This window comes from Urocitellus parryii, chromosome 6, assembly GCF_045843805.1.
Source record: "Urocitellus parryii isolate mUroPar1 chromosome 6, mUroPar1.hap1, whole genome shotgun sequence".
NCBI classification, from domain to species: Eukaryota; Metazoa; Chordata; class Mammalia; order Rodentia; family Sciuridae; genus Urocitellus; species Urocitellus parryii.
Window position 1 is genome coordinate 132,333,560 of NC_135536.1, and position 229,918 is coordinate 132,563,477.

Genomic DNA, 229,918 nt, shown 5'->3' on the forward strand with positions numbered 1-229,918 from the left:
CTGGCTTAAGACTACCAGCTGACCCACAAGTCTTCTGAGAACTGCCACTGGTGAGAGTGGTCTAGCCTGTGAGTTACTGTTATGAATTTAATGTTATGGAAAGGCACAAACGCGCATGCTCACAACAGGTTTTCTCAGCAATTCTAGGAAGATGCCCCAGAGAATCCTTAAAGGAACCAAAAAAAAAAAAAAAAAAACAATAAATCATTCACAATGATGTCAACACAGGATTCCAGTCCAGCTGCAAGCTGGGATAGAGGAGGCAGCAGCATATAAATGAGAGAAACTTCAGGAACTGTTTCGGTCTCACAAAATTTCAAGGTAATTTAATAGAAAAACTAGGCAGCAATTTGAAGGGAGTGAAAGAGGAAGGCACAAGAAATCCAGCAAGCTGCCATGTAGCGACAATAATTCAGCTTGGGGTATTTCTTGCAGGTGTGTGTGTTCATAAGGAAGTTCTAGAATAGAACAAGTTTAGGTAAAGAAGGATGTCATCAGGGGAGGGGCAGGTTGGGGCTTATACAGGGAGTGAGGGGTGTTCTTAAAGGCCCCATCTCCAGGGGCTAGGCCCAAATTCCCTTCCTTAGAACTGCCTCTCACACAAACCCTCTAAAGGGATGTGTTAGTCCACCTGGCCAGAACTGCTTGCATCAGGGTTGGACATCTGACATCTTTAACTCACTAGGATGTGAGTTAAAGAGCTGAAGTAAATGCCAAGATCAGCTGCACTGTTCTGAGCGAGCTAAGCCACTAACATAGACCCAACACGTTTGTGTCTATCATGTCAGAATTTATTCAATAACAACACATTCACAAGCTACAACACTTTCATAGGTTGCAGTTCACCACGTACTCATGTGTCACTTGGTAGTCACAAGCCAGGCAATCACAGGTTCTCTTATTCCAATTTTAATTGCTAATATCTATAACACTCAAGTTACACATCACACACACAACAATAGATAAAAGTAAGAAAAGGCTAAGGAGGTGTTAAAGTGGCCCCAGGGCTCAGGAGGAGAGCCCAGGAGAGCTGACACAAATGCAAAAGAATCACTGCAGGTGGTCAGATAATGTCAGGAACCAACCAAAGAAATTGTTCAGTGGCAGAGCTGGAGGTGAGAGGCATTTCAAAACAGCATGTGGTTTCAAAATGGACCACAACAAGCAGGGAGAGCAAGCTAAGCTGAAACCCAGGGAGAGTCCAGAATTTTGGAGACTTGACCTTGTTGTGACCTTGTGACTCTTTCAAGGGGAACTTGTGACTTGTTCACCTGATGTCAAGGTGTGCTGCTACAAACAGTCTTGGGATGCTTCTCCTTTTATGTGTTCCAGGTGAGGGGGCTACTTCATTAGTGGTCTGGTGCATTTGATAAGCTCACAGGCCTATTTTTTTTGATACGGGTTTAATACTCCCATGCATCTATATGCTTCTGATTTAAATTTGTAAGTTCACAGGTGGTTTGTTGGTTGGTTTTGGGCTGTTTTTTTGTTTTGTTTTGTTGTTGTTGGTGGTGGTGGTGGTGTTTTTGGTACCAGGGATTGAACCCAGGGATGCTCAACCATTGAGCCACATCCCCAGCCCTTTTTATATTTTGTTCTGAGACAGGGTCTTGATAAATTGCTGGCTTTGAACTCACCGTCCCCTTGCCTGAGCCTCCTGAGCCTCCTGAGCCTCTGGGATTACAGGTGTGCACCACCACGCCTGACTACGGGTGGCCATTTTTAATAGCACAATTAATTTATCAGTTTGTGCCTATGACTGTGCTGTGCAGACAGTGCTGGGTATTGCAGCCAGGTGTCATATTGCTAGGCGAGTGCTCTACCACTCAGCTACCTTCACAGTCCTGTTGGTGGTTGTTTACTTATACAACATGTAGAGGCATTCTACCTTAGCACTTGTACTCAAAATGAAGTAACTCAGGGCTGGGGATGTAGCTCAGTGATACAGCACTTGCCTAGCATGATATATGAAGCGCTAGGTTCAATTCCCAGCAACACCACAGAAAAAGAAAAATGGAGTTAACTCGCGGCAATCTACTACTTTACAAAATGGAGTAACTCAGAGCCAGGCACAGCCCACTTTCGAAATCCACCAAGTATAAGGCTGGGTTTCTGGGGAACAGGAACAGAGCCTGAGGAAGGAGCCAGGCCACAGAGCATATGGAGAGAAAAGCAGACATGAAAAAGAAAACAGCAGCATGAGACAAATGGACAAGAGAATGGATGCAACAAAAGTGGAATGAACAAAGTCTACCACAGAAGTCTCCGCAACTGGCTATTGTGTGTGAATGCACCCAGTTACTGGAGGCTCGGGAAGGAGGCAGGTGTTCCCTGGCAGTGGGAGAGGTGATGCTATAGGTTCTGATTCTCTCAAGTAGCCTCTCTGAGAGTTGCTTTGTGTTATGTACCACACAGATGCTAGGACATGGGAGGTGTGGAGCTATATAAAACATGATTCTGGCCAGGCATGGTGGTGCATGCCTATAATCCCAGCAGCAGCCTGGGAGGCTGAGGCAGGAGGATCACAGGTTCAAACCAGCCTCAACAATTTAGCGAGGCTATAAGCAATCCAGTGAGACCCTGTCTCAAAAATTAAAAAAAGGCTGGGGATTTGACTCAGTAGTTAAGTGCCCCTGGATGGTTACTGGGATTATTTGATTCCACTAGGCAGGAAGAGCAAAGATATGTGATAATGTGTTTTATTTTTTAAGTAAATAAAAATTTTAAAAAAATAAAATAAAACATGACTCTGCCAGCAGGCAATTGGAGAGAACCCAGCGAGAGAAGGGGTCATATGTTCTGGGAACACTTCTTACTTAGAGACCATGTATGAACAAGGAAGGTCACGTGACCTCTGAGTTGTTTCCTACCAGAAGAGAAGGTGGGTTCTTCCAGGCAGAAGGATCAACATATGAAAAGACAGAAGTGAGAAAGACACAGCCCCAGCCCAGGGAGCAAGGGGAGTTGGAATGCAATTAAGTAGATAAACTAACCAGGCACAGTGGTGCATGACTGTAATCCCAGCTGCTGAGGAGGCTGAGACAGGAGGATAGTGAGTTCAAACCCAGCCTCAGCAATGGCAAGGTGCCCCTGAGTTCAATCCCTGGTACCAAAAAAAAAAAAAAAAAAAAAAAGAAGAAGGAAGAAGAAAGGGAAAAGGAGGAGGAAGAAGGAGGAGGGGGAGGAGGGACGAGGGGGGAGGAGGGAGGAGGAAGGAGGAGGGAGGAGGAGGGGGGAGGAGGGGGGAAGAGTGAGGAAGAAGAAGAAGAGGAGGAGGAGGAAGAGGAAGAGGAAGAAGAGGAGGAAAAGAAGAAGGAGAAGGAGAAGGAAGGAGGAGGAAGAGGAGGAAGAGGAAGAGGAGGAAAAGAAGGAGGAGGAAGAGGAAGAGGAGGAAAAGAAGGAGGAGGAGAAGGAGGAGAAGGAAGGAGAAGGAAGGAGGAGGAAGAGGAGGAAGAGGAAGAGGAGGAGAAGAAGGAAGAGAAGGAGAAGGAGAAGGAGGAGAAGAAGGGGAGGAGGAAGAGGAGTCTAGGAGTCTGACAGAACATAATGATTAAGCCACCAGTGGAAGAGTCAGACTAACCAGGGCCCAAGCCCCAGCTCTGTGTTCAGTTCCCTCCATTCTGTAAAATGGGTCTGATCAGAGTACAAGCTCATGGAGTGGCTGACATGGTTAACTGAGCCCCTGTGGATTAAGTGCTTAGCACAGAATCTGACACACTATGAATACTGATTAACTGTGTTGTAGTGAAGAACCTGGAAAATCAGAGCCCTGGAGAGGAACAAAGAAAGAAAATCATTTGGGAGATTGGAGCAGATTCATGGGACACAGAGAGAGAGGCTCCTGTTCTGGAGTGAGTCACAGGGGAAGCCTGGATCACGCTTACCACCAACAGTGGTATTTGCAAGTCCCCATCATGGCCTCTATATTCTTTGCAGATATCAGTCTTATACCAGTCTCTGTCCAGAAGCTTAGAGTCTAATAATAAATCTGATTAAAACAAAACACCTCCTCTGACCATGCCACTCACAGGATTCACTTGGAATTAATTTATCTAATGGGTTAATATACTTACATCAGCTTTTGCTAGCAGGATTAGTGCCTGGAAATCCAATGCTAGTGTTTCCTGCTAGCTGTAAATGACAATGAGAACCAATTTTTCTTGGGGGGGGATTACCAGGGATTGATTTCAGGGGCACTTGACCACTGAGCCACACCCCCAGCCCTGTTTTGTATTTTATTTAGAGACAGGTCTCACTGAGTTGCTTAGCACCTCGCTTTTGCTGAGGTTGGCTTTGAACTCACGATCCTCCTGCCTCAGCCTTCTGAACTTCTGGGATTATAGGTGTGTACCACCACACCCTGCGAGAATCAATATTTAAAAATTTTTTATTCTAATTTGTTATACATAACAGCAGAATGCTTTACAATTCATATTATACACATATCTCTGGAGAATCAATATTTTTGCTGTAAGTTTCTTCTACAAAAATTTCTCAGGGGCTGGGGATATAGCTCACTTGGTAGAGTGCGTGCTTCACATGCACAAGGCCCTGGGTTCCATCCCTAGGAACACACACACACACACACACACACACACACAGTAAAAAAATTTTTTTTCAACGTATAATTTGATAAACAAAATGTATAATCTATTGCAATATTTTAGTAATATAAGTGAACTTTATACACTCTCAACTGTATCTTTCATTATTTTTTTTTAAGGGGAAAGATTAGGGGACAGGGTTGTGGCTCAGTGTTAGAGTGCTTGCCTAGCATACGTGAGGCACTGGGTTCAATCCCTAGCACCACATAAAAATAAAAACAAATAAAATAAAGGTATTGTGTCCATCTACAAGTAAAAAAAAATTAAAAAGAGGAGTAACATTCCATTATGTATATATGCCACATGATTCATGGTGGGATAGGGAGAGGGAGCATGAGAGGAATAGATGAACTCTAGATAGGGCAGAGGGGTGGGAAGGGAAGAGAGGGGGCATGGGGTTATTAATGATGATGGAATGTGAGGATCATTATTATCCAAAGTACAGGTATGAAGACACAAATTGGTGTGAATATACTTTGTATACAACCAGAGATATGAAAAACTGTGCTCTATATGGGTAATAAGAATTGTAATGCATTCTGCTGTCATATGTAAATTTAAAAAAGGATGGGTTCACTTGTGCATATATGCAAAAAAAAAAAGAGGAAAGAAAGGTTTATTTTGGTTCATCATTACCATCTTCATCTTGAGATATCTTCAAGAAAATGACTTACAGAAGCCACTGCTGCTTGTCTTGTTCACATACTTAGAAGCCATAACTGTTAGTTTGTACTGAGTTAAAACTAAGAGCCTCCAGAGCCAGGCATGGTGGCACACATCTGTAATCCCAGCAGCTTGGGAGGCTGAGGCAGGAGGATCATGAGTTCAAAGCCAGCCTCAGTAACTTAGTGAGGCCCTAAGCAACTCAGTAAGACCCTGTCTGTAAATAAAATATTAAAAAAGGATAAGGATGTGGTTCAGTGGTTGGGCACCCCAGTTCCAAAACTTAACATAAATAAATAAATAAAACGAGCTTCCAGAACTCTGTTCATCCCATAGAGTGGTAGATAAAAAAGTAAATCAAAACACTTTTGAATAAGATGGTGGATGATACCATTTCAAATAAAAATTAGGACACTGTAAAATTCATATCACATATGATTCAATGAGAAACATCTCCATGTTAACTATTAAGCCACAATTCACTGTTGTAAGTATCCCATTTAGGAAGACTGATAGCAAACATTATTTAAAGCAACTAACATGTCTTCCTCTAAGATCCTTATGGAATACTGACAATTTCCAGCTCAATTTCTCCACTATTTCATTAAGGGGAAAATATATGAGATGATATTATATGACTATATATTTCTTTCTTTCTTTTTAAAGAGTTAAGAGAGAGAGAGAGAGAGAGAGAAATTTTTTTAAAATTTTTTTTTAGTTTTCGGCGGACACAACATCTTTGTTTGTATGTGGTGCTGAGGATCCAACCCGGGCCGCACGCATGACAGACGAGCGCACTACCACTTGAGCCACATCCCCAGCCCATAATCGACTATATATTTCTATATATTTGAATCTTCTTATTCCATCCAAAAGAAAAATGATGTCAAAAATTTTCAAAAGAGAATCTAGTTGTTCCCAAAGTCTTTTAGGGGGTGGGATTGGGGATTGAAGCCAGGGGCACTTTACCACTGAGCTCCATCCCCAGCACCTTTATTTATTTATTTTTTGTTGTAACACGGTCTCACTAAATTACTGAGGCTGGCCTCAAATTTTTGATCCTCCTGCCTCTGCCTCCCAAGTCATTGGGATTACAGGCATGTACCACCACACCTGGTCTCCAAAGTCATTTTATAATGCAGAGCTACCTCAGGTATTAGTAGGATGAATTTCTACCTAAGAATTTCTCATTGAAAGAGTAAAATAATATCAAGTGATCCATATCAATTTTATTTCCTGGCCTTGACAAATATTCTAAATTCCAAATTCTGGAATACCTCTTTGAAAATTGTCTTCCAACAACAGACCCTGAAAAATCTCCTTAATGGCAGTGAATTGACATCCTTTGAAGAGATTCTATTTTTGGAAAGCAAAAACTGAGTAGAGCCCAGTCTCATGGATAAGACAGATGATTAGGCTGGATAAACAAGGCATTTGTTCCATCAGCATTTATTAAACTTTTCTAGTGTATAAGACATTAACTACCCTACATGCTGGGAAGGCATGTAGTCAAATCCTACAGAAAAACTCAAAAGAACTTCTTGAATAACCGCAATAACATGAAGTCCACAGCCCATTAAATAACCAATTTTGACAGACATTTATTTGGCTAAGTGTTTTTATGTTAAAAAGAAGCCTTATTACTGAGTTAGCCTTATTATAATAATTATTAATCTAATTAGGTACAATTGTAATATGTGTAGATTGTGCTTTGTTTTATAATTAATGAGTTTCTGGGAGGTTGTGGGAAAATATTTAAAAATCAAACACAATGGGCACTATTTTAAGAGGAAGAAACTGTGTTCCATTTTTTTTCTAAGCCCCATTTGTTCTGTGTGTCAGAGTCTATCCAGGGACTCTGCTGTGCTCTTGTGCAGAGACTGAAATCTGTGGGAATCTGTTGCCCGAAGGATCAGGATACCCTGGCTTTGAGAAGCCTGAAGCACAGACAGGAATTAGTGGGCTTGTCAAAGGCATGTGACATAGAAGTAAATCCTTTTAGGGACTTTTTAATACCATGGTTCTTAGTTTTTGCTCTGGGCATATCTACAAACAGAAAGGTCTTTACCCACCTCTTTATCCTGCTTCATATCTTCTAGACCCAGCTTCCTTCACCTTTTTAGGATTCAGTATGAGCTGCTGGCCATTGGGAACAGAATTGCAGACATTCTACTTAGATTGAATCATAAAATTGCTAGTTTGTAGATCAGCAATGGCAATCTCATATGGTTCAATCTAATATTTTGGGAGAGGGAAGTTATAGTTTAGAAAGCCAACCCTAACATTGCTCTTTCTTCCTTTTCCCTCCCCTGTGTAATAGAGCACTTTCCTCTATGAATCTAGAAATTCTCTATAAATTCCTGCAAATTCTAAGGAGGATGGGGAAATGTAGGCATCCTGAGCCCCAATCCTCCCACAGGGAGAACAATGGTACACTATAGATTTTATTATAAACTTTTGTATAGTGCCCAAACACTGCTGGCTCCATAGCTGACCCACCTCCATTAACATGATCAGGGCAGGACAGTGCCCTGTCCATCTGTGAGGGAGGACCTCAAGGATGAGAAAATTAAGGCACAGAATCACAATGAAGACACACTGAAATGGGAACTAGTTTCTGAATTCTCTGGAAATTGGCTCCCATTGCAACAGCATAGATAAGGAAACCCTGAGGAATATTTCCATAAGTCAAGCATTTAGAGAGAGAAACAAAACAAAGTCTTTTGGACTGGGACTTAAATTCTTATCTCAGGTTGGTGACAGGTTATCGAATTAAAGGCAAAAAAGACTCTTTTATGGGACAAACTCCTTAAAATTGCCAGACTTGGTGCTTTAAAGACATTTTTCCCAATATACCGGACACATCAGAGTCACTCTCCCACATAGGTTCTCCAATGTGGCTAAAATTTGAATTGCTGTCCAATTTCCTCTCGCATTTGTTACATTCATTGGGCTTTTCTCCTTGTGTATAATGAGACTTGAGCTCTAATTGAAGCTTTTCCTACATTCCCCACATTTATAGGGTCTCTCCAGTGTGAATTCACCAGTGGGTAATGAGGCTTGAGCAGTCAGTCACTGAAACTTCTCCCACACTCGAGATACTTGTAGGATTTCTCCTGTGGATCCTCTGGTGGCTGGTGAGGACAGAACCCTTAGTGAACTTTCCCCAATCAAAGTGCAAGCTATTGGGGAATCTTCTTCCATACCCATTACATTTATGGGGTTTCTCTCCTGTGTGGATTCTCTGGTGCATAATAATGTTTGAGCTCTGGTTAACACTTCCAGCTCTCTGCACATTTATAGGGCTTTTCTCCTGTGTGGATTCTCTGGTGTCCTGTGAAGTTAGAATGATCACAGAAGCCTTTCTCATATTCAAGGCCCTGGGAAGGCTTCTCCCCAGTGTAGTACATTCTCTGATGGCAGATCAGATGTGAGCTTTGGCAAAGTTTTTCCCACAATGGTTATATTCATAAGGCTTCTTTTCTCCTGTGTGGCTGACCTATGGATGGCTAGATATGGTTGAAGATTTTCCATGTCAAAACACATACTGGATTTTTCTCCTGCATAGGTACCCTGAGGACCTATGACTTTATCTACATCTCTTTCTGGAGGAGAGACTGACTCTAGTCCAACTTGCAGCAGGGCTTTCCCCATTGCTGTTCTGTCCCATATCTTTTTTCCCAGTCTTTCCAGCAATTACAGTATTGGAAAACATCCATTTGGGAGCTTTCTAATGATACCCTCAGTAGTTCCACCTTCCCTGAAATGCCCTGGTTTGAATTTTCCTCATACTCACTTCTTGCTCCAAGATCTGAAAGAATGAAATGAGACTAACTACAATTGAAACCTATATTCTGAAACCAGAAAAATGGAAACAAGGTGAAAGAGGTCTTCACTGGATGCTTAAAAATAAGCTATTGAAGGTGACAAAATATGGTCAATTTTACATTCACCAGGATCAAATAAACCAGAGTATAGTGGAACCATGGTCAATGTGGATAGATTTACGGGTCTTACTCATTTTTCCAGCTTCTAGACAAGTTCATATGGACAAAATCTGTGAAAAGGAGGGAGGCAGAATCTAGACCATTCCTCATTAGCCAGATTCTAGACCATTCCTCGTTAGCCAGAGCAGCTCCCCGCTCCTCAGGAGCTCTGACCCAAGCATGGCTTCTCCTTTTTTCCCATCTCCACTTATCAACAGGAAATACTAAAATCCACCTTTCTCTTCTAGATACTGTCTTTGGGGTGAAAGGACACTCCTTAGACTAATTCTACTGGCCTTTCTCCATCCCCTGACTTAGAAGTGGGAGAAATGGCTTCTTTGATTAATGAGGAGCTGGGCATACAAGGCTCAGAGACCAATAGCAAAGGCTTTATCTTTTAAGAATGAGGCTGGGGTAGTCCATACTGCCAGTGGCTGGATAAGTCAATCTGCTGGATCCTGTGGTTATTAGGAAGCCCTCTGTGGCCACAGGCCTCAGTTGCATTCTCAACAGCCCCCCCAGTTAAAGCTGCCATTTTTATCTCAATGTCTAACTCTTAAATCTCTCCCAGTTGGTCTAGAATCTGGATAGGAGAAGAAGAATACCCCCTAAATTCCAACAAAATTCCTAAAATTCTTCTCCACTAGGGAGGAGAACTTATATTAACAATAAGAAATTCATCCCATCAATAATCTAGGGTTGACTATAGTTTTAATTTGGAGTTTTCCATGCTCACTTTTTCTTAAACTTTGCTTTGTTTTGTTTTTGTGCTTGCAGTACTGGGAATCAAACCCAGTGCCTCACACATGCTAGGAAATTATCCCCAGCTGAGCTACATGTCCAGTCCTTTTTATTTCCAGACAGGGTCTTGCTATATGGCCCAGGCTGCCCTTGAAAAACTTTGATCTTCCCACCTCCTAATCAGCTGAGGCATGCCCCACCATATCCATGCTCACTTTTTCCACTGACCTGGTCAAGTGATAGTTAATTTTAGCTAAAATTCAGATAGAGGGCTAAGGATGTAGCTCAGGGGTAGAGCACTTGGCCTAGCATGTGCCAAGTCCTGGGTTCGCTCTCCAGCACTACGATCAATCAATTGACCAATTAATACAATAAAATTCAGACAGAAATTTAAAAGAAGGGGCTAGGGGCATAGATCAGTGGTAGAGAGCCTGCCTAGAATACATGATGTTCCAGGTTTAATCCCCAGTATTCTGAAAAAAAGAAAGAAAGAAAGGGAGGGGGAAAGAGGGAGGGAAGAAGAAAGAAAGAGGGAGGAAGGGAGGAGGAAGAGGGAGGGAAGAAGAAAGGAGGAAAGAAAGAGAAAGGAAGAAATATTTTTTAAAAATAATTTTTAATTGTTGGGCTGGGGATGTGGCTCAGGCGGTAGCGCGCTCGCCTGGCATGCGTGCGGCCTGGGTTCGATCCTCAGCACCACATACCAACAAAGATGTTGTGTCCGCCGAGAACTAAAAAATAAATATTAAAAAATTCTCTCTCTCTCTCTCTCTCTCTCTCTCTCTCTCTCTCTCTCTCTCTCTCCTCTCTCACTCTCTCTTTAAAAAAAAAAAATTGTAGATGTACCAATATCTTTAATTATTTTTATGTGGTGCTGAGGATAAAACCCAGTGCCTCACACTTGTGTCGCAAGCGCTCTACCACTGAGGTACAGCTACAGCCCAAGAAAGAAATCTTTTAAGAGGAAAATTATAGCTCAGAATTTGGTTTTATCTTTTTTCCAAGGAAACTAAATTTTCAACATAGGAAACAGGCTTATCTGGGTACCATTTGCTTCTCTGTTCATTTCTCAACTCTTTAATGATAAACTAGAGAACATTAAGAGCTTGGGTTCCTGTTATGATTTAGATATTAGGTGTTCCCAAAAGCTCATGTGGAAGACAATGCAAGAACATTCAGAGTTGATATGACTAGGTTATAAAAGTCTTAACCCTGTTGGGGATTAACTGAGTGGTAACTGAAGGCAGGCAGGGTATGGCTGGAGGAGGTGTTCTTTGGAGAGAGTGTGTGTGTGTGTGTGTGTGTGTGTGCGTGCATGTATGTATGTGTGTGTGTATATATATATTTGTTTGTTTGTTTGTTTTTTGGTACTAAGGATTGAACTCAGGGGCACTCAACCACGGAGCCACATCGCCAGACCTATTTTGTATTTTATTTAGAGACAGGGTCTCGCTGAGTTGCTTTAGGACCTTACTTTTACTGAGGCTGGCTTTGAACTTGTGATCCTCCAGTCTCAGCCTCCAGAGCTACTAGGATTATAGGCATGTGCCACCACACCCAGCTGGAGCATATATTTTTTATATGGTGAGTGGAGTCTCTCCTTCTGCTTCCTGATCATCATGTGAGCTACTTCCCTCCACCATGCTTCCACCGTGATGTTCTGCCTCACCTCCATACTTGAGGAATGGAGCTGGCTGTCTATGGACTTAGACCTCTGAAACTGTGAGCCCCCAAATAAACTTTTCCTCCTCTAAAATTGTTCTTGTCGGATCTTTTAGTCAGAGCAGCAAAAAAGCTGACTAAAACAATTCCTCTCCCAGGGTTGGCTTGTCCATGTCCAGAATTCCAGGGCTGGCTACTTTGTTGGTAGTCAGCCAACTATTTTGTTGGGCTAGTTCCCACTCATTTTATACCTGTGCAGGAAGTTTCCAAATTTCCTTGAAGTCCTGGAGATGGCCATTCCAAAGTGCTTCACTCCTCTTCAGCTTGGAGTAGAAATGGAAGTCCTATCCAATCCTATCCAAGGAAAAGCAAGAAGGAACATTGAGTTTTTCTGTTAATTCACTTTTTGTTTATCTGGAAGTGGTATATGAAATGAGAATGGAAATACCTCCCAGAAAGGTCTAGTTTTCAAAAGAAAAAGTTAATAACTCAGGAAACTTTCCCTCTTTCATTCCCTTGAGGAATATATGACAATGAACTTATCTATTTTTAAAATAATTCTAATGACCAGGCATGGTAACCCCAGGGGCTTAGAAGGCTGAGACAGGAAGATTACAAAGTTAAGGTCAGCCTGGACAACTTAGTGAGACCCTGTCTCAAAATAAGAAATAAACAGGGTTGGGGAAATAGCACCTCTAGGTTTAATCGCTAGTGCCAGAAGGAGAAAAAAAAAATGATGATGATAACTAACATTTTCTGAGCGCTAACAATGTGTCAGGTCTTAGTAACATCCAGTGAGGTGGATACCATTATGTCCATTTTAAAGATGAGAAAATGGAGGCTCAGAATGTTTAACCAGTTTGCCCCAAAACAGACAAGTCTTTTTTTTTTTTAATTTAAGTTCTAATTAGTTACACATAACAGTAGCAGACACGTCTTTTTTGGGAGGGCGCTGCTAAGGATTGAACCCAGGGCTTCGTTCATGCTAAGCACAAACTCTACCACTGAGCTATACCCACAGCCTCTAGACAAGTCTTTTATTTTGGGGGGAGGTACAAGGAATTGAACTCAGGGTCACTCAACCACCGTGCCACATTCCAGCCCTATTTTTTATTTTGCATAGAGACTGGGTCTCACTGAGTTGCTTAGTGCCTCACCGTTGCTGAGGCTGGCTTTGAACTTGCAATCCTTCTATCTCAGCCTCCTGAGCCTATGGGATTACAGTTGTGCGTCACCATGTCCAACCCTAGACAAGTCTTTAAGTGATCAACATATAAGCAAAGTTCACCTCTATGGGGTGCTTTAGATGAAAACAAAGGACTAAAAAAAAAAAAAAAAAGAAAGGACTAAAACTTTAAGAACCTCCAACTTTTATCTTCTCTGTATCTACTATATTGTTACTAAAAGTAGTCAGGAAGAACCCATTCCTACACAAAATGTTCTTAATGAGTCAGCCTGGACTACTAGTTCAGCAGAGGGCTGAGCTGAATAATATTTGAGGATAGGAAGTAAACAACATTTTCCCAAAGACATGTCCATTTTACTCCTGATGAGGTCATTCCAGACTAGAGGCAGCAGAGCCAGGACAATAATCATATTATGTCTCTTGACTCCCAGTCTCCAATGCCTCCCATAGAACTTCATCTCTACCACTGTTTGAAGTGTTCTGGGGAGGAGAGTTTGCCACTGGAATCCTTCCTCAATCCTTAGGGACTAAGTCTTCTCAGATGATCTTGAAACTCCTCTGTTATTTCATCACCGTGTCCTGTTGTACCTTCTGGTGCTGTCTCCCACATCCCTCGGGATTGCCCTCTATCCTGCAGGAGGCCTCCTGCCACCTCTAAGACATCAAGGGTATTAGCTAGGGTCCCGGGACTCATCAGGACATCCATCTCATCATAGAAGGCACAGGTGCCTGGCATATGGGTGTTCTTGGCTTTGTTGGTCTGAAAGTTTTTGAACCAGTAGCCACACTGCTCCAGCATCCACAAAAAGCCACGTTATCCCACAGATGCCCAGCCACAATCTGGTATACCTGATGGCTCTGATGCAGCTGCAAGTTTCTCATGAATGTAGGGCTTACAAAAATTCTCAGGTGAATTTTAGTTTCTTTATACTTCCAGTGCATACCTAGGGGAAAGGGACAGTGGTTAAATCAGGATGATACCCCTAGTTTTATAATAAAGATGACAGAAGACACTTCCACAATCCTTCCACAGCATTTCAGTGATTTCCTAAGAAACAAACAAATGGGTTTTCTCCCTCTATGACAAGACTTGATGTGACAACATGCACATATTTATTTTTAGACATAGGAACACTATTCTTATGTAACACAGCTCCTCCTTTTTATCCATTGTTCAGGCAAACAAATGGTTCTTCCATTTGTATATAAAAATAGTCTTTCCTGGCTCTTCCCAAACCATTACAATATGCCATGAATGCATGTTGTACCCTGAGAAAATAAGGGCCTCAGCCATGTGAGGTAAGTACTCTTATAATGTGCTACATTCCCTTTTGATTTTGTTTTGAGACAGCTAAGCTACCCAGGCTGGTCTGAAACTTGTCATGCCTCAGTCTCCAGAGTAGCTGGGATTACAAACTCTGCCCAGCAGAGAACTGGTTGGGATGAGGTTCTCTCCAATCCTGTTAACTAACACCCTACTTCCCCAATATTGTGACAACAAGGTCTTACCAGGAGGACTCTGAAACAGGGCTGTGAAACCAGGGCTTCTCCAGGCTTCTTCAGCCCCCCATTTCTTCCCCCTCAGAATCTGCTGTCATGGCTCCCACATGTTATTGTTCCAAAAATGCTGCTGTATGACCTAGGTTCTGTCCCTGCTTCCCTGACCCAGCTTCTGACACATTTTTATCCAGCATTGCCATCTCCTGTTCCCAACAACCCTTGAGCAGTTCTTGCTCCACAATGTGCTGCCCAAGAAGACAACCTGCCACCTCTGGGATGGGGGTGGCAACCTGTGGGCACATCCGGGTATCCATCTCATCACAGAGGTGCAGATGCCTGGCATATGGGTACTCCTGGCTTTGCACTAGTTGGTTTGCAGGTTTTTGAACTGCTCTAGGATCCACAGGAAGCCACATTCTCAAAGCCATTTAGCTACAGTCTGACATACCTGGCAGTTCTGGTGCAGATATGGAGTTTTTCATGGACCCTTGACTCACTGAGAATTCCCAGAAAAAATCTTGGTTTCCTCATAGTCTCTCCTCCCGGCCTTGTCACTTCTGCTTATTCCAGGCCTTGGCTTTTATCAAGATTGGCACTTGGGCCAGGTGTGGTGGTACAAGCCTGCAAGCCCACCAGCACAGGAAGATCTTGAGTTCAAAGCCAGCCTTGGCAACTTAGTGAGGCCCTAAGCAACTTAAGGACACTCTGTCTCAAAATAAAAAGGGCTGAGGATGTAACTCAGTGGTAGAACACTCCTGGGTTAAATCCTTAGTACCCCCCCCCCAAAAAAAAAAATGGTATCTCCTGGGTTAAATCCTTAGTACCAAAAAAAAAAAATAAATGGTATTTGGCCAGCTTTGGCTCTTACCCACTCACCGAGCACTCTCCCCAACTCTCCTCTCTCCTTCTCTCTGCAGTGGTGAAGATCTGGGCTCTGTAATTACTCCTGCTCACTCCAGGCCTGTAGATTGGAAAATCTGTTTGTAGGGAGACAAAGAGACATAGGGTTTGGAGAATCTAATCCCAACTACATTATAGGATTGGGAGGAAAGAGAATAATTTTTTTTAAAAAAAGTCTAAGGGAATTCTTATAAAGCCTCAATGAAAATAATATTAAGGACTATAAAGGAACAATAAGAAAAAAAATTCAGACCCATGCTCATGTATTGTGTAATAAATAAAACTAAGATGAGCTTCCAATCTAATGTCTTTTTGGGCTCAAGAAATTCATCCTTAGAGGGGCTGGGGTTGTGGCTCAGTGATAAAGTGCTCGCCTGGCACATGCAAGGCCCTGGGTTCGATCCTCAGCACCACATATAAATAAATAAAATGAAGGTATTGTGTCCAACTACAATTAAAAAAAAATAAAAATTAAAAAAAGAAATTCATCCCTAGAGATGCTAATATGATGTTGGATTTCTGTTTCTTTTCAAGTAGAATTAAAGAAGGGAGTAAATTTGAAAAATTCAACCCCAAAAAAGTCTGAGGTAGGGAATACTACAGAAACCCTTCAGTTAACTTTAGACTCCTTTAGACATCCTTACCTAGTGGGATGCCTCCTTTGCAGAATTCTCCCAAGTTATTTTTAGGTGGCTCTTCTATCCAGGTTCTGGTTGCTCCTGTGCCTTCTGGGAGACATACACAGACACATAACCAAATGTCACCAGCTCCTGAAGAAACATGATACCCCTCCTCAAAACACATGCCTGGGAACTGGAGATGCAGCTCAGAGGTAAAGCACTTGCCTAGCATGTGTGAGGCCCTGGGCTCGATCCCCAGTACCAAAAAACAAAACAAACAAAAAACAACACATAACCTTGCCTGGGGGGTGCGGCTCAGTGGTAGTCTAGCATAAGCAGGGTTTGAATTTTCAACCTCCCCACATCCCACATATACAAAATTGGGACAAAATACCTGAGTCAGAGGAGGGCAAGTGACAAAACACACATAACAAACCAGAAAGGAGTACTTTGGATTTTATATGCAATAAAGAAAACAGGACAAGGGAGAAGGAATAGAGAAAAAGAAAGAAAAGTAAAGAAAAGAAAGAAAGAAAGAAGCTAATTTTTACTGAACACTCATAAGCTTTACATATTTGCTCAAAGTGACACAGCTAATACAGGACTTATTGGAATTTGAACTCAGGACTAACTGTAGTTTTTAACTTTTTGTTTCTTTCCCCACTACACAATATTTCAGCCACTGAACAATATCTGGATAGAGAATGAAGGAAGTAATCAGGACCTTTAAAGCAAACAAGCAAATCAATATAATATGATGATTTTAGAATCAAGGAAAACAGCAATTTAAATACAGTTCCTCAGTACCATGGAGATTTGGGCAACCTTTTGTAGTCTGATGAAATTTTAGAGTCTACTGTATAAGTTACTGGGCTTCCCTTCTCGGTAAAATTCTTTGGGAATTTCTTAGTGCAGAGAGCCCCATTCAAGTAGTAAAAGGTAATCTAAATAAGAGAAACATATGATTCATCAACTGCTGCTCACTGTCCCCTGGTCACCATTGTGCTTTTCTGCAGGAAGCTAGAGGATCAGGCAGGGCTAGGGAAGAGAATCAGAACATTAAGAGAATATGGTTCTCAATTCCTTTCAGAAACAAGCCTGACTGAGTTCAGGAACAGAAGACTCTCTGTATCTCCTTTTTCCTATCAAAGAAAGACTGGCAAAACCCCCAAATAAGGGCAACCCCTATCTTGCCCCTGCAAGAGTTCTGTTTCTATTCTTCACACTTGAATGAATTTTACTTCTTTCACTCTTAAAAAAATGATACATTTCTAAGTTGAATGTTCTAGATTTTTTTCTCTTCCATATTCATCCAGGCACTGACAGTCAGGATTTTATGACCTGTTTTTCAGTTTGGGTAATATACTTGAGTCATCTGAATTCATCTGGGGATAATTACCTGTTTAAGGATTATTACACTTAAGTTTAACATTATCTTTTGCTTTTCCTACCAAATAACCTTCAAATATGTCCCCACCATAATATGGGACTCTCAATCTTCACTCATATAAACAGAAGGGCTGCAGGCTCTCTTAAGTGATTTTACAAAATATGCCAATTGGAGTCCTTCCCTTTGGAGGTACCTAGTTAGGCTCTCACAGATTCACACCATCAGCCTCAGTTTACAAGCTGCATCTTCCAGGTGGAAGGGAGCTGTATCTTATATCTTAATCCTGCACTCAGAGGGCGCTTTCATGCCCTCTCCATAGTCAGTGCCCCCTCCAACCCCATTAGCTCCTGCTTACCATGACCATGGAAGGATGGGAACTCTATTTTGTGGCTTGACTGTTCCTCTGTTTCTGGATGCCAGTTCTTCACTGCTTGAAACAGACACATGGGTTGTTTGTGCTTATGGTAGATGTTTAGGGAACTCAGTACTAATTCTGAGGGTTCATTCGTCTCTGAAAGGACAATCTCCATTCAAGGACTGCAAGTGCTCAAAATCCTGTAGGAACTAAAACTGAAACATCTCCAGATTCAAAGAAGAAAATGAAAAAATAAGTCTTGTGCAAATATCTGCAGCAGCAAAGAATGTGCATATGTGGAAGATTTCAGAGATAAGGTCTAGAACCCAAGCCCACTGCAACCTGACCATTCCAGCTCTCCTTGGCATGCTCCTACTTGTCTTGCCAACATGTAAGCAAAATATGTAGGCATGACCAATAATTCAACTATTTTACAATAAGCTCAATAGTGTCAGTAATGACCAGTAAAGTAACTTGCTTCCTCCAGCTCACCCAGAAAATGAGAACTGGCATTTTTAGCAATTCTGTGTCTGTAGTGCTGGGAATCAAACCCAGGGCTTTGTACATGCTAGGAAGGTGCTCTACCACTGAGCTATATCCTCAACTGAGCTACATCCTCAACCCCAGAAATTCTCTTATTTAATGGCAGAAACCAATACTCAGAGCAGCCAATGTACATATTCTTTGAAGAGATAGTCTGCACTGAGAAGAAAAGCTGCCGTGACCAGGATCAGGGAACAAGCAAACTCCATTTTGACATAAATAGCAAAGTACTATGCCTCATCTACACAGCTGACAATCCATGGTGGCTGTCTCTCACATTCTTCTACTTTGGCCAGTCAGAAATTTATTTCCTTATCTCACCTGCAACCCCTGTCTTCCCATTTCTTTCTGCAAATTTTCCACCAGGGCCACGGCCTCCTCTCCAATCTCTGTATGCTGCTGTCTAATCCAGATCTGGATCTCTTGGGGAAAGATAGGAACTGTTCTAGAACTAGTAATTCCAGGATCTGTTCTTTCATTAACTTCTGGTCTCAGCCAGTGGTGAAAAATCTTCCAGAGATGAATAAGGGCCTCCTTGAGTCCAGCTTCTTCTTCTTCCTTTCTTCTTTTCTCCTTCTCCTCCTCCTCCTTTTTTGTACCAGGAATTCAACCAGGGGCACTCGGTCCCTGAGCAACATCCCCAGTCCTTCTTTTATTTTTTTATCTTGAGACAGGGTCTTGTTCAGTTACTTAAGGCCTCACTAAATTGTTGAGGCTGGCTATGAACTTGCAATCCTCCTGCCTTAGCCTCCAACAGCCAGATGCTTCTTGATAGTGGAAATGCCAAAAGCTCTGGCAGGAGGTCTTCAGCCCGGAGTCATTCCCTTGAAAGGAAATTTCCTGCTCCCAGCAGGAATCTTCTAGTTTCTACTTGCAACCTTCTTGCACTTGAAGAGTCTGGATCTGTTGAGTCACAGCTACAGCCCTTATTCAGCTCAGAGAACCTTGCAACTATAAAGCTCAAATCTCCTTCTCTCATTGGGAAGTCACCTTTACTTGAGTCATTAGGTGGACCTTCTCTTGAAATCCTAGAACTGAAGACATATATTAGAGTGAAAATCACAAGTGCTAGCCTAACAGAATTGAAGAAGGCAGCCTTCCTATCTGTCACTCTCCATGTCCTGCTGCCTGTGGAATGTGGCCCTCTATCACTGAGGAGGCAACTTCATAAGGTTGATAAAAGGGGTCAAGAGCTGGTAACTGATGGGAAAGGAGGGGAGCTTAAAGGTATTTGCACAATAGTTTACTTAAGGCTCAGAAAATACCAGTTATCCACACTGAAGAATGAGGATGAGTTTATGGAGATTATATATGAGACAATAAACTGCCTATCTTCCCAAGCCACTGGGCTTCAGAATCATAGAGTGTTACCAAGTGAAGGTCCAGTAAAAGTCAGACTGAGCATAATGTAGCAGCACCTTGGAGAGCAGCATCTGGGTGTTGCCGCCTCTAAAGTCCAGAAATTCTAATATTCCAAACTCGCCCCTGGCTAGGTTCTCAACTTAGCACCCTGTTCAGGATCCCTTAACCCTAGCATCATAACTCTCTACCAACAGTGTGATCTACTCTACAAGCTCTAAAAGCAAGGACAATAAAAATACAGGGTCACAGGATGTCAGAGTTGGAAGGAAAGTTATTATTTAACTCTTGGACCTGATACAATCGAAGTTTAGAGATCCCCAGAAACTTGCCCAAGGTAATAGAGCTGGTTTACTGCAGGAAAATGCACCAGTGGCCAGCAGAACATAACTTATACTGGAAGGCTATTCTGCTATGCGGGGCATCTTCTTTGGAAGCTTTTTGGGAACAAATGCAGTCCCTGTGAACCGGGCTGCGTTGAAGGCTAGAGAGCCAGGGACATGCCCTCCGGACCGTGGGTGGCGAGCAGAAGAAGGCAGCCAGCACGAGGGGGCGCATCCTTGCAGGACGCCGGGCCAGGGCCCAGAGCATACGGCCCAAGGCGTCAGCTTGCCTCGCTCACCCTGCAGGGGCGGCCCAGGCCCAGGCCCAGGTGAGAGCCGCTCTTGCTGGCTGAGGCCCGGCGGCTACCGGCCACTGGGCCACGCGGCACTTTCTCCGAAGTCACACAACTTCTCCCACCACACTTAAAATCCGAGCCCATTACCCGAAGCTCAGGCATTCGGAGGGCCACAAAACCCCGGAGGCGGAAACTCGTGCCTCAGAAGGACTCGGTGTGTCGGAACTACGTTTCCCAAAGGTCTCCGCCCTTAGACTGACAGCAGCGTTAACCAATAAAGTGTGGGAACGCCTCTGGCGCCTATGACCTTCAGACAAATCACTGACAGGGGACGGAATTTTCCCACACTACGCTGCAATTAGAATTGACCCGGGTGGGTGTCTTTGGGCCCTGGTTCCTTCGAGCCTGGCTCGCTCTACCGGCCCGGTTGGCGCTGAGCTACAGGAATCATTCTTTCTTTTGTTACCAGGGATTGGACCCAGGGATTGAGCTACATCCCTACCCCCTTTTATATTTTATTTTGAAACAGGATCTCGCTATATTGCTTAGGGCCTCATTAAATTGCTGAGGCTGGCTTTGAACTCTCAATCCTCCTGCTTCAGCCTCCCGAACTGCTGGGATTATGGGGGAGCACGCCACCGCGCCCAGCTCGGAACCTCTCTTTACAAAACGTTTCCCTTACGGTTAAGGTTAAGCGTGGCTGTTATCCCTGTTGTGGGCGTAAATAAACCGAAGTCACTTGGGCGGGAGTTCCTTTGGCATGGAAGTGGGATTCCAATTCCGACTTTTTTTTTGGTCACTTGACAGTGTCCTCCTTTGGCGTGGATGCCTGCTATGGTAATGCTTCATCCCCACAATTTTCCTCCTTGCCCACCATACACACATAGTCAGTCACTCTTTCTCCCTCCCTCCTTCCCTCCCTCCCCCTCTCCCACTCTCCCTTTCTCCTTCTATTGTGTGCACTGTTCAGGTTGGTCCAAGATGAATACCATTTGAGGAACCCATTTTAAGAAATTATTTTTATGTAGTTGGACACAATGCCTTTATTTTATTAATTTGTTTTCATGTGGTGCTGAGAATCAAACCCAGCACCTGGCACGCTGCTAGGCCAGCGGTCTGTAGCTGAGCCACAACCCCAGCCCCTGATTCCATTTTAAGATTGGGAGCCATCTCATCACAAAGTCATGAAAAGTTAATTTCTGTTTTATTTCTATTTGGCCTGACTATACTCTGATGGTTAAACTTGTTTGGAATTCCTGCCTGTGTTCTGAACTCACCCAGGCCTGGCTCTCCTTGACCAGATAACAACCCTCCCTAAAACCTCAGCAGCTCTTCATAAATTCTGATGTTGGAATCTCAATTTACTCCCTACCATGAAATGTTAAGCCATGTAGATCATTAACCTGCTATCTGCCTTTGTATTACGCTTGCCAGAACCCTGTTAGCTGTTAAGTTCCCAAAACACTCACTTTGTAACTCTTTGTGCTTTAAAAACCTTTCTTTCCTGGGAGTTGTCACTGTTCTCTGGCCCTGGTTTCGGTTGAGACAGTTGCTGGCCAGCTCTCTTTGTGTACACAATATAAGCTTGCTTTAATTTGGCTTAAAATTGGAGTCAGTGGTCTTTTCTTTGTGTCGTGGGTTCAACACATTGACAATTCATTTAACAACCAAATGTGTGACATCTACTTTGGACCAAGCATTGGACCAGGAGTGTGCTCTGGTGACTGGGAGGAAAAAAAAGCAAAACACTCCCTCTTAAGGAATATAATCCAGGGCACAGTGCTCTTCTAGAATGGTGCTATGAACAACTCAAATAACTTCAATGCAGGATGCTTAGTGCAAAATACAGGCATATTCAAAGTACATGTTTCGGAGCTGGGGGTGTAGCTCAGTGTTAGAGCACTTGCTGAGCACATGTGAGGCACTAAGTGGATCCTCAACACTGCTTAAAAATAAATAAAGGTATTGAGTCCATCTACAATTAAAAAAAAAAAAAAAAAGTACATGTTGGGAAAGAAATGCTGGGAAGGCCCAGAAGGGGAAAAGGTGAAGCCTCAGGAATTGGGGAAAGGAAGCTATCCAGTACCTACTTTACACATTTTAAATCCAGTGCCTTAGGCAGCATGCTTGTGCTCTACCACTGGGGATACTCCCAAATCCCTCTCACTTCCCATTTAACAGATAACAGGTCCAAAACACAGTTAAAGATAAGTGAATAGGTGAAGCTGTTTTTTTCTTCCCTCCACAGGAAGAGCAAGCAGCCTGTGGAGAAGTGAGGGACCGGCAGGTTGATAGGAGAGACTCTCCAGAGAGTCAGTGGGCATGGAGAATTTTTCCTCCTCTCTCTGATCTTATGTAGACCCTCAGGCCAGCACTTTTGACTTGCAATGCAACTAGTTTCCAAACCATTCCCTCTAGACCAGCCCAGAAGTTTCAGAGAGCTGACTCGCACCACCTGGGTGAGGCAAAGGCCTGGCCTAGAAAAGAGCTTTGTATTTTCATCCTCCTGTCACCTGAGTAGCTCTGCTTTTATGTGTTTCACCTGATCTGTGAGCCGCAAGGGACCCAGGGCAAAGTACTCATTGGTGTGAGACCCTCTTACTCCCAGCAGATTCTCCAGCAGCTGCCTCAGCAGATGGATGGAAAATTCTGAGTTGGAACACTGGTAAGATTGAGAAGCAGGGAGGGATTCAGGGGGAGGTGGGCCCTGGAGCCACAGCCTTCGCTCAGATGCGAGGCATGAGCTCAGTTGCAACAACAGTGTTGGTGAAAAGCCAAAAAGAACCCCTCTAACTCAAAATCTTCCTTTCACCCACACAATTCTTCCACTTTCCCTAGAGTTTGGGGTCATTTTGTCAAGAGGATAAAAAAAGGAAAGACTAATTTTGTCAAAGATCTGAAAAAGTTCAGCTGAGAGCTCTCCATGTGAAAATCTCCAGGGCTATCTGAGAGACTGGATGCAGCAATCCCAGCACACTGGACCCCTATAGAACTTCCTCATTATGAGACAGGACTCTTCACCAACCCCATCAGAGCTAAAGGGCCAGGAAAGGTGACCACCTGTCACATGCAAGGATAGACCATTTACAGTTGTAGATAGTACTGTTACTAATGAGGGAAACAGACTAAAAACTGTATTTTTTTTTTTTTTTTGTACCAGGGATTGAGCCCAGGGGCATGAAACCACTGAGCCATATCCCCAACCCTTTTTGTGTTTTATTTTGAGACAGGGTCTCACTAGGTTGCTTAGGGCCTTGTTAAATTTCTGAGGCTGTGAGGCTGGCTTTGAATAGAGTAGTTAAGTGACAGAACCTGGGTTATTTACTTACTAAATTTCCCTTCTCTCACCTGTACAATGAGTCTACTTACCCACTTCCCAGGGTGGTTGTCAGGATTGAGATAGCATGTTAAGGACCTTGGCCCAGTGCTGGTACATAGTAACTGCTCTTTATATCTTTACTGTAAGCTATTATGACTTATTGCAAATTATAAACACAACCTAAAAGGATCTAAAAAATCCATCACATTATGACCTACCTCAAAAATCTCTAGTAAAATTGAAGGTATGTAATTAGTGACAAATTAGTCTAGAACCAAGTCTGTCCAGTTCTCCATACCCCATCCACAACTCCACAAACTTCAGGGCAAGGCAAGGTAGGGCAAAGCAGGAGAGAGACAAAGTATGGACTTGGAGGGAGGGTACAAATGGGCTTTTCTGGGTGCTGCTCAACTGTTTCTTTTTGGAGGGGGCAGGTAGTGGGGATTGAACCAAAGGGTGCTTCACCACTGAGCCACACACCCCAGCCTTTATTTATATTTTATTTAGAGACAGGGTCTCACTGAGTCACTTGGGGTCTCACTAAGTTGCTGAGGCTGACTTTGAACTCGCAATCCTCCTGCCTCAGACTCCTGAGCTGCTGGGATCACAGGTCTGCGCTACCATGCCCAGCTGCTCTGTTGTTTCTTGATCTGGGTGCTGGTTACACAAGTATGTGTGATTTACAAAAATTCAATTTGTTGACGCTTTTGTGCACTTTTCAACTATATTTCAGTAAAAAATTGAAAATAAAAGGAACCATCTCAGGATATAGTTATATGAATACACTGGATTAAGGAGTAAGAGTAATATAAATGGTCTTAAGTTTCAGTGATTATCCAAATAGAAACAAAACATCCAGATGGTGAACCACAGACTCTGCTACAATAATGAAAGTGTATGGTCAGGTACTGTGGTGCACACCTGTAATTCCAGCAACTTGGGAAGCTGAATAAGGTGGATTGCATGTTTAAGGCCAATACCTTAGCAAGACCCTGTCTCAAAAAATAAAAAGGGATGGATATGTAGCTCAGTGGTAGAGCACCCCTGGGTCCACTACAGGGGATTGAACCCCTGGGTTCAATCCCCTGTAGTGGAAAAAAAATTTTAAGTGTGGTTTCACTAGCTTTTGATTATCTGTGACATTTCAAAAATATAAGTCATTTCATTAGTATACTTGTTGGTTTTTATAAGTCTTTAGCTGTGTAACTTAAGTGGGTAAATACTGAGAAGACACTAAGGTTAAAATCAACATATTTATCATATTACCAAAGGAAAATATAGGGGAGAGCTCCATCTGTCTCTTGCATACATATATAAGGGATATATATACACACACATATATTTATTATATATATATATGTGTGTGTGTGACACACACACACACACACACACACACACACACCACACACATCCTTTCACCCAGTGATTGAAATAGTTCCATGAAGAGAACCAACTGGTGAATATTTACTGAGTTTCCATTGCATGCATTGAGCTGGTGTTAAAGATAAGAGCTTGGATCTTCAGGATGGGTATGAACATAAGAAACAGAAGAGGAGGAGTGGGGGAAAGTTTCCTTAATAATCAAGCTATAGAACTTAAATTTCAGCTGGGAACCATCCTATCTGTTCTCTCTTATTAGCAAGACAGCTCTTGCATTTTCACAGAAGGATGAGAATCCTTGTCTAATTGGACAAGTCTTGGGACTTTTTGTTCACAATCTTTCCCCAGCACCTTGCTCAGTGAGTCCTCAATGGATATTTGCCAAAAAAGCAAAGGAATGGAATTAGCAATTGGCATTTCATAGCCTACTTGGTTTAGTTTGACCCTCATCACTGACTAGAATTTCTATCATGTCTAATTCTACTAGCTCTGGATAGAGATGATTCCTAATGGTCTCCTCAGGATGCCATGTGACTCCTCAGCCAAAGCCATGGCATCAAATCTTGTTGACAGACTGTAGTTTGCAAAGAGCAGTGGGAAGAGTATAGGTTCACCCAGAGGTGTGCTCTTTGAAGTGACTCAGTTCCTGAAGGTTCTGGGGTAGGAGGTTGGTGGGGTGAGGAAGTGAGGTGTATGTTTGTTAATAGTCAAGTGCAGGTTTTAAAACACACATTAAAAGGTAGACCCAGGAAAAGAATGGGACTCTACTTTATTAGGCAATATTTAGTATCCATCCTATAAGAAAAAGGTCTCTTCTGAGCACAGGCTCCATATATAGGAGGTGGCAGTTTCACATTTCCCAAAGACGCCTTATATATTTTCTCCTCTTTCCTTGTAACAAACCCTCTCATCTGCTGTCATTCTCATCTTCATTGTTTCAAGGCTCAGAATTCCAAGAACAAAGCCATGATGGCAACCAAGATCAAGTATGTAACTGCAGGGCAAACTCTTGGTTCCAACCCAAATCTCTCCAGGGGATTTTGATATCCTCAAAATAAACACTTCCTTAAAAATATGTTTTTAGTATACAAAAGCTATCAGACGGAATTCTAGATCTGCATATATAGAAAATTTAAGAACAGGGAGAAAACAAGTGCATAGAAAACTGAAAAATAATTATGCAGCGTGCAGGACTTTTCCCCCTTGATGGTACAAAAACTGCTACCCACCATGGATGGACAGCTGGGGGTCGAAGGCTTCACACTCCAAACCCAAACCCCATGAGAACAATGTGCTCCCTGGCAGCTGAGTCACCATAGGACAGCAAGCAGAGACAAAAGCAAGCACACAAATCTCAGTTTATACCTTTCCTGGCAGACCCCAGTCCCTCTTATAATGGAAGAGACATTGGGACACAGGTTTCAGGCCATACTTCCTCAAGCTAGTCTGCTCCCGACACTTTCTGGAAACAGAAAATGGTTTTACCTTCATGTAGATGATTCAAAATTGGAGAAGTCCCATCATATTGACCTGAAATCAAGACACTACATGGGCAGGGGCCCTGGGACGCTAGCAGCTTGGCGTAAAGGCACCTTAGCCCAACAAAGTGGCAGCAAAAACAACCAGAACCACATATACAGATTTCCAGTATTTCTCTGAGGACTCAGATCACCTGGAGGCCACATGAGTTCCACAGGGAGAAACATTTCCCCATTTTACTGAAGAGGAAACAGAGGCACAGAGGAATCAGGAGAGAGTCAATCAAATAATGAAATGTAACAGATAAAGACCCAGCTTTCTGGACCTTCCACTCCTATGCTCTGTTCTTGAACCAACAGGGGCTTGACTCCAACCAACTAAGATGACAGTGTCCTAGACGTGAGGGTGAGCAGGGGTAAAAGATTTTGGCAAAAAATTCCAAAGAAAGTTCAGGAAAAAATGGCTCTTTTAGAGGGAAATCACTATTTGGGGCACTGACAATTCCCCTTCCCAGGCCAGTCTCTGCCTCACTTTCCCTCTCTGCCACTTCAATAAAGTTTCTCTTTCATGTGAGTTCTCTGGTGTGTAATAAAATTGGAGCTATTGCTGAAGCCTTTGCCGCACTCAGGGCATTTATAGGGCTTCTCCCCTGTATGGATTCGCTGGTGTATGATGAGAACCGAATTCCAGCTAAAACCTTTCCCACACTCAGGACACCTGTAGGGCTTGTCTCCCAAATGGGCTCTCTGGTGCATGACCAGAATGGAGCCCCGGCTGAAGCTCTTGCCACACATGAGGCATTTATAGGGCTTCTCCCCGGTGTGGGTCCGCTGGTGCACCACCAGTTGGGAGCGCTGGCTGAAGCACTTCCCACACTCGCCACATTTATAGGGCTTCTCTCCGGTGTGGATCCTCTGGTGTTTGATGAGGTTGGAGCTCCAGCTGAAGCTCTCACCGCATGTCAGACATTCGTAGGGTTTCTCTCCCGTGTGCATGCCCTGGTGCGCGATCAGACTTGAGCTCTGGCTGAAGCTCTTCCCACACACCCCACACTTATAGGGCTTCTCCACCATATGGGTTCTCCGGTGTGTGGCCAGATTGGAGCTGCGGCTAAAGCTTTTGCCGCACTCGCTGCACTGATAGGGTTTTTCTCCGGTGTGAGTTCTCCTGTGCGTAATGAGAGCCGAGCTCTGGCTAAACCTCTGCCCGCAGTCGGTGCATTTGTATGGTTTCTCTCCTGTGTGGATTCTCTGGTGTCTGATCAGGTTGGAGTTGTAACTGAAGCTTTCGCCACACTCTTTACACTCATAGGGTTTTTCTCCAGTGTGGATTCCCTGATGCGTGTTGAGGCTGGACCGGTTGCCAAAGCTCTTTCCGCACTCGGGGCAAGAGTACGGCTTCTCTCCAGTGTGAGTGCGCTGATGGGCAATAAGATTGGGGCTCCTGCTGAAACTCTTGCCACACTCGGCACACTGAAAGGGTTTCTCTCCTGTGTGGATCCTCTGGTGGGTTATGAGATTTGCACTCCGGCTAAAGCTCTTCCCGCAATCCCTGCATTTGTAGGGTTTCTCTCCAGTGTGAGTTGTTTGGTGTCGGCTAAAGTTTGAGCCGTCACTAAAGCTCTTTCCACATTCGTCACATTTGTAGTGTTTTTCTCCTGTGTGGGTCCTTACATGGGTAATTAGATGAGATTTCCGGCTGAAGGTTTTCCCACACTCAGGGCATTCATAGGGCTTCTCACCCAGGTATGTGCCTTGAAGGCCAATGAGCTGGCCAACTTCCTTGCCCTGGGATGGCATCTGCCTGCGGTCCTTACCCTGAGGCCTCCCGGAGCCACAGTCTCTCTCAAAGTCACTCTCCCCATCAGACTGCTGACCACCTTCCCCTTCGGGCATTTCCAAGAACATCTCATGTGATTCCACCTCCTCAAACACATCTTGATTAGAATTCTCCCCGTTTTCACTCTGTATCTCAAAATCTGAAACAAAAAACACAATGGCCACTCAATTCCCTATCATGATGAGAAAAGGAAACCAAAGGGAACTTTAAAAATATTACATTTCTAGTGAAAATAAAGAAGCTAGAAAATCCTCAAACTCCTGAAGCCAGGTTTAGGGATGGGGATGTATCTTAGCAGAAGAGCATATGCTTAGCATTTGCAAGGCCCGGAGTTAAATCCCCAGCACCCCAAAAAAATCAATCAATCAATCCAGGCTTATTTAGTTGCCAGGCTTCCTATATTTGTGGTAATCATCCAGATTTCCAAAGTCTTAAAAGATTTGGGTTTCATGTGTCTACCTGTTTCTCCACTTGAAAATGAGGTCAGGAAGGTATTTGAAAATCCTAACTGAGGGGCTGGAGATGTGGCTCAGCGGTAGTGCGCTCGCCTGGCATGCGTGCGGCCCGGGTTCAATCCTCAGCACCACATACCAACAAAGATGTTGTGTCTGCCGAGAACTAAAAAATAAATATTAAAAATTCTCTCTCTCTCTATCTCTCTCTCTCCTCTCTCACTCTCTCTTTAAAAAAAAAAAAAGAAAATCCTAACTGAAGGACAGCAATAAAAAACACAATGATCCCCAACTCTCACCATGGTGCCTGATGCTTAGTAGGTGTTCAATTAAAGTTGACAAAAGGATGAATGTTTTTTATTGGTATCACAGAAAGATCCCTATAGTGTTTCCTTTCCAAAAGAGCTTATATAATAATCTCTTGCATTAAAATATGTCTGGTGTTTATAATCTTTTTAACATTTAATTAAGACAAACAAGATGACAGAGCCCCTGCAACAAGGATCCTATGTGTCTATACATAAATGTCTGAAAACAAGTGGGAACTTAAATTTGTCTACAGTGGAAGCCAGTAGAAAGAACTTTAATTGGTAATACAAAATACCTTAAACCTGTCAACCCTCTACTGCCCAATGTGTGGCAAATATTTTAATGAAAGAAGTAATTAGGGAGGATTGCTGGATAAATATAGTCCCTTCCTTAGATAAGAGACTCTAAAATCCACCCAAGGATGAAGCTTGATCAGCAGACATCCATGGGATTGGATCACTCTGTTCTGACCTCCAGATGAACTGTTTACTGAACTGTATGTTGATTTAATGGCCCTGGATGATACTGATGTACACTAAAGGAAGTATCATTAGAAATAATGTTGCTAGGAAGTTGTTGATGACATTGCTTATATCACACAATGTCTTCTTGAAGAGCACGAAGAGGAAGATTTCCTCTTGACCTCAATACCAAAAAGAGCTATCCTGAATGACTGATCTGGGTTTTCCTGATGGCAATAGTTGTAGATTTCTTTTTGTCTTGCCTGCTTGGAAGCTCAGAGCCAAAAGCTCAGAGCAAGAATAGTGGGTTAATTTTTAGCAGGGTGTGGTGGTACTTTCCTGTAATCCCAATGACTCAGGAGGCTGATTATTCCTAAACCCCAACATCAGACTTTCCAAGAATGTAGGGAAGACAATTACTAAAATAATTTCATAATGACATTTCCATTTATAAAACTAACATAACAGTTAATTTAGGATTAGATATTCAATTCAGTGATTATATGTGTAAATTTCCACATACTTACTGCTATCCCTTTCTCAGGGAGAACCTGGGTTCCAGTCATGCCTTTAATCAAGATAAGATCCTATTTAAAAGCCAGGCACAGTGGCCCAGCTTATAACCCCAGCTACTTAGGAGGTTGAGGCAAAAGTATAGCAAGTGCCAGGCCAGCCTGGGCAACTTAGTAAGACTCTGTCTCAAAATAAAAAACAAAAAGGGATAGGGGCCAGGCACAGTGGTGTACACCAGTAAATCCAGCAGCTCAGGAGGCTGAGGCAGGAGGATTGCGTGTTCAAAGCCAGTCTCAGCAACTTAGTGACACCCTATCTCTAAATAAAACTACAAAAAAGGGTTGGAGATGTGGCTCAGTAGTTGAGTGCCTGTGGGTTCAATCACTGGTATCAAAAGAAAAAAAAAGGGATAGGGATGTAGCCTGATGGTATGCTTTTCTGATGCTTTAAAATCAGAATTGGTTTTAGTATGAACCCAAGAAGCAACAGGGAAAACAAGTAAAAATTCAACCTTAATTTTCAATGAAATTAGAAGGAAGATATAATTTGAAGAGACCAAAATACATGTCAAGGCTTCTAAAAATAGCAGACTGGGTAGAAGCACTGAGAAAAGAAGCGTAGAGAACAAGCATGGAAGGGAGTGGGTGAGAGGTGCTCAGGAGCAGATCTCACAAAGTTCAGGCAGAAAATCACTTCCTGAAGGTTTGGGACTCACCCTCCAGTGCAACAGTGCATTTGGAAACTGGGGTAACCAGAGCTGGCTTCTTTGGTTCAGAGAAGCAAAGGAGATGAGGCTACAATCAGAATCACACAGATGGGCCGTGTACGCAGGAAGTTGTTTCTGTAAAGCAGAGAAGGAGAGAGCCTTTGACTTGCAACATTAATCAGGGAACTTATTATTATTGAGAAAAATGATCATTTCCAACCAAAATAGGTAAATGAAGCAACTGCCTCTGTAGAACTAAAGAACTTGAAGAAGAGATGGTGAGATGACAGAAAGAGATTTCATGAAATGTGAAGGACTTGGGAAAGAAGGGAAATATCATCCAGAGAAATAAAGACAAGATGGGAACACAGGAAACTAAGTATCTTGAAAAGCACAGAAAAGAACAAAATGAGAAAAGCAATTAAATGAATGGAAACAAAGAAAGAGTTGAAAGAACGATAGAAACAGAAGTTAGGCAATAGGAAAATCAATAAACTTACTGGAGTTCTCAAAGAAGAAAACTACAACGAATAAATTCTTTTGTTTTTCTCTTGATACTGGGGATCACACCCAAGGCAAGCACTCTACCACTGAGCTACATCCCCAGTCCCTAGAAATTATACCTTTAAGAATTTGTTCTTGGGGCTGGGAATTATTTCAGTGGTAGAGTACATACCTAGTATCTATGAAGCCCTGGGTTTTAAACCCCACCAAATGAGAAAAAAGAGAAGAAAAGAAATGACATGAATTAAAATTGGGAGGGGGGGGTCATAAGGTAGGATATAGTATGTTTATGGTCACAAGAAAACGTATTCATCTATAATAGGGATAACATTTAAAACTGGTAAATCATGTAACTGAATTTTGTTTATTTAGTTTTTTTAAGTGGTGTTGAGAATGTAATTGAATTTTAAATGTACAAAAAATAAATATTAAGAAGGAAAGATTATTAACTGAAGTCAGAGGGACAGGGAGGAGAAAAACTATCTCTGTCAGATGTTAAAACATGAAATGATGGTCTGGGTCTGGGGCTCAGGGGTAGAGAGTTTGCCTAGCATGTGTGAGGCCCTGGGTTCAATTCTCAGCACCTCATATAAACAAACAAATAAATAAAGGTCCATATAAACACCACATATAAATAAATAAATAAATATTAAAAAAACATGAAATGCAATAAAACATTAATAGAGACTAGGGATTAGCTCAGTGGCAGTGCACTTTCCTAGCATGTGTGAGGCCTTGTATTCAATCTCCAGCACCACACACAAAAAAAAAACTGAACATAAACACCATAAATAGATTCAACTAACATATGATTATTGAATTTTATATCAGTGGCACATAAATGCAGACCACGAACAGAAAAAGTTATTGATATAATGACTAGGGGAATTTATCGTATTTGGTCTGTCAAATCCATGGTAAAGACACAACATTCAACAAATAACCTAGGAGTGGGGGCAGTGTAGCTCAGAAGTAGAACGCGTGTTTAGCATATGCCAGGTCCTGTATTTAATCCCCAGCACAAATAAATAATAAAGCAATCAAGCTAGATAGGCCAAATGGGAAAATTTGAGTTGGACCTATATTAGGACAAATTCCAAATGAATCAAAAATTTAAATGTAAAAGAAAGAAATGACAGAGCTGGGCACAGCATAATATGATGTATACACAATCCTAGCAACTTGGGAGGCTGAGATAAGGAGGAATGCAAGTTTCAGGCCAGACTGAACAACTTAATGAGACCCTGTATCAAAATTTAAAAAAATAATAAAGGCCAGGGATGAAACTTTAGAGTGTCCCTGGGTTCAATCCCCAGTATTGCCAATAAATAAGTAACAGAATCAAGCTATTAAATAAAAATTTCTTTGAAATCACTTCAAATATGTTAAATTGTGGAGTTATCTTCCATCACCTCCTGAGCAGAATCCTGCCCCAATTAACTCCTCATTAAAAGCCCATCCTATTATTTTTTTTACATAGACAAAGCATCAAGATGGTTAGAGTTGGGGCTGGGTTTGTGGTTCAGTGGTAGAGCTCTCACGTAGCATGTGCAAGGCCCTGGGTTCGATCCTCAACACCACATAAAAATAAATAAAATAAAGATATATATATATATATATATATATAAAAAGATGGTTAGCGTGTACTCCAGGGAAAACCAAAGGAAAGTTGGGCAAAGTTTAGAAGTTGCCTCTGGTAACAGAGACACAGGAGTTCTTCTAAGGACAAAAAAGAGCAGCCTTCTGATGTTCTTCAAATGGGAAAGAGTCACAGAGCTGGGAAGGATGAGGAAATGCTGGCTCCTTCCAAAAGCCTACTCAGGAAGGCCAGGCAACTATGAATTTCAAGTGAACAGGACAAAGTAGAGCACATTAAAGTGCATTCAGTTCCCTCCTTTATTAGTAGCCAATTATTAGGAAAATGAAAACTCAAAAACTGGTTTGGGTCAGAGATAAGGGCTGGAGATATAGGTCACTTGGTAGAGTGTTTGCCTCCCATGCACAAGGCAATCCCAGCACCACACACACACACACACAAAAAAAAAAAAAAAAAAAAAAAAGGAAATCATTTTTAGCTGGGTGCAGTGGCACATGCCTATAATCCCAATGGCTCGGGAGGCTGAGACAGGAGGATCGCAGGTTCAAAGCCAGCCTCAGCAAAAGTGAGACACTAAGCACTCAGTGAGACCTTGTCTCTATTTTGTAATAAAATACAAAATAAGGCTGGGGATGTTGCTCAGTGGTTAAGTGTTCTTGAGTTCAATACCCAGTACTGAAAAAATAAATAAAATAAACCCAGAGATAAGTATTTTCACCAACGTGTTAAGAGTGGAGATGGAATGAGATGGTAGGAGTTAGGAATCTTTTTTTTTTTAAAGGAACTTTACTGATAAAAATAGTGTTATCCCAAGGTACAAACAGGAAGAGCATATTTTATAAAGAGATGAGACTAGATAGAGAGAGGCAGGCTTGTTTGGGAGGCCCATATTTCCAGTAGAGAAAACCTACTAAGGAAATGGAAAGGAAAAGGTTTCATTTTCTAAATGTTACTGACCTCCCCCCAAACTACTGAAGTGGATAAGAAGTCAGCTTATCTATGCAGAGACTTTAAATAGGGCTTTGGACTGTCCTGTGCAGTTTGAAAGTTGATGAACCTCACAAAATATACATTCTACTACACAAAATACAGATATATCACGTTATCTGATTTAAGAGGGTGTATTAAAAGGAAATAAAATGGGGTAATGTGAAAAGCAAACAATTGGAGGCATCCTTGGAGATAACATTTGGCCAAGATTGGAATGCCATTGTAACTGATCTTACTAGTTATCCACATAATACTGATCCGTTTTTTTATTCTTATGCTTAATTGTAAACACAATTAACAAACTTGTTCTTGGATATAACAATTTCTTGCTCAATAACACAATGAAGCATATATATACTCGTCCATGACTAAATTTAGGTTCCAGAAAGCATAAACAGATTAACAAAAGTCTATTCCTGAGACAGACTAAAAAATATACATGGTTTACCCTGTGCATGGCTGGTGGGAATGTAAAATGGTACAACATACTGTGTGGAAAACAGGATAGGAGTTCCTAAAAAAATTAAAAATAGAATTACCATATGATCTAGCAATTCTACTTCTGGGTGTATACCAAAAGAACCAAAAGCCAAGCCTGGAACAGATAATTGTGTATCTGTGTGTTCATGTATTATTCATGACAGTCAAAGGTGGAAACAACCCAAATATCCATCAGCAGTTAAACAAACAAAATATGGTATATATAGTGAATATTATTCATCTTTGAAAAGGAATGAATTTTTTTATTTTTTTAATATTTATTTCTCAGTTTTCGGGGGACACAACATCTTTGTTTGTATGTGGTGCTGAGGATCGAACCCGGGCCGCACGCATGCCAGGCGAGCGTGCTACCGCTTGAGCCACATCCCCAGCCCCGAAAAGGAATGAATTTCTGACTCATGCTTTAATGTTCATGAATCTTGAGGACATTATGCTAGGTGAAATAAGCCACACACAAAAAACTCTTCTTATATGAGGTACCCAGAGTCATCAAAATCATAATATAAGCTAGGTGTGAAGGCCCACTGCAGTCCCAGCTACTCAGGAGGCTAAGGCAGGAGGATTGTTTGAGCTCAGGAATCTGGGGTCAGCCTGGGTAATATAGCAAGATCCCAATTCTTAAAAAAAAAAAAAAAAATCATAGAGACAGAAAATAGAACAGTGGTTGCCAAGGGCTAGAGAGAGGGAAGAACAGAGAGTTACTGTTTAGAGGGTATAGAGTTTCAGTTTGAGAAGAGGAAACAGTTCTGGAGATGCATGCTTTAACAATGTGAACTGAGGGTACTTAATATCACTCAATTGGCTACCTAAAAATGACAAATGTTATGCTATGTATATTTTATCACAATACACAAATAATATATAATTCCAACATACAATTTTATATACTCTTATCAAATTTAAAATATGTCACTACCTACTAGAAAAATTTTGAAAAAAAATTCTTTTCTTGTGCTGGGAATAAAATCCAGAGTCTTGCTGTACTACTAACTTAAACCTCCAGCCCATGAAATTAATTTTTAAAGATTGTGTAAAGTTCACAAGGGCAGTGAAGTCTTAGAAACACTCAAATTTAATAGTCTAATAAGCAAAAGAATAGTATCTTGCTTAAATGGGTATTTCCCCAATATAAGGTTGAACACCTTTTCATATATTTATAATCTAAATTTCTTCATTCTAAAATTGACTGTTGGGCTGGGGATGTGGCTCAAGCGGTAGCACGCTCGCCTGGCATGCGTGCGGCCCGGGTTCGATCCTCAGCACCACATACCAACAAAGATGTTGTGTCCGCCGAGAACTAAAAAATAAATATTAAAAATTCTCTCTCTCTCCTCTCTCACTCTCTCTTTAAAAAAAAAAAATAAAAAAAAATAAAATTGACTGTTAACATCTTTTATCCTCTTGGATTGACCTATAAATTTATAGGTCTTATAGATCAAGATTTTTTTTTCTTTCAAGTAGAGAAAACAAAACCCAAGAACATTCTACCATCACATCACCTTTTTTATTTTGAGACAGGATCTCATTAATTTGCTAAGACTAGTCTCAAACTTGGAATACTCCTGCTTCAGTCTTCACAGGTGCTGGGATTATAAACATGCATCACTGTGCCTGGCCCCCATGGTATCTTTTTTATATAAAGGATTTTTCTTCTGTGTCATGAGTCAAATCTAGTTTTGATGATTTCTGTAATTCTTAAAGTCCTTTCCAACCCAAGATTACAAAAATATTTCCTATATATTATTTTAGATTTTGTATAGTATAGCTATAATCTACTTGAATTTATTTTTGTGTAACTTGTGAAGCAGAGTCTATTTCTGTTTAAGTTGCTATGTGCAGACTCAATTTTTGTTTTTTCAAAATTATAAGACCACTGTTCAAAAAGCATTCATTAAACAGTTCTTGAATTGCCACTCTTATCAATTAGTACACAAAAATTGCAATTGTATCGTGGTCTAAATCAATGGCTTTTGTACTTTCCCACCCCTCACACACACTCTGGATTCAAGGGCACATCACATTTCTTTTCTTTTCTTTTCTTTTTTAAAAATATTTTTTAGTTGTAAGTGGATCTTTTATTTTATTTATTTATTTATATGCGGTGCTGAGGATCTAGGGCCTCACACATGCCAGGCAAGTGCTCTACCACTGAGCCATAACTCCAGCCCCAGGGCACATCACATTTCTATGGCTGTTCACAGAGCTCTATGTATTTTCTGCCATGCCACAAGACCTCCTTTTTCTGTTCCACGATAGAAAGCATACCAGAATGAGCATAAGAGAAACTTATGTCAGTAGGGGGATAAACTTGAATTTGCTGGACAGTGTCTTCTAACCCCCGCTCTTACTTTCTAAGGTTTCAAGGTTTTATTTACCCTTGGTCAAATGAGGTTCAAAAATATTAAATGAAATATTCCAGAATTAGGTCATTCATAAGTTTTAAATAACTTTTACTACAGTGCTAGGAGCCACAGCAAAAATATTGATACATGGTACCTTTGGTTTAGGTGACTGCCAGCTAGCCATTGAGATTATGATTATGTTAAGTTTTACATTCATATGAAAATTGGACTCCTGCTGTTTACCTCGGCCTGTTACGGGACTCAGGTTACTCATGTCACTCATGTAATGGGAGAGTTCCCATTGGTTGGGGAAGGATAGTAGGAGGGAACTTCCGGGGGAGGTGCGGGGCGCCCGGTTCCGGTGACACACGTGGGTCGACAGGCTTGCTAGCAGGACGCACAGGGATCGCTGGCGGCTTTTTTAAATAAACCTTTGTTTCCCGCTTGAGCGGTTCGTGTTTCTGTGTCTAGCCGGGTTGCGGCGGCTAGTGCAGCCGGGTTGCAGCACTACAGTATATAGCTATAATTGTGTTATTTTTGTCATTGTGGTCAAACTCTTGCCATACTTAAAATTTATCATAGCTGTGTACATATTTATAAGAAAAAAAACAGTATATATAACATTTGGTGCTATCTATAACTTCAGACAACCACTGAGGGTCGTGGAATGAGTCCCATGTGGATAAAGGGAGACTACTGTAATCTATAACAATGAAATAAACTGGTCACAAACTTTGATGCTTTAGTGTATGTTTGGCTCAAAATCCTTCCAAAGTCCTTCCTGCCAGATTGTGACATACACAATGGCTGGAACCACTGATTTAAAATACAGAAGTGATTCTGATTCAAGGTAGGTTCCATTCTGACTTGAGCTCTCCCCTATCCTGGAAATCCTGGCAGAAACCTGCCTGAGAGACTTGGAGCAGTGTTCCAACTAAACTCTGGTTGCCTGAAAAACTAACCACTGATAAAAACAGCAGTGAACCTCTGTTGTGTGTAAATGAATGACTGACAAACATTTTACTGTTACAAGGTTACCTTTCCCTAAGAGTTCTGGATGGTTTACATTTCAAAACTTTAAGTGAATTAAAATTTTGTTTGGGGCTGGGGATGTGGCTCAAGCGGTATCGCGCTCGCCTGGCATGTGTGCGGCCCGGGTTCGGTCCTCAGCACCACATACAAAGATGTTGTGTCCGCCAAAAACTAATAAATATTAAATTCTCTCTTTCTCTCTCTATAAAAAAAAAATTAAAATTTTGTTTTGAAGGTAAGAACTGTACTTTAAAAAGACAGATACCAAGATGGCAGGACAGAAGGAGGCAGCATTCTGTGTTGCTCCATGACCTGGGACTCAAGTAGTGAGAATACTACTTCTCTGCCAGTGATAGTCTTGCTCCCACGCGGGGAATCATGACAACCCTTCCAGGGCTCCAGGCCACAGCAACAGAGTTGATCACTTAACTACTTGCCCACTCTGGACTATGGGGTACCTGAGTGGGCACCATCTACACCCCTATAGAACTTTTGGTCACGTACCCAAGCAGAAATCACTGACACCACTTATATGCAGGACACCTGGCAGCTTCCCACAGGAGGAACTCTGGCCTCCACTCCCGTGTGGACCCCATCTACCAACATGGGGCTCCCCCATCACTGCCATCTTGGAACTCAGCAGCAGTGGAGATACTCCATATAGTAGCCTGCCTGCACCCAGGGACTTCACATAGGCTCTGAAGTCAGCCACAGCCACAAACTGCATGCCACAATGCTCTCTGAACTCATCCTCTAAGCCATCACTCGGCTCCCCAAACACGATCCAACAGCCCACCGCTGAAAGCAGGCGCATCCATCTTGGGTCACCTTCTTCAGTGGGTGGCAACACCCAGTTTGGAACTCCAGCTGGCCAGGTATCCAGTTTCTAACTCTCCCCTTTCCCCAGCAGCCACAACCCTGGCACATTGACACCCTGGTTACCATCACCATCCTGAGGCCGGAGATGGCAGCTAACAACAGACGACCCCACCTATTGGATGAGAATGGAAGCAGGAAAGATACATATTTCCAACCAAAACAATCCTGTTTCTTCCTTCAAGATATTTTTTTCCTCTCCCTATCTATTCTCCAGCCCTCACATCCCCAACATACGTGAAAACAACCATACTTTGCATGAATTAGGATTTTGAGGACGTCTGAAGTATATTACATCTGTGTTGTATATTCTTTTTTTCTTTTATCCCACCAATTTCTACTATTTTAACATTTTTTAGTTTTCTAATGTGTATTTGTTTTATGTACGCTACTGTCTTCCCACTTACTTGTATACCCCAAATTACTTCCTCTTCCTTCTATTATTAATCTTCCTCTTCAGATTATTCTTTCACACTTCCTAAAATATAACAACTCTATATCTTCTCCTCCTACCTCCTCAGCATATCATCCTACTCCTCATCCTGGGTCTTTTTCCACCATCAGAAATAGTAAACCCTTCTACAAACCTACTGAGTATATTGTAGATAATAATTGAATTCACCATTTCTGTATATTGTGACCAAATTGTAAATGTCTTAATAGCAAACATTTGTTTTTAGGGTATATACTGTTTATATTGGGATCTGATAACATTGTCCTTCACCTCAAAGGAGAGGTATTGGATCACTACAGGGTACTACAAGTCTACAGGGTAAAAACAGTAACCCCTCAGATCCACAGTGCAAGAAGGGAAGACACACAAGCAATATGAAAAGACAAGGGAAGAAAGTGCCCCAAACATATCAAGATACCACATTATTAGAATTCATGGCCAGCAGAGCAGAAGAAATGACCAAGAAGGAGTTCAGGATGTTCATGATTAAAATGTTATGCAAATTAAAGGATGATATAAGAGAGCAAATATAGGCAGCAAAAGACCATTTTGACAAAGAGCTACATAAACAAATATAGGAAGCAAAAGATTACTTCAATAAAAAAAGTAAACAAACAGAAATCCTTGAACTGAAAGAAACAATAAACCAAATTAAAAGTTCAACTGAAAGCATCACCAACAGATTAGACCATTTGGAAGACAGGACCTCAGACAATGAAGTCAAAATATATAATCTTGAAAAGAATGTAGACAACATAGTAAAAATGGTAAGAAACCATGAGCAGAATATTCAAGAAATATGGGACAGCATAAAACGACCACATTTAAGAGTTATTGGGGGCTGGGGATGTGGCTCAAGGGGTAGCGCGCTCGCCTGGCATGCGTGCAGCCCGGGTTCAGTCCTCAGCACCACATACCAACAAAGATGTTGTGTCTGCCAAGAACTAAAATAAATAAATAAATAAATATTTAAAAAAAAAAAAAAAGTTATTGGGATAGAGGAAGGAATAGAGTTCCAAACCAAAGGAATGAGCAATCTATACAATGAAATAATATGGAAAATTTTCCAAAGATGAAGAATGAATTGGAAAACCAAATTCAAGAGGCTACAGGACACCAAATGTACAAAAATCACAACAGATCCACACTAAGGCACATTATAATGAAAATACCTAACATACAGAATAAGGAGATATTAAAAGCCATAAGAGAAAGGAATCAGATTACATTACAAGTTCTGAAAGAAAATGGATGCCAACCAATTACATTCAGCAAAATTAAGCTTTAGATTTGATGATGAAATAAAAACCTTCCATGATAAACAAAAGTTAAAAGAATTTACAACTCAAAAGCCTGCACTATAGAATATCCTTGGCAAAATATTCCGTGAAGAGGGACTGAAAAACAACAATGAAAATCAGCAAAGAGAGATATTACACTAAAGGAAAAACTAATTAAAGGAGAAACCAAGTCAAGTTAAATACCAAAAATAAACAAAACTGGCTGGGAGTACAAATCATGTCTTAATAATAAACCTGAATGTTAATGCCCTAAACTCACCAATTAGAAGACACAGACTGGCAGTTTGGATTAAAAAATAGACCCAATAATATATGCTGCCTCCAAGAGACTCACCTCATAGGAAAAGACATCCACAGACTGAAGGTGAAAGGATGGGAAAAATCATACCACTCACATGGACTGCAGAAGCAAGCAGGGGTTTCCATCCTCATATCAAATAAAGTAGACTTCAAGCCAAAGTTAATCAAAAAGGATAAAGAAGGAGATTTCATACTGCTTAAGGGAACCATTCATTAACAAGACATAACAATAATAAACTTATATGCCCCAAACAATGGAGCATTGATGTCTATATTCATCAAACAAACTCTTCTCAGGTTCAAGAGTCAAATAGGCCACAACACAATAATTCTAGGTGACTTTAACACACCTCTTTCACCACTGGATAGATCATCCAAACAAAAGCTGAACAAAGAAACTACTGAACTCAATAATACAATCAATAACTTAAGACCTTAACTGACATATATGAATCAATACACTTTCTTCTCAGTAACACATGGATCCTTCTCTAAAATAGACCATATATTATGCCACAAAGCAACCTTAGCAAATATAAAAAAGTAGAGATACTACTACTCTGCATTCTATCAGATCATAATGGAATGTAATTAGAAATCAATGATAAAGTAAAAAATAAAAGTTATTCCAATACCTGGAGACTAAATAATATGCTACTAAATGAACAATGGATTGCAAAAGACATTAAAGAGGAGATTAAAAAATTCTAAAGGTGAATGAGAACACAGATACAACATATTGAAATCTCTGGGACACTATAAAAGCAGTGCTAAGAGAAAAGTTCATTGCATGGAGTTCATTCCTTAAAAGAAGAAAAAGCCAACAAATAAACGACTTAACATTACATCTCAAAGCCCTAGAAAAAAGAAAAATCAACATCAAAAGCAGTAGAAGACAGGAAATAATTAAAATCAAGCTGAAATCAATGAAATTGATACAAAAGAAACAATTGAAAAAACTGACTAAACAAAAAAGTTGGTTCTTTGAAAAAATAAATAAAATTGACAAACCTCAGCCATGCTAATGAAGAGAAGGAGAAAACTCAAATTACTAACATATGTGATGAAAAAGGAAATATGACAACAGACACTACAGAAATACAGAAGATAATTAGAAATTATTTTGAAAACTTGTACTCCAATAAAATAGAAAATATCAAAGGCATTGACAAATTTCTGGAGTCATATGATTTGCCCAAATTGAATCAGGATGATATACACAATTTAAACAGATCAATTTCAAGTGATGAAATAGAAGATGCCATCAGAAGCCTACCAACCAAGAAAAGCCCAGGACCAGATGGAAACACAGCCAAGTTCTACAAGACCTTTAAAGAAAAACTAGTACTAATACTCTTCAATTTATTTCAGGAAACAGACAAAGACGGAGCACTTCCAAACTCATTCTATGAGGCCAATATCACCCTGATTCCAAACCAGGCAAAGACACATCAAAGAAAGAAAACTTCAAAAAAAAAAAAAAAAAGAAAGAAAGAAAGAAAGAAAACTTTAGAAAAATAAGAGACCCAGAATAGCTAAAGCAATCCTTAGCAAGAAGACTGAAGCAAGTGGCATCATTATACCAGACCTTAAACTATACTACAGAGCAATAGTAACAAAAACAGCATGGTATTGGCACCAAAACAGACTGATGGACCAATGGTACAGAATACAGGACACAGAGACTAACCCACATAATTATAGTTATCTTATATTAAACAAAGGTGCCAAAAACATACATTGGAGAAAAGACAAATGGTGCTGGGAAAACTGGAAATCCATGTGCAACAAAATGAAATTAAACCCCTATCTCTCACCATGCACAAAACTCAACTCAAAGTGGATCAAGGACCTAGGAATTAAACCAGAGGTCCTGCATCTAATAGAAGAAAAAGTGGGCCCAAATCTCCATCATATCGGATTAGTCCTCTACTTCCTTAATAAGACTCCTATAACGCAAGAATTAATAAATGGGATGGATTCAAACTAAAAAGCTTCTTCTCAGCAAAAGAAACAATCAATGAGGTGAATAGAGAGCCTAAAGCTTGGGAGCAAATTTTTACCACGTGCACATCAGATAGAGCACTAATCTCTAGGGTATACAAAGAACTCAAAAGCTAAACACCAGGGGCTGGGGTTGTGGCTCAGTGGTAGTGCATGCGTGAGGCACTGAGTTCGATTCTCAGCACCACATACAAATAAATAAAATAAAGGTCCATCAATAAATAAAAAATATTTTTTTAAAAAGATAAATGCTGAAAAAACCCCACACATAACCCAATCAATAAATGGATCAAGGAACTGAACAGACACTTCTCAGAAGGTGATATACAATCAATCAACAAATATATGAAAAAATGTTCAACATCTCTAGCAACTAGAGAAATGCAAATCAAAACTACTCTAAGATTTCATCTCACTCCAGTCAGAATGGCAGCTATTAAGAATACAAACAATAAGTGTTGGCGAGGATGTGGGGAAAAGGCACACTCATACATTGCTGATGAGATTGCAAAAGGGTGCAGCCAATGTGTAAAGCAGTATGGAGATTCCTTGGAAAATTTGGAATGAAACCACCTTTTGACCCACCTATCCCACTCCTTGGTCTACACTTAAAGAACTAAAAACAGCATACTACAGGGACACAGCCACATCAATGTTTATTACAGCACAATTCACAATAGTTAAACTGTGGAACCAACCTAGATGCCCTTCAGTAGATGAATGGATAAAGAAAATGTTGTGTGTGTGTGTGTGTGTGTGTATACACACATACACACAAACACAATGGAATATTTCTCAGCAATAAAAGAGAATAAAATCATGGCATTTGCTGGAGAATATAATGTTAAGTGAAGTTAGCCAATCCCAAAAATCCAAATGCCAAATGTTTTCTCTACTATAAGGAGGCTCATTCATAGTGGGGTTGGAAGGGGGAGCGTGGGTAGATTAGATAAACTCTAGATAGGGTAAAGGGGAGGGAGAGGAGGGGAGAGTCCAAGGGAGTAAAAAAGATGGTGGAATGAGATGACATCATTACCCTAAGTACACGTATGAAGACACGAATGGTGTGAATATACTTTGTATACAACCAGAGATATGAAAAGTTGTGTTCTATATATGTAATATGAATTGTAATGTATTCTGCTGTCATATATAACAAATTAAAATAAAAAATTTAAAAAAGAGACAAATACTTTTATTGCCTTCCAATACTGCCCATTACCTTTCTTGCTAAGAAAAATAAATATATGTGTGTGTGTGTGTGGTCATGAAGGAGCATTCTGCTGGGGCAGCAAGCTGTAACCACTGAACACCAAATGATGCTCAGGATAGCCAGGAGGTCAGCTGTGACTCTTTGGCTCAACTATTGGACAAGAGAAAGTTTCAAGTTGATGACCTACATTCCTCTCTAGTCTAGGATAGGCTTCTCAAACTTCAAAGTCCTTAAGAATCATCTGAAGATCTTGTTAAATGCAGATTCTACTTTAGTGGGGCTGAGGTGAGATTGATTACATTTCTAGCAAGCTCCCAGGTGATGTTAATGGTGTTGGTCCTGGGAATGCTCTTTGAGTTAAAAAGCTCTATAAAAGTAGTTTTTAGGGCTGGGGATGTGGCTCAAGCGGTAGCGTGCTCGCCTTGCAATGCGTGCGGCCCAGGTTCGATCCTCAGCACCACATACAAACAAAGATGTTGTGTCCGCCGAAAACTAAAAAATAAATATTAAAAAATTCTCTCTCTCTCTCCTCTCTCTCCTACTCTCTCTCCTACTCTTTCTTAAAAAAAAAAAGTAGTTTTTAAATTCTGCTGCATAATAGAGTCACTGGAGAACTCTCAAAAATCCCTTGCTTGGGGTTGAGAGTTTAGCTCAGGGGCAGAGTGTTTTCCTAGGTTGCACAAGGCCCTGATGTGGCCCTCAGTCCTGGGTGGGAAAAAATCCCCTTGCCTGAGAGCTAGGATTGTTGCTCAGTGGTAGAGCATTTGCTTAGCATGTGGAAGGCCTTAGGCTCAATCTCCAGAGCATGTGCCATGGGTGCCCAGACTTACAGACACACATCCCTTGCCTGGGCCATAACCTATGTCCAATTAAACCAGAAAATCAGAATCTCAGAGAAAGAGTCCCACATGATTCCCATCCTCCCCACCCACCCTGCCACAAGATGGTTTATTCTATCTTACAGAACATTGCTTATGAGTACCACATTACCACTTTAGGTTATCAGTTAACAAAGGCTGCTAATGACCATTGTTATCAAGTTAGATAAAAGATGCCTGGTAAGCCAGGCAAATTATTACAACACAGTACTTTGTTTTGAAATATATAGGTCATCTTGCATCACACACAAGGAGGGTAACCCAATCCAAGGAGAACACAGACACCTGATTTCTGAAGAATGGAAAAGTAAAGAGGCTCCCAAAATGCATCCCTAGAAACATGGGGTTAAATCATACGTGCAAGAGGAATATTCATGGAGCCTATGCCACAGAATCTTAGACTGTCAGTAATAGAATGATGTGAATTTCCTGAGCCTCTGCCATTAATGTCTTCCATGTGGAAGGCCCTATTATAATGTGTACACTATACACATTATAATCATCACCACAAAATAATTATGAGGATAACAACGATAGCTTACATTTGTATAATTCACAAGACATAGCACCTGCTTTCTTATTTAATCCTTTGTTGGCTCCTTCATTTGGAGATCTGCACAGCTACAGGCCTAAGCCATGGCTCTCAAGGGAACTTTTCTTCACTCCAGTCCAGGCTGCCATTCCTCCCATAGAAGGTTAGTCTTCCATTGATAGTACTGGAAATTGGCTCATAGTCTCTATGTTTCCCTGAATGTTTACTGGGTCTGTCTTTTTTTTAATATTTTTTTTTAGCTGTAGATGGTCACAGTACCTTTATTTTATTTGTTTTTTATGTGGGGGATCGAACCCAGTGCCTCACACATACTAGGCAAGCGCTCTACCACTGAGCCACAGCCCCAGCCCATACTGGGTCTGTCTTTAATGTGGGATTCTCCTGGCAGCTAAGAAGGTGTAAACATTCAGGGAAACATAGAGACCATGATCCAGGCTCCAGTACTATCAATGGAAGACAGACCTTCTATGGGAGAAATGGCAGCCTGGACTGGAGTGAAGGAAAGTACCCTCGACAGCCATGGGCAGATTTCCAAATGAAGGAACCAACAAAGGATTCTTCCTAGGAATTTATTGATTTTGAGACCCCAAATTTCACCTTTGCTCCCCCCTCTGATGGCAGCAGTATATTTTTGGTAATGGGCTTCCATAATATCAAATGTTCTGCTAAGAGAGTATCATTTCTCCTTCCATTCTGATGATGCAAATAAGGTGGATGTAGTGGTGCACACTGTAATCCTAGTGACTCTAAAGGCTGAGTGAGGAAGGAGAATTGCAAATTCTTTGAGGCCAGCCTCAGCATCTTAGTGAGATTCAGTCTCAAAATAAAAAATAGAAATGGCTGGGGATGTGGCTCAGTGGTGGAGAGCTCTTGGGTTCAATCTCCAGTACAAATAAATAAATAAATAAATAATCTTAATGATGCAAAAACCCTGATGTCTGGGGCAATTTGAGAGATGCCACTGTTGCATGAATTCACTGATCTCCTGGTCCCTGAGGGTGTTTTTCTGCTACCTCATATTAAAAAGTTGAATGAAATTGGGTAAAGCAATTAGCAGTGCAGAAGCACACCTTTTTTAAAAATGTTTTTTTTAGTTGGAGATGGACACACAATATCTTTATTTATTTGTATGTGGTGCCAAGGATCAAACCCAATGCCTTATACATGCCAGGCAAGTGTGCTAGTGCTGAGCTACAACCCGAGCCCCAGAAGCACACCAATAACAACAACTTGGGAGGCTGAGACAGGAAGATCGCAAGGTCAAGGGCAGCTCAGCAACTTAGGGAGACCCTGTCTCAAAATTAATAAGTAGAAAAGACTGGGGATGTAGCTCAGTGGTTGAGTGCCCTTGGGTTCAATTCCCAGCACCAAAGAAAAAAAGAGAAAAAAAAAGTAGTTCAGAGACAAACTGTCCCAATTCTATAAATTTTCGGGACCCCAAATCAGGAAATACAATTTGATAAATGATTCCTTGCCCCAGGCTTACAGGTATGAATGGTATGGGTTAGCTGCTAATTTATTAAAATGTGAGGCTGGTTTTGATGATTTACAAAGACAAATATTTAAAATTCAGAATTGTCCTAGAAAATCTGGGTTATCATTTCCCATATCACTCAGGAAAAAAAAAAAAAACTGAAGTGTTCTGGTTTTTACAACAGTTAACCTGTAACCAAAAAATAGAGTTACTAAGACTTTTTATAAGTGGTCTTTCAACTGACTCCAGCAGACTGAAAACACAGCAGGCAGACATGAATGATGTGGTCAGCTAGTATAAACCTAAAGGCTAAGTCACTGGAAAAATAATCTCCACAGGAGCAGTGATGTTCTCCTAAAGGCTAAGTCACTGGAAAAATAATCTCCACAGGAGCAGTGATGTTCTCCTGAGGCTTGCCAGTGAAGTTCTTAAGTTTTTCTTTTCTTTTTTCCAGTGCTGGAAATCAAACCTAGAGCCTTGGGTTACTAGGCAAGTACTCTACACCACTGAGCTATACCCCCAACCCCAGAGAGCTTCAGGAAAATGTCCTCCCCTACCAGTGTGGATTCACCATAATCTAGGTTTCCAAATTCAAAAACTGCCTATTCAAATAAATGCTGTCCAACTCAAACACAATGCCTGCAGTCAGAATAGATAACAACAGATGAAAGGACTACCTATTGGTTTATATTTAGGTCAGGTAAAAATTATTTTCATGAGCCTTTGCAGTTTAAGAAGTGGGAATAGCACACACCTTCATACTCAGAAATATCCTATTTTAAAAAACATATTAACACAAATGATAACATTCATTGGGTTGATTGAATATAAACAAATGATTAAATATAGCTTTTATTCTTAAATGAAAACCCTGAAGGCTAAGAGTAAGTGCTCCTTTACAGGACTAAGCTGCCTGACTTATCTACTGGCCTGAGTATTTCCCTAGGTCTAAACTGAAGTCTACTTATTCCTTTTTGCAGATTCAGAAGTATCCCTGGTTATATGTTGCTGAATTTGAGATTGACCCCATTTTGCTTTAAAATAAAAGCTTAGCCTGGATTTCTTGAGAAAAAGCAGATGTCGGGCTCCTTGTTTCCACCAATGAAGCTGGAATGAGGTAGCTGTCTGTCTGCCTCTTTCATGGGCTGAGCTGATGAACCTCTCCCAACTTCCAGCGGGGGGGAGGATTCAGTTATTCATCCCAAGAATACATACAAAATTCCCATTATTGTGGGGCACTGTTAGAGAGGACAAGAGAGAAGAAAAGGACAGGAAAAGGAGGAAAAGGAGGAGGCAGAAAAGCAGATTCTTTGCTTTCCATGATTTTGCAGGTTCCTAGAAGAAATGAGTATTCACATAGAAAATGTGAATAGAAAATAGAAAACAAGATGGACCATGATAAAAGCCAAAAGAGAAGGAGAATCCAATTCCTGGGAAATATGATTAAAGACACTTCCATGTGCATGCAACTGGGGATGGGAGAGAAAAGGAATTAGGGATGACTTTATGGAGAGGGTCTCCAAGAGTGAGTATTCAGGACTGGGGAATGCAGCCCAGTGGTAAAGCACTTGCCTAGCATTCTCAGGGCCATGAGTTTGATCCCTAGTGTCATAAATAAATAAATAACTAAATAAATAAATAAATAAATAAATTCAAAGGACACCAGGATTTCACCCTATAGAGATGGGACAAAGACATTCCAAACAAAAATTCAGGAGCAAAAGTCAATGCTAGAAAGTACACGCTGTGTTCAAGAAACAGCAAGATCTTATCTGAATGGGACAAGGGCTACAGCAAAGGGATCAGTGAAGGAACCAGGCTGCAGAGGACTGGACCAGGTCACATAGAGCCATGGGTTCTACACAGAACAAGGAGGTCATGCTTGATTTGGTAAACACTGGTGAACTCATGAAGATTTTTTAAGCAGATAACCCTAGCAGGAGTGGAAGAGCTGCAGTAAAGGGGAAAAAGAATGAAGGCAAGTTCAGTTTGAACTTAGTTTTGCAGGCTGCTGCAAAAATTCAAGTAAGAAATCCTAAGAGCCTGAATTAGGACTGGGTATGAGATTAAAATGTCCTTGGGAAACATTCAAAAATAGAGATGAGCTTTACCATGTAAACTAGTACTACAAGTCTGATCTTAATTGAAATTAAAAGACTTTAAATGTGAGCATCTGGAAGTGCCTATTAGTCAAACATTAAGCCACCACCATCTAACCAGGCCTTGAAATGTCCTGTGCTGGGTAAATATTTGAGCTAGGATGAAATAAAGTACAGATATTCCTGTAAACAACTATGAGGAAAGTGGGCAGAATTTGTTAAATAAATGAAAGACCAACAAAGACAATCTCAAAGTCAGAAGTCAGAGGACAAACCCACTCCTCTGCGGGGAGAGGGGTCCCCATTTCAGATGTCCAGTGAAAGAAGAAAGGCACCAAAGACTCTACAATGAGCCAGGGGTTGAGGGTTGTAATCACTTCTGCTCTGTGATCTCCCCAACTAAATAACCAACCCAGAAGTTTCTCCTAAGCACTCAGTCTCTCTGTAGTATCTGCTGGAGATCTTGAAGTTCATTACAAACTTGTCCCATCCATAAAGAAGCAAGTAACAAAACTCAGAAACAGAATGAAAGGATTTTCTTTCTTTTGGCGGGGAGTACTAGGGATTGGACCCAGGGTGCTCCACCATTGAGCTACCTCCCCAATCCTTTTGTTGTTTATTTTGAGATAGGGTCTCTTTAAGTTGCCAAGGCTGGCCTTGAACTCCTTCTTCTCAGCCTCTGAGTCACTGGAATACCTTCTTAAAAGAAATAATAAAAATCTAAGTTATTGGGCTGAGGATGTAGCTCAGTGGAAAAGTGTTTAGCTAGTATGTTCAAGGGCCTGGCTTCTATCCCCAACACTACAAAAAAGAAAACAAAGTTATTTTCTGGGCCAAAGAAAATCCAGTACTTACTTCAAATAAAATACAGGACCTACCAAACTCCTGAGTTAATCCAGCTCCACTACTTAATAAACATGACCTTGCTGAGCTTCCATTTCCTATCCACCCAACTCACAGAATTCTTAGTGAAATGGGCACATGTAAGGTATCTAGTGCAGTACTGGGTCACATTTGGCCTTCATTGTCAGTCCCTTTCACCAGAAGATGACTTTAATTATATTACTTGATCCCAGGAGATTGCCTCAAACCACCACTACTTTCCCTCCCAGCCAGTTTTCTAAATCCTCCAGACTAGATGCTATTGAGTTAGTCCCTTGTCTTCCTATTCTGCATCCCCCCCTTCCAACACCCCACTAAAAACTGTCACTATCAGATATGTGATGAAATGCTTAAGAATATGCACCACGTTCTCAGGCACATAAATTTGAATCCTAGTTCTGCCTCAGACTAGCTGCCGATCTTAAAGTCACCTGACCTCTCTGGTAATAATAACCCTGCTTATCTTCCAAGCTGGTGAAATTTATAGGAGTTCTGCCTATTAGATGTTAAGCACACTGCCTAGCCTACAAAAAGAACTCAATAAATGCCAGTGATTGCTACTATTATTCCATTAGTTCTTTTTCCAATGTGTCCAATCTCCACTTCCTTTATTATTCATATCTTAGCCTGACCCTCATCATTGTATACCTTATAACTAGCTAGCTTCCTGGCTACTCTCTGTCTCTACCCTCTTCCCACTCTTTGTGTGTTTATGTGTGTGTGTGCGTGCATGTGTGTGTTACTAGGGATTGAGCCCATAGTTGTGCTATCACTGAGCTACATCCCCAAGCCTTTTTATTTTTTATTTTGAGATAGGGTCTCACTAATTTGTTGAGGCTGCCATTGAACCTACAGTTCTCCTGCCTCAGCCTCCCAAGTAGCTGGGAGTAGCTAGGAGTACCAGTATACACCACCTTGCCCAACTAGGCTCTCCCTACTCTAATCAAACCTATATCCTGGTTGCCAAACTCAGCTTCCTCCTATGGCCACTGGTTCAAGAACTTGCTGAGGTCAACTACTTTCGGTCCAAATCTCCATCTACCCTTCCCCCAAATCCCTACCACTTCCTAAAAACACATTTTCCACTCCCATCAGCCAGGCCTTCTCACTGTCGTCTGAAGGAAGACACTACGCTGGTTCCCTCTCTTTAAAGCCTTGGCTTAAGACCACCCTTCTCAGTTGCCTCAGCCTCCTCCCTGCCCTATGACTTTCCAAATACTACTTCATCCTGCAACCTTCCCTCACTTTTCATGTCATCTGTAAAGATTTCTCTGATCTAACCTCTCCCCCTCTCCTCTCCACACTCTTAACCCCTGAAGTTCTGGTCAATGCAAAAGCAGTTATATTCCCTGGGCCCTGAAATTGTCCTAATGACACAGGTAGACCTGGAGTAAATATTTGGTAATCACATCCTGTCAAGTGAAGGCCAAATGGAGACACAGTAGTTGAATGGCATGCTAGGATTTTGGAAATTACTAGCAACACAGGAAACAAACAGTAACTATTATAAAGAGTTCAAATTTGGAATTACTCAGAGTCCAGGATGACTTTATACCACAGAAAGTCCTTTGGTATTAGCTGGTTTACTTGTCTTTTATCTTGGATTCATAAAAATAATCACTTTGAAAAAATTAGATTGTTCTTTTCTAATTGCTGGAACTACCTGAATATTTGTTATATAACCTAGAAAAGATGCCAAGCAAAGGATTATATGTCAACTCTTTTCCCCATTACCTCTATCCACTTCCCAACCACTCCAAATAAACGTGTAAGTAAAAAAAACTGGCTTTACTGTGCAAATGTAGCTCCAGGAATGGTCTGTTAAGCCCCTCCTGTACTGAAATTTTGTAGCTACCACTGCACTCAATGTTGGCATTAAAAGGATAATGAACACCCTGTCTGCCATGTACACAGAGCAGAGGGAGAGCACCATCCTATATATCAACTACTCCTCCACAAACATCACATTTCTCCACCTAGGAATGGTGCTTTCACCCTCTCCTTATGAGGTTCTGCATCTTACCACTGTCCCGAAGGGTCTGAGTCAAGTCTTCCACAAGAGCCACTGCCTCTTCACTATTTTCAGGTCGATGCTCTTGCAGCCAGGCCTGAATTTCCTTTGGAAGCACAGTCAACATCTGCTCCTTGGTATGTACCTCTGGCCTTAGCCAGCGTCGACAGAGTTCTCGGAGGCGACCAAGTGCACCCTGTGGTCCCCCAGCTATTGCCTCTTCCTGAGGGATGCCCTTGCCAGCATTCTGGGAAAAAGGCTCAGACTCAGGGCCATCCTCCTGCAGTACAGCTTCCTGCACCCAGGAGTCATCCTCCAGGATCATAGTGGTGACCTCCTCCTCCTGATTGTTTTCCTCTTGCGGCACCTGGACCAAAGGACTGAGAGGAGTGGTCACTGTTGGCGTGTCTGCAGCCATTATCCACCTTCTAGGGTGATCACTCAGGCTTTTAAGCCTTGAACGTCAATCTTCTCTAGCCACACTTCTCTGAGAAAACACCTCCCTCCTTCAACAAAAAGACCTGCTGAGACATAAGACAGAGAACCAGAATCAGTAAGTGTCCTAAAGCAATCTAACTCATAGCAGCCCAGGTCAGGTCACCAACTGATTCTTACTGCCCCAAACCAAAAGAAGTTCCTGGCCCTCTTAAAAGAAGAATTCCTTATTCTTGAAAATATATTTCTCTGTGGTAAGAAGTAAAGAAGTATCACCAGCACAAAATATACAACACTGTTCTTTCAAAACCAAAGAATAAGTATCAGAAATGCAATGTTCTAAAAAAAAAAAAAAAAAGGACTGACTTTTCCTGCCCATCAGTTCAGACTTGCTGCAGAGTAAATGACCTTGACCTGACCTAACACACAAATTAGTCACTCGATCTCAGTGACCACCTAATAAATATAGATAATAATACTCATCCTTCTTATGGGGACATCTTAAGGATTAGCAATGGATCAGATGCTGAGGCTCTTTTAATTTAACTGAAAGGAAGGCAGTATCTCAAGCATCATTACCATATTTTTCTTTAGAGAGAGAGAATTTTTTAATATTTATTTTTTAGTTTTCGGTGGACACAACATCTTTATTTTTATGTGGTGCTGAGGATCGAACCCAGCGCCCCGCGCATGCCAGGTGAGCACGTTACCGCTTGAGCCATATCCCCAGCCCTCATTACCATATTTTTTATTTTTTTTTTGAGAATTTTAATTTTTTTTTTTTTTTTTTTAGTTTTCGGCAGACACAACATTTTTTTTTTTTGTATGTGGTGCTGAGGATCAAACCCGGGCCGCACGCATGCCAGGCAAGCGCACTACCACTTGAGCCACATCCCCAGCCCATCATTACCATATTTTAAAGTACATTAGTCCCTCAGATTCCTTAGAGGACTAGTTCCAGGAACCCCTGCAGATACCAAAATCTGAATGTTCAAGTCCCTTACATAAAATGGTATAGAATCTGCATATAATTTGTGCATGTCTTCCTGTATACCTTTAAATTGTCTCCAGATTACACATAATACCCAATACAATGTAAATGCTTCGCAAATAGTTGTTATCTGTACTGAAATGTTGACAAGAAAAAAATCTACACATGTTCAGTACAGAGTTTAATTTTAAAATAACATTTTTATATATATGAAGATTTGAAGTTGGTGTCAACATACCTTATATACAAACAGAGATATGAAAAATTGTGGCATATATGTGTATTAAGAATTGTAATGCAGGGCTGGGGATGTGGCTCAAGTGGTAGCACGCTCGCCTGGCATGCGTGTGGCCCAGGTTCGATCCTCAGCACCACATACCAACAAAGATGTTGTGTCGGCCGAGAACTAAAAAATAAATATTAAAAATTCTCTCTCTCTCTCTCTCTCTCTCTCTCACTCTCTCTTTAAAAAAAAAAAAAAAAGAAAGAAAAAAAAGAATTGTAATGCAAAAAAAAGAGTACGTGTATAATGGCATAATTTGGCGTGAACATACTTTACATACAGAGTTACGAAAACTTGTGCTGTAAATGGGTAATAATGAGTGTGATGCATTCCACTATTGTCATGTATGTAAAAAATAAATAAGTAATTAATTAAAAAAAATAACATCTTTTGCAAAGAGAAATTTATTTGCAAGGATACACAACCATGGCATTGTTTCTAATTGCAAAAAGTTGATAACCTTTAAACTCTAGCAGTAGGAGTGCTGGGCATAGTGGTAAAAGCCACTTGGAAGGATGAGGTAGGATTGTGAGTTAGAGGCCAGCCTCGGTAACTTAGTGAGACAATGTCTTAAAATTAAATAAAAAGAGCAGGGAAACGTAGCTCAGGGATAGAGTGGCCTGGGTTCAATCCCCAGCATCCAGCTGGTGAGGAATCCAGCAGCAGGGAAATGGTTAAAAATCAATGGCACCTCTATACAATAGAATATATTAAAAGGTATTCTAGGAGTAACTCAGTGGTAAAGCACTTGTCTTGCATGTGCAAGACTCTGGGTTCAATCCCTAGCATCACATAAATACATACATACATACATACATACATACATACATCTAACATGATAATAGGTGGTATTGTCTGGGAAGGGGCTCAACGGAAATTAAGCCAAAAGGCTTCACACAAGCTAGGCAAGCACTCTACCACTGAGTTACATCACCAGCCCAATATTTTTTAAAATTACACTGACAAAGATTATTAATCATTAATGATTTCAGATAATTCTCCTGATATGAAAATAACGTATAAAAAGAAAACCAGAAAGGTAAAACACCATAGACAGTAAGAACCCAATTCCCTTTAAATATAAACACACACTAGTAAAAAGGAGGACCTGGTCAGCAACTCAATACTGAGAAACCTAGAATTACAAAGAACTAAATGAAATATTTTTAAAGCAATAAAAAACATTTCAAAAAGCATAACATCATAAAGACTCGAATAACACTCCCTGGAATTATTAAAGAAAATAATAAAAAGAAAACCTAAAAACAATAGCAACAACAAAAAGAAAAGCTAGTGGGAAAACCGAAGCTCTCAACGTGTATTTACCCAAATGACTAGATGAAATGCAAATATAACAGAATTCTTAATTGGGAACCGGGTACAATGTGCCGAGACCCCCAATTCGCCGTCTAAGCCAAGACAAGACACGCCCCCTCTGAACCTCAGTTTCCCCACTTGTACAATGAGGAGGCTGCACAGGACGTGGTCAAACATCCCTTCCCAGTTCAAAATCCTGCGCTTTCCGCTTGGATGTGAAAGGAACTCTGCCGGGGAGAAAAGACCCAGTCGGTTCACAGAGCCCGGCGGGTAACTCCAAGCGCCCGGCAGCGGGCACGAACAGGGTACCCACGCCCCTCCCCCAGCAGGCTGCCGCAGCTGGCTGCAGGCCCGTTATCCTCGCCGCGGGCTGTTCCCCGGTCCACGCGACTTCAGGCCTGCCTCTCCAGCTCACCTCCCCAGAGTCCAGGTCTAGCTCAGGCGACCGCTCCTCGCGCAAAAGCGCCCTCGGGCTCGCCCGGCCCCTCTGAACTCACCTCAGCTCAAGCCCGTGGGGCACAGAGAACAATGGACGGGAGAGGCCCGCCCTCTGCCATGTTCATTGGCTGTAGAGGATGGCCCCTGGGAACTCTGCTCTCCTACTGGAGGAGACAGTGCTCAGTCTATCAGCGGGAGGGAGACTGGGCCCGAGGCATTATGGGAGATGTAGTGCATCCGAAGACAACCAAATCACCGTCCGGGAGCGAGTTAGGGGTAGATAGCCTAGACGGTGCCCAAAGGCAATAGAGAAAAATCCGCGGACTGGTTGTCGGTACCCCAGTGTGGCCAAGACTGTACCCTGAGACAAATTATTTCACTTCTCTAAGTCCTCCCTGTATTTGTCTATAAAAAGTGAAAGTTGGATGGGGGGAAAGTCCTTTTCAGCAGAGAACTGTATGGCAAGTGATGTTGGCACCGCAGACAGGCCAGTACAGACTCTGAACAGGAAAGGGATCCGTGCAGGAAACGCGACTCAACGCTCACCCTGGCTCTTCTCCCCGCAACTTGCAACTCTGCACATGCACCCAGCTTTCGCACACCCCTTTGTTGTCACACGTGGTGATTCTACGTCGGGGGAAAGCCCCGCCCCGCCTTCACTGCCTCCTATCTTTCCGATCCTCCTTCTTGAAGCTTGCCCCATCATCACCTACCTACTCTGAGATACCTTCCCAAGCATACTTGTTTGACAGCTCCGTTTGTTCTTACAGAATTGCTTGTTAATTTCAGCAGTGGGTGTGTAGGAGTAAGAGTTTGACTTCTGTCTTGGTATTCCCATGGTTGGTGCTGCTGAAGAAATAATTGCCCCAACACTACATAAAAACAGTGGAAATACTTCCCGGAAACCCAAGTGGGAATCTAAGAAAGGAGAGAAACACACTCTTAATGGTCTGTGATAGAATAATTGTATGTGTTTGTACAGAGTAATTACTGGAGGCACACACAATCAAATGCTGCATTTATGTATATTTGTTTTGGGGTATTGTGATTTGAACCCCAGGCTTGTGCATGATAGACTTGCATTCTACCACTGAGCTATATCCCTGACCCTATTAAATTTATTTTGAGACAGAATCTCCTTAAATTGCCCAGGTTGGCTTCGAACTTGTGATTATCCTGTCTCAGTCTCCTGAGTAACTGAGATTTCAGGCATTTTTCCACCATGTTCGGCTTGCTTTTAAATTTTGTTTATTTAAGAGTGTTTCATTTCTTACTAGTGACTTTAATCTTATTTTCTGTGAATTGATTACATTCTTTTCCATTTTTTAAATCAAGTTTATTTGTAAAAGTTCTTTGTATAATAAGAAAAGTATTCCTTTGCTGCAGAAGTTGCTGCTATTTTTCTCAGTTTGCTGTTTACTTTCTGGTGGTTTATTAAATTTAGAAATTTGAATTTTTCACCAGACATAGTTGTGCATGTATGCCTGTAATACCAGCTACTCAGGAGGCTGAGGCAGGAGGATCGCAAGTTTATGGCTAGCTTCAGCAATTTAACAAGTCCTGTCTCAAAAGTTAAAGGGGGGGGGGAAGGGGGTGTTAGGGTGGCAAAGAATCCCCAGAACAGAAGAAAAAGAAGGAGGAGGTCGAGGAGAAAGAAAGAAAGAAAGAGAAAGAGAGGGAGGGAGGGAGGGAGGGAGGAAAGAAGGAAGGAAGGAAGGAACTCAAAAAAGAAAAAAATATATTTTAAAAAAATTTTTCATGTGGTCAAATTTGTTAATCTTGTTTTTTTATAGATTCTGAGTTTTGTGTTAGTCTTCTGCCCCACTCCAAAGATCATTTGAAATTCACATGTTTTTCACTAATTAACCTTCTTAATTAATTCAAATACAAAGATGCAAAGTAACATTCAGCTTTTGCCATTGGGTGACTGGATTGAATCCCGCCACCAATAGCCAGCTACACCCTAGTAGCATCTTAACAAGCAAACAGCACCACCTCCAGGCCACACTGAGAAGTCTACACTAAGGTTTCTGGAAGCAAATTCCTGGCCAACATTTATTCTAGTTGTCAGCATTCCTAGGAGATCTGAAAAATGATTAAGGATGATGACTTTGTGCTGAGGGTCATTGCCAAGTAGGAATGACGCATGGAAATTTCCTTGCCAGCGTACCCCATGCTGCTTAGAGGACATTCGATGGGACATTGCATGTATGCTTTAGTAAGGTGACCTTGCTCAAAGACCAGGGCGGATCCTGGTTTAGAGCTGATCAGGTTTGAGGAAGTTTCCCCGCTCCTTGAGTTTAAGACAATAGGGGTTTTAGGGAAGTTGGAGGTTGAAGATTATTGCTGCTGGGATTAGGGTGTTCCTGCTGCTTGTTCTCGTGAGATTCAAATGGGATTTGGAAAAAGCCTCTTGGAGTAGGTAAATTGGGCGGAGAGATTTTAGATTGCCCCTGAACCTGTGTGGAGGCGGTGTGAGTTCGGGAATAAAGGATTGCTGTTTGAATCTACAAGGTGTGTGGTGGCTCGTGATTCTGTGCCAAGCCGAGACCTTGGCAACTTTGGGGGAAGACCTTGAATTAACAAAGATTTGTATCTCCAATTTTCTATCCTTAAGAGCAATGAACTTCACGCAAAAGGCAAAGGATTTGAGGGGATAGGGAGATGCACAGCTGAAAATTTCCAGCAGCCCAAGTCCATTTATCTCTGCTCCCATCCCAAGTCAACAATTGGCCATAAGAATAGGCACTAACTCACCACAGGAGAGTCCTAAAGCCAGATGTCTCTGCTCTGGGCCTGATTTTTTGGGAAGCTGGTCCTGGCCAATGTCAACTGTCCGAGGTAACAGAGAGCAAGCCGTGTTTCAGACAAATTCTTGGCATAATGATCCAATTGAGAAGGGCTCTGGTACCCAAGCCAGTTACCAAGACTAGCCCAGAACTGTAGGGCAATCCCAGAAACTCAGCCAAGTTCAGGGTTTCTTCTCTAAGTAATTTCTTTCTATATTGGCCAAATCAAAGAAGCTCTGTCCTAGCAAGGGAAATTCTTGGTTAAAGCTTCAGAAAACTACTCTGGCTAATTTAAGCAAAAGGGACTTAATGAATGACTGTCAAGAAATTCTTAGGTTGGATGGAAGCTGAAAGATCCAGCTTGAGAATAGTTGGGAACTATGAAACAAAGTATAAGGCCCTAAGAACCACAACAACAACCTCTTATCATAAACAGTCCATCCATGGGTGCTGGGGATGTGGCTCAAGCGGTAGCGCGCTCCCCTGGCATGCGTGAGGCCCAGGTTCGATCCTCAGCACCACATACAAACAAATGTGTGTCCGCCGAAAAACTAAGAAATAAATATAAAAAAATAAATAAATAAAAAGTAATAAACAGTCCATCCTGCCCACATTAGGAACCCTGGTGATACTATAGCCATTTCTGTTTTTCTGTCTTCCTCATTCTGATTTCCAAACGCAAAGAAAGAGCATTTTAAGTTTTCTATTTCAGTTTGGCACCTAACTTTCCTTACTAAATCACAAAAAGACAGATTCTCCATTCCAGAGACTAAAGGCCAATTCAGAAAAACTGGACAGGTAAAAATTATGTGTGCCACTACTTATCTTTAAATGCCAAAGGGATGTTGCCCCAAGAAATGCCCAGCCTAAGACTTTCCAGACCCTTTGCTCAATCAGAATTGATAGAGATGATGACTGTAGGAATGGGGAGAACCTGCTTTCCCTAATATCTGATCATCTTCAGGGCCAATGATCCTAAGCAGGCATTGAAGTAGAGAGGGCTTTGGGCCCTGAGGGTGCAAGTACCTGTTTCTACCTAAGACCTCTATCATCATTTCTTAATATAATCTACTTCTTCAATTTCAGAGCAGGAAAAAAGTCTCTTCTGATTGTGCACAGTGGGATATCTCATTTTTGCTAGTTAGGCCATAGACCCTGGGCCACTTAATGTGACTGGGGAAAGACTAAATGAACAATCTGGAAAAAGTGGTTAGACTGGCTTAAAGAAAAGGGCCTCTTATCATATGAAGGCCCCGACAGAAAGAGGAAACTGGAGAATGGGATCAGGGAAATATTTATTTTAAAGAGGGAAGAGTGAAATTCAGTCCAAGAAAATATCACTGAACGATTGGGAAATTAAGTATCACATGACATATACCCATGTAAAAATAATAACTTTTTTTAAGAGTGAAATTTTTTCCATCCCCCAAGGCCAGTATGTTTTCCTGCTTTTTCTTAATGGTTTGCATTTAGTGCGACTGAGGAAGGGCCTTTAGGCTTTGGGCCTTTGGACCTTGTGTTACTCCTTGGGGGCTGCTGGCTTTTCTCTTAGTTGTCTTATGTTGGCCTGTGCTTCTCTGGGACTGGACACCCTAGGCCCTGTTCCAGCCCCCTTCGTGCCAAGAAGAGGGAGGAGAATGCATTTACAACCTCTGGCCAGTTCCCATGCCCTATTCTGAACTGCTCTATTCAAGGATATTTGTGGGAAGACATAAGTGTGTTCTGGTCTGCACAAAATGCCTCAGAAGCAGCCCCCCGTGGGGTGGTCCTTGCCAAGACACAGAGACAAGAGTGGAATCAGGGGTGTCTTGGGACAGAGTGTGCTCTAGAGGAATTTATCTCCATAATCTGCAATGGCCCTATTACAAGTAAAAACTAGTTATAAAGACAGGAAGAAAAAGGAAAAGTGGAATTTTTAAATACATAGGCATAGTCCCTACATTGTTTAGTAAATAGGAAGAAAATTATGCCTAGAATAGTCTGTTAGCCATTGAAAAGGAAAGGAAAAAATATATATTGCAACCTTCAGCAAAAGCAATGAACTTGGCAAACCAAAAGCAACTTTCAGACAGTCTCTAACCAGATTGTCAAACCAGACTGCTGCTTCTAAGCCATTACTATTACAAATATTAAAGCTGCTAATCACGAGAACCATGCGATTTACTAAGCCACATGGCCTGGGAAATTGAAACCTCCTCAAGGAATTGTTTCGTGTCAAAGACTATTTCCCTAATGGGCTTTTACTACTACTATTTGTTTCACACACACTCACACAAGCAACTTGAATTTTCTTTTAATTATAAAACAGATGCACTCAGAAATCAGGAATAAAATAACAATAATTTAGAATACACAAAATAAAAAAAATATTTGCACCACATCAAAGACCATAAATGAAATCAAAAGCAAAATTTAAAAATAGGAAAAATATGCACAACACATGTAACAAAGGGCTACTTCCTAATTGACTATGACTTTATATAAATGAGCATGAAAAAGATCAAAAGTTGGACAGAAAAAAATAGATAAAGTATAATGATAACAAAGTCACAGGAATGGGGTTGTGGCTCAGTGGTAGGGCACTTACTTGCCTGGCATGTGTGAGGTGCTGGGTTCAATTCTCAGCACTGCATATAAATAAATGAATAAAATAAACATCCATCAACATCTAAAAAAAATAATAATAACAAAGTCACAATGAGAGAGGAAAAAAGGGCTCACCTCACTAATAATTTTTATTTTATTATTTTTTAAAAATTATTTATTTATTTACTTAGGTACTGGGGATTGAACCCAGAGGCACTTTGCCACTAAGCTACATCCCCAGTGCTTTTTATTTTTTATTTTGAGGTAAGGTCTCTCTAAATTGCTTAGGGCCGTGCCAGATTGCCGAAGCTGGCCCTGAACTTGCAATCCTTCTCTCTCAATCCCTCTATTACTGGGATTAAAGGCATTGACCACCATGCCTGGCCTCACTAATTAATGTACCAAGTGTAGTGGTATACACCTGTAATCCCAGTGGCTTGGGAGGCTGAGGCAAGAGGATTGTGAGTTCAAAGCCATTCTCAGCAATTTAGTAAAAGGCCTTAAGGAACTTAGCAAGACCCTGTCACAAAACAAAATATAAAAAAGCGCTGGGAATGTGACTCAGTGTTTAAACACCCTTGGATTCAATCTTCTGTATAAATAAATAAAAGTGTTTTGAAAGACCAATAATAAAAAAAAATTGAAAAAAAAATAAATAAAAATAAAGTCGAATGAATAACAAAAAAAAAAAAGTGTGATAGTACACAGTGGAGTTAATAGGAAGATAATTCACTCTCATACTGTCAGTGATACTATAAATGAGTAGTCATTTTGATGGGCAATTCTATTGCCAAGAATATATCTTATAATCATAAAAATATGCCAACATGTTTACAAGAATGTTTATTATAGCAGTACTTACAACAGATAGAATAAAAATAAATTAAATGTTCATAGACAAAAGCCTAGTTAAAATATTTTGAACATATATACCTCCAGAATTCAATAATAATAATTTTTAAAAAAGGGATTGAAGGTTAGGAATGTAGTTCCACGATAGAACATACAACAGGGCCCTGGGGTCAATATCCAGCATAAAAAAAAAAGTTCTATATTCTAATATATAGAAAGACCTTCAGATGGATGAAAAAAGCAAACTACAAGAGATTTCTAACAAATTTTTCTTGTTGCATCTACAAGAAAGTGGTAATAGTGATTTGGTTTCTTTTTCTTTCTTTCTTTTCTTTTTTAACAAAAATAGTGGATTGAGGTTTTTTTCTTCAAACTTTTTGTATTATATTTTAAAAAGCAGTAGCACATGCTTATGTTGAAACTTTAAAAATACAGAAACTTTTAAAGATATAAAAATCATGCATAAACTGAACACCCAAAATAACTTCTGTTACCATTGTGGTATGTTTCCTTTCTTTGTTTTTTTTTTTTTTTCCTATTCATTTAAGTGTGGCCAATATGATCAAACTATCACGATGCATTTAAATTTTTTTCCAAAATAAATGGAAGTAAAACTACCCGAATTAGCCACTTACCTACTTGTTGAAGCTGCCTCTTCTCTGGGATTGTGGGGGACCAGAGTTTGAGTGATACACGAAGGAGTCCGAAGGACATTCACACCTGTTGGAGAAAAGCCCAGGCATCCTAGAAGCTGGGCTGTGGCTGTTTCTGCCATTACTCTTAACCACCACAAGGTGTCACTCTCTGATTCCCACCGAAGTGACTGCCGCCAGTCCTTGTCACAGGCCTGGGAGATCCTTGGGAAGAATTCCTCTTTCTTAGTACCAGATAACAAAGAGATCCTTACCAGTTCCCAGGCTTAATTTTTAACCTTTCAGGACCCATTCCCTTTGAGCCTGCACATTACCCCCAGTGTTTTCTCGGTACTGACTTAGATGAACACCAGTTCCAGACAACTAACAACTTTTCTCTTTCTTGCCTAGAGTTTTTCAACTGTTAAGTTAGATTGGATTTATTCTACTTCCCTCCTGGGCCATAGAGCTCCAAATTATACCCCAACCCCCCAATAGTGACTTCCAATAAGTTTTGGGGTATTCCATACCTTCTTCTTTCCATGCTCTATTCACCCAAAAGGATCATTACTGGTCCCCCACCTTCCCTGACAGTAGGACCTGATTGCCCTCAGCAGAGCCAAATCATCATAACAGCTAATTCTGTTTCTTTCCCCTAGAGGAAGAGGACATTCCTTGGAGTCAACTGCCCAGGAAGAGATTTTCTGGCATCTTTTATTAGAGTAAGGAAAATGCAACCCCCAATTTTTACATGCTTAGCAAATATCTGTGCCACATATGAACATATATACATATATGTTATATATATACATAATGTGTGTGTGTGTGTGTGTGTATGTGTATTGCAGTGCTGGAGCTTGTGCATATAGTTTTGTAAAGTAGTGAACATCCTATATGTAGGACAACATCCTGATTTACTTATTTATTTATTTTGTGGATGTTGGGAATCAATCCCAGGGACTCATGCTTACTGAGCCATGCTCTACCACTGAATTACATCCTAGGTCTTTTCTAAATTTTATTTTGAGATAGGATCTTGCTAAGTTGCTGAGGGTCCCACCAAGTTGCCCAAGCTGGCCTCCAACTTCCTGCCTCAGCTTCCCAGAAACATGCTACTGTTTGTATTTGTGTGGAGATTTTCCCACCCTCTTTTCAAGGCCTTATCATTGGAGATGCCTATGAGTAGTTGGAGAGTTTCTGGGGGCCAATCACTTTTTTCATTAGTTTCTAGTAATAAATTCTTAATTTACTCTCAAAATGTTTGTGAATAATTTCCCTAGTGACGCTGAAGTCTTTATGAATATATAAGAGAATCCAGTAGGTCTCAAAGAGGAAGAGAGCAAAGCAAGGTAATGCAGGGGAAATACATCCAGAACAATAGACTCCCCCCACGGCAAGTGGCCCAGAGCTCTGATCTTAGCTCCAGATTTTGCATTCCTCTTTTATTTTCCCATCTCCTCCTTGCTTCCTTAGGCAAGTCAGATGGCAAGACCCAGGACAGCTGGGAGGAAAGAAAATGGAGGATGGTACTAGGGTGAGAGCTGTGCTGGATGGTCACACCCCTCTGCCTGGGTAATGTTGAGACCATTTTTGTCAGCCTGAAAGTTGCAGAAGTAGATGGCGGGGAATCCCCCACTTAGAGAATGATACTGTAGGTAGATTTGAAAGTTGGAGAACAGGAACTCTAGGCCACTAGCAGGAACATGGTTGAAGACCCAAGCTTGGAAAGATAGAAAAGGAACATTAAGCAAGGAAGCAGAAGAGGTCGAGGCAAGGGGAAAAAAAAAAAAAAAAGACAGTTTTAGTTAGTATAAGAGAAAGAGGGAAATATGACTAGGAGGGTGGAGTTGGGAGGTTAAACTGGAAGCAGCACTTGTTGCAGTGATGCATTCCTATAATCCCAGGGGCTCTGGAGGCTAAGGCAGGATGATTGCAAGTTCAAGACTAGTTTCTGCAAATTAGTGAGATCTTGTCTCAAAATAAAAAATAAAAAGGGGGGCTGGGGATGTGGCTCAAGTGGTAGCGTGCTCACCTGGCTCGCCCGGGGTTCGATCCTCAGCACCACATACAAACAAAGATGTTGTGTCCGCTGAAAACTAAAAAATAATAATAATAATAATAAATATTAAAAATAAATAAATAAATAAATAAAAGGGCTGGGGATGGATGGTTAAGCACCCCTGGGTTCAATCTCTAGTACCCCCCCATACACACACACACACACACAAAAAAAAAAAAAAAAAACTAGAAGCAGCTTCTCCAGGCATGGTGATACAAGCCTGTAATTCCAAGGACCCCAGAGCTGGAGGTAGGAGGATAAAGACCAGGCTTTGCAAATTAGTAAGACCCTGTCTCAAAATAAAATAAAAAGAGCTGGGTATGTAGCTCAATGGTACAGTGCCCCTTGTGTTCAATCTTCAGTACCATTTAAAAAAAAAAATTAACAAATGAAAGCAGAGAAGAGGAATGGAATGGAGAGTGCAGAGGTGTGAATTTGGACAAAAATGAGAAAAGACTGGAAGAAGGTGATGTACCATGCTTTGCTGAAGGAAAAACTGATAACTCCAAATGTGCTGGGCGTGGTGGTGCACACTGATAATCTCAGTGATTTGGGAAACTGAGGCAAGAGGATGGTAAATTCCAGGTCAAATTTAGCAATTTAGCACGTCTCTGTCTCAAAATTTTAAAAGGGGGGCTGGGAATGTAGCTCAGTTGTAGAGCACCTGGGGTTTAATCCCCAGCACAGGAAAAGAAAAAGAAAACTGCAAGTGCAGTTTTGAAGCTGGATCTGGTTTTGAATCCTGGCTCAGCCATTTAGCTGTGTGACCCTGAACAGGTCACACCTCAGTTTTCTCCTTGCAAAATGATGAAACTAACAGTTCTCACTTCAGAGAGAGAGAGAGAGAGAAGCACTCTATGAAAATTAGGCAATTAGGTAATAATATACTTGGTTTAAAAAAATAAAGATAAAATAAGCAGTACAAAGTAGATCTTCCTGCCTGGCAGGTGGAGCAGCCTATAATCCCAGTGGCTTGGGAGCCTGAGGCACTAGGGGTCCCAAGTTCAAAGTCAACCTCAGCAATTTAGCAATACCCTGTATCAAAATAAAAAGGTCTGGGGATGTTGTTCAGTGTTAAGCATCTCTGGGTTCAATCTCTAGTACCAAGACAAAAAATAAGTCTCTTACCTCTGTCCCTCAGGCCACATGCCTCGGGTTTCCTTCTCCAGAAGTAAGTATTGTTGGCAGTTCCTTTTTCCTCTGTTTTCTTTGAGTTTTTGTGGTACTGGGTATCCAACCCAAGAACACTTTACCACTAAGCTACATCTCCGGCCTTTTTTTTTTTTTTTTTTTTTTTTTTAATTTGAGACAAAGTCATGTTAAACTGTCTAGGCTGGACTCAAATTTTCTATCCTCCTGCCTTAGCCTCCCAAGTAGCTGGAATTACAAGTGTGCACCACTGTGCCCAACTTCTTAGCAGCTTCTTGTGAATCCTTCCAGGGATACTCAGTGAGTTTTAGAAATGTGTATATAGATCCTTTACATTTTTCTTTTTTTCTTTTCCAGTTTTTCCTTTTCTTTCTTTCTCTCCTTTTTAAAAAAAATTATTTGATTTTTTTGGGAGGTCGGGCACAGGGGATTGAACTCAGGAGCACTTAACCACTGAGCCACATTCCCAGATTTTTTTTTTTTTTTTTTTTTTGAGACAGGGTCGTGCTAAAGGCTGGCCTTGAACTTGTGATCCTCTTGCCTCAGCCTTCGAGTTGCTGGGATTATAGGCATGTGTCACCACACCCAGATTGTAATATCATCTTGTATGTACATCTTTTTTAAAAAAAAAAGAGAGAGAGAGAGGGAGAGAGAGAGAGAAAGAATTTTTTTTAATATTTATTTTTTAGTTATCGGCGGACATAACATCTTTGTATGTGGTGCTGAGGATCGAACCCGGGCCGCACGCTTGCCAGGCAAGCATGCTACCGCTTGAGCCACACCCCAGCCCTTGTATGTACATCTTTAATGCAAATTCATAAGTATCTGTTAGGTAAATTCCTAGAGGTGGAAATGCTGGGTCCAAGGAGCTATTATTATCATTAATTATTATTACTATTAGTCTTTAAGAGATCAGATATTGGCTCTATTCTTTCCTTCTTAAGTAATACTGTAGCTTTTCATCTCAGCATAAGAAAGTCTTCTATATCTAATACATTTTTTTGAATGAAAAATCATTCAGTACTGATACTGATGTCTTGAAAAATTCTAATATGCCCCTGCTACCTATCTTCTCTCTTCACACCCCTGTTTTCCTGTGTTCTGACTCCATCCTCACAAAATGTGTCAGTTCAGATGATGATTTAGCCTGGTTGCTAAGCTTTGCTGAAATACTAACATTTAATGGGGGTATATAACCTCAGGAAAACAGGAGTGAAAGTCAATTGGAGAGTAATGCAAGGAAAAAGGAAAGGAAAGTATAAAGCCAAGTATAATTCTGCTGTCCACAACTGTGAGTACAATTCTTCCTCAGTCTCAAGATAATCTTTGATCCAGGCACAGTGGTGCAGGCCTCTAAACCCAGCAGCTCAGAGGTCTAAAGCAGGAGGATTGCAAGTTCAAAGCCAGCCTCAACAATTTAGAGTGGCCCTTAAGTAACTTAGCAAGACCCTGTTCCAAAATAAAAAATAAAAAGGGAGTGGGGATGTGGGAAGCACCCCTGGGTTCATTCCCTGGTGTGTGTGTGTGTGTGTGTGTGTGTGTGTGTGTGTGTGTGTGTATCTTTGAGAAGTCGGGTAAAAGTATTGCATTTGTAAATAGTGTGTGGGGCCACAGAGAGGTGTGCAGAAACAAAGAGATGGATCAGTTTATCTTCAGTGTGCCATCTCAGTCAAACTTGCCCCTCATGGTGTCAACTCTTCATTTCTTTTTTGATGCTGGGAACTGAATCTAGGGGGTTAAGCATGCAATCTACCATTGAGCTACAACCCCAGCCCTCCTCCTTTTTCATAGTTGAGCTGCTTGAGTCCTCCAGCAGCCACAGAGAAAGTTAGAACTCAAGATAGCAGTGGAATCCTCTGTAGCCAAGCATGTACCTGCAGGGCAAGCCAGTATGCCTGTGTGGTTTTGAGGTGGTCCATGGGGTGTCTTACATCAACAGTAATATATTAACCCACATGGCAGAAAGAGATGGTGGTATGAGACCAGGTGCTGTTATTTTAAAATGCCCTCACAGGACATGAGGAACTTGGAGCAGCCACCATAAAAGTAGGCATCACCAGAGTTCTGGTCAAAAAGCAAGACAATTATAGGATTTGTAATGGCATACAAAGTATGTTGGGTACATATGGGAACATTGCCATGTTTCACTCATCCTAAGACATGGCTTTTATTACCTTTTGGCATTACTGTAATCAGGATTAATCTTACCAGTGTCAGTTTAATTAGCAGTTCTGTTCTCTTTCTCAGGGGTACATTAATGAAATAATGGAATTTATTTAGGTACAATAATGAAATAATGGAATTTATTTAGGCACATAATAAAACAATGTAATTTATTTAGTTTGATATGTATCAACAGGTTTCTTGATAGCTTTGGTCCAGAAATGTTCTCACAAAAGATGCCTCCACAGGGGCTGGGGTTGTGGCTCAGCTGTACAGCACTCACCTAACACATGTGAGGTGCTGTGTTTGATCCTCAGCACCACATAAAAAAATAAATAAGGGCTAGGACTGGGGCTCAGCAAGCGCACTTGCCTGGCATGTGCGAGGTACTGGGTTTAATTCTCAGCACCATGTATAAAAAAATAAAATAAAGATCTATCAACAACTAAATAAATAAAGGTATTGTGTCCAATAGAACTAAAAAAAATATCTAAAAACAAAATAAAAAGGCCTCCACATCTCCAACGGAAAAGATCCATATAATAAGGAAGAGCAATTAGCAAATTTCATAAACCATAGATCTTATATTTCCATTGTCTAGAATAAGCATTCATGACAATTAATATGACTTTATATTGTTGCTTGTAGGTATTAGTGCTTAAAAAATGTTTGCTAAGATGGGTGTGGTAGCACACTCTTGTAATCCTAGCAACTCAGGAGGCTGAGGCAGAAGAATCAAGAGTTCAAAGCCAGCCACAGCAACTTAGTGAAGCCTTAAGCAACTCATTGAGACCCTGTCTCAAAAAAAAAAAAAAAATTAAAAAGGACTGGACTGGGGATGTGGCTCAGTGATTAATGCTCCTGGATTCAATCCCTGGTACAAAAAAAAAAAAAAAGTTGCTAAGCTCAAGTTGAAGCTGTGAAACAGAAGTTCTTTCATGTGCTCATGATGAGTAATGGCTTGGATGAAGGCAGAACTCCAAGCTAAAGATTAATACTTCATTAGCCTTTTCAAAAGAGGTTACTGTAATAGGGCCTCTACTGGGCCTGGGCTGGGATTCAGAGACTGGTTGCATTTAGTCCTGAAGGGTCATGATCCTTTTATGCATTTATTTGTGTGAGTCATTTTGTCCTTAAATATGGTTAAGTTAAAAAACGAGTTAGTAAATACTATTCACAGCATGATTTTACTCTTGTTTTTTAATGTATATAAGTGTGTTTAACCAGTATGTCAAAGGTTCATGTTTGCATTAATATCTTAAATCCATATGCTCTAGATTGTAGGCTTAAGAGTCTAAATCCTAGGCTGGGGTTGTGACTCAGTGGTAGAGCACTTGCCTAGCAAGTTCAAGGCCCTGGGTTCAATCCTCAGCACCACATAAAAAAAATAAATAAAATAAAGGTATTGTGTCCAATATATATAAATTATATATAAATTTTTAAAAAGAGTCTAAATCCTCACTACTCAAAGTGTCATCCTCAAATCAACACTATTGGGCAACACTTGAGAATTTGTTAGAAAACAGAATCTCAGGTCCCATCCTCAACCTACTGAATCAGAATATGTATTTGAAATGCAAACTCCTATATCAATCTGTGCCACTGCACCTGGTGCAACACATTATTTGGATAAAATATGGTCTATCCAAGCAGTGGAATATTATTAAGTCATAAAAAGGAGCAAAATACAGATAAAGGCTAGATATGGATAAACCTTGATGATATAATGATAACTCAAAAAAGTGAGGTATAGGGCTGGGGATGTGGCTCAAGCGGTAGCGCGCTTGCCTGGCATGTGTGCGGCCCGGGTTCGATCCTCAGCACCACATACAAACAAAGATGTTATGTCCGCCGAAAACTAAGAAATAAATATTCTCTCTCTCTCTCTCTCTCTCTCTCTCTCTCTCTCTCTCTCTCTCCCCCCTCTCTCCTCTCTCTCTCTTTAAAAAAAAAAAAAAGTGAGGTATATAGTGGACTCTAAACTACATGATTCCATTTATATGAAAAGTCCAAAATAGGCAAATCCATAGAGACAAGGGGGAAATTGGGAGAAAATTGGTACAAAATTCCTTTTTGGAGTGATATAAGCACTCTGGAATTCAAGAGTGGTAATGATTACATAACATTGTGAATAAACTAAAAATCACTGAGTTAGTACACTTGCTTGATTTTTGTTTTGTACTGGGGATTGAACCCAGAGCACTTAACTGCTGAGTTACATCCCAGTCCTTTTAATTTTTAAATTTGGAGACAGGGTCTCACCAAGTTACTGAAGCTAGTCTCAACTTGAGATCCTCCTGCCTCAGCCTCCCAAGTTGTTGGAATTGTAGGCATGCATCACCACACCCAGCTGGCTTTAAAACATTAAAATTTATTTATTTATTTATTTCAGAGCTGGGAATCTACTAGACAAAGGCTCGATACTGATTTCACTCCTAGTCCACCCCCCAAATTTTAATCCTATGCTGTGAATTAAAAACAAACAAACAACAACAACAAAACTAAAACCAACATTGTACAATGTGCTGCACCAGGCACAGTGGCACAAGTCTGATATCCCAGCTACTCAAAACTGAGGCGGGAGGATCATGAGTTTGAGGCCAACCTGGGCAATTTAGTGAGACCCTGTCTCAAATAAAAGTAAAAGGCTGGGGATGTAGCTCAGTGGTAAATCACTTCAGCGTTTAATCACCACTCACTTGGGGAAAAAAAGAACACACACACACACACATACACACACCCACACACACACACATACACACACACCGACACACACACACACTTCCTTTTGTTCCCACAGCTTAAATTGTCATATTCTAAAGAGAATGCCATCTGTTTTTTATTGTTCCCTGAGTAAGCACCACTCAAAAATCCTTGAATTTATTGTAAATCTTTGTACAGATTCTCTATAAATTAAATGCTGCTATTGACATCATTAAAAGTCAAAATGATCAGGGGTAGGGATGTAGTCCAGTGGTAGAGTGCTGGCCTGACATAAAAGGTCCTGGATTTAATCCTCAGCACAGGGGTGAGGTAAAGTTTTGTTTTGTTCCCCTTAAAGCAAAATCCACAGATGATTCATTGTATATTAAAGTTTGAGAAATAATTTGAGAAACACCATCTCCCAATCTGCAAGAACTCAATGTCCTTCCCCACCCTCACCTGGAAAGTTCTTCCTCTTCTGAGAAAACTCGGATGTGGCACTATGTCACACATTCAGAAAGTCCCTCCAGCAGGGCTTGGTGTTGCACACCTGTAATGTCTTCAACTTGTCCAGAGGCGGAGGTAGAAGGATGGAAAATTTAAAACCAGCCTCAGCAATTTAGGGAGACCCTAAGCAATTTAAGGAGGCCATAAGCAATTTAGAGAGACCTTGCCTCAAAATAAAAAAATAAAAAGGATTGAGAATTTAACTCAGTGGTAAAGTGCCCCTGGGTTCAATCCCCAGTACTAAGAAAAAGCAACAACAACAGGAACAAAACAAACCATGTCCTTCTTCCCAGTCTCTTTTCTTTCTCCCTGCTGCCTCTGCAACAGCTACTTTCCTTAAGGATGTTGGTTCCACCCCAGTCTATGACTGGTTGGGAGAGAACCTCTCTTCCTCAGATTCTGAGTTGCATGGCATTGCCTGCCAAGATTGACCCACGATGGTACCAAAGATCCCATGGAACCCAACATCTTATGCAGCCTCTGTTCTCATTTGCTGTCATGTGGTGGATTATCCTCCTCTTTTCTCACCTGGCACATCTGCATCAAAACTCTCTCCTCCTTTAAATAAAAAAATAATAATAACAAAAGCCAGGTACCAACACATTTAGAGGGTTCCAAAGGAAGTTGGGAAAACAAGGAGTCTCCCCTTCTCCAGAGAGGTGTCTGAACTCTAGCTTCTGCTCAGTCCAAGTTTTCTATTACAGGAGAGATATTTTAATAGTGAGGTGTTTCCTGTGGTCGGATTTTTCATTTCTATTTACCTTACTTCTATTTTTTTTAAATGAGTGTATAGGGTCTGGGGATGTAACTCAGTAGTAGAGTGCTTGCATAGCATGTGCAGGGCCCTGAGTTTGAGTCCTAGAACTGAAAAAAAAATCCACAGAATTTATATTTCTTATGAAATCATAAAAAATAAAGCATTTTGTTAGAGGAAATGAGAAACTCGCCATGATGAAGGACTTTGTGATTTCAAAAACAAGTTTAAACAGATCATTTCTGTCTTGTAAAAATCATGAAGGTCCCAAAATGTTCCTCATGGGGACCTCAGTACACCGAGAAGTCTTTTATAGGGATGTGTGGTTCCAGAGACAGGAAAGGAAGTTGGTTTTAAGATTTTGGCAGGAGTTGGTGGGGAGGCTCTCTAGAAATCTTCTCAGCCTTCCCTCCTGAAATGATCAAATGATGTCATACTAACCTGTTATCTACAAAGAGGTGGCATTTTTATTTATTTTTTATTTTTAATTTCTTTCTTTCCTTTTTTTTTTTTTAATTTCCCCCTTAAAGGGGGCTGTGTGTCTTGCTTTCTTGCTTATGCTAATCTCAGACTATTATATATGGTGGCTGGGGAAGCAGGGTGCTAGGCTATATCACTTGGTGCTCTACAAATATTTGGAGTAAAATTGACAGGAAAATGGATTTTATTCAAAACCAGTTTTGAATAAAATTTCCATCTTCAGAGGCTCTGAGGGAAGAGAAAAATTGGCAAAGTGAGACCAAAGACAGGAAATATACATGTGCAAATGGAGTTAGCCTGTGCTACACAGGCCAGGGCTGGGGACAATCTCCCACTCTCAGCTTCCTTGGTATTGTCAGACCAGGGAGGCAGCCCCTCAGCCTCTGCTCTCAGCTTAATCAAGTTGTTCTCCATTTCTGAAGGACCCCCCAACTTCATAGGGGACATTTCACTTACGCCTCAGCTTCCAGAGCAGCTAGAACTACAAACAGTTAGTGCATCTCATGTGTTTAGAGGGGGCTGTGTGTGTGTGTGTGTGTGTGTGTGTGTGTGTGTGTGTGTGTGCGTGTGTGTCGGTGAGTTGGAGATCGAACCCAAGGACATTTTACCATTGAGCTACATCCCCAGACCTTTTATTTTTTATTTTGAGACAGGGTCTTGTTAAGCTTAGGGCATTGCTAAATTACTGAAGCTGGCTTCAACTTGCAATACTCTTGCTCAGCCTTCTGGGTGGTTACAATTACAGGGCTGGGGCACTTCACTTGGCTAGAGGGAGCATTTTTAAAAAGAATGTTTTGAGGGAGCTGGGGTTGTGGCTCAGCAGTAGAGTGCTCACCTCGCACATGCAAGACCCTGAGTTCGGTCCTCAGCACCACATAAAAATAAATAAGTGAAATAAAGGTATTGTGTCCAACTACAACTAAAAAATAATAATTTTTTTAAAAAAGATTTTTCTTGGTTGTAGATGGACACAATACCTTTATTTTATTTATTTATTTTTACATGTTGCTGCAGATCAAAGCCAGTGCTTCACTCATGCTAGGCAAGCGCTCTACCACTAAGCCACAACCACCGCCTTTAGAGGGATCATTTTTAAGATAACTTTCCCATTATTGTACCAATTTATGATAATCCCCACTTGGTCCTTTTTATCACTCAGGTATAGTCATTACATGCTTTGTTTGGAATTTCTACCAAGGAGTTGAATTGCTTGATTATCCTGGAAGTGGTTCAGCTTAAAAAGGGTTTAAAATAATTTTGCTATTATTTTATTATTAGCAAGAATAAAAATTGTTCATTTTGTTTTTAATTTATTCCTTCTTGTGTAAATTATCTAAACGCTTTACAATGAGTAGATTTAAGTGGGTAATTCTTTTTAAACTGAATTAAAACTAATGTGTTCATTGAAGAAGACTAAGAATATAGAAAAACATTCCTATCACCAGGATGGGTGTCCTGAGGAGGTCCCCTAAAATGAAGGTGGTCCTTGACTCAGACCATAGCTGGAAAAAGGAATTTAAGGATGGGTCAAAGTGAGGCATGGATTGGTTTTATGGGGAGAAAGAAAGATGCACATGTTCTGAGAGACAGGGTGGGGCGTGGGCATTGCAGAGGAATGTGCTAGGTATATCTTAACTCGGCATATATAAATACATGTAAAATCTGCAGGAGAGACATGACCTAAGAAGGTGTTTTTAGTTCTCCTTTGTGTTGGTAACTAGGCATGTTGACCATTACCAGAATGAAGGGTCATTTTCTTCTTTGTTTTTAATGTGTTCTGCTTTGTAAATTTAATTTTTAATATTTTTTTTTTTTTTTTTTAGTTCTCGGCGGACACAACATCTTTGTTGGTATGTGGTGCTGAGGATCGAACCTGGGCCGCACACATGCCAGGCAAGCGCTCTACCGCTTGAGCCACATCCCCAGCCCTGCTTTGTAAATTTAAACAGTACTACATTGGTGGGCCTGTGGATAAGGTCTAATAACTGATTTAACAGTGCTGTTAGTAACCTTTAAATCTTGACTCTTAGCCCATGTGAAAGTGGACTTTAAATCATAGCCACGCTTGTTTTGTCCCACATGTCTCCTTTCTACCTATCTTTATGTCTTCTATCTTACCTTATTCCTATACATGTATACATATATGTATGTGAGTTTACGTGTGTGTGTGTGTGTGTGTGTGTGTGTTACACATGGTTGGATTTTGTTTTTTAAACAGAAATTGTGCATAGTGGGGAATTCTAAAATTGAAAAGAAAAATGCAAGTGACTGAATTTTACTACTCAAAGCTTAGGTAAGGAAGGAAAGTTTAATGACACATAAAACAAACCTAAGAAAAAGTCAAGAGTTATTTCTGGCCTCAGTGACCCAGAACTCAAATGTTCTCTGGTATCTCTCTCAACTTCTCCTCCCCACTTCCCCTCTCTGTGTCAGTCTCATTCACTCAGACTATAGCTCAGCTGTCAGGAAATCCAGCTGCTCTAGATGGGCATGGTGACATGCACCTGTAATTCCTGTGACTTAAGAGGCAAGGAGGAGTGCAAGTCCATACCAGCCTCAGCAACTTACCAAGGCCCTAAACAACTAAGTGAGACCCTGTCTCTGAATAAAATATAAAAAAGGGCTGGGGATGTAGCTCAGTGGTTAAGCATCCCTGGGTTCAATCCCAGTTAAAAAAAATTAATAATAATAAAAATTAAAAATGAATAGAAAGGACCAAAGATGTAGCTCAACGGTAGAGCACCCCTGGGGTCAATCACCAGTACTGAAAAACAGCAACAATAAAATAAAAACACAACAGCCATAGCCCACACCTTATGAATGCCCATTTTCACCTCCAGAGAGAAAAAGATCTTTTTCTTTTGGTTTTAAGGTAGAATATAAGAAATAAAAAATAGGTAGAAAGAACACATAAAGGAAGGACAAGGAAATATAATTTTAAGTTCCACATATTTTTCCAGGCCTATACCTCCCAAATTTCTGGGAAATCTATAAATCTTAAAGTTAACCATAAATTCACTCACTGATGATAATTACCTTTTGCACTTTTAATTAGTCCACCAATAAATAGATTAAGCAAAGAGAGATAGGATATTTTGAGAAAGCTATAATTTAGGAGTTTCCAGTGTTATCTACAAATCAGATAATGGAGACCATGTTAGTCTAAGAGAGTGACCAGAGCACTATAAACCATCTTGTAGTCAATCATCAGTCTGATGTTAGACCTACATACCTTTTAATACCACCCCTCAACAGTTTTCCTTTAAAAGAAGAAACTGAAACCCTGAAAGCACATTTCTCACTCTCGAATGGCCTATATTCTCCTTTGAATGTATAGTCCTTGTTTTCCTAAGTAAATCTCTGTGCCTCTCCTGACATATGCTAAGATTCTTTCTTCCACACATATGTCAAGGATCCTGATGGTCCTGAATCAAGTTCTCCTCTCACCAAGGAATTCCTCTGGGCTTTTTCCTAGAGATACCTTTTCTTAGGAGAGAGTTCCTGTTTAAAAAGTCTCAGGGATAGAGCACTTGTCTCGCATGTGTGGGGCACTGGGTTCGATCCTCAGCACCACATACATAAATAAAATAAAGGTGATGTGCCCATCTACAACTAAAAAAAAAAAAAAAAAAAGTCCTTAAAAAAAAAGTCCCAGGGAAAATCACTGACAGGCTCTGTTCAAGTCACTTGCTCTCCCTGACAATTCATCATGATCAAAGTGGCGTGGTTCTACAACTGGTTCAGTTTGGGTCAATTGCCCACTTTTTAACCCAAACTTGATGGAAAGACAGAGTCAGGTAAGATGGCAACTCCCATTCAAACCACAGGATGCTGATTTGTAATGAAAAAGCCAAGCAGGGAGTGGTGGTGTTCACCTGTAATCCCAGCAATTCAGGAGGATGAGGAATGAGGATCTCAGGCTTGAGACCACCCTCAGCATCTTAGTGACACCCTAATCAACTAATGAGATCCTGTCTCAAAATAAAAAAAATAAAAGGGCTGGTGATGTGTTCAGTGGTTAAGTGCCTCTGTGTTCAATCTGCAGTACCAAAAAAGAAAGAAAGAAAGAAATCTGATGTTATCTCCCATAGAAAGGTATACTGGTAGACAAATGACAGCTATTCACCACATACAAATAGGACCATACTTTCTGTAAATGTTTTGCCATATGCTTTTCTACATTTTTCATTTGTCCATATTCTATGACATAACTTCGGTGCTAATGGTATTTAATGGCAGAATAATATTCTATTTTGGAATATAGTCACAATGATTGGATAGGACCTCAAGAACAAGAGCCACACACCTTCCTGGCAAAGCAGAAAGACAGAGGACATCCAGGTCCTTGATGGTATCCTGGAGTTGCTATACCAGTCCTGTATTACCCACTTTTAGACTTCTTAATACATATGAAAAAAAAAATCCCTGATTTGGCTACACCACACTAGCTAGTGCCATTCATTATAGATATACTTTTTTTTTTAATTGAAAAAATTTGGAGATAGGATTTCTCTGTTTCCCATGCTGGCCTCAAATTCACAATCCTCTTGCCTCAACTTCCTGAGTAGCAGGAATTACAAGCACCTGTGCCACCATACCTGGCTAAATACAATTTTCTTTTGTTTTTGTTTTTGCAGTTCTGGGGATTGAACCCAAGGGTGCTCTACAACTGAGCTATATCCCCAGTCCTTTTTATTTTTTATTTGGAGACAAGGCCTCACTAAATTGCCCAGACTGGGTTTGAACTTGAGATCCTCCTGCCTCAGCCTCCTAAATTGCTGGAGTTACAGGCATGTGCCACCTTGATATATTTCCTGACAGTCTTCTACTGTTAAAGGTAGGCCAAGAAATCTGTCAGTGGGAAGGGAAGGGTGAGGAAGAAGTCAAAAGAGAAGCTGAAATAAAGGAAATTGTAGTCTACTTTTTGTTGTTGTGTTTGGATGCTAAGGATCAAATCCAAGCCTTGGGCATGCTACAAATGCATTCCACCATTGAAGTACACCCCAACACCTACTTTTTTTCAACTGTTAAAGGAAATGGGCCCACAGAGTACCCCTGAGCCAACATGTACAGCAGAGTAGACATGGCAGCCATGCCTGAATTAAGTCAGAGGTAGAATCAGAGATTTCTTTGATCCTATGTAGCATGAAGGGTTCTACAAATTTCCAAGTGCTCCCAATGAGGGTAATAGGAACAACTGAAGTTGAAAACTAAGAAGTCGCCCAAATGATCCCCACATGACTAAGGGCCTTCCAAGAAACTGTCACCACAGTTTCAGGGTAACAGCCTCAGTGGGCACCAAAGAGAACAGGCCACTAGGCTTAAATGGGTCGATAAGGGTTGTGATGAGGTCAGAGGCCATGCAATGATCTGGCGAGTTTAGCTAAATCTCAGTTGGAGTGAGTCAGTGCTCATGGAAAAGATGTTAGAGAACCAAGTTTCCTCTGAGAGGATAAAATAAATGAGGTGTGGGTCACCATAGTGCACACCTGTAATCCTAGCAACTCAGTTGGAGGCTAAAAGGGGGGGATCACAATCAAGACCAGCCTCAGCAATTTAGCAAAGCTCTAAGCAATTTAGCAAGACTTTGTCTCAAAATTAAAACAAACAAGGGGCTGGGGATGTGGCTCAAGCGGTAGCGCACTCACCTGGCTTGCGTGAGGCCCAGGTTCGATCCTCAGCACCACATACAAACAAAGATGTTGTGTCCGCTGAAAACTAAAAAATAAATATTGAAAATTCTTTCTCTCTCTCTTTAAAAAAAAAATTAAAACAAATAAATAAACAGGGCTGGGAATGTAGTCCTGTGGTTAAGTGCCCCTGGGTTAGGGTTAGGGTTAGGGTTTAGTCCCCAGTAGAAAAAAAAAGAAATAAAAAATAATAAGGATAAGTAGAAAGGAAGGGAGGAACTCTGTAATTTAATTATGAGAAGCTCCACAAACACCCTTACCTTTACTCCCCAAGCCTTTTTACTTCTAGGCCTGAATTTGTTAAATAAATAAATAAATAAACTTTGAATCTTAGGTTGAATTGTGAGTCCAGATAAGAAATGGCATCTGGGCTGGGGATGTGGCTCAAGCAGTAGCACGCTCACCTGACATGCGTGTGGCCCAGGTTCGATCCTCAGCACCACATAAAAACAATGATGTTGTGTCCGCCAAAAACTGAAAAATAAATATTAAAATTCTCTCTCTCTCTTCTCTCTCTCTCTCTCTCTCTCTCTCTCTCTCTCTTAAAAAAAAAAGAATGTTGTCAAAGATAAGCTTTAAAAAAATAAAGAAATGGCTTCATACATTGCTAGTTTACATAATATATTATCTTTAGATTAAATAAACCAATGGAAAATTTGTTAGAAACTTAGGATAGGGATATATTCCAAATATTATCTATTGACTGAATGACATCAATCTCGAAATCCTGAAAGAACCAGACCACCATGACCTGCCCTGTACTCTACAATTAAGAAAACTGAACTCATCAGTTTGACATCATCCCCCCTACACACATGCTTCTCATGTTTACTGTTTACAGAGTTTCTATGCATATATAATTATGTTGAAACAAACTCCAATATTATATATAACTATCATGTACTATTTTTTTTTTTTTTTTGCAGCTGGGATTAAACCCAGGGGTGTTTAACCACTGGGCAACATCCCCATCCCTTTTATGTATTTTATTTTATTTTAAGACAGGATCTCACTAAATTGCTCAGGGCCTCACTAAATTGCTGAGGTTGGCTTTGAACTTGGGATCTTCTTGCCTCAGCTTCCAGAGCAGATAGGGTTATAGGCATGCCCCACCATACCCGGCCAATATTTTTTTTTTTTTTTTAAGAGAGAGAGAGAGAATTTTAATATTTATTTATTTATTTATTTTAGTTTTCGGTGGACACAACATCTTTGTTTGTATGTGGTGCTGAGGATCAAACCAGGGCCGCACACATGCCAGGAGAGCCGGCTACCGCTTGAGTCACATCCTCAGCCCCAGCCAATAAAAAAACTATGGGGGGAAAAAAAAAAGAGCCCAAGACCCAAAATAGCACCTCACCCTTGAGTGCCCACATTCCTCCCTTTGAGTATATATCCTGCTCTATAGCTTTTCTAAACAAATCTTTTTACTTTCTTAAATAAATCTTTGTTTCTCTTTTGATGTGTCCAGAAATTCCTTTCTGAGGCATAAGAACCTGCTAGGACCAAGTTGAGATCTCCTTCTTCCTTTTGGGGACCTCCCCATACCCCTTTCCCTGTGACACTTTCCCCCAGGGTGGAGAACCAGGCCCTTTATACCTAGAAAATGTCATGGGAAGGAAGAAGTAGAAAGGAAACTTTGGAAGAGACAACTCTCATAGGACCTTTTTTTTAATTTTTATTTATTTATTTATTTATTTATTTTTTTAAAGAGAGAGTGAGAGAGGAGAGAGAGAGAGAGAATTTTTTAATATTTATTTTTTAGTTCTCGGCGGACACAACATCTTTGTTGGTATGTGGTGCTGAGGATCGAACCCGGGCCGCACGCATGCCAGGCGAGCGCGCTACCGCTGAGCCACATCTCCAGCCCCCAGACCTTTTTTTTTTAATGTTTGTTTTTTGGTTGTATATGGGCACAATACCTTTATTTTATTTATTTTTTTATTTGGTGCTGAGGATCAAATCCAGTGCCTCATGCATCTAGGCAAGCGCTCTACCACTGAGCCACAACCCCAACCCTCTTCTAAGACTTTTGAACATTAAATTAACTAAGACTTACCCCAAATTAGTCTGTTTAAAACCCCAACGAGACTTATTTTTACCTGGTAACCTGAACAACTGCACAATAATAAGAATCTCCTGAAGAATCTTAGTTCAATTATAGAGACATTCTGAGTTAACTCCTCATACATATAGGTTTTATTATTTATTTATTTTTACTGTAAGTTTCCTAAAGAGGTATCACAGGAGTCTGACAGAGCAAGGCACTTTAAACCCATTAATAGCTCCGTGTGGTAGTGCATGCCTGTAATCCCAGATAATTAATATATACCCTCTCTTGGGAAGCTGAGGCACATGATTGTTAGTTCGAGGACAGTCTCAGCAAGTTAATAAAAAACTAAACAACTTTAAGACCCTGTTTCAGAACTTAAAAAGCAAAAGGACTGGGGATGTAGTTCCTGGGAGAGGCCCCTGGTCCTTTTGTAGTCCTCTCCCACACTGTATCAAGGTGTGACCAATCACGAATGGCAGAAATGATGGTATATCACTTACAAGATTAGATAACTTCTGTGTCTTTCTCACTTAAATCACTCACTCTGGGGAAATTAGTTGTATTGTGAGAAGAGACCACAAGTGGGAACAGCTTCTCCAAGGAGCTTGGAATCAAATCCTCCGGCTCTGAGCAAGCCTTAGATAACCACAGCACCAACCAGTGTCTAGACTGTAATCTCATGGTATATTGTCAGTCATAGACACTCAACTAAACTGTTCCAGTTTCCTGACTGACAGAAGTGATACTTAATAAATGTTTGTTATATAAAACCATTAAGTAGGGGCTGGAGATGTGGCTCAGCGGTAGCGCGCTCGCCTGGCATGCGTGCGGCCCGGGTTCGATCCTCAGCACCACATACCAACAAAGATGTTGTGTCCGCCGAGAACTAAAAAATAAATATTAAAAAAAAATTCTCTCTCTCTCTCTCTCTCTCTCTCCTCTCTCACTCTCTCTTTAAAAAAAAAAATAAATAAATAAAACCATTAAGTATCCTGGCCCAATGGCACATGCCAGTGATAACGGCAACTAGGTGGCTGAAGCAGGATTGCAAGTTAAGGCCAGCCAAAGCAAGTTATTAATACCCTACCTTAAAATTTAGAAAGTGTAAAAAGGGCTTGGGATGTAGCTTAGTGGTAGAGTACCCCTGGGTTCAATACCCAGTATCATAACATAAATAAATAAAATAAAACCACTAAATCGTTGGGTGAAGTGCTGTGCATCTGCAGTCCCAACTATCAGGGAGGCTGAGGGGGAAAATCACTGGAGTCCAGGAATTCAAGACCAATGTGGACAACACAGTGAGACCCTGTCTCAAAAATAAATAAATAAATAGACCCACTAAGTTTGGTGATGGTTTGTTACAAAGCAACAAATAACTGATATATACCCTCACTTTCATAATTTAGTGATACATCACTCAGGGTGGTATAAGATGACAGTCCCTGATACTCAAAAGAGGCTAGAGCAGGAGGATCACTTGAACTCAGAAGTTCAAGACCAGCCTGTGCAATATAGTGAGACCACATCTTAAAAAAAAAAAAAAAAAAATCCTTTCTCTCTCTCCTCTACTTTCTCCTCTTCTCCCACACCAGTAAGCACTCAACTTCCATTATCTCATGGTCCTTTCTTTATGTGGCCACCTGGGATACAAGGTCTTATTTCCTTTACTGACTTGTGAGATCAAGCTTCCCCTCCCAGATAATTGCTCTGTGGTGAAATGATGAGAGAACAAACAGGGATGAAAGAGAGGCAGGGAATAGACACCAGCCAGATTTTGTGAATCTTCATTCATCTCCATTTCCTATTCACTGTGACTGGATTGAAGAGCCACAAAATCTCCCTGACAACAAAATACTAGAAAGACTCCTTAGGGGCCTGGAGATGTCTTCAGTTCTCCAGGTCCTGAACTATGTTGTAGTCACATGAGGCCTGGTGATCTCTAGGTCTCCTAAGGTCCTGTGAGATTTCCATTTTCCTCATTTTCATTTTTCCCCATGTTTTTTAACAGGTACATTATAATTATGCATAATGGTGGAATTCATTGTTACATATTCATATATATACACAATTTCTCACTTCCATTTAACTAAAATACAACTGATAACCAAAACCAGATATATGCTTATAGTGTTCAAAATCCCCCAAATGCTAATGGTTATCTTATAAATGTCTATAAATATGTAGCTAAATAACTAAGATGCCACTGTCTGTATGAAAAAGAAAGAAAAAAGAAAAACATTTCTTGGCATTTTAATCTTTTATTTTATTATTACTTTATTTATTTATTTTTGGTGGTACTTGGGATTGGATTCAAGATCTTGTTCATGCTAAGCAAGCTCTCTACCACTGAGCTATATCTTCAGCCCTTTCTATTTTTTATTTTGAGACAGGGTCTTGCTATTTTGCCCAGGCTGGCCTCAAAGTTGTGATCCTTCCTCCTCAGTCTCCTAGAGAGCTGGGGTTACAAGTACATGCTACTATGCCCCAGGTTGATTTTAATATGTTTTGTGGCTGATCTCCCCTGTTAGGCTGTGAGTTTCATGAAAGCAAGGGCCATGCTGATTCCTGTGGGTAACCACAGAGTTCAGAATGATCTTAAATACAGAATGTTTATAGAGTGTTCCCAATAAATATCTGTTGGAGGATGTACCATGTGTGTTTGTTGGAGGGTGTACCTTGCCTGTTTGTTGAAGGACTGGTGGAATTAGCATCAAAGGAATTTTCCACAGTAGCCATTTGTCTGGTAATTCTAAGTATCTTAGAGTGATTCACAAACAAAAACAAAACCAAAACACTTTATTTTTCATTGCATTGAGTTAACAGAGTAGAAAAGTCCCCCTCCCCCTTTTTTGTCCTTTTCCTTCTTCTTTTTCTTCTTCTTTTTCTCTCTCACCAAAGTGCTCACTGTCTCTCACATAAGACTCAGGAGCCTCTCCAGTTTGGAACGCAATACCACATTTCCCACAATACTTACCGTTGACGTCCTCATCTGCATTCTCTATTAATAGGTGTATGAATCAATGGAAAGGGAATATGCCTGGAAGTGTGAGGCTAGTGAAAGAAAGCAGAACGTCTGTTTTCGTTGTTGTTGTTTGTTTATTTGTTTGTTTGTTTTTTAACTAACGGTTTCTCGGGCGGGTCTCGGGGGTTTCTTGTGCCTAGTCCAAGTTGGTGTGGAACTCGGCCGGCAACACACAGCCCCTGCCGGTTCTAGCTGCCCAGAGTGAGGCGAAGGACTCGTGGCAGAAAGGATCTGCAGAAAGGCAGAGCGATGAGGTGTTCTTGCTTGGTAAGGGCGAAGTGTAAGAGCCAGGGAGATAACGCCAGGGTACCAGGCTGCTCCACAGTAGTCGGGTGAGACCTGGAGTTTCGCATTTGTAGATCCTCCTCTGAGGTACAGCATTTGGATCTGGTCCTCGGCTCTGGAGAGGCGATTCCCATGGTTCAGTAGCTCGAGAAATGGGTTTAGTACTTGTCAAGCACTTGGAACCGGGCACCACAGAACTCGAGTCCTTTGCGAGCTAGTTGAGGACTACATTTCCCAGGAGGCTTTGCAATGATTGACGGCTAATTGCCCAATAACTCAGGAGAATTTCAAGTTGTGGTAACAGAGAAACCAATGGAGAGAGCCAGGGCCGGTGTTTTCCGGCTGCTGGCTGTGGAACCCTGAGTCCCACCTGTGTCCTTACAGCCCTGACACGAATCCCAGTCAGGTTCTGGAAGGACCTGCTCAGTTTTGCCGGCTGGGTGCGGCTCGGCGGCGGACTCCTGCTTCCTGCTCCATCCCCGGCTGGGCCTGGGGCGGTGAGTGATCCAGGGAGGGAGTCTGAGGCGACACCTCACCAGCTGCTGAGGGGCGTGGAGGGGGGCTCGCCTGCCTCCCCGACGTTGTCCACGCCAGGTCCAGGCTCTCACCCTGTAGGAGCCCCGGCTCTTGCTGAGCTGTGGGAAGATGCAGTTTTTATACCACCCTCGGTATATAGCTCATCATCTTAAGTCAATTTTCTTGCTCCTTAGTGGTGGTCCCCGGGTTTCAGCTTATCTCTGTGACCCTATGACCGCTGTACCCTGATTAAGGCCTGAGCACCGCAAGGAAGAACGGGTGTCAGCCCCACCGGTGCAGTCATGTTCCTATTAATAAACCCGGGAGGAAACTCGCACATCTCACAATGGCACTTAGTCATAGCACCTTAGCATTCCAAGGCCTTTGGGGTCACTTGTACAGGAGAAAGGAGACTGGGTGGGAAACAGTTTTTTTTTTTATATAAAAACAGCTAAAAATGATCTCTCCTTCAATCGCACCATCTACTGCAAGTGAGCTCTGCAGTTATGTGTTTTTAATGAATGTAGAAATAAAATCTGTACTCAAAACTTATAAATTTTACGTCCTAATGACATTATTTCTGTTAAGGTTTTAAGTCAGAGAGATGAAATGTACTCCTACAATGTTTAGATCCTTAAAAATATAAATGAGCAATAGCAGTGTCTGTAAATACCTAAATATTTCTATTAAAACGGTGTATATTCAAATAGTTATCAGGTGCTTTGCTTAGTGGAACAAAAGATGTTAAAGAGCCTGGCACAATGGCTCATGCCTGTATTCCCAGCCACTTCGGAGACTAAGGCAAGAGGAGTGCAAGTTTAAGGCCATCCACAGAATCTTTGGGAGACCCTATCTCAAAATAAAAGATAAAGGACTGGGGCTGGGGTTGTGACTCAGTGGTAGCAAGCTTGCCTGGCACACATAAGGCACTGGGTTCGATTCTCAGCACCACATATAAATAAAATAAAGGTCCATCAACAACTTTAAAATATTTTTAAAATTTATTTTTTAGTTTTAGGTGGACACAACATCTTTATTTTATTTTTATGTGGTGCTGAGAATCGAACCCAGTGCCTCACCCATGCTAGGCGAGCATGATACCACTTGAGCCACATCCTCAGCCCACAACTTTAAAATATTTAAAAAAAAACAAAGATAAAGGATGGGGGAAGTAGCTTAGGTACAGTGCCCCAAGATTCAATCCCCGGGACCAAAAACCAAAAGCAAAACAAAAAGATGTGAAAGACAAATACCTCCTCACTTCAGTCTGGATTTTCTTCCACTGAAATGCAGAATTCTTTGTAGGGGATGGTCCACCAGCTGGCTGACTTGGGGTTTCTATTGAAAACTCTTTAAGCGGTAGGGGGAACTCCTACTGCCTTACACTATGTTAATTACTGAAGGATTTACAGATTTATCCAGTAATAACTCCTACCATTCTCCCTCAAAATAATCTTTTCATGATACTGCTGTCAATGTTATGACAGTTTTCAGCCGTAAGGGATGTGTTTTGTGCTTCTCCCCATTGAATTTTACTTATTTTTACAACTTATCCATTTTTTTTCCTAGCCCATGTATTTTTACATCTCATTTTTGAAGCCATTAAACCTTGAAATAGAATGGTTCCCAGCACAATTCCCTTTGGGATTCTGCATAGTCTTTTCCTTGAGGTTGATCCCATATCTATAAGCCAAGAAGAGTCTGCTGTTCTCAAACTAAAATAAGAAAAGTCCACAATTTTCTAATTTGCTGAGTAAAATGTAGTTGGAGAGAACTGAAAGCTTTTCAGAAATTGAATTATACTTGCAATCTATCTCCTTTATCCTTTCCATTATGAACACTAGGTTCCTTAAAAAGTTAAGCTATCCAAAAGATTGAGGGTTCTGTAGACGTATCTGGGAGGTCCAGACCTCTCTTAGTGATGGGAAAGTTGGCTACGTGAAGGATTATGTGAAAACAGAGTAAGAAAAGAAATCCCCAGGCTCAGTAGCACATACCTGTAATCCCAGCAACTCAGGAGGCTGAGGCAGGAGGATTGCAAGATCGAAGCCAGAGACCCTGTCTCAAAATGAAATAAAAAGAGCTGGGTATGGTGGCCCACACCTGTAATCCCAGTGATTTTTTTTTTAAGTATTTATTTATTTATTTTTTAGTTTTCGGTGGACACAACATCTTTGTTTGTATGTGGTGCTAAGGATCGAACCCGGGCCACACGCATGCCAGGAGAGTGCGCTACCGCTTGAGCCACATCCCCAGCCCCATCCCAGTGATTTTTGAGGCTGAGGCAAGAGGATCATAAGTTCAAAGCCAGCATCAGCAACAATGAGGTGCTAAGCAACTCAGTGAGACCCTATCTCTAAATAAAATATAAAATAGGGCTGGGGATATGGCTCAGTGGTTGAGTGTTCCCCCTGAGTTCAATCTCCAGTACCCCCCCGCCCCCCAAAAAAAGGGCTGTGGATGTAGCTCATTGGTATAGCATCCCTGGCTTCAATTGCCAGTACAAAAAAAGAAAGAGAGAAAGAAAGAAAGGCAACTCTTCTGTCATTGACAGAATTTACCTCAAGACTGTTCTAGTCAAGGGGCTTTTTGTTTGGTTTGGGTATACAGTGTCCATCTTTTGGTTTTCAGACAATGGTGAGAATATCTAGGGAGCTATTGATGCATATTGAGGTTTCTTGCTTTAGGAACTGATGACCCTCAATGATGTGGCTGGGGACTTCAGGGAAGAGTGGGTTACCTGGACACTGCTTAAAGAATTCTCTTCAGGGATGCCACCCAGGACAGTTAGAAGAATGGGCTCTCAAAGGGTAAGGATGCTACTCTCCTTAAGCTTTAAAACTTAAGCCATGTGCAGTGGTGCATGCCTGTAATCCCAGAAGCTTGGGAGGCTGAAGCAGGAGGATCACCAATTCAAAGTCAGCCTCAGCAATAAGCAAGGTACTAAGCAACTCAGTGAGACCCTATCTCTAAATAAAATACAAAATATGGCTGGAGATGTGGTTTGGTGATTGAATGCCCCTGAGTTCAATCCCCAGGACTGCCCTGCCCACCAAAATTTAAAATTTAGATATTTTGAAAGGGCCCAAGTCTGAGTGGTATCTGGGGACACTGGTTTCTTAGATTCCTAGACATATCTGAAATTAATTGTTGCTCCTTGGCAGAAAAAGACTAAGAGTGACTTCTATTTTTATATTTTTATGGCACTTTATGTTTTGCAGGGTTGTGTGTTTTGTTTTTTTTTTTTTAACGATACTGGGGATTGAACCCAGCATTGTACTAAGCTACATCCTCAGCCCTAAAATAAATAAATAAATAAATAAATAAATAAATTTTGAAACAGGATCTTGCTAAATTGCTCAGGCTGGCCTTGAGCTTGTAATCTTTCTACCTCATCATCCTGAGTAGCCAGGATTGCATGCATGGGCCACTGTGCTTGGCAACAGATATCTTTGATATTTATCTTTTTCTTACTATTTCACTATAATATTTTGATAGATATGCTACTGTTCTCTCTTTCTAGTGAAGAACACTGACACTCAGAAGGGGCAGAGGTAAAAATCCAACCCAGGTCTTTGTGGAAAAAGGAGGACTGTCCCCATGGGGTTTTTACCTATCACTTAAACAAAAAATACTTCCAGTGCTTTTTCTAAAATACCAGTGGACTGGAGAAGTAAGTCACTGATAGGGCTCTTGTTTATAGCATCCATAAAGCCTTGGATTCAATCCCCAGTAAAAAATTAATACTGATGAAAAAGACAGGCAAAATGAAAAAGAAGTCACTGTCTTTTAATTTACTAGTGAGTTACTACCTACCAGCTTTTATTTATTTATTTGTTTGTTTTTATGGTGCTGGGGATTGAACCCAGGGCCTTATGCATGTGTGGCAAGCACTCTACCAACTGAGCTATATCCCTAGCTCCCTACCAGCCTTTTTATAAGCATATATAAAATTTATAAAACAAAATAAAAAATGAGGATGGTGGCATATACCTATAATTCCATCTACTCTAGAGGCTGAGACAGGAGAATCATGGGCTCAAGAGCAGTTTAGACACAGGGGAGACTCTATGTCAAAAAAATAAAAGCTGAGCTTGGTGGTCCATGCTTGTATTCCTAGCAACTCTAGAGGCTGATGCAGGAGGATCAAAAGTTCAAAGTCAGCCAGCAGTTTAGCAAGACTGTATCTCAAAATAAAAAATAAAAAGGGCTGGGGATGTAGCTCAGTGGTAAAGCACCCCCAAGTTCATTGCCAGTACCAAAAAAAAAAAAAAAAAAAACAAAACAGAGAGAGAGAGAGAGAGAGAGAGAGAAAGAAAGGAAAAACCCCCAAACCACAAAAGAATATTTGAATTATACTGTACATTCAATTGTGCCTATATTGTGAATGTATATTTTGGTAATAATATCTTTCTGTACATTACTTAACATAACCACTTCACATTTTGTTAAATTATTTTAGTTGTAAATGAACACAATACCTTTATATTTATTTACTTTTATGTGGTGCTGAGGATCGAACCCAGTGCCTCACACAGTGTTCTACCACTGAGTCACAGCCCCAGCCCAAGAGTGGATACATTTCTAAGGTATTTAAGGTATTTGGTAGTTTGCCAAGTTCCTTACAAGAAGATTGAATCAATTATATATTACCACAGCAGTAAATGAAAATGTTCATTTCTTTCTATTTTATCTATATGAGAGTGAATATTCTAATTTAAGAGTTGGGGTAAAATAACAATGATAGAGTGTTTTAAAGAGTTAAACTTAATCCTCAAGAAAAATCCTCTAATGTAGACCTTATTATTACCCCCTTCTTTTTTTTTTTTTTTTGGTCTTGCTAAATTGCTTAGGGCCTGGCTAAATTGCTGAGGCTGGCCTTGAACTTGCAGTCCTCCTGCCTCCTCCTCCTCCATAGTTGCTGGGATTACAGGCATGTGCCACTATATCCAGCTCATATTTAATTTATTTATTTAAAAATATGGAACACATCATAAATTTGCATGTCATTCTTGGGAAGGGGCCTTGCCAATATCTGTATCATTCCAATTTTTGTATAGGTGCTGCTGAAGTGAGCACTAACCCTATTTTATTGATGAAGACACTGAGACCCAGAGTTTAAATAGCATTTCTGAGGTCACCAGCTTGTAAATGGCAGGGTTAACATTCATATTCAGGCATATGACTCTTGAGTTTGTATTCTTTACCTCTATACTGTATTACCAAAGTAGATCATTGTTCTAATTTGAATTTTTTCAGTCAATGGTGAAGTTAAGGGTTTGTCATATATTTATAGGCTGATTTTTTTCTTTTGTCCAATTGCCTCATCACATTCTTTTTTTTTAGTTGCCAATGGACCTTTATTTAATTTATTTATTTATATGCGGTGCTGGCTCGGACCCAGGGCCTCATACATTCCAGGCAAGTGCTCTACCACTGAGCTACAACTATAGCCCTGCTGAGGGCCCTTGTCTAAACCCGGATCCGCCTTGGTCCTTGAGCAAGGTCACCTTTCATGCAATGTCAACAGCGAAATCCATTTAACATGGGGTACGCTGGCAAGGAAATTTTGAAGCGTCATTCCTACTTGACAATGGCCCTCAGCATAGCCCCCTATTCACATGTCCATTTTTTTTCCCCCTTAACAAGTTTTTGTCTTTTTCTCATGGCTGTATCAACAGCTGCCTTTCTGGGAAAATTGTAAAGCCAAACATTATTGTTAACTCCCTTGATTCTTTTTAATGGTTAGATTATGGCAGCTTTGTTTCTGATGAGTTTATCTTTCTACATTGGTTTAACCTTGTGTCTTAAGAAATGAATTATGGTGCTTATTCCAGAGTGTCTATCATCCAAGTCTGGTTTGTGTGTATGTGTGAGTGAGTGAGTGTGTGTGTGTGTGTGTGTGTGTGTGTGTGCACGCGCGCATGCATGCATATGCTTTCCCAGGGCTGGGAATCGAATCCAGCACCTTGTGCATGCTAAGCAAGTGCTCGACCATTAGTTACCCAGCCCCACGTTTTTGTTTTTGTTTTTAATCAGAGGAAAAAAGCTTTTTCCCCTTTAGCCTCCTGTAGCAACCATTCTGTATTAGCACTTCACCTGGTTGCTTTTTTTTCCCCCCATTACTGGGGAAGTGATATACATTGAGCACTTTTTAATTTTTATTTTGAGACAGGGTCTCACTAAGTTGCTGAGGCTGGCCTCAAACTTGTCATCCTCCTGCCTCAGCCTCCCGAGTCACTGGGATTCCAGGCATGTGCCCCACACTCTGGTTGCTCTTTTAATGAGCCCAAACACATATTAACAGTCCACTTGTGTTCTTTACCTAGGGAAAGTAGAGAGCTTGGTGTCTGGTCAGGCCTTGTATGCTTGGCTCATATTCACATCCTATGTTCATTCATCTTCCTGTGTAGGATTTCTAGACCAAGTGTAATCTCCCAGCTGGAGCAGACACCATGGGTTCTACCACTCCAAAACTTTGAAACAATGACAATCCTAAGGAAAAGTCACACAGGTGAGACGTTAGTGCTACCTAGCAGGAGGAAATCTAGAATTTTAGCCCTTCTTTAGATGAAAAATTTTGACTGCTTCCCTGACTTTTTTTCCAGGAAAAAAAAATGCAAAAATATATAATAACCTAAGTCACAGGAGTATTAAACTCTTGCCCTAGCCTTTTGTTTTTATTACCAAAGTTTACATTTGATTTCTTGGGCAGTCAGTCAGAAATTGACTTCATTTTGAGTAAGCATTTCACTTTATCTATACTATAACATCTTTAAAGGAAGTTGCTCAATTTTGACAATATATGGTATACCTTTTTTTCTCCATTGCAAGGAATTGAATACAGGGCCTCATGCATGGTAGGCAAGCACCCTACCCTGAGCCGCACTTAGTCTTCAACAAACTTTGCAAATAAAATAACAAGCAGAGTGATCAAATTAAGTGTAGCCTACTGCTGATACTGTAATTTTAATCATTCTTAACTGATTTTTTATGTTCTTTCCTTACAACTGATAACTTTATTCTGTGTTACTTCCATTAATTTTTTCAGACTTTGACCATCAGGTGGCAAAACTCAGTCAGGACATTTCTGAAACAACAGAACAATGTGGAACATCCTCAGAAAGGACCAATAAAAATATTTCTCATGTTCCTAATTGGGGAGGAAACTGGGACAGGGCCCTTGAAGTAGGAGGGCAACACAGAATGTTTCTAGGAGAGGGCCAGCAGGAGCCCTTTGCACAGGCCAGGGATTTAAACAAGTTCCTGTGTGGATATGTAGGAAAGAAGCCTATGTGTGCAGAATGTGGGAAAAGCTTTAACCAGAGTTCTTATCTCATAAGACACCTAAGAACCCATACTGGTGAGAGACCTTATAAATGCATCGAGTGTGGGAAAGGCTTCAAACAGAGCTCAGACCTCGTCACTCATCGCAGAACACACACAGGAGAGAAGCCCTACCAATGCAGCAAGTGTGAGAAAAAATTCAGCGACAGCTCAACTCTCATCAAACATCAGAGAACCCACACAGGGGAGAGACCTTATGGGTGCCCAGAGTGTGGGAAGACTTTTGGACGGAAGCCACACCTCACAATGCACCAAAGAACCCACACAGGAGAAAAGCCCTACACATGCCTCGAATGTCATAAAAGCTTCAGTCGAAGCTCAAATTTCATCACCCACCAGAGGATTCACACAGGCGTGAAGCCTTACAGGTGTAACGACTGTGGGGACAGTTTTAGCCAGAGCTCAGATTTGATTAAGCACCAACGAACCCACACAGGAGAACGGCCTTTTAAATGCCCAGAGTGTAGGAAGGGCTTCAGAGACAGTTCTCATTTTGTAGCACACATGAGTACTCACTCAGGAGAAAGGCCTTTCAGTTGTCCCGAGTGCCACAAAAGTTTCAGTCAGAGTTCCCATCTGGTTACACACCAGAGGACACATACCGGTGAGAGACCTTTTAAGTGCAACGACTGTGGGAAGGGATTTGCTGATAGCTCTGCCCTCATTAAGCACCAACGAATCCACACAGGAGAAAGACCCTACAAATGTGGTGAGTGCGGAAAGAGCTTCAATCAGAGCTCCCATTTCACTACCCACCAACGCATTCACATAGGAGACAGACCCTACCCCTGTCCCGAATGTGGCAAGACCTTCAACCAGCGTTCCCATTTTCTCACGCACCAGAGAACACATACAGGAGAAAAACCATTTCACTGTAGTAAATGTGATAAGAGCTTCCGGCAGAAAGCTCATCTCTTATGCCATCAAAACACCCATTTGATTTAGGAAATAGTCTTTAGTGGTTCTGCTATTGCTTTTCAAATTTCCATTGCTACTGTCTTCAGATACCCCAAATAGAGAAAACCTGGGCATTGGTGACTCAAATGAGACCCTAATCTGTTTTCTTTCTTATTCTGTGTTACAATGAAGAGGATAAACTTACAGGGTCCAAATAATGTTCTGAACACAAAAGACATTACTTCAGTGTATGTAACTCACCCTTAGGGAAATATGTGTTTAAATGATTAATGTCTGGTTACTAGAGGTGAAAGGAATGTGGCCTAGAGTTCTCATGTAAACCATCTGGTACAGTGCCTGTCACAAAGTAGGTGCTCAATGATTAATATTTGAGATCTTGGGCTGTGGGTATAGTCTGTCTATGAGGCCTCTGAATTTGATCCCCAGCACTGCTAAAAAAACAAAAACAAAAAAAAATATTTTTCGAGTTCTTATATAAAGTCCTTAAAAGCAGTGTCTGGGCCTTAAAAGATATTCAATATAATATATATAATATAGTCTATAACTCAATAAGAAATTTATAGTTCAAGCACTCTAGTTCAGAACTTACAAGGTCTGGGGTCTGAACACCTAAATTAATAAAATGGAAACGCTCTCTTACTAGTGCTATGCAGGCTTTAGTCACCAGATGTCTCATCACCATGACAAGGCAGAATTACCATAGAGGATGTTTGTGGTTTTGTGACATAGAGGCTAAAAGAATCTCAGATCTCTTTGTAGGACAGTGTGTGAGATTTTTCCACTGTAGGTTTGCTGTCATTTGAGGCATAGAAAATGATGAACAAGCCATAAGGACCTGGAGGAAGACCGTAAAACTGTGGAAGCAAAATTGCTGAAAATGTCAAATGATATTACAGGAATCCTTCCTGGCATTTAACTAAAGGAAGCAATCTTGTTTTCTAATTTGCTGGGTCATTGTGTCCCTTTACTTTTAAGTTAATGCAACTCTCTGACCCTTGTAGGGCCATTCATTTTATGCACTAGAACATTCCTATATTTAATTGAAATAAATCAAGGGAAGTCAGGTTATTGGAAAGAACACTGACTTCATTGAGAAGGTAAAGTGTTGGGGTCCTAGCCCTGGCCCTTAAATTTGCTAGACTTTTATCTCCTCTCAGGCCTGAGTGATACTTAACCTTACCTTCTGCCCAAGGTTTTATTTATCTAAAATACATGCGGGTTCGTGTGCACACACACACACACACACACACACACACACATACACATTTTGTTGTTGAATTATAAATGTAATATCTCTAGAGTTTCTTGTTAAACTACTATTACTAATGTCTTTTTTTCCCCCAGGAAATTCTGGCTATGTCTCCAGGTGTGTCCCTCAGTCTTATAATGAGGAACTTTTTAAAAAATCTATTGGAAAACTAAGGTGCAAAAATGCTAAATGACATGACTCATTAGTTCACATGGTTATAAAAGAGCCAGTTCTGGTTCCTGGTGACTAAGTTTCCAATCTGCAGTTCTTTCTCTTCAACAACATGGACCAGACCAGGTCTAGGATTTGTTAGTGCCTCTGGGACATGGAACTGGAGGAACCATATTCCATCCATTAAGCACTGTGGATTTAGAAATGACTGAGGGATGTAGTCCAATTCTGAGGGAGTTTTAAAGGATCCTAGGCTGGGGTCTTTGATTCTGATGGAATAAGAATGGAGGGCTAAGGGTGCAATGAGCTAAGGAGGGAACTGAGTGCTCATCACTTTTTTTTTTTTTTTTGGTGGTGTGGGGCCCTTTGTTTTGACAATGGGGATTGAGTCCTCAGTTGCTCTACCACTGAGTCCTTCTTATTTTTTATTTTGAGACAGGGTCTTGCTACATTGCTGAGGCTGGCCTTAAATTTGCAATCCTCCTGCCTCTAAATCACTGGGATTATAGGTGTGTGCCACCACACCCTCCTTCTTTTCTCTCATCTTATGATGTTAGTAGCCATTGGTAATCCCTTATTTTATTTGGGTTTGCCAAATGGTAACATTTTATTCCAATCATTCCTTCTTCACTTATTATCTGGAATATTTCTATAAAGACCACTCTCCTTTATCTACTATGTGGTTCCTTTGAAATATAGTTTGCATAGAAATAGCACAATAATTGCCTGATTAACCAGGCACAATGACTTGGGAGGCTGAGGCAAAAGGATTGAAAATTCAAGGTCAGCCTCAGTGACTTAGTGAGGTGATCAGTAACTTAGTGAGGTGATCAGTAACTTAGTGAGATCCTATCTCAAAATAAAAAAAGGGGGGGGGAACTAGGGGCTTAGCACAGTGGTAAAGGGCCACTTCAATCCCCAGTTTAAAAATAAAAAAGTAGCTGCCTGATTAGAACTCTCTGACTTTTTTAATATTGCCATCTAAATTTTGGCCTCCATGACCCACATCTCTAAGCCCCTTTCCATTGACAGACCCTGTCTGATGGGAAATTTCTAAATGCATAAATCTCATAATAATTTTCCTCCTGTACTCCCTTCTAGTTTGTCTATGTCCCTCATAAAACATTGTGCTAAAGAGTTTAATAAATACTGGAGTGATTTCTTAGGGATGGAATCTCTAGCTTGCCAATTAATATTTCTTAATACTTTCCTGGCCAGAATCAGGAGAGAAAAACTACATCCCTATTACTTGGGAATGATTTTACATCCCATTTTTTTGTAAATTGAGAATATGCCATCTTCATTTATTTTGCCTATCCAAGTGTTGTTCTAAATCAAATGCCATTGATATGTATAAAAGAACGACATTTGTAAAAATCAAATGAGAAGGTAAAAGAGGAGCCCAGCAAGCAGAGGTAAGGGGTGATTTACATGAGATTCAGGGGCTTCATCTCTCCAGAAATGGAAATGTTTTGGCCAGAGGCTAGAATGAGAAAGTACAGAATTAAATGTCCCTCAGAAGAGCCATTTTGAGAATTTGCAGTGGATTGATATAAGATGTCCTGGAAGGGTGTCCCACAAGAGGGAGCCTGTTAGAGGAATTTAAGAGAAACAAGACATTACCACAAAGAGTCATAACCACAAACCCAGTTAGGAACCTGATTTGTGCTTTTTTTTTTTTTTTTTTTTAATGTGAGTGACCCTAGATTTTTGGCAGGATCTGGGAGCATCACAGAACCAGGGATCAGAAGATCCAACTTCTAGCTAGATATAATGGCCTGTAAACCCGGTGACTCAGAAGGCCAGCCTCAGTGACTTAGGGAGACCTTGTCTCAAAATAAAAAATAAAAAGGGTTGGGGATATAGCTCAGTGGTAGAGCACCCTTGGGTCCAATCCAGCTTCTAGTTTTGGTGCAGTTATTTACTAGCCAATTCTCCTTTTCAGGTCAGTTAATCACTCTAGGCCTTAGTGTATTTGTTATACCAGATATCTGATATCTTCTGGCTCTTTACAAATGAGATCCTACTGCTGTCACATGTTGGGAACAGGCTCTTCCATGTATGAATTTTCATGCTTAGAGAGGACAAAGTAGGTAGGCTGTATCTCTGGTTCCTCTCCTGCTCCTTGTCTTGCCCCCAGGTTCTCAGAGGAAAAGTAAAAATTTATTTCTGCCAGTAGAGTTGGCATATTTCTTCCCAACTAAAGGCCACTTCAGCCTAGCCTTTAGCCCCTTCTATTTCTACTTCCTAATAGTATTTTGCAGACAGAGCTTAATGGTTTGTCACATATATTGAGTCTTATTCCTAAGAGTTTGTTTTTTGTATTGCACATCTACTGATGCACTTATGCTGTGAGATGTGAGCTCTTAAGTGGTAATGTGTGACTTACTTGTGAACCTGCCATCCACCTTCCTCTGTCCTCTCTGTGCCACTCCCAATACAGAGATTTTTTTTTTTTTTTTTTTTTTTTGGCAGTGCTAGGAATTGAATCCAGCACCTTTCACATACTATGCAAGAGTTCTACTACTGAGCTCTATCTCCAACCCAAGCAGGAGTTATTATTACTACTACTACTATTATTATTTTATTTATTTATTATACCAGGTATTGAACTCAGGGATGCTCAACCACTGAGCCACATCCCCCTCCCTGTTTTTATTTTCTATTTTGAGACAGGATCACCCTAAGTTGCTTAGGGCCTCTCCAAGTTGCTTTGAACTTGTGATCTTCCTGCTTCAGGCTCCTGAGCTTCTGAGTGCACCACCATGCTCAACTTGGAACTATTAAATGGGAGTGGAGGTTACTGTCTTTCAATATTTTTCCTAGTTCCTATCCCTATGACTGGACAATCAGCTTCTTGCATATGTTCCCTGTGTCCTCTCTACAAATTCTAACTCACTGCATAGCACTCTCAGTTTTACCTCTTACATTCCTCTCAAGCATATTATCAAACCTCTCCATCTCCACTGCCACTCTCCCACAATGAACCACCCACTCTCTTACCTGAACTCTCGCAGCAGCCTACTAACTTATCTCAATTTTATTTTTGCTCAGATTTCCTCTTACAGAAGCCGGAAAATCCTAACTCTAATCATATCACCTATCTGCTTAACATCAGCACCTTCCCATTGCTTTTAAGATAAAGACCCAAACTCTTATCCAGGTCTATGAAGCCCCTGTCATTTGAACTCTTCCCCTTTCAAATTCTTCTGATGTCGTCTTCCTTTCCCTTGCTATGCCTCAGCACACTTGCATTCTCTGCTCTTAAGTCATGCCAAGGTTGTGTGCACTCACAGAGCCTTGGTACTAACTGTTCTCTCTGCCCAGAATGTTCTTTGCCCAGATCTTTGTAGAGGCTCCTTTTTTTCCAACCAGGTTTCAGCCTAAACACAACTCCTTACCAAGACTTTCCCTTATGATCCTGTATAATTAGATTTCCTCCCCCAACAGTCACTCTCTACCACATTTTCCTTTTTTATTTTCACCAAAGTTCTTAGTACCTGCCAGATAATTTATTTTATTTTGGTAAATTCCATGACAGGAAGGAGCATTTCTCTTGTTTCCATTCTCTTTTTTTCATCACTGTGACGAAAATACCCAACAAGAACAACTTAGAAGAGGAAAAGCTTATTTGGGGCTTGTGATTTCAGAGTTCTAAGTCCATAGAGGGCTCAGTCCACTGCTCTGGGCCCAAAGTGAGGCAGCACATCATGGGGGAAGGGCCCAGCAGAGGAGTGCTCCTCAACTTGTGGTGGGGTCTGCAAGGTAGGGAAGGGGTTGCAGGGAAGAGGCACCCTTTCAGGGCACATCCCCAGTGACCCACTTCTCCCAACCACCCACATCTCCCTATAGTTACCACCCAATCAATTCATTTGTACTAAAGACTGATTAAGTTACAGCTTTTATAATCGAATCACTTTGCCTCTGAATATTCCTGCATTAACAAGTGCTCTGTGGGGATCTACTCATATCCAAATCATAACACATTCTTTCATGGTAAGTGCTCAATAAACACTTATTGGATCTAAGCAGCTCGGGAGGCTGAGTTCAAAGCCAGCCTCAGCAAAAGTGAGGTGCTAAACAACTCAGTGAGACCCTATCTCTAAATAAAGTGCAAAAAAATAAAGGGGGGGGGCTGGGGATGAGGCTCAATGGTCAAGTGACCCCAAGTTCAATCCCTGGTACTAAAAAAAAAAAGCTTATTGGATGAATGAATGAATGAATGAATGAATACATGTTCATAGGCAGCACAGTGAGGTGAAGCTGTGAAGGGTCATACCAACAAGTCTCTAAATAGCCAAACTGAGGAGTTTGGATCTTACTCTCTGGGGAATGAGATGTCATCATTAATGGTTTTTCATAAAAGGATGAGTTGGCTGCTACATCAGGGTCATAGTACAGAGAAGAAAGCTGAAGACTTGAGACAATCCGTGATGAAGAGGGGTTAGCACAGTGGCACATAGCGAGTCTCCCACAAGAGGTCATTATCACAAAGCACCATGGTGAGATCGTAAACTATCTTCCCACCTCACATGCATTCTTCCTAGACCCTATCTTCATATTCTTTTCCTTTCCCTTTTGTAAAACTTGTACTCACACATACTTATTCTCAGAGCTATTGTTTTTAGGTACTTTTTTCTTCTTCAGTATTGGGGATTAAACCCAGGGATGCTAGGTCACTGAGCTACACACTAAACCCTTTTTATTTTTTGGTTTTTTAAAAATATTATTTAGTTGTACATGGACATGATACCTTTATTTTTTAATTCTTTTTTTTTTTTTTAAACCCAGTGCCTCACACAAGCTAAGCAATTGCTCTACCATTGAGCCACAATCCTAGGCCCCCTTTGTTATTTTTTAATTTTGAGACAGGGTCTCACTAAATTGCCCAGGCTAGCCTCTAACTTGCAATCCTCCTGCCTCAGCTTCCCATATGTCTGGGATTACAGACAAGCACCACCACTCCTGGCTTGCATGCTACTGTTCTATCTTCAACTATCATCTCTCAGAACAGGAGCCTGGTCCAACCTCTTTCTATAACTTCAGACCTATAAGTTCAGCTATTTGGTAGATAAGGAGGACCCACCAATTCACAAGCTCAGAATATCCAAATTACAGTCAATATCTCTTCCCAAAGCATCCTATGATGTTTTTCTTCAAATGATTCTATACTCTTCTACATAGCCTTTCCAGAAACTGCTGGTCAACTTGAGATTCTTCTCCCTCATTTCCTATTTTTTTGCTGGTACCAAGCCACATAGTCTCTGCCTCTGCTGTCTGTCCCCCTCTACACACACACTTTTAAATTGCAAAAGCACCTTGTTCTTGTAAAAATTTCCAAAAAAGACAGAAGTGCCCAAAGCAAAAGAATGCAAAGGTCTTGTCTCTTTCTTGTCCCTCCTCTAGTCCTTCTCCCTGGATTCCAGCTCTGTAACAGTTTGGCATGCCACGTCTTGCCTCCGGCTCTTCTTTTCCATTCCCACTGCCATCATCTGAACTCCACAATTTTCCATTTGGTCTCCTGGCTTTTCCTTTCAGTTCAGCTCAACAAATATATAAGAAGTGCCTTCCAACATACCAAGTCCCAGAGGTACAAAAATGGGTAAGATAAAGAGGTCCACATTTAAAAGTTGTTTAACTTTGGGCAAGTTACTTACTCTCTCTGACTGCTATTTCCTTACCTGTAAAATGAGGACAATCATAGTGCCTTCTTCATAGGGCTGGGTGAGGATTAATAAGATAATACACATAAAACTCTTTGTACAGTATCTCTGTAAATGTCAATGTCAACAATGAGAAAGATGATAATCTTTGCCTTGAAGGAGTTTACCATTTAATGGGAGAATTGAAGAATAAAAATTATCTAGATGAAGATAGATAACCAAATGGTTTTGGAAAAGGTAGAGAAGCAGTTTAAAATTAAAAGGCTTAGGAAGTTAGGAGACAGAGAGTTAAGAGATTAGACTTTATTCTCTAAGACATTAATTATCAAAATGTGAAACAACCACCACCTTCATCAGTCTTACCTGGGGTGCTTATTCAAATATGAATTCTACCTCTGTCTTAATTGGTCATTCAGATAGTGGAATACTATACAACTGGAAAATAAATAAACTCTAGTTACAGGTACCACTACAGATAAACATCAAAAATCATGTTTGCTTGGTATGGTGGCACACACCTATAATCCCCGCTACTTGGGATTCTGAAATAAGAGGATTTCAAGTTCTAGGACAGGCTGGGTAACTTAGCAAGACCCTCTCTCAAAATAAAAAAATAAAAATAAAAAGAACTAAGGTTATAGCTCAATGGTTAGAGCACCCCTGAGTTCAATCCCTAGAACCACACACACAAAAAAAGGGAAAAATCCTTTTAATTAATGTGTATAACTTCTATATCTTTTCTTATTTCACAAGAAAACACACACAGGTGAGGTGTTGTACACCTGTAATCCCAGTGGCTCAGGAGCCTGAGGCAGGAGGATCTCCGGTTCAAAGCCAGCCTCAGCAATACAGCGAGGCCCTAAGCAACTCAGTGAGACCCTGTCTCTAAATAAAATACAGAAAAGGGAGGGGGGTGTGGCTCAGTGGTTAAGTGCCCTGGGTTCTATTCCTAACACCAAAACACACATACACACGCACGCGCACACACACACACACACACACACACACAAAGAAAATGATGTTCTTGTAAAGACTCATCTTTCCCTCTTAAATCTCATGAAGTTGAGTTATAGTGAAAAAAAGACAATCTAAAGTGTCTGAACCCTCAACAGACACCAGGCCAGTACCCTTCATTCTCTCGATTATACACACACCTTCTTATTTTCCTTTCAGACAAAATTTCAAAATCCCCTCCCCTTGTATATATCTTTTTGTGTATATGATGCTGGTAACTGAACCCAGGGCTTGCATGCCAGGCAAGTGCCCTACCACTGAACTACACTGCCATACCCACTTATGTGTAACAGTGCAAATTAAATGTTCAAAGGTTACAGGACCTCCCATCCATAAATAGCCAAACTAGGACCTGCTGTCTGAATGGAGGATGCCCTGCTACATTAATAATGTTCATATAAACATGTTTATTTTCCTCCAGAAAAAAATGCTTCCACAGGGTGTGAACATTTTTACAGCTCTACTTACTTGATGCCAAATCATTTTCTAAGTGAATTGTACCAATTTACACTGTTATCAGCAGTAAATGACTACCAATTTCACCACACCCTCATCTTTGAGAAACAGTGTTGTTAACATAATTGATGATTCTTGTGTATTATTTTAATTTGCATAATTATTAATTTAATTTGCATAATAATAATTGCTTGTAATGTGATTATTTTTGAAATTTGTTCTTACTTTAGCTACTTTCTTGTAGTCTGTCATTAACCATGTGTGTCCTCAGAGCAGGATGGAAAATAAAAACTTGGGGCTGGGGATATGGCTCAAGCAGTAGCGCACTCGCCTGGCATGTGCGTGTCACTGGGTTCGATCCTCAGCACCACATACAAATAAAGATGTTGTGTCCACCGAAAACTAAAAAATAAATATTAAAAAATTCTCTCTCTCTCTCTCTCTCTCAAAATAAAAATAAAAATAAAAACTTGACCATTTGATTTTGAGGAAGTTGTTTACATTTTTCCTGTTATCTTCCTCCTCCCACCTTTATTATTTTTTTCAAATTTCTTACTTCCTAAGCTTCTGCATTTATAGAAGCATCAGAAACTACAGTTAAGTCAATAAACAAAAGAGTAAAATCACCTGTATCTCTCATTCTATATAACCACTATCATTTGTTGCATATCCTTTTAAACTTTTTTCTCTTCCAGCAATATACATAAATATATTATCTAATCTTTCTGAGCCTATTTTCTCATCTATAAAATGAGGATGCTGGTCCTTCATGTTGATAATTAAATGATCTGGCATGTATGAAAATGTTTTATAAAGTACAGGATGCTGTTCAAGTGGAAGTTGCCACTCTTATGTCAAAAATAAAATTTAAAAAAATCTCTTTATTCCACCAAGCAGATGATGACACTTTGTTCCCTGAACACAGCCTGCTGTCTAGAGTACAGTTTCTTGTCTCTAGAAGGACTTCTTACTTCAATTACTCCTGCTGAACTACTATGAGCTATTATCCACTCTTTTTTTTTTTTTTTTTTTTTTGGTAGTGCTGAGGATCAAACCCAGGGCCTTGTGCATACAAGGCAAGCACTCTACCAACTGAGCTATGTCCCCAGCCCTTCTTTTTTTCTCTTTGAAATACTGAGGATGGAACCCAGGCCTTGCATATGTGAGACAAGCACTCTATCATTGAGCACCAGTCCCCCTCCCCGATCTTTTAAATTTAAAATTTAATAAAAAATTGTGGTGCTAATCTGTAATCCCAGAGACAAGAGGACCACAAGTTTGAGATCAGCCTCAGCAATTTAGACAGAACTTGTCTCAAAAAAAAAAAAAAAAAAAAAAGAGCTGGGGTTATGACTCAATGTTCCCAGGTTTTAAAATAATAATAATAATAATGACTGAGGATGTAGTTCAGTTGTAGAATGCCCCCTGGGTTTGGTTCAATTTATAAAACCAAGATAATAAAAAGATTTTAAAAAGAAAGATGCTGAGCCAGGTATGGTGGCATATGCCTGTAATCCCAGAGACTTGGGAGGCTGAGACAGGAGGATTGCAAGTTCAAAGCCAGCCTCAGCAATGGCAAGTTGCTAAGCAACTCAGTGAGACCCTGTCTCTAAATAAAGTACAAAAATAAGGCTGGGGGTGTGGCTCAGTGGTTGAGTGCCCCTGAGTTCAATCTTTGTTGGGGGGGGGGGGGTGGAAAGAAAGAAAGATGCTCAAACCAGAAACTTGTTTTTTTACTGAGCAGGGCTTTTGCACTGAATCTGTCACTTTTTTTTTTTTTTTAAGAGAGAGAGAGAGAATTTTTAGTATTTATTTTTCAGGTTTTTTTTTAATATTTATTTATTTATTTGTTTAGTTTTAGTTCTCGGCGGACACAACATCTTTGTTGGTATGTGGTGCTGAGGATCGAACCCGGGCCGCACACATGCCAGGCGAGCGTGCTACGGCTTGAGCCACATCCCCAGCCCCTCAGTTTTTTTTTTTTTTAATATTTATTTTTTAGTATTTGGTGGACACAACATCATTGTTTGTATGTGGTGCTGAGGATCGAACTCTGGCAGCATGCACGCCAGGCGAGTGCGCTACCGCTTGAGCCACATCCCCAGCCCCAGAATCTGTCATTTAATATGGGCTTAATTAAGGTAACTTGAAGCATGCTACCTTCAGCACCTAATCCTTGAATCTAGGCCCTAACGAGGCCTGTCCTCACTCTTTAGAGTCAGAAGCATAGACAGAAAATATATGAATACAGATCTAACCCCATGTTGTATTTCTCCAGAGTTCTGTACTGTGAAAAGTCAGTTACAACCTGGCCATTTTCCTATCAGATTGGACATGTGACAGTTAACTGGAGTCTTATTATTTTGTAGAACTGAGGATTGAACCCAGGGCCACTCAACCTCTGCGATATATATGTCCCCAGCCCTTTTTATTTTTTATGTTGAGACAGGATCTCACTAAACTGCCCAGGTTGGTAGCATGCCTGAGGCACTGGGTTCAATTCTCAGCACCACTTAAAAAAATAATAAAATAAAGGTATTGTGTTCACCTACAACTAAAAAAATAAATATTAAAAAATAAATAAAATAAATTTTTTTAAAAAAATTGCCCGGGTTGGCCTCAAATTTGTGATGCTCCTGCCTCAGCCTCCAGAGTCCCTGGGATTACCAGCATGCATCACTGTGCCAAGAAAACTGACTGGAGTCTTAAGAAGGAATGTTGTTGCATAGGTGTGTTTTGTCCCCAGGCCTCCCCTGTCTTTGGGTGTGTGTGTCTGTGTGTGTCTGTGTGTGTTGGTCTTTACATATCTCAATGGTGAACAAAGTCTTGCAGTATTCTACATTGCCTTGTTCTGGCAATATTAATGGTGGCAGAAATGTCCCCAGTTGTCTATAATCTCCTGAGAGAGACCCAGTAAGATTTTTTCTTTACTCTATACCTGGAGGAACCTATAGGAAAGTGGCACTCCACAGGGATATCAGTTGTCATCCAAATTCCAATCCTAAAGAGAGTGAGAAGTAACAATGAGGAAAGGTATTTATAACCCCTCTCACCCCAAGTGTTCACCCATTCTCCACCCAGCAATCTGGTCCCTAAGGAAAGAGGAGGTTCCATCCTCTACCAAGGATGGGGCATTTTTCCAAAGAGGTTCCACTTGAACTTTTGGATTGTTGTTTGGTTTCCGCTCTTTGAGAAGGCTGGAGAGAAGGGAGTTAGGCAGAGAGAAGGCACAATCACATGAGCACACACCCACACACAATACCTCTTCATGACTTCCTGGCTTTGTTTATACTGTTTCCCCAACTTGTGCCCTTTCTCACCCTTTCCTTTGGTTGTCCCTGGAGGACTTGTTTAAATAATACTTCTTCTAGGAAACCTTGTATGATCCAGTAAAAATTGACCGTTTTCTTTCTTTCCTTTTTTTTTTGGTGGGGGGGCACTGAGTCTTGACCCCATGGGTTCTATCACTGAGCTACAGCCCCACAACCTTTTATTTTTTATTTTGAAACAGGGTCTTGCTAACTTATTAAGGCTGGCTTCACGCTTGCATTCCACCTGCCTTCCTGAGTTGCTGGGATTATAGTCATGCATCAACTGTTCTCTTATCTGTGCTTTCAGATCTATGTCCTGATGTCTGAAAGCTCCTGGAGATTGCTTTGTCATCTTTGTGTCCATTACATTCTTTGGTGGATGTGGCTTCTCAAATCTTTCAACTTGGCTTTCTAGGTAGCTAATACCTGGATGGAAGTGGCACATCAGTGGAGAGTAGGGTTCACAGACATGGGCTTTGGGTCAAGTGCAGTTTTAATGCTGGCTAATTCACTAACTACTTTATAATCTTTGGAAAATTAGTTAGCTTTTCTGAATCTTAAGGACTTATCTTTGAATTAGAGAATTCTACTTCAAAGACCTATCGTGAAGGTCAAATGAGGCGATGCACATACTTAGAACTGAGTTTACAGGGCACTCATTACAAGTTAGCTACTGTTACTTGCTTTCTTGTTTGTTAGGTACTAGGGATTGAGCCCGGGCACTTAATCATTGAGCCACATTCCAACCCCTTTTATTATTTTATTTTATTTTTTTGGTACCAGGGATTGAACTCAGGGGCACTCCACCACTGAGCCACATCCCCAGCCCTTTTTTATTTTATTTAGAGACAGAGTCTCACTGAGTTGCTTAGTGCCTCCCTGTTGCTGAAGCTTGCTTTGAACTCTCAATCCTCCTGCCTCAGCCTCCTGAGCTGCTGGGATTACAGGCATTTGCCACTGTGCCTGGCCTCTCTTTATTTTTTATTTGTAGACAGGGTCTCACTAAGCTGCTTAGGGCTTCACTAAATTGCTGAGGCTGGCCTTGAACTTGTGATCCTCTTGCTTCACCCTCCCAGGTTGCTGGTATTATACCATGCACCAGAGTACCTTGTTAGCTACTGTTACTTGTGACCCATTGTCATTCCTATATATGTTTAAGAGGCATGCCATGGGGGACCCTGCCTTTGCAGGCTTGTCTCCAGATCAAATCTTAACGTGGAGTTTGATTTTTCTTGTCCCACCTACCTCTCTTTTCTTTTTTCTTTTTGGTGGTACTAGGGATTGAACCCAGGACTTTGTGCATTTGAGGCAAGCACTCTACCAACTGAGCCATATCCCCAGCCCCCAACCTCTCTTTTCTTTATACTTTGGTCTGACCACCCCCTGAGCTCACAATTCCTAACCATGTTTCTTGGTGGATCATAGATTTGATTTATGTCTTTAGCTTAGAGACATCAATAGGAACTTTTGGGCTGTTTTAACCCCAATCATGAAACTAATACCCTACTTCCATTATGGGTGACTTCCTTGCTTCCTCCTGCAACTTCTACCTCTCTGTTTTTGTAAGTTGTCTCTAGGTCAGAACATGAGTATTTGTAAATGTTTGATGGAGATTTCCAGAGACAACTGGGAAGTGAATGAGCAGAAAACGAATGGACACCTTCTTACTGATAAGCTGCCATAAACCAGGCGGTGATGTTTTTTTTTTTTTTTTTTTTTTAAAGAGAGAGTGAGAGAGGAGAGAGAGAGAGAGAGAGAGAGAGAGAGAGAGAGAGAGAGAGAGAGAATTTTTAATATTTATTTATAAGTTCTCGGCGGACACAACATCTTTGTTGGTATGTGGTGCTGAGGATCGAACCCGGGCCGCACGCATGCCAGGCGAGCGCGCTACCGCTTGAGCCACATCCCCAGCCCGAGGCGGTGATGTTGAATGATAATTTGCCAGAGATTTTAGAATCAGAAAGACCTAGACTTGATTCCCAGCCCTGAAACCTCTGACCTTGAGCAAAATACCTGTTTTGAGTGAGCAAACACTCATTTGCCGAATGAGGATAATCTTGCTTTCTTTACAGGGTTGCTGTGAGAAAGTATATCTAAAGCACTAACATGTTCTGGAACACGGTAAACAGTGAGTAAAAGGCTTTGATTACAAACTTTTGTTCCTTTTGAAAAAATGAAGAATTGAAAAAGTATCTAAAGTTATCTTATTGGCAGGAGTTATGTCAGATCCATAAGATTCAGAATATCTGAGTACCTGAAGGACAAGGCAAAATATATTTTCTTCAAGCAAGGAGAACAATGTATAACACTTAAAAGTTTAACAAAAAATAGCTATGTGGGGCTGGGGTTGTGGCTCAGTGGCAGAGTGCTTGATTGGCATTTATGAGGCACTGGGTTTGATCCTTAGCACCACATAAAAATAAAATAAATAAAATAAAGGTATGGTGTCCATCTACAACTAAAAATATTTTTTAAAATTGCCTATGTAGGGGTTGGGGTTGTGGCTCAGTGGTAAAGGGCTTGCCTCGTATGTGTGAGGCCCTGGGTTCGAGTCTCAGCACTACATCTAAATAAATAAAATAAAGGTCCATTGACAACTAAAATAAATACATATTTTTAAAAATTGGCTAAGCACAGTGGTGTACACCTGTAATAACAAACATGCAGGAGGCTGAGGCAGCAGGAACATAAATTCAAGGCTACCGTTAGCAGCTTAGGGAGACTCTGTCTAGAAATAAAAAATAAAAAGGACCAGGAATGTAGGTCAGTGGTAAAGTACCTCTGGGTTCCATCTCCAGCTCCCCAAACAAACAAACTCCAAAACAACAACAGCAAAAATACTTGATTGAATTACTTATCAGCCTATATTTATTACAGGAATTACTTATCAGCCTTTTCTTTGAAGTTGCACCCAAAATTTTTTTTTACTTTTATGAGTTTTATTTATTTATTTTTAATTTATTTTTTGGTGTAGATGGACACAACACAATGCCTTTATTTATTTATTTTTTTATTTGGTGCTGAGGATCGAACCAGGGTCCTGCTCGTGCTAGGTGAGCGCTCTACCGCTGAGCCACAATACCAGCCCCAAAATTGGTTTTTTAAAAATAGTTTTTTAGTTGTCGATGGACCTTTATTTTTATTTACTTATTTCTATGTGGTTCTGGGAATCAAACCTAATGCCTTACACGTGCTAGGTGAGCACTCTACCACTGAGCCACAACCCCAGCCAGCACCCAAAGTTTTTGTGAAGAACCTAATTCTATTTCAATTCAGTTACTCCTTAACTGGGAATCTGATAATCAATTCTAACTCTGAAAGTTCCCTAAGTTCACACATTTGTAAGCAATGTCAATTGGTTTTCTCCTCCTCCTCTTCCTCCTCCTTCTTCTTTCTTCTTCTTCTATGTTGGTACTGGGAATTGAAACCAAGGGCACTCAGCCACTGAGCCACATCCTTAGCCCTTTTTATTTTTTATTTTAAGGGTCTCATTAAGTTTCTGAGACTAGCCTTGAACTTGATATCCTCCTGACTCAACCTCCCAAGTCACTGTATATTACTTCTTTATCTATTTTTCTAAGTTCTAGGTTTTTAAAATATTGATTACAAGAAGGCCTATCCTGATTTCAGAAGCATTTAAATGTGAAAAAAACTTGAGACTTATATTTGAAGACATATGGTTTTTAAAATGCTACTGGGAAACACATGAGGAAGTGATTAATTTTGTCTGGATGACAAGGTGACATTTGAGTCTAGTATGGGAAGTTGTGTAGGAGTTTCCCATGCAGATAAGAGGCTAAAGGGTATTCCAAGCCAAGGGAAACCTCTATTATGGTGCTTATCTCAATCTATTCTGTATATTGCTCCACTCCCACCAGCTTGTAAATTCCTTGAGATCAAGAACAAATTTGATTTCCCAAAATGACCATATAGCTTGTTATTTTGCCATTTTTTACTAGTTCATTTCATATTTATTAATTTTATTCATATTTTTATTTACTGAAAAAACAGTATTTCTCGTAGCTCATTGTAAAAAACTGGTAAATACAAAGAGGCAAACACCACCCCACACAAATTTCTGGCAGTAGTCAGAGGCTGAGGCAATGAGGTTGTTTGTTTGTTTGTTTTTAGTACCAGGGATTGAACCCAGGGGCACTTAACCCTGAGCCACATTCCTAGCCCCTGCCTCCCCACCAACCCCCTGCTTTTTAAATTTTTTTATTTGAGACAGCGTTTTGCTAATTGCTTAGGGTCTCACTGAGTTTCTGAGGCTGGCTTTGAAGTTGCCATCCTCCTGCCTCATCTTCCTGAGCTGTGTTGAAGAAGTATCTCAAGTTAGAATAGAATAGTTAGAGGACTATGGCATCTGGAAATGCAATGAGTTTTGAAGTCTATAACATAATATAAAGAGGAGCTTAAAATGACAGCTGGAGCTGGGCGCGGTGGCCCACGCCTGTAATCCCAGCAACTCGGGAGGAAGAGGCAAGAGGATTGCAAGTTTAAAGCCAGCCTCAGAAATTTAGGGAAATGGTAAAGAACTCAGTAAGACTTTGTCTCTAATAAAATACCAAATAGGGATATCGATGTGGCTCAGTGGTCGAGTGCCCCAGAATTCAATCCCTGGTACCCAAAACAAATAAAAAACCAAACAACTGGCATAATGAAAAGAAGATTCTGGGCTGGGTGTGGTGGATTACAGCACACCTGTAATCCCAGTGACTGGAGAGGCTGAGGCAGGAGGATCACAAGTTTACAGGCCAGCCTCTTCCCAATTTAGTCAGACTATCTCAAAATAAAAAGCACCCCTGGGTTTAATCCCCAGTATCCACCCCCTGACCCCCATCCAAAGGGGAAAAAAAAATAATGGCTCTCAAAGTCTGCAGCTTCAGATGTGGCACTGAGAATGGAACCCAGTGCCTCATACATGCTAGGCAAGCACTGTGCCACTGAGCCACAACCTCAGCCCCAAGACCTATTTTAAATATATAGTTTCAGACTTAGGTTTTTGAGTTGAAACCTTACCAAGTTAATGCATGGAAGTGGATCATCTAAATTTCATAATTTTTTTTTTGTACTGGAAATTGAATTCAGGTGCGTTTAATGACTGAGCCACATCCCCACCTCTTTTTTTTATATTTTATTTAGAGACAGGGTCTCACTAAGTTGCTGAAGCTGGCTTTGAATTTGTGATCCTCTTGCTTCAGCCTCCCAAGCGGGTGGGATTATAGGCATGTGTCCGGCTAACATCATTATATTCATATATATATATATATATATATATTTTTTTTTTTTTTTGGGGGGGGGTGGGTAGGGGTGGGGGTGGGGAGCTACTAGAGATTGAACCCAGTGGTATTTTACCACTAAGCTTCATCTCTGACTCTATTTTTTACATTGAGACAGTCTTTATCACTGATCTACATCTCTAACTCCTTTTATTTTTTTATGTTGAAACAGGGTCTTACTAAATTGCTGAGGGTGGCTTTGAGCTTGCAATCCCCTGCCTTAACCTCCAAAGTTGCTGTGATTATAGGCATGTGCTACCTCACTTGCCTAGTTTCATTATATTTGTAAGTATATTTGATTTATAAGGATTACAAAACTTTGGAAAGTTTCTAGGTCAGACAAGTGAAGGAATTAAAAAGAAAATCTAATATTTTTAGGTTTAGGTTAAAATTACGTTTAGGTTATAAACATAATTTTAAATGTTTGATGATGCTGGATTTAGTTAATGAATGGGATAAAAATTATTTGGTTTCTAAACAGTGATTAGTAAAAAGTGCTAGACTTATAAATAGAATAATAAAACTTGTAAGCTTTATCTAAAAGCCTAAGAAGAATACTCCAGGCTCTCTGGCACATGCTTGTAGTCCTAGCTGCTCTAGATGCTGAGTCAGGAGGCTTGCTTGAGCCCAAGAGATAGGCCAGCCTTGGTAATATAGCAAGACCCATCTTAAAAAACAAACAAAACAACTAACAAAATCCCCACCAAAATAAAACAAAAAATCTTAATAAATAAATAACTTTTGATTTTGTAGCTATAATAAATTAAACCCTTGCCCCTTTTTTTTCCATGGGGATATTTTGTTCTTATAAGATTTTAAGTATTTCACTTCCGTAGTTTGAGGGCTGGGGTATAGCTTAGTGGTAGAGTGCTTGCTTGGCCATGGGTTGAATTCCCAGCACTGTAACAAAAAAATTAAAGGAAGAGTGAACAAATTGAAAATGGCTGAAGCAAAAAGACTGGTCAGCTTGTAAAGAGGTTTATTTGGTATGCTAAGGAACTTGGACCATATTGTGACTGAAGTAATAGGAAAAGTATAGAGTTGAAAGATGAACACATTGCATTTGCACTTTGGAAAGAACACTGTGATAACTTTGAGGGTCTAGTTGGCAGAAGGGAAAATAGAGATGATGATAATCTAAACAGTGTAATCACAGGGGCATAGAGACAAAAGCAAGACATTTCAGAAATAACACATGTTAGATGTAGGGCATGAGACAAGGAGCCTGGTGTGTCTCACTGAGAATTGAGTACTTCCATTAATAGAGACTATAGCAAAAGCTGATCAATGTTTGACACATGGAATTTGAAGTATCTGCAGGATAAACAGATAAAAGTGCTCATTAGACAGTTGAATACACGGAGGGGCTTCCCGACAGTCTGGTCTGGTGATAGATACTTAAGGAAAGAAAGAGAGAGAGAAAGAAAGAAGAAAGAAAGAAAGAAAGAAAGAAAGAAAGAGAGAGAGAGAAAGAGAGAGAGAGAGAGAGAGAAAGAAAGAAAGAAAGAAAGAAAGAGAGAGAAAGAGAGAGAGAAAGAAAGAAAGAAAGAGAAAGAGAGAGAGAGAAAGAAAGAGAGAGAAAGGGAGAAAGAGAGAGAGTCTAAGGGAGAAAGAGAGAGAAAGAGAGACTCTCTCTCTTTCTCCCCTCTCTCACTCTTAAAAAAAAAGAGAGAGAAAGAAAGAGAAAGAGAAAGAAAGAAAGAAAAAAGAGAAAGAAAGAAAAAAGGGAGGAAGAAAGAGAGGAAGACAGGAAGAAAGAGAGGAAGAAAAGAAAAAAGAAAGAAAGGAAAAAGAAAGAAAGAAAGAAAGAAAAGGAAGGAAGGAAGGAAGGAAGGAAGGAAGGAAGGAAGGAAGGAAAGGGCTGGAGTTGTAGCTCAGCGGTAGAGTGCTCACCTAGTACGTGTGAAGCCCTGGGTTTGATCCTCAGCACCACATAAAAATAAAATAAAATAAAATAAAGATATTGTGCCCAACTACAAATAATAAATAAATAAATATTTAAAAAAAGAAAGGAAGGAAGAGAGGAAGAAAAAAAGAATTTTTTCTTCGATTACCATGCTTTCTGGGAGGTTTACAAGGTGCAGGGCATTACCATGCTTTCAGGGAGGTTTACAAGGTGCTAGGGAAAGAGGCATCCCCAGTAGGGCAAAGACCCCCTTCAAACAAGAACTTTCAAAGAAAAACGGCAGGGAATCAAAAGTAAGTTTGGGTAAACATATTTCTGCTTTAAGAATCAACGTTTCAAAAACGTGAGAGACCGAACAGTTCTACTCTGGAGACTACTGGCAAATCTGGGCGGACCGAGGCCAGATTGACAGACTGTGCCGACTGGGGTTGGAATCCCTTACAACAAGAACACACCCTGGGCCATCTGTAAAGACGCCTTCCATGATCCGTGTTGTAGCGGAAGTTAACTTAGGTGGCAGGGCAAGGGAGGCGGCCCAAGGTTTTGATTTCAAGCTACTGACTTCGTGGTCTTAAAGTCTGAGTTGGGGATGGGGCGGTGCCCGGCAGGGCGGGGCTGCAGGCCTGGGCAGCCTTCCTGGCAGAGCCCTCGGGAGCGCGGGCCAGGCGGGCGGGCCCCGCCTCCTTCCTTCCGGCAGCCGAGGGTGCTGCGGGATGCGGGGGAGGGTGGAGGTGAGGGGGGGGCGTATATAGGGCGGGGCCTAGAGGCTCTGGCCACGCCTCCCCGGCAGCTCCGGGCACCGCGGCTGGGCGGGGCCTACGGGGCGGGGCTGACAGCGCCGGGCGAGGCCTCAGGTTCCCTACAGCCCGCGAACTCGGCAGGAGCTGCAGCTGCCGCCGCCCGTGTCTTCAAGGTCTCACCGCTCGTTCAGCAGAGACCCGGGCTCGGCCGCCATGTCCGTCGCGGACGAGGTTGATGGATTGGGCGTGGCTCGGCCGCACTATGGCTGTGAGTGCGGGGCTTTGCTGCGCGAGGGCTTTGGGTATGGGCTCCCTGCCTCCTAGGCGAGGTTTTCCCGGTGGCTCGGCCGGGCGGGTGGGGCAGGGCGGCTGTCGGCTGCGCGGACCCGGAAGAGCCGGCTTGGTTGGGTGGAGGGCTGGAGGCCCGGGCCGGCTTGGAGGCGGGTAGGACCCCGGATGTCTCACTGCCTCGGCCCCCACTGCGGCAGAAGGAGCCCACCCGGCCCCTCTCGCCACCCAGCTCGGCCGAGATTGGGGGAGATGGCCTGGGGTGAGGTGGCAGGAGGACGGAGCAGGGCGTGTCCCGGGACCGGAGACTGGGGCTCTGCTCTGGCTTCTTGGAAAGGTATGCCCCGAGTGGTGCCTGTGAGCAGACTCAGGGTCCTGACTCCCTGGCTCCATGCTAGGCGAGGTGCGGTACGGTCCTGAGCAAGTCACTTCGGCTTTCTCGGGCTTAGTTCCTTCGTCAGGATTTCAAAAGTTAAAGAAGAAAAAAAAAAAAAAAAAAAAAAACCACCGAAAACCTCTAACTTCTTTATTTTCTGTCGTCCATCCTTGGGATATCAATGAACTGCAGGTGGAGTGGTTACCATTGGCTACTGGAATCTACTTTGGGGTCTCAAATTTTTCTATTTTTATTTTACATTATGGAAATAATGGTATTTTTTTTAAAAGGATGATTTTATTTATCACAGTTATAATGTAGTGCCACGTTTGTGAAATTGAGCGTGAGTAAGACCAGGCCCTGCCTTCAAAGAATTTTTTAATCAGATAGGTGTACAAGCTAGTGATAATAAGGTGCAATAAAGACAAGAGGTTCGATAACAGGCGTATAGAGTAATGTGAAAATGGGTTTAGGGTAGTCATTGTAAACATAGGTGGTGACATTTGAATTTTCTTGAATGAAACTGTACAGAAAAGTTTGACAGATGGGGCAAGAGACCAGACTCCAGGTAGGGTGTGGAAGAGTACAGGTACACTGTGTGTGTTGTGTGTGGAACTGAGTGGTGTGGATTGCACAGTGATAGGAGGAAAGGGGAAAAGTTTTAAAAGTAGTGGAGGTCAGATTCGAAAGGCCTTCCCAAGGAGTTAGAAATTTAATACCCTGGATGCTAGTGTAGGAGGCAGGTATCTTCAAGGTTAAGCCCTTGGGTATAGAAGGCTGTCTGCATTTGAACCCAGGGCCCTTCTCTTAATTAGCCCTGGAGCTGAGCTCACAGGCCTCAATTTCCTCATCTGTAAAATAAGAGCTGATAATCACAGGATTGTTGTGGGCTTCAGAGAGAGAATGCATGTAAAATGCTTAGCACAATTACTACCATTTAGTTCTCAATAACTGCTGGTTTTGGTTATTAATAAAAGGGGGAAATATGATGAGATCTGTATTTAGAATGAGCTCTGACACAAGAACAAAAGCAGGCCCAAATCTCAAGTCTGTATTTTTCATATTACTATACATTTTTAATAAAGGGCAAGATGAATGTAGTTGAAACTCTATAGGTCTCTCCACGTCTTTCTGTAATTTTTTTTCTTGGCATGCTGGGGCCTTGGGCACTGAGCTATATCCCCAACCTTTTTCTATTTTTCGACAGGATCTGGCTCAATTTCCAGGTCTGTCCTTGAACTTGTGATCCTCCTACCTTAGCCACGTTGAGTAGCTGGGATTACAGTGTGCACTATTGCATACAACTCCCATAGGTCTCTTTTTAGGAAAGTCATTGTACACCTGGCTATCCACACAACCACCTGACCTTCAAGGTGACTAGCAGGAATTTGATGGCTGTGGCATTCTTTTATCACTAAGGAAGATTACAGATCCTGGTATTTACATTCTTTCTTTCATGTTTTAGCTGTCCTGGATAATGAGAGACTCACTGCAGAGGAGATGGATGAAAGGAGACGTCAGAATGTGGCTTATGAGTACCTTTGTCATTTGGAAGAGGCCAAAAGGTAAAGATGGACTGGCTGGAGAAAAGATTGGGAGAAGGGAACTGATATGGTGTGAACAGAGAGAAAGATTTCTCTGTATTTTGTATGTGGGATTTTGTGAGGCTTCTAGTTGATGGATAAGTACAGATAGGGCATTTATTCGTGGGAGCAAGTTGCCTTGATGGTAGCTTATCATGAAACACTGTGATGAACATTTATGTTTCCTGAACATTTTCTATATTTTGCTGTTTGCATTTATGCTTATGGTGCTTGTTTTGGGTATTGTCAGCTATCTGAGAGAAATAGCATTTTTAGAATTTGGAAGTTCTTGATCTTAATGTTTTTCTGATTCTTCATTGGTTTTGATTTATATATGAATGAGTCTCCTCCCACCATGTCTTATGGAGTGGGTATTAGATTTGGGAGGCTTAAGAGGGTAGTGTTGTGGATATTGGTCCACACAACATCGTCTGTGTTCTTTGTGAAGTGAATGTACAACTGCAGTTTTTCATTTTCAGATGCCCAAGACCTGTGTTAAGGGTGTCAATTTACTATCAGTCATTCATTTCTTTTGTTCTGGTGCTTATGTTCCTTTGTAATGTCCCAGGAGAAGTAATTTCAGATTATGTATTCTTTAAGTGAGCTTTGGTGGAAGTCTAGTGAGGGATAATAAAAGGTATTTGTCACCATAGTTTAATGAAAATCAAGGATGTTTCAAATGGGGTTAATGAACAAGAGCGGTGATGGATATTTTGTTTTAATAATTCTGAAAAAAAATTTTTTTTTTCTTTTTATGGTTCTAGGGAATAAACCTAGGATTTTGTGTAAGCATTCTCCTGCTGGGCTACATTCCCATTATTTTGAGACAGAGTCTCTTTTTAGTTGCCCAGGTTGACCTCAACATTTGCAATCCTCTAGCCTTAGCCTCTTGAGTTGCTGGGATTTCAGGAGTGCTCCACTGCTCCTGGCTAATTCTGAAAATAAAATATTACAGGATAGTCCAGAGAACAAGATAACAAATATATTTGTATCTTAGGACTAACCTGTTAACCCTTCAGATCTTTCCCTTCCTCTAAAAAAATGAAAAAAATAAGAAAAAAGTAATAGTCTTTTGTTCCCCTCTTTAGTCCTATTCTTCTTCCCTTTGTGTGGTAACCTCCAACATGCATTTGGGTGGGCCTTCTTGAATCTAGGTTGCTTTTCTGAGTTTAAAGTCCTTCTAGGAAATCAGGGTAGGAGTATTAGTAATGATTTAACTTGGGATAAGTGATACTGATGCTTTTCTAAATGGAAGTTTAGAAAACTGAGGCCTGAGTTTTCTTGGTCTACTTATAGTTTCTTGATCAGGGAATAGTTTCCATCATTTTGTGCAGTAATTATTTAGGTATGTGCATTCAAATCACCTGGAGAATTTTAAAACAAATACAGAGGACTGGGATTGTAGCTCAGTGGTAGAGCACTTGCCTAGAAGTGAGGCACTGGGTTTGATTCTCAGCACCACAAGTGAAAATAAAGATCAACTAAAAAAATAATTTAAAAAATACAGATATCTGGGTCTAACCACGGAGATTCTGGTTCAGTGGGTCTGGAGTGGGTTATACTCATATATTTTATTTGTTGTTTTGTGTTTGCATGCTAGGAATTGAACCCAGGCCCTTGTGCATGCTAGGCAAGCGTGTTCTACCACTGATCTTTATTCCCAGCTCCACATCTGTGTGTTTTAAAAGCCTCTGGTGATTCTGATGGTCCTCCTCCTCATTGAGAAACAGAATTTAAAATGTTTTTAGAGCTGGGTGTGGTGATGCATGCCTGCCATCCCAGCTACTTGGGAGTCTGAAGAAAAGGAGTTGCAAGTTCTTTTTTAGTACTGGGGACTGAACCCAGGGGTGCTTTACCAAGTCACCTCCCCAGTTTTTTTTTTTTTTTAATTTTTATTTTGAGACAGGTTCTGGCTAAGTTGCCAAGACTGTCCTCAAACTTGATTCTCCTGCCTCAGCTTCCTGAGTTGTTGAGATTACAGGCATGCATCACTGTGCCTGGCTGAGGGTTGTAAGTTTGATGCCAGCCTAGGTAACATAGTAAGACCTTGTCTCCAAAAAAAAAAAAAAAAAAAAAAAAAAAATATATATATATATATATATATATATATATATATTTTTTTTTTTTTTTTTTTTTTAGAGCTCTGCCTCATATTGAGATATGTTAGCCAGGATAGAATGATACTCTTCAGCATATTTCCCCTCCTCAGGTGCTGAAGGCATTTCATTTGCATCTACTCCAGAGTATGTTCTTTTCTGTTAGTTTTTTTTTTTTTTTTTTCAGTATAGAAAAGTGGCCCATTTGCTTTAAAAAAATCCATCTAAGGGCTATTATCCTGTGGTGTGTTTTTTAGTTGGGTGCTTAGGAAGTGCTTATGATAGTCTTTGTTTTTTATACTTTGGGTTAAAAGGGAGGTCATAATACTTGCAATATTGCTCTGGCACACTCTGCTCTTGGCCTAGAATTGTGGAAATGCCCCTGCTTTATTTTATGTAGGCATTCATAAAAATCTGGATGTGATTTGTTTGTTTTGCTTAAAACTTTGATTAGAAAATCACCTTTTTAGATTTTACAACTAAATAGTATCAGGAAGTCTGGGAATTTTGTGGTGAGAAAAGGGGGACTAGGAGCCCTATGAGCCACCTAACGTGGTTGCTGCTACTCCTAAAAAATTTTCTGGGTGCCCACTGGTGAATGGCATGCTTTTTGTTATTAGCTAGGGCTTCATCTCCTAGTTGTTTTCCCTGAGGAGCTGGGCTGCACATATTATGTGTTCCTAGGGCTCCTCTTTCCTCTTTAGCAAAAGGCCTAAAGTTGCCTTTTTGGGTTGGCCTGGTCTAGTTTTCTCTCAAGTTGAAGGAGCCCCAAGGCCTGAAATTTATAGTGGCTCCAAAGGCAGAAATAAAGATCAAAGAAATCCAAGGGAGAAAAGGTTTCCTTCTTCAGTTCTATTTATAATGTCTCTCTCTACTCCTCCCACTAAAAATTCCACCTTTTAGTACAGTGGCCCCATTGTGTATCGGGGCACTCACCTTTAATTTAATTCCCCCCCTGTACCTTTAATAGAGCTCTTTCTTGAGAAAGAGAGAGGAGAGAGTGTAGAGTGAGTATGAGCATGTGGAGACTGTGGGTATGGATTAAGTGGGAAAATTTAATGGTTATTTCATAAAAGTATGTACTGGGAATGGTTGGGAAATAGAATATATAGATATTTCTATTTCTTTACTGTTTGAAAAGTAGTTTCAATACAGAAATTAAGCTGTTGTTCTAAGATTTAAGGCTTTTTACTAAGGGCTATACTGTGGAACAAGGACTTAAAAGAGACATCTTAAGTTATTATTTATGCTTAAATGTACATAAATTTGCTTTCCTTCTTTTGCTTGTTCTGATTGAACTTTACATTTGGTTTGGCTGTGGAGCATTTGTATGGGAGAGATGAATACCACTTTTGCCCAGTTGAAAGAGGTGATCTTTAAATATGTGAGGTATGTATGTGCTCAGATCTCAGATAGGAGAAAAGTAATAGAGAAAGATCAGAAGAAGAAGGTTCAAGTGAAAAGAAAAAAATCAAGAGGAGAACACATCAGGAAAGCAGAATAGGGAAGACTGTAGGTGTGGAGGAAGTATGAATGGTTCTAGAAATGGAAGAAAATTCAGTTAGGATAAAGGTCGTTGGGATAAAGTTTATTATAACACCTGCTGTGCTGGTTCATTTAGGGTTCCCTCTTTCAGAGACTTGGTAAGTCTGTTTTGGATCACCTTTCTCCTGCTTTGCAGTTATGGATTCTTCTACTTTCTTCCCCTTGTAGAAAGGAAAGTAAGGACTTATGGTTTTTTGGAGAGTGTCAGAAACTGCAGAGTTAACAGAATTTAGCACTAAATACAAGCATTTTTGCCTCTGTAATTAAGTGAAATTGAAAAAGTATCTTGGAAAGAAATCAAATCTTGAGAACAAATTCTCTTTTGTGTACATATCTTTATTGGCATAGAACATTTTCTGGGTTGTGTTCTTCAGATCTCCTCTCCCTCTAAATGGTATTAGAATCCAGGAATATCTGATATTTTCCTGATGGCACCCTGTGATCATGGAAACAGAAGTTAAGACATTTAAGAGGCAAGAACACATGAATAGGTGAGGTAACTAGGAAGAATACCATGGACACCACCTTCTAGGATTTTCAGATGAGAAGCATCACTTAAAGATTGAGCAAGTTGCACCCCTGTAAGCCTAGCTAATTGGGAGGCTGAGGCAGGAGGATTGCAAATGGAGGCCAGCCCTGTCAATTTAGTGATACTCAGTCTCAAATAAAAAGGAGTGGGCCAAGCACAGTGGTGTACTCCTGTAATCTCAGCAATCAGGGAGGCTGAGGCAGGAGGATCACAAGTTATAGGCCAGCCTTAAAAATTTACAGAGAGACTTGTCTCAAAATAAAATAATAAAAAGGGCTGGGGATGTAGCTAATTGGTAAAGTGCCTGCGGGTTCAATCCCTAATACAAAAAAAAAAAAAAGGGGGGGGGGATGAGAGCTGGAAATATAGCTCAGCAGAGTGTTTGACTAATACGTGTGATGCCCTGTGTTCCATTGCCAGTATAGTGTGTGTGTGTGTGTGTGTGTGTGTGTGTGTGTGTGTGGCGGGGGGCAAATATTGAGGGAGATCATTTTTAGGAGATTGACCCAAACTCTCCTTTCATAGGCGAGAAAACTAGTCATTTCTACAGAAGTAGTGTGATTCAGAATCTATGGCACTTACTACTTAATTTATGTAGTCATCATTCGAAAGGAGAGATACAGAGTAGCATTTATCCTTAATTCTTAAAATTGTGTTGTAGAAGGAAACCACCATTCTTTTTTTTTTTTTTTTTTTTTTTGGAAACATTTTAGTTCAGTTGCCTTGAACAAACTCCACCCCATTTTGCATTTAAAAGTGTTATTTGTTAAAGTTCTTGAAACTTAAGTGCTTTCTCACATAGTAATAATGTAACAAATATAAGTATTAGTTCTTAGTGTGGTCATCAAAAGCTTTTTACCCCAAGTCATAGCTGAAACATTTTGCAAAATTTGGTTAAGAAATGTGGATCTAAAACTTAAAAGAAAGAAATGTGGAGCTGGGGGTGTGGCTCAGGGGTAGAGCACATGCTTACTATAGAGGCCCTAGATTGAATCCTCTCTTCCTCCTCACAAAAAGGTGGAGAGTAGTCTGGTAAAAGGCAGTCAGTTAGCTGGTAGGTACCATTATTACTAACAAAAGTCATGTGACTACACTCATATAATTAGTTAAAACAGAAATTCAAAAAAGTTAAATAAAATGTCCTTGCAAATCTTGAATGTTGGGATATCTTGGTTAAATGAAAAAAGTCAGACTTTCAGTTTTGGCAGGTGTGCCTTCTGATTCTGGTTTTGCAAGCTGCTTAACCTCAAAGAGTAAGCTTACATTTGTACTTTGCAAAATGGGAATACTATGTATTTTACAGAGTTGCTGCAGGGTTTTTAGGTGCCTGGCATGGTTTAATACAGAAATATTCAATAATTTTTTTTTTAAAGAGAGAGAGAGAGAATGAATTTTAATATTTATTTTTTAGTTTTCGGCGGACACAACATTTTTGTTTTTGTATGTGGTGCTGAGGATCGAACCCAGGCCGCACGCATGCCAGGGAGCGCTACCGCTTGAGCCACATCCCCAGCCCAATAAATGTGTTTTTTATACACATTTATTGGCAAAAGCAGATTTAATATTAAGATAATGAGGTGTTAGTATACTTTTGGAGGGAATATTCTGTGTATTTTCAAGATCCTAAAAATTGGTAGTCCTAGTTTTTTCACTTCAGACTTAATTAAGCTTTAGTCTGAAAGGAAACACCAGAGACAGGATACCTCTAAGGAGTAGAATGGGGGTGGAGGGTGTGAGAAGACTTCTTTTTTTGGCAGTATTAGGAATTGAATGCCTGACCTCCCAGTGCTAGGGAAGTGCTCTACCACTGAACCAAGTCCCCATCCCAAGACTTTTACTTTTTATTTATTATGTAAAAATGCTTTTTACAATGATAATTAATGTTATAATAAAGAAAAAGGGAAGGGATTAAGAAAAAACCTGTAAGTACATAATTTAAAAATACAATCACAAATTCAAATATTTTAATTATTATTGTTTCATTTATTTAATTTTTTTTTTAAATCTGGGATTGAATCCAGCAGTGCTTAACCACTCACCCACATATACAGCCCTTTTGATTTTGAGACAAGGTCTCACTAAGTTGTTTAGGGCCTTGCTGAATTGCTGAGGCTGGCCTCGAATTTGCAATCCTCTGGCCTCAGCCTTCTGAGTTGCTGGGATTATGGGTATGTGCTCTACATGCCTGGCTAAATTGCTGTTTCTTAATTTTTATTTTTTGGTACTGGGGTTTGAACCCAAAGGTGAATTTAACCACTGAGCCACATCTCCATTCCTTTTTATTTATTATTGTTATTTTATTTGAGACAGAGTCTCACAGGATCTTGCAGCTGAGGGCTTTCCTAAATTGCTGAGACTGTCTTCTAATTTTTGATTCTCCTATTCAGGCTCCTGAGTAGCTGGCATTTCTGACATGTGCCACCATGCACTGCTTAATTATTCTTTTCAATGTCTATTCAATATCTATAATTTGTTTAGGTTTATTTCAGTTTAAAATTCTATTGCTTTGGTTACTGGAGAAATTAAGCATTTTCCTACATATTTGTTTACCAATTTTATTTTCTTAGGCAAATTTCCTTCTTCCAGGGTCATATTAACTGCCGGGTTTCTGTTCTCGCAACTAAAAGGCTCAGGGGTCACTCTAGTTAAACTGGGCTAACTGGGCTGCACGAAATAACCACACAAGAGACACAAATACCTTGGGGTCGCTGTGACGGCTCCTCTGACCTTAAGGATCCGCAGAAAGAGAGAGAGCAGAAAGAGAGAGAGCTCGAAAGCGCTGACCCCTTTTATTGAGGAGAAGCTATTCAAATGAGGCAAGGGGTCAGGTTTCAGGGGGCTGAGTCTGTCTTCATGATGTCCACTGTCAGCAGGTTGACTGACACCTGGGTAGGCCACACCCAAGGGCACAGTAAGAGAAGGGAACACACACAACAGGGTAAGGGGTTATATTACAAAGGAACAGGTGAGCATAGCTTCACCAATGGGGCTGTAGCAAGACACACCCATTTCTGTGACTGAGCATCTCAGCACCCAGCTGGGGAGTGTAACTCAGTCACCCGTAAGGTTGGTCTCCCACAATTAACTGTTGTGATCTCTTATAATATGCACGTTAACTTTCTGATATTTGTTGCAAACATTGTTCCTTGATTTTCCATTTTATTTGTTTCATTATGGCTTAAAATTTTATGGCGTTTACTGTGTGTGTGTGTGTGTGTGTGTGTGTGTGTGTGTTGATGCTGGGGTTTGACCTCAAGGCCTCATGCATGCTAGGCAAGTGCTCTACCACTGAGCTATATCCCCAATCAAAGATCTTTCTTGATTTATAGTATCTTTTGTTTATTTTCATTCTAGGAATTTATTCATTATACCTGTAATAATTGGTTTTGACTCATTAGTTCTGTCTTGGGAGTGAGGTCTGCATTGTTTCTTTTATGTTTCTTCATTTCTTTGCTTATGTTAAGTCATAACAATGATGATTTAACATAAGCCATCATCTAGAACATTCTTTTTTTCTTCTTTTTTCGAAGTACTTTTTATTTTTTATTTTTGGTATCAAGGATTGAACCCTGAAGTGCTTAACCACTGAACCACATCCTCAGCCCATTTTATTTTTTATTTTGAGACAGGGTCTTGCTAAGTTACTGAGGCTGACTTTAAACTTGCAATCCTCTTGCCTCAGCTTCCCTTCTCCCTGGGATTCCAGGCATGTGCTACTAAGCCCCGTTTTATTTTTTATTTTAAGATAGGGTTTTGCTAAGTTCCCAAGGCTAGCTTCAACTTGTGATCTTCCTGCCTCTACCTCCTGAGTTGCTGGTTAGAACATTCATTCTAGATGTGTGCTTCTCGTATATCTTTTGTTTCACTGATTTGATTTTCTATAGTCTTTTTTCTTGGTACTGTTATTGGTAGTTGCTTTTTCCTATTATAATTTTCATTTTGAACTATTAAGTCCTTTTCCCTCTCTACTCTGTAAATAGAATAGGTGACTTTGTTTAGTTTATGAAGAATAGTGTAATACATAAAAAATCCTAATTGAGGTAGAAAGAAGGAGTGGCTTATCAAGGGTGTTAGGTTCAGTACTTTACCAGTTCTCCTTACAATCAGTAGGAGTTAAGATGGATTTGACCACAAGACACTATTAACTGGCCAGTTGAGTGTATGGATTGTCCACCAGTCAAGGTTGGGAAAGTCTTCCTGTGCTAAGTGGCTCATTAGTTTGACCTAATTTGGCAAATATGTTTTCTGGTCTTAAGAGATCAAAGTAGTAATTGTGATCATATATTTTTAAATCCCTAATGACAAAATAATGAAAATATATTTGAAGTCCAAATTTTGCCAAGTTCTAGGAATTTCATTTTCGGACTTGTCTCTGATTTTTGTATAATTTCTTTTGCTTCACAATGTAGCAATGGAGGAATGACTACCTGTTGGGAGCAGGTCTTGTTTTGAACATTTTAAGCTATGTGGTGGACTTTTGGTTGTTTCCAGTCAGGGCTGCCTAAATAAACCTCTTCACAAGTATTTGTGTAAGAAATTGCTGGTAGGCAAAATGAGACCTTCCGGAAGTGATTCATATTCCTGTGGCTGTTTGTTTAGTTTGGGACTTGGTTGCTTAGAGACCATATCTTTGAGCAAGCTGAGTGAAGTACCAGTTGAATATGCTTAGGGCTCTTAGCCTACCTGATCAAGTTAGACCTCTACTGCTTGATATTTTTCTTCTGCAAGGCTCTTAACAGTGGCTCGATAGTGTTTCAAGTAAAAAAAAAAAAAAAAAATTAAACATAAGTAAAAAATCTGGTTAGTGGTTTATTTTGAAAAGTAAGAGTTTACTTATTTAAGTTTGATTAAAATTATTGTAACTGTATGTTAGGAAGAATTGGCTATTTCAGTAAGACTTTTTTTAATAGAAACCTTAATCCTCTACCTTTAAGGTAGTTAAAAGGAAGCCAGAGTTCCCTCCAAAGTCAAATACCTCCCGAATGTGTCATTTACATGGCCATCATGACTGAAAATATGTCCCATGTTCCAAAGTCAATGTCTTCCTCTTGCTTCTCCCCTCTTCCTCATTGTCATCATTAGCACCGTTTACTGAATACTTACAATGTGCTAGGCCCTGTGCTAAACACTTTATATGCTTTTATCTGATTAGTTGCTCTTGATATGCCATGAGGTGCTTCTTATTTACATTTAACAAATAGGAAAGCAAAGCTCAGAGGTTAGTCACCCATCTCATAAGTGGTGGATCCAGATTTCAGGTTTGGCAAGCACTCCAAAGCCCATGCTCTTAACTACCATGTCAATTTGCTGCTACTGTAGTAATGCTTATGTTTCTACAAATAATGACAACAGTAGTAACTATCATTAATTAGGCAGAATGATAAATGTACATAGAACGGTACTGTGGGATAGACATGATTTTTATGTGATGTTATGCTGTGTTGGGGATTGAACCCAGGCCTTAAGCATGCGAGGCAGCTGCCCTACCATTGAGCTCCTCACCCCCTCCCCCCATATATGTGTGTGTGTGTGTGTGTGTGTGTGTGTGTGTATGTATGTGTGTGTGTGTGTGTGTATATATATATATATATATTTATAAAAGGCAGGAAAGTTGTTGATGTTTAATTGTTGATGGACCTTTATTTTATTCATTTATTTATATGTGTGCTGAGGATCGAACCCAGTGTGTCACACATGCTAGGCAAGCACTCTACCACTGAGCCACAACCTTAGCCACTCATTTTATTTTATTTTTTTAAAGAGAGAGAGAGAATTTTTTTTTAATATTTATTTTTTGGTGGACACAAAATCTTTATTTTTATTTTTATGTGGTGCTGAGGATCAAACCCAGCGCCCTGCACATGCTAGGCAAGCACGCTACCGCTTGAGCCACATCCCCAGCCTCCTCATTTTATTTTAAAAGGAAAAAATGAGTTAATGTCATTTATCCCAAGGTTATAATCCAAACCCAGGACTGCGTAATACCAATGCTAGTGCTCTTAACCTCTGTAGGCATGGAAGGGGAAAGATTTAAGTCCAATCAAGTTAGCTGTTACCAGAGACATTAGTAATTGGTCTAGCTGTCAAGTGACTGATGGAATGCTGTTTCCTGCCTCTTATTACAGAATCTCCCAACCTACCACTCTGCATGAGGGCAAGTCCAATTTGTCTCATGTATTTTTGTGTCTAATTAGATTTTTGGACTTTTCCTGATTGTTTTTCTTCTTCATAACCATTTGTCTGCATTGGATTCCGCTTAGACTTTCCTTTCTATCACTTTCTCATTTGTTGAATAATGATCTCATACAGACAGGAGTGGCATATTGTATTGGAAATTGCCTTGGATCGTTTGGCAAGAACTGTATTGCGGGGGGGGGGGGGGGGGGGGCATTGTGGGTGGAGGAAAGACTTGTCTAAAGGCCTGTATTTCTTCTTTACTCAGAGAATACCTTCCTGTTGACTCATTGGAAATCATAATGAAAAGCAGAAGGAACACTGAAGAGGTAGCTGCCAGCCCAGGGCTTGGCTGCTATTGTGACAGATATTTGGGGACTGAGAGAATGCTGGGCTCTAAGAATTGTGAGATTTTTGTAGTAGAAAGAAATATTATTATTGTGATAGGTTTTTGTCCATAACATTAAAAAGTATCAAACTGTTGCTTGGAATCATTGATCAGCAACATAAGAAATAAAAAAATTTTCTTGATTGGGTTTAATTGACTATCTTAAACACCAGATAGGAGAAACAGAGGAATAACAGAGGAATGGGGAAATTTAGAAAAAGAAAAGTTGGAAAGGAAAAAATAGGATCATTAAAGATAGGAAAATTATAAAATATAAATAGAAAAAGTCTCACAGATATGCAGTTGTCACGAATAATAGGTCATTTCATAACACATACATATTTCAGATGATTCTTAAAATAGCTATAATCAAATAAAAATTACCTTCTACTTAACTGAGTCACAAGGAAATATTTTTCTGCCTTGAAGACATATACTGTGTCTTGGGTGATACATATTTGGACATTAGTAATTTGTAAAGAGTAGTACTTAATAAAGGTTTGGGGATTTCCTTAAAAAATTTCAGAATCCCTGCAATTTTTTTTAGATTAATTTGGTTTTAATAAAAATATTTTATTTAAAGCATTTTTTTTCTTAATTAAAAACATGAGTAGCTGGGCATGGTGGTACACTTCTGTAATCCCAGCAACTCAAGAGGCTGAGACAGGAGGATTGCAAGGTCCAGACCAGACTCAGTAACTTAGTGAGTCCCTAAGCAACTTAAAGTGGGCTGGGGATGTGGCTCAGTCGTTAAGTGCTTCTAGGTTCCATATCTAGTGCCAAAAAAAAATAAATAAATAAATAAAAATAAACAAAAAAACAGATGAGGAAGACTGAGGTAGAAGGATCACAAGTTTGAGGCTAGCCTCCTCAACTTAGCAAGACCTTGTATCAAAATTAAAAAAAAAAAAGGGCTGGGGATATAGTTCTGTGGCAAAGCACCCCTGGATTCAATCCCTAGATGGGGCTGGGGCCATAGCTCAGTGGAAGGCACAAGGCCCTGGCTTCAGTCCCCAGCACCATAAATAAATGACGGACATGATGTATAATTCAGAAGCTATGTAAGGATATACAGCGTTAAAATATCTATCTACAGTGTAAAAATATCTATCTTCCAAGGCAGGGTATAGCTCAGTGGTAAAATGCTTGCCTATCATGCAAGAGGCCCTTGATTTGATTCCCATCACCACATATACCCAAAAGTCTGTATCCTTAGTTCTCTAAAGTCTCTCAGTTATCTTCCCCATATGGCACCATTGTTATGATTATGTTACCTCTCTCTTCCAGAGAGGTTCTGTGCATGTACATACAAATCACTTTTTTTCTTTGTTTAGAAGTGGAAGCACACAACGAATTTTGCTTGTTATCTTGAAACTCATTCTACATGAATGCAGTGTCGTGCCTCATTTTTATTTTTCACAGTTGCTTAGTTTTTAGTTTTGGATTTAAACATCAATGGACATTTTCTCCCTTAATTTTTGTTATTATGAACAATACTGTGTTTAGTAGCTTTGTGTGTGTACCATTGTGCATGTGTAAGCTAAACGTGCGATTTCCGGGGCAAAGGGAATATGCATACTGCCAATTTGCACTTCTTGGAGGTTGTACTGGTTTACATGTTTCTCTATCAATAATGTATAAAATAACTATAATTCGCATAATTTCACCAACCCAGAGTATTATAGTTTTTTTTTTAATAGCTGACAGTTTCATAGGTGAAAATGGTTGCTTCATTGTAGTTTCATTATTATTATTCTTTTTCTTTGGTACTGGGGAGGCACTCAGCCACTGAGCCACATCCTCAGTCCTATATTTATTTAGAGACAGGGTCTCACTGAATTGCTTAGTTCCTTGCCATTGCTGAGGCTGGCTTTGAACTCAGGATCCTTGTGCCTCAGCCTCCAGAGCTGCACAAGGATCCTTCAGTATTAAAGAAGAAAGAATTTAGTGGTAAAATAAATTTCAGAAATACTGGAATATACCAAATAAGATGGTTATTTTACTGGCAGGTTAGTAAAACTCTTTATGATGGATGGATTCATTCTGAATTCTAAGGGAGAGGATATAGTACAAAATATTCCTCAAACTTAGCTGTCAGACTCTTTTCTCACAGATTGCCTCTCTTAGTACTAGTGTTCCAAGCTGGGAAATGCTGTTCTCTCTCAATTGGCACATGTGCTCTCTCTCTCTCTCTTCAGTGTTGGCGTAGATTTCAGGGGTGCTTTATGACTGAATATATCCCTAGGCCTTTTTTAAAAAATATTTATTTGTTAGTTTTCGGTGGACACAATGTCTTTATTTTATTTTTATGTGGTGCTGAGGATCGAACCCAGCGCCCCATGCATGCCAGGCGAATGCGCTACCGCTTGAGCCACATCCCCAGCCCTCCCTAGGCCTTTTTATTTTTATTTTGAAACAGGGTCTCTCTCTCTTTTGGGTACTGAACTCGGGGATTGAACTTTTGGGATTGAACTCGGGGGCGCATAAATACTGAGTCACATCCCCAGCCCTATTTTGTAATTTATTTAGAGACAAGGTCTCACTGAGTTGCTTAGTGCTTCGCTGTTGCTGAAATACTGGAATATACCAAATTTTAGTATATTCCTCCTATTTTAGCCTCCTGTGCTGCTGGGATCATAGGTATGTGTCACTGTACCTGGCTGGGATCTCTCTTAATTGCTGAGGATCTTGTTAGGTAGTGCAGGCTGGCCAGGGAGTTGGCATCCTCCTTCTTCAGCCTTCCAAGTCTCTGGGATTATAGGCATGTGTCACCATGCTCAGTGTTTTGTAATTTCTTAAAATTCTCCACTGAGTTCTCATATTTTCTGGGTTTAATAGCATCTATTAAAGCCCTAATTTGTTAGATGTAATTGCTAAATGTAGTCAGTGATCTTTAAAACACTGTACAGGGGCTAGGATTGTGGCTCAGCAGTGGAGTGCTCACCTAGCACATGCAGAGCCCTGGGTTCTATCCTCAGCACCACATAAAAATAATAAAATAAAGGTATTGTGTCCAATTACAACTAAAAAATAAATATTTTAAAAAACTTTTAAAAAACCCACTCTAAAGTATAGGAGTATTTTTTTAAAACAGAATACAAATGTAGTAATTATTTAAAAGGAAAAATAGATATTACAAATTCTGACATCTATCTTTTCTTTTTTAATAATTCTGGCAAAAGCTGGATGCAGTGGTGCACACCTGTAATCCCAGTGACTTGGGAGGCTGAGGCAGGAGGATTGCAAGTTTGAGGCTCACTTCAGCAATTTAGTGAGGCCCTAAGCAGTTTAGCAAGACTCTGTCTCAAAATAAAATAATTAAAAAGGACTGGGATATAGGTCAGTGGTAAAGGACCCCTGGCAAATCCCTAGTACAAAAACAAAACAAAACAAAAACTTGGCAAAATTTTAGAGTATGGTCAAATATATAATTTATGAGCACTTAAGGAGAAAAGAAATGATGCTTAGGAGAAAATGTGGACTCCTTAAGAAGCCATGTCACATTATTATTTATTTTTGAACATGGTCATCAGATTTGTGAGTCAAGAGAAAAACACAGTACTGTCTAGATTGTAACAAGGCATTTGAAAGCATGTCTTATGATACTGTTGCAGACAGGGCTGGATAAATATGAACTAGATTACAATGTAATTAAGATTCATAACTGGCTAGGGCTACAGCTCAATGGTATAGCATTTGCCTAGCATGCATACGGCCTTGGATTCACTCCTTAGTACTGCCAAAACAATAATGATAAAAACAACAACAACAATAATGATAATTGTAACTGGCTGAATAAACTAGATTCAAATAAAGCTGCTAGATGGAATGATTGTTTAATGGGAGTAGTGAAAGTGTTCTGGAATTTGTAATGATTTTACAACATTGTGAATATACTAAAAGTCACTATTGCATGCTTTAAAATGGTTTAACAAGGTGAACTTGAATTTTATTTTCAAAAAGAAGTATTAGGTTTTTAATTCAAGAAAAAGATATTTGGCACGTTATGTTGTTATATATAAAACGTTGAGAAATATGAAGGCATCAGTGATATGTTGATCCAGGTGGGACTTGACTTTGGTGTGCTGAAGAGATCATTAATAAATTGCATGACAAATTCTGTTTTTATTTTTAAAAATATTTAATTTTTAGTTGTAGTTGGATGCAATACCTTTATTTATTTATTTTTATGTGGTGCTGAGGATTGAACCCAGGGCCTCACACATGCTAGGCGAGTACTCTACTGCTGAGCCACAACCCCAGCCCACAGATTCTGCTTTCAAATACCCTAAAATGGATAGTTGAAATTTAATAGTGATAAATGTGAATTCCTACATTGGGGTTCAAAAAATGTCTAATTACAGGATAAGTAGCACTAACAGGAAAAGAAAATGAAAGAAATCTGGTATGTTTATTAACCACTAATAGAAATGTGATATTTGCAGCAAAGAAAGAGATGTTTTCAGTGCCTTCTGTATTCATGAGAAAACTGACTGAAATTGGTGTTCAATTTGGAGGCCATACTTTAAGAGGGAACTTGAAGGCTGGGCATATGGTAGAGTACTTGCCTCATGCTGGGAGGCTCTGGGTTTCATCCCTAGTACCATACACACAAAGGGGAATTTGATAATCTAGAGCAGGACTGGTGGATCTGAGGTTGGTTCCTTCTACCTGCAGCCAACACTGCTGATAGATCAGAGTCCTTTTCAACATAGAACCCGAAGAGCCACTTCTAATCAGTGATCTAATCAGGTGTGGGTCCGCTAGTTGAGACCTGGCTATTGCTCTAGAAATGAGAGCATGTTGGATGAGCATATCCTGATGATGAAGAGTCTATAAATTGTGATTTATAAGGAATAATTGAAAGGACTGAGGCTATTTAATGAGAAAACAAGATTTAGAGGGAACATAGAATCTGAATCTCAGAAGTTCAGCCTTTTAGCCAGTATAAGAATTTTTTCACTTGTTCTTTAATATTTAATATTACTGTGGAATGTAAGAGAGATTCAGTTTATCATCTGTGTGGTACCAGGCAAACAAAACTAGGTAATATGAATATGCTTAATATGAGGAAGAACTTAATAACAACAAGAAATTGCCAAAAAGTGAGCTGCTTTGGGAAAATCCATGTAGCAGAACTGACTGTAGTTTTAATGGGAAGTTATTATTATGTTTTAAGTATTTTCTCAAGTTATTTAAAAGTAAGTTTTTATTTTCTTTTTTTCTGCATAGTTAATAGCTATTTTTAATTTGAATGACTTGATAGTATTCCTTTATTCATTTTTTTCTGATGTGATTAAAGAATTGGGGAAAATGCCTTCAGTGAAACAAATTACTATTTTTAAAACAAGTAAAAACACTTTGGAGTTTCTCTATTATTCAGAACATCCTGGTAGAACTGGAAAAGATGCAAAACTATATCCTAGTCCTGCCATTGGGAGGTTTCCAGATTAATTGGACAGATGGGGCATAAACTTTAGAAAATTTACCTAGCAGTAAAGAATGAAAAGTAAAAAATGTCACAAGGCAATATATATGATTGCTAAAGAAGTGATGCAAACTGTCACTGTGTGAGAGTTTAGATGAGGAAAAGATTATTTTATGACTGGGTTTTGCAAGAGAAGCTGAAATTGTATGGGAGAGAAAGCAAAAGCCTACCTTACATATTCTTTTGTGTTCTTTAAGAGTTGGGACTATCTTTTTCTATTTCTTGGTACCCAATAGTATCTCTCACCCCACCCCCTCCTTTTGGGTATAGGTATGTTTTACTGCTGAGATATATCCCCAGCTCTTTATTAAAAAAAAAAGTTTTAAAAAAATTAATGTATAATAGTTATACATGATATTGGGATTCATTTTGACATACAAGCATGGATTATAATTTTTTCAAGTTCAGTGCCTAGTACTTCCCCTTTCTCCCACCTCCTCCCCCACCCCTTCTCTTCCCTTTACTCTACTGGTCTTCTGTTTATTTGTAGTTTCTTTCTAATTTGTTTTGAATCAGGGTCTTGCTAAGTTGCCCAGGCTGGCCTAGAACTTTGAACCTTTCTCCCTCAGCCTTTCTGTACCATGGGGCTAGGCCCAATAGCAACTTTATCACAGTGCTTTTCACAAAGTGGATGCTGAGGAATATGGTTCCGTTGAATTAGTACAAAGTTGTATGAAATGTGAGTATTGTGGTGGGTTAGAGAACTGCAGTAGGAAAGTGATAAGAACTTGGCATAATTTTATGATTATTTTTCTTCTTCTTTGATTAGAATTGAGACCAGGAGTAATATATGTTCTTTGAGAGAGAACGATGGTAATGTATAGGTGGTTCAAGATTTTTTTTCATAATGTTATCCTTTACATGATAATTTTCACACATATTTTCCCAATAGCTAATCCCATAGTTAATTCTATAAATTAATATTTCAATAAATCTGTGTTTGTGAAACACTAATAACTCAATTATATTATTTTAAAACATTTTATAATGCCTCAATGAGCAATGATAAAACTAGTATTAAGAGCAAAAAATAAAAATAAAAAGAGAGAGAATGCTGGCTTATATATTTCCAAGTTAGAGCACCATGCTTCAAAAATAAATTAGAAAATAATTCCACCCATATGTTGACATGTTGCTGTTTTAGGAGGTAAAGAAATACCTGCCATAGGAAAATTTATAGAAAGTTTTGGGGAAAGAAGGGATTATTTCCAGGGGTAAATAATGGAAGATTTCATGGAGGAGGTGATTTTTGAAGGTAATATTTGAATTGATAAGCAATGTCTACTTTTATTAAATATACAACTCCATCCTTAGCTTCCTACAGTGATAAGGTCAATGGCTCATTGACCTAATTTTCTCTACAAACTTCTTCACATTTGGGCCCTAAAATATATATATCACAATTCATTTAACATGCCATCTTGGCCTCCTTCCCTCTAGCAGTGGGAGAAATCTCTTTCCTTTTAATACTCGGCTTTCTATTTGTGGTCCTTCTTGTCTTCTAGGGTTCTTTTTCCAGTGTGACTTAACATACGTGTTGTTTGGTTGTTTCTTCTCAGCATGTAAATGTTCTCATGCATTCAAGATATATACTCTGTTGGACTGAGATTGTGGCTCATTGGCAGAGCCCTTGCCTAGCATGTGTGAGGCATTGAGTTCAATTCTCAGCACCACATATAAATAAATAAAATAAAGGTCCATTGACAACTAAAAAATGTTTGTTTGTTTTTTTAAAGATATACTCTGTTAATTCTAAACTGTTCTTATTATTGACCCATGTCTTCCTTCAAGGAAAACTTCCTATATTCACTTCTTCATTCACATGGGTGTGACTCTTGTACCTTTCTTTCACTCAATGAAATTTCTCACCCTGATCACTAATTGCTTTGTCCACTAATTGCTTTGTAGGACTTTTTCAGTAGTCAGTTAATATCTGCTGTACGTGCCACTCTTACAGGTTCACTCTGTGAAGTCTCCCTGACTCCCACTTTCTTTCTTTCTTTTTTGCTTTCTTTCTTTTCTTTTTTTTTTTTTTTTGCAGTGTGGGCAATGAACCCAGGACCTTGCACATGCTAGGCAAATGCTCTACCATTTAGTTACATCCCCAGCCCTATTTTCTTCCTTTAAGTGAATATCTTTTCAAAGTTTGAACTGTATATTGAAGTATTGACCTATGATGATAATTTAGTTAGTATTATTTCAAGAAACTTAACTGGATACCGGCCCTTACTCCAGCTCTGAGTTAGATGCTCCTCTCTTGTGTTCTATAACCCCCTCTATTTATCTTTATTATAATTTTTCATAGTGTAAGTGTCTTGTACATATTTTTTCTCCTAATATGCTGTGACCCTTGGAGGGCTCTGCCTAATACAGTCTAAGTAATGGATCTGAAATTAAATTTTTGATGTATACTTGCATGTCAAGGGATTCCCCTCAGGGCTCTAGCAGAGGATTGCCTTTGCAAAGACCTGTGTACCTGTCTTCCATTTTGTAGAGGACTTACCTCTTTTATAAGAGCTGCTCAAAATGACCAGTCTGGATCTGCAGAGACTTAGCTATCATCTAGATTTCAACAGTTTCTTTTTCCACATAGGATTAAAAGATCTTTCATGTTTTATGATGTATATTAAATGAGACAGAGATGGATAGGTAGACAGAATGGACATGGTAATGTTTTGCTAGACTCTGGATCTGTAAGTCTTGATCTGGGTGTAAATTGTTAATCCTATTAACTGTTGAACATTTTAAAAACTTTATTGACCTAATTTGCATATCATAAAATTCAACTGTTTTTAATGTACAATTCACATTACCAAAGTCTAGTGATTAATAAGATCAGGGACCCTATTTTAAAAAATTAATTAATTTATTTTACAGTAGAATGCATTTTGACATACTATATACAAATGGAGCACAACTTCTCCTTCCTCTGGCTGTACATGGTGCAGAGTCATTCCAGTAGTGTAATTATCCATGTATATAGGGTAATAATTTCTGTCTATTTTTCAGGGACCCTATTGAAATTGGATAATAACTAGACATTAATTTTGGCAAGAAGACTTACCTTTACCTAATTCAGCTAGTAATGAAATGGTTTGCTCAGGGATGGGTCTGTCTGTATTAGGTGTAAATAAACACAGAAGTTATATTACCTAAGAGAAGAAAGACCGTTTCTGGGGTTTTGTTTGTTTTGATTTTTTTACTTATTCCTGTAGTTTTTTTAAAAAATATATTTTTAGTTGTAGATGGACATAATACATGTATTTTATTTATTTATTTTTATGTGGTGGTGAGGATTGAACTAGTGCCTCACCTGTGCGAGGCTAGCGCTCTACCACTGAGCCACAACCTGTCCCCCTATAGCTTTTCAAATCTGTTTAATTGATACTTAGAAATTTCTTTTAAAATTGATGTTATTGAGAGTTTTCATTTTGCTACATGGGTTGAAATAGAAGCTTTTATCTTTTCTTGCCTGAATTACTGCAGTACTTTCTTTAGTGCCTCTTCTCCCCACTGGCTCCTCCTAATCCATACAGCTCAGAATGATCTTTTAACTCAAAGCTATGCGTTTCTTCCTGTTTCAAATCCCCAAAGGGTCTACACATTCTTCTTTGGATTGACGTGTTCTCCTCTGTCACCGCCATAAAGTCCCTCCAGGCCTAAATACCATTCTCTCTGGTATGATGAAGAATCATATGATGAAGAATGAGTATTCTGCATTTCTTCCTCTCAAGACTTGCACTTTGCACACAATATTGAAATCGCTAACACCACCACCTTGGTGTTGCTCGGGTGTGTTAGTGGTTTAGTGGAGTCCCAATTGTGGGAGAAGACAGCCAAATTTGGGAGTTTTTTAGCATAGAGTAACCCTGACGTTGGGGGAAGGGTGAAAGCACTGAGGGATGGGTGTGGTAGCAGAGGAGCTGTTCCTGGAGGAACTGAATCTCAGTGGCTTGGAGAGTCAGTTCCGGCATTGGTATGTTCCGCTTCTGTATTGCAGAGCAGGGAAACCGCTGAAGTCATGTGCTCTGCAAAACTCGTTCAGCTGGTTTCCTCTTCACAGACCCCTAATTCAGATTCCCACCCTGTTCTTTTCTACATATGTCTTTGGCCTGGGCTTGTTTTAAGGCTTACCACGGTAGAGTTCTCAGTATAGTTATTTCTTTGTTTTGCTGAGGCAGAGTGGGTAGGGCCCTGTTTTTACTCCCTTTGAGAAATGTTATCAGCAGGACAAGGTAGACAGGTATTATGTAAATTTCTGTGTGTCAGACTCTAGAGGTAGATTTATTTCTGGGGATCTGGCACACACACTCATGTATACATGCACATATATACGACTACCATTGTTTAGAGCCTTCTAGTGCTTCACATATCATTTAATCCTTACAACTTTACGAAGTTAGGTGTTACCCTGGTACTGAATTACAGTCAGGAAATGGAAGGTTAGAGGGGTCAGTTAGATAACATGTCATTCTTGCTTATTTTTATTTCCTTCCCTCTTTTCTCAGGGAAGAAGTAGGGGTATGTTTCTTTCTGTAGCAAGCTGACACCTCTCTGCTCATCAGAACCTTGTTGTTGTTGTCGTCATCTTCTTTTTTTAAAAAATATTTTTAGTTGTAGATGGACACAATGCCTTTATTTTATTCACTATTTTTTTTTTTTTTTTAATGTGGTGCTGAGGATTGAATCCAGTGACTCACATATGCTAGGCAAGCGCTCTACCCCAGCCCTGTTTTTTATTCTTGTATTTTAGGTACCTCCTTTACTTATTCTTTTTTTACAGGCTGTACAAATATGTGCTTCTTCTACAGCCATTAAAAACAAAAACAGGGCTAGGATTGTGGCTCGGTGGTAGAGTGCTCACCTAGCATGTTTGAGGCACTGAATTCGATCCTCAGCACCACATAAATGTAAAATAAAGATATTGTGTCCACCTAAAACTAAAAAATAAATACTTAAAAAAAAAAACCAAAACACCTTCCCTTGGACATGCCACCATCTCAGACTAACCCATTCTCCATTCCCCTAATTTCTCTTCTTTTTTTTTTTAAGGTCATATCTTTTATTAACTCATGCACAATTACTTTTCATAATAATGTGTGTCAAAGTGACTGGCCATAAAAACTCTATCAGCATTCTTCTGAAGGGTGCTCCTGACAAGGTGATTAATTTTGCAATTATCATCTTCCTTGTAGTGTTTTAGGATAGTCAGCTTAACCTTTTTTCTCATATGCTCATTCTTGGGAGTGGTATAAGAGTTTTTTCCTTTTTTTAGTGTTACCACGAAGTCTCAACATAAGGTAAAGAGTGGACTCCTTTTGAATGTTGTAGTGAGACAAAGTGCATCCATCTTCTAGTTTCCTGCCAGCAAAGATTAGCCTTTGCTGATGAGGAGGAATGCCTTTTATATCCTGGGTCTTGGCCTTTACATTTTCTATAGTATTTGAGAGTTAAGCCTTGAGCTCTCTTATTGGTCTTCTCAATAAGGGTGTGTACCCCACCTTCCACCCCAGTACTGGGGTTTAAACCCAAAGTCTTGTACATGCTAGGCAAGTTCTCTACCATGGAACTACATACCAGCCCTTTTTATTTTGAGACAAGATCTCACTAAATTGCCCAGGCTGGCCTCAGACTTGGAATCCTCCTGCCTCAGCCTCCTGAGCAGCTGCAATTATAGGAGTACATCACCAAACCCTGCTTCTCAGTAAGGTTTTTGTTTTTGTTGTTACTGGAGATTGAATAAGGGTGCTTTACCACTGAGCTTCATCCCCAGTCCTTTTTATGTATTATTATTTAAAAATTTTTGAGACAGAGTCTTGCTAAGTTACTTAGGGCTTTGCTAAATTGCTGAGACTGGCCTTAAACTTGCAATCCTCCTGCCGTAGCCTCCTGTGTGGTTGGAATTACAGATGTGCTTATCCCCGATGAGCTTTTTATGAAACTCTACATTGTGGTTGCAGTACTACTTCAGATGGCATACCAGAAATCTCTTCTTCCCTTCTTAAACTTGCAAAAGAAGACTGTACTTGCTCTCTCTCCTTCCCCACATCTAATTATTTTTCTACTTAGGATCACTTGTCTAGTTACTGTACTCTGATTCCTCCCTCACCACTCCACTGAGGCTCCCCTTACAGAGGTTACAGATGAACTTCCTATTTGCCATATCCTTTTTCTCATTTTATTTATTTTTATATTTCTTCAATTTTATTTAGAGGACCTGTGTGTATGTTCCTTCCTTGAAGCTAAGACCATTTTATTTGCCACATTCTTTTCTTTCTGTTACCTGTCTTTCTGCAGCATTCAAAGATGATGACTGTCCTCCAGATTCTTGAAATTTTTTCCTTCCTTGATTGCCATTATGTGATTCTCCTCTGATTCTCATTTTACCTACCACAGTGACTTTCATCTGTCAAATGTTGGTGTCTTTGAGACACAGTCTTTTGTCTTTGGTATTTTTCTCTTTAACTTGTTTCCCTGAGGATCTCATCTCCTTTCCAGATTTGAAAATGGTGCCATTTTTCCAACTCAGGTTTTCCTCTTGAGTTTCACACTTGTATTTCCAACTGCCTGCAGGATGTTATTACCCAGATGTCTTTTTGACATTTCAAGCTGAATATGTTTCAGTCATGAATTTATCATCCTCTACTTCTGTGGGTGTCCCAGTCTTGTTCAATGGCATCATCTTCTTCTGTGGGTGTCCCAGTCTTGTTTAATGGCATTATCTTTTATTTAGTCATCCATGCCCCCAGCCACCAAGTCAGTTTTTAAAAATAAAACGTTTTCCTTTTCCTTATATAGAAATTTCTGTAATTTTGCTGTAGATGGTATGTGGTGCCAGATTTTTTTCTGGAAGTGTAAGAATGTGTGTTTTCCACACACACTGGATAATAAAGTATTCTTTTAAAAACCTTTGGTAATCTGATAGCTGAAGATAGTTATATTGTTATTTTAATTTGCATGTCTCTGTAAGATTGAGACATTTTCATGTGATTATTTGTTTCTTCTTTTATGAGTTGTCTATTTGTTTCTAGACCATTTTTCAAAGGAAATATTTGTGATTTTATTTGTCATTGGGTTTATTTTTTAGTATTTATTTATTTAATGAGTGGTGCTGGGAAGTGGACCCCAGGGCCTTGTGCCTGCTAGGCAAGTGCTCCACCACTAAGCCATATCCCCAGCCCTTGTCTTTTCATTTATTTTGAGTATTTAAAAATGTTTAAAAATACATATAAAAGTGTTTAAATATACATAGCCTACATATAAAGGTTATAGGAGTTTGTTAGCTCTTTGTTGTATGTTGCCTCCCTCCCGCCTTCAGTTTCTTTCTTTTCCTTGCCTTTTATTTAATTAATTAATTAATTATTATTATTATTATTTTTTGTGGTGATGAGAATTGAACCAGGGTCTACCTCACACTAGACAAGGGCTCTCTCACTGAGTTGCATCCCTAGCCCAGTTCTTTAAAAGTTTTAGTTTTTAAAACTTGCTTTAATTACAGGTGGAGAGGCAAAACCAGCCCTGGCAACTTAGTGAGGGCCTAAGCAACTTGCAAGACCCGTCTCTAAATAAAGTATAAAAAAGGGCTGGTGGGGTGGCTGGAGTTGTGGCTTGTCTAGCATGTGTGAGGTCCTGGATTTGATCCTCCGTGTCACATAAAAATAAATAAGTAAAGGTATTGTGTCCATCTACAACTAAAATAAAGCGGCGACAGTGGGGGAGGGGCGCTAGGGATGTGGCTCAGTGGTTAAGTGCCCTTGGGTTCAATCCCTGGTACCAACCCCCCCCAAAAATAAATAAATAAAACTTGCCTTACAGAAATTTAAATAGCCATTTTATTTATCTTTTTCTTTCTGATTTCCAGTGTTTAATAAATTTCTTTCCCACAACTATTCATATATACAAATACACACTTCTATTATATTTAAATCTCTAATCCACTTAGTGCTCATGTTAATTGCAAAATGTGAGATCAAGAGTTAGCTAAACCCCACACCTTTCCAGTTGTCTATGAAACCATTTTCCTCACTACCCTCCTTCTTTTCCACCTATCAGACCGTCAGTTGGAGTGAATTCTAACTTTGTAATTGTTCCTTATCCTTTTTTTTGTCCCTGTAGTTGCCTCAAAGACCTTATTATTTTTTGAGTTTATGAAATAGTTGTATAATATTTCTCCTTTGAATCTGTCTTTCATGTTTCTGTCCTAGTTAAACTTCTAATTCTCAGATCTGACCAGGCCACTAATCTGGAAAATTTCTGGTGGTTCCTGCTGCCTGCAGGATAAAATACTGATAGTCCAAATACATCTTCATACATCTTCACCTAGTGCCCTACTACATTGATTTGTCATTCCCAGAGTATGCTGTTTGATTTCACACTTTTTTGCTCTTTGTTTATGCTGTTATTGTCTTAGATGTCTCCTTTCCCTATTTTTTATCTAACTTGCAAAGTTGAGTTCAAATATCTTCTATTGTAACTAATTGTTTAAGCATCTCTGTTCCCAGTGAGTACATTCCTTGAAGATAAGGGACTGCTATTTAGCACATATCACTTCACTGATAAGTGTTGCCCAGAGGAGTCACAAATGTTTCCTGAGTGAATATGTGTCACTGGATTTTATTTTATTTTTTTGAGAATTGATTTAGAATATGTATAAATAAACAAAACTTTATAAAACAGACCAAATATAAAAGGAATATAAGATTCTTAGATAATTATATTAAAGATAGGCTTTTGTTTAGGCACTCATTTTTCACACTAATTCTGTCAGCTCAACCTATTAATAGGCTTCTCTCTCTCTCTCTCTCTCTCTCTCTCTCTGCTTGGTAGAGTGAGGGTTGTAAATGTGGTCATATGCTGCACTGTGGGATACCTCAGGAACCCTCTTTTAGAGCTTGAGCTTTTGTTATTGAGCTTTCTGTAGGTGGTAGCTGTTAATATTTTTAAAGGAGATGGTGTATTATAGCAAATTATATTGTTATATTATTATATGTAGTATTACATTATTATATATTATATTATTATATATAGTATTATATAAAAACAACCTAGGTTCGGGGGTGAGCTTACTAGTTGAGTAATCTTGGACAGGTTATTTTACTTTTTGAACTCCAGTTATCTGTAAAATAAAAATGATACTACTACTTAAAAGGTTGTTGCAAAGATCAAGTGAGATAATGTGTATATGTAGCATTATATCTGCTATATGGTGTTAGATTTTTTCCCCCCCCAGTTTTGGGTTCAAACTCCAGATCACATGCTAGACAAGTGCTCTACCACTGAACTATGTATCTGCCCTTTTTATTTTATTTGGAGAACAGAGTCCCCCTAAGTGTACCAGGCTGACTTTACACTTTTGATCCTCCTACCTTAAGCTACCCTAGTAGCTGAAAGATATGTACCACTGTGCTGGCTAAAAAAAAATTTTTGTTTGAAGTTTTATTTATGTTGAAAATGAACTATTCAGATGTTGCTGTTTTCCTGTTCAGTAGTTGTTTCAGATCTTATATCACTTTAAAAAATAATTTGCATTTTAGTTAGATTTGCTAAAACAGTTTTGGGGTTAAACTCAGGAGGAGAAATTGTTGTGAGAAGAACTAAGAACTCTACTCCACTTTATTCACAAGTATGAGTTTTGCACTAAGCTCTATTTCTGGCAGTGGCTGAGAGTCCTGGTCACATGTAAGTGTTTTGATGTCATCACTCTGTATGATATTCTAAGAACATTTTCTGGAGGGGGCAGGTATTGGAAGTTGAACCCAGAGTTACTTTGCCACTGAGCTATTTCCCCAACCCTTTTAATTTTTTTTTTTTTTTTAATTTTAAGACAGGGTCTCACTCGGTTGCTTAATTCCTTCCTAAATTGCTGAGGCTGGCCTTGAACTTATGGTCCTCCTGCCTCAGCCTTTGGGTAGCTGGGATTAAGGTGTATACCACAGAACCTGGCTACAAGTGAGGTTTTAATATAGAATTATAGCAGCTCTGTATTTGGAAAAAATAAGAATTTCTGTTGAGTGGAAAAGTCTAATAAAATAATTTAATCTGAGGATTTGTTTGTGATTCTGGAGTGTTTAGAATGAAGAAGGTGATAGTCCCCTTCCATTTTGGGCTGGTTGGACCATACTTGGAACTTGGGGTTCAGTCAGAGAATGTTCAGAGATGAGTTAGAAAGACATGAGGATCAGGGAATCATGTCCTGCAGTCCTGGTAGTATTAGATAAACTTTTTTTTTTTTTTTTTTTTTTGGTACCAGGGATTGAACTCAGGGGCACTTGGCCACTGAACCACATCCCCAGCCCTATTTTGTATTTTATTTAGAGACAGGGTCTCACTGGGTTGCTTAGTGCCTTGCCATTGCTGAGGCTGGGTTTGAACTTGTGATCCTCCTGTCTTAGCCTCCCAAGCTGCTGGAATTGCAGGCATACACCACTATGACCTGCCCAGGTAAACTTTTGAGCATCAGGCACTGTTCTCAGTACATTGTTGTGTTCTCCTTAATCCTCCTAAATATTCTGTGGGGAAATGCTACTATTAGTTTTGAGGACTACTTGAAGGATCTGAAATTATTGTACTTGACAGAAGTGCCTGCATCATAGAGGAGGAGGGACTGGATAAGTATTTTTTTCAATAACCAATCAAGCACTGTACTACCTTCTGCTTTACTTGCAATGTTAATTTTCATCAGCAAACTGTTTGGAAGGTGGTGTTATCCTCTTTTAACAAATGAAGAGATGGGTAGATGGCTTGCTGTCTTTGTAGGTGCCAGAGACAGAATATAAATCTAGGTCTTTCTAGGTTTATGGCCAGTACTGGTCACATTATATCTTTGGTCCATACATTATTAAAAAATGGTTTTTAATATGGTTATTAAAAAAAAGTTGGATTGGCCAATGATTTTTTTTTTCTTTTGTGGAGATATTGATTGATTGATTGATTGATTGTACCAGGGACTGAACTCAGCCCCCTGAGCCACATCCCCAGCTCTATTTTGTATTTTATTTAGAGAAAGGGTCTCACTGAGTTTCTTAGTGTCTCACCTTGGCTGAGGCTGGTTTTGAATTCTTGACCCTCCTGCCTCAGCCTCCTGAGCCACTGGGATTACGGTGTGTACTACCATGCCCAGCTGAGATTTATTTTTAAATGTATTTATAAAACTGAATTAAATGCTTATGTTTTATAAGATGGTTTTGCATCTGAGTTAAGAATTGGTGGTATATTCATAATTAAGCTAAAATGCTTAAAACCCCAGTAAGTGGACAGAATGTGGAGCAGCCTTTTTCTGCATGGGTTGTCTGAAAATTTGTTCCATTTAATCAACCCTGTGGAACGCAGCCTGTTAGGGACTTACCTTGATAAGGTAAGAACCACACTGGTATAGTGAGGAGGTTTTTAAAGGAGAAATCTGTCTTCTTACTTCACCTTTGCCATTTAACTAGCAGGTAGCCTTGAATAAACTTCATTCTTGTTTGTAAATGAGATTGTGCAAATGAGGTACAGCTTTGGGGTAGGCTTTGGGGAAATAAAAAAGCACTTTTAAAAGTTAATAATTCGGGGCTGGGGATGTGGCTCAAGCAGTAGCGCTTGCCTGGCATGCGTGCGGCCCGGGTTCGATCCTCAGCACCACATACCAACAAAGATGTTGTGTCTGCCGAAAACTAAAAAATAAATATTAAAATTCTCTCTCTCTAAAAAAAAAGTTAATAATTCATATTTGTATGTATTTTTTAGTACTGGAAGGCCCACACACATGTGCTCTACCACTGAGCTTACACCCCCTCTTCCCCAGCTGAGTTATACTTCTTAGAGCCTCTCCTAAGGAATTAACTCTAAATATAGAAGAACATTGTACACAACGATATTCCTTGCAATGTTGATTATTTAATGGTTCAAAACATTTGTGAATGACATAAATGGCCAACAAAGGGTGACTGATTATGCACTTGGTGGGATTTTCATGTAATTTAAAACTCTTCAGAAACTAGATAATAATATGGGAAATAGTCATACAATTTTGAGAAATGTTAAATAATTTTTTAATGGGTATGTATTATATTTAAAAACAAAAATGAAGAAACAAAATCAAAGGGATTTACCCTAGAAGTGCATTTGGTTTCTGGCTCTTATACTTTGTGATTATATGATTAAGTTAACATTGAAGTTATATAGTACGGCACCCTACTTTTTCTAAGTATTCCATCCTGATTTAACTTATTTTTATAAACAAGCCAGGTGGTACTCCATTGTGAGGCATTTTTACTGGAGGGTGAGCCACACTTGTGGTGACTTGGAGGCCACCTTCTGTATTTTGCCTGTTTATTCTAGCTTTCTTCCTCTGCTTATCTACTTCCATCAGGTCACAGTTCTGATCTGATTTTTATGTGATGTGCAAAGAATTCTACCTCTCTATAGAAAAATTACAAGTCAAATTATTAATCTGATGGCTATTTTATAGCCATCAGATTAATAATTTTTTCAGAAGAAATGACCTCCTTGTTTTTTAAAATTCTAATTAGTTATACACAATAGCAGAATGCATGTCAATTCATTGTACACAACTGGACTACAACTTTTTCTCCGGATGTACACGATGTAGAGTCATACCACATATGCAGTCATCATGTACCTAGGGTAATGATGTTCATCTCATTCCACCATCTTTCCTATTCCCATGCCCCCTCTCCTTGGCTCTCTCCTCTTTGCCCAATCAAAATTGCTTCATTCTCCCCCTACGCCATGCCCCCCACCCCCATCCATTAAGGGTCTGTATCTACTTATCATCGAGAACATTTGCTTTTGTTTTTTTGGGATTGGCTTACTTCGCTTAGTATGATATTCTCCAACTCCATCTGTTTACCTGCAAATGCCATAATCTTATTCTGTTTTAGTCTTGAGTAATAGTCCATTGTGTATATGTATCACAGTTTCTTTATCCATTCATCTATTGAAGAGCATCTAGGTTGCTTACTTTTTTTTTTTTTAAATTTTAATCTGATAATTTCAGAGAAGAACCTAACTACTTCCTACATCTCCAGCCCTTTTATTTTGAGACAGGATCTGTGTTGCTGAGGGTCTTGCTGGTAACTCTTTCTGGCACTGATTCAAGACAAAATATCTATTGTGCCTTTTACCATAGTCTTCCCTACATAGTCTTATTTTGAGAAAAAAATAATTTTTTCTTTGTGTGTTTATATGCTGGAGGGCTGTTTTTGGCTTAGACTATCATTCTGGTTAATAGGAACCTGGATTGTCCCCTAAGATGTGGGATTGCCAGCAGTTGTTTGCTAGAATGAATTTATCCATATCCTTTTTAGCAGTAAAATATTGGAAAGAAAATTATATGATACATGTCCTTGGATTACTGCTCTTTTTCTTACCAACAACTGCCATTGTTTTAATACTGCCTTTCTGGTCTTTAGGCTCTTGAAGAGGGATAGTTCAGATTTTGTAGCTGTTGCAAATTGTTACATAATTTAGTTACTCTGGGGCTGGGGATGTGGCTCAAGTGGTAGCAAGCTCGTCTGGCATGTGTGTGGCCCGGGTTCAATCCTCAGCACCACATACCAACAAAGATGTTGTGTCCACCGAGAACAAAAAAATAAATATTAAAAAATTCTCTCTCTCTCAAAAAAAAAAAATTTAGTTACTCTGACAGCTCTTCTGGAAAACGTGTTTCTTTTCCCTCCCCTTTCTGTCTTTGGGTATAGGAAACAACTAGAAAAGTATCAGCTTATTCACAGGTCTATCCAGCCTTTATTAAAGTAGCCAGCTTCAGCAACTTAATGACACCTTATCTCAAAGTTAAAATGGTTGAGCCGGGGTGGGGTGGAGGGTGTGGTGGTGCACACCTGTAATCCCAGCGGTTTGGGAGGCTGAAGCAGGAGGATCACGAGTTCAAAGCCAGCCTCAGTAGTGTAGCAAGGGCTTAAGCAACTTAATGAGACTCTGTCTCAAAATTTTTAAAAAGGGCTGGGGATGTGTCTCAGTGGTTAGGTGCCCCTAGGTTAAATCACTGTGTTTCAGGCAGTATACTAGCTGCCTTAAGGGTAAAATAGATTTGAAAATGAAATTGAGTAACTGAGTAACTGTTCTATAGAATTTGAGAAAAGTATGGAAGTTGTTGCTTTTCTTTAAGATTCTAAACGTTTTTTTCAATTTGAAAAGGTAGAATTGATAAAGGAAATTGAATTCTGAATTTAAGTGTAACAACTTATAATAAAAGTTTGGTGAATTCATATTCTATAGTCCTACAATTTATTAATACAAAGAATATGTAAAACATAAATGGAATAATAAATGCATTTACATGTTATTTGGCCTGTATTTCTATTGGCTCGTTGGTGTTTTACAAATTTTTGTGAAGGTGGAGATTATGACATGTTTAGATTTTTCTTTTCAGTTTTATTTGCTTTACAATTTAAAATTCTAGAGCTGGGGATATATGTGGCTCAGTGGTAGAGAGTGCTTGCTCCAGTCCCCAGCAATGCAAAAACAAAAACAAAAACAGGGAACATCTGTGTATCAGTAAACATTATAAATGTTTCATTTTTATGTGGCAGTAATTATTATTATTATTTTTTTTTGGTGGAGATTGAACCCAAGGCTTAGCACATGGTAGGCAAGCAAGCATTCTACTATTGAGCCACTTGAGTTTTTTTCATTTGGCTTTCAAAGTTTTATTATAGTGGTCAAACAGACCAAAGTCAAAACACAGTGTTTTGGAAACATTTTTCCTAGTATGGTAAAGAATGTGAGGATAATATTAACCTTATAAAATTTGAGTGGAATTTTTTTTTTAAATTAGGGGTTTATTTATTTATTTATAGTAGAATGCATTTTGACATGAAGTGCACAAATGGAGCACATCTCATTCCTCTGGCTATACATGGTTCAGAGTCACTCCACTATTATAATCATACATGTATATAGGGTTTGTCTCTTTCTACTGTTCTTCCCATCCCCACAGCCCCACCCCTCACCTGACTCTCCTCTACATAAACCAAAGTTCCTTCATTGCCTAAATTAGGAGTTCTTAATCTGGGTTTCATAAAGTCAATGAAATGTCTGAAATTATTTGTAAAATTTAAGTGTATGAACATTTTTCTGCAGAACAGTCTATAGCTTTCCTCAGATATTCATAGGATAATGTGGCTTAAAAAGTGGTTTAAAACCATTGCTATAAAGGAATTTTAGTTACCTACATTTCTGTTGTTAGAAAATAGATAGGTATTGGGGCTGGGCTCAGTGGTAGAGCACCAGCTGTGGCTCAGTGGTAGAGCACTCGTCTGGCGTGCTTGGGACACCAAGTTCAATCCTCAGCACCACATAAAAATAAAATAGTAAAATAAAGATGTTGTGCCCACCTATAACTAAAAAATAAATATTAAAAAAATAGATAGATGTACCTAAACCTTCCTTTGTTTTGTCTTAGGCTTTTCTGAATATTTGAGTGGAAAAGATAAAGTTTTGTTTTCTTTCCTCTTTACAACCTTTTTTTTTTCTGCCTTTAAAATCACCTTCAATAATTGTTTACTGCTTCCATAAGAATTTCTTTCGGTATTTTAGCTAATTGTCTGTTTTGATAATCCTTAAGTCACCTCAAAATCTGAACTGAGAAATTCACTGTTTGGATTCTGAATTCTGAAACTGAAAAAGAACATAAGCAACAGACAGGAGATTTTGAACAGTTAGAATGGTGGTTTCAGTCATACTTTTTTTTTTTTTTTTTTTAAAGAACTTCTTTAGGGAGTAACGTAAGGGTTCAGGAAAGAGTCTGCCATTCATGGGATAGTAAGGATATGGAGAGTCAGTGGCTCTATTGGTGTAGCAGGGGAAAGTGAAAGTAGAGAAGTTGGCATTGGTGATCAGGCATTTCCTAAGTTCTCTGCCTTGCAGATTTTTTCTTTCTTTCTTTCTTTCTTTCTTTCTTTCTTTCTTTCTTTCTTTCTTTCTTTCTTTTCTTTTCTTTTCTTTTCTTTTCTTTTCTTTTCTTTTCTTTTCTTTTCTTTTCTTTCTTTTCTTTCTTTCTTTCTTTCTTTCTTTTTGGTACTGGGGATCAACCCAGGGTCACTTTACCACTGAGCTGCATCTTTAGCTACTCCCCCACCACCTTTAAATTTTGAGACAGGGTCTTGGTAAGCTGCTGAGGCTAGCCTGGAACTTGTGATCCCTCCTCTCTTAGCTGCCAGAGTTGCTGACTACTGTACCTGGCTCTGTTTCATAGATCTGAATGGTTCACGGCTCTTTGTGGAAATGGGTCTTAAAAGAGTTGCTAGGACTGAGTGTGTAGCTGAGTGGCAGATCTCTGGCCTAACAAGGTTTTTGTGAGGCCCTGGGTTCAATCTCCAGCATTGCAACAGACAAAAAAACAAACTAAAAAACCAACAAAAACCAGAGAGTGTTGATATACTGAATTTAAACTTCAGAGAAAGTGGAAGTTAAGCATAAACTTTGTTAAGAAAGATTTCTGACTTGCCTTCTCTTTTTTCATGTGCTCTCCTGCTTTTTGTGCAGGTGGATGGAAGCATGCCTAGGAGAGGGTTTGCCACCCACCACAGAACTGGAGGAAGGGCTTCGGAATGGGGTCTACCTTGCCAAACTAGGAAACTTCTTCTCTCCGAAAGTGGTGTCTTTGAAAAAAATCTACGATCGAGAGCAGACCAGATACAAGGTGAGTTCTACTTTGCTTGGTGCTTAGATTTTTCTATAAAGTTGAGAAAGAAGGCTAGTGAACTGTATTCTGAGAGCAGTTGAGAAGTATGTGTAAGATGTGTTTGCTCCAATAAAGTATGGCCTTTAAAATACCTGGAAGAATGGAGGAAATAGTGCAAAAGAAATATGTAGTAGTAAAAGAACTTTGTCTCTCTGTGTTTCTGTTAGAATTCTCTTTTTGGTGCTAGGAATTGAACCTATGTCTTCACTCATGCTGGACAAGCACTCTGCCACTGAGCTATATACCCTGGCTCCAGTAGAATTCTTATGTTGCAGTGTGTCCAGAAATTTTCATAATCCTAGATGAAATTTTTCATTCTTGGAAAGTAGAGGAAGTAATTAGGGGAATTACTTTTATTTATTTAGGTACCAGGGATTGAACCCAGGGGCACTTAACAACTGAACCACATCTCTAGCCCTTATTTATTTATTTATTTATTTATTTATTTTAATTTTGAAACATGGCCTTTCTTAGGCTGGCTTTGAACTTGCAATCCTCCTGTCTCAGCCTCCCTAGCCACTGGTGGTATTACAGGTATGTACCACTGTGCCCAGCAGGAAATTACTCTTTAAATTTAATTTTAACCAAGTGCTGAGATTTATTGGCAAATAAAAATCCATAGCAACTTCAGGCAAAAGCATTACTCTGTAATATCCGATAATATGCAAGATTAAATGCAAAAATGACTCAATTTCAGAAAATTAAGATTAATAAAATGGTTTGATTTCTGTGACTCAGGGCCCTGAAAAAGACTATTAAACTAAATTGGAATGTTGACAAGGAGCAAATTTTGTTGTCTACAGAACTCCTAAAGGGACTTTGCTCATCAGCTCTTATTTGTAACAGCATGAGTATGAAAAAAATGGCGGAGGACAGCATAGCTAATGGTGAATGTAAGAGTGGTCAACTCTCAGAATTGGGCCATACATCATAATGAGCTCAGACTACAGATGATGTGAAGAAATATTTTTACATTGTGTGTTGAAATTCAGGTGAAAACAGAGAAGGTATAGACCCTAAACCAAAATTAATATCTTAAACAGAAACTTTTCTTAGTCAAAAAACAAAGAAAACACGTTGAGTTTTAAGTAAGCAGTTATTCTGAAGACAACTCTGGAGCTGTTCTTTAGACAAAATAGGATGATAAAGGAGAGTAGAAACTTCACAGCAATGATTTTTTAAAAAATATCCTATCTTTGTACCCCTCTTGAAAGTAAATCTTGTTCAGAAACAGCAGACATAGGGACAGTGGGTGTATGTAGCTCCAAGCTAAAGCACTTGACTAATGTACTCTCAGCCCTGAGTTCAAACCATACCACTTCTAAAAGAAAAAGATGTTTAGAAGAGGGTATTTTTATGTGTAATATGAAAACCCTGATTGATGTATTATAATATTTGTCATTTTATTGGTAACTTTTATTTTTTATATGACACATTAATTGCTTTATGTACTTTATCTCATAATCTTTTCAATAAATATATAAGGTAGGTGTTATAGAGGGGGAACCACAGACTGAAAGGGTGAAGTGACTTGTTTATGTCACCAGTTGATGCCATGAATTGAATCCAGGATTGTGAAACTCCAAAGCCTGTATTCTGTCAAGCACACTGTATACAGATGGTTTTCTGAGTAATTCCTAAGTGAGAGGGGCTCATGTATAAATTGCCTTCTTGGTATTGGAATGTGAATATAGTGACTTTAAATTTGAGGGGGAGCTTGTAAACTCTCAGGAGGAAACTTCTGTCAGGAGAGTTTTTATTTAGTATTTGCCAATAGTACTTAATGGCCTTTTATTTCTTCTAGGCAACTGGCCTACACTTTAGACACACTGATAATGTAATTCAGTGGTTGAATGCCATGGATGATATTGGATTGCCTAAGGTAACTTGCCTGATATTCATAGTTCTGCCTGTTTCAGTAAAATAGTTCTCATTCTACCTATAAAATTATTCTCAGGATGTTTGTTTTGTGCTACTGAAGATTGAATCTGGGGTGCTCTACCATTAACCTTCATACCCAGCCTTTTTTATTTTGAGATAGCCTCTTGCCTTAAACTTTCAGTTCTCCTGCCTCAGCCTCATGAGTAGGTGAGGATTATGGGAATGTGTCTCCTTACTGGTGGTTAATTTTTTGTTTAATGCTAAAGATTCTTTTTTTCTTTTCAATTTGTTCTTTTTCTTTTATTTCCTTATACCTGTTTTGTTTTACTCTAGTGAAATTCCCTATGATGATAATTACTTTTACTACATTAGTTTTAAGATTTACATTAAAGTGTTTTTTCTTAAATAGAATTTATATACTCTAAACTTCATCATTTTAAAGTGTTCAGATAGTGGCTTTTATTTATTCACAAGTTATTACATTAAAAATATGAAGTTAGGCCAGGTGTGGTCATGCACATCTATAATCCTAGCATCTTAGGAGGCTAAGACAGAAGGATTAAAAGTTCAAGGCCAGCCTCAGCAACTTAGCAAGGCCCTAAGCAACTTAGTGAGGCCCTGTCTCAAAAAGAAAAAAGGCTGTGGTCATAGCTCAGAGGTAAAGCACCCCTGGATTATATATCTGGTACCCATCCCCCCAAAATTAAATATATATATATATATACACACACACATATGTGGAAGTATTTTAGAGATGTCATTTTCCAGCTTCAGAGTAACCAAAATTCATAGGTTATTTTATATTTCAAATTGTCAAGGCAATATAATGACATTTCTCCCTGTGTCTGTTTTTGGTGGTGGTTGTATAGCAGTATGCATATTCTGCATTTTTTCTCAGGAGTTTATTTTTGTGCTGCTATTAATGAAATTGCTACTCAGTAGATACCCATAAAGGCCATGTCGTCCTTAGAGGCATGGTTAAGTTTGTCTTTGACCTACTTTTAAGAATTTATTTTCCCTCAAACAATTAGAAAAACACAAAAGATGTATTTGTAAGGATTTTCCAGCCTGCTTATAATAGAAAAATTGATAGCAAATCACTTGTTCCTTCACTAGGGATACTATTGGTGTTAGTCAAATATGGGTGCCATTATATGTCCGCTTATGTAGACAAAGGAGCTGTCTTCACTTATTAAGTAGGGGGAAGGAAACCAGTTTATGGTGTTATAAGAGCTTTTGTCTGGCTAACTCATTTCTGTGTGTTGGGATTAAGAGGTGGTTTTTATCTTCATTATATGTAGCTGTGGAGTCCAAATGTTTATAACTAAAGAAAGAATAAGAATAGTGATGTGTGAAGTATCAGAAAGTGGCTTACACCACTTGGAAATGAATATTTGATATTTAGTGTACTGCTGAGCTCACTGTTAGCTCATGTCTGTTGAAATGAGTTAAATCCAGAGCTGAGTCTTTGTAAAAGACCAGCTTTTATCCTCTTTTTTTCAGAGCAGAGTGCTAAAATTCTGTTCCTTGCCACTGTTTTGAGAATTAGGCCCTACAAATGTCAGGAAATGCAATGTGTCAAAATGTTTACAGCTGCTTGGCCTTTCTGTGCACCTGTAACTTCCTGTTCCTGTTTTTTTATATAGTGTATCGCCAGTGGTCAATGACAATTTAACTTTTGTTGAATGGTACTAAGAGCTTTTTTAATATTTGCTATTTGGTAGTGTTATTACTATAAGATGCCTTCTTATTGATGTAATTTTAATTACTTTTTTGTTTGTTTGTTTACTAACAGTAGTAACAAACATAGAGTTCCCCAAAGGCTTTTAGGGACAGCATGGTAATCATGTCTGTAGCCTTGGAATATCTACCTTACATGATATAGGTCCAGAAGGCTTCTGGGTAACATGAACTAAAGATACTTCAGCCTAAAAATATATTGGTATCCATAAAATAATGTATGGTGTGTAATTTACAGTGCATATGTAGTGTTTTGGGATGTCTTTCTTAATCTCCTTATGATAAATATAGAAAATTAATACAATGATCTTTTGCTTCCTATCCTTTCTTTTTTTTAAAAAAAAATTTTTTTTAGTTATAGGTGAACACAATATCTTTATTTTATTTTCATGTGGTGCTGAGGATCAAACCCACTGCCTCACACATGCTAGGCAAGTGCTCTACCATTGAGCCACACAACCCCAGCCCCTCTTCCTGTCCTTTCTGATTTTTTATTATAATTGATATTGTTGGCCACCTTCTCCCTGAAATCTTTTCTGATTTTGAATAATTAAATTGTTTTTAATTTGCCCAACTAGTCTTGATTACTTGAACTCTTCCACTTTGGATTAACTTTGTCAATGGGCATTTTTAAAGATGCAGTCTTTTTTTTTTTAATATTTATTTTTTAGCTTTCGGCGGACACAACATCTTTGTTTGTATGTGGTGCTGAGCATCGAACCCGGGCCGCACACATGCCAGGCAAATGTGTTACCGCTTGAGCCACATCCCCAGCCCCAAGATGCAATCTTTTTAAAGCTATTTCTCCCATTTTTGTGGGTTCCGTTATTAAGATTCATTTGCTATAAGAAGAACATGGGGGGCTGGAGATGTGGCTCAGCGGTAGCACGCTCGCCTGGCATGCGTGCGGCCCTGGTTCGATCCTCAGCACCACATACCAACAAAGATGTTGTGTCCGCCGAGAACTAAAAAATAAATATTAAAAATTCTCTCTCTCTCTCTCCTCTCTCACTCTCTCTTTAAAAAAAAAAAATCACAGACAGAGCCTGGTATACATATAACTGTGGCTTACCTTAAAAAAAAAAAAAAAAGAAGAACATGGTACCTTCAGTTGGTTGCAATCATTTCTCCTTGGATAGCTTTCTATTACCTAGAATTTTTTATATCTAAAACTAAACCTTTCTTTTCCCCAAGTAAACATGCCCTTCTCTATGACAAGTGAGACCATGTCATCATTATTACAGTCATCCAAGCTTAGAACCTTGGTGAGATCTTAGTCTAACCAGTCATTTCCAAAACCTTCTTCATTTATGTGAGATTATCTCTTTTATCCATCCACTGTTTTATATATATAAGAACTCCCCGGCCTGCCTCTCCAGCTCCAGTCTTTTCATTATTCAATATATCCTATGTCCTGTCTCCAGTCAGATCTTCCTAAAGCTGTTTTTATCCTTATCCTTAGTTCCAAAGTTAGGGGTTTTCTTTAAGTCCTGCTTATCAAGGTCAAAATTGTCTGGCTTTTAAGTTGCTCATAGTAATCTGATTCCATCATCCTGACCCAACCTTATTTTTCTATTATTTTCTAGAAGATATTCTGTATATTCTTGAAAGCAATGGGCTATATATTTCCTTACTCACAAATATGGTTATTCTTGCTTTAACTTATTCTTTTTTCTTGGTATCAGGGATTGAACCCAGGGGCACTTTACCACTGAACTATACCCCCAGTCCTTTTATTTTTTAATTTGAGGCAGGGTCTGAGTTGTTTAGGGTCTCATTAAGTTACTTTTATTTTTTATTAAGTTACTGAGGCTGGCCTCTAACATGTGATCTTCCTGCCTCAGTCTCCTGTGTAATTGGGATTATAGGCATGCACCATTACACCCAACTCTGCTTCATTTGTTCTTATAGTTTCTCTTGGTTGGAAAATCTTTTGCTGTCTATTATGATTTACTCATTAGTTTAGGACTTCATAGTCTGTTTTCATAGAGGTCTTTATTACTCTCCAGATTCTTCTAATCAACTCATTATTCAGTCTTTTGCTTCCTATCCTCTGTTACCCTTTATTTCTCTAAATCACAGATTGGGTTGTATGATGCCACTCTATGAGAGAATAGGTCTTGAAATTCAAAGCTATTGCCAGTCTAAACCTAATGCTGTTGCTATTCTACCTCATTGGTTAACCTGTCAAATATAGAGGTGCTTCAGTGACCCTGCTCTGAATTTGACATTAAATTAGCAGTAACATAGACCTAGTTCCCTGCCTTCCTGGGGCTTTTAGTCTGTTAGAGTAGCCATTACTGATAACCATAGGTAATTAGTTAATTGCACTAAGTGCTTTCAGGGAAAAATACCTGTCTTCTACATTCCCATATCCATCCTCTACTATATATACTTTATTTTTCTATCTTTCTACTTCTTCAAAGTATTATAGTACATTTCATATTTAATGTTTTTTTTTCAGTGTCTAAATATAGTAGTTTGTATACACTAAAAAGCATATAGTGTTTGTTGTTGAAGTATTAATCTGACATAGTAACTAAAAAGATTGTGGTCCTTTAACGCCTCATACATTTGCCACTGATTTAAACTGAAATAGAACTTGGGTTTCATTTACCTGTGTCTGGATCTGAAGTAACTAAATCACTTTTTACACATCTAATGAAATTCAGTGAGTTGACCAAATAAGGATTCCCCAAATACTTTTCATTATGTATTGCCACATCTTACTCCTTGCAATGCTTATGATGAAATGTTTGTTCAACCTAATGAAGTGATTTGCTGAAAGCCAACAATGTTTTCTAATTGTCCATAATTTTATTTGTTTTATCGATGATTGGTGAATGATTACATGAAATCAGTGGATGGATAACTTACTCTGCTTGTTTTATTTCTTCCTAGATTTTTTACCCAGAAACCACAGATATCTATGATCGAAAGAACATGCCAAAATGTATCTACTGTATTCATGCACTCAGGTAATTAGGTTTTCTTGGTAAAATAAGCAGTTTAGGAATGACATCTCAATTGAGTGTGTGTCTTTGTCCATTGGAAGAGTGAACACATTTTTCCATTAGCTTCAGGATTTTCAAATAGGATAGAAAGCTGCTAACCTCATACAATGGTGAAAACAGCTGTGTTTTTCCAGGGAGTAGAAAGAATGGATTTATTTATTCCCATAATAACAGATAGTTTTGTTGTAAAAACACGGCAAAATCTTTCATTATTGATCTAGTGTCTCTGTGACCTCCGAATTTCACACGGTTGCTGTCTTTTGTTTAGTCATCTAGGTCCTTGCCATTATTAAGCTATTGTTCACTCATTCAGTAATTTTTATACCAACATAACTATGATAATAGGAACTGAAACAAATTATTTTTTGCACAGCTTCATGGTAAATTGGGAACATGACTTAATTTCATATCCCTCATTCTTAGAATCAACAGGTGTATTCGATTGGAAGGAAAATGTGATATCTCTGGAGGGAGGGGGGGAATGGGAAGAGAGGGGATGCCTATTATATACACTACAGCAATGTAGAATAACGTAGTATTTTAGTAGACTTATTTGATGGCCACAGGACTAAAGGAGAAGATGGGAAAAGTGAGTGAGACATGAATATGAGATTTCTTTGTTTGGATTGTACCTTTTTAGATAGCATCTTATGTGTGTGCTTAATAAATGTTGATTACATGAATGAAGGTATTGTATAATATTGATCTATAAGAAGCCTATTGTCACTCCATGGGGTGCTGCACACTGTAATCCTACCTATTCATCAGGAGGCTGAGATAGGAGGTTTATAAGTTTGAGGTCAGCCTGGGCAACCAAGAGAGACCTTGATTCAAAATAAAATTAAATAAAAAGGGCTGAGGGTATAGCTTAGTGGTAGAGTGCTTGCATAGTATGCACAAGACCCTGGGTTCAATCCCTGGTGCTACAAAAAAAAAAAAAAAAAGAAAGAAAGAAAAAGAAAAGAAACCTATTTTTCTGAGTTTCTCTTCTTTCATTTTTATTCCTGGTGCTAGAGATTGAACCTAGGGCTTCACACATGCTAAGTACACACTGTACCACTGAGCTACAACTCCAGCCTGTTTACAGTGTGTTGATCACACTTAATGCTGGTATCATTGGAACCAATGTGAAACACACAAAAGAATGAATACAGCTAAAACTAGTATACTCTTGTATTGAGAATATAGCAATTTCATATGTGCGTGTGTCTAAGCCAAAATCAGATTAATTCTGAGATTGTGATTGGCTTGATTTTAATTTTAATTTTTTGTCAATAACCTTATTAAGATTGTACCTATAATGGCTTTCTGAACTTGGCAAATGCAGAGGTTAAATTGGCAGAATTTCTCTCTACTAGTACTATAGCAGTAATGTAATCAGGGTCCCAGGCTTCAGTTCTCTGAAATACAGATGAGGATTAACTGTACTTTTCTCATGATGGAGTCAGAATGACAAAAGGGGGCGGTCCACTATTGTTTTCCATTTCTCTTGCATATGCAGTCTATGCTTAGAGAGTCTATACAGAGCAGTGTGTTCTGATTTGAGATTTATAGTTTCTTTCCTCTCATTTGGTGTTTTTCCTGAAAGTGGGTTGGCAACACTTGATGATTAAGTAGGAAGTGTGTGTAATTTTTCAGAGCCTCTTCTTTTACCATAAAACACAACAGTGTTCCAGGCATGTTCCTCACCTCACACGTATTGGGGGTGGCATGACCTCCCTTTGGATCAACTGTGATAAAGAAGTATTATTTCTGTTTTCTTTCTGCCCGCCCTCCCCCTTTAAAAGTCATTTTTTTAAGGCATTATTCCAGGCATTGTCATTGTACTTCAGTCATAGTTATTTTTTTTTTAATTTTTTTAATATAATGGAAATAAATTCTTTTTTTATTGATTTTTAAAAAAATACACGACAGCAGTGGAATGCATTACAATTCTTATTACACATAGAGCACAGTTTTTCATATCTCTGTATATAAAGTATGTTCACGCCAATTTATGCCTTTATACATGTACTTTTTTTGCATTACAATTCTTAATACACATACATACCACAATTTTTCATCTCTGTTTGTATATAAAGTATGTTGACACCCAATTCAAGTCTTCATACATGTACTTTGTATAATGATGTCTATCACATTCCACCATCCTTGCTAATCCCCTGCCCCCTCCCTTTCCTTCCCACCCCTCTTCCCTTGCTAATCCCCTGCCCCCTCCCTTTCCCTCCCACCCCTCTTCCCTATCTAGAATTCATCTAATCCTCCCATGCTCTCCCTCCCTACCCCACTATGTGTCAGCCTCTTTATATCAGAGAAAACATTCGGCATTTGTTTTTTAGAGGATTGGCTAACTTCACTTAGCATTATCTTCTCCAACGCCATTCATTTACCTGCAAATGCCATGATTTTGTTCTTTTTTAATGCTGAGTAAAATTCCATTGTGTATATATGCCACATTTTTTAAATCCATTAATCTACTGAAGGGCATCTAGGTGGGTTCTACAGTTTAGCTATTGTGAATTGTGTTGCTATAAACGTTGATGTGGCTGTGTCCCTGTAGTATGCTGTGTTTTAGTCCTTTGGGGATAGTCCAAGGAGAGGAATAGCTGGGTCAAATGGTGGTTCCATTCCCAGATTTCCAAGGAATCTCCATACTGCTTTCCATATTGGCTGCACCAATTTGCAGTCCCACCAGCAGTATATGAGTGTACCTTTTCCCTCACATCCTTGCCAAGACTTATTGTTGTTTGTCTTCATAATAGCTGCCATTCTGACTAGAGTGAGATGAAATCTTAGAGTAGTTTTGATTCACATTTCTCTGATTGCTAGAGATGATGAGCATTTTTTCATATATTTGTTGATTGATTGTATATCTTCATCTGAGAAGTATGAAGATGTTCAGGTCTTTGGACCATTTGTTGATTGGGTTATTTGGTTTTTGGTGTTTAGCTTTTTGAGTTCCCTAGCTTTTTTATATTCCCTAGAGATTAGTGCTCTATGTAATGTGTGAGGGGTAAAAATTTGCTCCCAGGATGTAGGCTTTCTGTTCACCTCACAGATTGTTTGCTGAGAAGAAACTTTTTAGTTTGATTCCATTCCGTTTATTGATTCTTGGTTTTAATTCTTGAGCTATACGAGTCTTATTAAAGAAGTTGGGGCCTAATCCCACATGATGAAGATTGGGCCTACTTTTTCTTCTATTAGACGCAGAGTCTCTGGTTTAATTCCTAGGTCCTTGATCCATTTTGAGTTAAGTTTTGTGCATGGTTAGAGATAGGGGTTTAATTTTATTTTGTTGCATATGGATTTCCAGTTTTCCCAGCACCATTTGTTGAAGATGCTATTTTTTCTCCACAGTCATAGTTATTTTTAAAGATAACACTCTATTCTCCATTATTCTTAATATATTTGTATACTTTCCATTTCCCCCAAAGTTTTGCTATTCTGAAAATACAATGGAGATTTGGGGGTGTGTAGCTTAGTGGTAGAGCAGTTGCTTAGCATGCAGGAGACCCTGAGTTTGATCACCAGTATTGCCAAAAAAGAATTCATTTGGGGGTCAAATAGGCCCATAATCCCAAATTTTAAAAAAAAAACTTAATATTGGGGCTGGGACTGTGGCTCAGTGGTAATGCATGTGCATGGTATGTGTAAGGCACTGGGTTCGATTCTCAGCACTTCGTATTAAAAAAATAAAGATCTATCAGCAATTTTTAAAAAATTAAAAACAAAACAAAACAAAAACTTAATATTTCTGAAAATAAAGTTTTAGTGCAAGCTCTTTTGTTGGCAAAACCTGAAAAGGATTAATTGAGGTTATTTAGAATATTTATGTATACTTGTATGTTTCTCTGCAGAAAAGCAATGTATTGATTAGGGGTGCTGCCCCAGCGCGTCCTGGGAATATCTTCTAATACCATGTACACTATAGAATCTTTTTAATATTTGAAACATTTCTACATTGATGCATGTCTGGCTCAAAGAATTTAGATAAAGGACTGTGTATGGATTCTGTTTACTAATCAACTGTCATAAGAGTTTTTATTAATAATCTTTGAGATTAGTTTATTGATTTCTATTTTACTCTGCGTCAGCAAAGATAATTGGAATCTAGATTAGCTAACATAGCTTGCTTCTTGCTATTGCTACAAAGTGTAGCTTAAATAGGGAAAAAGAAAAGTCTAAGCTTAATGACAGGCTGACCAGATACAGTTGTTTTAAGTTATAAGCATGAAGCAGCAGGAGTGAAGGTTGGGAAGTAATGTTCACTGTTAGGGTTTTAAAGTTTCGGGTTTGAAGCTAAGTGCTTTTTGTGCTGGATTAGAGTATCTGAGTGGCTATTATGATTCTATTTATAGCTCCAGTGTTTCCATAAAATACTCTTAAACACTTCCTAATAAGTAAGGAAAGGTACAAGAAAGATGGTGCCCACACTCCTACTTTTTTCATCAGCCAGTGGTATCTTTGTACACTTTTAATTTACCATCAGATGAGATTAAAAGTGACATTTTATGCCTCTTGGGCTATGAAAGTAATGTACTTAAATTTTTTAAAATGTGGCAGCCATTTTTCTATTTTATAATGGAAATAAAAGGGGAAGAAATTCCTGGAGAAAATACCCTTACTACTGGGCACAGTGGTGCATACCTGTACTCCCAGAGGCTTGGGAGGCTGAGGCAGGAGGATTACAAGTTCAAAGCCAGCCTCAACAACTTAGAAAGGCCCTAAGCAATTCAGAGAGACTCTGTCTCTAAATAAAATGTAAAAAAGGACTGGGGATGTGGCTCCTTGGGTTCAATCCCTGGTACTATAGATAGATTGATTAGATAGACAGATAGATAGGGCTAGGGATATAGCTCAGTGGTAAAGCTCCTCTGGGTTCAATCCCCAGTACAAAAAAAAAGATTAAATACTGTTATTAATTAGAATATAAGTCAGGCATATTAGTGGAGAAAATATATAAGGGGACCTATTACATGTATAGAAAGTTATTGATTATTTTTATTTTGCTCTGGAAAACTTCTTGAGTAGTTATAAAATCTTCTGAGAGAGCAACTTTATATGGTTTCATTTTGAATGTTTTGCCCCAAAGGAAAGCACTTAATCATATACATGGCACTTCTCTGAGAAAATATTTAACTGCTATGGATATATAAACAATGTTTATATATAAACATTGCTGTGGATATATAAACAATGTTTTCAGAAAATTCAGTGTGTTTTCAGTTCTACATTTGGGTATATTGTATACAATTTAAGTTTTGATCAGTTCTGTGATGCCTATATATATTTAAATGATGCTGAAGTTTATAAATAATTTGAAAAAACTGTAGACAATTAAATTTCTAGGATTTGTTTCTGATGTATTTTTTTGTCTTCTCCCTTATTGTTAACTGTCAATGTCTGTGAACTATCCATTGGATCTCTTCTAACTTACCGATTCTAGTCTGCTATAGTGTTATAATACACTAACCTTACCCAAGTTTACAAACACTTTCTATATCTGTGAGATATTGATTCATATTTATGATCTATAGGCTCTGAGTGGATATTAGTGAATGAGACTTTTATTGTCCCTTCTTTCATGGAGCTTAGAGTCTAATGAATTTCTTTTCTTGGTTTGTTTGTTTGTTTAATTTAAAGATTAAGATACATAATATGTACTTTATTTAAAACTCTTGAATTTCCTGAATTAAACTTTTATATCAATAATATGAATTCAGTGTAAGATTTACTGTCTCAGAATGACAATTTTTCATGACAGTTTTTAAAGTGTCACCTAAAAGTTATTGATTATAGGAAGATAAACAGAAACCAGGAGACCTCACTAATATTAGTTATGTTAAATTTAATACACCTATGGGCTGGGGATGTGGCTCAAGCGGTAGCGCGCTTGTCTGGCATGTGTGCGGCCCGGGTTCGATCCTCAGCACCACATACAAAACAATGATGTTTTGTCCGCCAATAACTAAAAAATAAATATTAAAAAAATTCTCTCTCTCTCTCTCTCTCCCTCTATCACTCTCTCTAAAAAAAAAAAAAAATACACCTAATTATACATTATGTTTATGCCAGAACTTGGATTTGAATTCATGTCTGCTGATTTCCCTGACTGCCAGTTTTCTTTAAGAGCAGCAGGTAGGTACTGCTGGGAGGCCTAACTCTTGTATATTATGTCTTCTAGTTTGTACCTGTTTAAACTAGGCCTGGCTCCTCAGATTCAAGACCTTTATGGAAAAGTTGACTTCACAGGTAAGGAGCTACATGCTTGGCAGGAAATGTTTGATTTATTTGAAACAGGCTGGAAAGTCAGCAGCACCAATTTTAAGGAACTAGAGCTTTAAAAATACTCTGGAAAAAATGATGAAAGAAATATAAATAACTTGCCTTTCTTAGTATGATGGACAGAACACTGAACTTGGAATTTCAGGCTGTGTTCTTTCACTTACGACATAGGTGTGGTTAGTGAATCTATTTTCTCATATGTAAATTGAGTAATTTTAATATGTAATATATATAAAACATAATTGTATTAATATCTAACATTAAATGTTCATGAATGGTAAAAATAAAGTTTATAAGTCCTTCCCATTCTATTGTGGGCAAAGCAAAGGCAAATGAATAGGAAGTGAAAAGATGCAAAGATGGCATTTTAGTAATTTTAAAGTTTAACCATCTTTGGGTGGGTGTTTTTATACATATTAGTCTTTTATTCCTGTTACAAAATACCTGAGACACTTTATAAAGAAAAGAGGCTACCAGGCACATTGGTGCACACCTGTAATTCCAGCAACTCCAAAGGCTAAGGGAGGATCCCAAATTTAATGCCAGCCTTGGCAATTTAGTTATTCAGGGAGACTGTCTCCATATTAAAAAAAAAAAAAAAGGTGGGGGGTGGCTAGGGATGTAGCTCAGTGATAAGAGCTGGGTTAAGACCTCAGTTACCCCGAATCCCCCAACCCCCCCCCCCAAGAAACAAGGCTTATTTAGCTCATAGTTTTGTAGGGTGAAAATATAAGATCAGGTGACCCCACTGATTTGGTTTGGCCTCTGGCAGATGGTATGGCAGAAGCATATCTGTGAATAGGGGATCACCTTGCAAGAGAGGTGCCAGAGAGCTAGGTGGGGCCAGAATTTTTTACAACAGTGTCTTCTGAGAACTAACTCAAGGTTAGTTCCAGAGCTACCTTCCTCCTGAGATCAGTATCACCAGTGACCCTAAAGCCTCCCAGTAGGTGCCACCTCTTAAAGGATCTACCACCTCTCACATTATTGCACCTAGTACTGAGCTTTTAACACATGAACCCCTTAGGGACAAATTGGTAGCATTATGTGTATTTTTTGTAGTCAGGTGCTTGAAGAGGATGCTTGGGAAAAAAAGAGGAGAGGTTAATATTGGTTAGGGGTAAAAGAGATTCAAGTCTTTTGAACTAGTGATTATTTTTTAGGCCTGGGAGTTTAAGAATTGATAAGAAAGCTTTTATCTATGACATTTTTCCTTCCAGGGAAGTTGTTGACCAGATGTGGGGCAAAGGTCAAACCTTACTTGTTGTTTTCTTTATCATTTGGCTTTCTGTCTTAGAAACAAAGTTATGAGTAGCAGCTACTGATTTGGATTTTAAAGACTGAGATAACTGTGATTCACTTCTTGAGCTCCCTTTAAAGCTTCCATTTATAAGTTAACTGTAGGAAATGCCATAAGTAGCAGTTTTGAAAAACTTTCCCATAGGGTCTTCTCACTTTATAGTTAATGTTTAATGCCTAATTAATGTTTATTGATTACAAATTATATAGTAGGTACTATGTTACATGCTCCCATATATTATTTCATTAAATCCTTTTAATAACCCTAAGGAGTAGATGCCATTTTCTCTCATTTTATAGCTAAGGAATCTGTTTCCTTCTCTGAGTTGTGAAAGGGTGCTTAATTTGCTTGGTTGGATCTTCATTCTTTTCTGTAGAAGAAGAAATCAACAACATGAAGATTGAACTAGAGAAGTATGGGATCCAGATGCCTGCCTTCAGCAAGATTGGGGGCATCCTGGCTAATGAACTGTCTGTGGATGAAGCTGCATGTAAGAAGAGAGAGATTTTCTGGGTTCAAGTGGGATTGTTACTACAACTTGTAGTGATTAATACTGTGGTGATGATCTTGGACAATAGGAATTCTGCTATCAAGCTTAAGTCTGTAGATGGGATTTTAAACATTGCTATAGTCTTCCATGCTATTGTTATTTGGAAATGAATTCTCAATTTTGATTAAAAGAAAAACATTTAGAAAGTGAGTTCTATATTTCATTGCCTTTTTTTCTTTAAAAAAAATTTTTTTAAAGATATTGATAGACTTTTATTAATTTATATGTGGGGCTGAGAATTGAACCCAGTGCCTCACATATGCCAGGCAAGTGTGCTACAGCTGAGCCCCAGCCCCAGCCTCCATTTCATTGCCTTTTGAAGGGTTTCTTTTTTTCTTTATGGTATTCACTAGGTCATTAAGGGTGAACATTTTCCATACCAAATAAATGTTCCTTCCAGTGTTCCTTCATGAGTATTTCCCTATGTGACTGTAAATTCAACATGGATCACAGGCAGAGCTGTGGCTTTGTGCATCAGAGACTAGGTTTGCAGGATCTAGGGAGCTACTCCTCTAGCTCCAAGTGTTTTTACTCTTATCTATGCAAAGGAACCTTTTGCTGGGTGTGGTCACACACACCTGTAATCCCATCAACTTGTGAGGTTGAGGCTGAAGAATTGCAAGTTCATGGCCAGCTTCAGCAATTTAGTGAGACCTTTTCTCAAAACTAAAAGAAAAAAAGAAAAGAGCTGGGGACATAGCTCTGTGGCAAAGCACACTGGGGTTCAATTCCCAGTATAGAGAAAAAAAAAAAAGTTTTTCTCTGTAATAGGGGATGCAATGTTGTTTTGTATCTGTTTATATCCTTTAGTAATTTCAGTATTCTATGCTTTGAAATTTTTCTTTTTCTTTTTTTTCTTTTTTTTTTTTTTTTTTAGTACATGCTGCTGTTATTGCTATTAATGAAGCTATTGATCGTAGAATTCCAGCTGACACGTTTGCAGCTTTGAAAAACCCCAACGCAATGCTTGTAAATCTTGAAGAGCCTCTGGCTTCTACTTACCAGGACATACTTTATCAGGCCAAGCAAGACAAAATGACAAATGCTAAAAACAGGGTAAAAATGGAATATTTTTATAATTAATTTATATTCTTCTATCATTCGGTATGATTCCACTTTAAAAAACAGTTTTATTGAAGTATAATTTACATACAATAAAATCCATGCATTTTAAGTATACAATTTGAGTTTTACAAATGTATGTGGCCGTTTAACTATTGCACTAAAGAGTTCCCTGACTCCCCTTTGCAGTCAATCTCCATCTGCCCATCCCTCCTCCAGACAACTACCAACCTGTTTTTCTCAGTATATCATACCATTTCTAGAATTTCATTGAAATGCAATTATACAGTATGTAGTCTCTTGGTATTAGGTTCCATTTTGACCTCTTGTTTTCTTTTTGAATTTTGTGCAAATGAAGTTTTGGATTGTGGCCATTAAAAGTTAATTATATCCTTTGGAAATATGATTTCCAAATCATCTTTCCTAGCCCCTCTGGAGTGAATTTTTTTTTTAACCATTGTTATCACTATGTAGAAGTTAGCTGAATGATTCTGACTTGAAAAAGAAAAATGAGGCTAAGACTGTCTTATAAGATTTCACTCAAATTTATTCACCCCTTGAAATTAATGATTAAAATGTTTCAGTTCTTTGGAAAGTATCCAGATGATAAAATGAAGTCAACTCTGCTCTCAGAATATTCTTTAAATCTCTTATCATTGAGAAGGGATTTCAACCCCCAAAACAGATGCCCAATTGGTCTGCAGATTAGTAATTGCAGCCCTGCCCCTGTTTGTGCCACCAGTGAAGCTCCAAGATTGGTACCCATGTGTGCCTATTCTGCTCACGTCTGAGGCAAGATGTGGGTCATTAGTCCCACCACCTCACAGGGTTTGTTCAGTGCTTCCTTCACTTGTCTAGCTCTGCAACATCCCAGTGCTTATTAACAAGTAGATCTAGTCAGATTTTTAGTTGTAATCACGCAGCATTCTGCTCTTTTTTTTTTTTTTTAACAAAGGATTGAAGTCACATACACACTTGTTCTTAATTGTGTTGAATGGTGGTAGAGAGGTACAAATGTATTTCTGTGGTCTTCTTAGAGACCTGAACTAATTTAATTTTACTTTTTACTCATCCTCAGACAGAAAACTCCGAGAGAGAAAGGGACGTTTATGAGGAGCTACTCACTCAAGCTGAAATTCAAGGCAATATAAATAAAGTCAACAGTAAGTATGTTCTTGAATAAGCACCTAATGGGATATTACAGAATAATGTTTGTGTTGTTCTACTCTTGGACTTAAGACATGGTTTAGCTGGGCGCAGTGATCCATGCCTGTAATCCCTGTGGCTCGGGAGGCTGAGGCAGGAGGATCAGGAGTTCAAAGCCAGCCTCAGCAACTTAGTGAGGCTCTAAGGAATTGAGCCTCTGTCTCTAAATAAAATATTCAAAAAAGGGCTGGGGATGTGGCTCAGTTTTTAACTGCCCCTTGGTTCAATCTCCAGTACCCTCACCCACCCACATCCCCCCAAAAAACAGAAAGAAAAAGAAAGAGACATGGTTTAATTGTAGACATTAGTGGATTTGTTTAGGAATGATTATTTATTACAGTATTGTGTATTCTTGTTCTGTTTGAACTATCATTGCCCTCAGATAGCCCTTGTTCTTAAACCTGCAAGGGCTTCTGGACTCTCTTTTTTGATTCTTTTATCCTGTTAAAAATATTTTAAAAACATGTTTTCTGACCAGGCATGGTGGAGCATATCTGTAATCCCAACAGAGGATTGGGAGGCCAAGGAAGACGAATCACAAGTTGGAGGGCAAGTGACTTCTGTCATGGAGCCACACCCCCAGCTGTTTACTTTTAATATTTTGAGTTAGGATATCACTAAGTTAATCAGGCATGCCTTGAACTTGGAATCCTTCTGCCTTAATCTTCCAGGTATCTGTGATTACAGGTGTGGACTACCATGTCCAGCTCCTCATTTTTTCAAACATCTTTGTAAATTCCTTCAGTTAGAGATTATTCTGCCTCTTTTGAAATTTTTATAATTCCCAGCATAGTGTTATACATAACAAAAGAACAAAAATTTTTATTATAACCCAATTAGACCACATTTTGATTTGTTTTGCTCAAGATAATAATATAGTAATCATTTATTGGAGGTGCTAATTTTGTTGTTTGAACTAATAATAATACTCTTGATAACTAGAGAGGAATTTTGAAGAATTTTATCAACTCCATTTGATATAGAGGTCTAAATCTTGACCAAGATTCTTTGTATTCTATTATATTATGGTTCATTTATTTAGGATAATGACCTTCTGAACAGAGTAATAGTTCCCTTCAAGTATGATTGATTTCTTGTGCTGTATCTCTCTGAATACTTAGGTTAGCAAATATAAACTGGACTGTGCTTATACTTAGTACTCTGTATGAGAAGAAAGTCCAGCATGTTTCCTGTTGCATAGAGTACATAAAATATTTTTTTGCTTTACTAAGGAATTTTTCCTACAATATTGTTCAGGGTTTTATAATGTTTATTGCTTTACCTTGCTAATTATATGAGAATTATAAACTTGTAAGAAAATAATCATAAGTGTGTATACTCAGCATTCTATGCACATTGTTCTGCTATGGTCACAGAAGTTCTTTCAAATAAACTCAATATAGTGGGAAAGGTAGCCATACAAATGAATAATTTCAGGGCAGCTTTATTATAACAAGGTAGCAAAGATACATGAGGTGCAGTCATAAAGAAGGGAATGGAGACTTCTCAAGGTTGGGGTAGGTTTTCAGTGCATGTGAATATTCACTGAGATTCTTAGGAAAGATAAGAGGATGAGGATAAGACAGAGAAGGACAATCTTTTCCTAATTTTATTTTATTTTATTTTATTTTTTTTAAAGAATTCAACTCCTCTTTAAATTTTTTTTTTTTTAAGAGAGAGTGAAAGGGACAGAGAGAGAGAGAGAGAATTTTAATATTTATTTGTTTTTTCTTAGTTCTCGGCGGACACAACATCTTTGTTGGTATGTGGTGCTGAGGATCGAACCCGGGCCGCACGCACGCCAGGCGAGCGCGCTACCGCTTGAGCCACATCCCCAGCCCCTCTTTTCCTAATTTTAGAGAAAGTATGAGGCATATTATGAAAGTATGAGGAATATTATGTTCTTAGGAAGACTTTCTCATCTTAAGTAATTATAGAGGGTTTTTTGTTGTTGTTGTTGTTGTTAGGGTATGAGAACCAGCAACACTGCTCATTAACACTGCCCCAGAGGAAATCTGCAGGCTGAGTAGTTAGAAACCAGAAAATATTTTATTTTTTGTTAAGTAGAATAAGAAAATTAAAGTTAATAATTTAAGTTCAGTGAGAGAAAGTATTTAAATGTTCTATTCACATTGTTACATATGAAAGTAGTAAATTTATGCTTCCACAGAAAGCATAATTGACTAGAGGCTTTTGTAGCAAATACTCAGATTCTGTAGTTCATACTTAGACAAAATCTGGTTGCTCCCTGAATTGATTTTATTTTCTGCCCCTACTATAAAAAAATAATAAAAATTTAAAAAACCTCAGTGAGGATGGGGATATTTGTTTTGTTAACTGCTGTTTTCACAGCATATAGCAGGACCTCGGTGAATATTGTGGAAGGAATAATGGCCATGTAGACCTTCAGCTGTGATTCAAGAAGATTATGTATACCTTGGCTCAGGGCTCAGGTAGTTGAATTACAGGTATAATCATTAGGAAGAAATAAGAAATCTCCCGGGAACCTACAATGAGATCATAAATCCAAAGCAGTTTTTTCTTTCTTTTACCTTTTGGTTTTATTAGTTCTGCTTCTCCCCTATTGTACCTGCTCCCTACCCCCATAGTAACAGGCATATGTTTATTGAAGGAATAGGAAAAGGGAAAGGGGACACTTGCAGGGAGAGACTGGATCCTCTCCGAGGGGAGAAGGGCCGCCATTTTTCATTTTATTTAAGACTTTATTTTCCCATGGGTTGTTTTGTCTTTCTAAGAACTTATATTAATAGTTGATTTTTTAAATGAAATCATTTTAAACTAATAAGTTTTGTTATGACCTAGATATTTTGAATTTTTGTGTTTTATTGGTTTCTTTTTGCTCCATTGGTGATAAAATCAGATGTTCCTCTGTGAGTAGTGGAGTAATAGTCCATTTTTTTTCTAAAAAAGAAAAAAAAGAGGGCTGGGGGTATAGCTCAGGTGGTTTAGTGCTTGCCTAGCCTGGGTTCAATCCCCAGCACCACAGTACACACACACACACACACACACATATAAAACAACAACAACAACAACAACAAAAAAAAACTAAAAACAATAAAGTAAGTATAATTTCTGACTGGGTATAATTTCTGAAATCAGAAAGTATTCTAACTTTGAACTTAATAACACCTTATTTATTTTACAATATATAAAGGGCTTTCATGGGTATTTCATTTAATCCTAAAAATCACTCTATCAGCTCAGCATGATGACATGAGCCTATATTCCACAGTACTTGGGAGGCTGAAGCAGGAGGATTACTTGAACCCAGGAGTTTGAAACAGCCTGGGCAACATAGTAAGATACTATGTCTTTAAAAAAAAAAAATCACCCTATTAGGGAGGTATCTTTACTATCACATTCAGATGAATGAATATCTGGGTTTCCACTGTCAGATGTTACATTAAAGAACTTGTGTGACATTGGAGTCTATGGTTGGAAGTAGAAAATATTTATTTAGTTGTTTGTTTTTTTTTTTCCAATGTGGTACTGGGATGGAACCCAGTGCTTCATGCATGCCAGGCAAGTACTCTACCACTGAGCCACAACCCCAGCCCTAGAAGTAGAGGTTGAGAGGGGAAGACAGCTCCTTCCACTCTGCACTTGATGTCTGGACACTGACTACCATGGCTTGAGTGTTCAGGAAATATCAGGATAATGAATGGATTCAAAATGTTGTATAAGAAATGGTTGAAGAAACTCAGGCTCTTGGTAAGGAATGCATTGTCATAGGAAGCCAGAGGAGTTAGATATATTCTGTGTGAACTCTAGGGTGGGAACTTTAAAAAGTCTTTGAAACAAAATTGTCAAAAATGTAGTAAATTGTCATATTCTATACTTTTATCTGTTTAATAGTCTATAAACATGATCTGCTGAACTACTGGGCATTTTAGAAAGTCTGGATTGGTGGCTTCTATTAGTGTCCATTATCAGTGCCAAGCTATCTACATCTGGAAGCTTTTAAGTAAGCTTGGGTGTGGCTTAGCAATCTGTATGGAATTTGGTGAACAACCTGGTTAAGACCCCCTGGACTGGATAACTTTAAGATTATCTTCTAATGCACAATGGAATTTTACTCAGCCATAAAGAAGAAAGAAATTATGGCATTTATTGGTAAATGGATGAAACTGGGGAACATCCGTGCTAAATGAAATAAACCAGATTCAGAAAATCAAGGGTCAGATGTTCTTCCCATGTACAGAAACTAGAGCAAAGTAAGGGGAATAAAAAAAGGGCATGGGTAGTCAGATATCATAAAGACAGAGGGAAGATCAGCAGAGTAGGAGATTGACTGGAAAGGGGAGGAAATACAGAATGAATTTCACAAAATTAGGTTATATCTATAAAGTGCCAATTAAATATATAAATGAGTGGAAGGTAGACCAGTAGAATAGAAGAAGGGGAGTAGGTGGAGGGAAAGTGGGGGACACTGGGGACTGAAATAGACTATATAAATTCCATGCATAAATGATTATGTCAAAATGAAGCTACCTATTATGCACAACTATAATGCACCAATAAAAGCAAAAAAAAAAAAAAGTATCTTCTAATCCTAAAATCCGAAATATTACAGATAAAGGCCAAATAATATTCCCCTAATCTGGAACTGAGTTTGAGGCTATTATACTAATATGGTATCTCTTTTTAAAGCCTTTTGTCTTTTTCTTCCTCCTCAGCATTTTCTGCATTAGCAAATATTGACCTGGCTTTAGAGCAGGGAGATGCCCTGGCCTTGTTCAAGACTCTGCAGTCTCCTGCTCTGGGTCTTCGAGGACTCCAGCAACAGAACAGTGACTGGTACTTCAAGCAGCTCCTCAGTGATAAGCAGCAGAAGAGACAGGTGAACATACTCTGGGTGGAACCTGCAAGAGTTCCTGTACATCCATTTGATTTTTGTTTGTCTTTGATATTGGGCATTGAACCAGGTGCATTAACCATTGAGACACATCTCCAACCCTTTTTATTTTTTATTTCAAGACAGGGTCTCGCTAGGTTGCTGAGGCTGGCATTAAATTTGCCATCCTCCTCCCTCAGTCTCCCTAATCACTGGAATTACAGGCATGCACCACTACACCCAGCTATTTACATCCTTTTGAATTTCATGCTGTCATTTAAAGATATGGCCTTATTCCTAATCTCTTTTCCATCATTAGTTGAAAAAAACTTTCCTTAGCTAAATTATACATTATCTTCAGCCCTCTTTTGCTTTTAGAGCTGTGAATCCTCTTTTAAAATAATTAATACCCTGAATCTAACCACTTCTTCACTTCAGTTTTCCTGCTCCTCCCTGAGAAAAAGCCTTTGAAGGAAAACAAAATCTGAATTTTTTTACATTATTATTTGGGAATTTCCACTTTAAAACAAACACACACCACACACTAGTTTGCCTTGGCCAACACTGGGAAAATACTTAATTTTTTCTATGGGTAGATTATGTGGAATTAAATTTTGTGGAGTTTTGGGTTTTTGTTTTTTTAAAGAACAAACATGAAGGGCTTTCTTTTTTGTCTAAATAAGGGCAAATATACATTTTACAAATTCTCTGTATGTTGGTTAGAGAAAGTAGCATTAATGTGCTCTAATGATTCTGTAAACATTTTCTCTCAGAACATTTTGATGCTTTTCACAAAATAGTTTAAAAAATGTGCTGATATCTGGAAAGTCACTGTAGTCCAGATTTGTCTCTAGCCAAGCTGATACTTGGCTCCATGTAGCCCGTAGCTGTCACTTGTGTTCACCCTGTGTCTGCTGCTAAGATATGAAAACTATCAGGTCTAGAGGCATAGGCATGAGTAATGTCTTCATAAATGTTCTTTGCTTTTCTCAGAGTGGTCATACTGATCCCCTGCAAAAAGAGGAGCTGCAGTCTGGAGTAGATGCTGCAAACATTGCTGCCCAGCAATATCAGAGAAGTAAGAATCCTCTCAGCTGGGTGTCCCCTGAAATATTTAGGATGGGAGGAAATTTGTGGCTTTATGTCAATAAGGGTGTGAGATTAGCATCTATTACCCCTCACCCTCTGCCCCAAGCCTACTAGCCATAATAACTACCAAGTACTTTGGGAGGCTGTAGGGTTCTTCCATTTTTTTTTGGTGGGGTGGGAAGTGTTGGCGTGGGTACCAGGGATTGATCTCAGGGGCATTTGACCACTGAGCCACATTCCCAGCCCTATTTTGTATTTTATTTAGAGACAGGGTCTCATTGAGTTTCTTAGTGCCTCGCTTTTGCTGAGGCTGGCATTGAACTGGCAATCCTCTTTCCTCCGCCTCCAGAGCTGCTGGGATTACAGGCGTGCACCACTGCGCCTAATGGGTTCTTCCAGTTTTAAAAGTAGAAGTAGAGTTAATGCAGGCTAACTTTGGCCAATAAGCACTTTATAGTCAGGGAAATATCTAGAGGAGGAGATACTAGATTGGTAAAATTTGAATTGTGAATGAGGAAAAGAAGAATGTTCCTTATGTGAGACAATAAGGAAGAAAGTGGGAGCAGGGGTGCAAAAGGTGAGCAATTCATTTAAGGAAATGGTGGTTAGAATAAAATTTTTATATATGTTTTGGGTTGAATAAAGTCAGACAAAGTGTTAGAAAAGACTGTGGAATGCTTTGAATTGTAGCCTAAGATGTATTTGCTGTACTCCAGGGGAAAGAAAAGATGTTTTAGGTGGAGATAATAGTGGCATATGGGATGAGTTGAGTAGAAAGAAAACACGGATGAGGAGAATGATTAGGAGGCTGCCCTTATTGAAATATGGTTCACATATCATACATCATACAAAAGAAGCAACATTTAAAAGATGAAAGATCCACTTCAAGCTTCATAGCCTGATATTTCATAGCTTCAGTGAAAATTGTCACCTCCTTTCCCATAGGGCTCTCTAAGCCTGCTGCATTTCTGACCTTCTATTTTCTGCATAGGATTGGCAGCAGTGGCAGCAATTAATGCTGCAATCCAGAAGGGTGTTGCTGAGAAGACTGTTTTGGAACTAATGAATCCTGAAGCGCAGCTGCCCCAGGTGTATCCATTTGCTGCTGATCTTTATCAGAAGGAACTTGCTACTCTGCAGCAACAGAGTCCTGAAGTAAGTTAGTCAATCCTCTCTTGTTTGTAAGCCAAATGGGGTGGAAGTAAATTTAATATCCACATCTTAATAAGCTTAGGTAGAATGTTTTTCCAGAAACTTACTTTTCTTATAGTTTATTTAAACTTCCGTCTCTTTTGGTATTGGAGAATACCTCCACTTACTGTGTTTTCTTTCTCCCTTTCTGTGCAGCATAACCTCACCCATCCAGAGCTCTCTGTTGCTTTGGAGATGCTATCATCAGTGGCCCTAATCAACAGGGCACTGGAATCAGGAGACATTAGTACAGTGTGGAAGCAATTGAGCAGTTCAGTTACAGGCCTTACCAACATTGAGGAAGAAAACTGTCAGAGGTGGGTGCCCACAGTAAATGCATTGAGTCCATTACATTCCTGATATCCCTGCATTTCATCTATCTTCTCTTCTGTTTTCTCTGCAGGCATTATGACTATAGTGTAATCATTCTTTGTTGTTGTTGTTGTTGTTGTTCTGCTTTGATTCTTTTTATTCTGTATTAAGCTGAAGCATTTACAGTACATTACAGATACCATGATGTTCCTCTCCTAAATACATGTACTTATCTAAATTTGTTATATAGCCAAAATAACACTGTACTATCAGCAATATTAATACTTCTTTTAATATCTTCTAAATTTTAGTTTTTTGCTTTTTTTTTTTTTTCATTCTTGTTCAGTTGTTCCAAAACTGTCCTTTATAACTGGTTTATTCAAACCGGGATCTAGACCAGGACCATGTGTGGCATCTGGCTTATGTCCCTTAGGTTTCTTTTAATCTAGAATAGGTCCTCTTTTTCATGACACTGACTTGTTAATGAGATGGGGCTAGTTGTTCTATAAAATTTCTCATCTTATGTATAGTTCTAGGAGCTTTCTCATGTTGCTTATTCTTATAAATTGGAAATTGGATCTAAAGGCTTAACATGATTTAGTTCACCATTTTTGTGATGTGAATATGATATGATATCAAAAGACATGTAAGATCTGTTTTTTCTTCTATTTGAGATTCTTAGATTTTATCCTTGGGTCAGGGAGACAGTTTAAACACCATTGCATATTTTTTCCTTTAACAACAGGATATCATTTCTTTTTTTAAAAACTTTTTTTTTTTTTTGAGAGAGAGAGAGAGAGAGAGAGAGAGAGAGAGAATTTTTAATATTTATTTATTTTTAGTTTTCGGTGGACACAACATCTTTATTTGTATGTGGTGCTGAGGATCGAACCCAGGCTGCACGCTTGCCAGGCGAGCATGCTACCGCTTTAGCCACATCCCCAGCCCCAGGATATCATTTCTTTTTGAACCTTTTACAACGCTCCTTTCCCATTAACTGTTCACAGAATATTTTTTAACCCAATAGAGAATTTTTGCTTAAATCAGCACTTTAAAAGTTGCTGAATAATGATTTGTTCATCTGTCATTGCTTCTACATTTATTAGCTCATGTGTCTGGTTGAGGAGGTGCTGGGAATTTAGCTCAGGGCCTCATGTGTGCTAGGCAGATGCTCTACCATTGAGCTACACACCCAGTTTTTTTTTTTTTTTTTCGTCATTAAAGGAATTGCTTCAGTTGTTGCCCTTGATTCTATACATAACAAGCTATTGAATAAGTGACTTCCTTACATTTTCACATTTTGTTTAAGGGAACTCCTCAATCCCAAAACTTGCCTATAGATTATATATCAAACAGTTGGGGTACCCTAGAGTTCCTTTGTTCTTTGAGTACTTTGTTCCTTAGTCTTCTCATTTCTGTTATAATCCTGAAGGTCTTTTGTTCTTGATTGGGGTTGGGGGCAGGTATCTCGATGAGTTGATGAAACTGAAAGCTCAGGCACATGCAGAGAATAATGAATTCATCACATGGAATGATATCCAAGCTTGTGTGGACCATGTGAACCTGGTGGTACAAGAGGAACATGAACGTGAGTAATCATCCTGCCCCTCAAGTAATGTCACTATTTTTATTTATTTATTTATTTATTTATTTATTTTTTGTAATGTCACTATTAAAGATGATGCAATTTCCCTTTTCTCTCCCTTGGGAAATTGCATGGAAATGGAGGGAGACCCTCATTGTTATACAAAATTACATATAAGAGGTTGTGAGGGGAATGGGATAATAAACAAGGAGGGAAATGAATTACAGTAGATGGGGTAGAGAGAGAAGATGGGAGGGGAGGGGAGGGGGGATAGTAGAGGATAGGAAAGGTAGCAGAATACAACAGTTACTAATATGGCATTATGTAAAAATGTGGATGTGTAACCGATGTGATTCTGCAATCTGTATTTGGGGTAAAAATGGGAGTTCATAACCCACTTGAATCTAATGTATGAAATATGATATGTCAAGAGCTTTGTAATGTTTTGAACAACCAATAAAAAATAAATAAAAAAATAAAAATAAAGATGATGCAATTTCCACGAGCTGGTTCTAGATATCGTTGCTAAAATAACTTTTTTTTGGGGGGGGGGGTACCAGGGATTGAACTTGAACTTGGGGGCACTCAGCCACTGAGCCACATCCCCAGCCCTATTTTATATTTTATTTAGGGACAGAGTCCCACTGAGTTGCTTAGTGCCTCGCTTTTGCTGAGGCTGGCTTTGAACTTGTAATCCTCCTGCCTCAGCCTCCCAAGCTCCTGGGATAACAGGCATGTGCTCTACACCTTGTTAGAATAACTTGTGTGGGTGTGTGTGTGTGTGTGTGTGTGTGTATGTATGTATGGTGCTGGGGATTGAACCTAGGGCCTTGTGCTTGCAAGGCAAGCACTCTACCAACTGAGCCCCTAGAATAACTTTTGAGAGAAAAATATTTATAAAACTCAAAAAGCTAAGGTTGGGGAGCTGGGGTTGTGGCTCAGTGGTACAGCACTTGTCTAGCATGTACGAAGCACTGGGTTCAATTCTCAGCACCACATATAAATAAGTAAATAAAATAAAGGTCCATGAACAACTAATAAAAATATTTTTTGAAAAAAGCTAACATTGGATACTGTTTTCAAAACACTAGGCAATTGCTATAGTTAGGTATGAATCTAATAAATAAGTTTGAGGTACTGGAGATGTAGCTCCAGTGGTAGGACACTTATTTAACATGCATGGGGCTCTGAGTTCAATCCCTAGTACTGCTGCCAAAGAAACAAAACAAAACAATAAGAATAAGAAATTTGGGGCTGGGGTTGTGGCTCAGCGGTAGAGCACTCGCCTAGCACGTGCAAGGCCCTTAGAGCACTCGCCTAGCATGTGCAAGGCCCTGGGTTCGATCCTCAGCACCATATAAAAATAAATAAATAAAATAAAGGTATTGTGTCCAACCACAACTAAAAACAATAGATATTTTTTAAAAAATAAATTTTTCAGGAGGTGAATTGAATGTGATATGTTACTGTTAAATGCTGTTTTTTGGTGGGTTTTTTTTTTTTTGGTGTGTGTGTGTGTGTGTGTATATATATATACACACACACACACACACACACACACACACACACATATGTGTATATATATATGCTCAGGTGGAGGGCACTATCCTCCACAAGAATCCTCTTGCTTTACACACCTGCTCAGGTGGAGGGCACTATCCTCCACAAGAATCCTCTTGCTTTACACACCTGCCTTAAGTTCCAGGTGGGGTTCTTAGGTCACTGTGCTTGTGAACAATTGGCTATAAATTTGGGGGTTCCTTCTGTCCCCTCAGGCTCAATAGTTTGCTATTGAGAACTGGAAAAAGTGCTAGACTTATGATAATAGTTTTATTACAAAGATATAAATTAGGGCAATCAAATGAAGAGACCCATAGGGCAATATTTGGGAGGGTCTCAAATACAAGGCTCTGTGCCTTCAGTTCGTGTCTTCCTCCTGATATTGATGTATATCACCCACCTGAGAAGCTCACCAGAGCAGTTTTTATTTGGGCTTCATTATTTACACATGGTTGACTGAATTAATTGTCCATGTGATTAAACTCAGTACCCATTCTGCTTTCTCTTCCTGGCAATCAGGAGGCCAGGCTGGTATCACATGACTCTAAGCCCCAGTCTTAACAATAATGTGTTTGATCTTTCCAGCATGGCTAGTTCCCATCCTCAAATTACCTAGAGGCCACTAGCAGTTGTTGGTTAGCATAAAGGCAGCTTTGGTGTGAGGATCCACTATAAAGAACACAGATACACCTGTCACTCAGATTATTCTAAGGATTTTAGAGGCTCCCTCCCAGGAACTAGGGACAAAGACCAGCCAAATTTTGCACGTATAAGAGTCCTTATGAAAATACACAGTTACCTAAATACTTCTCATTTTAATTTCCTTTAAGAAATAACAGCTCATTCAGAGGGAAAGAGATTTGCCTTGGAATGGTGGTGGTGATGGTGGTGGTGGTAGTGGTGGTGGTGGGGGGGGGCTAGGTTTAAATCTTCCATGTGCCTCTTGTTTAATATATTATCTTAAGAGAAAAAATTCTTAAACTTTCTCTTTTCTTCTATAAAAATATTTAATTAGGGGCTGGGGTTGTGGCTCAGTGGTAGAGTGCTCACCAGCACTAAGAACCCTTAAATTCTGACTTTTTATGAGTCAGGAGTAGTTAATTACATTTTTTTAAATGCAAATATTTCACAATACTGAATTTTTAAAAAATACCTTTATTTATTTATTTATTTGTGTGTGTGTGTGTGTGTGTGTGTGTGTGTATGTGTGTGTGGCTGTGGCTGAGGATCGAACCCAGGGCCTTCATGTGCTAGGTGAGCACTCTACTGCTGAGTTACAACCCCAGCCCTATTACATATTTGAATGTACCTGAAAGCTATAAAGCCAGTTTCATCAAAATTCCCTGTCAATTTTAAGTTAGAAGAATTAAAAAAACAAAACAAAAAAAAAACTTTGGCTTTCAATAGGAATGAGTATGAGGGACTCTAGATTAAATAAGAACTAAATTATTATTTTTTTAAACATTTTCTTTTAGTTGTAGATGGACACAATACCTTTATTTTATTTATTTATATGTGGTGCTGAGGATCAAACCCAATGCCCCACGTGTGCTACGCAAGTGCTTGACCACTGAGCCACCATCCCAGCCCACACTAAATTATTTTTAAAAAGTATTTCTTACTGGTTAACAAATGGTGGTCTGATTCATGTTTACTCTGGTGGACATATGATTAGCATGTTTCAAGATTTATTTTTAGAAAGAGATCTCAGCCAAATTTGCCAAATTTTATTCTATTGTGTGTATGTGCTAATATGTAACAACAAATCCACCTTTATATACTATTATAATGCACCAATAAAAATGGGGAAAAATGGAAAATGAGTCTCACTATATTGCATATGCTGATCTTTTTTTTTTTTTTTTTTTTAAGAGAGAGTGAGAGGGACAGGGACAGAGAGAGAGAGGGAATTTTAACATTTATTCATTTTTTCTTAGTTCTCGGCAGACACAACATCTTTGTTGTTGGTATGTGGTGCTGCTGAGGATCGAACCCGGGCCGCACGCATGCTAGGCAAGCGCGCTACCGCTTGAGCCACATCCACAGCCCCCATATGCTGATCTTGAGCTTGTGGATTCAAGAGGTCCTTCCCCCTCAGACACCTGAGTAACGGCTACTACAAGTGTTCACCACCATGCTTGGATAGGATTGATTTGTTTATACATTTTGTAATTTTAAAAAATAACCTTTTTCTTTGTATATCTAGGGATTTTGGCCATTGGTTTAATTAATGAAGCCCTGGATGAAGGTGATGCCCAAAAAACTCTGCAGACCCTGCAAATTCCTGCAGCTAAACTTGAAGGAGTTCTTGCAGAAGTAGCCCAGCATTACCAAGATACACTGATTAGAGCAAAGAGAGAAAAGGCCCAGGTGAGCAGTGTTGGATTTATTCTTTTTGTTTAGAGCAATTCATCCTTTGTAAAGATGGGATGTCTCCTTGATGTATTTATTGACAATTTTCTGGTCCCCCATAGATTAAGAGCACTGGAGAGAATGAACTATGAGAATTAGAGACTCCACTTTCCTGAAGTTCATGCTATTTTACATATTTGGGGTTTTGTTTTTGTTGTTAGTTGTAGACATTTCTCTTAGGGTAAATTCTTTATTGAAATATAAGATCCAGAAAAATGTACAAACTATATAAGTATTCAAGTTACATAAATTTTTAAAACTTAACATGCCTGTGTAACTGGTATACAGAGTATAGGAAGCATTACCAGCACCCCTCAAATCTCCTTCATGTCCTCTGATGCCCTGTCCATTCTGCCATTTGGTGGTAACCACTATCCTGATTTTTAACACCATAGCTCTTTTTTGCCCATTTTTAAACTATATTTAAATTGAAACATACACTATGTATTCTTTTGGTATTAAGCTTCTGTTGCCCAACATGTTAGTGATGTTCATCTGTGTGGTCACATGTAATAATAGTTTATTCATTCTCATTGTTTTGTACTATCCTATTGTACAATGATGTATTCTATTATTGGTGAAATTTTGTTTTGGTTTTTTTTCCCCCGTTACTGGGGATTGAACCTATGGATGCTCTACCACTGAGCATTTTATTTATTTATTTTATGATTTTATTTTTTGATACTAGAAATGGAACCCAGGGGTGCTTTACCATTGACTGCATCCTTAATCCCTTTTATTTTGAAACAGAGTCTTGCTGAATTGTCCAGGCTGGCTTTGAACTTGTGATCCTCCTCTGCCTCAGCCTTCTGAATTGCTGGGATTACAGGCATGTGTGAACATGCCTGACACTTTTTTTAGACAGGGTGTCCCTAAGTTGTGGAGGCTGGCCTCAAACTTTCATCATCCTAAAAAGGAACCAAATCATGCTATATATGTTCTTTTGTGACTGGCTGCTCTCCCCCGCCACCTGTAATGGGAATTGAACTCAGGGCTATTTTCAATCAGGCCCTTTTTTCAATTATGAAACAGGGTCTTACTAAGTTGCCCAGGCTGGCCTTGAACTTGCCATCCTCTTTCCTCAATCTCCCAAAAAGCTAGGTTTACAGGCATGCACCACTGTGTCTTGTGTGACTAGCTTCTTAGATGTAGCTTGATTTATTCAACTGTAATATGTATCAGTACTTCATTTTTTTTTTATTACTGAATAATATTCTGTTGCAGACATTTTATTTTTTTTCATTGATAAATCAATGGCTGTATAGGTTATTTCTACTTTATTTCTATTAGGAATAATGCTGCTATAAAAGTGCTTTTAAAATTAATTGTACAAACCCATCTTTTAAAAAGTTTATTGGTTGTGGTTCCTAGCTACTTTGTTGGGGAAACTGAAAATAATTTATACTTCTTTTTATGCTGTTGTTGTCTAGGAAGTTGCCTTGTATGTAGTAGGCCTCATGTATTAGTTGCATGATTAAAACATAATTACATCTACTGTGATCTTTTACATTCTTTCTAAGTAATAACAGCTAAATAGGAAGAACCATGGCTTCCTTTTCTGACTTAGAAAATCCCTCAAGTGATATTCTTAGAGGGACTTGAAAAGCTAAAAGGAAATTTTAATTCAAGGAGTCGGATTCTTTCTGGGAAGTCAGAGATTAAAAAAAAAAAATAGCTGAAGGCTCTAGTGTATGGGAGGAGTTGCTTATACACTGACACCATGCAGGCACTATAAATTTGGATTGGAGTGAAGGAGTTGTGGATAATATTATAGTGTTAACTGATCTCCTTTGATTCCCTTGCCATGAGAGTAGTTGACAATTTACATGTCCTAATCACGTGAGTGTAGTGGTTGTAGGTTTTCTTTAAGAGGCACATTATTATGCAGAATGTCACCTGATCCCATGCAGAGGATTGAATCAACTCCTATTTCACAGGCAAGAAATGGAGACTAAGGGATCATCTGATTTCATGTATTTGAGTAAGAAGGAGTTGGCTTTGGAGAAGCTAGAATCTGAGGTCTCAATCTTTCATTTATTTGTTGAACTTGGCTAATCATCAGAAAAGTAATTTAAAAATACATATTTCTAAATTTTAATTCTACTGATTTAGAATATCAGCTGTGGGGCCTGGCTGCAATGATTCTGTATAGTTTGGAGGTAATAGTGTTTGCTTTCAGGAATGTCCAAAGGAGCCTTATATCGATCGGACTGTCAGAAGAGTGGAATTTGGGAGAATATACTAGGTTGAGCTCCATATCTAAAGAGGAAAGTAGATAGTACAGAATGTGCATAGTCCTCACTCATGTTATGTTGTAAGGCTGTTTGCTCTTTTTTTAATGGTATTGAGGGTTGAACCCAGGGATTCTCTACCACCAAACTATGTCCTCAGCCCTTTTTATTTTTTATTTTTGGGTTTCCTTAAGTTGCCAAGACTGGCTTCAAACTTAACAATCTTCTTGCCTCAGCCCCTCAAAGTAGCCTGGGATTACAGGTCTGCTTCACTTTGCCTGGCTCTGTCTACTCCTTTTGTTTGCATCATGGGAGTTAAACTTTAAGAGGATGTGAGTGGAGTTTGAAGCATTTCCTTTTGCTGTGGAATAACTTTTCAGAGTTCATCAAAGTGGAGGAAGGGTAGAGTTGAAGAAAAATTTGCTTAACTTTGTCAGGTCCCAGCTTCATCAACTACACTATAGGTGGAATTGTCTTTTTGAAGCTTCAGAATTTTTTTAATATTTATTTTTTAGTTATAGGTGGACACAATATCTTTATTTTATTATTATTATTATTATTATTATTATTATTATGTGGTGCTGAGGATTGAACCCAGGGCCTCATGCATGCTAGGCGAGCACTCTACCTCTAAGCCACAACTCCAGCCCTGAAGCTTCAGTTTTTCTTCCAAGTTTCTATGAGTCATTTTGGGAATGGTTTTAAAAATAAATATCACTGCATTCCAAATTTTGTAAGCAAAATACCTTCATTTGTTTTCTTGTAGTATCTTTGTGTATACTCTTGGTACGGAGTAATACTGGTCTTATAGAGTGATTTGGAAATCATCCTATAAGGAATTATTTCCTTATAGAAAGAGTTTGGAAGTATTTCTAAAGGTTTGGTTAATTGTTCTTTAAACATTTGATAGAATTCACCAGGAAAGCCATATGACCCTGGGGTTGTAAGGGTTTTTTTTGGTGGTGATGGTGGGGTTTGATTATGAATTCTGCTTCTATGCTTGACATCAGTCAATTTACATTATCTGGAAGTATTCTTTCTGCCCCTTTTTCTTCTTGTCTTCAGGGAATCTCATCGTTCGCATCTCAGCATAATGGTGGCCAGATCTCAGGCTTTGTCCATTTTTCTTTATTATTTTTTTTGCTGATTCTCAGATCATCTCGATTGACCTATTTCAAGTTTTCTTCTTCCTCCTCCTCCTCTTCCTCCTCCTCCTCCTCTTCTTCTTCTTCCTCTTCTTCCTCTTCTTCCTCCTCCTCCTCCTCCTCCTCTTCCTCCTCTTCTTCTCCTCCTCCTCCTCCTCCTTCTTCTTCTTCGTTGTATATGAACACAATACCTTTGTTTTATTTGTTTATTTTTTTTAATGTGGTGTGAGGATTGAATCCAGTGTCTCACACATGCCAGGCAAGCGTCTACCACTGAGCTACAACCCCAGTCCAAGTTTGCTAATTTTTTTCTTTCACTTGTTCAAATCTATTTTGACCCTCTCTAGTGAATTTTTCTTTCAGCTATTGTACTTTTCAATTCCAGAATTTCAGTTTTAGTGTAGTTTGATTTCTCTTGGTGAGACATACTTTTCTTTAATTCTCTAGACATGATTTCCTTTAGTTCTCTAACATACTTAAAATAGCTGAATTAAGCCTTTGTAAGTCTAATTTTGGGCTTCCTTAAGGATGCTTTCCCTTTGTTTATGTTTTTGGAAACTAGACAATTTGTTAATCAAATGTGGCAACCCTGGAAATCAAATTTCACTCCTTCTTGAGGGTTTGTTCAGTGACTTTTCTGACTTTTCTGAATTCTGTAAGGCATATTCTTATCATGGGTCCCCTGATGTCAGCTGGGTTAGCTAGTGGTGAACTAATGTTAAATCATTTCCTTCGATCCCAAAGCCAATAAGGCTTCCAGCTGTTGCAGAGGGGCACTATGCACATGTTGGAGCACAACTTCAACACTTAAACCAGTTTGTAATTCGGTCTTAACCTTCACTTCATATTGCCCAGATGCTCAAGTTCAGCCCAAGGTGAGACTTGTAGCTTTATCATATCTTCTCTGAGTATGTACAAATCCCACAAATTCACTGTGACCTTCTAAATTCCCATCCCAGGAATATGTCACATTTTTAAAGTTCTCCCTGGATATCTTATTCTCAAGCTTTTCCTTCTAAGCTTTTTGGTTAGTCTATGTTTGCCCAAACTCTTATCCATTGCTGCAGGTCTCCATGATGTTGAATTTACCTCTTACTGCCCCAGGAGGAAAGTCTGTCTGCACAGTTAGTTAGGTCAAATAAGGACAGACAGGCAAGTGTGATCCTCCAGGGAACCATCAAACAGGCCAATTAATGACAGTTCTCTGGGGGAGCTTTGAAGTCAGGGTGGGGACAGGTGGGAATATGACAGTTAAAAGCTCGCCACTAAAAGCTGAATATTCTTACCAAGATTTACTATTTTGAGTTAGCCCTCCCAAAGCTGCAAGCCTTTGATTAATCACCGCCGTTTTTTAAAAAATTTGATTCTATTTTCCTGTCCTTGTATTTGTTCCTTTTATACCTCTTTCTCTAAACTTCCACTATGCAGCAACTAACGGATTAATATCTAACCAGCAGGAACCAAAAAGGCTATGCTCTATTCTGATTGTTTATGTTGTGTAGTTGATAAATGTTAAGTAGAGTCACATGTGTTAATGTGTGTGTGTTATGTCCAGGTCTGTGGCTATGTACATGTGTATATGTAATATTTTGACTATCACACACATAAACCATGTCACATAATAAAAGAAAGGGTTTAAAGAAAGTTTTAAGGGGTAAGAAGTACCCCATAGGGTTGTGTTTTTGTGCTTTCCATATATATATATATATATATATATATATATATATATATATATATATATATATATATGTATGTGTATATATATATATACATATATTGTGTATATATATATATATATATATATACATATATATACATAAAATAGCCATTCTTTTACCCTTCTCTTTTCCTTTCCCCATGTTTTCTGGCTCTCTTACCACTTTTTCTTCCTGATAGTACTGGGGATCGAACCCAGGGGCACTCTACCACCGAACTATGTGTCAAACCTCGCCTTTAAAAAAAAAAATTGACATAGGATTTTGCTAAGTTGTTCAGGTTGGCCTTGAACTTAACCATCCTCCTGCCGCAGCCTCTCAAATAGCTTGAGATTACAGGTGTGTGCCACCATGCTTGGCTCCTTTACCTCTTTCACCTCCAGTTATTGCTCACTCCTTTTTAAAAATTCTTATTTCTGGTCCTTATCCATCCATCCACCCCCACCCTCAAAGGTACAGACTTTTTTTTTTTTTAAATGCCTTATTTATTTACTTTTATGTGGTGCTGAGGATCGAACCCAGTGCCTCATAAGTGCTAGGCACTTGCTCTAACATTGAGTCACAACCCCACCCCCTGGTCCTTATCTCTTTACCTCTTTTGAAATGTAATCATGTTCCTAAGTGCCTATCAGAGTTGTTAGGGGGCTGTACTTTATTTTGAATAGCATTTTCACATTAAATCTTTTTTGTCTCAGTATTCTCTGTGATACCTAGCTCAGGGTTTTAATGCCATCCTCAGTGATTTGAGTTAATCTTGGATTATCTCTTTAGAACAAACCTCACTGATAGTGAATTTTATGATCTTATTTGATCTTATTCAATGTACTTGGAGCAATAAGAACCTGCTCTTCCTTTACACTGGGATGAGGTGAAATATGCTGTCTTTCTTCTCTTCAGTCTGCTGAAAGGTATTTCTCTAACATGTTTCCTGAACATACTTGAGATACTAATCCATTCTCTTTTTCTTGCTTTTGATAGTGTCACTCCATTGCTTCTTTCTTAGAGGAATATGTATGGAAGATTTACCTTAATCACTTTAGTTTGCATGGGGCAGGGAAGACAGAATTCCAAATGGCTAGAATTCTTCCAAAGCTCTGCCTTCCTCTCCCTGCAAGGGAGGGAAAGAGTTTTGCTTATAGCACATTCTATTCAAGGATAATCACTATGGGATCAGGCAAAAAGTGAACCAAAAGTGTCTTGATTCTGTGGAAATGCCTCTGTGTGTGTGTGTGTGTGTGTGTGTGTGTGTGTGTTTAATGCAAGTGTTTTTAGGCTGCTTCCCTTGGAGACTGGACGTTTAGCCTGTTGCTTATGACTTCTCAATTTGCAGTTTCACAAGCCTGTTCCTGACTCATCGTAGTTTCACATTGGATCTATTGTTTCACATTTCCAGCACTTACTTTTAAGACTCTAGGGGATTGTGTGTGGTCATTTTCTATTTTCAGTAACAGAAGGTGGCTAGTGGGTAGGAGAGTCTAGTAGCTATTTGGTGATTTTTTTTCTTTCTCTTTATCAGTTTACTCTTTTTCCTTTCTCAAGACTATGAACTTTTTAAAATTGGGACTGGGCTGCCACCCACATAATTTGGTTAAATGATCTTCTCTGTAACTTTGGGATTTTTGTTTGTTTTTGTTTTTTGTGGTGCTCAAACCTAGGGCTTTGTGCATACTAAACAAGTGTCTACCACTGAGCCACATTTCTAGCCCCATGATCTTTCTTTCTAAAACTCCATATTTGAGAAATAACAATGCTCTCAATTTCACATTTGGTGGGGTGTGAGTTACCCTTTCAGCAACAGTCTTTATAGATTTCAGGAATATGGCTGCTCTGCTCTGCTGAGTGAAATGTTGTGTTACTTTCTACAATAAGACAGGAAGAAAGCCAGTCTCCCCTAACATTTTGTGGCTTTAGCTTTTGGGTAGTGCAGTTTTCCACTTTGCCCCAAAGCCCAGACACTGCCTCATCTAGCCACACAGTCAAGATTATTGACTAAGTTCTTTATTCTGCCTCACTGGTGCCTTGGCAATCTATATTCACATCAAGTAATTTCACTGGTTGTTTGAACTACTGTTTATCCCAATTGCTATTAGCACAATCCTCAGGAGCATGATAATTTTGTTAGGTCTGCCAAGATCACCATAAATGTGCGTCTCACAACCTGGCCATTTAAAAACCTGAGGTGTCTTGCCCATTCTGATGAAGGCTGCCACATTCATCTGATGAATTGATGCTCTGTATAAAGATTTTAGAGACATCTTATAAAACAAAGGACTCTCACTCTTTTGGAACAGGTAGCTTATATAAGTATAAGTCCAACCATTGAAATCTAAGTAGGTGTCAGAGGTGGTTTCCAATTCTGACTCTCACACTGAGAATAGGTAGACAATAGAATATCTATTGTGCTAACTAATAGTAACAGGAGTACTATCTACTACTTTACTATCTGCTACTTTACTAAATCGTACTTTGTTAGCCAGATTTGTGAAAATTGGCAGGTATTAGAGCAAGATATTTCTGGTAATCCAGTGCCTTTCATGATCACCAGTAGCCTATTTAAAAAAATATACCCATAACACATTGTCTGTGAGCTGAGGACTAGGCATAGCACTTGCCTAGCATGCACAAAGCCTTGGGTTTGATACACAGCACCATATACATACGAAAAAAGAAAGAAAGGTCTAAAGCTATATTTAGAAAGACGGAAGTAAGTCATTTTATGACATCACCTCTGTTCCCAGTAGTCAACTCAAACTACATTGTGGGGTAATGAGCTTTTGTTGAGCATATTAAGGAAACTAATCATCATTTATTGGTGTGTTTCTCTGAAAATGTGTTTTTAATTTCCCAAGAACTAATTTAACATGAAAATGTTAGAATATAATCTGGTGATAAGTTTAGATTGCCTGTAGTAATTCATTTCTTTAAATGTGGTAATTAAAAAAGTTCTGTTTAAATTAAGACTTGACAGGCATTGGTAATCACAGAGAATATTAACTTCCTCTGAATATTTTAAACAAAGGAGTCTTTTAAAGAAAGTACTACATATTCATATACTTGCTTTGGTCTTTGTCAAAGTCCCTGGGTCCCTTCCTAGTTTCTCTGCTCATTTTGCACCTTCTAGCTGCTCTTGACTTCTTCAACCACGTGAGTTCCTTATTTATTTATTTGTAGTTTTAGATGGACAGCATGTTATTTTTTTATTTTTATGTGGTGCTAAGGATGGAACCCAGTGCCTCTCAAGTGCTTTGCCACTGAGCTTCAGCCCCGTGCATTTTTGTTTGTCCTCCATTACATCGGAGCCATTGCCCCTTCAAACCTTTATCAGTTTTTTTTTTTTTTTAATATTTATTTTTTAGTTCTCGGTGGACACAACATCTTTGTTGGTATGTGGTGCTGGGGATCGAACCCGGGCCGCACGCATGCCAGGCTAGCGCGCTACTGCTTGAGCCACATCCCCAGCCCCCCTTTATCAGTTTTTTAATGCCTGTCTTCTTCCATCTGACTCATATATTTGGAACTTCTTCCTCCATATCTAATTGAGTCTCAGAAGCCCCCCTCATCACTTGTACATTGGTTTCATGATTCTCGTTTTGCTTTTAATGATATGTAGGAAACCCAGGATGAGTCAGCTGTGTTATGGTTGGATGAAATTCAAGGTGGAATTTGGCAGTCCAACAAAGACACCCAAGAAGCACAGAAGTGTATGTATCAGCTATTTTATTTCTGTTTTTTGTGGAGGGTATGGGTGGTGAGGTATTCCATATCTCCATGTTCAGCTTGACCAAGATAGATATGGGGGCAGTAGTTGGCCAGTAGGTATTATTAGGTGAACTAGTGTTTGAACTCAAACAGTTTCAGGTTATTAACAGTTCTTTTCTGGGATAGTTGCCTTAGGAATCTTTGCCATTAATGAGGCAGTAGAAAGTGGTGATGTTGGCAAAACACTGAGTGCCCTTCGTTCCCCTGATGTTGGCTTGTATGGAGTCATCCCTGAGTGTGGTGAAACTTACCAGAGTGACCTTGCCGAAGTCAAGAAGAAAAAACTGTCAGCAGGTACGTTATGGAAAAATGCATATGTGCCTAAAGCTAAGAACTTCAGTATGTGAGGAGACGGATATAGAAGAAGGGAACAATCTTATGGAAAGATGTTTTAATGTAGAAGTACAGTGTTTAGGCTTATTTTATTATGTATTTGTTTATTTTTGCAGCAGTGTGGATTGAACCCAGTGAGCTACATCTCCACCCCTTTATATTTACTTTGAGATAGGATCTCGCTAAGTTGCCCAGGCTAGCCTTGAACTTGAAATTCTCCTGCCTTAGTCTCCTGAGTCACTGGGATAACAGGTGTGCATCACTACACCTGATTAGTCTTACTTTAGAGCAAATATTATCCCAATTTTTGAAAATACTCTTTCTTTTCCTTGCAAATTAGCTGTTAGCTATTTTTATGAGAATGTGGAAAGGATTTTTGACCATTTATCTATTATAGGATTTCAATACCTCTGGTTATCTTTAACTTATAGGCAGTTAAAAATAGTGTATCTGAAAACAAAAATAAGACAATTTTATGGCCCTTTGTTTCTTAACTGGATATGTTGAATGGTTGCAAAATTTTTTTGTACTGCAGATTGAACCCAGGACTGCTTTACCACAGAGCTGCAACCCCAGCCATTTTATTTTTTAATTTTGAGACAGAGTCTTGCTAAGTTGCTGAGGCTGGCCTTGAACTTTTGATCCTCCTGCCTCGGGCTTTCAAGTTGTTGGGATTATAGCATGTGCTACCACACTTGGCATTTGCAAATCTTTTATCAGAACAGTTTTCCAGCACACAGGCCTTAGACATAGACATTGGAAAGGACAGCCAATCATGGTTAGTTTCATAATTTGACTTCATAGGTATTTTCTTTTTACAATACAGATCTGAATAAACTAAATTAGATATTATATAACCATTATTTAATGTAGTCTTAGAATGAACCTTTACTTGCAAAGATCCAAGAAGCTAGTTTTGGGAATGGTTTTCATTCAGACTGTTAAAACCTGACTAGAATAACCCTATAGTATTAGACATATAAATGTGGTGTGTGTGTGTGTGTGTGTAGCTATGGATTTCTTTTATCTTTCCTTTATTATTATTATTATTTTTTTATATTTATTATTTAGTTATCGGCGGGTACAGCATCTTTGTTTGTATGTGGTGCAGAGGATCGAACCAGGGCCGCATGCATGCCAGGCGAGCGCGCTACCGCTTGAGCCACATCCCCAGCCCTATTATTATTTTTTTAGAATTTTTAGTTGTAGATGGACACAATACTTTGTTAATTAATTATTTTTTAATGTGGTGCTTCTGATCGAACCCAGTGCCTCATTCGTGCTATGCAAGCTCTGTATTACTGAGCCACAACCCCACTCCTTATCTTTCCTTTATTTTCTGCCAGGAGATAATAATAGCAAGTGGGTGAAGCATTGGGTGAAAGGCGGATATTATTATTACCACAATCTGGAGACCCGGGAAGGAGGATGGGATGAACCCTCAGACTTTGTGCAAAATTCTGTGCAGCTTTCTCGGGAAGAGATCCAGGTAAGTCACATTTCTTCATTTGAGAAGGGTCTGAGAGAAAGTGTTTAGAACTAATATTAGTTAAGGGGAGGAGGACATGTGGTCAGAAGTCTTAGACTAAATTTCAGCTATATAATGTTTTGGAGTAATTTTTATATATATATACCTTTATTTTTATATTTATTTATTTATTTATATTTTTGTATGTGGTGCTGAGGATCAAACCCATTGGCTCACACATGCTAGGCAAGCACTCTACCACTGAGCTACACAACCTTAAGCCCAGAGTAATGTTTTTTTAGTGGCTTGGGGGACGACTAAAGGTAAAATATCTGAATAGTAGAATTTAGTGAGATAAATTGTGTGCTTATTAAAGGAAATTTGATTGATCCAGAGATTATCTGCCTTTCATTTGTTCACAGTATTGTGAAAACAGCTGACACAGAACTGAGTCCAACAGTGTAAGGCAGGGAAAAGTAGGGGCTCTAATAATACAGTGATGGAACTGTTAAGGAAAAGTTAATTCTGTGCTGTAAAAAGATATTATAGGCAATATTTTAGCAGGTCAGAAAAAGAGGAAAGGCCCTTTTGGGCAGAAAAGACATGTGGGGAAAGGCACTGAGAAAGAACATAGACTATTTAAGGATTAACGCATTAGTGTTGTTGACTGGCATACTGATGGTACTGCATTAAAGGAGGCAGAGGGGTACAGTCTAATGGGCACTATGCTGAGAAATCTAGGCTCCATCTTCTACCAGAGTAGTGTGTAACCCTTGCTGGGTCATGTGCCTTTGAGAATCTTACCTCCAGAGAAACACGCCTGTCTAGTGTTTTGCAGGTATGTCAGGACCTAAGAATTTAAAGATGGGGTGATATTACCTGGCTTTATGAACATGACCTTAGCGCTCCGACTATCAAGTTAGCAGTCCAGACAGAATGTAAGAAGGGGAAGAAAAGCTAGAGGGCATACTGCCAGTTCCCTGTCTTCAGGAGCTTTCCCAAAGGTCTCACCTAACCATGCCTACTCAAAGCAGGGGTGGTTTAAATGCTCATGGTGTTGCGGGGGTGTGGGGGATGCTAGAGGGGGGAAGACTCTAACACCACAGAAAAGGAAGAATGTGGGTATTAAATGGGTAACCAGAAGCTCTTCCTCCCCATTCTCACTGCTGCTGCCCTCATTAAGCCCAGGTCCTCTCACTTCCATTATGACGGCAGCTTTCTGATTCTCTCACTTTCTTAAAGTTTCTCCTCACTCCATTCTGTCAGCTTTTCTTTAATAGTATTATTTTTCTGAAAATAAATCCGATCGTTAATTTCTTTGCTTCAAGGTTTTCTGGTTCTCCAGTTCCTACAGCAACAGTCCAAAACCTCTAGATTGCTTTTTAAGATCATTTGCAGTCTGTGTAGGAATGCCACACTTTGGCATCCTGGGGGCCACCTGTGCACAGTACACAGCCCTGTAGTGGTACCAATCACTATATTCCTGTCAATAGTGACTCCTTCTCAGCTAGTATAGTGGAGATAGTTGGGTGGATAAAAGATAACTTGTAAAAGAAGACCAAACTGGCCCTGAAAATACACACCTGAGGTTTATTTCTGTTGCTCAGATGAAACTAATAGAGATTTAGGAAGCAGTGAGGGTTAAATTTGTGCTTTGAATGAAACTTTGGTAAAATTAGTGTCCATTCTCAATTTTGGATATCTTTGAATGTGAACCACTGTTTTTTCAGAGTTCCATCTCTGGGGTGACTGCTGCGTATAACCGAGAACAGCTTTGGTTGGCCAATGAAGGCTTGATCACCAAGCTGCAAGCTTGCTGCCGTGGCTACTTAGTTCGACAGGAATTCCGGTCCAGAATGAATTTCCTGAAGAAACAAATTCCTGCCATCACCTGCATTCAGGTATTTCAGAGTGTATTATACACACAGCAAGAAGGCTTCTAGATCAGGGGCAATAAACTGTCAGCTCCTAAAATCAAAGGTGTGAGTGTGTTTCTTAACTTCTGACCTTTTTTTCTCCTCTTAACAAATACCTTTTCTTTGCTACCATTGTAATCAGTGTGCTTAATGTTTAACGTGTGCTTAGTGTTTAATGATGGTACAGTGGCAGTTCTTGGGCAGCCTCTTCTTCTCTCTAACACTATGCCTTTGTGTAAAATTTGAATCTTGAGAGAAAATGAAAAAACTGGTTTTGATTCAATAACATGGTAGCACATTGTCGTCACAGGAAGAATCCTGAGTTAGGATTCTTAGGAATTATGGTGCCACTCATGCCAGACACTGGTGAATCTTAAGTTTGCTTCTTCATCTGTAGAATGGGAATACTAATTTTTAGCTTCCTGAATAGATTTATTGTTAAGGAACCAGTCAGTGATTCTTTATGCTGCACTTTAAAAGATGTCCAGGAAGTGGAATGTAGCCACCGTTCTCCTGGAGGAGGTGTGGCCAAGCCCTCCTTCTAGTGTCACTGCTGGAAGCAATCCTTTCTAAAGCTTCATCATGAACTTGTACTTGGATGATATGTCAGGATGAGATTTTTTTTAACTTCCACTGATCCTTGGGAAATAACATGTCACCTATAATATTTGATGACTGCAGTCACAGTGGAGAGGATACAAGCAGAAGAAGGCATATCAAGATCGTTTAGCTTACCTGCGCTCCCATAAAGATGAAGTTGTGAAGGTATAGTAGCCTGAGTGAGGTTCCTCCAGGTGGGGTGCAAACATGGCATGTTTAAAGAAGGACACTTCTAAGTTCCAGGATCCCTTTTCCACAGATTCAGTCCCTGGCAAGGATGCATCAAGCTAGAAAGCGCTATAGAGATCGCCTACAGTATTTCCGAGACCATGTAAGTACTCTTGGGTAACATGGGCCAGTTATATTGCTTCTACTACATATTTGTTAGAAGAATGAGCAAAGGCATTTCTTTTTCTTTGCTTCTCAGATAAATGACATTATCAAAATCCAGGCTTTTATTCGGGCAAACAAAGCTCGTGATGACTACAAGACTCTCAGTGAGTAACTTGGGAGGAGTTGAGGCAGGTTCTGGGTGTTCACCACAGATCTCTTTGGTTGTCCTGAAGGCAAGGCTTGGTGGGAAGGTACTACCTGGGATTTAAGCCCCTTTTCTAATGTGGCTAGATGTCTTGTTGCTTGCTGCATTAGCCATTGTTGTAACATAGCAATAGTATGATAGAGGAGACTGCACTTGATATATCTAAGATGTCTCAAAAATTTTCAAGATAATGCAGATACTTCCTGAACCTTAGAACTTTTTTTGATAACTCTTGTTCTTTGTGTGATGTATGTTTTTCCTTCTGTCAGTCAATGCTGAGGATCCTCCTATGATTGTGGTTCGAAAATTTGTCCACCTGCTGGACCAAAGTGACCAGGATTTTCAGGAAGAGCTTGATCTTATGAAGATGCGGGAGGAAGTCATCACCCTCATTCGTTCCAACCAGCAACTAGAGAATGACCTCAATCTCATGGATATCAAAATTGGACTGCTAGTGAAAAATAAAATTACATTGCAGGTATGACCCAATGCCCGTGGGACCCTACAGCACTTTGCGTCCTGCTTTGTTACCTCTGCTTTACCTTTTCTGACCCTCAGGGGGCATAGAGGCTTATAACTTTTTTTCAGCTAATGACATTTTTTTTAAAGTTTCATATGAAGTAAAATAATGGAATTTTAGAAAATAAAAAATCCTCCCCTAATTCCACTACTCCGTAATCATTTTTTATCCTACTTTTTGTTTTGTTTTTGTTTGCTTTTGTGCTGCTGGAGATCAACCCAAGGCTTCACACATACTAGGCAAGCACCCTACCAATCAGCTACATGCCCAGGCCTCCTAGATATTTTTTTTTTTTTTTTAGTTGTAGGTGGGCACAATATATTTTATTTTTATGTGGTGCTAAGGATCGAACCCAGTGCCTCACACGTCCTCCTACATTTTAATGTTAGAGGATAAGACTCTTTTTCCATGTGATAAATATCATAAGTAATCTAAGGGCACTATAATACTTGATTAGAAGATACACTTTGAGGGGCTGGGGATGTGGCTCAAGCGGTAGCGTGCTTGCCTGGCATGCGCGGGGTGTTGGGTTTGATCCTCAGTACCACATAAAAATAAAAACAAATAAAATACATATAAAAACATAAAAATAAAAACAAATAAAATAAAAACAAATAAAAATAAATATTAAAAAATTCTCTCTCTTAAAAAAAAAAAAGATACACACTTGATTTGCCTCATTTTCCCCTACTGTTTTGACATTTAGGTTGTTTCCCGAGTTTTTATTATAAATAAAATAGCAGTTAATATCTCAAATGATGTTTTTATTGTATTTGAATTTTTCTTTTTGAGATGGGATCACACTATGCTGCCCAGGCTGTCCTTGAACTCTTAGACTCAAATAATCCTCCTTCCTCATCCTCCCAAGTAGCCGGGACTATCACTGTGTACAAGATTTGTTTTTCTTTTTTGTGTGTGGGTTTTTTGTTTTGTTTTGTTTTTGCTTGCTTGTTTGTTTTCTGTACTAGGATTCCCCTTAGGGCTTTGTACATACTAGGCAAGTGTTCTACCATTGAGCTGCATCCCAGCCCTCCCGACTTTTTCTTTCTTTGAGACAGGATCTTGCTAATTTGTCTTGGTTGGCCATGAACTTGTGACCATTCTGCTTCAACCTTCTGAGTACCTGGGATTATAGGCATATACTAACCATGACTGGCTTAAGATGCTTTGTTGATGGTGGTGGTTTTGTTTTATTTTATTTTATTTTTTGGGGGGGTACTGGGGATTGAACTAGGGTGCTCTATATTTTTAAGATAAATTCCTAGAAGGTGGTTTCCTGATTCCATGGACTGTTCTTTTTTTGTTTTTTTGTTTATTTGTTATCCCTGAGCCTATATGAAAAACCACCCATATAGCTCATATTTCTTATAGGAAGGCAGAAGTTGGAATGGAGTTGATTGGCATGCTAGGCTAAAATAGGATATTTTAGTGGTTCAAAAATATTTAGTGGGGATCTTCCAGCATAGAAGACCTTCATGTAAGTGTGCAGGTACTAAAAGACCTTTTCACATGCCCAGAGTTTCCTTTTAGAAAACTTTTCAATCTGTGTGTTGGTTTCTGTTTATAGGATGTGGTTTCCCACAGTAAAAAACTTACCAAAAAAAATAAGGAACAGTTGTCTGATATGATGATGATAAATAAACAGAAGGGAGGTCTCAAGGCTTTGAGCAAGGAGAAGAGAGAGAAGTTAGAAGCTTATCAGCACCTGTTTTATTTACTGCAGGTGAGTGGCTCCTCAAATTGGTATTGCAACATTTAGTTCATTTACTTTCCCACAAGGAAATCTTACCCATACATCTCTTGAAAGTATTTCTGATTTCTACCGAGGGTATGTGCAGGGCTGTCTTATTTTTCTTTACTTATCTAACCCTTCAAATTAAAAAAAAAAAAAAAAAAAAGAATATTTTTTGTCAGTCTTCATGTTATCTAGGAATTACTTATCCCTTGGTTTTATTTCAGACCAACCCCACCTATCTGGCCAAGCTGATTTTTCAGATGCCCCAGAACAAGTCCACAAAGTTCATGGACTCTGTAATCTTCACACTCTACAACTATGCATCCAATCAGCGAGAGGAGTACCTGCTACTGCGACTGTTTAAGACAGCTCTCCAGGAGGAGATCAAGTATGCAGGGATTGCTGCAGAGTGGCGCCCCTTCCAACCATCACAGATGCTCATAGTTTCAGAATCAGTCCTGCCCAGGCCTTTTCTTTATCTCAGTTAATTTGTGAGAAGTACTTTCTAAAGAAGCATCCACTTTTAAAAAATTATATATAAAGTATATAATATAAAGTTTTGCTTCTGGGAGAATAAGAGATTTGCTAAATTAATTTTAGAAATATTTTATTGTCAGATATAATTCCAAATAAAGCTGATCCAAACATAATGGCCCCATATGTCTGTCTAAGAGGCCCTCATCATGACTCCGTGGGTCAGTATATAGCTGCAGGAAGGTCCCATGAGTGTTGGGAAATATTTTCAACTTGCTCTGTTCCCAAGGATATGGGAATCTATAAATAGGAATGCTCTTTAAGATGATAAATTCTGAGATTAAATTGAATTGTATCTGATGTTTTATAGGTCAAAGGTAGATCAGATTCAAGAGATTGTGACAGGAAATCCTACAGTTATTAAGATGGTTGTAAGTTTCAACCGTGGTGCCCGGGGCCAGAATGCATTGAGACAGATCTTGGCCCCTGTCGTGAAAGAGATTATGGATGACAAATCTCTCAACATCAAAACTGACCCTGTGGACATCTACAAATCTTGGGTTAACCAGATGGAGTCCCAGACAGGAGAGGCAAGGTATGATAGCTGTACCACTTTTTCTTTCCTGTTTTTATTATTTTCTCTGCCTTTTTAAAAATGTAGTTACCTTTGATTTACAAAATAATAATGGTTCAAATAGCTTTTCCTTAGAAAACCTGTTCTTTAAACTGCTAAACTGGTAACAAATTTGCTTGTTTAACAAATGTTTATTGAGTATTTACTATGTCCCAGGCACTGTGTTAGATACACATATAGTAAAACATACAGTAATGAGAGAAGCAAACATGCTTTTTGCCCTCTCTTTATAGTTTATTAGATAAGAGAGACAACAAATAGATACATAAAAATAATGATAAATCGAGGGAAGTTTTGGGAGGTTTAATGTAGGGTACTATAGTAGAAAATACAAGAGAGAGCAGTGTAGATAGGGTGGTTAGGGAGACTCTGACTGAGGAGGTAGAATTTCATTTGGCTGAGGCCTTGGTACAGAGTGTTCATGCCTCAGTGCCCTACAGTGGAGGGTCTAGGACCTGAAAGGATCCTGATATAACTAGAGATTCAGTTGAATGAACAGGAAGGCTGCAGATGGGTGAGACCATCCTATTTGATTAAAGTAAAATTTTAAAAATGGTATAGGGTGAATGGCCAGCTGCCCTGGTACACTGAGAGACTAACTAAATTAATTTATTGTAGGAGATTTCTGTGCCAGGCCTATAGTTTAACCACCAATGTTAACTTACCTAAAGCACAGGTTTGTCAGTCAAATATGGGTACTACTGGTAAAACAAAGTTAAAGAAAGCCAAAATGTTTCAGGTTTTATTGAGCTTGAGTGAGGAATGGAGATATGAGCAGTTTGATGTATGGTGTTTTTCTTATAGAGTAGGGTTAGCTCATGCATAAAGCTCCCGGAGTCCACACCATTGCAATTCAAAGTGTGGTTTGCAGGCCAGTTATGGGAGATCTTGTGTGTAACAGTTTAGTTCAGCTGACGTTTTTCAATGAGGAAAACTGTACATTGATTTTCATTCTGGCTCAATCTCCTCATCTTGTCTTCCACTGGTTATAGACTGGCACTGATCCACAATTTGAATAACACTGTTCTACATCATTCTACTTTGTTTGTATCTGGACGCCATGCAAAGGAGGAAGTGTACCCTCCATGAAGAACAGAACATGCTGACTCCTAGAAAGACCTTATCCCTGCTGGGAATCATTTGGCATCTGATTTTGTTCTCAGTACTTTTAGTCTTTCACCAGGATTCAGATCATTGCTTGGTGTGATGAAATACTTGTGTGGGAAGTTTTCTCTTCCTTCCTCTCCCTCTCATTCTCTTTTATGTCTCCCTCTCGACCCTTTTCTTTCTCCTTCCTTCTCTCCCTCACCACCTCTCTGTCCCTCTTATCCTTTCCTTTCTGGTATGGAAGGAACTCAGCCTTATGCATACTAGGTACACATGGTAGCCCTGAGCTACACCCCTAGCCTTGTCTGGGAAGTTTTGTTGGCAGCCTAGAGCTTCTCTGGTTAACAGCCCATGGACAATGGCTAAGTTATTCCCCTTGATGGTCCATGAGTCAGTGCTATTTAGATCAGAATTCCAATGGCCATTTTTTTCTCTTATGGCTATCAGTAAGAAACTCTTGTCTCCTTTTACTTTTCAGAAAATGGAAATTGATTTTAATATTTTTTTGATACCAGTAACTGTGAGGTATGGTGGGAACCATCCTGTGTGTGGACATCACAAAGGCTAGAGCCTTCCTCTTCTCTTGCAGCTACCACACACCAGGCCATGACCTTGTCACCTCTTGGGGAGAATGGTCACCTCTGAAACCTTAAAAGGTTTATCTTTTCTTTGACTACAACCATTGATTTTAGTACTTTTGTTCCCTTTGCTCATTGCTTTGTTTTCCTTGTTTATATTTTTTTAATTAAAGAAATATTTTGGGGGGCTGGGGTTGTGGCTCATTGGCAGAGCACTTGATATATATATATATATATATATATTTTTTTTTTTTTTTTTTCTGTACTAGGGATGGAACCCAGGGCCTTGTGTATAGTTAGGAAAGTGCTTTACCACTGAGCTACATTCTAGCCCCACTATAATAAGGCTATTATAGATTTTACTAATATTAAATAGTAAGATACATAGTACAACTTTTTATAAATTCCAAATTGCTTATTGTTTCTCATTGAATGTTACTATTGAGCTGAATTCATGTATTATAGTCTACCTGTGGAGTTTTTGACACTATGACAGAGTCATAACCCTATATACTTGTATTAGTTTCCTAGGGTTGCTATAACAAATCACCACAGATTTCTTAAACAATAGAAATTTGCCTGGTTTGTTGGGTGTAATCCCAGCAACTCAGGAGGCTGAGGCAGGAGTGTCAGAAGTTCCAGGCCAGCCTCAGCAACTTAACCAGAACCTGTCTCAAAATTAAAAAAATAAAAAGGACTAGGGATGTATCTCCATGGTAAAGTTCAATCCTCTATATGGGAAGGAAGTGGGGGATGTATTCTCTCACTGTTCTGGAGGCAAGAAATCTGATGTCAATATTGCTGTGCTGAAATCAAGGAACTGGCGGGGCCGTGTTCCCTCTGGAGGCTCTGGTTAGAAATCTGTTCCTTGCTTCTTCCAGCTTTTGGTGGCTGTTATTATCCCATTACTTGTGGCCATATTGCTGGTCTCTGCCTCTCTAGTCACATTGCCTCCTCCTCTTCTGGGTATATGAAATCTGCCTCTGCCTTTCTCTCATAAGGCCCCTGGGCTTAGGGCTCATCTGGATAATCCAATATAATTGTTACTATTTTTTGACTTTATGAAAATACCAAAACCATGATCTCTGCATTTCATTTTGTGTTTCAACTTCCTGTGTCCTCCCTCCCATTCTGGTTAAGCCCAGGCCGCATGTTCTAGCACATCTACTCTTCCCATGCCAGTTCTGACTCATTCAGTGCCCTCTCCTTAAGTAATCTCATTAGTGCCTCTAGCTCTGATTCCTGTATGTAACTGTCTACTCCCTTCAGCATCCAAAAGGCCTCAGATTCTATTAAATGTAGTTTATCTACTTTTATATCCATCAGATTTTTTTCTCTTGGTCCCCACTGCTGCACCCTTGGTCATGCTCAGAATTTCTTCATCAGGCTGTGACATTGATCTCCTGCCTCTTTCATCTGTGTCTGTCCGTATTTAATTCATTACTTGACAAAGCAGTCTTCCTCAAAATGCATATCTCCTAACTTTTGATAGTTTCCACTGGCTTCTGATTACTAACAAGTCCAGATTTTGTTACTGTATATGCAGGTCCCTCCTCCCTTTCTTTGCATTTGATCTTCATTCCTGGAAGACCCTTCTCTCTTTTTCCTTAGTTCAGTTGTCTCTTCCTTTTGGAAGCCACCTTTGCTTTCTGCAGTCTGAGTGGTAGTCTGTAGTCCTGCAGCACTTCTGGTCAACTTCTGTTTGTTTATACTGATCCCTGTCTGTGTCTCCCATGGGACTGGAAGATTATCAAGAGAAGATATATCTTGTCTTTAATCCTAAGTGTTTATCATAGTGCTGGCACAAAATTCATGACACCTAATTCACAGTTTGAAAACCTGAGTTCAAATTCTAGCCTTGGGCTGGGTTGTGGCTCAACGGTAAACCGCTTGCCTTGTATGTGTGAGACTCTGGATCCTCAGCTCCACATAAAAATAAATAAGTGAAATAAAGGTATTGTGCTCAACTACAACTAAAAAATAAATATTTTTAAAAAAAATTCTAGCCTTACCACTTAACAGCTCTGTGAGCATAAGTGTAAGTTACCTAATCTTTCTAGATCTTTCTGTGTATAAAAGTCATGGTTCCTGGCTGTCAGTCTAACATAGTTGGGGGGAATTTCTGCTTTTCCAGCAAACTGCCCTATGATGTGACCCCTGAGCAGGCTCTGGCTCATGAAGAAGTGAAGACAAGGCTAGACAACTCTATTAGGAACATGAGGGCTGTGACAGACAAGTTCCTCTCAGCCATCATCAGCTCTGTCGACAAAATCCCGTGAGTGCTATCAGTTTTTATGACCCCAAATATAGCCCAATGTTAGTGTCTTGCTGTTCGTTTGACCCTTCTCACTGTCCATCCCACAGTTATGGGATGCGCTTCATTGCCAAAGTGCTGAAGGACTCGTTGCATGAGAAGTTCCCTGATGCTGGTGAGGACGAGCTGCTGAAGGTAAGAGTCTGAAAACCGACAGAATCCTGCCCTTCTAATAGCCCTTTGAAGAAAAAGTTACAAAATTAGTCCTGACAGACCATTAGTGGGTGCCTAAGCATAGTTTCTGGCATAATTCACCATTGATTGTGAACTCTTAAAAGCAATTGTAAATAGTAAATCATGGCTCTCTTGGTATGAAACAGTTCCTATTCAATTTGAATGGCACTCAGTGTACCTTAAACACAAGTAGAGGAAGATGGATTTTTTTTCCTGTCTCATTAAATTTCTGAGTTCTATCTTCTCGCTGAAGAATTGCTCCCTCTGCTGGTGGCCAGGTGAAAAATAGCAAGCACAATTGTTTCTGCTAAAGCTATTGCTGAAAAAAACTTTCTTACTCAGCTACACTCTTTTCTTCTTTTTTTTTTTAATCTGAACGCTTTTTTCTTCTCTCTCCTAGTTCTGTGCTTTTCCACAGTGAGGCCTCGATTCTAGACTTTCTGTTCAGGTGAATTAATTTTATTTTTTCTGAATGAAACCTCTAGGGGAAATGCTGTGACTGTCCTTGAATTCTTCTACAATAGAGATGTATGTTGAGTGATTTCATTTCAGAGGCATAAAAGTTTGCCTTTGAAGTCTGCAGCATGAGGATGATGGGGGTTGGACAGCTTGCACTATGCTAAGTAGATTGTGTTTAAGTACTTATCTTAACTATGTTTATTAGCTTCTTATAATGAAAAGCCCACCTGTGTGAAAGTAAAAAGTGCATGTGGATGACAGCAACCTTATTTGCTACCATGATATATGAACAAAAGATGCCCTTAAGTCTATCATTTTTATTTCCGAATCTCTTCTTTCATCAGTTACTGGTAGTGGTTCTCCCTTTTTTCCCCACACCCAACAAAATAATTTTTATTCTAATTCTAGGCCCTGAGAGAAAGTTTATCTATGCATGGTGCATGTGCGTGTGTGTGTGTTTTATTTTTTTCCTCACAGGATTGCATTTTCTCGTTTTCTTTGCTAGCAAAGTCATTAGTGGTGTACTTAGTGATATGGTTTTTAATAGCCAGCATTATTTTTTATCTGTTTCCAGATTATTGGTAACTTGCTTTACTACCGATACATGAATCCAGCCATTGTTGCTCCTGATGCCTTTGACATCATTGACCTGTCGGCAGGAGGCCAACTTACCACTGACCAACGCCGAAATCTGGGCTCCATTGCAAAGATGCTCCAACATGCAGCTTCCAATAAGATGTTCCTGGGAGATAATGCCCACTTAAGCATCATTAATGAGTATCTTTCCCAGTCCTACCAGAAATTCAGGTAAGAGAAAGGCACAAAATATCTGAAAGATTCTATGAGCATATTTTAATCTCTGAGGGAAAAGACAAGGTTAAATACCACCTCTAGCTTTCCCTGGACTGAGCTGCCATATCGCAAGATACATGTTTGATATACTCAGGGCTCCAAAGGATGGTGCATTCGTTTTGAAGAAGATTTTCTTATGACATAGACAGTACTTAATATAAAAACAGTAGTTATAGGTTAGGCCCATGTTTCTTTGTAATCAAAGAAGAATTGAGTGCTCTTAATTTTGATTAATTAACAGTTTTGGATTCACTGCTTCAGAGTACTATCCTACAGGTAAATGGCATGAGTGTCTGAGAACTGTTTTAAATTGTAGTTGAGTGGTTCTTGTGGGCAGAACTAAAACTAGATATAGAACAGAATTATTTGAACCAGTATCTCAAAGCTATCAAGCAGCAGTTTTTACATCAAATATGCAGTAGTTTCTCTAGAATTAATTCTCTTCACTAGCTTCTGTCTGAACTCATTGCTTGAAAGGTTTGTGGACTATCTTCTTGCAAGCTTCTCATGTGTGTGTCACTTGTTGGGGGGCTGCCTCCTGTGTTTATTTTCAGACGATTTTTCCAAACTGCTTGTGATGTCCCAGAGCTGCAGGATAAATTTAATGTGGATGAGTATTCTGATTTAGTAACCCTCACCAAACCAGTTATCTACATTTCCATTGGTGAAATCATCAACACCCACACTGTAAGTATTTTTCTTTAATTACTTAATTTCATTACTCTGTCATTAATTAATTATCTTCCTTGGCTGCTGCTTACTATGTCTGGTGGTCAAGTAACTCAGCATCCTGTGATGTTAATGACACCAAATCTTGTTGTCTTTCTTCCTTTGCTTCTCCCGTACTCCCCAACAATTCTGGGTATCGAAACTATAGCCTCTTGCATGCTTAGTTTCTGGAAATTATTCCCAAGTCACCTACATTAGAATTATCAAGTTGCCTGACCCTACCACAGGTGGACTAAGTGAGTCAGAATCCCTGGGCTCCAAAATGTACATTGTGAGCACTTATCTAGTGGCTTGAAAAAATTGTATTTTTTAAAACATTATCTAGAATACCAATTTCTTCCTCTCTGTAGCCTTGGAGTGACTCCCCCACCCTTGGAAGCTCCTATTTCCGCAGAGTTTTCAAATAATTTCTTTCCCCTTTGGGGACATGCAGAAAAAGAAATGAGGATGTAAGTGAAATATAAGTGAAATTTCAGAGACTGTTATCTCTGAGGACATAACCTATGATAATACCATCTTGAGGGCTTGATAATGAAATATTCATTTGGTGTGCCTTTCACTGAATTAAAAGATATTGTGCCAGGCATGGTGGCACACACCTGTAATCCCAGCAGCTCAGGAGGCTGAGGCTGGAGGACCACTAGTTCAAAACCAGCTAAGTGCCCCTAGGTTCAATCCCTGGTACAAAAAAAAAAAAAAAAACAACGATATTATACACTGGCTGCATTTGATCTCCCACTGTGGGGGTTGGGGTGCCCACAGATACTCTACCCTGGAAGCATTTACAGTCTGAATGTGAGTTATTTGAACTGGCAGTAGGCTATATTGATGAATTTAGATATTGAAGTCTATAGATTTCATTGGGGCCGTGAGGTTTAAAGAGTATCAGTGTTTCTTCTCCATACATCATAACATACGTCAGTCAATGGAGCCTATTGTGCTACTTAATATATTTCATTTTTATTTGATTTAATTGGCTGAGGGTTAGCTTGTCAGTGTTTTGAACATACGAGCTTTGTTGTCTGGCCTCCTTTGTATAGATCACTGGTAGGCATCATGGGTGGGGATGGGAGCTAGACAGCTGGGTATGAAAATGGTATTGAAAATAGGATCTTTTCAGCTCCTGTTAGACCACCAGGATGCCATTGCTCCAGAGCACAATGATCCAATCCATGAACTGCTGGACGACCTTGGAGAGGTGCCCACCATTGAGTCCCTGATAGGTAATGCTCTGACTTAACTGCCCAGAAGATGAGAGGTGAACACGACAGAAAAGTGTTGTGTTGTCATTACCTCCTCTGATTTTGCACTTTACCAAATTCTGGATATGTATTGGGAAACAAAAACAAATGTGGCCCCTTTCTGTGAGAAGTTGAAGTCCAATGGAAGAGATCATTTTAAGTATAAATAATCATACAATTAGAAAGTCCTATAAGGAAGAGATTTTGAGAGAGAATTGTGATATTACAGAGTTAAAATTATTTGTCAGCTATTTATGAAATTATTTCATTATGGATCCTTTGCCTTTTTAGTTTTGGCATAATATTTTCTTTTATTTCTGAGTAAAAAGTATTCTTGCCACACTGTGTTGTCTTATTCAAGTATCATCTTAGACTTGCATATTTTATTTGTATACTATCGCCCAAATATCTCCTCCTTTTATTATATTAACTCTCTTCTCTCCCCCACCCCCAAACCTTCAGGGGAAAGCGCTGGCAATTTAAATGACCCAAATAAGGAGGCACTGGCTAAGACAGAAGTGTCTCTCACATTGACTAATAAGTTTGATGTGCCTGGAGATGAGAATGCAGAAATGGATGCTCGGACCATCTTATTGAAGTGAGTATTGAAAGTAGGAAGAATGAAGTGAATGTAATTCAAAGATCCTTGGACCTTTGGTGAGAGAGCAAACTGGATTGTACCTAAAATGATCCTCCTGGCCTTCATAACCATCATAATTCTGGTTATCTCTTATGCATGGCATTTTAATACCTTATTTGTATAAGTATTTGTCTTACTTTGCTAATGTTCTAAAATAAAACTTAAATCTCAGAAATCATAACCCTGGTACCTACTGTGTTGTAATTGCATAAATAAGCCCAGGGCCTCAAGTACCTTGTATCACCAGCTGTCTGCTGGCATCTCTGTGAAATGATATTTGTATTGCTATTGCTTCGGTTCACTTAAAAGGAAGCAAAATACACAGTATAATGTTTAAATGCTTTCTCATCTCATTTTAGCACAAAACGTTTAATCGTGGATGTCATCCGATTCCAGCCAGGAGAGACCTTAACTGAAATCCTAGAAATACCAGCCACCAGTGAACAGGTAAAATTTTAGGTTTAACTTAACATCTTCCTAAGGTAGATAAGCTTTCCTGTAAGTGCATGCCAGGGTTAAAGGAGGTGGACACAGATAAGAGATTGTGATCTAGGGTGACTCTGGATTTAACCAGAGGATGGTGGTAATTAGGACTAGTTTGAGAAAGTTGTTAGTTCCAGAAAATCCAGAAAATGTTCTTAGGACATAAAGCTCTCTGACACGTACATGCAGAGAGTGAGTCATTTTAACCTGGGGCAGAGTCAATGAGTTCATTTAGTAATTTATTGAATATTTTATAGTTGGAATTCTATCAACCTTGGTATATAGAAGAAAAATACAGAATGTGACTCCTAAATTTAATGATTTTAAGATTCTGGGGCTGGGGATGTGGCTCAAGCAGTAGCGCGCTCACCTGGCATGCATGCAGCCCGGGTTCGATCCTCAGCACCACATACAAATAAAGATGTTGTGTCTGCCGAAAACTAAAAAAAAAAAAAAAGAAAGAAAAAGAAAAAGATTCTGTTGGGGAAATGTGACCTATATACTGGAAACAGTGGTAAAACCATTTAAAGTTAACTCTATACAGAGTATAAAAACGATTTAAGTTTGAGGAAAGAGGTGAATGAGGAGGGCATCAGGAAGGCTCCATGAGAAAGTGTAACTTGCAGAATGGGCAGGATCTGGATGTGCATTTAAGTCAAGAGAAGGCATTCTGTGCAAGAGAGCCCACATGAACAAAGGTGCAAAGGAGAGGAAGAGCGTGACATGATCTGACTACATATCTAGGATGAAGATGTGAGCGGAAGGAAGTAGTGAGAAAAAAAAAAATCACACAAGACCAAATTACTTAGAACCCAAAGCTAGACAGGAATTTAGCCCTGCAGAGATAAGGACTAAAGCATGTTTGTAAACCCTGAGGTCATTTAATATTGATTAATTGGGCAAAGTTGTCAGGGAAGATGGTGGTTGAATTATCTAAATATGTGATAAAGTCTCAGAGTGAGGGGTGGAATGGGGAGGTAGGCTTTGGGAAGGATTGGTGGGTCCACTTCATGTTTAAAACTTGATTCTCATTTGTCAGATGAGAAAGTTGGTCAAGTCATTTTTTTTTCATGTTTTAATCATGGGAATTTTCTTCATTAAGTTGATAACTACTTAGAAGCCCACTATAAAAGAGAGATTGGTAGAGGAAAAGGAACAGGGAGGAACGGGAAGAGTTGAGTGAGGGGGAGGTAGTGGGGAGTGATATTATCAAATTACATAGATAAATCATGTGCATGTACAATATGTAACAACAAACCCCATTATTATATACAACTACAATCCACCAGTGAAAATGTGGGAAGAGGTAGGGAAAGCCCCCTATAAACCAAACATGGTGGGAACATCTGAAACCTGAGCTACTCAGGAGACTGAGGCAGAAAAATCACAAGTTTGACACCATCCTGGGCAAAGTTGATAAAAACTTTATCTCAAAATAAATTTTTAAAAAGTCCTGGGGATGTGGCTCAGTAGTAGAGGACCTTTTAAAGGTTCAATCCTTAGTGTTGGGGTGGGGTGGGTAGGGCAAGTAAAACTAGAGCTACTTTGGGAGTTCCAAGAACATGGCCCTCCAGGACTCATGGTACCTCTGGGAAATCCTCAAGGCTACACAGAGAACTGTTTGAAAACCACTGTTTTAAATGAATTCTCAGCTTTTAGACACTACAATGTATTACTACTTAGGTGTGTATGAGGGACAAGAAAAGGTATGCCCAATAACTGTAGCATCTTTAATCTGGAAGGAAATTTGAAAGCAGGAACCATCCTCTATTGAAAATCTATTATTTGTTAGTACTTCTATTAATCTTTTGTTTTTCATTTATTCCTCACATTATCCCTATGAGGTGAGTCTTTTCATCCCTGTTTTACAAATTAGGAAACCAAGACCCTTACAGGTTAAGATCACCAGCCTGTTGCAAAAAAAAACAGACTTGGATCCAGTTCTGTCTGACTCCAGAGGCTGCACTCTTTTGCATTATGGGATGCACAGTTGTCTTGACATTAGAAGAAAGAGGGATAGTGGGAAAAAGGAAAGGGAATCATTCTATTTGGGAGGAATTACAAATTTGAACTACAAGCCACTGCAAATGTAACTTCCCATTATAAGCGGTTCAAAACATACTGGCTGGGCATGGTGGCACACACTTGTAGTCCAAGTGACTCAGGAGGCTGAGGCAGACAGATAAAAGCCCTAAGCAACTTAGACCCTGTCTCAAAAAAAAAAAAAAAAAAAAATAGAACTGGGTATGTAACTGGGGTAAAATGCCTCTGGGTTAAATCCCCAGTATCAACAAAACAAAAAGCGCCACCAGAACCTTTTATGCAAAGATTTGGATTCTATTACCATAAAGGTGATCATTAAAGTATTGAGAATATATAAAGAGAAATGGTCATGGGTCACTTGGAAGTATCAAACCCATGCAGAAAAAATGCAGAGCAGATGAGCAAAGTGACAATCAAGAAAAGTTATTGGATTTGGGGTGAGAGAATGGTAATTGGTGATGAGAGCTGTAGATACTGAAGTTGTTGAAGAAGAAAAGGCTAAAAGACTGGAATAGTAAGTATAGATCATTTGTTGGGCAGAGATGTAGCTGACAAATGAAAGATAACAAGGAAAGATGGCAGAATTGAAAGAAGGTTGTTTTTTTTATTTTTGTTGTTGTTGTTATTGTTTTTTGTAGTTATAGATGGACAGAATGTCTTTATTTTATTTGTTTATTTTTATGCTAAGGATTAAACCTAGTGCCTCATGAGTGCTTGGCAAGTGCTCTGCCATTGAGCTACAGCCTCAGCCCTCCAAAGAAGGTTTTTCCCTTCTTAAGATATTGTCATTTGCAGTATGTTTGAAAGCAGAGGGATGGCTTGATTCAGCCTGGACAAGGTGGCCAAAGGATTTGCAAGGTTTTACTGGTCACTGATGTTGTTATTGTAGTTATGACATTTGTGGAGCCAGGTTTTGAAAAATTTAAAAGCACATGGTATCTATGATTACCTTCCTCTGCTTCATGAAGTTTCTCATTTGTCATTTGGCAGAGGGGCATAACTTGTTCCCCTCTGTTTCTAGAATGAAATTTGAGAACTGTATAAATTCAGATACATATAAGCTATGTAAATCCAATTTTAGAATCAGTGTGGCAACCTTGCCAAGAACTTGTTTTTATCATCTGTAGGAAGCAGAACATCAGAGGGCCATGCAGAGACGGGCTATTCGTGATGCTAAAACTCCTGATAAGATGAAAAAGTCAAAGACTGTGAAGGAAGACAACAACCTCACTCTCCAGGAGAAGAAAGAGAAGATCCAGACAGGCTTAAAGAAGCTAACGGAACTTGGAACTGTGAACCCAAAGAACAAATACCAGGAACTGATTAACGACATTGCCAGGGTACTGAATTTGGGGGACAGTAATGGCCTTGCCTTGTTTAAAGTTATTTCAGGGGCTCATAAAGGGATAGTAGTTGCTCAGAGAAGAGCTTCAGTTCACGAATTATCGTCTTCCCCTCTGAGAAACTGTTTCTGACTCTGACTTGAGGACCTTGCTTGTCCTGTTGTAGCTTATTCCATAGCCTAAATTAACAGGGAGAGGATCCTATATTAGAGTTTCCTGGGTCTAAACTTGTCCTTGGCCTTAAAGAATTCTTCAGATCTTTTTCATAGTTACTATGAAGTATAAAGTTGGTCATCAGATCCTTGATTTGTATGATTCATTTCAAGTGAGGGGCTCTAATGTAAGCTGAGAATTTTAGGCATTCTCTGTTATTGCACTAAGGATACCAGGCACACCTAAGAACTCAGTGATTGATGTTCTTATTTTCTCTCTCTTGACAATATATATTAATTTGTGAACCCAGATTGCTGCCTGTTAGGAATGTGTGTTCATGCTCAAGACAGAGTTAAGCATTGCTTGGGTCTAGTGCTGAATAAACCACGATGATTCAAGAGGCACATGGTATCATTATTTTCCTAATCTTAATGCTTATGTTTTAGGACATTCGGAATCAGCGGAGATACCGACAAAGGAGAAAGGCAGAACTGGTGAAATTGCAACAAACATATGCTGCTCTGAATTCTAAAGCCACCTTTTATGGGGAGCAGGTGGATTACTATAAAAGCTATATCAAAACCTGCTTGGATAACTTAGCCAGCAAGGGCAAGTGAGTATTAAAAAAAAATCAATCCAAGGAAAGAATAGGATTGAGTGGGGAAAGAGTACAGGCTATTGAAGTGACATTGAAAAGTTTTACCTAACACAGCCTGGATCTGTTTATCACATTAGTTCTCTATTTTGCTTCTCGTTATTTGCATAATTGGCTACCTCCATTCACTAGTGTATGATGGAAATAATGCAGAGGATGGGGGCAATTTCAAGGATGCTTATACCAGAGCATTCCTAGTTCCAAAATACCTCCTTGAGCTTATAGAAATTAGAGAATCATGAAGATTGGTCATCTAGTGGTCGCAAAATCTAAGTGTGCTTTCAAGTCTCTTAAGGAATATTAGACAAATTTGGATTCCCTAGCCCCTGGGGACAGGATCAAAATCTGAGGAAAATCTGGTACAGCTTTCCTAGAGCTAGTCACAAACCATCAGCATACTCATTACAAGGAGAGACTGAACACCCAGAGAGGTGAGGTGATGAGTGCAGTTTCTACTTGTGAGGTTGGTTTACTTTTCACCCTTAACTCTAACCTCAAGAATTTTCAGCCAGGCACAGCAGTGCATGTCGAAAATCCCAGTGGTTTGGGAGACTGAGGCAGGAGGATCACGAGTTCAAAGCCAGCCTCAGCAACTTAGCAAGGCCCTAAGCTACTAAGCAAGACCCTGACTCAAAAAATAAAAAGGGCTAGGGATGTCACTCAGTGGTTAAATGCTCCTGGACTCAATCCCTGGTACAAAAAAAAAAAAAAAAAAAAAAAGAAATATCAAATTTCAGAAAGGTTGAATGAATAGAACACTAAGCACCCATGTATCCTTCACCTAGATTCACTAGGTTTTCATGTTTTGCTGCGTCTGCTTCTCTGTGACTTCTTCACTCTTACACAGGTATACTTTTTGTTTTTTCTCTGGAATGAGGCAGGGCTGATATGTAAGGGATGGGAACCAGACTCACCTAACCTAGCTTGCGGAGCTGACTTCTGTGTCTTTTTGACATGTGTCTGTCATTCCTTGTACATTTCCTGCCTGTCTGGCACATGGTGTTTCAAGTTCAACTTGTAGCTTTGCCTCCCTGGACCTGGAATGAATTATTTGTGCATCATCACCAATTCTAGTTAATGGTGTTTAGAAACCAAAAATATCTAACAATGAGATGTGCTCATTGCCCAAGTGGCCTCTGCTTTTAGACCTTCTAAGCAGACATAGCCAGGTCCTCATTTCTTTTTTTAATGACTACATACTAATCCATTGTGTAGACAGATAAAACACTTTATTTAATTAATTCTCTGGATAAACTTGTATGTTTGTCATTTTGCAAATGTGAGCTTTATTTCTGAAAATTGATTCCTAGAAGAGGAATTGCCAAGTCAGAATTTCTCTGCAACCTTAATTTTGATATTTCTATATACCTTTCATGGTAATTGTTCCCATTTGCACTCCTACCAGCATTTCTGAAAACCTTCTCCTTGGGAGCCCCAAATATATAGATCTCATTTGTCTCTCCTTCCTTTGCTTACTTATCAACTTCATATCTTGATTATCAAGATATTATCACAACTTGATTATCTTAATAGTCTTCTAATACCCGTTTGTTTTTCCTTACTCCCATTTCTGTGATTGCTATGCTGGCTTAAATGCTTAAAAATTATTTGTGTGAAAAAATTTTCCCTATATATCCTAGGGTTTTGGAGTTACTCCTTAACCCAGGGACTTGTTATGGTTGCCTCAGGCTTGCTTACTTGCTAGTTAGATGTCTAGGTTCCAAGAAGGACATAGAAGCATTAAGACACTGTTGGATCCATCGCAGTATTCTCAAGTATAACTTAAACTAAAGCAGAAGCAGTATAGTAATATTTCCCCTCCCGAGACCACCCTGACAAATCCTAACACTGTTCACCATTCTACAAGTGCTGTGTTACTTAGGCTTATCTAATGAGTTTTCTGGCCTCATTTCTGAATTACCAGTGACTAGGACCCATAGAAAATAGTTACTTATAAAAAAGTGACATATGGCCTGGAGTTGTGGCTCAGTGGTAGAGTGCTCACCTCGAATGTGCGGGGTCCTAGGTTCGATCCTCAGCACCACATAAAAATAAATAAATAAAAATAGAGGTATTGGGCTGAGACTGTAGCTCAGTTGGTAGAGTGCTTGCTTTGCATGTACAAGGCCCTGGGTTCAATCCCTAGCACCACAAAATAAATAAATAAATAAAGATATTGTGTCCAATCGCAACTAAAAAATAATATTTTTTTAAAAAGACTTTTTCTCCGCCCCCCCCCACCCCTTAAAACAGAGTCTCCAAAAAGCCTAGGGAAATGAAGGGAAAGAAAAGCAAAAAGATCTCTCTGAAATATACAGCAGCGAGACTTCATGAAAAAGGAGTTCTTCTGGAGATTGAGGACCTACAAGTGAATCAGTGAGTATTTATCTTTTTTCCCCCCCTTTTACTTTGTTGGTTTTTAAATTTTTACATTCATCACTTCTTGCCTTTATTTCTCTTTCCTGGTGGCCGCTTTGTATTTTTTATGTATTAATACACATATACATATACAAATAAATATACATATAAAGAAATATATACACCTAATTTTTTTATGTGCAAAGTTTGGCTTCATACAAAATTAATTTGTCATAAAAGAAAATGTATTTCTCTTCTTTGTGGAACATTTGTCTCAGAGCACAGTCACACTTGTTTCTATGTGTGCCTCATCTTAATTTTTCCTTTTTAAAGCAGGAATCCATTTCTTCTGTGTAGACCAAAAATAAGATAACAATAATAAGAAGCATTTACTTGTTGACACCAGCCTGTTATTCCAGTTGTGCAGGAGGCTGAGGCAGGAGGATCTCAAGTTTAAGGTCAACCTCAGCATCTTAGTAACTTAGTGAGACCCTGTTTCAAAATTAGAAGGATTGGGGCTGTAGAACAGTGGTAGAATGTTTGCCTAGCATGAATGAAGCCCTGGATTCAATCCCCAGTACCAAAAAAACAAACAAACAAGAGTAAAAGCACTTTATTCTACTTGTAGAATTTTCATTTTCTTTTCTGGGAAGCACTAGCTTGCTTTGTGGATCTGACCCTATGTCTTCCTGAAGGTCCAGAATCATTCACAAACTCAAATATTTATTGAGAGCATCTGCTTAGTTAGCCCCATTGACTTCAGACTGCTGAGCTTTTTCTTTTTGCATCTAGTCAAAGGAAACTTTTGGGCTGGGGCTATAGCTCAGTGGCAGAGCACTTGTCTAGCATGTATGAGGCACTGGGTTCAATCATTAGCTGCATAAAAATAAATAAATAAAATAAAAGGTGTGCCGTCCATATACAACTACAAAAAAATTGAAACTGTTATATTTTTTTTATTCTAAAATATATATTCAGGGGGCTGGGGTTGTGGCTCAGTGGTAGAGCACTTGCCTAGCATGTACGAAGCACTGGGTTCGATCCTCAGCACCACATAAATGTAAAATAAAGATATTGTGTCCCACCTGAAACTAAATAAATAAATAAATACAAATATATATATATACACACACATATATATGTATGTATGTATATATATATATTCATTATTGAACTTTGAAAATATGATAAAGCAAAAAGAAAAAGTAAAAGCATTTTTATTCCCATAAGTGAGAGTTAACCACTGAAAATCATTTTAGTATATTTTCTTCTTTTCCCCTGTTCACATGAAGAATATCTATTTTGCCCCACTTAATCTACCTACACACACACACACACACACATATATATATATATGTATGTTGTAGATGGACACATTCTCTATTTTATTTTTATGTGGCACTGAGGAATGAACCCAGTGCCTCACTCATACTAGGTAAGCCACATTCCCCTACTTATTTTCTTAATGTAAATTAGTATGATATTGTTTATTATCAAGTAATCTTTTTTATTTTTGTTTTATTTTTAGAGAGAGAATTTTTTAATATTTTATTATTTTTTTTAGTTTTTGGTGGACACAACATCTTTGTTTGTATGTGGTGCTGAAGATCGAACCCGGGCCGCACGCATGCCAGGCGAGCGTGCTACCTCTTGAGCCACATCCCCAGCCCTGGCTCAGAACTTCCTATCCTCTTGCCTCAGCCTCTTGTGTAGCTGAAATTATAGGCATGCACCACTGTGACCAACTGAAAGCATCTCATTTAATGGCTACATAAAATTCTCTAATTTAGCCTATTGTAAACTGCTTAAATTGGTTATATTGGGTGGGGGGAGTAGGAGACAAGGTCTTGCTATGCTGCCCAGGCTGGTCTTAGGTTCCAGGACTCAAGCAGTCCTCCCCTCTGACTGGGACTAGAGGCCCATGCTACCACTCTAGTATTTGTTTTAAATAGTAGATGTCTAGAAATGGAATTTCTGGTTAAATAAGTTTAAAAAATTATTTTATTATAAAAAATGCTATCAACCATTTTTAAGGGTACAGTTTATCTGTGTTCATTGAATTCACATTGTTGTGCAACAGACCTCTGAAGTTTTTCATCTTGCAAAATTCTGCCCATTAAATGGCATCTCCCTGTTTCCTCCTCCTGCCAGTCTCTGGCAACCACCATTTTAGTTTCTGTTCTGTGAATTTGACCATGTTACCTCATAAATGAAATCAGACACTATTTATCTTTGTTGCTGGCTTATTTCACATACCATAGTGTCTCAAGGTTCATCCATGTGACAGGATTTCCTTCCTTTTTAAGGCTGACTAATATTCTATTGTATGTATTACCACATTTTGTTTATCCATTCATCCGTTGATGGATGCATGTGTCGTTTCCACCTCTTGGCTAGTGTGAATAGTGTTGGAACAAATGTGGGTATGTAAATATCTCTTTGAGATCCTGCTTTTAATTCTTTGGATATGTACCCTAAAATGAGATTGCTATATCAGATGGCAGTTCTAGTTTAATTTTTTTTTTTTAAAGAGAGAGGGAGAGGGAGAGAGAGAGAGAGAGAGAGAGAGAGAATATTTTTTAATATTTATTTTTCATTTATCGGCGGACACAACATCTTTGTTTGTATGTGGTGCTGAGGATCGAACCCGGGGCCGCATGCGTGCCAGACGGGCGTGCTACTGCTTGAGCCACATCCCCAGCCCTAGTTTAAATTTTTTGAGGAGCTGTCATACTGTTTTCTAGTTATATTCTTATCAAGGTGGGAGAAGGAGATAAAAAGAAGACCCCTTTGGGGGAAAATTGTCTGTTCAGCTGAGCTTGGGAAAGAACTGAAAGAAGCCAAGTGTTTCAGTGTGTCTAATTTAGCCTGTGCACTCTGATTTCATTTATGAGGTTGAAGGAAAAAATATAAACTCTTAACACATGTTGCCAAAATATTTCCCATTAGTGTCTGAAGTATATATGAGTACCTCTCTCACTATTTCCTTGCCACCACTGAATAATGAATAAGATAATTTTTTATTTTAATAGTTAAAAATATCTCCTTAAAATTGTGGGTATTTAGACTGAGTAATACAATAATAGCAGTTTTACTTTGGTCATTCTCAGTGCATTTAAATATACAGCACCTACCCTTTCCAGAAAACCTCCTCTTCCTCTTGTTCCTTTTACTAACTCCCTTTGTTTTACTTACTCAATTCTCCCAATCCTCAAATGTGCATGCATCCTGTACCCAAACACAAATGCTCTCCCTCCAGCCACTTTCCTCAGTTTATCAACCAAGTTTCAACAGTGACCATGTGGAAGACCAAAGGAATTCTCTGATGTCACCCTTTCACAGGTCTCTTGTGGTATTCCCCAGTAGCTCCTCTTTGAGTAGAATGCAAATGCTGTGGAGAGAGGTCACCATTCTTCCCTCCAGGTCCCAAAACAAAGGGTACCGAGCAATGGCAGTCCATGCTCCTTCACCTGCAGCAGGACTTTGAACCTGTACCTCTGCCCCTTTTCACTCATGAAGACTGAATTCATCCCTTTTCCCAGTTCGCAGAATATTATTCTATGAGAACATAAAAAGCACACCCATATGCTATGTTTCAACAGGTTTAAAAATGTTATCTTTGAAATCAATCCAACAGAAGAAGTTGGAGACTTTGAAGTGAAAGCCAAATTCATGGGAGTTCAAATGGAGACATTTATGCTACACTATCAGGTGGGTATGCACAGGTAGAACCAAAAGCTTCTCTGTGAGGTAAGTTATATTCTTATCAAGGTGGGAGAAGGAGATAAAAAGAAGACCCCTTTGGAGGGAAACTGTCTCTGTTCAGCTGAGCTTGGGAAAGAGCCAAAAGAAGCCAAGTGTCTCAATGTGTCTAATTTGGCCTATGCACTCTGCAGAGCTTTCCAAGATGTGTAAATCTTCAGGAAGTGTTTAAAGGAATCTTCCACCTAAGTGTTGCCAATAAATTGAGCTGATACCTTGGACTTGAATGAAAGGCTTAGGTGAAAGGGTTGACAGTATAGTTTGAATTTTTTTTCTTCTTTGATTTGATATTAGTACTTAAAGTTTAGTTTTTGTCTTTTTTTTTTTTTTTTTTTTTTTTGGTACTGGGGATTGAACCCAGGGGTTCTTTACTACTGAACTACATCCCCAGTCCTTTTTATTTTTGATTTTGAGACAGGGTCTCACTAAGTTGCTGAGGCTGAACTGGAACTTGTGATCCTCCTGGCTCAGCCTGAGTCCCTGGGATTACTGGCGTGCACTACTGCACCCTGATAGGTAGGGTTAGATGTTTTCTGATGAGGTATGTGTAAATTGTGTCTTTGTAAATTGAGTCCCATTTTAAATTCAAAAAGAACTCAGCAGGGATTCCCTGATTTTTACTTTAAAAATCTAATATTTTCACATTTAAAAAATATTAGGGGGGCTGGGGATGTGGCTCAAGTGGTAGCGTGCTCGCCTGGCATGTGTGAGGCACTGGGTTTGATTCTCGGTAACATATAAAAATAAAGATATTAAAAAAATATATTAGGGCATTGAGAGGATTTCTAGCAATGTGTAACACTTTATAAATTTTGTTTTGTTTTGTTTTGTTTTGTTTTCCTTCTGTGCTGAAGATCAAAACCAGAGCTTCATGCATACTGGTCAGGCTCTCTGCCACCAAGCTGCACCCCAGGCTCTATAGGCTATTACTGTCCCATTTCTCATAGTGCTACACTCTGTCAAACTGGGCGGGTGCCTTGCTGTAAACATGCACATGAACATGTTGCTCCCTTTACTTGGGCACCCTTCCTCCCCTTCCCATCCCTTTTATTCCTCCATTTAATAATGAATACTTGTCCCCAGCCATACTGCAATAGTTGGTCACCCCTTTGCCTTAGTAGCCCTGACATCCTTTGTTTATAGTACATGTTGACGCATTTCCCTCCCAACCCCCAAAACTGTGCCACTCCTTAAGAACAGGTAGTATATCTTAGTCATCTTTGTTTCTTTCTCAGAAGCCAGTAGCCTCTCAAAGTATATTGGCCAAACAAATGTGAAATGATTTTGTAATACAAATAGCTAACTGTTTCCACACAAAAAGGATCCACTTTTTCCCTCATTTTCACCAAATGCATATAGGCCTACCAGTCTGCCTAAGGTAGTTTATTCATTCCTGCTCAAGTTCCAGACTTGATGTGGGGTGCCAGGTGTTATGTTAGGCATAGGCGACACAATGGTCCCCACTCTCTGGAACTGCTAAGATTTATCCAAAAGGTGAATTTTGAACTTTTGGGTTCCTTTGAGCCCTTTGACCCTTGCTTTCGAATTCCCACTCCTCTACAGTGTACAAGTGGGAGGACTACACCAATAGTAGTGAAAGCAGCAGCTTTGTAATCAGGTCTGGAGTCATCATGACCAGTTCTGTTCTGCTGAGCACATCATTCAGCATCTCTGAGCCTTAGGAGATCATCTTCAAACCTGGTGTGATCTTACTTCATAGGATTTTTGTGAGGACTTAAAAACATACCATATAATGTGCCTAAACAATGCCAGCACAGAGTAGGCTCCTTAATAAATGTTTTATTTCTTGCCTTCAAGACAGAAAAAATTTCTCACGTGAAACAGAAATTAATTAAGAATCTAATGGGCAGGGGGCATAGCTCAGTGGTAGAGCACACATTAGCATGCAAGAGACCTTGGGTTCAATCCCTAGTTAAAAAAAAAAAAAAAAAAGAATCTGATAGATATTATGAAGACATTACTAGCCTTGTCTCACTTTCTTTGTTTTTTGTTTTGTTTTGTTTTGTTTTTTTGGTGCTGGGGATCGAACCCAGGGCCTGTGCATGCAAGGCAAGCACTCTACCAACTGAGCTATATCCTCAGCCCCTCTAACTTTCTTCTTTTAAAATATTTTTTTTAGTTGTAGATGACACAATACCTTTACTTTACTTATTTATTTATTTTTATGTTGTGCTGAGGATTGAACCCAGTGTTTCCAATCCGCTAGGCAAGCTCTCTACCACTGAACTATAACCCCAGCCCCTCTTGCCTCACTTTCAATGATTAGTATATTTCATCATGTCTTGTAATGCTTCTACCTTTTCTAGATTTATTAAACCTGGTGACCCACAATGAAATGAAGTGGGAAAATGTCATTTTAACTTCTGAAATAAAAAGAGTTTTGCAATGCTGGGAATGGAAGCCAGGGTCCTACACATGGTAGGCAAGTGCTATACCACTGAGCCATATCCCTAGCCCGCTGAAATAAAAAAGGCTTAGAAGTATATGTGTGATAACTGAACATACTTTTTCTTTTCATGTTTGGTGTGTTTTAAATATAAACAGAATGTCTCCCTATTGCCAGATTAACCAGAAGGTCCCTTTGCCAACTTGTCTGTATGTTCCAGCTCCCAGGGTAGCTCTGCAGGGGACAGATAATTCTATATCTAGAAACTTCTGTCTCACCCCGCTTTGCATCTGGCACACGAGGCATGCTTTATTCCTTCTGGATCCCTCACTACGTTGTGTCCTTTCTTGTTCCACAGATTTGATTGACTGTCAAAATGGTTGTTTTGTTTTGTTTTTAGGACCTGCTGCAGCTACAGTATGAAGGAGTTGCCGTTATGAAATTATTTGATAGAGCTAAAGTAAATGTCAACCTCCTGATCTTCCTTCTCAACAAAAAGTTCTACGGGAAGTAATTGATCATTTTGCTGCCAGCCCAGAAGGGTGAAGGAAAGAAACACCTCACCGCTTCTTTCTAGGATCCTTCTTTACTCGTTGGAAGCAGAGGCTCACCCCACAATGATGCCCCACTTCAGTACTCTCCCAATGCCCCATTTTATCTTCTTTCACTCTAAGAGACATTTGTTGCCCATTTTTTCATAGTGAAATTGTATTTCAGACTTAGTATGACCCTTCTGCTTCCTTTGTTTTCTTTCATCATTTAGGAAGGAGTGGAAACTCCACCAAAATCCCTTGCTGTTGTTATAGCCTTTGAAGTGGTATTACTATTTTGTAAGCTTTCGTGTTTGTTTTACTTAGTAATAAGGATAGTGGAGTTCAAATTATTGTTATTTAGAAGTGGAATTAGCATCAATAACAGGTACATATAACATACACAAAATGTCAGGTTATCAACAGTTATTAGGTTGTCATTTAAAAGTGAAGCTCTCTCCTGGGCATGGCGGTACACGTCTGTAATCCCAGCAACTTGGGAGGCTAAGGCAGGAGGATCACAAGTTGGAGGACAGCCTCAGCAATTCAGTGAAACCCTGTCTGTAAATAATATACAAAATAGAGCTGGGGATGTGGCTCAGTGGTAAAGTGTCCCTGGGTTCAATCTCCAGTAGTACCAAAAAAAAGAAAAAAAGAAAAGTAAGGCTCCTTTATATTTCTGTCCCACCAGTAAAATCAAAGGATATAGGGGATCATTGATTCTCTTCCATTCTTTTTTTCTTTGTAGGCAGGAGCTAATACAAATCATTGTTCTCTGTTCAAATAAAACAGGTTTAGAAAAAAAAATATTGTGTTTAAACTTCACTATCAAATTTGGGCAACGTTGTTAGTACAACCCCTTCTCCATTGGATGAGAGAGTCCCACTGATAATGTTCAGCTGTCTAAGTAGACGCAGAGTGGGCTGAGTGCCCACCTATGTACACCCATGTGCAGAGATTAACTAATTCAAAGTCTTCTCCATCCGAAAAGAATGGGTTAGCCTTAGGGTAGAAGGTAATTATTTTTTAAACTGTTTTGTCTTCAGAGTGCCTTATTAAAGCATAGATTTATTTCTTAAAATGTGATAGGAATTTTAAAGATTTATATAATGCTTCAAAAGTCTTTGGAATACTCTTGAGAAAAGGTTTTTTAAAATTGTTTTATCTGTATATCTGAACTCTTGAAACTTTCTTATAGCTAAAACACTAGGTTTTATCTGCACTATTGCAGAGAGATAATCCTGCCTTAAATAGCCAAAACAAAAACCAGCAAACCTATATTATACTTGAGATTAAAATAAAATTTTCTTCCCATTTCTTTCTCTTCTCTTGCTGTTGACAGTTGTGCCTTTATTTTATGAACCCCAATTTTCTAGGCTTAGTTAAAACCAATTCAATTCTAAGTAGAGTTTAGGAAGCTTTTGGTTCTTGGATAAAAAGTCATAAGTGCTACCCCCCCCTTAATCTGTTTATCCTGAAAAAATATTGAAATCATGCTACTGAGCCTGCCAATTTTTTCTGAAGTTTTGGTTCAGTATTTTTTTTAATCATAAAACATATTATGAACTAACATTTAAAATTTTACTTGTGTATATTTAAGGCCAATAAACTGTTTTGATGAATAGAAAGTTATGTGGTGTGTCCCTATGACAAATGTTAAGTCTTGGATAAGTGTTTTGCATGATAGGCTGTCTGTGCAGCCTGGGTGCAGCCCACAGGGAAGTGTACAGTGGAAGGATTTGCCACTTGCCCTGTCCTTGTTTTTGGAAGACAATTTTTTTAGCAAATATTTTCCTCAGATGAAAAGAAGATGCTCTAACAACCAGCATCACCTCAAAAACTGGAACTAAAAAAGCGTGTCAACCCCGTTTCCTTAAAAGAGGATACCCATCCCAAATACGTCCCAAAACCTGCTTCCAAGACAGGAATGAACAAAGTTTACAACTCCTTTAATAAAATAGGATAATTCAATTATTTTAAATATTTTGTTCCCAAAATAACAATTTCTAATGCAAAGTAACCCAAATGCACTTCAGGAGTTTTGGTGCCAGATGTATAGAATTATTGTTTTAATAGCACAGGTATCACTCCAACAAGCTCTGAAGTCGCAACACTGTTACCATGTAGCACTTTTATTTTATTAGCGATAGCATTCCCTGTCTCATCTCACTTTTTCTTTGACCTTCTCTTTGACCAACCATCATGACATTTACCATGAATTTACTTCCTCCCAAGAATTTGAACTGCCCATCAGATTGTTGCTACACACAATTGCCTTTGTATCTCTTTATGAAATAAAAGGTCATTTGTTCCTGTTTATGTTTATTTTTCTCGGTTTCATTGTTAGCAGTTCCTGCTAAACAGTGTTGACTAGGGTGAGATTTAATAATTAAAAACCACAACAAAAGCAACCCCTCTACATCCTTAGCCTTTTTTTTTTTTTTTTTAAGTTGCTGAAGCTGGTCTTGAACTTTTGATTTATCTGCCTCAGCCTCCCCAGTAGCTGGGATTATAGATTGAGCACTAGATTTCAAAGTAAAGTTTACCAGGATCCAGGGCTTCACACATGCTAGGCAAGCACTCTACCACCGAGCTAAATCCCCAGCCCTCCATCTTATTTTTTATTTTGAGTTACGGTCTTGCAAAGTTGCCCAAATTTTTGGCCTTGATTTTGGATTCACCTGCCTTTACCTCCCAGTAGCTAGGATTTTCAAGCATGTGTACCACAATGCCCAGCTCCTTAGGTGATTTTTAATGTGCAAATTTAGCCTTTTAACTTTTATTACACTTAAAGTAGTCTTAAAAGGAATGTGGGGATGGGCTGGGGTTGTGGCTCAGTGGTAGAGCGCTTATCTTTATGTGTGAGGCACCACATAAATAAATAAAGGTATGATGCTCATCTACAACTAAAAAAAAAAAAGTTAAAAAAATGTGGGGGGCAGACTAATGCCACTTAAATTCTGATTGGCTAATTAATGACCAAAGGTTTAAATTGCAGCAAGTTTTCACCTTTTTGCAGGTACTAGGGATTGAATCCAGAGGTGCTATACCAGTGAGCTATATCCCCTACCGCCACCATCTTTTTTTTTCTTTTTTTATTGTTGGTCATTCAAAACATTACATAGTTCTTGATATATCATATTTCACAGTTTGATTCAAGTGGGTTATGAACTCCCATTTTTACCCTGTATACAGATTGCTGAATCACATCAGTTACACTTCCATTGATTTACATATTGCCATTCTAGTGTCCGTTGTATTCTGTTGCCTTTCCTATCCTCTACTATCCTCCCTCCCCAAGAGGAAGTGAGGGGTAAGGGAAGAATAATACAAGTGGAAGAAATGATTTACCGCCACCATCTTTTAAAAATTTTTTCTTTGAGACAGGTTCTTGCTAAGTTGCCCAAGCTGGCCTTGGAATTTGAAATCCTGCCTCAGTCACCTGAGTACCTGGGATTACAGGCATGTACCATCATGCCCACCTTACACCTTACAGCAGTACACCAGGTGTTGAACATGCAGTCATGGTGCACTTCTCCAGGTGGGGGCTTCTGCTAAGTTAAGTGCAAGTCACCAGAGAAGGCTAGGGGCTGTTGGGGACAAAAAGTAAACAGCAATAATAAAAAAGAAAAAATGGCCTCGTTAAAAGGCAACCTTACATAAAAATGCATGTATGTAAGCATCCTGTTGTCTTTGAACACCCGCCAAACTGTTGGAAAATTAGTATGAAATTAGAGGGAAACTGAATCACACTGTAAGTAGGCCTGTGTGAAGAGTTGGGAGGTGATGGTTTGTGTGAGTGGCTGGCAATGACTCCCGACAGCTCTGAGGAAGAGCCTGTCTTTCCCTGCTGGGGGACCTTTAGGAATTTATCCCTATCTTTGGTTTTCTTTTTCTGGAACCGAGATAGTGTTGCATGGTATGTTTGTTATTGAAAATTCAGGTAGGTTTTAAGGACTTGTGCTCTACATTTTCCTTCAAGGGAATGAGGTGTTTATCCAGGGCTAACATTCAATAAGGAAAACAAGACAGGGAAGATCAAAATAGGAAGGTTTCATGAAACCTGGGAGTGACACTGGAAAAGGAAGTGAAGATCAGAATCTTCAGGCTGCCCAGAGCCATCACAGCAGTGCTGGTTGCACAATTGTTGCCCATTTAGCTCTGAAAAGAATTTGGGAAAACTTACATGTTCTCTATAGATTTTAAGTGTGACAACTTTAAAAAAAAATTATGAGTGTATCATTGCAAACATATTGTAAATTCTGAGATAAAAATTACCTGGAAGTATGAAATGGAACCCACCATCATTCATTTTAAAAGGTACATAAACAAAGCTCTTGGCTAATTAGAAATTTTGTATCTTTTTAAACTCATGTTTCTATTCCACTTCCCTCACACTTTTATACTAGTTTTGTTTGGGTACTAGAGATGGAACTCAAGTCCTTGAGCATGCTAGGCAAGCACTTGACCTCTGAACTACATTCCCAGCCCCCTAATGTAATATTTCAAAACCATTTTTTATCATCTTGTCATAATTGCTAAAAACTTATTTTGTGATCATAATAGTTTGCATCATTACAATTATTGTTAGTACATGTTTGATCATAGTAACAGTGTATTGTCTTAACAAAGGATTCTAAAAAGTATTTGGAATTCATTTCTTGAGATAGATGGTTTTTTAAAAGTGAAATGTTTTTTTAAAAAAGTAATCCCAGCAACTTGGGGGTCTGAGGCACGAGGATCCCAAGTTCCGAGGCCAGCCTCAGCAACTTGGCAAGAAAAAAATAGTTGTTAAAAAGGACTAGAGGGCTGGAGTTGTGGCTTAGCAGTGGAACGCTTGCTTAGCACCGTGTGAGGCTCTGGGTTCGATCCTCGGCACCACATAAAAATAAATAAAATAAAGGTGTTGTATCCAACTACAACTAAAAAAATTTTTTTTAAAAAGTCTGTAGTTGTAGTGCAGTGTACAGCACTTAACCTGGCATGTCTGAGGGCCCTGGGTTCAATTCCCAGTACTGCAAAAAAAAAAAAAAAAAGTTTAAGAAATTTATGAGTAAATATATTCTTACTAAAATGAGATAAGGTTTATGACCAATTTTTCATGTTTATAAATATAAGCCCTGAAAAACATTGAGGTGTTGGTGTTTTATTATAGCAATGTTACTTATTTCTTAAGACTCCTTGGGGGGGGGGGGACCCTTAATGACTTGTAACAAAAAAAGTACAACCTGATTAGAATCCCCAATTTTGTTGATAGCAAAAATGAAGGTTTGGGTTGTAGTTATGTGGCACAGTGCTTGCCTAGCACAAATGGGGCCTTGGGTTTTATCCCCAGCACCACAAAAGAAAAAAGAAAATTATCAGAATTGGAAAAGGAATTATTATCCAGTCATTATTCCTTTCTTGGACTTGAGCAGTAGACAAGGGTCTTGACCAAGACTTTTAAAAGATTTTTTTTTTGGAAGGGGGGGGGGTGCCAGGGACTTTACCACTGAACTACATCCCCAGTACTTTTCATTTTTATTTTTTTAATTTTGAGACCATCTTGCTAAGTTGCTGAAGCTACCCTTGAACTTGAGTTCCTCCTGCCCCATCCTTCAGAACTGCTGGGATTATGGGCATGTGCTACAATAACTGGCAAAAAGTGGCTATGAATTTTACATGAGGAAAACATTTTTTATCATTCTATCATAATCTGTAACTAAAAATTAGTTACATATGATTTAAAATCAGCTTGTTTTATACAATATGCTAATGCTGCTTTGGGGAAATGAAAATAATACTCCTTTGGCACTACACTTTTTAACTTTTATTGTGGAAAACTAATAACATAAACACAGAGGGAACAGTATAATGAACTCCCATGTGGCCACCATCTAGCCTCAACAATTGTCAACACATGGTCAGACTCATTTCACTTCTACTTCTGCCTATAACCCCCTTGGGTTATTTTGACAATCCCAGGTATAATATCATTTTAATCATAAATACTTCTGTATATATTTCTAACACTGTTTCTTGACACAGGGGCAATTTTGTCTGTAATCCCAGCATCTCTGGAGGCTGAGGCAGGAAGGTGGCAAGTTCAAGACCAGCCTCTGCAACTTAATGAGATCCTTAGCAGCTTAGCAAGACCCTGACTCAAGATTTAAAAAAAAAAAAAAAAGGAGCAGTTTTACTCCCCAAGAGACATTTGGCAGTGTTTGGAGATAGCTTTCACTGGTCTCACAAAGGAGTGCTATTAGCATACCTAGTGGATAGAGGGTTTAGGGATGATGCTGAACATTAGAGTACAACCAGATAGCACCCACAGTGAAGAATTATCCAGTTCAAAATGTTAGGAGTGACTGGTGTTGAAGCTCCACTCTACAGATAAGGGAAAATCCTCATACTATTATACATTTTAAAAAAATTAAAAATATCAAATACGCAGTGTTGAGATTTTTCCATTTATCTTAAAATTGTTTAAACGGTTTTTGTTTGGTTTTATATTTATTTATTTGCAGCACTAGGGATTGAACTAGCACCACTGAACCACATCCCCAGTGCTGCCCCTCCTACCCCACCCTTTTTTTTTTTTTTTTTCAGACAGGGCCTCGCTAAATTGCTGAGGCTGGCCTCGAACTTGCAATCCTTCTGCCTCAGTTTCCCGGGTTGCTGGGATTATAGGCACACACCACTGCACTCAGCCACAGTTTGTATGTAATGTAAAGACTGTTTATTGGATTTAGATATTGCCAGTTTGACCTGTTCATTATAAAAACTCTTATCAGGGCTGGAGCTCAGTAGTTGAGTGCCTGCCTACATAGAAGTATGAAGCCCTGGATTTGATTCCCCAATACTGCAAAATAAGTAAAAAAAAATATATATATATATATATTTTTTTTTTCATCTTTTATCAAATGGATTCAACAAATAATGACCACCTAGATTTCTGATTTCATCAGGGTTTGCAAAGTGGTGAAACCCTGTCATTCCTTCTTCATTGATCAGAATTCTTCTAAAAAGAACCTTCCTCTCATCACCTATTTCATTATCTCGTGAAACATCCATACAGAAAAAGATGGCAAATGTTTGATTCTCTTTATTTACCGGTTTTCAGAATAAGTGGTTCCCTAGCATCCATCTTCCAAAGGCAACCAATGAGGTTTTGTTTTTTAAAAATCATTATGAGCTCCCAGACATTTAATATATTTAATGTTTTTCTGTTTTTCAATTCATGTTTATATATATATATATATATATATATATATATATATATATATATATAGTTTATTTATATTAAACACATATTTTTGAATGTTCAAATTGTGCACTTTTTGGCCAGTAGAAATACCTACATGGTAACTCTTGAGTTCTTTTTATCTGACCCTGGAAATCTTAGTTTCCTTCTTTTCCAATCTAAGAACCAGCTCATCTCATTCTGTGTTCTATTTCTCACCCAGACCTGGAATCAGCCGTTTCTCTGAGGAGCAATGATTACTTTTAGTGGGAAATAGTATTCAGAGAATATAGGAGCTGGGCACAGGGGTACTCACATTTACTTCTATCTACTTGGGAGGCTGAAGCAGGAGATCACAAGTTCAAGGCCAGCCTCAGGAAATTAATGAGACCCTGTTTAAAAATAAAAAGGACTAGGGATATACCTTTGTGGTAGAGCATCGCCAGGTTCAATCCCCAGTACTACTCCTGGGGGGAAAAATCAATATATTCAGCTCATTAAAAGAAAAAAAAAATGCCTTGATTGGTAGTTTTGCCAAGTCTATAGTGTAAATTCTTGCCCAGAGCTGATTTTAACCTACCGAACAGACCAGTTTGTTCACTGAAAGTAGAATTGGGAAGAGATTACTGACAGTTTTTCAGAACTAGTAAACTTCTGGTTTTATTTCAAGGATAATGGGGAGCAATTGATAAATTAATTTAAAGAGCAAGAAAGGTTCAGAGATGTGGGCTTTAGAAATATAGAGCATTGGGGCTGGGGATGTGGTTCAAGCGGTAGCGCGCTCGCCTGGCATGCGTGCAGCCTGGGTTCGATCCTCAACACCACATACAAACAGATGTTGTATCCGCCGAAAACTAAAAAATAAACATTAAAAAATTCACTCTCTCTTTCTAAAAAAAAAAAAAAAGAGAGAGAGAGAGAGAGAGAGAAATATAGAGCATGGTCCAGGTATGGTGGCATACACCTATTCCCAGTGACTCAGGAGGCTGAGGCTGGAGGATTGCAGGTTCCAGGCCAGCCTCAGCAACTTAGTGAGATCTGGTCTCAAAAAACAAACAAAACAAAAAACCAAAAGGGTGGAGGATGTAACTCGGAGAGCACCCCTGGGTTCAATCCCTAGTGAGTATACACACACACACACACACACACACACACACACGGATTGGGCGTGGGGAGTCAAAACTTAAGACAGATTATATTGAATAGCTTATATCTGTCCCTTAGGATTCACTCTCTATACTTCCCCCTCCTGGGCCACGTGGACAGTGCATCACTGTCTCCCTGCAGCTTCCCCGTAGGTTTGGCCAGTGGGAGGCACCGCCAAGAAACTGGAGGAGGTTAGGACTTGTTCTGCCAGGTCTCTGAATTGACTGCCTTTCTCTACCAAAGCTGTGGCTGCTCCGGCTCCTACAGGCAGCTCCTTCCAAACAATCACTTCTCCTCATGGCAGAAAGCAGTCCCCCTACAAGTCCCCTCAGGCTTGAGAACTAATGATTCCTGCTATAACTAGCCCCACGGGTACTGTGTCGTTCCTAATCCCTGCCCCATCTCTTAATGAACTTCTCTTAAATTACTGAGTTTGAGTGTGCTACCAGTTTTCTGCTGGGACCTTGACTAATACACAAGTGGACCAATTAAGGTCTCAATTAGCAAGGGATTTTGTGAGCTCAGTTGTGTCTTTGGATACAAAGAAGTAAATTTTAAAGATTTTTAAGAAGTAGAATTATTTACTGGATGTTGGAAAAGAAAATTAAACACTGAAACAAACAAGCATTGCTCAGGGACTATTCTGTGACCAAAACAACTGGGAAGGTTTATATTCCATCATTCTCTATTGAAGGTCACAACACATTAAGAAGCTTTGAGGACTGGGGTTGTGGCTCAGTAGTAGAGCACTTGCCTACCATGTGTGAGGCACTGGGTTCGTTCCTCAGCACCACATAAAAATAAACAAGTAAAATAAAAGTATTGTGTCCATCTACAACTAAAAAGAAGAGGAGGAGGAGGAGGCAGCAGCTCTGAGCTGGGCATGGTGGTGCATCCCTCTAATCCCAGCAACTCAGGAGGCTGAGGCAGGAGGATCACAAGTTCTAGGTAGCCTCAGCAACTCAGCAAAGCCCTACTCAGCTTACCAAGACCCTGTCTCAAAATAAAATAAAAAGGGCTGGGGTTGTAGCACACTGATAGAACATCCCTGGATTCAATCCCCAGTACATACCCTACCCTACCCTCCAAAAAGAAAAGGAAGTAGCAACTCCAGCAGTTCTGAGAAGCTTTATTGGAGAGAAACCTGCTGAACTTCTTATTACCTAGCTTTCCCAAATGTATTTGACCACATAATCCCATCCCTCTTACTCTTCCAGAAGCTTCCTGCTAGCCATCAACCCTGGAGATCAATAGGTAAAATAGGGTAACAGATGTTGCAGCCAGATCTCCCTCACATCCTTCCTGTTAGTGATCAGTGAAACTCATGTTCCATTGAACAAACTCTGAAATCTGGAGAATGAGGAGGCTGGAACAGAATGTGACTCTAGGTGTTCAATAAATGGTAAATATTACTTAGTAAACAAAAGCACAAATGTGCATTTGTGTGTCACATTTGCTTTAGAACTTTGGACTTTGTTATAGTTTGGTTAATTTGTTTATTATTATTATTATTATTATATTTTTTTGCTTTGGGCTGGGAATGTGTGGCTCAGTGACAGAGCTTTTGCTTATCATACATGAGGCCCTGGATTCTATTCTCAACACCAAAGAACAATGAAACAAAGGAACTCTTTTGGTCTTAATTTGTAGATACTGGTTAAATATAACTTTTGTCCTTATTTATCTAGAAAATAGTTTTGATAAGAATAAGAAAAGTATGCTTCCTTGCTGGGCATGGTGGCACACATCTGAAATCCCAATGACTTAGGAGGCTGAGGCAGGAGGATCAAGAGTTCAAAGCCAGCCTCAGCAACTTAGTGAGGCCCTAATTAACTTAGTGAGACCTGTCTCTAAATAAAATAATAAAAAAGTTGAGGATATGGCTCGGTAGGTAAGCGCCCCTGGGTTCAATCCCCAGGACCAAAAAAAAAAAAAAAAAAAGTATGCTTCATAAGTTCACTGTACTTGCTCATTTCCGCTGGCCTTTGTCGTTAGAAAAACACATGTCCAATTCCTATAGATACAGAGGCATAGAGATCTGAACAGTGGAGCCACAATCTGGAGATAGGAAGAAAGGATGATGAGATGGGAATTAAAGAATAGTTCCTCCTAGCCAGTGCACCCGGCTCACTTTGGGAGGCTGAGGCAGGAGGTACCCAAGTTTGAAGCCCATCTCAGCAATTTAGCAGTACCCTGTCTCAACAACAACAACAAAATATAAAGGGCTGGGGATGTGTCTTAGTGTTAATGTGCTCCTACTTTAATCCCCAGTACCACTCCCCTACTCCACCTACACACACACAAATCTACAAGGCAGACAATTTAGGAAAATGCTGGATCACAGAGTGCGGACTTCCACCATCTCTACTTTGACATTCCTCTGCTGCAACAACAGACAACTTGTTTAATATCATGATATACAGTAACAACACTGCAAAATAACCAAGGACAAGAGACACATTATCTATAAAGTAACATTAATTAAACTACCAGCAGAAAAGAAGCCAGAACAAAAATCAACTATAACCTTCTGAGTTTGACCTGCAAATAATTGATACAGATAATGGAGAAATTGTCTTGCAAACTTTATCAAGGATGAAAATGGATCAGAACAACTTAGACTAAGAGTCAGCAAGCTAGTGAACCAAATTTGTCCCTCTGCCTGATTTTCTAAATAAAGTTTTATCAGAGTACAACCACATCTGTTTATTTATGTTATTACCTATGTCTGCTTTCATGTGACAATGGCAAAGGTGAGTAGTTATTTGGGAGACAAGACCATTTTCTCTAAAACATTTACTATATAATCCTTTACAGAAAAAAAAATTGGCTGGGAGCTGTGGCTTATGTCTTTAATCTCAGACATGGATGGCTGGGGCAGGAGGATCACAAATTAGAGGCCAGCCTCAGCACCACAGCGAGATCCTCAACAACTTACTGAGATCCTGCCTCAAAATAAAAAATAAAAGGCTGGGGATATAGTAGCTCCATGGTGAAGTACTTGCCTGGTGTGCAAAAAGCCCTGGGTTCAATCCCCAGCACCACCAAATGAAATTTTAAAAGGACTGGGAATGAAGCTCAGTGGTAAAGTGTCCCTGTGTTCCATCCCCAATACTAAAAAAGAAAAGATAAAGAAAAACAGTTGACCAGCCCCTGCCTAGGCAAAGGATACATCTGAGTACGAATTACCTTTCAATTCCCCAGAGGGGGATGCCCCAGGTGCTATAATCAACCAAAACAAACAAACAAACAAAAAACCTCTCAGGTTTTGAATTCTACCTTCTGCCAGAGCAGCCACATTAATACCTGAAAACAACCAAGTTTATAGTATTACACAGGGAAATCATTTTGCCCCTCTGTAATCCAGGTTATCTGGGTCCTGATTCAGAGCCAAGGAGACAGATCTAATCCTAAAATTCACCATGTGTCTTTCTTATGCAATTTTCTCCTTGCCTATGTCTTAACTTTTTAAAATTTATTTACTTTGGCAGTACGGGGGCTGGACCCAGGTCCTCATGCATATTAGGCAAGTCCTCTACCATTGAGCTCCAGGGCTCAACCCCTGACCCTGTGCCTTAGCTTTTAATCTCTGTCCAAGTAGAGGCCTCCCAGGGGCAGGCCCACTCTGTCGTGGCCCACTCTAAGATGGCTCCTCCTCTCCCTCCCCAGCAGCATCCAGGCCAGTAATCAACAAAGTAGAACACAGAAGACCAAACCAAAGATGAAGGGGAAAAGGTAAGAAGCAGCAAGCTGATTTATACCAAAGGACTACAGAAAGAGACCCAGAGGAACCCAAAGGCAGGAGCCACAGGGTTGAAAACACATAGAATGATTAGAGGTATGTGTGAGGAGAAGTTAGATGTCCAGATCCCCTCCCCAAGTCCACAAACCAGGGATCACCCTTTCTTCTCTGGCAGCAGACAAGAGGTCAACCCCAGGGAATTTGGGGCAAAAAGGACTTCAAGTGAGACAGCAAAAGCTTGGAGTGAGGGCATCAAGAGAAAGTCTGCACATTGAATAGTGAGACCTTCAGTTTCCCTTTTCTCTTTCCCATAGCACCTAGACCACCAGCAGCCAGGCTTGTTCTGGGTAGTAGATTAAAGGGCTTTTTAGGCAGGGGAGAAAACAAACAAATAAAAACATCAAGCAAATGAAAAAACAGGCCACTGGGGAGGCTGAGGCAGGAGGATCAGCAACTTAGCAAGGCCCTAAGCAACTTAGTAAAACCCTGTCTTAAGATAAAATATAAAAAGAGGCTGTGGTTGTGGCTCAGTGGTTAAGCACCCTTGGTTCAACCCCCCGTATGGAAAAAAAAGAAGAGAAAAGAAAAAACAGGTCACAAACCAAGGGATATTGCTATTTAGGGAACAACAATGAAAAAACTGGGTCTCTACTCAAAGCTCACCAGTCAAGAACTCCCCCTTACCCCAACCATACACACACCCACAGCTGCTGCTCAGGTGTTTAGACTAAACAGCATTCTTTATTATCCCCTCCCTCCCCATTTTAACAGTAATAATATTTGCTTTTAAAAAATGCAGATAGTTTAGGAATGTATAAAGTAGAGGATAAAAGTTTCCCAGTAGTTTTTATATTCTCCAAAGGAGGCATCTTTTTAAATATTAATTTTTTAGTTGTAGTTGGACACAATACCTTTATTTATTTATTTTTATGTGGTGCTGAGGATAGAGCCCAGGGCCTTGCATGTGCTAGGTGAGCTCTCTATTGCTGAGCCACAACTCCAGCCCTCCAAAGGCAGCATTTCTTAGGCATATATTTTTAAATTTTTTTTTGAGGTGGACATGATGGTACATGCCTGTAATCCCAGTGACTCCGGAGGTTAAGGCAGGAAGATCCCAAGATGGAGGTTAGCCTTAGCAATTTAGCAAGGACCAAGCAACTTAGCAAGACCCTGCCTCAAAATTAAAAATAAAAAGAGCTGGGATGTGGCTTGGTGGTTAAGTACCCCTGACTTCAATCCCTGAAACCACCACCCTGCCAGGCATGGTGGCACATAATCCCTGTGAACCCCTGTGTGATCCCTGTGAATCAGAAGGCTGAGGCAGGAGGATTGCAAGGTAAAGCCAGCCTAGGTAACTTAGTAAGTAACTTAGTTATTTTATTTTGACACAGGATCTTACTAAGTTACCAGCCTGGGTAACTTAGTAAGACCCTGTGTCAAAATAAAAAAATAAAGGGCTGGGGAGGGACTGGGGTTGTGGCTCAGTGGTACAGTGCTTGCCTAGCACATATGAGTCACTGAGTTCAGTCCCCAGCACTGCTTAAATAAAGGTATTGTGTTGATCTACAACTAAAAAAATTTTTTTTAAATAAAAAATAAAAAGGGTTGGGGATATAACTTAGTGGGTTCAGTCCTCAGTGCTCAAAAAAAAAAAAAAGAGACAGAGATAAAAGTTCAACAGAGGAGAAGATAAAGTTGAGAAAGTTTATTGGGAAACAGAACTACAGGGAAAGATAAAGACAATAGAGACTAGAAAAGAGAAGATAAGAAAGTGAGAAGAGCAATCTGGGACACCCATTAACTAACTAAAAGAAACTGGGCTCAGTGATACATGCCTATAATCCCAGTGATTTGAGATTTGGAAAGCTGAGGCAGAAGAATCATAAATTCAAGGCCAGCCTCCTGGATTTAGCAAGAACTTGTCTCAAAATGAAATAAAAAGGGCTGAGGATGTAGCTGAGAATATAGCTTTTCATGTCTGAGGCCCTGGGTTCCAACCTCAGTTCAGAGGGAAAAAATTCAAGAAAGAGCAAAGAATATAATAAAAAATATAAGACAATGTGGGGTTGGAGTGGGGAACAAAAATAAGCAATTTTCAAAAAAATCGGGTTACCTACACACACACACACACACACACACACACATACACACACACACACACACACACACGAACAAAGTGTGAATGGACTTCCTAGTAACAACACTATGAGAAAACAGTGAAATGAAACATTCAAAAATCTAACTAGGAAGGACTTCAAATAAAGAGAACTAGTCTTACTTAGCTAAAATGACAATCAAGTATAAGGGTAAAATAAAAAATCAGTTGTGTTCTTATACTCCAAT

General features: G+C 39.3%; 4 protein-coding genes and 2 non-coding genes across 12 annotated transcripts; 2 read left to right on the forward strand and 4 right to left on the reverse strand.

The window, feature by feature from the left end:
- Nucleotides 1–7,757: 7,757 nt before the first annotated feature.
- Nucleotides 7,758–18,045, reverse strand: LOC113182367 (uncharacterized). Of its 3 annotated transcripts, none has more exons than XM_077800236.1 (6): nt 17,605–18,045; nt 15,884–15,967; nt 15,216–15,316; nt 13,689–13,783; nt 11,905–12,007; nt 7,758–8,401 (listed from the first exon to the last, which is right to left on the reverse strand). In XM_077800236.1, the coding sequence occupies exons 1-4, from the start codon at nt 17,777–17,779 to the stop codon at nt 13,745–13,747; spliced, it is 399 nt and encodes a 132-aa protein (XP_077656362.1). In that variant the 5' UTR covers nt 17,780–18,045; the 3' UTR covers nt 7,758–8,401; nt 11,905–12,007; nt 13,689–13,744. The 3 variants fall into 3 exon arrangements, with proteins under 3 accessions (XP_077656362.1, XP_077656360.1, XP_077656361.1); XM_077800234.1 differs by lacking the exon at nt 7,758–8,401 and adding an exon at nt 8,922–9,078; XM_077800235.1 differs by lacking the exon at nt 7,758–8,401 and adding an exon at nt 10,416–10,467.
- A 7,574-nt stretch (nt 18,046–25,619) lies between these two features.
- Zscan2 (zinc finger and SCAN domain containing 2) lies at nt 25,620–55,140 on the reverse strand. Its single transcript, XM_026388250.2, has 3 exons — nt 55,118–55,140; nt 51,607–52,115; nt 25,620–28,281 (listed from the first exon to the last, which is right to left on the reverse strand). The coding sequence occupies exons 2-3, from the start codon at nt 52,010–52,012 to the stop codon at nt 26,852–26,854; spliced, it is 1,836 nt and encodes a 611-aa protein (XP_026244035.1). The 5' UTR covers nt 52,013–52,115; nt 55,118–55,140; the 3' UTR covers nt 25,620–26,851.
- A 27,155-nt stretch (nt 55,141–82,295) lies between these two features.
- On the forward strand, nt 82,296–93,292 carry Znf774 (zinc finger protein 774). 4 transcript variants are annotated; one of them, XM_026388253.2, is made up of 5 exons: nt 82,296–83,279; nt 85,986–86,108; nt 89,712–89,812; nt 90,350–91,354; nt 92,908–93,292. In XM_026388253.2, the coding sequence occupies exons 2-5, from the start codon at nt 86,002–86,004 to the stop codon at nt 93,003–93,005; spliced, it is 1,311 nt and encodes a 436-aa protein (XP_026244038.2). In that variant the 5' UTR covers nt 82,296–83,279; nt 85,986–86,001; the 3' UTR covers nt 93,006–93,292. The 4 variants fall into 4 exon arrangements, with proteins under 4 accessions (XP_026244038.2, XP_026244037.2, XP_026244036.2 ...); XM_026388252.2 differs by having other exon boundaries at nt 82,296–83,450; nt 90,350–93,292; XM_026388251.2 differs by having other exon boundaries at nt 90,350–93,292.
- LOC113182383 (U6 spliceosomal RNA) lies at nt 88,274–88,377 on the reverse strand. Its single transcript, XR_003300724.1, has one exon. It is a non-coding gene; the product is annotated as a U6 spliceosomal RNA (small nuclear RNA).
- Nucleotides 93,293–104,693: 11,401 nt separating the features above from the next.
- Trnal-caa (transfer RNA leucine (anticodon CAA)) lies at nt 104,694–104,766 on the reverse strand. Its single transcript has one exon. It is a non-coding gene; the product is annotated as a tRNA-Leu (tRNA).
- Nucleotides 104,767–111,469: 6,703 nt separating this feature from the next.
- Nucleotides 111,470–217,789, forward strand: Iqgap1 (IQ motif containing GTPase activating protein 1). 2 transcript variants are annotated; one of them, XM_026388240.2, is made up of 38 exons: nt 111,470–111,623; nt 113,485–113,584; nt 146,329–146,485; nt 148,332–148,409; nt 153,050–153,126; nt 159,347–159,414; nt 161,124–161,237; nt 162,175–162,353; nt 163,438–163,522; nt 168,263–168,426; nt 169,414–169,498; nt 170,501–170,664; nt 170,857–171,017; nt 172,476–172,600; nt 176,364–176,527; nt 185,271–185,361; nt 185,546–185,713; nt 187,099–187,241; nt 188,951–189,121; nt 189,818–189,901; nt 189,996–190,067; nt 190,164–190,233; nt 190,544–190,752; nt 192,362–192,517; nt 192,754–192,917; nt 193,374–193,598; nt 197,457–197,597; nt 197,687–197,771; nt 198,844–199,076; nt 199,676–199,808; nt 200,971–201,073; nt 201,554–201,689; nt 202,091–202,178; nt 205,385–205,597; nt 206,200–206,366; nt 208,662–208,784; nt 212,369–212,477; nt 215,336–217,789. In XM_026388240.2, exons 1-38 carry the CDS (start codon nt 111,569–111,571, stop codon nt 215,447–215,449), a joined length of 4,974 nt encoding a protein of 1,657 aa, XP_026244025.1. In that variant the 5' UTR covers nt 111,470–111,568; the 3' UTR covers nt 215,450–217,789. The 2 variants fall into 2 exon arrangements, with proteins under 2 accessions (XP_026244025.1, XP_026244026.1); XM_026388241.2 differs by lacking the exon at nt 111,470–111,623 and adding an exon at nt 111,954–111,980.
- The last annotated feature ends 12,129 nt before the right edge of the window (nt 217,790–229,918 follow it).

Coding starts and splice junctions, on each gene's coding strand:
- Znf774 (XM_026388252.2), top strand. CDS start 86,002: ATGATGTGGCTGGGGACTTCAGGGAAGAGTGGGTTACCTGGACACTGC. Junction 86,109..89,711: donor GAAGAATGGGCTCTCAAAGG/GTAAGGATGCTA, acceptor CTTCCTGTGTAG/GATTTCTAGACCAAGTGTAA. Junction 89,813..90,349: donor CCTAAGGAAAAGTCACACAG/GTGAGACGTTAG, acceptor TAATTTTTTCAG/ACTTTGACCATCAGGTGGCA.
- LOC113182367 (XM_077800236.1), bottom strand. CDS start 17,779: ATGGAGATTGTCCTTTCAGAGACGAATGAACCCTCAGAATTAGTACTG. Junction 15,968..17,604: donor CCCATCCTTCCATGGTCATG/GTAAGCAGGAGC, acceptor TATGTCTCCCAG/AAGGCACAGGAGCAACCAGA. Junction 15,317..15,883: donor CAAAGGAGGCATCCCACTAG/GTAAGGATGTCT, acceptor CCCTACAAACAG/ATTTTCCAATCTACAGGCCT.
- Zscan2 (XM_026388250.2), bottom strand. CDS start 52,012: ATGGCTGCAGACACGCCAACAGTGACCACTCCTCTCAGTCCTTTGGTC. Junction 28,282..51,606: donor TCAGACCCTTCGGGACAGTG/GTAAGATGCAGA, acceptor TTTTTGTTTCAG/ATTTTGAGATACAGAGTGAA.
- Iqgap1 (XM_026388240.2), top strand. CDS start 111,569: ATGTCCGTCGCGGACGAGGTTGATGGATTGGGCGTGGCTCGGCCGCAC. Junction 111,624..113,484: donor GGCTCGGCCGCACTATGGCT/GTGAGTGCGGGG, acceptor TTCATGTTTTAG/CTGTCCTGGATAATGAGAGA. Junction 170,665..170,856: donor TGCAGCAACAGAGTCCTGAA/GTAAGTTAGTCA, acceptor CTTTCTGTGCAG/CATAACCTCACCCATCCAGA.